Source organism: Pituophis catenifer, unplaced genomic scaffold, assembly GCF_029215685.1.
Source record: "Pituophis catenifer annectens isolate HBS135680 unplaced genomic scaffold, rPitCat1.0.hap2 SCAF_5, whole genome shotgun sequence".
Classification (NCBI taxonomy): Eukaryota; Metazoa; Chordata; class Lepidosauria; order Squamata; family Colubridae; genus Pituophis; species Pituophis catenifer.
In genome coordinates, this window is record NW_027256885.1 from 56,647,734 (window position 1) to 56,936,091 (window position 288,358).

At 42.1% G+C, this 288,358-nt stretch overlaps 1 protein-coding gene across 1 annotated transcript; it reads left to right on the top strand.

The window, feature by feature from the left end:
* Positions 1 to 14,976: 14,976 nt before the first annotated feature.
* LOC139317523 (serine/threonine-protein kinase tousled-like 2) lies at positions 14,977 to 193,821 on the top strand. Its single transcript, XM_070944597.1, has 8 exons — positions 14,977 to 15,041; positions 93,767 to 93,927; positions 94,561 to 94,650; positions 95,970 to 96,139; positions 137,025 to 137,163; positions 138,492 to 138,603; positions 192,948 to 193,055; positions 193,567 to 193,821. Exons 4-8 carry the CDS (start codon positions 96,037 to 96,039, stop codon positions 193,738 to 193,740), a joined length of 636 nt encoding a protein of 211 aa, XP_070800698.1. The 5' UTR covers positions 14,977 to 15,041; positions 93,767 to 93,927; positions 94,561 to 94,650; positions 95,970 to 96,036; the 3' UTR covers positions 193,741 to 193,821.
* Positions 193,822 to 288,358: the final 94,537 nt, after the last annotated feature.

Sequence of the window (288,358 nt, forward strand, 5' to 3'; positions counted from 1 at the left end):
CTTCATCATGTCCCAAAGATTTTGTGGCGATGTATCCTCTTTCTTATTCTCCTTGAAAAAAAAAGCCAACTCTCTCTCCATTTTTTGTACAAAGTCTTTCTCTTTTAATATTGTATTATTTAAAGTCCATCTAAGTCTTCTTTGTCGTCCTTTCCAAGTGAGTGTCACAGGATTGTGATCTGCCCATATGTTTGTTTCTATTTCTGTCTGTTCTATATTCAAAGTCAATTCCATTGTTGTCCAAATCATATCTAATCTAGACCACGATGAATGTCTATCTGAGTAAAAGGTATATTGTCTGTTTTTCCCATTTCTGTCTCTCCATACATCTTTTAGGTTTATTTCCTCAGTCATCTTAAAAAAGGATTCTGGTAATGTTTTCCTACTATGTCTTATTGCTTTATGTGTTTTATAGTCCAAATTTTCATCCACTATACCATTAAAATCTCCTATCATACAGATATTGTCGTATTCCAATTCAATTATTTTCATATGCAATTTTCTATAAAAGTCACTTTGATTGTTATTTGGAGCATATATAGCTACTAAGAGGACTTTCGTATTATTGTCTATTATCTCCACCATCAGAATTCTACTATTTTCATCTGCATATATTTGTTCAGCGGGTATTGCATTTCTAATATACAAAACTACTCCTCTTTTTTTACATTGTGGCAGTGATGTAAAAATTCTTCCGAGTTTTGGTTGTACCAATAATTGTTCATATTGTTTTTTGATATGCACTTCTTGTAGACAAATTATATCACATTTCAATTTCTCTAGTTTATGAAACACCTTTCTTCTCTTAACAGCTGAGGTAAGTCCATTTATGTTTATTGAGATCAATTTTCTTTCTTCCATATACATACTTTATATGTGGGTTTTGTTGTTCTAGTTGATCTTACTTCTCTCTGTTCCTTATATTCCACAACCCCTCCTACTGCACCTTCTGTTGCTTCGATCATTGCCGATTCCTCCTCTCGGAACTCTACTGGGGCTACTGTTGTTGGAAGTTCCATTTCCATTTCGGTTTCCTTTTCTTTAAGAAAATCAGCATAGAAAGCCTTCGCTTTATCTATTGTATCCAATCTATATCTTTGAAGTTGCCATGTTAGAACTAGCCCTTCTGGTACCAACCATCTATAATTCACACCTTTCTGGAGTAAGATTTTAGTCAAAAATTGATATTCTCTTCTCATCTCTCTCACTTTTCTTGGTATTTGCTTCAAGACCACAATTTCTTTCTCTTTGTACTTCAATGTTTTTTCTCTGGCAATCTGAAGTATTTGTGCTTTAATTGATTTCTTAGTAAATCTTATGTGCACCTCTCGTGGTAGCTTATTACGCATTGCATACCTAGTGTACACTCGATATATCTCGCCCACATCCTCCATCATCTTCTCCTTGGTAATTTCCAGTGCTTCAGCCAAGATTTCTATCATTATTTCTGGCAAGTTTTCTCCTTTCTCTTCTTGTACATTTTGAAATCTAAGATAAAATTCTGATCTGTCCATCTCCCATCCGATCAATCCACTCCTATCACATTCAACTTCTCCCAATCTATTATCTATATCTTTGATTTTCTCCTTTTGTTCCTCTTTTTTCTCAAGGTTTTGTAGTCTCTCTTCATATTTTGACATCACTTGCTGGATGCTTGCCACTTTTTCATCTGTCTTCAATAGTTGTTGTTCCATCTTCTGGACTGTTTGAAAAATCATCTGTAGTGTCATATCTTTATCTCTTTCTTTTTCTTTGTCCTTTTCCAACTGGAGCATTGCTTGGATTGATCGCTGTCCTCCAGACGGTGACGAGGTAGGCGTAGAGGCAGAGGATCCAACTGTCGCTACTTTTCTACTCATTCCGTCCAGTAATCACCAATATCCAAATATAAAAAAGCCAAAAAAGCAGAAGGAGTTGCAAAAAGAAAGAAAAAACTAAAAAAGGAAAAAAAGAAATGAACAATAAAAATAAGTCTTCGGGTTCTTCAAAACCCTAATCCACTTAGTATGCAAATAAAGAAGAGGTGCAAAGTAAAAAAATAAAAATATGAAAATATGTCTTCAGGTTCTTCAAAACCCTAATCCACTTAGTAAACCAAAAGAAAAAAGGAGAAAAAGAAAGAGAGGGAAAAAATAAAAATAAGAATAGACGTAAAAAGGAATCAATAAAATGAAAAAAAAAAGAAAAAAGAAAGAAGCCACCCAAAAGGTAAGATAAAAAATCCAAAAAATCAGTCTTCAGGCACTTGACTACCTTAATCCAATTCAGTTGCATAAAGTCAATGAATAGAGAAAAAGAAAAGTCCATTAAACATGTTTCAGCAAGGTAAACATACGAAGAGTTATCCCTTAGCCAATGCAAAGAAGGAATAATAAAAAATAAGAAAAGTTTCAGTTTCTTCTATAGTGCTTCTGGACTCCTACTTCAAATAAATCCGCAAAGAACACCTGTATAAACAATACAGATAGCTCCTGCTTCCTCAGATGTTCTCCCCACAATCTTATCAACAACACAGTTCAGAGTCCTTGCTTTATTGCAACAATGTAAATACTCAGCTTGCTACTTGAATAGGAATAGATAACAAAGTTTCTTTTCCAGTAGATGGCAGTATCACACTCTCCTAGCCCCTTGCTGTTTTTAATCCAAGTCTTCTTTGCCAATAAAATAGTAAAAAAACAAAAAAAAAAGAAAATTTTTGTGGTGGTCTTCAAAAAATAAAAAATAAAAAAAAATAAAGGGAAGCCAAATTAAGTCCCATAAAAAAAAAGTTATTTTAATAGGCACACCAATTTTCAAGTTAATTTTATCAGTCCTTCTTAGTCCAGTCCCGGTCCGTAGCAAAGCAATTTTAAACTTTTGCCAGCTTAAATGACTTAAACATAAAAAAACCCAATTCCAGTTAACTTCGCTGCTTAATTCCCTTTTAACTCAATTCTCTTGTTACTTCTAACTCAGGGTGTTCTTTTCATCGATTTAAAATAAAACTCTCTCACTGCATCGGCTCACTGTTCTTCCGATCTTCTTCTTCGGAGCTGTCCCAGCTTCAGCAGCCACAATGGCTGCCACCCCGTTGCTAGAAAAAGGGCTTCTCCTGGCTCAACCAGGGACTTTGCGATGTCCCTGGGATCATCAGGATGTGCCCTCCACTATCACAGTCAAAACAAGACTGTGAGGTCCAAAAAGGACCGTCCAGCAACAGGGCTTTTGGCGGTGATCCTGGAGCCCAGGAATCTCCCGTTCGTTCCGCAGCAACATCAAACTCCTCCCCTCCCCTAATATCAGTTATTAATTTTGATGGCTGTTTATTACCTTTGGAAACACAGACAGCATATCTTAAAAGGCTGAGTTCTTGCATTTCTGAACACAAGCTACTTTTTTATAACAATCTAATAAATTTATGGCAGTTCTTGATAAATTCATCTAAGAAAAAATATTTAGAGTGAGATCTTCTCCAAAGGAAAATGGAAAAAGAAGAAAAAGAACAAATGCCATCTCATTCACTTAGAACACCAGGAAAAAAAGCATAGCACCAGAAAAGCTTTTTGTTTTCTTGCAAGTTCAGAGAATGACGGTTAGGAAAGCATAACATGCTATTCCTTGCAACACTGCAGTAAATGAGAAAGAGTTGAGTGAGCGTTAGAGAAAGCATCTCTCCAAACTTTGGCAAGGGTATGAAAGAGTTGTAAATGAAAGAATAGAAATGTCAGAATAGCTCAGTGAAGTGAGAGGCAAATTTCAGTACCTCCTTCCAAAAAAATCCTGTTATCTAAACATTTCAAGCAGTTCTCAAGACAAATGGTTCATAATATTGCTGTGTATGGTAGACCTGGGCATTTTACGGCCCACAGGCCACATTTAGCCTGTGGGCGGTCCCAGTCCAGCCTGGGGAGGGAGGGTGGCATGGGGGGGCAGGGGGTGGTGGTGGTGGCATTCCACAACAGTCTCAGTTGCTCATGTGGACTCTTGGAAAAATTAATTGGTCACTTCTGGTCTATGGATAACAAGCAGCCCTGTCTTTCAATCATTTATAATCGTATTTCATGACCAAGTTAATATTTATATATGTATATAGTCAAGTTCAGTAGAAATGGAAGAAGAAATAAAAAAGAAGACAGAGAAAGAGAGAAGAAAAAGAACAAAAGTAAAGCGGAAGAGAATAAGAAAAAAGAAAAAGAAAAGAAAAAAGAAAAAGAAAAAAAAACAAAAGAGAAAAGGGAGAAAGAAAACACCTCCTAACAGTATTCATACCTCAAATGAGCATTAATCATTACATTTCCATTTTAATCAAACTGTATTATTTTTCTTGTCTTGCTACCCGCTATATTCCATTTCTTCTTTTTCCAATCTGTCCAAAACTACTCCTTTTCAATTTCAATGTTATCAGAGTTAAAAGTTCTATAAAGTTTAGTTCTTTTATAGTAACTATTCCATATATGGTATCATCATCTCTTCTTCTGTTGCCACGCCTTTTTCTTTTGTTGCTGCGCCTGTTAGTTCAGTTTTAATTGTTCCATTTTATTTCTATCCATCAATAAATTCTCCAATAGACAGGTTGGATATTTCCAGAATTAAACCTCTTTAATTTCTTCCAAAGTAATCCAGTTTAAATAGCAAGACACATAGTTTCTCCTTCAAACCGCAAGCAATCCACAATTTGCACTTTCATTTCGTCACAGCTAGTATCCATTTTGTCTATTACCACTTGTCTTTCCCTTTACTTTAAAAAGTTCCTGTTTGTCGCCTCTTCCCTCTTTCTCTCTTTACAAGTAAGCCATTCCCATTCCCAGATCTCACCGAATCTGATCAAACACTGGTAAGGTTGCATATTAAGACCTACCTAGTGGCGATAAAAGCGGCGAAGTCTAATTACTTTTCCGCTCTTATTGCGTCATCAGAGAATCGTCCGGCGGCCCTGTTCAGAGTGACCCGCTCCCTGCTTCAACCGGGAGTGCGGGAGGACCCCTTGGAGGGCAGGGCTGAGGATTTTGGACGATATCTGTATGACAAAATCGCTCAGATCCGGTGGGATTTGGACTGTGACTGGGTAGATCCGGGCAGGATGACAAGGAATAGTCTTGAGAATGTTATCTGGGAAGAGTTTGACTCTGTGACTCCGGATGACGTGGACAGGATTTTGGGGAGACTTAATGCGACCACATGTTTACTGGACCCGTGTCCTCCTGGTTAGTACTGGCTTCCCGGGAGGTCACACAAAGCTGGCTCCAGGGAATTATCAACACTTCGTTGAGTGAGGGTCACTTCCCCGCTGCCTTGAAAGAGGCGGTGGTGAGGCCTCTCCTCAAGAAGCCCTCCCTGGACCCGACAGTATTGGCTAACTACCGTCCTGTCTCCAACCTTCGCTTCGTGGCGAAGGTTGTTGAGAGTGTGGTCGCACGACAGTTTCCATAATTCCTGGAGGAAACGTCCTATCTAGATCCGTTCCAGTCGGGTTTCAGGCCTGGGCACAGCATTGGTCGCGTTGGTTGATGATCTCTGGAGGGCTCGGGACAGGGGTTGCTCCTCTGTTCTGGTCCTATTAGATCTCTCAGCGGCTTTTGATACCATCGACCATGGTATCATGCTGCACCGGATGGAAGAGTTGGGGATGGGGGGCACCGTGTTACGGTGGTTCTCCTCCTTTCTCTCCGACCGGTCGCAGTTTGTGTTGACAGGGGGGCAGAGGTCGACCTCGAGGCCTCTCATTTGTGGAGTGCCGCAAGGGTCGGTCCTCTCGCCCCTTCTGTTCAACATTTATGTGAAGCCGCTGGGCGAGATCATCCGTGGCTTTGGGGTGAGATACCACCAGTACGCTGATGACATCCAGCTGTACATCTCCACCCCAGGCCAACCCAGCGATGCCCTTGAAGTGATGGCCCAGTGTCTGGAGGCTGTACGGATCTGGATGGGGAGGAACAGGCTCAATCTCAACCCTTCCAAGACCGAGTGGCTGTGGTTCCCGGCATCCCGATATAGTCAGCTGACTCCATCGCTGACTATCGGGGGCGAGTCTTTGGCCCCCGTGGAGAGGGCGCGCAATCTGGGTGTCCTCCTGGATACGCAGCTGTCCTTGGAGGAACATCTGACGGCTGTTGCCAGGGGGACCTTTTGTCAGGTTTGCCTGATTCGCCAGTTGCGCCCCTTTCTTGATCGGGATTCCCTGTGCACAGTCACTCATGCCCTCGTCACCTCTCGCCTGGACTACTGCAACGCTCTCTACATGGGGCTCCCCTTGAGGAGCACCTGGAGGCTCCAACTGGTCCAGAATGCGGCCGCGCGGGTAATTACGGGAGCTGCATGGTGCTCCCGCATAACACCGCTCCTGCGCGAGCTGCACTGGCTCCCAGTGGTCTTCCGAGTGTGCTTCAAGGTGTTGGTTACCATCTTTAAAGCGCTCCATGGCATAGGACCTAGTTATCTTCGAGACCGCCTTCTGCCACCGACGACCTCCCATCGACCCATGCGCTCCCACAGAGAGGGCCTCCTCGGGGTGCCATCAGCCAAGCAATGCAGGCTGGTGACCCCCAGAGGGAGGGCCTTCTCTGTGGGGGCTCCCACCCTCTGGAATCAACTGCCCCCAGAGATAAGGAGAATCCAAGACCTCCGTGCCTTCCGCCGTGCCCTTAAAACTTTCCTTTTTCAACAAGCCGGGCTGGCCTAACAAATCCTTTTAAATGATTTTAAATTCGTTTGTCTTTTTAAATTTTGGGCCAAATTGAGATATTTCCTTTTAATCTGTTCTTAATTTATGTATTATGTATTATGTATTTATGTGTTTTTACTTGGCTGTACACTGCCCTGAGTCCCTAGGGAGAAGGGTGGTATATAAATTTGAAGTAAAATAAAAAATAAATAAATAAATTTGAAAAAGAAAGTTTCAAATTTTTATATCTTTCCAAGAAAATGATAATTCCAAAACAGACAGTAGTTGCAATAATCCATTAAAGGGTCTTTTCCTCCTGTTAATTGTTTGGCTGAGTCATCTTGCCCCAATAGTTTGTAGCTGCTAATTAAGGCTAGGGGCACACTTGTTAATAGCCATCATTTAAGCGCTGCTGCCGCCTGGGTTGGATCTCACTCACCCGGCTTCCGAGCTCTTCGCTCTTTTTCCTGCTTCTTCCTCCTGCACAATGCTTTCCCGGTTGGCCCCGGCTTCGAGGCAGCTGCCATGGCTGCTGCTCCCCCGCCACCGGCGCAGAGGGCTTCCTCCGGCCTCGAGGAACCTGCCCGTTCCTCTTGACCGTCCGAGGGGTCCCTCTCTTTCCCCCTGTCCCTCCAGGACAGGGTAGGTCCAGAGACCTGTCAGCGGCGGCTCGACAGACGGAGTTTTCGCGGGGCTCATTAGAGCCCCGCTATTTCCCCGTCTGGATCGCCACAGCGCCAACCGGAAGTCCCTTTAAATGTCTCTTTAAATATCTTAATGCTTAAATGAAAATTTGAATTTCAATAAGAAATATTTGCAGATTGAATAAATAGAGGAAAGTGATTTTTAAAGTGGAAAAAAATGTGATTTCTATAGTAAAATAAGAATAAATATGAAGAGAGAAGATTTTAAGGGAAATTTACAACCTAGGAGAAAATATGTGAGAAGATAGTTGTTGAAATACATGTTTATATAAAATTGGGGGGAGATACGGAGGAGAATAGGCTGTGAATTTGTCAAATAAAACAGCCAAAATAATAGATCTAGGAGCGGAGGAAAGCATGCTGGTAATACTAGCCAAACAAGAGATGGAGATTTGGAGGAGAATATGCTGGAAATCAGCCAAAATAGAACATGCTGGAAATCAGCCAAACAATAGTAGGAGTTATGAAGGAGGATACTGATGTTGAGATAAATTTGTCTAATATGAAATGTGTAAAATTAAAGGTAAACTGTTAAAGCTTAAGATTCAGAGATCTGTTGGAAGGGTCTAGATATTAAGAAATATAGATAGAACTTTCACGTATAAATTGAAACAAAATAGAGCTGTATTCAATTTGAAATTAAGATGTGTGGTGATAAAATTGTAAGGTAATCAATCAAATTAAGAAGTTAGAATATTTTTTTTTTTAAAAATTATGTTTTGATATTGTTGTTAAAAGGTTTAATGAAGGGAAGTTGGGAAAGAACCAGATATAATTGAATTTATAAATGGATATAAAAATGAATTAAGGCTTTCTTTTTTAGGAAATTAAATTGGTGGTAATATAATAGAATAGTTCTGATCAAGATATTAGAATTCATGTTAAAAAAGTTTTTTTTTAAGTTCTGATTTTTAATTTTAAAAGATGTAATGGGAAATTGTGAATGGAATTTTTTCTTTTTTTCTTTTTTTAAAAAATGTAAGCGATTGTACCTATCTGTGACTGGATCGAGACTTCGCTCTTTTTTTTTCCCAATTTTTTTTTTATTTTTCAAAACACAAAACGTAAAATACATCTTTTTAGAGCAGGTGCTTGTTCCATCATATAATAAGTACAATTATTAAGATTCCCACAATCAATTTTGTTCCCATTTTTATCCAATTACATCTTTTTTAAAAAAAAAGAAGAAAGAAAAAAAATCTTATTCTAAACATTTATCATTCAATTATTTCGCCCAACATTCTAGACTATAAACACCATTCTAAATATCATTTTAAACAATCAATATTTCATATACATTTCTCAATTTAAGATCCATTACGCCAAATCTATATTTCACCTCTTCTTGATCACAACTAATATCCAAATCTTATCAAAAATTTATTTCCCTTTTCTCTTAGAATTTTTACAAAATCAATCAACATTTCGCTCTGTAGTTTATTACTTCCAAAGTATTTTATTTTGATTTAGTTACTCCATAGTTATTCTGTTATACTATTAAAATTATTTTGGCTAATTCATAGTTTATATAACTCCAATCTGATTATTTAACTGGTTCACAGTTATATTATTATTCTCCTGTAAAGTTTCTTCCACTTCCTCCTAATTTTATTTTTTAGCTGGTTCACATCTTGATCTGCTGCTTTCCAGCAAGGCTTACCTCCACTCCTGACCTTAAATTATTTTGGCTGGTTCACAGTATGATTTTAACTACACACCAACCTTATCTCCTTTACTCCTCCTATATTTATTTTATAACTGGTTTGCAACTTAAATAGTTGCTTTCCAGCAGTGCTTTCCTCCGCTCCCACCTTTATTTTTAACTGGTTCACAACTAGTATATTTCAATTGTTCCCCAGATATAGTCTCCTCCACTCCTAACTTTATATTTTTTGGCTAGTTCACAGTTTAGCTTTAGCTGTTACCCAATATATGCTTTCCTCCACTCCTAATCTATATATTAATTGGTTCGCAGCTTTACTTTAACTGTCTTCTAGTGCATATTTTCCTCCGCTCCTACCCTTATTTTTAACTGGTTCACAATTATGTTTCAATTGATCCCCAGGTATAGTCTCCTCCACTCCTACCTTTTTATTTTTAACTGGTTCACAGTTCATATAAACTGTTACCCAGCGTATGCTTTCCTCCACTCCTAACTCTGTTTATTAGCTGGTCCACAGCGTTGCTTTCACTGTTTTCCAGCTCATGCTTACCTCCACTCCTAACTCTTATTTTAATTTTTAACTAATTCCAAGCTTTGTTTCAACTGTTTTCTAATATAATACCTTCCTCCACTCCTACCATATTTATTAACCTGGAGCAAAACTCTACTTTAGCTAATTTCCAAAATCATATTTCACATTACTCCTAGTTTCACATATTTAATTGATTAATAACATTTTGTTTTAATTATTATCTTGCTTGCATTTTCCTCCCTTCCAACTTCTCTTATTCAATCTGTTAGCTTCAAATTATTTCACAATATATTACCCATATTGTTTTTCCATTTATTCTCCTCCATATTTCTAATTTAAAATAAAAATATACTTTAACAAATATCTTCCAATGTCTTAAAAAACCTTTTCTTCTAAATTGTTGAATCTACGGAAAATTCAAAGTTTAAGAACAAGTTAAAGCCTCCAGAGATAGTATTTTTCTTAGATCATTTGTGCTCTTATTTCTTAATCAAATTATTTGTGTATTTATATATATATATATTAAAACAAGGTGGTGATAGTAATAACAAGGAAAATAATAACAATAGTAATTACAATAAAAAAATAAGGAAGTAATAGAGACATCAGTAAAAAGGGAAAGGGGAGTTTAAAAATAACAAAAAAAAGTAAACAATTATATTAGAGAGAAAAGAGAGAGAAAATAAAGAGGGAAAAAAAGCAGATGAGAAAAGAGTAAAACAAAGAGAAAAAAGAAAGATAAGAAATAAAAAGAAAGCATGGAGAAGAAAGAAAAGTATCTCCTAACATTAATCATTCACCCAATAACCATTACATCCATTTGAATCAAAATGTGATATTTTATCTTGTTACTTGATTTATTCCATTGTTGTTGTTTTTTCTCCAATCTGTCCAAATGTATTTCTTTTCCCTTTCAATGTCATCAAAGTTATAAGTTCTGCAAAGTTAATTCTGGAACTATTCCATATATGGTATCATCATGTCTTCCTTTTGTTGCCACGCCTTTCTCTTATAATCACTTTTATTTAGTTCAGTTTCCATTATTCCATTTAATTTCTTCTTTCAAATCTTCCATAAGTCCTCCAGTGAACAGATTATGTATCAGAAGCCAAGGTCTCTAAGTCTTTACTCAGTGTCAATTCAGTACAAGTAACAAGTGACATAGTTTCTCTTTTCAATTAACAAATAGTCTGGGATTCATATTTTCATTTCAGAGCTAGGAGCCATTTTATCCATCACCGTTTGTCTTTTGTCTTTACTTTTAAAACATAGTTGTTTCCTCTTCTCCTTCCTCTCTCCCAGATATAATCCAGTCTCACTCCACAAAATCAGTCTAGCCTCATGTATCCACAGGAAAAATAAAATAAAATAAAATAAAAATAGTTTAAAAAATTGTAACTAAGCCATTTCCACAGTCATAATAAGTGCTTTCTATCAAACAGGTCCTTTGTCTTTTAGCCCCTGTAGTTGTTAGCCGCTATTAAAACAGGGGCTCACTTGTTGCAATCCACATCTGAAGGCAGCTCCCGCCTGTGCAATTGTTAAACTCACCCGGCATACAAGCTCCCTGTTCTTCTCCGCTTCTCCTCCTCTCCTCCAGCACGATCTTTGTTCCTGGTTGCTGCAGTTTCAGTTGCTGTCGTTCCACTGCCGCCAGCGTGAAGGGAAAGCCTCCGGCCCGTTCCTCTCGGCCACCCAAGGGGTCCCTTCTTGTCCCTCTGTCCCTTCAAGACACGGAGCTCGCCATTTCCCCGTCTGTATCCCCGCAGCGCCAACCGGAAGTCCAGACTTCGCTCTTGAAAGATATGTTTTATGTTTATGTTGGAAAAAAAATAAAAAAATACTTTTCAAAAAAAAAAAAAAAACCAAGCAGCCCTGTCCTGGGGCCTCATAGCCAGTAATTCAAAGGCTGCTGTCAAGCCCAATATTTTAGATATTTTTTTTAAAAAAACTCATCTTTTCGTTGACTGTTTACATACTATGACATGTTCCCCTGATTGAGAAATACTGTGTAAAGGAAAGCTGTTCTGCAGAGTTCCTTGTCAGGCAAAATCATCAGTATAGCTAAAGCGATCTTCCACTTTGTGCAGGAAGAAGCAGAGATTCAAGCAGAACTAGAGCGATTAGAACGGGTTAGAAATCTGCATATCAGGGAATTGAGAAGGATACATAATGAAGATAATTCACAGTGAGTATTGGCCATAAGAGAGGTGCAAATTACAACCTTGTGAAAGATATCAACTTGATAAAATATGCTGAGAAATGTTTGCTTAGAATTAACTTTGCTTAGAATTAATATTATTTATTAAATTTATATAGCATCTGACTCCCAGCTACTCTCGTCAGTATATCCTTCCAAGCAACAAGGGTAAACAAAACACAGAGGCAAAATAAAGCAGGAAAAATGTGTGTTGTGGGCAAGACAATCAAAGAAAGTTTGACTGTGTTACAACACAGTTTTGTCTGAAATAGATTGCCAGTTCACCTGCATGCTCAAGCCTTTCTACATATTACAGGTAGAAAACTTACCTTTTTGGATGACTTGCTTAAGACCATGTTCTAACCACTATATGGATAAAATATCCTGTTCTCTCCCCATCAGGTTTAAAGACCATCCAACACTAAATGATAGGTATTTGTTATTACATCTCCTAGGCAGAGGAGGTTTTAGTGAAGTATATAAGGTAAGTTAGATCACCTTTCTGTTTTGCTCAATTAAACAGTGTAGAAGCTAAAGAGTTAGTTACTTAGACTTCTGCCTTTCTCTTCTATGGAGTCTGTCTCTCTAAGTAGAATTATTTGACTTAAGAAGTCAACAGGTTCATGTTAATTAAAGGTACCTCTGTATGCTCATCACAACTAAATGAATTTTCTTGTGTTTAATTGTAGCATTGTCATTTCATACTCAGATACCAAATTTGTCATGGTGTTAAAAGTTTTTTTTAGCGTGTCAATCTTCAGAAAATTTCAGGGAATTATCTACTAATTCTATATTCCCTACAGTTCATTCACAGTTTCCATAGATCACAAAATTTGCCAAAATAGCTCCCTATTATCCATACACGGTATGTGTATATATATGTCTTTTTTTCGGGGAATGTCTTACCCGCTTACCTTAGGACCACTGCAGCCAGGCCTCCCATGCCCCCAACACCTGTTGCTCCAGTGCCCGACTTCTTCTGCAGCCGCTTGTGGCCAGACGCCACGTGGCACATTGCACCAGTGCCGCCGCTTGCGGCAGGACGCCGTGTGGCTCATCACACCGGTGCCACTTCACAGTGCTTTACAGCCCTCTCTAAGCGGTTTACAGAGTCAACATATTGCCCCCAACAATCTGGGTCCTCATTTTACCCACCTCGGAAGGATGGAAGGCTGAGTCAGCCTTGAATCAGTCAGTCCTGGTAGTGGGTAGAGTTAGCCTGCAGTACTGCATTCTAACCACTGCGCTACCACGGCTCCGAGGAAATTTGTGAAATATTAAGTGTTTCATACTTTGATGTCCCATTTTTGGCCATTCTATATATTTTCTAGGCATTCTATAAAATGCCTACTTTCACACATTGATGGTAACATACATACAGTTTTTCAATTATTGAAATTATTGAATTATTTAGGAATTTACATCGTTGAACAATTATTCATGTAGTTACCAGAAGTAAAAATATAATGAATTCCTTTTAATAATCCCAATTTTGGAGTGCATTCTATTCTTTGTTTAATTATAATTCTTCATACACTTTTTTCCAGAAAGGTTCATATGAAAACATGTTCCTTTCTTTTGACAGCCCCTCCATTTTATTGAGTAATTGAAAGATAATTGAGCTATTCTTGTTGGAGTTAAATCCAACAATGTGCTTACTTTCATTGCAACTCTTCTACTGTATAGAAGCTGATAAAAAGCCATCTGACTTCCATAGTGTTTGCCATTTTGGATCTTCCATTTGTTTTCCCAAGTCTATATCCCAAATGTCATTTTGACCTGCAGGGAGGTCACCTAATTCCTAATCCAATAATAATAATAATTTCTTTTGAATTGTTCCTTTAGGTGGTGGTGGGGTAATTAATTATTAATTTCTCAGAATGTATTAAGCAGTGAAATGCTGGATCTCTTACATCCTTATTAAAAAATATTTTTGAATTATTCATGTGGATCAAGAAAAGAATCACAAATAGGTTATCCATTATCTCTTCCTTGTTACATATATTATAAAAATCCGTCACCTTACAAAGGTCAAAGTCTCTTCATAACTTTAATGTAATTGTCCTATGTTGATTATAAAATCTTGAATATATTATTAATTGGGGGGATGATATGCTCCTACATACATTCAGAGATATCTGAAACAGGTTGCTTGGTAATAGAACTTTGAAAATGGAACTCATTTCCACCATCCTCCCTACTTCTGAGACCTATAAAGAATCTATTGACTCATAATCTTTTAGTATTAAAGCAAGAAGTTTACTTTTTTCTTCTTCAAAACAATGCTGTCTCTGTAATTTCTACTGTAAGAATTTGAAATAAAAAATAATAACTTTGGAAGAGCCATCATTTTAGCTGTCTCAGTTCAAACCATTATATTTAAATATTCCTTTTCCGTTTTTAAAATTTTTTCTCCAAACGGGAATAGTTTTATCAAATAATTTATTAATTGTTGTAATATTTATGCCTAAACATTTAAAATACTCAAAATATTACATGCCTCTGTTTTTAGAAATGTAAAAGAACACTCATTTGTGAACGGTTTTAAGCTGAATATTTTTACAAATTTTTCCAGCTCCGTTCTAATGTATTTTGCTGGCTAAATAAAATTTGAGAAAAGGTAATTCCATATACTGTATACTCATGGGTAAGCCAAGAATTTTAGATGCCAAAATACACCCCAAAAATTGGATTTGGCTTATCTGCAGATGGACTTATATGGGAGTATATACATTATATCATCTGCAAATAAATTCAAGTCTTATTTCCTTTGAATTCCTTGTTACTCTGAAGTACTACTATTAAAGGTTTTTATAACAAAACGAGGAGTTAATAGACAGCCTTGCTTAATACCTCTTGAAACACTGGATAAATACCCAGTTTTAAACTTTTATATGAAAGTAGTTTTTGACTTTAGCATTTTAAGTATTTCTAGTCAACAAAAGTTAAACATTTAAGTGTTGCTCTGATTTCTTTCTATAAAAATATAAAATATGCAGTATATTTTATTAAAAATATGCTGGTCAGAGTCACTGTATCAGTAAGATGGGTGGCATAGAAATTTAATAAATAACACTATAGAAAATTTTAGCATAGTACATATTAAAGTACGCAAAAATACAATTCATAACTGATCTTTTTCATAATTTATTTAGAGATGGCAGTCTTTGTGGTGTTTTTGCCTACTTACTAGCTATCATTCTCTTTCAGGCATTTGACTTAACAGAACAGAGGTATGTAGCAGTAAAAATTCACCAGTTAAATAAAAACTGGAGGGATGAAAAGAAAGAAAATTACCACAAGTGAGTATTTCTGAGTATTTGATTGCAGGGTATGTACAGGTAGTCCTCGACTTGGAACAGTTCATTTAGTGTCTGTTCGAAGTTACAACATCACTGAAAAAGTGACTTATGACCCTTTTTCACACTTACAACCATTGCAGCATCCCCATGGTCACGTGATCAAAATTTGGATGCTTGGCAGCTAGTTCATATTTATGATGGTTGGAGTGTCCCGGGATCATGTGATCACCTTTTGCAACCTGACAAGCAAAGTCAATGGGGAAACTAGATTCACTTAACAACTGCAGTGATTCACTTAACAACTGTGGCAAGAAAGGTCATAGAATAGACTAGACTAGACTAGACTAGACTAGACTAGACTAGACTAGACTAGAATAGAATAGAATAGAATAGAATAGAATAGAATAGAATAGAATAGAATAGAATAGAATTTTTTATTGGCCAAGTGTGATTGGACACACAAGGAATTTGTCTTGGTGCATATGCTCTCAGTGTACATAAAAGAAAAGATACGTTCCTCAAGAATCAAATGGGGCAAAATTCACTTAACAATTGTCTCACTTAGCAATAGAAATGGTGGGATCAATTGCAGTCATAAGTCGAGGACTACCTGTATAGGATAATGGGTATATTTTGTATTAACTTGTGTCTTAAGTTTTTATTGAGAAGGAGGTTTATAACTTGTAAATGGGAAATATAGTTATAAAAAATGTAAATACAAATTTTGTTTCTAGATACTGTCAGGAGCAAGCCAGCAGAGCCACTTGTGAATAGCAAAAGTCAGAACTTTATTGTCAACCATCTATGTTACAAGAATCTCACCAGACTGTGTGCCTTCCCCTGGGAATGACCAGATAAGGCTTTGTGGACCCTGGGGGAGGTCAAGCTTATGCCACTTGCAGCTGCACAAGGACTCCAAACTAGGCCCTCACTTGACCACTCCTTCCAGCCTAGCTGGCAGTTTCCCAACAGATACTTTTATTTGAAAAACATGAAATGTCTCTTCCTTGTGAGCCAAACATTAATCACTGTCCATTTCTGCATTATAAATGGTTGAAAGGGAGCATCTGAAAAAAGGGGTGAAAGCACTATAAAGGTAGTCCTTGATATTACAACCCTTCATTTAGCAATTGTTCAAAGTTCCAGTGGCATTGAAAAAAAGTTACGACTGTTGTAGCATCCCTACAGTCACATAATCAAAATTTGGGCACATGGCAACCGGCATGTATTTACGACAGTTGCAGTGTCCCAGGATAATGTGAATCACCATTTTTGACCTTCCCAGCTGGCTTCCAACAAGCAAAGTCAATAGGGGAAGCCAGATTTGCTTAACAACTCTGTGATTCACTTACCAGCAAAAATGGTCATAAAGTTGGGCACAACTCACTTTAACAACTGCCTTGCTTAGCAATGGAAATTCTGGTCCCAATTGTGGTAGCAAGTCAAGAACTGCCTGTATTCAAGGGCAACTCAACAAGCAAATGGGATTAGTAAAAGAAATTGCTGAGCACATTGTAAGCCGCCCTGAGTCTCCGGAGAAGGGCGGCATATAAATCAAATTAAAAAAAAAAATTGTTTGGAGAAAGACACCAGGAAGAGAAGAGAGTGACCAAAGGTACTGTTATACTCTGAGAGACTGTGGGTTGAAAAGTTTATCTGGTGAATAGCTGCTGATTGCCTGTTGTGGGTGATTATGTACTATAATTGCTTCCTGCTGAGTAAGCAGAGATTGTAGGAGGAATGTAAGACAGCTATGTTCCACAGAGTAAGTTCACTGAGTTAACAGGAAGAGCTACCTGTAAAGTTTGATGGGGAGTCTCTAATCAAATTTCCTGTTAGCAAACAGCAGGAGAATTTGAGAAAAGAACAAGAAGAAATAAAATCTTTCTACTATTAGTGGCTTAATACACTGAAGTGAAGATGAATGGACAGGACTCTGCTATCATGACCTGCAGTGCTTACATTTGGCATGTTCACATTTGTGTCTGAAAACCATCCAATATTCAGCAAGGGCAGACTCCTAGCAGTATTTGAAAAAGATGTTAGAAGACCAGAGCAGTGATAATTAAGCTGATAAGAGGGAATTAAGTCTTACTAGATCAAAGAAAAGAAGCAATACAATAGATTCTGATAGAGGAAGCAGGTCTCAATGAGGAGAACAGCCAAATGAAGAAATAAGTGACAGCCAGAATCAGGAGATGCATAAGATTTTCTGCACATCTCAAATCAAGAAACAGCTTTAAAGGATTTAGAGATAAAACAGGCTCCAGGTTTTCAGGGAAAGAAAAAGAGATACTGTGGAGAAGGAGACAAGATGGTGGATCTCGAAAAGATAAGAGGTGTATAGCTTTGCCCACAAGAAGAAAAAGAGAAAAGTTTGTTGGGTCACTGTTAGGAGTAATTAAAACAAGTGAGCCCATCGGCTTTCAGAGTATGCTACCTGCCAGGACATTGATCAGGGATGTGATAGAACAACTACCAAAATTTACAAGTGTATTGATAATAAATTCCTTCCTACTAATCCAAGTGGGAATATGGTTGCAAAGAATGACTACAGTTGTATCACCATTGGCTTTGACAATCTAGAAAGAAAATTCAAGAACTTGGGACTCAAACTTCTTTTCCATTCTGAAAGAGGACTGGAAAGGGAAAGAATACTGCCAAGTGGATGCCTGGTTATGCAGATTGTGTTGACAGGAGAGATTTTGTTGCTGGGACCATCATCAGAGTTAACTGTATAATGGGCTACCAGTATGAGAGGAATTGAATTAATATATTTGGCTGAAAAAAAAATGAATTTGATCATCCTGATTGGCTGTCATTGTGGTTTCAATTGGAAGTTGATGTATAGAACAATGCCATTGGTTTTATTTGATCCTGCTGAGATAAATTCTTCTAAATTTTTGCAGATTAAGTATTTTACATCTTTATTTTTAATGTGAGTTTCCTGAAGACAAATTATATACTGTTTTAAATTTTTTAGGTAGTGAAATACTTTTTTCCTTTTTTGGGGTGAGTTGGCTCCATTTATGTTCCAGGTTAAACATCTGTATTCCATAGTTAATGAACTATTTTTGAAAAGTCCATGCCCATAGCCCTCAACTCCTCATCATTTTTTCTTATTTCTTGCTGGTCATATATTTGTTTCTCAATTTGTGCGGGCATTTTCTCCTCCCTTCCTTTCTGGGTCTCTGTTCTGACCTAGGCTTCCTGCGACAGTAAAAAGCATACAATTAGTCCCCAAAACCCTCTTTTTATTTCAACGGCTGTGAATTATGTTCATTCACAGCCTGTAATGAGTCACAAAAAGTTTGTAAAGAGTCCGTCAGAAGTCTGCCACAGTCCTTCGGGATAAGGCTGATAAGCACCCACCTTTATCTCCCTTGACACGCTGCCAAATACCTAATTGGCAATTAGCTTTGCAAGGCCACACGGAGCACAGAGTCAAAACGGAGCTTCAGAATTTAAACTGACCAGAACGAACAAAGTTGCTTCCTGAAAAGGCTCACGTGCCTTTGCTCCTCCTTTATGTCTTATGGGAGGAGCCAATCATCTCCAAGCCCTACTCCCGAGTCGTCCCTTTTGTCTTAACTGTTCTTGCCTTCTGGCAGCTCTGCTCATGCACGCACTGGGAACAGGCTCCCCCTGTTCCTCTTCCTCGCTGATGTCCGACTCTGGAGACTCCTGAGGCAGCACATAACTCCCAGATGGCCCTGGCCCCCTCTCTGCCTCCGACGCAGAGCCCTCGTCCGAGCCTTCCCCAGACTCCGGGACTGGCCTATGTTCCTCCTCAACCTCCTCACTGTCTGGCAGGCCGCCAGCGGACCACAACAGTCTCTTGTAATTCACTTTTGTATTTCCCTAGAAATTATCTGGCCTTTTCCAGTCTTCTTCTTAATTTCCTCTTTTACCACTTTGGGTGTTGCAGGAGATACAAAGTTCTGGTTCTTGCACTTCTGGTGGCCTCAACCATTGTTTATTTGATGCTGTTGTAGTGTGACTTCTTTTGGGTCTGCCTCATGTTCTTTGGCCTTCTCTTTTTGTATATGCCTTGTATGGTATAGAATCCCAAGACATTCTTTCCAGGTGAGCAGACCACTTAACTTGCTGTCTTTGTATGTAGTTTTAAGATTGGTTCTATTCCAGTTCTTTCTCTTATGATCTCATTTTTTATTTTATTTATTTGTTTTATTTGTTTTAATTTGTATACCGCCCTTCTCCTGCAGGACTCAGGGCAGTGAACAGCCAGAATAAAACAGAACACACAAAATTTAAAAACAGTTTAAAAATAATTAAATATTTTTGGCCGCAATTTAAAACACCCAATTAAAATCAATTAAAATTAACCAAAGCTATGGGATCAAGCCAGCCCGGCTAGATGAAATAAATAAGTTTTCAGGGCCCGACGAAAAGTCCGGAGGTCTGGAATTGTACGTATCTCTGGGGGGAGGTTGTTCCAGAGGGCAGGCGCTGCCACAGAGAAGGCTCTCCCTCTGGGGGTTGCCAGCCGACACTGTCTGGTGGACGGCACCCTGAGGAGGCCCTCTCTGTGCGAGCGTACTGGCCGGTGGGAGGCTATTGGTGGCAGAAGGCGGTCTCGTAAATACCCCGGCCCTAAGCCATGGAGCGCTTTAAAGGTGGTCACCAACACCTTGAAGCGCACCTGGAAGACCACCAGGAGCCAGTGCAGCTCGCACAGGAGAGGTGTCACATGGGAGCGCCCCGTCGCTCCCATAATCCCCTGCGCGGCCGCATTCTGGACCAGCTGGAGCCTCCGGGTGCACCCCAGGGGGAGCCCCATGTAGAGAGCATTGCAGTAGTCCAGGTGGGAGGTGACGAGTGCCTGAGTGACCGTGCGTAGGGAGTCCCAATCTAGAAAGGGACGCAACTGGCGTATCAGGCGAACCTGATAAAAAGCCCCCCTGGCCACGGCCGTCATATGCTCTTCTAAAGACAGCCGTGCATCCAGGAGGACGCCCAAGTTGCGAGCCCTCTCCATGGGGGCCAGTGATTCGCCCCCAATAACCAGCGATGGCACCAGCTGGCTATATCGGGACGCCGGAAGCCACAGCCACTCGGTCTTGGAAGGGTTGAGTTGGAGCCTGTTTCTACCCATCCAGGTCCGCATGGCCTCCAGGCACTGGGACATCACTTCAAGGGCATCGTTGGGGTGGCCCGGGGTGGAGATGTACAGCTGGGTGTCATCAGCGTACTGATGGAACTCCACCCCAAAGCCACGGATGATCTCACCCAACGGCTTTACATAAATGTTGAACAGAAGGGGTGAGAGGACCGACCCAAGGTGCCTCGTGGTCGACCGCTGCCCCCCTGTCAACACAGATTGCGACCGATCAGAGAGGTAGGAGGAGAACCACCGCAAAATGGTGCCCCCCACCCCCCACCCCTCCAATCGGCACAACATGATACCATGGTCGATGGTATCAAAAGCCGCTGAGAGATCTAATAGGACCAGGATAGAGGAGCAACCCCTATCCCGAGCCCTCCAGAGATCATCCACCAACGCGACCAATGCTGTTTCCGTGCTGTGCCCAGGCCGGAAGCCGGACTGGAGCGGATCTAGATAGACAGCTTCATCCAGGTACTGTGGCAGCTGCCGCGCCACCACACTCTCAACAACCTTCGCAATAAAGCGAAGGTTGGAGACTGGACGATAGTTAGCCAAAATAGCTGGATCCAGAGAGGGCTTCTTGAGGAGGGGCCTCACCACCGCCTCTTTCAAGGCAGCCGGCAGGACACCCTCCCTCAAGGAAGCGTTAATAATCTTCTGGAGCCAGCCTCGTGTAACCTCCCGGGAAGCCAGCACCAACCAGGAGGGACACAGGTCCAATAAACATGTGGTCGCATTCAGCTGTCCCAGAATCCTGTCCACGTCCTTGAGAGCCACAGGATCGAACTCCTCCCAGATAACGCTCTCAAGACCTGCCTCAATCATCCCGTCCGGACATACCCAGTCAGTGGCCAGCCCTTCCTGAATCTGAGTGATTTTATCATGCAGATACTGCACAAAATCCTCAGCTCGACCTTGCAAGGGGTCATCCCGCGCTCCCAGATGGAGGAGGGAGCGGGTCACCCTAAACAGGGCGGCTGGGCGATTATCTGATGATGCAATAAGAGTGGAAAAATAGCTAGATTTTGCCGCTTTTATCGCCACTAGGTAGGTCTTAATATGAGACCTCACCAGTGTTCGGTCAGATTCGGAACGGCTGGTCCTCCAACTGCTCTCCAGGCGTCTTTTCCGGCGCTTCATCTCCCTCAGCTCCTCGGAGAAGCAAGGAGCTAGTTGAGTTTGGTGCCGGGTCAGAGGCCGCAAAGGCACGACTCAGTCCAAGGCCCCGGCGGCCGCACGATCCCAGGCGGCCACCAGGTCTTCAGCCGAGTCATGAGCCAGAGTCTCAGGGATTGGCCCAAGCTCCATCTGGAACCTATCAGGATCCATCAGGCGCCTGGGGCGGAACCACCTAGTCGGTTCCGCCTCCCTGCGGCGGGGTGTAGCGGTTAGAAAGTCTAGTTGAAGGAGTGAGTGGTCAGACCATGACAAGGGTTCGATGACTATATCCCCTGATGGAATGCACGGAAGCCTGGTGGGCACATATCCATGAGGGGAACTCCCCCCTCCTGGCCCAACCAGGTCTCCGTAATGCCCACTAGGTCCGCTTCCCCCTCCTGAATGAGATCGTGAATGAGGGGGGCTTTATTAACAATGGACCTGGATTTCCCCCCAAACCCACCCTAATCCCCCCTGAACCCCTTAAAATTTTTGTTAAAAACCCACTTAAAAAACCCCTCAAACTCTTCTTTGCTGCATGCCATCTCTCGGGGCTCCAAAGCCCGTCATCAAGATAGGCCCTCGATAACGAGGAGGGCCAAACCTGCGAGAGGGGGGAATCTCGCAGAGCACGGAGTTCGTTCACCGAATACATCTGAACATCAAGGGGAGGTAATGACCCATGGCCAATAACCAGGGGGCAGTTTTGATGTTATCACAGTCAGAAGGAGTGAAATGCCGGACTTCAATAGAGCTCCATTGGAACACATGGGACCTCATTGCCCTCTCACGACAATGGCGGGAGTAAAATGCTGTTTCGATCTGGCAGGGGGTGACCCAGCCCCCCTCTCACGGCAGCTGGTCAGCCTCGATCATCCAAAAAGCCGGAATTGAGACAGCAGCTGTAGACCCACTCCACCAAGACTTCTATCCCCAGATATAAACCTCCATTCAATAGAGGGAAAAAATGGGATCAGGTCAGTCCTCATAGACTGAAACAGGCTCAGACTGCGGAGATCATAACAGCCATAACTCCAGGGAAGTCAAGATGACACCTAGACCAGGAGATAATTGTCCAGCAAGCACGAGCAGTACGGCATCGCCAATAGGCTTAGTCCCTCAAAGAGCCTTAGCAGGCTTCAGGAAAATGGGAGGTAAAAGGAGAGCGGAGGCAACAAAACGCCACAGGGGAAAACCCCTCAGTCATGGTCCAGCTCTCCCCAGCACCTCCCAGATCTTCCTTATGGCCATACTGCTCACCTCGCCCAGCCTCCATAAGTCCTCATGGAGGTCTCTGGGACGACCAAGGGGCCAAATAACGCCCCACGATCTCCCAGGAGGTCCAATGTAACAAGCGAGCAGCTGCTACCAACATCTCCAACGCTCCCACGCACCGACTCCGGCGACTCCTTCCTTGTCCCGGCAGCCGCCATTTCCACGCCGCCAGCATTGCCGCCGCCAGCCTCCTCATCCTCACCTCGCCCCCCCTTCCGCCCCTATAGCACATGTCCAGGGCGGGTTGGGTTGGCGAGGATCCCGACGAGGGTGCCGCACCGCTGCCACCGCTGCGGCGCCGACGCCGTCATCCTGGCCTTATCCCGTCTGGTCTCTCCAGCAGCTTTCCTCAAACGACTCATTTCCGTGGTGACTAACTTTCACTTATGCTTTATTGCAAGTGTCCATGTTTGGCACTGGTAATATAGGGTGGGGATCAATATGCTTTGTATGAGATGAAAAAATATTTTGCACAGTATTTAGTCTAAATCTTGTTTGTTGGAGTGTAAATTCTATGCCTTCTAACTTTTCCCAATGGAATGAGATGGTTTTTTTGTTTTGATATTTCAGTCAGGAAAGAGTAATCTTTTCTTTTACGTAGGTTTCAAATAGGAATTTCTTTCAAAATAATTAAATCTGCATTGTAGATTTTCAAATTGGATTTGAAGTGACATTGGAGGATTTGTTCTCTTGTTACTTTCCTTAAAAATCACTAACACATCTCTTGGAACCTTTCTTATTGTGTAATGAGAGTTAATTCTATATATTTTGTCAATCTCTTTTTGGAAATCTACTTGCCAATCAAGGAAATCAGCTAGGGCATGGGTCACCTTTTCCTGGATGCTTTCATCTGTGTCCTCTGGGATGGCTTAAGTATTTTTTTTACAATTTTTTATTTTATTTCCCAAGTTAAAATATAAAATAAAGAAAAAAGAAGAACAAACAAACTAACAACCACCAGACACTAATAATAACAATTTAAAAAAAAATGTACAAAAAGAAAAAATAACAAATGACAAATATGTCAAATAAATTCACACTGACATTAAACATAAAAAGTCCACCCTGGTTGAATGCTGAAAAATATATAAAAAATATCTGATGTGTTCTCCTCCCCTTACATAATGGGTCGACAAGTAATTGTAAACTTTCCCATCTATATTTAATAAAAATACTATGTTACATAAAAAGATGTAGCTGATGTGGAAATCAATTCAATTGACTCAACATCTGTTTGCCATATATATATATATATATATATATATATATATATATATATATATATATGCATATTCTTTCTAGCCAGGTTTTACCTACGTAAACTAAGTTGTTTTGCAGCTCTGGTTGTGTGAAATCTCATTCACAAGCTTCAGGGCTTTTTTTCTGTTGACAAACTGCAACTCTGTGTTGCTCTCTGGGAGACTCAGATAGCTATTTCTGCCTTATAAGGCTTCGTCGGTGAGCCACACCCACTTCTCGGATATTCCCCCTGTAAAGGTATAATGTGTCTTTTTCTTTTTCGTAGGCTTTTATGTGCATATTCTTTCTAGCCAGGTTTTACCTACGTAAACTAAGTTGTTTTGCAGCTCTGGTTGTGTGAAATCTCATTCACAAGCTTCAGGGCTTTTTTTCTGTTGACAAACTGCAACTCTGTGTTGCTCTCTGGGAGACTCAGATAGCTATTTCTGCCTTATAAGGCTTCGTCGGTGAGCCACACCCACTTCTCGGATATTCCCCCTGTAAAGGTATAATGTGTCTTTTTCTTTTTCGTAGGCTTTTATGTGCATATTCTTTCTAGCCAGGTTTTACCTACGTAAACTAAGTTGTTTTGCAGCTCTGGTTGTGTGAAATCTCATTCACAAGCTTCAGGGCTTTTTTTCTGTTGACAAACTGCAACTCTGTGTTGCTCTCTGGGAGACTCAGATAGCTATTTCTGCCTTATAAGGCTTCGTCGGTGAGCCACACCCACTTCTCGGATATTCCCCCTGTAAAGGTATAATGTGTCTTTTTCTTTTTCGTAGGCTTTTATGTGCATATTCTTTCTAGCCAGGTTTTACCTACGTAAACTAAGTTGTTTTGCAGCTCTGGTTGTGTGAAATCTCATTCACAAGCTTCAGGGCTTTTTTTCTGTTGACAAACTGCAACTCTGTGTTGCTCTCTGGGAGACTCAGATAGCTATTTCTGCCTTATAAGGCTTCGTCGCTGAGCCACACCCACTTCTCGGATATTCCCCCTGTAAAGGTATAATGTGTCTTTTTCTTTTTCGTAGGCACATAAAAGCCTACGAAAAAGAAAAAGACACATTATACCTTTACAGGGGGAATATCCGAGAAGTGGGTGTGGCTCAGCGACGAAGCCTTATAAGGCAGAAATAGCTATCTGAGTCTCCCAGAGAGCAACACAGAGTTGCAGTTTGTCAACAGAAAAAAAGCCCTGAAGCTTGTGAATGAGATTTCACACAACCAGAGCTGCAAAACAACTTAGTTTACGTAGGTAAAACCTGGCTAGAAAGAATATGCACATAAAAGCCTACGAAAAAGAAAAAGACACATTATACCTTTACAGGGGGAATATCCGAGAAGTGGGTGTGGCTCACCGACGAAGCCTTATAAGGCAGAAATAGCTATCTGAGTCTCCCAGAGAGCAACACAGAGTTGCAGTTTGTCAACAGAAAAAAAGCCCTGAAGCTTGTGAATGAGATTTCACACAACCAGAGCTGCAAAACAACTTAGTTTACGTAGGTAAAACCTGGCTAGAAAGAATATGCACATAAAAGCCTACGAAAAAGAAAAAGACACATTATACCTTTACAGGGGGAATATCCGAGAAGTGGGTGTGGCTCACCGACGAAGCCTTATAAGGCAGAAATAGCTATCTGAGTCTCCCAGAGAGCAACACAGAGTTGCAGTTTGTCAACAGAAAAAAAGCCCTGAAGCTTGTGAATGAGATTTCACACAACCAGAGCTGCAAAACAACTTAGTTTACGTAGGTAAAACCTGGCTAGAAAGAATATGCACATAAAAGCCTACGAAAAAGAAAAAGACACATTATACCTTTACAGGGGGAATATCCGAGAAGTGGGTGTGGCTCACCGACGAAGCCTTATAAGGCAGAAATAGCTATCTGAGTCTCCCAGAGAGCAACACAGAGTTGCAGTTTGTCAACAGAAAAAAAGCCCTGAAGCTTGTGAATGAGATTTCACACAACCAGAGCTGCAAAACAACTTAGTTTACGTAGGTAAAACCTGGCTAGAAAGAATATGCACATAAAAGCCTACGAAAAAGAAAAAGACATATATATATATATATATATATATATATATATATATATATATATATATATATATATATATATAAGGTAAAGGTTCCCCTTGCACATATGTGCTAGTTGTTCCCGACTCTAGGGGGCAGTGCTCATCTCCATTTCAAAGCCGAAGAGCTAGTGCTGTCCGAAGACGTCTCCGTGGTCATGTGGAGAGAGAGAGACAGAGAGAGAGAGATGTGTATGTATGTCAACAGAAGATAAAACTAATCTTCAGAGTCCTCTGTTAACCATCTGTTATTGTATTTTACATACAGAAAGTCCACAAATGGCTTTCAGTCTCTTATAAACTTATCTAATCCATTGTCTACTCAGCGGAGTTAATTTTTCCAGTTCAGTCAATTTTAAAGTCCACTCTTCAACAGTCGGTGTCCCCTTTTCCTTCCAATGCTTTAGCTAGGAGCCTGGTGGTGCAGTGGACTAAACTACTGTTAAAGTAGTATTTAGCTGCCAGCTGCCTGCAATTACTGAGTTCAATTCTCACCAGGCTCAAGGTTGACTCAGCCTTCCATCCTTCCAAGGTAGGTAAAATGAGGACCCGGTTTGTGGGGGCAATAAGCTGACTTTGTATAAAATAGAACACCGCTTAGGGGAGGCCAAAAGCCCTACTAAGCAGGTATATACAAAAGTATGAAGGCTATTGCTTAAAAGCATTGTAAACCGCCCTGAGTCTCCGGAGAAGGGTGGCATATAAATCAAACTAATAATAATAATAAACATACCTCACAGCAGTCACCATGTAGAGAAATAACATCCCAAACTGGTTTTTCTACTGATTTGTCCATAAAACCTAGAAAAAGGGCTTCAAATTTCATTAGTATTTGTATTTTAAAAATTCTGTATTGTTATTATTATATTTAGCCAATATGATTTAGGATACTTACAAGACCACCACATATGGTAAAATGTGGGATAGCTCTAAGACTTAAACAATACTCATTTTGATGGAATTCCAACAGTGACAAGCTATCTAGAGCTCTCAACCTCTGTGCCCATAATCGTTGATTTATTCTCCAAAATTTCTAATCTGTCCTTAGTTTTATTTCCATTTGATTCATCTCTTCAGTTATTTGTTTTGCAAAACTATCCATCCTCTCGAATTTTTTCAATCATTTTTCAAAGTTTGAGAATTTAGTATCCAATTTATCATCTAAGGATTGGATAAGTTTAGTTCCTAGTTCATCTAGCATTGATTTAATAAAACTAGGAGTGAAGAACATCTCCTCTTTCTCCTTTGCTAATGGATGGTCCATAGATGATCTTCTAGACTTAGCTCTGGTTTTGCAAGTTGCCATTTTAAATATAGTACAAGAGATATGCAAAAAAGTAAAAACATTTATTAAAAGGTGACACATGCCAAATTGAAGTTAAAATGTTTTTTCCCTTTCAGAACCGCCAATATTTTTATTTTATGGCAGAATTGGAAATTTTTTTTTGTTACATCTTCTAATAGGATAAATCTTGACATGTTTCAGATAATCAGGTTCAGGGATTTTATATTATTAACCCCCTAAACCAAATATTGGGTCCTATTTAATGAAAACTGCTGCCAGATGATTGGCCAAGTGAATTAACGGTGCATTAATTAAAAACAAAGAGAGCCTTAGCTTGATAATCTTGGCTTCCAGTGATATTGTTGTCTTGGTTTCAAATAATTTTATTGCATTTTACAAAGTATACACATAAAAAACAACATAAACTAACAATCAAAAGGAACGATAAAAAGTAAAAATCGAATAGGGATAGAAGTGTGAAAAAGTATAAAGAAAAGGAAAGAAAAACACAAATACTGTATATACAAAGAATGACTTCTGACTTCTTCCAAGGATACAGAACACTTACTTTTGACTCCTAGTTTAAGCCTATAATAAAATGTACATTTTCCCTCAAAAAGAAAAGGGGAAATTGAAAAAAACTTTACCCCTTTTTAAGTTTTAACAATCATCACATCCATATGTCAAACTTTGATTTTTGTTTGTCTCCTGCAAAAAGTACACAAAGGGCTTCCAATTATAGATGAATTTCTTCAGTGATTTTTCTCGCATGAGGGCCATTAACTTGGCCATCATTGCCAGTTCTGTCATCTTTATTAACCATTCCTCTATTGTGGGTATCATAGGAGCTTTCCAATGCTGTGTGTATAAAAATCATGCTGCTGTTATCATATATAACAATAAGACACCGTATGATTCTCCACTGTTTTATCCATAAATAAGTTTCCTGTCTAAATTGTACATTAATTTTCAATTTTTTAAATTAACATTGCTAATTACCATCTAATATTCTTTAGCCCTTTTACAAATCCACCAGAGGTGATAAAAGGTTCCTATTTGAGACGTACATTTCCAGCAACTATTTGGGGATCCTTTATACGTTTTAGCCAATTTATCTGGGGATAAATACCATCTATACATCATTTTATAGAAATTATCCTTGAGGTTAGAGTGTAAGGTAAATTTCAGTGCCTTTATCCACATATTTTCCCATTGATCGATTGGTATGTTAGGTTTTTAAAAATTGCCCAGTTTATCATACAATTTTTAACTAGTGTTCATTGTTTGTACACAGTTCCATTTCAAATGGAATCCCTTGGGAGTTGGGCGGCATAGAAATGCGACTAAATAAATAAATAAATAAATAAATAAATACAGTTTTATCATACAGTTTCTTAATCAGCTTTTAATCTATGTGAGTTGCAAATACAAAAACTATTGACAATTGAAGACTTATGATGCCTGGTGTTCTCTGAATTTTAATTTAATATCATCTGTGGAATAATCCAATAAATCTGCATACCTTAACCAATTTTGACTCACCCTCATTTGTTTCTATAATATGTTTCATGGGGGGAAAGCCATAAAAGTATTTTGGGGCATAATCTCATATTTCAAATTCTCAAAATAGCTCACCTAATGAAATGGTTTCTAAAATCAGCATTAACTTTATCATACCATAGGGATCCATGCCATCCAAATCTCAAGTCGTAGCCTTCTAGTTTTAGTAACCATTCATTCCTTAACATTACCCATTCTTTTAACAAAACAAGGCAAGAGGTTGCAAAATACAGTTTCAAATCTGGCAGGCCCAAACCTCCTCTCTAGCATCACACAAGATCTTTTTTATGTCCAATTTAATGAATACTGCTGCCAGATGAATGCTCAAATGAATTAACAATGCATCAATTAAGAACAAAGGACCTCTGTTTGACAGTAACATTTTTTAATTGATACATTTATTTTTAAGGACATACTATGACACATGAAGTTTCAGGTTGCATCAGCCAACATACATTTTCCAAATCTGCCTGTCTTTATATTTTAGTTACATCTAACTTTTACAGACTTTATAGATGAACTCTCTCCATTATTTCCATTTCTAGCATTATTTATTTTTTAAGGAATTTGGTTGCATAGCATGACCAAACTAAGAGCCTTAGTTTGATAATCTTGGCTTCCAGTGTTATTTCACTGGAGAACCAGTTTGGTGTAGTGGTTAAGGCACCAGGCTAGAAAGCAGGAGATTGCGAGTTTAAGTTCCACCTTAGCCATGAAAGCCAGCTGGGTGACTTTGGGCCAGTCACACACTCTCCAGCCCAACCCACCTCACAGGGTTGTTGTGCGGAAAATAGGAAGAAGGTGTGTTGGATATGTTCGCCACCTTGAGTTATTTGTAAAATAATAATGGTGGGATACAAACAAAATATTTCTGTCTTGGTGTCTAAAATCTTGTCTGTCAACTGTCCCATTCATTTAGCTAGCAAAGAAGGTCTCCTGGGCCATTGTTTAACCAAGAGTACACTTTACTGCAGCTTACAGAAGAAAAGCGAAGCCAGTTCTGATATTTTCGTGTGCAAAAAGCATAATTAACTTTCCCTTTCTCCCTTGGCCTGCCCATAGTTGTTATTCACTGTCCAATCACTTGTGTTCCTTTTTGTTTGGGGAACAGACCAGTGGTGGGTTCCTCCCGGTTTGGTTTGGTCCGGTTCGGCCGAGCCGGTAGCGGTGACGATATGACGTCACCGAACCGGTTCTCCCCCCCTCTGCCCTCCCACCCCCCCCACCCACCCACGTTATTCTTACCTTTTATTTGGTCCCACCTCCAATCTATTGCTGCCTCCTGAGTCCCAGCTGATGACTAGAGGGAAAAAAACTGTTTAAACTCTTGCTGCGGGGCTTCAAAGGGCTGTCCTACAGCTGATCAGTGTTTTTTTTTTTTTATTGAAAAAGTTTTAAAACAAACACATTTTCCCCACAACCCCCCCACCCAACCCCCCCTCCCCCTCCCCGACTTCCCAGAGCAGAACACAAGGTATTTCTATTGACCTTTAACAATAAGCTAAATTGCATAACCAATCATTAAACTAACACCCCTATAAAAAAAATTCTTAACCCCCCATATATAAAATCCCATTTCTTAAACATAATACTTCTAATATCACTTATATAACGCTTATACAAATAAAAGAAATCATTCATAAGCTATTTGATATTTTTTGGTCTGATACTTATTTTGTATATAATCAATCCATCTTCTCCAGTCCTGTATGTACCTTTCTTGTGTGTGATCCTTCAGATATGCTGAAATTTTAGCCATTTCAGCTAAATTAGTTACTTTCAATATCCAGTCATCAATAGTAGGCAAAAAGTCCTTCTTCCAGTATTGTGCTACCAACAATCTTGCTGCTGTTATCAAGTTCAAAATCAATTTAGTCTCTGCAACTGTACAGTCCGTAGTTATACCCAGTAAGAACAACTGTGGAGTAAATTTCAGTCTCTTTTTAAGAATATTCTGCATTACCCACCAAATCTTTATCCAAAATGCTTTGATTTTTCTACAAGTCCACCATATATGATAATAAGTTGCATCATCACAGTCACATCTCCAACATTTAGCTTGCACATTAGAATACATACATGATAATTTTTTAGGATCTAAATGCCATCTATAAAACATTTTATAAAAATTTTCTCTTAAATTTTGTGCTTGTGTAAATTTCACATTTCTAATCCAAATCTTTTCCCAAGTTTCCATCATTACTGGCTCTTGAAAATTTTGTGCCCATTTAATCATACAGTCTTTAACCAATTCCGTCTCAGAATCTATTTCCAATAAAGCATTATACAACCTTTTAATATGCATTTGTTTTTGATCTCTAATTTGTTTTACCAAATTCTCCTCATTTTGCACAAAGCCAGTTTTTTGATCTTCCTTCCATCTAGCTTGAAGTTGACCGTACTGAAACCATGTATAAATTATACCTTCTTCTCTCAATATATCTAAAGATTTCAAATACATTACCCCCCTTTCCATAATAAGAAGCTCTTTATAGGTAATCACCTCCTGTTTTTGTTCTATACTTATATTTTCTATTGCATGTCTAGGATTTGCCCATAAAGGTATCTTATAATTTAACTTATATTGATATTTTTTCCAAACCCTTAACAAAGCATTTCTTAATATATGAACCTTAAATACTTTATCCACTTTTTTATCATATAACAAATAGGCATGCCATCCATATAACAAATCATAACCTTCTAAATTCAAAATTCTCCCCTCAGTTAAATTAAACCAATCACTGATTTGTGATAAAACCGCTGCTTCATAATATAATCTTAAATTAGGCATTTTAAGACCCCCTCTTTGGACTTCCGGGTTGGCTCCGCAGCGCCATTGACGGTCTTTTTAGACTGCCGCCCCCGTGATTCCGTTGAGCCGTTCTGACAGCGCTAATCAGCTGTCAAACGGCTTGAAAATCTCCCCTTCGGGAAAAGAAGGGGAGGAGAGCAGGTGGGTGAGGGTAGAGCTCCCCGAAAACCCCTGGATTAATTCCAGGGGTTAGGAGGGTGAGAGCTCCCCGTTCAGCCCACTGAAGCTCCGGATCCGGGGGGACTCTGTTTTTTTTTTACAGAGCTAGGCGTTCCGTCCAATTTCTGCTGTCAAACAGAAGATTAAATGATTTCAAAAAAGCAGGTGGAACAGAAGCAGGAGGACAAGCTTTTTGCAAGTATAATACTTAACTCCGGGGATACAATGTTTCTAATTGGATTTTCTGAGCGGAGTAAAGATGGCGTTTCTTTGTTGCGATTTTAAAACTGAAAGTTAGAAAGGAAAGTCTTCGCTAATAGACTCGTGCTCAGAGACTGGCTTTAAGTTGCTGGAATAGATTTTGAAGAGCTGTTTGGGAAAAGATTATTTCGTTTGGTGATTTATAAAGAAATTGCTGAAAGCTGCTCAAAAGGATGGCTCTGACTTTATGATTTTATGGTTGTGGGAAGAAAGAAAATCTTTTTAAAATAAAATGGCTTCTAAGAAAGAAGATCCAGAAAGTGCTGGAAGCTATTTGGAGGTGTCAGAAATGGCTGATTTACAGAGCTATAAGGATTTTGATGCAGAATTTACAGAATTTATAAAAGAAGCCATGAATAATCATACTGCAGCTATAAGTAATCAAATAGCAATTCTTAAAGGGATAACAACAGAAATGACTGAGGAGACAAAAACAAATACGGAGCATGATGACAATTCAGGAGATATTCTGATTGCAGCAGAGAAGGTGGAAGAATCTTCTCAAGAATTTTCGAGCTTATTCTCTGCTCTTTTTAAAAAAATTGATAGAATCTTTCAAAATTATGACTTGGTTTGGAAAAAAGTAGTAAATGACCAGACTTTCGAAGTTTCAGAAGATGAAGGAGATTTCTCAGTGGCATTTATACATTTAATAGAAAAGAAACAACTGAACTTTTTTTCACAAACTCTTGACAAACTTTGGTCCTACAGACGAAGGAATGAACTGATTTATATAAGCAAGAAGAGGCGGTTTGGGGGCTCTAAATCAGAGGAAATTTTCTTAAAAAGGGAACAATCTTTGCAGTTACATCAACCTCAAATTAAAATGAAAAATCTCCTCAAAATAGAAGTAGGAGGGATGCAGAAAGACTGGAAAAAATATAAAAAGAAAGCAAGAATGGAAGATTAACTTTTTCTTTTGGCTTTGCAGTTGTTCTACTCATGGTTAAAAATGATTATGTTTTAGGTGTTATAACTACTGAGGGGGAAAAAGCATAAAGTTCATTAATGGCTGAATGTATTAATCCTTTTTGGTTTTCTAGTTTATGTATTAATGGTTAATTATGTTGATGATTATCTTTTAAAATTCTAAAAGTTGGAGGGAGGAATAATGAGATTTTAAAATATCTGAACTTTGAGAAAAGTAGGAGGGGGAAAAATGTTTTTGCAAATGAATTGAATACTTTATTGATATATTAAGAGAATTTTTAAGGTTTGAATGTTTAATATTTTCTTTTCTTTTGGCTTTGTAGTTGTTTTACTCATGGTTAAAAATGATTATGTTTTAGGTGTTATAACTACTGAGGGGGAAAAAGCATAAAGTTAAATATTGATTTTTAAATATGATGCATTAATGGTTGAATGTAAGATTAATCCTTTTTGGCTTTCTAGTTTATGTATTAATGGTTAATTATGTTGATGATTATCTTTTAAAATTCTAAAAGTTGGAGGGAGGAATAATGAGATTTTAAAATATCTGAACTTTGAGAAAAGTAGGAGGGGGAAAAATGTTTTTGCAAATGAATTGAATACTCTACTGATATATTAAGAGAATTTTTAAGGTTTGAATGTTTAATATTTGTTAATGGCTTTAAAACTCTTAGAGTTATTGGATTATACGCTACTTTGGTTTATAAAAAGGGAGGTTGATGAAATTGTAAAAGGGGAGTTAAGGGGTTTTGGGAGTTATTAAATCTTGCAGTTAGCTAGTTTATTTTAGCGAATGCTTGGTGAAATCTATGCCCTGTTTTCTGTTCTGGGAAGTCGGGGGTGGGGGGTGGTGAGGAGGGGTTGAAGATTGAGTTTATCAAGGATTGATTTTTTTTTTCTTTTTCTTGATGATAGTTTGAATGATTGTTTATATTGTATACTTGTTTGATCAGAAAATAAAAACTTTTTTTTATTAAAAAAAAAAAACTAAGACCCCCTCTTTCACGTGTATCTTGTATAATTTTCATTTTTATTCTGGGTTTTTTCCCAGCCCAAATAAAAGTATTAACACCTTTCTGCCATTCTCTCAGATTTTCATCTTTCTTAAGCACAGGTATCATTTGGAACAGAAATAAAAATCTAGGTAAAACATTCATTTTAATTGCTGCAATTCTTCCCAATAAAGACAACTGTAATTTTTTCCAATTTTCCATATCCTTCTGTACCTTCTGCCAAAGTACCTCATAATTGTTTTTGTATAATTTTGTATTTGAAGCTGCTATGTATACCCCTAGATATTTAACCTTTTTAACTATTTCAAAATCTGTTAATCTTGCTAGTTTATCTCTTTCAAGTATAGTCATATTTTTAACTATCATCTTTGTCTTATGTGAATTAACTTTAAATCCTGATACTTTCCCGTATTGATCAATTATATCCAATATATATGGAGCCGACTCTATAGGTTGGGATAAAGTAATAACCAAGTCATCTGCAAATGCTCTTAATCTATAATCTTGTTGTCTAATTACAATACCCTTCAATTTTTCTGAATCACGTATCTTGTTCAATAGTACCTCTAAAGTCAAAATAAATAATAGTGGGGACAGAGGACACCCCTGCCTTGTTCCTTTCTCAATTTTAAAAGCCTCTGTTAAACCTCCATTAACTATGATTTGTGCTGTTTGCTGCTGGTATATTGCTCTAATTGATTGTGTAAAATATTCCCCAAAGTGCATTTTCTCTATTATTTTGAACAAAAATTGCCAGTTCAAACGATCAAATGCCTTCTCTGCATCCAAAAATATAAACGCTGCAGGGACTTGATTATTTTTTTCCAAATATTCCAGTAAGTTTACAATTTGTCTAACATTATATCTCATTTGTCTCCCTTTTATAAACCCTGATTGATCATTGTGAATTATTTGTTGCATAACTGGCATTAATCTATTAGCTAATATTTTAGCAAAAATCTTATAATCAGTATTCAGAAGTGAAATTGGCCTGAAATTCTCAGGTTTAATGGAATTTTGGTCCTCCTTTGGAATTAGTGAAACAAAGGCTGTTTTCCAAGAAGGTGGTACTCCTCCTCCTACTTGTATTTTATTAAATAAAATTTTTAGTGGTTCTAACATTTCAGATTGTAAATGTTTATAATAAACAGCTGTTAGTCCATCTGTTCCCGGAGCCTTACCTATTTTTAATTGTTTAATTGCCCCAACAATTTCCTCGGAAGTTATTGGCTGATTCAATCTCTCTCTCTGTTCCAGCGTTAATTCAGGAATCTCCATCTTTAAATATCTATCAATATCAGCATCTTGAATTGCATCTTTAGCATATAACTTTGTATAAAACTCCAAAAAAGCCTTTTTTATTAAATTCTGTTGATAAATCTCTTTACCTCTAAATTCTATCTTGTCTATAACACGTGATTTCTGTTTTTTCCTCATCGTGTAAGCCAACCATCTCCCAGGTTTATTAGCATTACAAAATGTGTTATATCTGGCATATTGTATGCTGGTTGCTACTTGCCCAGCCATTAGCATATTAAATTGCTCTCTTAAAATATTAATCATATCTTTTGCCTTTTTATCTCCCGGGTTAATTATAAGCAATTGTTCTTTCTTTTTAATTTCCTCCTCTATCTCTTTCCGTCTATTTTGTTGTTTTAATCTATATTTATTATTCAAAAAAATTAATGTTCCTCTCATATATGCCTTACACGCATCCCATACCATCTCAATCGAAGTTCCTTTATTCATATTGTTAATAAAAAATTCTTTCATTTGTTTTTTAAGATCACACAAATTATCTTCATATCTAAATAAATTCTCATTTAACCTCCAAGACCTCCTTTCCCCTCTTTCCTGCTCTAGTTCCACCCAAACCGGGCTGTGATCAGTTAAAGTTCTTGGACATATCTTCGTACTCTTCACCCTAGAAAAAAGATCATTTGTAATTAATATAAAATCAATCCTAGAAAAAGATTGATGCCTATCTGAAAAAAAAGTAAAATCGCTCTCCAATACGTTCCTTTCTCTCCAAATGTCTCTGAGCTCCATATCCTCCAAGATATCAAAAAAAGATTTAGGCAACTTAGCACGCATGGAAATCTTGGAAAGACTTTTTTTATCTTTCTGGGTATTTAATACCCCATTCCAATCACCCATTAAAAGTAAAGATCTATAGTCCCATTGTAATATTTTGGTATGTAAAAGTTTGTAAAATTTATCTTGTTGTTGATTAGGTGCGTATACTCCAATTACAAGCAGCTTCCCATTCTGTGTTGTTAATTCAATTGCAATATATCTACCTTGAGTGTCAGCCTCAATTAAATTGGCCACTAAGCCTCTTTTAACGTATATAACTAGGCCATTTTTCTTTTCTGGTGCTGATGCCACAAAATGTGTACCTAATTTCGAATTTATCAAGTACTTTTGATCTGAGAATTTAATATGTGTTTCTTGCAAACAAATAACATCGTTCTGAAATTGCTTCAAATAGTGAAATATTTTCTTTCTTTTTTGTGGAGAATTTAAACCGTTAACATTCCAAGATAAAAATTTATTTGCCATCTCTAGGCGTTCCAAGCTTTGAGAGCATCAGCTGAACCTCCTCCGCCATTTTAGACTTCGGCCTAGCTCCTCCCACTGCTTGTGTTTTTTGGGCTTGTTGGGTTGGATCTTGAGGCTGTTGTGTCAGATGTTGTTTGTAAGTAGCTCTTGTCAATCGTTGATCTTTTGGCAGCTGTATCATCGTTAATGACTCAAGGGTTGGTGGTGGACCCCCACTCAATAGTGGATCTTCTTCCAGAATGGCTCCTCCAGCTAGTACTTGAGCATAGGTTTGTGGTTGCCCTCCATCTTTCTCTTGTTGTGTGATTTCCAATTGCTTTCTAGCACCCCCTGGTGAGGGTGGCCTTCCAGCCTTTAAAACATTGGCATAAAAATCTTTTGCCTTTCCAACTGTGTTTAAACAATGTCTTTGCCCAGCGTATGTCACTATTATCCCAAATGGGACATCCCATCTGTACTGGAGTTGCTGATTTCTTAGCTCATTCACCAAAAAACTAAACTGCTTTCTGTCTCTTAACATTTTAGGAGGAAGCTCTTTCAGGACCACCAACTCTTGTCCCTCCACTTTAGTCTTGTTTCTGTAAGACGCTTGCAAAATGTCATTTCTAAGTCTCCTTGTTGTAAAATAAATCACCACATCTCTTGGTAGCTGCTTTTGTTTTGCCAGCCAGGAATTGACCCTGTAAATTTTGTCCATTTGAATTGCCACATCTTCTGGCCTTTCTGAGATCAGCTCTGCTAAAGCATTGGAACAAACATCTTTTAAATTTTCACCACTCTTTTCTTTCAAACCTCTCAACCTCAGGGCAAATTCCATTGATCTGTATTGTAACATAACCATTTCGTCATCCACTTTCTCTGTCTGTATCATAACCTCTCCTAGTTTAGTTGCAAGCTCCAAGTTGGCATCATCAATTTCCCGTACTCTCTCCTCAATCTTTAACATGTGAGTAGCCAATCCTGAAACTGCATAAACAATGTCATCTCTTATTTCATCATGTTTTTCCTCCACCACACTTGTAAGTTTCTTTAGCTCCTCTGAAAATTCTTTCATCATTTCTGTCTGATTGTTCAGGGCACCCATTATAAATTCTTTAAGGTCTTGTGACTGTGTATCAGCCGGAAGTTGTTGTTTTTGAGTCACTACAGGGGAACCTCCTCCCCCTTTAGAAGTTGGTGGCTTTAGTTGTTTAGCAGCCATTTTTTTAAAAAAAGAGTTTTTTCCTTTTACAGCCACAAAATCTTATAAACAGTCTTACAAAGTATATTTCAAAGTTTTTCCAAAATAAACAATCCTCTCTTCAAGCTATGCTCAATCCCCAGCAATTTTCTCTTCAGGCAGAGGGCTCTTAACAAGCAGTTTCCCTTTAACTTTCACTTTCCCTTCCACCCATAACAAAGGCTTCCTCTCCAGCCTCCAGCTCAAGAGAGCTCCGTTTGCAACAATGTATTCACGGAGTTAAGTTCTGTTTCTCTTAAAAAGCTTGCACTCTTGCTTCCGCTCTGTCTGCCTTGTTAGAAATCATTAAAACTCACTGTTTGCCGGCAGAATTGGACGCAGACGTCTTGCTCTGAATAACAGAGGCACCAGCGATCCGGAGCGATGGGAGGGGTGAACTGAGGAGCTCTCACCCTCCGAGTCCCTGGAATTAATCCAGTGACTTTCGGGGAGCTCTACCCACCCCCTCCGACTCTCCTCTCCTTCTTTGCCCGAAGGAGAGTTTTTTCAAACCGCCGGACAGCTGTTTAGCGCTGTCAGGGCGGTTTTAACAGATCGGGTGGCTGGCGGTCTATGGAGACCGTCCTCGTCGTCTGCGGAGCCACCGGAAGTCCAGCTGATCAGTGTTAAAAGCAAACAAATGAGTCGGGTCGTAAGTGCGAGGACTGGTCGTAAGTGCGAGGACCTTCCAGAAATGACTCTGACCAGCTAGCCATGCCCACCTAGTCACATGACCTCCAAGCCACACCCACAAAATAAGCCACGCCCACAGAACCAGTAGTAAAAAAATTTAGAACCCACCCCTGGAACAGACTCTTCGTTCTGGCAGACATCCCCAGCAAACAAACTTGGGAGGCTGGCATTGTCCCAGGCTTTGAGCTAGCATTCTTGGTATTCCTTTAACCACCACCACCACCACCCATTACCTCCCTGCATCCCTCCTGTTGCTACATGTCTGGCTGTGAGTGGGAGTTGCTAAGCAAGCTGATTTGCAGCCATGACATTTGTTACTTTTACTCTCCAAGGTATCCTTAGTAGCTATTTCCAAACCTATAACTCAAAGGAGTCAAGATTTCTTTTAACTGCTTTTTGAATTGTCCAACTTTAACAGCCATAGATAGTAATAGGAAAAATTATAGTACTTACTATTCTGTACTTGGTATGAAGTCCTGGACTGATTTAACTTTTTATCTTGATATCACTATTTTCAACTGTTGTCATTAGTTTTCTTGAAGTTTAGGTTCAATTCAATTTTTTCTTCCTTCTGCCTTAACGTTTTGGTATCCTCTTCACTTGCTTTCAGTAGAGTGATATTAAGGTTTTCACTCCCCCCCCATGTTTTAATTGTTTTATTTATATAACACTCAATTTTCATCAAACTCTGTGTATTTTGGGTACAATTATATTTTGATAATCATTTATACATCTTCATTATATTTAGTCATCACCCTCATATTAATATAATAACATGATATAATAACCTTAATACTTAACATTTAACATCGTCTTTTTAACGACTCTCCTCTGTCCCATTTCCTCCCTTTATATCTCTTCTTTTCTAACTTCTGTTTTTATTATCTAACCATTGATAAAATGTATCCCGTATCAAAAAATATTCAGTTTCTTCTTTATCCTTAATAGCAAGTGTTAATCTATCAATTTCTGCACAATCTAATATTTTTTTAATTACATTTTCCTCAGATGGGGTCTCATCACTTTTTCATTGTTGCACAAATACAATTCTGGCTGCCGTTAATATATGCAAAATCAAATACGCAGTCTTTTTATCATATTTTTCTGGTAGAATACCCAGCAAAAATATCTCTGGTTTTAGATCTATATGTAGTTTTATCATTTTTTCTAGCCATGTGTGTATTTTTGTCCAATATTTTCTCGCTCTTGGGCATGTCTACCACATGTGATAATATGAACCAGATGTTTGATTACACTTCCAACATTTATCCGATCTATCTTTAAACATTTTTGCCAGTCTTGCCAGTGCAAAGTGCCATCTATAAAACATTTTATACAATTTTTCCTTATATGCAGTTGACATATAGTACTTCATCATAGACTTCCACCATCACTGGGCTTACCACCCCTTCTAATTGTTTGTAAAATTCTGCCGGTAGCCCATCAGGACCCGGGGTTTTATTGCTTTTTTCTCTCTTAATCGTTTCTGTCACTTCCATTGTAGTTATCCTTTCATTCAACATATCTCTAACTATATCTGGTACCTTGAGGAGGTCAGATTGTTCCAAATATTGTTGTATTCTATTTTCCTAGGTTTCTTCTTTGTCATACAGTTTCTTATAATATTCTTTTATGAAAGCTTTTTTCTCCTCATTCTGGTAATGAAGAATCCCTTCCTCATCGGTTAGTCGATGTATCAACTTTTTTTCTCTCTCTTTTTTCAATTTGTATGCCAGCCATCTTCCAGGCTTATTTGCATTTTCAAAAAAGTTTTGTTTTGCACTTTTAATTTTATATACCAGTTCGTCTTCTAATAAGTACATTTTGTGTTTTATTATATCTATTCCTTTTTTTGTGGTTCTCTCTGTAATTCTGATTCCTATCTTTTATGTTCTTCTAGCCTTGACATATTTTGTTTCTTCCTTTTGCTTCTTTCCCATATATGTTATTGCTAATCCCCGCGTATATGCTTTAACAGTATCCCATACAATTTGTAGAGAGGTCTCTTACTTTCTATTCTCTTTAAAGAAAAAGTCCAATTCTTTTTCCATTTTTTGTATAAATTCTTTTTCTTGCAATATTGCTTGGTTTAATGTCCATCTCCATTTTCTTTTTTGTCCTTTCCACACAATTATCATTGGGTTATGGTCTGCCCAAACATTGGGTTCTATTTCTACCTCTTGTACACATGCTTTCAATTCTGATGTCATCTACACCATATCTATTCTGGACCAAGATTTATGCATATTGGAATAAAACGAATATTGCTTCTCCTTAGGGTGTGTCTCTCTCCATATATCTTGCATTCCTAATTCCTCTGTCATTTTGAAGAAGGTTTTGGGAAGTGTTTTCCTCGTTTTTTAACCTATTTTACTACTCTTATAATTAAGTTCTATATCAACAATTGCATTAAAATCTCCTACCAAACAAATATTTTCATATTCCAATTCAATTATCTTCTTGTGTAGTTTCCTATAAAACACTTCTTGCTTGTTATTAGGTGCATACATCCCAATCAACAGTATTTGTTTTTGGTTTATTGTTATCTCCATCATCAGTATTCTCCCCTCTTCATCTGCAAAGATTTGTCTAGCCTTTATTGTTTCTTTAATATATAGCGCCACCCCTCTTTTCTTTTGCTGAGCTAATGAGGAATATAGTTTCCCAATCTTGGGGTACTCTAATGTCTTACTATCTTGCTTTTTAATATGCACTTCTTGCAAGCGAATTAAATTTAAGTTTAATTTCTCTAATTTATTAAAAATTCTTTTTCTTTTCATTGGTGAGTTTAGTCCATTTATATTGATTGATAGTAATTTTGTTTCTTCTTCCATTGTTTACTTATAAATAGGTTTTGTTGTCCTAGTTGATCTTATTTCTCTTCATTCTTTCTGTCTTGCTCCTTCTCTTTCCCTTCTCTCTTTTCCTCTGTTCCAATTCCTTCTTGTTGTGTGTTTCTTCTTTTGACACTTCCAATTTCTCTACTTGCTCCCTTTTCTTTTCTCCTTCCTGTTCTATAAAGTACTCGTAAAATCGTTGTACACTCTCCACTGTCAAGTCTATGTCTTTTTTCCTTCCAAGTCACCAATATTCCTTCAGGTATTAGCCATCTAAAATTTACCTCATGTTTGATCAATTGTCTCATCAAAAAATGGTATTGTCTCCTTATATCTCTTACTCTTCTGGGTATCTGTTTCAAAGCTACTATTTCTCTTCCTTTATATTTCACTGGTGCATCTCTTGCTCTTTGAAGTATTCCCACTCTCATTGCCCTCTTTGAGAATCTCACATGCACCTCCCTAGGGAGTTTATTTCTTCTTGTGTAGCTTGTGTATACTCTGAATATTTCTTCCATCCCATAGCGAGCTTCCTGTTTATGTCAGGGTTCCAAGGAACACCCCCAATGAAATAAAGCTCTGAGGCCTGAGGTTCCTCAAAGTTCCAATTTATTAGAGATTTCATGTTGGCACATCTGGGAAAACCCGAATCTGAAAGCTTCTAGGTTTTCCCCACCCAACTAGCAGTTCACAGCCCTGCCCCACACCCACAAGTTCATCACATTGTCCAATCAACTCTTCACACTCCACCGGATACAATCTTCAGGCAGTCTCTCATCAGACGCAGGCAAAAGTCCTTGAATACGGAATGTTGTTATGACTAACTTTCTACCACTCCAACAACAACCCCCTCCCAACTTCCCCAGCTAAAATATGTGGCAGTTAAGAAGCAAAAAAGAAAATATTCTTCCAAACCTGACAGGCTTCCCCCCCTCAGGAAAGGAACTCATCCTGAGACAAGACTGGAGTCAGGGGTTAACACAATTAGCATATTAACCACCTCCCCCCCCCAGGAGGACCCTTAGGCTTATCAGGGAATTTATCATGAAATTGCCTAACTAAGGTGTTTGCCTGAACACCCCAACTCTTCACCCACGTGGCTTCAGACAAGGGGTATCCCTTCCAATGAACCAAATATTGCAAACGTCTCCTCTGCAATCTAGAGTCCAAAATCTTCTTCACCTCATAATGAGTCTCACCCTGCACCACAATCGGTTTTGGGGGAGCAGCAGGTTCAGGTCTCAATTTAGATCCCACAGCAGGCTTTAACAGGCTGCAATGGAAAACAGGATGAATTTTTCCCAATATGCAGGGAAGATTTAACTGTACAGTCACTGGGTTAATCACTTTCACTATGGGGAAGGGACCTAAATTTAACCACCACGCATGCACAAGATGGCAGTTCCCCAAAGTGCCGGCTGAGAGTGGGATGAAAGACTTGTGACAGGAAACTGGGGGAAGGCCGTTTTTCCACTCATCGGCCTCCTGCTCGATATGCTGAGCCTTTGGCAGTTCAAATGAGCCATCTCCGACAGAAGACGGCTCTCGGATGACCCAGGGACGGCGATGAGAGGATTACATCAGCCGGGCGCTGCTGGGAGGGCGGCGTCGGCCCCTGCAATCGTGCTGAGGCCGTTGGAGCTTTACCGGCCGGATCGACGCTATTAGACGCTGCAGACACTCGGCGATCTTACATCTAATCGGGGGAGGCTACAGGCGCTATGGCTGCTGTAAGATCGTTAGCCCCCCTGATGAATCCGCTGAGGTTAAGGCAGCGGGTATTGTGGCGACCTTGTCGATGGCGGTGAGTGCCACACTGGAGATGAGAGGCCGGGAAGATCTGGGCTGTAATCGCCCAGCGAGGACAGGCTATGACTGCGGGGCGGGTGGACCTGAAGAAGTTCTGGGGGGTTGGGAGTTGGCCGGAGGGGAAGTGATAATTATCCATCTTGCTCTTCCCTGGGGTCTCTCCCTCCCCCATTTTTGTTGCCCCCCCCCGGACTGCTGCCTGCTTGGGTCGGCCTGCTTGTTTTACTCATCCTCAGTTGTCTGTTGGGACTCTTGTTATCTCCCCCTCTCTGAACTGCTATCTGACTCCTGGCTCCTCTCACACCATAAAGTGTTACATCTTATCTTCTTACCCCTATTACTACCTTCATTGGTCTCGTTGTATTGGACAGAGATGGAGTCACAGTCTGATGATCTATGAATCCTGGTGGACTGCTGCTGCATCATGTTCCTAGGAACTGCTCTATGACTCCGCTGGTGGTTGTTCCCCACCCAGTGATCTGTCCCCGTCCACACACACACACAAACACAGCCAGCCGAGGGTTAAGGAAGCACTTGGCACACACCCAGGTCTTTATCTCCAACTTGGCAGCGATATACACACCGTCTGCCAAGTGATTTTATTTCCACAGAAACAGAAAGATAATATACTCAGCGTACAAGAGTCCAGCAGAAAATAATATTCCTCTCCGCAGTTTCGGACGATGCTTTAGTGACTATCCAAGGTTTATTTTTGTTCGTCACAGGGATCACTGGCCACCACCCTCTATTATATAGTCTCTGGGGTGTGGTCCAGTGACTCAGTTCTAATCCCTAGCACGCCTCCTGAGCTGCTGCAATCGTTTATCACGCCTTCGGAGGCGTGCGTCCAGGAATGATGTCTCTCCTTCACTCTCATCCGAGACACCTGTTTCCCGGCTAATCTCCTCTCCCTCGGCCGGCACCTGAGACAGTGCCAGAGGGGAGGGGCCTGGAGAGGGAGGCCTGGCTGACTCCTCTTCCTCATGCTCGGAGCTTTCTTCCTCCGATGGGATAGGCTCAGAGGGCAGGGCCACAACACCCAGCCACCGTGAGAGGGTGGTTGCGGCTGGTTCCGCGGGACTCATACATTGCAGCCTTGGATTCTCCACCGCTGTGAGAGAGCAGTGGTTATGCCGGCCTGGGTTGATTCCTATTTTACTATCATTATCCCTTTTGTCTACCATCTCGGTTTCCCTGTTGCTATTTTCCATCCACTTCTCACATTTATTATGGCTTACACTTCGGCGACCCTCCTCGCTCTGCGAGATGCCCCCCTCTCACAGACATGGCCTCCGAATTTATCGAACGCCTACCTCAAGGACGAGTTTTGGAACCCCGAGTGGTGGCATGCTTCTAAGCGTGGTTTGAGGGTTTTTTTAATTAATGTTTTTAATCAAATTTTAAGGGGACCCGGGAGGCGGGTGGTAAGGGTTGAGCCGGGGGCGGCTCCTACGGTTCAGCAATTAGGCCCGTCGGATGGTTGTGGGGGGAGGGAGAGAGGAGGAGGGAACGAAGAGGCTCAGTGGAGAGAGGGTCTTCCAATCCCTGTGACAGTTGCGAGACGCAAAGGTCGGGAGAGGGGGGGCTAGGGGGGGCGCCGCCACTTTGTTCGGGTGGTGGCGCCCTCCTGCCCCCTCAGCTCATCCTGCTCCCCCGATGGCGACGGAGTACGGAGCCCTGGACTCCGACTGGTGTACTTAAATGCCAGGTCCGTGGTGAACAAGACACTCCTCGTTCGAGATCTTATAGACGAGGAGGATGCGGACCTGGCTTGTATCACTGAGACCTGGCTGGGACCGGAGGGCGGTGTCCCTCTCGTTGATTTGTGTCCCCCAGGTTTCCGGATACTACACCAGCCACGACTCCAGGGGAGGGGCGGAGGAGTGGCGGTAGTTATTAAAGGAAGTCTCAGCCCTAGGGAGGTCACTGTTCCTCAGGTTGGCGGGTGTGAATCCCTCCTTTTGAAATGGGACCCTGGAGTTCAGTCTGGGCTGTTGATCACGTACCTCTCCCCCAGCTGCGTGGCCTCACCCCTGCCCGCACTACTAGATGTCTTAGCCGAATTGACGGTGGAACTCCCCAACCTTCTGGTTGTGGGAGATTTCAACCTGCCATCGGCCAGTGAGTCATCTGAGTTGGTGCGGGAGTTCATGACCTCCATGACGGCCATGAACCTGACTCAGATTGTACAGGGCCCAACTCATATTGGAGGACACACATTCGACCTTATTTTTCTCTCTGGACAGTGGATAAATGATCGTGGGGAGGGGACTTTATCTATTGACCCTCTGTCATGGACCGATCATTCCCTCCTTAGACTCGACTTTCCCTCCGCCATCCCCCGTCGCAGGGGTGCGGAACCAGTAAGATGGTTCCGCCCCAGGCGCCTGATGGAACCCGAAAGTTTCCTGATGGAGCTTGGGTCATTTCCCACCTCCTTAGCCCACGATTCATCTGAGACCCTTGTCGCAGCCTGGGAACAGGCTGCGGTGGGGGCCCTGGATCGAATCGCGCCTTTGCGGCCTCTGATCCGACGCAGATCCCAGGCGGCTCCTTGGTTTACTGCGGAGCTCAGGGAAATGAAGCATCGGAAAAGATGCCTGGAGGGTGGTTGGAGATCCTCCTGATCCGAGTCCGACCGAACACAATTAAGAACCCATATTAGGTCTTATCTTGTGGCGATGGAAGTGGCGAAACGTAACTATTTCGCCACTCTCATTGCATCTGCAGAAAATCGCCCAGCAGCCCTGTTTAGAGTGACCCGCTCCCTCAATCAGGGAGCGAGGGAGGACCCCTTACAGGGCCGTGCTGAGGACTTTGCACAGTTTCTGCAAGATAAAATCACTCAGATTCGGACCGGGTTGGACTCCGACTGGACAGAGTCCGTTGAGGTGACAGGGCCTAGTCTCGGTGGAGACATCTGGGTTGAGTTTGAGCCTGTTTCATTGGATGACGTGGACAGGATTATGGGTAGGCTGGGGTCCTCCACATGCTTACTGGACCCTTGTCTCTCCTGGCTAGTTTTGGCAGCCAGGGAGGTGACTGGAGATTGGATCCAGGCTGTTGTCAACGCTTCACTAAAGGAAGGGGTCTTTCCCGCTGCACTCAAAGAGGCGGTGGTTCGACCCCTCCTCAAGAAGCCTAGCCTGGATCCTGACGTACTTAACAACTATCGTCCAGTCTCCAACCTTCGCTTTTTAGCGAAGGTTGTTGACTCCGTGGTGGCACAGCAATTCCCTCAATTCCTGGAGGAAACTGACTACCTAGATCCTTACCAATCTGGTTTCAGGCATGGCCACAGCATGGAAACGGCATTGGTCGCCCTAGTAAATGATCTCTGGCGGGCCAGGGATGGGGGTTGCTCCTCCATCCTGGTCCTTCTTGACCTCTCAGCAGCGTTCGATACCATCGACCATGGTATCCTGCTGCAGCGGCTCAGGGGGATAGGGTTAGGAGGCATTGTTCTACAGTGGTTCTCCTCCTATCTCTCGGGCCGTCTGCAGTCTGTTTGGGCAGGGGTTCAGGGATCCTCCCAGAGGCCTCTCACTTGTGGGGTGCCTCAGGGCTCGGTTCTCTCCCCTCTGCTCTTTAACATCTATATGAAACCGCTGGGTGAGATCATCCGTGGTTTTGGTGTGAGGTATCATCAATATGCTGATGATACCCAGCTTTACATTTCCACCCCTGACCACCCTAGGGATGCCCTTTCCGTGATGTCCCACTGCCTGGAAGCGGTGCGGGTTTGGATGGGGAGGAACAGGCTTAGACTCAACCCTTCCAAGACTGAGTGGCTGTGGATGCCGGCATCCCGGGATCTGGAAGTTCCATCCTTAATGATCGGAGGTGAAACCCTTGTTCCCTCCGATAGGGTCCGCAACTTGGGTGTCCTCCTGGATTCTCGGCTGTCCTTAGATGACCATCTGACGGCCGTAACCAGGGGGGCCTTCGCACAGGTCCATCTTGTGCGCCAGTTGCGCCCGTTCCTAGACCGGGATGCCCTCGCCACAGTCACTCACGCCCTTGTTACCTCTAGGTTGGACTACTGTAACACCCTCTACATGGGGCTGCCCTTGGGATGTGTCTGGAGGCTTCAGCTAGTCCAAAATGCAGCCGCGCGGGTAGTTACGGGGGCGTCTAGATACTCCCGTGTAAAACCTCTCCTGCGTGAGCTGCACTGGCTACCGGTGGCACTCCGGATACGTTTCAAGGTGCTGGTGCTCACCTATAAAGCCCTTCATGGCTTAGCCCGGGGTACTTGCAGGACCATCTCTAGCCGTTCTCCCATCGTCCTGTGCGCTCTCACAGAGTCAGCCTCCTCAGGGTGCCATCGGCCAAACAATGTTGGCTGACGACCCCCAGGGGGAGGGCGTTCTCTGTGGGAGCCCCGACCCTCTGGAATGGATTGCCCACTGAGCTCAGGACAGCCCCTGACCTTCTTTCCTTCTGCCGCGAGCTGAAGACGTGGCTCTTCCGCCAATTAAACTGATCCGTTTGGGGGTACACTGGTATAATTTTAAATCGTTTTTTAACTGGGTTATTGATTTTAATTTTGTATTGTATTGTGATTTGTATTGAAGTTGTCATTTTGTAAGCCGCCTTGAGTCCCTAGGGAGAAAGGCGGCATATAAATCTCAATAAATAAATAAATAAATATATATATATATATATATATATCGGTCCTAACTTCTTACTTTTCAACCTCAAACGTAAGTATTTGGTGGAAAGATACATGCAATCTCCCACCCAAAAAGGGGGTTGGAGAGATCGGTGTTTGTCTGCTTGCTTTTTGTATGCTTTGGCCGCTTCATTCAGGGCTTTTTGGTATTCTCCCAGCCTTTCTTTAACGACTCCATTCATTCAGAGTCATGGAAGAAGGCTGTTCTCTCGGCAGTTCTGGCATAGGGACAGATTCCATACCGCTCGTAATCTGAAAAGGCGTCAGTCCTGTACTACTATGCACCGCATTATTGTAAGCCACTTCTGCGAAAGGAAGCAAGTCAGCCCAATTATCTTGCTGGTAATCTACATAACATCTGATGTATTGTTTCACCATGGCATTAGCACATTCCGCGGCTCCATTTGTACTCGGATGGAAAGCCGAGCTAAGCCCCTGAGATGACCCAATGGACCTCAGGAACTCCCTCCAGAACTTAGCGGTGAACTAAACTCCTTGATCGGAGATCACCCGTCGCGGAACTCCATGCAGCCGGTAGATCTGTTTGACAAACATCTTGGCTAATCTCTTAGCCGAGGGAAGTCCAGAACAAGGAATAAAATGGGCCTGTTTGGAGAACAGGTCTATCACAGTCCATATTACAGTATTTCCGCCACTTTCCGGGAGCTCTACTATAAAGTCCATAGCTATTTCTTCCCACAGGTGGCTGGGCTCTGCTACCTGTTGAAGCAAACCGGGAGGCTTCCCCGGTCTTGTCTTATTGCTGGCACATGTGGCACAACTTTTTACATAGTCCTCCACATCAGCTTTCATCTTTGGCCACCAAAACTGCCGTTTAATCAGATGAAGGGTCTTTAGAAATCCAAAATGACCAGCCAATCGAGAATCATGGCTATGCTGGAGCACCAGGAGTCTCATGCTGTTGGGGACATAAATTTTCGAACCTTTCCAAGCTAGTCCATCACAAGTCGTCAAAGTGTCTCGATTGTCGGCTAGCCATGGATCAGTCAGCAGTTAGCGTCCCATCAATGAGGTCAGTCCGCCTGCTGGCCTGACTCCGGGTAGTGACTTGTGCCGCACTCTGCGTGTCTGGGATGATGGCATGGATGACATCTTCCCTCTGGCTGTCATATTGGGGTTTCCTTGAGAGGGCATCTGCAAGCAGGTTCTTCTCCCCTGGGATGTATTTCAGCTTGAAATCAAACCGCTTGAAGTACTGCGCCCAGCTGACCTGTTTGGGGGAGAGCTTTCGTGGGGTCTTCAAGGCTTCGAGGTTTTTATGGTCTGACCATACCTCAAAGGGGATCTTGGCTCCCTCTAGGAAGTGCTGCCATGATAGAAGAGCCCAACGAACAGCAAAGGCTTCCTTCTCCCATACTGCGCATCTCCGCTCGGTGTCCGTGGGTTTTTTGGACACATGCGCAAGGAAGCAGCCGTCCCTGGGGGTCTTCCTGGAGGAGCACTGCTGCCACTGCAATGTCGCTGGCGTCAGCCTGGACAATGAACTAACTATCTGGGTCTGGGTGCTGAAGGATGGGCTCCTCTGAAAACAGCCGTTTCAAGCTTTCAAACACTTTTTGACAGCTTAGCGTCCAGGCTAACAGCTGCATCGGCTGCGGCTTTGCCGGGGACGGGCCTGTTTTTAGCAGTTCGGTAAGCGGCAGAGCCTCTTCCATGGAGGCTAGGATGAATTGCCGGTAGAAGTTAGCAAACCCCAGGAAACTTTGCAGCTTTTTCTTGGTGTGAGGGGGCTGCCAGTCAAGTACGGCTCGCACTTTCCCGGGATCCATCTCTATGCCTTCGTTCGACACTCAGTAGCCCAGGTAGTCCAGAGAAGTTTTGTGAAACTCACATTTGGCAGCTTCGCATAAAGTTTTGCGGCTAACAGTTTCTTTAGTACTTGTCGGACTAGTTTCACATGTTCTTCTAATGCAGTGGTTCTCAACCTGTGGGTCACGATCCCTTTGGGGGTCGAACGACTCTTTCGCAGGGGTCGCCCAAGACCATCGGAAAACCGGTTCTGGGGCCCCACGCACCCCCCATGTTATTCTTACCTTTTATTTGGCCCCACCCCCAATCTATTGCTGCCTCCTGAGTCCCAGCTGATGGCTAGAGGGAAAAAAAACTGTTTAAACTCTTGCCGTGGGGCTTCAAAGGGCCACCCTACAGCTGATCAGTGTTAAAAGAAAACAAATGAGTAGACCGGTGTCTGCAAAAATAAATGGGTAGACCCAGTGGTGGGATTCTACTTCGGTAGAACCGGTTGTTAAGTACTTAAGTAGTTAAGCCAGTGGTTCCCAAAGTGGGCGGTACCATGCCTTGGGGCAGTAAGAGGCAGGGGGCGCTAGAGGCAAAAGGGGGCGACAGGGGGCGCTAAGTGGCAAGGAGGGTGGCCCCCACCCTTTGGCCTGTGCCTCGCAGCAGTTATCTCCTTGCAAGCAAACAGCAAGAAAAAACAACTCCTTTCAGCTTCAGTATAGGCTAATTAGCCCGTTGATTAGATCTGCCTCCCGACTCTCAGCTGATTTGCTCTCAGCTGTTTTGCGCAGGGCTCTGCAGCTTGCTGCAAAGAGCTAAATTGCTGGAGCAGATTTCTTTTTCTCCTTATGCAAAACAAGCTGAAAACGAAACTGGAAGTAAAGCAGGCTTTTTTGCGGCTAACAGTTTCTTTAGTACTTGTTGGACTAGTTTCACATGTTCTTCTAATGTCTCACTGAATATGAGAATATCGACCAGGTAGACTAGAACCCCCTTGTATAAATGTTCATGTAGCACTTCGTTAATCAATTGCATGAATACCGCAGAGGCTCCTTGGAGACCAAATGTCATGACTTTGAATTGGAAGCTACTTAATGGGCAGTTGAAAGCAGTCTTCCATTCATCCCCTTCCTTTATGCGCACCCTGTAGTAGGTTTCTCTCAAGTCAGGTTTAGTAAACACTTTGCCTTTTCTCAGAGACTCTTCCCAGCCTGCGTACAAACTTTTTGGACTATTGCCTTCTGGCAGAAGATGCAGAACAATTAAAGCTCGGACCACACATTTTCTGAATAGTTTTTATCCCAGGGCTATAATTGCACTCAACAATGAACTAAAGGGCCACCATCAGTGAGCTGTTGGACAGTATTACTTGGTCTGTTGTGTGGATGTTTGGGCGGTTTAATGGTGGAGAATTGCGGTGGGTGGGAGTGTGTTTGGGGATTGTTATATGTGTTGGACCTGGTCTTTGGGTGTTAAGTGAATTTCGTTGTATGGGTATACTGTGTATACATGTACAATGACAATAAAGTTATTTATTATTTATTTGAAAGGTAGTTCAGTAGGTCTTTCATGAGGGGAAGGAGGTAGGTGTTTTCCACGCAAACTGCATTTAGATTACGAAAATCCACGCAGAGCCTCATCCCCCCATCTTTCTTTTCCTTAAACAGCATTGGGGCGGCTACTCTGGATTTTGCAGGTTGGATGAACCCTCGGGCTAGGTTAGTATCGATGTACTTCCTCAGCTCAGCCATCTCTTTTGGGGTCATTGAGTACATCTTTGGTTTAGGGAGTTTGGACCCAGGCTCAATCTCAATTGCACAGTCAGTGTGGCGATGAGGGGGAAGGATGTTTCATTCCTCCTCACTGAATGATTCAGCCAGGTCCCTGTATTCCTTGGGGACTTAGGGAGTCCCAGGTAGGACTTCGATGGCCGTCGTGGCCGCCTCTCGTTGGTGGTGCCCCTGAGGGCTTGTCTCAGTGGGTTCGACTTCAGGAGGGATGGGTGGCAAGGGACCCACCCCTATTATGACTTTTCGGTAGCCGTCCTCCCATTTGATTGTAGGGGCCCATTTGTCTAGCCAGGCGAGTCCCAGGATGACTGACTCTGCCATTTTTGGGGCTACTATGAATCGAATGAGTTCTGTGTGGATCCCTAGTTCCAATCTGACAAGCTCAGTGACCCGTTTAGCAGGGGTACCACCTATTAAGGCCCCGTCTACTTGCTGAAAGCCTATGGGGCGGTTTAAGAGGTGTGTCTTTATGCCTAGCTGCTCAACAATGGGGAAGCTAATCAAGCAACGGGTGCAGCCAGTGTCTATTATTGCCGCTACCTCTCCATGCACCCGTTTCTGGCACTGTCAGCTTGACTTTGACCACAAAGGGTTGGATGGTCCCACTTACCATCGGGTCATTTTCGCCGCTGCTACTGCTGGCCGGCCCAGGTGCCAGGTCTTTGGTCATGGTCTCTTTGCTCTCCCCAGGGGGAGGGGAAGTCTCGACTGCCTGCAGGGCAATTCTGCTGGCATCCGGTGGCTTTCATGGGTCCCATCTGCCTCGGGCTGACGTGGTGGGGTGCGGTTGTGGAACCAGCGCAGGTGCCAGACACTCCGCAGCTCGATGACCCACTTGTCTGCGACAATAGCATTTGATTACCCCTGTAGATTGAGCAAGAGGGGTTTCAGTAGGGTTTGTCAGAGGATGTCTAGCCAAAGTTCTCTCTGGAGGCCTCTCAGCTGAGGGGTTGTGGCGTGGGTGAACTTCTCTATCAAGAGCTATTGACATGGTATACCAGTCTTGCAGTCGCTCTGGCACCCCCCGGATTCCACAGGCGGTTCTGACTTCTTGATCAATGGCTTCTTTAAAATAATGCAGAAGTATTCTGTCCGGCCAATGTCCAAGGTTCCCCGTGACCCATCTAAAGTCCCATACAAAGTCCTTTATGGGTCAATTTCCTTGACTCATCACCTTTACCTTGGCTTCACTCTCGTTGATTCGGTCTCGGTCTTCGAATCTGGCCCGGAGCAGCTCAACAAAACCTTCAGCATCATTTAATTCAGCAACCCCCTCATTATGCAGCTGGGCTATCCAGTCGGCAACATCTCCCTCATTCATCCCCACTGCGATTGCAGATACTAAGTTGCGATCTGTTTCGTATTGCTTTCCATACTGATCTATATGAGCCCATACTCAGCTGAGGAAATAAGCCAGTTAGGTAGGCTTACTGTCAAATGTCGCTCTAAACTGTGGTGGCAGGGCCCTTGCTGGCGGAATCGCCACGGCGACTGGAGGCGGGACAGGGACCTGTTGGGGTGCTGCACCAGGCGGCAGGGTGAATGTCGGCGGCTGAACTTGAACCTGCGGTGGCGGCGCTACTAGCTGCTGGATGTAGTGCTGGGATCGTTGGGGCAAATTGGGCCCATGGTGATCACGTAAGAGGGGGAGCAGAAGACGCTGGCATCCACTAGCACTGGACCCACCCCCGGCCGGGATAGAATCCCCAGCCTGGGGGGATAAATTCCGCAGGGCGTAGCATTAAGGCCGGTTGACGAGGGCTGGATACAGGACGACATCCAGGCAATCGTTCTTTCGGTCCCATCTTTGGAGTTGGATTAGGCTGGCAACTTTTCCCGCAATCCATCTCCATGGACCGAGCGCCTAAGCTTTGCATCACCTCTGCAGCTTCAAAGGCTCGTACCACGCCTTCAGAAGGAGAATACCGGGTCTCGATAAACCTTCTGGTATGTGCTCCCATGGCTCCCTCTGCAATCTCCTCTCTCCCTTCCATCTTCGCTGAGTCTTCGCACCACCCAAGCTTTAGGTTGGTGCTGGGGCTCAGCACCCCATTCAGCCCCCTTTCGGGGTGCTGCTTAGTTATTTAGGGAATTTGGGTTAATGTCAGGGTTCCAAGGAACACCCCCAACGAAATAAAACTCTGAGGCCTGAGGTTTCTCAAAGTTCCAATTTATTAGAGATGTCATGTTGGCACATCTGGGAAAACCTGAATCTGAAAGCTTCCAGGTTTTCCCCACCCAGCTAGCAGTTCACAGCCCTGCCCCACACCCACAAGTTCATCACATTGTCCAATCAACTCTTCACACTCCACCGGATACAATCTTCAGGCAGTCTCTCATCAGATGCAGGCAAAAGTCCTTGAATACGGAATGTTGTTATGATTAACTTTCTACCACTCCAACAACAACCCCCTCCCAACTTCCCCAGCTAAAATATGTGGCAGTTAAGAAGCAAAAAAGAAAATTGTCTTCCAAACCTGACAGTTTATCCATCTCCATAGCTTCTGCCAATAGTTCTGCCATTTTCTCTGCAAGGTCTTCTCCCTTTTCTTCTTCAATATTTTGGAATCTTAAAAAATATTCTGCCTTATCTATCTCCAGCATAATGATGGATCGTTCTAGGTCGTTGTCTACCTTGGATAATTTATTCTCCATTTGTTCTACTTTCTTATCTGTTTGCTCCACCTTTTCTTCCACTTTCTGGATCCGTTGTTCATTTTTAGTAATTATTTGCTGGATATTGTCTATTTTATCTTCCATTTTTTGTTCCATCTTTTGCATCCTATCTGCCATGTCCTCATGATTCTTTGCCATAGCTCCTTGTAATGATTCCTGCATTAGTTTTCACTTTAGCTAGGCTGGACACACTGTCCTCGGAAATCCTTTTTGGATGGTTTAAGGGTCTCTGCAGTTATGTCCATGATGGGGTGATGGCTCAGTAGAAACTCTGAGCCATATGCTACTTTGCTATTCCCTCTTTAAGGACTCTGGACAGGCCTTCATTTATCTGAACTTCATGAAAATTCCAGGAAGGGAGTGTGATTTCTATTTACTGTTAACTTCTTTCAGACAAGGACACAAAAATATAATCCCAAATTTTGTGCCACCATCTGTACAATACATAGCACCATTAATTAAGTTTGAATGCTTACTTATTCATTACTTTTTATAATATTATTTTACTCCATTATACAGTATATGTTCTGATTGATCTTTAGATCTTACACTCATTGTTTTTCTGTTATATATATAGAAGTATGTAACAGTTATTTTATTTTATATTTTACTGTATCTGGCCTTAAGGCTGTAATAATTTGATTTTAGATTGTTCATGTTCTTGCCATCATTTCCTGATTTCAATTCATCAAAGTTAAAATTCTTCAAACTATTTGTGTATGGATACATCTTCTGCACACCTTTTAAAATCTTGAACCAATCTTAGTCGCCATACATTCTAACACTCTGTTCTTCATTATTGAATGATTTTTTAAAAAAATTGAATCAAATATTCTAGAATGTCTGTGTATTTCAGGTACTTCCAGAATTTTTCATGTTCAGTGTATTCAAAGGCTTTGTTGTAGTTGACAAAACATAAATATACATCCTTTTGAAATTGACATGCTTGTTGCATGACCCATCAAACCATTTGCAATGTGGCCTTGAGTACATCTTCCTTTTCTGCACCAGCCTGTATGTAATGCAGCTATAATGGGGTTTGTATTTTCTTTATTAGGACAAAAAGATCTCTAGTGTGTTATTTTTGTTTTCTTTCTTCTGTTTCTTTGCAATGCTCTTTCCACTAATAGCAATAGCACTTAAGACTTATATGCCATTTCACAGTGCTTTACAGCCCTCTCTAAGCAGTTTTACAGAGTCAGCATATTGCCCCCAAAAATATGGATCCTCATTTTACTGACCTTGGAAGGATGGAAGGCTGAGTCAACCTTGAGCCGGTGAGAATCAAACTGCCGAACTGCTAGCAGCTGGCAGTCAGCAGAAGTAGCTTGCAGTACTGCATTCTAATCCCTGCGCCACCACGGCTCTTAATTTCTTTATCTTTCTTAACTTTATGTCAGAATTCCACATTTAGCCACCTTGCTTCATGTCTGTAAGTAATGGTTTTAGCTTTCCTTCAGCAATTTTGATGGTTGTTTATTTTATTTTATTCTTCTCATACTTCACTTGGTTGTTTTCCTATGAAGTTAACTAAGTTGAGCTGGTTCTTTACTTCAATTGCATATAGAGATGAAATTTTGTAAATACCATATTTCTTCTTTGGTTACATCTGTTTTTGGTGCACAAATTTGGAAAATAATGACATTCAGAGTTTTAGTTCAGATTCAGTACCATCATTCTGTCATTAAATTTTTGGAAGGTTTCAGCTGATTTGGTGATTTTCTAGATTGTTATCAGTGTTGCTCCATTCCTTCTGATGTTTTCATTTCTGGAATAGTACACTTTAGACTCATCTGATTGAAAGTAGCTGTTTCCAGTCCAGTTGATGTCACTGATGCCAAGAATGTCTATTTTTGTCATTGACATATTTTTAAAATTATATTAAGAGAGCATCGTTCTTTTTTTGTATATTACATGTATTGTACCGATTTTGGTCATTTTCTTCCACCACAGATGGTTCCTTTTTATGTAGATTTCATCACCATTCAAGCTTCCCAAGAGGGTTTCTCTTTATACATCACTGTTTCCTAGATTACTTGTAGCCATATCATTGCTCTTCCCCAGTAGCATGTGCAGAAGTTTTTAGAGATCATAATTGCATAGATGTATTATCACCGATACAGCTGGGTTGTTTTCCAAATCAACAGAATGAATATTCTGTGTTGATCTGACTCTAGCTTGGATACTGTGCCTACTTCCAGCTATCACTCCTTAAGATTGTTTTCAGAAAAACTAGAATATATTCAGAGAAGAGTATAGAACAGTGGTGGTGAACCTATGGCACGTGTGCCAGAGGTGGCACGCAGAGCCCTCTCTGTGGGCACACATGCCATCACCCCAGCTCTGTTTCGGGTCTGTGCCGTGCATGCGCGTGTGCCTCCTGCCAGCCAGCTGGTCTTCGGGTCTCTGCTGCGCATGCGTGGTGCGCATGCGCACTTTGGGCACTCGGTGCCTAAAAGGTTCGCCATCACTGGTATAGAATAATGATCTCACCTTGGAGATCATATTGATTGGTTCATTGGCTCCATTTCAAAAGTCAGTCAAGATGCAGTTATTAAAAAAGGCCTTTAGAAATTGAGTTTCTTTCTTTTTTGTATTTTGTTTGTATCCATGCTCTTTTATGTTTTTTTAAAAAAAAGTTTTTTATTTTTATTTCTTATACACATATTGTAAATGTACATTCTCTTATCCATGATTGATCATATATATACATATTTTTTATAACGAAAGCATAAAAATAAGACATTTTATTTAAATTTGGGGTTGCTCGTCTACCCTCTCTTTTCCCTCTTTTCACAACAAACCTTCTTCTCCTTCTTTCTTTTCCCTCTCTCCCTCCTCTCCTCCCCTACTTCCCCTTCCTCTCCCCCACTCCTCCCCTTTTCCCCCTTTCTCACCTTCTCTCCTGCTCTTGTCCCCTATCCTTTCTTCCTCTCCTTTTGTTCTGCCCCAGCTACGGACCACAAAGAACGCAGCACACACAAAGTCCGTACAAACCTTAGTTTACTAATTAAGGACTACTAATGAGCTTTCTTAGTAGTTGTTCAAACACAAGTATAGTTTAAATCAGTCTTTTCTGAACAAAGGCTGTTAATTTAACTTCATTAACAGCCGACAAGAGTCCAAGGAATAATAACTCAATTCTGAGGCACAGTCTTTAAGATAACTGTAAGCTTACTGTGGTTGGCAGAATGCCCAGAAGCAATTTGCAGGAAAAATGACGAGAGAAGCAAGAGCCGATCAGATGTTTCTGGAGTCAATACGTGAAGGAATATGAACGAAGTTGTTTTCTGCAAATTGCCTCAGTCATCGTCATTCCTTAAATAGGCTAGGGGAGTGGCCAATTAGCCCCAAGCCTTACTCTCGAGGAGACCTCCTCCTGAGGAGCCATTCGTGCCTTTTGGCAGCTCTGCGCGCCCGTGCATTGAGAAGAGACTCCTCCTCTTCTTCCTCTTCACTTATGGGAGCTTCTGGAGGTTCTTTAAAAAAAAAAGTTTTATTGATTTTTTTCTTTTCTCCTCTCCCACCTTCACCCACATCTTTCTTTCTTTTTTGAACAGAGTGTTGGTTTTTTCTTATCTTATACAATTAGTCAAATTCAAATACATTTTACTCAATTACAATTTTTGTCAATATTGTCTTCCCCCCTTTCCTTTTTTTGAATATACCTCAGTATTTCTATACTTGCATACATAAACACCTTCTTCATTTATCCCTAAATTCTAACTTTACTATTTGTACATATTTGTCCTCTTTTATACTTAAACAATTCATTCTTTTTCTTAATATATTTATATTTGTTTGTTCAGAGCTGCCTTTCTTCCACTTTTTTTTTATTATACAGCAATCTTTCTTCTCAAACCTAACCTCTCCCTCTTCTCCTTCCAACTTTCTTTCCCCACCTTCTTCTTCTCTTCTCTACTTCCCCTTCCCTTCTCCTTCTCCTCCTCTCTTCCCCCCTGTCTTACCTTCTCTCCTACTCTGCTTTCCCTTCCCTTCCTTCCTCCCTACTCTTCCGTCCCTCTCTCTCCTTCCTCCTCCCTTCCAATTCCTTCATCTCTCTCTATTGCTGTATTCATTTTCAATTTAATGTTTTCCATTGTGGAGTTCAGGCAACCCCGATCCCTTATCTTTTTAATTATTAACAATATATTTCATCTTGTTCTCTTTTTTCCTTCAAATCTTTACTTAAACATTTTTCTAATCTTTTATCTTTTTTACTTTTACCAATAGACACTGCTCAAAAAAATAAAGGGAACACAAGCAGAAGACATCCGAGATCTGAATGAATGAAATAGCCTTATTAAATACTTTGTTCATTACATACAGTAGTTTTGTGTTCCCTTTAGTTGTTTGAGCAGTGTATAAACTACTGTATGTAAAGAACAAAGTATTTAATAAGGCTATTTCATTCATTCAGATCTCGGATGTCTTCTGCTTGTGTTCCCTTTATTTTTTTGAGCAGTATATTTTTTCTGCTTTACTTCTTGCAAGTATAACATTTAAATCATTTTTATCATTTCAATTTCATTCAGTTTTATATTCAATTTCAATCATTAAATAAATTTCTCAAAACATCTTAACGATATATTTCCACTTGTTCAAATATATATTTATAAAGAGCATCTTAATCCTTTCTCATTTTACCCAATCCAATTAGTTCTTAAAATATTCTTAATTTATCTTCTTTTCTCTTTAATTATGTTTCAAATATATAGTTTGAGATATTCCAAATATTACATTTCCTCCAACTGGTTTATTCATATTGTTAAAACTTATCTTTCTATAAACCTCCAATATTATTGAGCATGTGACATTTATTACAGTTTTCCCTTTGTTTCTACTTTTCTTTTCCTTTTTCGGATCTTTTCTTTATTAATATTTTGTATCTTAAAATCATGAAATCTTTGCCCTTTATTTCCCATTATTTTCCATCCCTTTTCCCTCTTTCTTATATTTCCACTGTAAATCTCAGTGTAATCATTTAAGGTTTTTATATTTTTCCTGTTCCACCTTCTTTTCCTTCTTTGTTTCTTTTCTTTTTGTCCATACTTAATATTACAATTGTTTAATTTTCCATAGCCAGTCTCTTTGTCTTTGTCTTCTTCATTATCCATCTCTCTTTCTTGTTTCTCTTTTTTTTTAAGAAAAAAGTTTTTTATTTTATGAACAAACAAATATACAATATATAATCAATCATTCATTGTATCGTCTAAGTACATCTTTTCATTTCATTTAATGTAACATTTCCCTCACATTTACTTATCTGTTAATACATTTATCTGTCTCTCCGTTTTATATCCTAACCCAACCTTCAACCCCCCCTCCCCACCCCCACCCCCGACTTCCCAGAGCAAAAACAGGGTATAACATTTAACAAACATATGCTAAAATATTCTAACTCACTGCAAGATTCAAAACTCCCTCACACACTTTAACTCCCTTTTTACAAATTATTCATCAACCTCCCCTTTATAAATTCTGAAAATCAATTAAATTAAATTCTAAGTATAAAAGCCTTTTTCTTAGCATGTAATCCAATAACTTTTAAAGTTTTAGAAACATTAACAAACACTGATAAATTTCATTCAGACCCTCAAACACCATTCTATTTCAACATTTAAAATACTAAAATCTCATATTAAACGTTCTAAAAATCTCTTAATACATCAATAAAATATTCTTACTTCGTTTCTCAGAATATAAATTCACAACCTTCAGGAAGCTATCCATTAAATTTTAATTAACCATTTTACTCTTCTTCCTTTCTTCCTCCTGCTTTTATTCTCAAGATTCAAACATTTTAAAATCTTAATACATCAATAAAACATTCTTCATTCCTTTCTTTCTATATTTTTTCCAGTCCTTCTTCTTCCACTCTGCTTTTATTTTGGAGAGTTTTTGAATTTTAATTTGAGGTTGATGTATCTTTAAAATCTTTAAAACTCGTTCCCTTCTTAGATTTATTTCCTCTAGTTTGAAACCCCCATATTGACTCTTCTTGCTTGTATGGTTGATCAATCCATTCCTTTGTCTGTAGAACCAAAAATTATCACGATAAGATTTATCAGTTTGCAGTAGTCTACTTGTTGCTTTTCAATTAGTTGTATGGAAACCTCTGCCAAGTCCGTTGTTTCGCCTATGTCAACCTCCATCTTAAGATTCTTTGTCTTGACGACTTCTTTGTCATCCAAAATCACATTAGGCTGGATAATTTCTGCCTCTTTCCCGACCAGCAAATCCCTGTTGTGCTGCAAATTATATTTTTGAAAGGTTCTATCAATTGATTCCAAAAGAGCAGAAGTAAAGAAGTTTAAAAGTTCTTGAAAGCCCTTTACAGTCACAGCTTGTAAGTTTGCTGACTCACCCAGCAGTAATCTTCCAGCCCTCGTCTCCATGCCCTCAGGCGCCATTTCTTCTCCTTTTAAACGGAGTTTCAAAATACTTGCATTTTTTTGTTCTCCTGAGTTTGCTCTGCCAGCATCCATGGTCAAAATTTTTGTAATCCTTAAAATTGCTTTGCTGGTGTGGTCACGAACGCCTTGGTCTGCATAAAGCAGACTCGTCCCGGATCCGGAGCAACTGAAGGGCTTTCAGGGAGCTCTCACCCTGCAAACCCCAGGCTTAAAAAGAAAAACCTGGAGGTCTAGGGGAGCTCTACCCAGACCCCTCTGCTCTTCTCTCCCCATTCTTCCCCTGCTCGGGGGTCGGGGGAGAGTTTTGAGCTGCTAGACAGCAGATTTTCGCTGTTCTAGCGGCTAACAGAGTCACGGGGCTGAAGCTCTCGAAGGAGCGTCCATCGGTGTTCACGGAGCACAGGAAGTCCCCTCTCTTTCTTGTTTCTCATTAGTCATTTCCTTTTCACCTTCAGTGCATTCTAGCTCTGTCTTTACCTCCTCAGATTTCGATTTTCCATGCAAATTTATAATCATTTCTTTTATTTCCAAACACATCGTCTTTATCAGTTCATTAAGTTCCTGTTCCATTTATTCTTTCCAGGTTGAATTATTTCAGTTTTAAGTCGCATTAAGGTTCCTCTTTTATAATCATCAAAGTCTATCCTCTTGTAGGCAAAACATATCCTCCTTAATTCTTGCCATTTATCTTTTTAAAAGTTCAAGGTTTCTTCAAAGGTTTTCTCAAAGTAAACAATTCCATGTCCTGCTCTTCCTTCTCCTGCAGATGTCTCTCTATAATCCACAGTTCCACTCCACTAATTCACAAATCGCCATTTTATTTGTAATCCACATCCGTGTTTACTGAGTCATAAAAGAGAAAAAAGCCAGTTTTCACATCTTCTTTCACCGTTATATACCACCAATCAGTTTATAATCCAATCCAAATTGAATCCAAGTTTCAGATTTACATTTCCGTTTGTCAATCATTTTTAATTCTTTGTTCGGGTTCTTCTATGGCGCACTTGTCATTCTCACTTTCTCTTTCCATCCGCCATCTCCCCCCACCACTATTTAGCCGCAATTTCCACACCAGGGTAATTTTAGTAATAGTAGTTAAAAATATTTAGAATTTTCTTTTTATTGTCTGTGGGTTAGCCGATCACTCACCCAACACAAGCACTCTGCCCAAATCTTCCCTCCTGCACATCGCTTGCTCCAGAGGCTCCAGCATCATAGCGATTCACTCTGATCGCCGCCCCCGGTCACCAGCTCGGAGAGAGTTTCTCGGGCTATCCAAGGGACTTGCCTGTCCCTCTTTAGACAATGAGCTGCCCCTCTTTCTTCACTGTCCCTACAGGACAGCTTCGGTCCGAAGACCCCCCGGTGACGGTTCATTTGGCTGGATTTTGCCATGCTCGTCAGAGCCCGGCATTTTCCCAGCTAGTAACGCCGCGCCGCTTCCGGATTCTCCGCCACTTCTGGATTCTCGGAGCTTCTGGAGGTTCTGGCTGAATCCCTGCCTCTGGCACCAAATCTTCTGGCGAATCAGCACACCAGCCTCCTCGCTGTCGGAATCAGGTACCAGCTGCACAGGCCGCTTGCAGGCCACAACACCTTCCCCTTTCTTCCATTCCTCTCTCTCCCTCTCCTCCTCTATCCCTTTACTCCTCTCTCCTTTCTTTCTCCTTTGTTGTGCAATATTTACCTTATTTAGTATCCGAGCAACTCCAATTTTCTAATAATATATACTTTCTTTCCAATTTCTTTCCCATTTTACCCAATCTATCATTTCATAATTGTACATTTATATTTATAATCTTCTTTCTTTTCCCCCCATCCCCCTTTTCCATTTACTCTGGTGTCATCTGAGTTTCTATTTTTTTTTTTGTCTTATCCCTCATTTAATTTTCTATTATCTATATCATTTATCTATCAACTTTTATTCATATTTCTTTTCTATCCATACATAGAATCTTTCCCATGTCTTGAAATACACCGATTCCTCTTTCTTTTTTTTTATTGAAAAAGTTTTCAATTACAAATTTTCCCCCTTTTCCCCCCTCCTCCCTAACCCCCCCTCACCACCCCAACCCCCCTCCCCCCTGTGACTTCTTCAAAATAAAAACCTAATACATAACAGATTATATAATATTTTACCATCCCCTTACTCCCTCATCCAAATACTGACCCTTACTTCTAGTAATATTATTAATATTATTACTTCCCCCTCTTACCATACACTTCAAAATAACATTCCATTATAACACTATGTAATAACTTCTAATTTAACACAGTAACATTATTATAACTCCCAATTTATCGATAATCTGCCCTTTTTTCTCCTCCCCCATACTTATGTCTATATATTAATATAACATTTCAAAACAACCATCCGCTTTAAAACTATATAATAAATCCTACTTTAACATTTAATCTTTTGTGTATATTAATATGACATTTCAAAGCAACCTGCCCCATGAATTCTAGTTTTACATTTATTCTACTCTATCCATTTCCTCCACTCCCATAAATGTATCTCTTAAGCATCCCTTTTCTTAATCTATACAATCAATACACTAGCCTGTCTCCACCCACTTTACACAACAATTCTTAATATCTTTGTTCTTCTGCCCATCCTACTAAAAAAAATATTCCCTTATATAAACAAAATCAATGACTTTAAACTTATAATCCATATAATATCTTCTTTGATATCTTTCCACTGGACTGCTGACTCCATCATCTGGATTAGGGTAACATAACATCCCAGTTGCAACAGAATATTCAAAATCCTCAGTTATCATCTGCCCCCATCAATAATGAATATCTTCATATATATAAAAAAAAGAAAACAACCACCCGAGTGACTTTATAATTGTAATCCATATAATATCTGTAATAGTGGCTTTCTTCAGGATTATTATTTCCCGTTCTCATAATGGGGTAACAACCAGATCTTCTGCATGCCCCAGCATAACTCTCTTGCCTTATGGCTCAGCATAGATATAATACGTTGATCAACAAAAAGAAAACCAAAAATAGATAATTTCAATCCAACAATTCAAGGCCCTTTTCACATCCCAAAATTACGGCATTGCAGAGGTCTGTCACTCTCCTCAGGATGATATTAACCACATAACTGGCTTCACTATTGCTTAATTTAGAAATTTTTATTTTTGTGAGCCCTATTTCTTTTTTTCCTTTCTTTTTGTGGGTTTGATCTCCATCCTGATTTCCTTTCTGCAAGTTGTGTATCAACTGATCGGTTTTCATTCTGGTTTATAACTTGATCTTGTTGGCTTTGTTTTTGTGACTCATATTTCTTTTCTGTAAGTTGTATATCAATTAGTTGATTTCCATGGTTATCTGTAACTTGGCGAGTCATCACGTTAGAATCCGATACCACTTCTCTCTTATTTATAAATAATCCAGCTGAGGTATCTGGAGAATCCAAAGGCAATTCATCTGCAAAGACCTCTGTAACTCGATATTTTTCCTTTATTTCTAACTCCTTCTGCTTGTCTTGTGTTGTGCATAAAGATGTTAAGTTCATTTTTAAATTTTTTTGATAAAATTCTTCCGCTTTTTCAACAGTATTTAATTGATATCTTTCTCCTTGATATCTCAATATTATGCCAACTGGAACATTCCATCTGAATAAGATATTTCTTTTTTTAAGCTCAGCCACCAAGAAACCAAATTTCTTTCTTTCCAATAATATCTTAGGCGGGAGCTCTTTATAAATCCAAATCTTTCTTCCAAAGAGTTGCAAAGTAGACTTAAAAGATTTCTGCACAATATTATTTCTTATATCTTTGTCTGTAAAATAAATCACCACATCTCTAGGCAATTGCCTTTGCTTTGCAATCCAGGAGTTTATTCTATAAACTCTATCGATCCTACAAAATACCTCCTCAGGTTGAACCTTTAAAATCCCAGCCAGAACTTCAGAAGATATTTTCCTTAAATCCTCTCTGTTATTTTCCTGTAATCCTCTCAGTCTGATCGCATATTCAGTAAAATTATATTGCATCATTAAAACTTCCTTTTCAATACGTTGCTGTATATTTTCTACATTGCAGTCAGCTTCCATTTCAGGTTTTTCTTCTAAGCTATTGTCTTGAATATTTATCAAATCATTTTCAATTTTTTCTATTTTATTTTCCAAATTGTCCTCAATTTCCTCCACTTTAGACTCTAATAGATTAGTATTTGTATCCAGCCTGATCATAAATTCTGAAAAACCATTAGCCATTTTTATAATCTTTCGATGCAAAATATCAAACTTTGATTGCACCAATTCTTTAGTTTCCTGCTTAAATTTCTCAAAGTTCTGATTCATAATCTCATCCCTTCTTACAATCTCCTCCAGAAGAAATTCAATTATATTAAAATCAGTTTTCTGAGACTGTAAGTTAAGAACTTGTTCATATAGTTTGTGGATGGGGGAATCCCCCCCCCGCTTGTTTGTCCAGCTTTGTAAGCCTAAAAGCCATATTTCCACACAGGCAAACTTTTTTAGAAAAGAAAAAAAAAAAAACCAAGCCTCTTTCCAAACAAGATCAGTATCAAATCAAATCTCCAAGAAGGAGAAAACACAAAAGTGGAGCTTTTTCTTCAAATGTAGCCAGGAGCATTTATTCCGCTACTTTGTGGCTTAATAAGAAACGGAAGGACTTTCCCTTTTCAGCTTCCCTGCTCCAGTTTCGGCAGTCGCCATTTTAAAAGATCTTTTTTACTTTATTGAATATCCTTTGCAAAATAAGTAATAATACTTGCAATTTAGGGTCACAAGTCCAGATCCAGATCTCATCATCTTTGGTTAATCTGTTAGTTATCTTGAAAAGCTTGTTTTCGTAGCCTTGCTCTGCAAAAAAGCAGAGGTCTCCCAACGCCCGGAGCAAACGGCGAGTGATATAGGGAGCCTCATCCGCTCGCCCCCAAGAGTAAAAAAAAAGACTCTGGGGGCTACGGAGAGCTCTACCTATACTCACCTGCTCTCTCTTACATTTCCTCCTGGAAATGGAGTTTTTCGAGCCGCCTTTCCGCTGTACAGGCGGCTCTTTACAGGCGAAGGGGCTGGCGGTCCCAAGGGACCGTCTGGTGGCTACGAAAAGCAAACCGGAAGCCGATTCCTCTTTATCTTTTATTCTTAGCGTTAATCTGTTCATTTCCGCACAGTCTAAAATCTTTTTTATTACTTTACTTTCTGACGGGATTTTCTCTGTCTTCCATTTTTGTGCAAATACAATTCTTGCTGCTGTTATTATGTGTATAATTAAGTACACTTCTTTGCTATTCTTCTTCTTCTTCTGGCAAAATACCCAATAGAAAAATCTCTGGCTTTAATTCTATAGGTTTATGTAACATTTCCTCTAACCATGTCTGTATTCTAGACCAATAGTTTTTTGCTTCCGTACATGACCACCACATATGATAATATGATCCCGGCAAATGCAAACATTTCCAGCATTTAGCTGATTTATCTTTAAACATTTTTGCTAGTCTTTCTGGTGGCATATGCCATCTATAAAACATTTTATATAAATTTTCTTTATATGCAGTTGCCATAGTCAATTTCTAATTCCTTTCCCATAGTTGTTGCCATTTCTCTAATTCTATTGCATAACCAAAATTTTTCGCCCATGTTATCATTGTCTCTTTTACTTCTTCATCTAATCTAATCTGCAGTAGATAATTATACAACCTTTTAATCATTTTTTCATCCTTTCCAGTCATTATCTGATCCAACTCTGTTTTCCCCAAATTAAAACCATATTGTTTCAAATCTTTATCATATCTTGATTGTATCTGCAGCCATGTATACCAATCAATCTCAATCCCTTGTTTTTCTAAATCTTGTTTCTTTTTTAGTTCTCCCTTCTCTGTTAAAATGTCCTTATAGCTAACAATATTGTCCATATTTATCATATTTGGATGTGTCAATGCTTCTATTATTGAAAGCCACATTGGTATTTCCATATGTTTCTCTTTCACTGTCTCCCATACTGTTAATAAGCCGTTTCTTACACAGTGTCTCTGGAAGTATCCATGTATCCTATTTTTCCCGTACCATAAGAAAGCATGCCAACCTAGTTGCAAATCATGTCCTTCCAAAGTCAATAGTCTTGTCTTTCTCAGTAGAATCCATTCTTTAACCCAAGTTAACATCGCTGCTTGGTGATAAAGTTCCCAATTTGGTAGACCAAAACATCCTCTAGTCCTAGCTTCTTGAAGCAGTTTAATATTAATTCTTGCTTTCTTTCCTTGCCATATATATTTCCACATCATTTTATTCAAATTTCAAAATATTTTTTCTCCAGCTTTATCGGAATTGTTTGAAAAAAGAACAAAATTCTTGGTAGTACATTCATTTTGATTAGCGCTATTCTTCCCATTAACGATAGTTGTAGATTTTTCCATTTTTCCAAGTCTATTTCAACTGGTACAGAATGAGGCCACGTGGGGGATTATGGGAGCGATGGGGCGCTCCCATGTGACACCCCTCCTGCGCGAGCTGCAGTGGCTCCCAGTGGTCTTCCGGGTGCGCTTCAAGGTGTTGGTGACCACCTTTAAAGCGCTCCATGGCTTAGGGCCTGGGTACTTACGGGACCGCCTTCTGCCACCGATAGCCTCCCACCGGCCAGTACGCTCCCACAGAGAGGGACTCCTCAGGGTGCCGTCGGCCAGACAATGTCGGCTGGCGACCCCCAGGGGGAGGGCCTTCTCTGTGGCAGCACCTGTCCTCTGGAACGACCTGCCCCCGGAGGTAAGTAGGATCCCAGATCTCCGTGCTTTTCGCCATGCCCTTAAAACTTTTTTATTTCATCAAGCCGGGCTGGCTTAACCCCCCCCCTTAGATATTTTTAATTGTTAATTGATTTTAGTTGGGGTGTTTTAAATTTATTGGGCCAAAATTTGTTTAATTCTTTTTTTAAAAAAAATTAAATTTTTGTATGTGATGTTTTTATTCTTGGCTGTTCACCGCCCTGAGTCCAGTGGGAGAAGGGCGATATAAAAATCTAATAAAATAAATAAAAATAAATAAATAAATTTGGTTTCTCAGTTTATAGTAGTTATCTTCCTTCACTGTGATACATCTAGAGGTTAATTGGATGCCCAAATATTTCACTTTCTTCACTATTTGAATATCTAATTTCTCTGTTAATTGCTTTTTTGTTTTTCTCTCATATTTTAAACTATAATTTTTGTTTTATCTTTATTTTCAATCCAGCTACTTCTCCATACTCCTCTATTTGCTTCATTAGCTTTGGACCCGTTTCTATTGGTTCCTCCATAATAAATACTAAATCATCTGCAAATGCTTGTACCTTGTATTCTTCTATATAAGGATCTTGCCTTATTTTTCTGTTTAAAATTTCTAGCGTCAAGATAAATAACAATGTAGATTGAATTTAATTGAATTTAATTAATTCAATTTATATGCCACCCCTCTCCGAAGACTCAGGAGATAACAGACATCCTTGTCTAGTTCCTTTTCTGATATCTACTTTCTCTGTCGTTTCACCATTTATTATTACCTTTGCCGATTGGTCTTTATATATAGTCTTAACCATATTAATGAATCTATCACCAAAGTCCATCTTTTGTAATTGTATAGTCATAAATTGCCAATTCACATTATCAAATGCTTTTTGCGCATCTAAAAATAACAATGCCATTTGTTTCTCTGAATGTACCTCATAATATTCCAATGTATCCGATATAATTCATATATTGTCCCTAATTTGCTTTTTAGGCAAAAAACCATTTTGGTCTGAATGTATGAGTTCATTTAGTAACCTTTTCAATCTTTCCGACATAATTGATGCAAATATTTTGTAATCTGCATTTAATAGTGAAATTGGTCTATAATTCTTTATTTGTTGGGGGGGCGTGGCTAGCGTCGCGGCGGTACAGTGTGTTGTGGTCCGCCAGCAGCCTGCGGAGCTGGCAGCGGAATCGGACAGCGATGAGGCTGAGGAAGAACATGGGCCAGTCCTGGAGGCTGGGGAAGGCCCAGATGAGGGCTCTGCGTCGGAGGCAGAGATGGGGCCAGGGCCATCGGGGAGTGATGTGCAGACTTCGGAGCCTCCAGAGGCTGACAGTAGAGAGGCAGAGGAACAGGAGGAGCCTGCTCCTAGTGCACGTATGTTGTGGCCCCGCCCTCTGAGCCTGTCCCATCGGAGGAAGAAAGCTCCGAGCATGAGGAAGAGGAGTCAGCCAGGCCTCCCTCTCCAGGCCCCTCCCCTCTGGCACTGTCTCAGGTGCTGGCCGAGGGAGAGGAGATTAGCAGGGAGACAGGTGGCTCGGATGAGAGCGAAGGAGAAACATCATTCCTGGATGCACGCCTCCGAAGGCGTGATAAACGATTGCAGCAGCTCAGGAGGCGTGCTAGGGATTAGAACTGAGTCACTGGACCACACCCCAGAGACTATATAATAGAGGGTGGTGGCCAGTGATCCTTGTGACGAACAAAAGTAAACCTTGGATAGTCACTAAAGCCTCGTCCGGAACTGCTGAGAGAAATATTATTCTGATTGGACTTTTTGTACGCTAAGTATCTTATCTTTCTGTTTTGTGGAAATAAACGCACTTGGCAGACGGTGTGTAAATCGCTGCCAAGTTGGAGATAAAGACCTGGGTGTGTGCCAAAGTGTTTCCTTAACCCTCGGCTGGCTGTGTTTGTGTGTGTGTGTGGACGGGGACAGATCAACGTATGAGAAGAGCTGCCAGAAGGCGGGAGCAGCTATAGCAGAGAGGACGACTCAGGAGTAGGGCCAAGAGATGATTGGCCCCTCCCATAAGGCTTAAAAGACCAGCAACGGCTCTTGGCCTCTTTGCTGGAAAACAATGTTGAGAGAATTGCTTCTTGTTTTGCTGTATTTATTTCTTTTCAGCGTCTTCTGCTTCTGAACTTTTGCCAAGAAAAGCCTTTGGCAGTTTGCCTAATTATACCAAGGTCGGTGATAAACAGGAATGGTCCTTTGAAGAATTTGCTTTAATTTAGTTTGGACTACACTGAGAATGAGTTAATTCTCAGCTGTTCTAATAAAGTCTGTTTGTTTTCAAACTGTTTACGTTTAATACTAACTACTTGTGCCTGGGTCACAACACAGTGTGGATTCCGGAGCTCCGGGAGAACACCGATATCCCAGCCGATTTTGGGGATCCCCAGGGATCATAGCTGTCCTGTAGGGACAGCGAAGAACGGAGGCACAGGCTGGCATGGATAGGGAAAGCGCAAGTTCCCTGAAGTGCCGGCATTAGTTTCCGACCCAGCAACAAAGGAAGGCAGCCATCGGAGCTGTCAAAAGCTGGGGCGGCCACAAACAAGAAGAGGAAGAAGAGTGAGGTGATCAGCTGGGTGAGAGAGTGAGGTCTTGGAAACAAGATTCCTTTAAAAAAAAATTTCTCCTGAACTTTTAAAAGGTTCCAAATTAAAAAGAACTGGAAAAGAGGAGAGGGGAGGGAGCAGAATAAAGCTCCCTCCCCACTTCTGGAATAGCGGCGAAGAAGCGGAAGCCATTAATAAGGACTAATTAGTAATAGCAGAAAAAGTAATTTAACAAATTTAACAAATTGGAAGCAGATTGGGAAAAGAGGCTTCTCTGGCTAATGAACTGTATTTGTTTTTGAAGTTTGAAGTTTTTGCAGCTGGGAGTTTAATGCTGAAAGAAGAAAAGTAAATTAATATAAGACTATTTTAAGTGAACTTTAGTGCCATCTAGTGGTGACAGAAGAAATTAAAGAGAATAAATGAGCAGATCAGAGTGGAATGACCTTGGACAGTGTTTTGGAAACTGGCAAGAAGATTTTGATAAGAAGTAGTCTTATGATTTTGTAACAGAAGGGGAAAGATATAGAAGGAAAAAAAGAACGAAAGCTGTTTCTCTTTTTTTTCCCTTCACTTGATGGATTTATAAATTTTGGAAGATTTTGGAATAATGATACTTTGGAATATTATTTTTTCTTTTCTGTTTTTCCTTTTGTCCCTTTTTCTCTCTCTTTTTTTTTTTTTTTTTTTGTAGAAGCATCTTCTTTCTGGATTTAAATTTTTTTTTTGATTGGCATGGCTTTTGTTTTTTCTATTTTTTAACTCTTTGGGAGACTAAATATTTTTTCTACTCTTTTATTGCAGGTTGGATATTTTGAGCAAATAATTGGGCTTTGAATTTTCATTTTTGTTTTGAGTTGGTTCTTTTTTATTCTCGTTTTTCTTTTTCTTTTTTTATTCTTGCCTTTTTGGGGCATCTCGGTTGCTTTTGATTTTCTATTCTCTTTGGTGTTGTTTTTTTGGATACAGTTTTTCTACTTTTTTTTCTTATATGGAGTATGGATTAAACCTATGTGGATTACGGTAGCAAGAACCTGAAGAGTCTGTTTGGGCAGTTTGCATTTGAAGAAATCGAATATTTGGATTATAAATTGGGCAGTAAGATTTGAAAGACAAGATGAAGAAAGGAACACAACATTTATCTTAATCTTTATATATTGATTAGCCCTTGGGCCATATCAAAGTGCAGAGCTCCAGAAACAATTATTACAAAAGTTTGGTAGAAACAATTTAAAATGAAATTGGAATAGGAATAAAACACAATTTAAAATGTGTTCATTTTAAATTTCATTTAAAATGAAATCAGAGTAAAATACGATCTAGAATGAAATAAGAATAGAATACAATAATTTGAGATACAAATTAAATATGATTAAAATTATATTACAATGTCACCCCTGCATCTACCCAATCAGTCTTAAAACTACTATTAGAATTACATTATTAAATCAAATGCTCTTTCCTGCAATCTACCACATTCTGCTACACCAACCTTGTCCTTATTTCCATCAATTTTACAGCAAATTTGGCAATCCATTTCACCAGCTGCAAGTTAGAACCTAACAAACAATGTTGCAAGAAGCGCTCTTTAGATTTAGGGGTGCTGGCATAAAAGTTTCTGCCCAGCTGCTGTTCCCTCAAATCTAAGTACAGGGGGCAGTCAAAAATTACATGGGGCATTGTTTCAACTTCCCCCTTCCCACATAAACAGACTCTTTCACTTGCAGGGATACCCTTATACCTACCCCAAATCATGTTTTTTTGAATTTGGTCTAATCTCAATTTGGTAAAAAATCTCCTTATGACGGGAAACAAAGGCACAGTTAAATATTTTTCTATTTTAAAAATTTGTTTATTGGCCGATAACCAGGGGCAAACTTTTAATGCTGTCACCTGTGCAATATCCGATTGTGCACTTATGTCCTTAAATTTCTGTGCAATCCAATTTCGGATCTGCCTATGATCGTACTGCTGCCAATTTAAAGGAATACCAGAGCTAGATACCTGCTTCAGAACTCTTGATAACCAATTATTTTTATTACTTAAGATAATCTGATCCATTAGTGCTAGCTTTGGTAACCTCCCTTCCTCCATCTCGATTATTCTTAACCAATAATAAACGGTCTTCAGCATGGCCCTAGTGCCAATCGCATGGACTCCCGTTTCTACACTTACTACACAAGCTGGGATTCCAGGGGACACTGCCAAAATTCTCCTCAAGAATTTATTTTGAGGAGTTTCCAGCCCAGGCAACTTAACTGACCCCCATATTTCTGCCCCATAGGTAAGTACTGGTTCAATTTTCGCCTGAAAGACCTTTAGCACTGGGGTTAATGAAGATGGAGTTTTCTCTAAAATAAGTTTGTTTAGTTGGGCCAGCCGAGCCAAGGCCTTCCGAGCTCCGGCTTTTACCTGCTTATTCCATTTGCCATTTGTCTGAAATACTAGCCCTAAATAGGTAAATGACTGAACTTGTTCTATTCTTCTGCCATTTATAACCCATCTCTTCGTCTTTTGTTGCCTGCTAAATATCATTACCTTTGATTTCTCTATGTTAATTGTCAAGCGATTTTTTATACAATATGCTGCCAACCTCCCAAGTGACCTTCGTAGCCCCACCTGTGAGGCCGACAGCAAAATTATATCATCGGCATATAACAAGCAATTTACCTGTCTTGTTCCTATACTAGGCCCATGGAGTGATATGTCTTCCAAACATTTTGGAAGGTCATTTAAATATAAATTGAAAAGTGTTGGGGCTAAGATGCAACCTTGTCTAACACCCTTCTTTATTGGGATTGCATTTGTTACCGATCCTGTCCTGTTCACTCGAACTCTTACCTGGGTTTCCATGTATAATAATCTAATTAGATATAACAATTTCTTTTCTATTCCCATGGCCTCTAATTTATCCCATAAAATTTGTCTATCAATTAAGTTGAAGGCTACCTTCAGGTCTATGAATGCCACATACAGTGTTTTTTTCCAAAACTTAAACTTTGTTATTAGATGGTCCAACACAAAACAATTATCCATAGTAGATCTTCCGCTCCTGAAGACTGTCTGTTCTTCAGCTAAAATGTTATTTCTCATTAACCAATCTTCTAATTTATGAAGCAAATACTTAGCATAAATTTTTGCTGATATATCAATTAGACTAATTAAACGGAAATTATCTGGGTTATCTCTAGAGCCTTTTTTATATAATGGAATAATTATTTATGAACGCCAACTGGCAGGAATTTGCCCTGTTCTATTGATAAAAGTAAAGAGACCCGCCAGGACAGGTGCCCACCAGGCTATGTTATCTTTAAATAACAATGCCAGGAGCGCATCCTGTCCTGGAGCTTTGTCTTCAGGGAGGAAATTAAATGCCTCACCTCCTGATTGATACTTCTTCCCACTGGGGTAAGGCTTCATATCCCTGTATCAAGCTCAGAGAGGATATCACCTCATCAGAGCTTTCCGCTGTCGAGCCTAGCAACCTGCTCGACATCGCTAACGCGTGCTGAAAGCATCGAGGGACATATACATACTTGGTGGTGGTGGCACTGGGTGAAGGCGGCCGTATGCGGGGTGTGGGGTGGTGGTATCGGGTGCGACGGGATTAGGGCCATTCCGGAGGACACAGCGGCAGCACCTTCCAGAACACGCTGAGATAGTCTAGTTCTGTGCGATGGAATTCGCACTTGGACACCTTAACATACAGGCGGGCTTTTAACAACCGTTCCAGTACCTGACGGACTAAACTAATATGTTCCTCCATAGACTCAGTGTATATTAAGATATCGTCTAGATACACTAGAACCCCTTGGTATAGATAATCGTGTAATACCTCATTAATCAATTGCATAAAGACTGCGGGAGCGCCCTGCAATCCAAACGGCATAACACAAAACTTATAACTGCCCAACGGGCAGTTAAAGGTGGTTTTCCACTCGTCTCCTTGTTTTACACGTACCCTATAGTAGGCCTCCCGTAAGTCCAATTTTGTAAAATACTTTCCGGTCGCTAATGCAGCTAACAGGTCCTTCATTAAGGGTAATGGGTATAATGGCCCTCCCAAAGCAATCCCCGACCACCGGCCACACAACATGCTGCAACCCAATCGCTTGGATCTTTGGCGGGCGTGGCTACAGGGACAGCATCTGGGTCGCTTCGCCCCCCTCCAGGGCAGGGGCCAAGTCAGGTCTCAGGACAGATAGCTTATCCTCCAGTACCGGCTGGACAGCCTGGGGTATGGGGATCCCAACCAGTCTGGGGACCACCCCCCTTGCAGACCACGTTTGATGGCAACCCAGACCGTGTAGCCCTGTTCTTGAGCCAGGTACTCAGTTATATTGATTTATATGGGCGCTTATATCCAACTCAGTGGTCCATGGTAGTGGCCATTACAACGACTTTAACAGGTGAAGCTGCGGATTGGGTAGCGGACTTGCATAACGACCATGCTCGAGAGCTCACTGATGTTGGCTTATTCCTGGAAGGCCTCAGGGTACGATTTGAAGATGACACACGAACACAAGTAGCTGAGGGGGAGCTTGTGGCCTTGAAACAACGGGGCCGTTCGGCAAAGGAATACGTAAAAGAGTTTCGTCGGCTAGCGGGGAGAGTTAGGGGTTGGCCCGAACGCATGCTTGTTCATCAATTCCATCTTGGACTGGATCGTGACCTAAGACAAGCCTGTGTATATCGGGGCATGCCACCCCGTTTGTCTGAGTGGTGTAAAGCAGCTATCGACCTGGACGTGGGACTAAGAGAGTTCCGGGTTAGGGGAGGTGTGAGTACGATCCCCATCCGACGCCAACCAGATCGGCTGGGTCCTGTCAGAGCAGCGGGGCGAGGGGAGCCTTATCCTCGAGTAGCTGATTCCACACGGCGGCTGTTACGCTGTTTCCGGTGTAATCAACCTGGCCATAGGGCTCTGGAATGCCCGCTACCACCGGCTCAACCACCTGGACCGAACGCCCTGACAGCTAGTGGAAAGTCTCGTGGGCGACCAACCCCGGAAAAGACCAGAGGTCTATCGCAACCAGGACAGAGCCCCAATGGAACCACAACAAAGGAACCGGGTCCTGCTGTACATCCTGGGATAGTTCCTGTGGTGCTAGCTGATAGTGATGAGGAAGAGGACACCAATGACCCAATGGTAAGTGAACCCATCCGTCCCTTCCTCATACCCATAACCCTGACACCATTACAGGGGCCAACACGAGTACAGCATGAAGCCCTTATTGATTCTGGGTGTACAAGGTGTTTGATAAGGCGGACTGTAGCCACCCGTTTGGGTATACGGTTACGGTCGTTAAAAACCCCAATAACATTCGAACAGATGGATGGATCTACCTTAGGGGGAGCCCCAGCAACCCAAGTGACAGAATTAGTAAAAATGAAGCTAGGAGCTCACTGGGAAAACATACGGTTTGTGGTGGTGGACACAATGATCGAACCCGTGATTTTGGGATTGGCTTGGTTGGATAAATGGAAGCCCACAATCTGGTGGGAGGGGGGTTTCAGGAAACTCCGTCTGTCGATAGGACCAGATCCAGGTAGCTCACAGAAGGTTCCGAAAGAGCAAGGAGCTTCATTGGGGCTGGATAGCGATATATGTCCCGTTGGAGTACCAGCAGTATATGCAGATCTAGCGGCAGTGTTTGATGAAGGGGAATGTGATACGTTGCCGCCACACCGTCCCACTGACTGCGCTATTGAACTAATACCTGGGGTAAAGCTGCCAAAACCACGCATGTATGCCATGACCCCACGTGAGGTGGAAGAATTACGTAGATACATTGACAAAAACCTAGCCCGTGGGTTTATACAACCTAGTCGGTCACGTATGGCCGCTCCGGTGTTGTTCCGTGAGAAAAAGGATGGAGGGCTTCGTTTATGTGTGGACTATCGAGGTTTGAACGCAGTAAGCGTAGAACCATTATACCCATTACCCTTAATGAAGGACCTGTTAGCTGCATTAGCGACCGGAAAGTATTTTACAAAATTGGACTTACGGGAGGCCTACTATAGGGTACGTGTAAAACAAGGAGACGAGTGGAAAACCACCTTTAACTGCCCGTTGGGCAGTTATAAGTTTTGTGTTATGCCGTTTGGATTGCAGGGCGCTCCCGCAGTCTTTATGCAATTGATTAATGAGGTATTACACGATTATCTATACCAAGGGGTTCTAGTGTATCTAGACGATATCTTAATATACACTGAGTCTATGGAGGAACATATTAGTTTAGTCCGTCAGGTACTGGAACGGTTGTTAAAAGCCCGCCTGTATGTTAAGGTGTCCAAGTGCGAATTCCATCGCACAGAACTAGACTATCTCGGATATAGGATATCCAAGGACGGTATAGCGATGGATCCAACAAAAGTAAATACTGTGTTGGAATGGCTGGCCCCTACAACAAGGAAACAGTTACAAAGCTTCCTTGGGTTCGCTAACTTCTATCGTCAGTTCATCCCAACATTCGCACATATTGCTCTGCCGTTAACAAACCTGCTACGCACAAAAGGGGAGGGGCCTCCGCGACCTGGACAGCGCTTGGATTGGACGATGGAGTGCCAGACAGCTTTTGAAACCCTGAAACGTTGTTTTGCTGAGGCACCCGTACTACAACATCCTGATCAATCGAAACCATTCATAGTACAAGTGGATGCAAGTGACGTTGCGGTAGGGGCCGTGTTGTTACAAACCGATGTCCAAGGTCAGTTACACCCGTGTGCGTACACCTCCAAAAAATTCAGTCCCACAGAAAGGGGTTGGGCTATCTGGGAAAAGGAGGCGTTTGCTGTTCGTTGGGCTCTTCTCACCTGGAGGCATCTTTTGGAAGGAGCACAGGAACCATTTGAGGTGTGGACGGATCACCGCAACCTTATAGCATTACAAACTCCCAGACGACTGTCTCCTAAACAAGTCCGGTGGGCACATTATTTTCAGCATTTCCGATTCACGCTAAAACACATGCCCGGTGGCAAGAACTTCTTGGCCGACGCTCTCTCTCGGATGCCTCAATTCCAGAGCAAACGGGATGAAATAGTACAAGCTATGGTGCCCAATGGTGGTAGGACTGCAGCAGCCGTAACCACAGAGACTACAATAGACTGGAAAGAGCAGGTGCAAAGGGAGTTAAACACTGATAGCTGGTTTAAGGAAAACAAACACCTGCTCACGCATAGGGACGGGTTTTCTTGGAAAGGGGACAAAATGTATGTACCGGAAGGGGTCCGGGGCCTGGTGTTACACCGATGCCATGATAATAAATCGGCTGGGCATTACGGTTTCCTTAAAACCCTGCATTTAACACGGCGTCAGTTTTGGTGGCCACATATGAGGAAAGATATAGAAACATACACACAAAACTGTTCCATATGCGCCAAGGCCAAATTCCGCCCTGGAAAACCTTTGGGAGTACTACAGACTGTAGCCACACCTACCCAACCGTGGGAGGAGATAGGGATGGACTTTATAGTCGATTTGCCAGACAGCAATGGGAACACAGTTATTTGGACTGTTATCGATTTATTTTCTAAACAAGCTCATTTCATTCCGTGCCGAGGATTACCCTCCGCTCGTAAGCTATCTAAGCTATTTATACAACACATTTATAGGTTACACGGGGTACCCCGTCGTATTATTTCTGATAGAGGGGTGCAATTTACAGCCCGATTTTGGAGAAACTTCCTTTCGGCTATTGGATCAACGCAAGGCCTCAGTTCGGCATTTCACCCTAGTACCAACGGGGCTGCAGAGAGAGCAAATGCAATGATAGAGCGATACCTTCGTTGCTATGTTTCATATCAACAGACCGATTGGTCTTCACTGCTACCGTTTGCGGAGGTCGCCTATAACAATGCGGTTCATAGCAGTACGGGTCTCACTCCTTTTCGGGTGGCAATGGGACGAGACTTCGTAGCGATACCCGAGTTAGATCAACCACCGACAACGTCGCCAATGCCCCATGAGTGGGCCGATAAGATAAATACGGTATGGCCCCAGGTCAGAGAGGCATTAGATAAAGCAGCCCTCGCATATAAAAGCCAGGCGAATAAGAAACGAGCACCGTTTCAACCATTCAAGGTAGGGGACATGGTATTTCTCTCTACCAAATACATCAAATTAAGGCTTCCTAGTAGGAAACTGGGACCAAAATATCTGGGCCCGTTTCCGGTGATACGAGTAGTAAATCCTGTGACTGTAGTACTAAAGTTACCTCCGTTATTGGGGAAGATCCACCCCGTATTTCATAGTAGTCTTCTCAAACCCGCCAAACATATCCAAGTATTCGACCGTCCTGGTCCGGTCACGGAGGGCCATTACGAGATTGATGAAGTCCTAGATTCTAGATGGACAAGGGGGGTCCTCTCTTACCTTGTTAAATGGAAGGGTTATCCAGTAGAAGAGGCTTCTTGGATACCGCATAGTAATGTAAAAGCAAACCGATTGATTCGACGGTTTCATAGAACGTATCCTCACAAACCACGGTTATCTACTAATACGTGTAACTTATCTCTTACAGAAGGACACGTGGTGAAAGGGGAGCCGCCTGTCGAGCCTAGCAACCTGCTCGACATCGCTAACGCGTGCTGAAAGCATCGAGGGACATATACATACTTGGTGGTGGTGGCACTGGGTGAAGGCGGCCGTATGCGGGGTGTGGGGTGGTGGTATCGGGTGCGACGGGATTAGGGCCATTCCGGAGGACACAGCGGCAGCACCTTCCAGAACACGCTGAAGACCAATTACGCCCCTAGAAGAGGGGCGTGGTACTAAACAAGGGCGCGATCTACGCCCCTAAACGAGGGGCGTGGTAACAAACAAGGGCGCGGTCCTAATGAGTTAATGGAAAGATGGACTATATAAACGCCCCATTCTTGGTGTAATGTAGCGCCGATTTCAATCGTGTTTACGAATCACAGCGTGTAGCCGGATGCGGATGCGAATAAACCAGCGTGCCAAAAGAGCTGAATAAGGCTGTAGCTGTGTTTTGATTGCGTCTCGCACGGCATTCCTGAGAGGTGGTGTGGCCAGATGCTTCTCCCAACTTTCTGCAGTAATGTTTGGGTCACTTATTGGTTTTCGATCTCTAATAATTTTTGAGACCTCCAACCAGAAAAGTGTGGGTGAGACCAACTTTGCTGCCTGTTCTAGGCCTGCCCATAAGTTGTCAATATAGGAGGCCTTTTTCCTCTTCAATAGCTGCTTATATTTCTGCCTTATGGTGATATACTCCTTCTGTAATTCCATGTTTGGGCTGATTAATTATCTCCTAAGTGATTTCCTAAGATGTTTTTTCCTTTCCTTGCAGTCATTATCAAACCACGTTGATTAACTAGAATCAAACTGGCCCATTGGCTTCGTAGTCATGAAAAAATGCTTCAATTTGTGGCATATTTCTGCAAAATATACTATAAGCTCTTGTTCACCCGTACTATTTGAGCATATATGCGCTAAAGCTTCCATACATGGTGAATTCATAAATTCTGTCACTGCTTTACTATCAACCCTCTTCCATGTTAGTCTTCTCTCATGAGCTATTTCTAAGTTGAAGCCTATTTGTTGAATTGTTTGATTCCTTTTCTTTAAATCGGAAGGGATTGCCAGGGACGTCTCAATCGGAAGATGATCACTTTCTGGCCTTGGTAACGTCAAGACCGAAGTTGCCCCTGATACTAAGCTGTGAGAAACACAAAAGTAATCAATAGAGCTACATGCCTTAGGGCCAAAAAAAGTTATGGGGTACCTTTTAGCTTCCGAGTACTGGCCTACAATTTGAAGGTTACAGTTGTATACCATTGTTAGAAATTTTCCCCCATCTTTATTCTTTTTCCTATCTTGTGAGTCCCATGATTGTTGGTTACGTAAATATCCATCTGGAATTGTACCATTTTCAATGAAAGGCTCCAACGAGGGACCCACACGAGCGTTAAAATCCCCTGCCAAAATTAAAGGTGTTTTTATAATTTTTTAATGTATATCTAATATTTTTACCTCTAGTGCCTCCCACAAATCGCCCATTGCTGGATTAACATACACATTTACAAATACCAATGACTTCCCTTCATATGCCAAATGGATTGCTTGAAAAAATAAAGGGCCGGGGTACGAGCATATCTCATTTCCCTTCCATCCTAATTCAGCTTTTACCAAGATGCACAACCCTCCTGAGGCTCTTCCTTTTATAGCTACCCTCTTTGCTGGCAGCTGCCAAATATTAAACCCGGGGAGCTCAATGGGGGCCTCATCAATACTAACCCAAGTCTCCTGTAAGGCAATTACTTGGTACCTGTTTAAAAATTTAATACAGTCGTCTGTGCACCAGCTTCTTCTCCATCCTGCCACATTCCAAGAGAGGAAGTGTATTTCTGAAGAAAATGATTGCTCGCTATTTCCTAGTCAGGCTTCTTGAATAATCTCTCCCACCCGTCCTCCCTCACTTACACTCACACACCCATTTAATCGCCTGAGCTCCATACAAGTCTGTTTAGGCGTCGTTACTCTGCCAGTTGCTTTTGGGCTTGCAGATCCATAGGCTCTATTAATCTCTGCCTCCATGGTAAATGATTTTACATAAGGCACCGCGCTTATGTCATTTCTTAGAATCATCTTTGCCACTAAGGGGGACTGGGGGATTCCTTCCTGGGTGCCTTCCATCTCCAGTGTTCATCCCACAGCACTATCAGGTCTACTGTCTCTGGCACTTTGTGCTGTATAGACGTGGGCGTCAAGCTTCCTGGGCTTATAAACTGTTGACTTTCCGGAACTGCCTCATGCCTTGATGGGGGCAGAACAATCGACGCCAAAGGAGCAGCAGAGGAAATGGTCTGCTTCAGCAGCCTCCTCATCTCTTTAAGTTTATTAAGTACTTCTTGCTGCTCAGTTAGTGAAAGTGAGGAAAAAGTTTCCAAGCAGGCAGAATCGAATGTCTCATCTTGCATTAAGCCAATTGAAGGAAGTTTCACATTAACTGGATCCAAAACCTTAACCGACATTTCCTCTGTAATGCTAAATCTCTTCCCCGTTTCAGTTAACTTGCTTTCCCCATTTAGTTCACTTTCCCAGTCAGCCATCCCATGCACTGCAACACTCTCCCTGGGGGCTCTCCGGATCAGCGGGCTGATTTCGCCACTAGAAAAGACTCGAGTTGGTAAAATTTGATAAAAAGCCAAGAATCCTCTCATTCGCATGAGCAGGCAAGAAAGAGCTGTTGTTTGAACTTAAAAAGAATTCTGGAATAATTATCACATTGTGGAAGATATTCATATGCTGCCAAATCTATTGCCCCCTTGTCACTCCGAGTAAGCTGTGACAAAGAGGTCATTATCCATCTTTTTGAAGTCCATCTACCCGCATTTATCTCAGAATTATATATGTTCAATACAATCTGCTCCTTCAACAATCGCCTGTTTCCCCCCCCCCTCTCCTTTGCCGCGGGATTTCAGGCCCAACCAGCTCACCATCTTTTTTCCCCCCCACGATTACGATTACAGTCAATTTGCTGTCTGCTTACTCCTTCCCTCGGTTGCACCATTGATGGTATCTGGCCAGGTTGTTCTGTCTGGCAACCAGTTGAAATTACCTACGGCTTTTCCATCTGTACCGCAGCAATAAAATTGATCACAGAGTCCAACTTTAAATGCACCTCTGCAAACTGGTCAAAAATGGCCAAAACTGTCTGAGAAGTGAGCAAACGGTGCTGGCTGATAAAATCCTTTATACTATCACTTAGCTGGTTTTCAAGCCCTAAAGCTAATTCACTGTGGTTGTAAAACTCCGACTCTAGGCCCTTATCCCGGCATGGAGCTGGCTCACTTAAAGTTGCTGAGTCATTTGTCATCCGATTACACAGAGGGGTTAGTGAGTCTCTTGACTGGCTTCTTAACTGACTCTCTTCAGCCTGTGCCTGCAGATCCCATTCCAGGGAAGAATCCCCAAACAATGCCAACGCTTCGCAGCTATCCGGCAGGGGAAGGAGGGAGGATGCACGACTTACTATTGATGGTATAGGTTGAGAAAATCTGTCAATTTTCTGTTGTTTTTGTGGATTGGTTCCACCTTCCTTACTATTTGGTGAGCACTGAGCCGCCTTTTCTTCCCCTTGGGAGAGGCCATCTTCAACTTAAATCACTTAAATCCAGCTATTCCACCAGTATATTCAGGACCGTGTCCACAAGGCTCAGGAGCTGGTCCAGTTAGAATCCCAACTCATCGACACCCCAGATGACATAGTTGGTGTTGACATTCTTGGGCCAGGAGAACTCGCCGAAGATCACTTCGTCGCCTTTCACCACGATCTCCTTCTTCTGCGTGTTGTACTGGCGTAGCACGCTCAGGACATCGGCCATCGCCTCAACCTGTTTCGCTTGCTCAACATTTATCATCACCATCAATATCTGCAACACCTGGCACTACTGGGCCAAAAACAATAGAAACAACATCACAACAAGAGAAAATAAATGCAGAATTAAAAAAAAACTTGCTACAGACTATATATTAAGATCTAAAGACAAGATTGGACAAGGTAGATGGGAGAATGGAAAAAAATGGAAGGAAACATGGAAAAAATGGAAGGAGACTTGAAAGACGTTAAAGAGATGATAGGGAAAAATGAACAACGATTGCAGCAAATGGAAGAAAAAACAGAAGCAACAGAGAAAAAAGTTGAAGAGATGGACTATAGACTTACAATTACTGATAAAATCAGGAAAAACCAATTATAACCCTGGAAATGGATAAAGCAGACTATTATCTAAGATTTCAAAATATTGAAGAAAAGGGAGAAAATTTGGCAGAGAAAATTGCGGAGATACTAGCAGACGTAATGGAAGAAAGTAAGGAAGGGATATTAAACGGGATCGACGAAATATATAGAGTGCACACAAGATATGCGATGAGAAACAATCTGCCTAGAGAAATTCATGTTAGATTTACTAAGAAAACACTGAGAACAGAGATACTGCAATTGATGAGAAACACGATGATAAAGCACAAAGGAAGAGAAGTAGTGGCACTGAAACAAATTCCAAGAAGAGTGAGAGATCTGAGAAAAGAATATCAATTTCTCATGAAATGTATGATAAAGAGAGGAATAAATTTTAGATGGTTGATTCCAGAAGGAATATTAGTGAACTGGCAAGAACAAAGATATAGATTAGATTCAATAGAGAAAGCGGAATTATTTTATAAACAACACATAGATGTTCAAGAGGAAGAAAGATTGAGAGATGAAAGTGGGGATGGACGACAGGAGGAGAAGAAAGAACAGCCAAAAGAGACAATGAGAGAACAAGAAGAGAGAGCGTTGAGAGAAGGAGCAAGAGCAAAAGAAGTTAAAGAACAAAGGGAGATAAGAACGACTAGATCGACAAAACAAGTAAATAAATAAGGAATGGAAGAAGAAATTAAAATAATATCTTTGAATATAAATGGACTTAATTCGGCAATAAAAAGAAGAGAAACATTTAATAAATTAGAGAAGCTAAAATTAGAAATTATATGCCTACAAGAAGTTCATATTAGAAAGCAACATGAAAAGCTTTTGGAGTGACTAAAATTGGGGACATTGTATACAACATTGGCCTGTCAAAGTAAAAGAGGAGTAGTATTTTACATTAAACGGACAATTCAATCCAAACAAATATTTGAGGATGAGGAAGGAAGAGTATTAATGGTAGAAATTGTAATGAACTACATAAAAAATATTACTTGTGGGTATATACGCTCCGAATGAAAATCAAGAAGAATTTTATGCAAAATTACACAGGAAAATACTAGAATATGAATATGAAGAAATTTGCATAATAGGAGACTTTAATTCGATTGTTGACAATGAGCTAGACTATAAATCTACAAAAGTGAATAAAAAACCAAGAAAGACACTTCCGAAAACATTTCACACAATGATACCGTGTCTTATTTTCTTTTGACACCCCCCCCCAAATAAGGGCTTGGCCTTATTATTGGGGGGGGGCTTATTATTTTGGGGATGCAGGAGGCGGTAAGCATGGGACTGGATAAAGAGACGGTGGGGAAGGGAAGCAGCCAGGCTGCTGTTGCCATTGGGGTGGGACGGGACGTGTTGGGCCACGAGACGCGCGTCTTACCTTTCCAGCACCATCACATTCCTTGCCTTTCTGTCCAGGGAGACATGTTGTAAAAAAAAACTTTCTTGCAAGTTGAGCCAAACTCCTTGAACTCGCGAGAAAGTTTTTTCTACAACATGTCTCCCTGGACAGAAAAGCAAGGAACGTGATGGTGCTGGAAAGGTAAGACACGCGTCTCGCAGCCCACTGTGTCCCACCCCAATGGCAACAACAGCCTGGCTGCTTCCCTTCCCTACTGTCTCTTTACTGAGAGTGTTATGACCCCGACTCCCGAGCCTGTCCTAACAGAGGAAGAGGACTTAGAAGGTGATGGGGAGGAACTGACAAGGCCTCCCTCTCCAGGACCCTCCTCTCTGGCAATGCCTCAGGTTCCATCCGAAGGCCAAGAGGAACAGCCTGGGATATGCCAGGAGGAAAGCATATCGGAACAACAACAGATAGGGAGCGAGGATGATGAATCCTGGCTTGATCCCAGGCAGCATCGGAGGGAGAAGCGTGCGCAGCAACGAAAGAGGTGTGGGAGGGCCAGAGATTGAGCTGAGTCACTGAGCCACACCCCACAAGGAATAAAAGTGGGTGTGATTGCTCTTCAGGCTTTGTGACGGTCAACGTTAAAAACCTGAGAGTCACATCGCGTTACCTGAAATCTAGCTTGTGCATATTTGGATTGGACCTTGACCAATTCTTGCTTCGTGGATTACTTTTTGCTACTGAACCGGACTGAGGAGAAACTCTCTCTTGCTGACTGTCAGTGAAAACTGACTTGGCAGGCATTTCGCAGTTTATTGCCAAAACTCTTATCTGCAAGGGTTTCTAGTTTGATTGCTTAATAAAATCTTGGCAGGCGTGCCTGGTTGTGTGTTTGCCTGTGTGGGGAAGGGGGACAGAACAGAGAGGGATGGAAGGTGGGGTGGGGAAGAAGCGAGATGCTTCTCGTCCGCCCCACCTGCCACCCCCAAATTGCACCCTAAAGGGGCGGGTGGCTAAGCAAGGGGCAGGAGCCCTGTCATGCCCGGCGGGGGGAGTGGGGCGCGTAGTTGGTGGGGGGGCTTATTTTGTGGGGGTGGCTTATATTATCACATGTCCTGAAAAGCCCGATTGGCCTTATTTTCAGGACATGTCTTATTTTTTGGGAAACACGGTAGATGAACTAAGCTTGCAGGATGCTTGGAGAAAAAGAAATCTTAAGGAGAAACAATATACATTTTATTCAAACAGGCATATGTCATGGTCAAGAATAGACATGATGTGGATGTCAACAGATATAATATCTAAGATAGATAAGATTGATATAGAAGCAAATATATGGGCAGACCACAATCCAATAATGATGATATGGAAAGTACAAAGAAAAAGAATGAGATGGACATTAAATCAAAGTTTATTAAATGAGAAAGACTTTATACAATATATGGAAAAAGAATTGACTTTTTACTTTAAAGAAAATAGAAAAGAAGATACATCATTGCAAAATGTATGGGATACTAGCAAAGGATATATAAGGGGTTTGGCAATGACCTATGCAGGAAAAAGGAACAAACAGAATAGACAAGCTCAAAAGTAATTGGAGGAGGAATATAAGTTGGAGAAAGAACTACAAAAAAATCCACAAGACAAAAAAATCAAAAATCTAATGGACTTGAAAAAACATGAATTTAATAGAAAATGAAGATCTGGCAAGGAAAATAAAATCATCAAAGCAAAACTTTTTTAAAAATGCAAATAAACCAGGAAGATGGCTAGCATATAAGATGAAGAAGGAAAAAGAAGGGAAATTGATAAGCCAATTATTAGATCAAGAGCGAAAGATACACTAGGAGGAGGAAAAGAAAAAAATAGTTGAGGAATATTATAAGAAACTATATCAACAAGAGTAGATACCAGAAGGAAAAATAGAACAATATTTGAAAAAAGTAAAGACGCCCAAAATACCAGAACAATTTTAAAATGCATTAGAAGAAAGAATATCAATGATGGATTTGATGGAGGGAATTAAAAAGCAGAAGAATGGAAAAACCCCGGGACCAGATGGGTTACCAGCAGAATTATATAAAAAGTTGCAGGATGTACTAAGCAATACACTGCTACAAGTATTTAATGATTTACTAATAGAAGCCAAGGTTCTGAACTCATGGATGGAGGCGTATATAACCCTTATACCAAAAGAATAAACAGATTTACAACAAATAAAGAATTATAGACCAATTTCATTATTAAATGCAGATTATAAAATATTTGCATCAATTATGGCGGAAAGGTTGAAGAAGTTGTTAAATTTATTATTTATTTATTTGATTTATTTGATTTGTATACCGCCCTACTCCCGAAGGACTCAGGGCGGTGAACAGCCAAGCAATAAGATACATAAATACAAAAATTTAAAAAACCAGTTAAAATCGAATTAAATCATTTTTTGGCCCAGACAAATTAAAACACCCCAATAATTTAAGAACAGATTTAAAATTTATATATTAAAAGAGGGAGGAGATTAGGCCAAGCCTGCTTGATGGAATAAAAGAGTCTTCACAGCGCGGCGGAAGGTGCGCAGATCCGGGATCCTCCGTATCTCTGGGGGGAGCTCATTCCAGACGGTAGGTGCCCCCACAGAGAAGGCTCTCCCCCTAGGGGTCGCCAGCCGACATTGTTTGGCTGACGGCACCCGGAGGAGTCCCTCTCTATGAGAGCGTACTGGCCGGTGGGAGGCTATTGGTGGTAGTAGGCGGTCCCGTAAATAACCAGGTCCTAAGCCATGTATAAATGAATTTATACATTTAGATCAAATTGGTTTTCTGCCTAAAAGACAAATTAGAGACAATATAAGAATTATATTGGATACATTGGAATATTACGAGGCACATCCAGAGAAACTGTTATTCTTAGACACGCAGAAAGCATTTGATAATGTGAATTGGCAATTCATGATTTTACAACTACAAAAGATGGATTTTGGGGATAGATTTATCAATATGATTAAGAGTATATATAAAGACCAATCAGCAAAAGTAATAATAAAAGGTGAAATGACAGAGAAAATAGATACAAGAAAAGCTTCTTTTTTAAAAAAAAAGTTTTTTATTTTTATTTCTCATAAACAAGTTTACATGTACAGTCATTTCCATCATTTTTCATTCATCTTTTCTTTTAACTTTCATTTTTCATTTTTACTTTTTCGGGACTGCTCTTTTACCCTTTACCTGTACTCCAACCTTTCTTCTTCTCCTCCCCTTCTCTTCCTTCCTCTTTCTCCTCCTTCCTTCATTCTTCCTCTCCTTCTCTTTCCTACTTCCCTTTCTCTTCCCCCACTCCTCTCTTCTTCCCTCCTTCTAACCTTCTCCTCTGCTCCTCTTTCCCCTCCCTTTTCTTCCTCTCCTTTTCCCTTTCTTCTTTCTCCTCTCCTCTCTTCTCCCTTCCTCTCTCTCTGCTCCTTCCCCTCTTTCCTGTTGTTTCCCTTTTCAGTTCAATCTAAAGTGGTATTCGAGCAGCCCCAATTTTCTAATTATCTTTATTCTCATTTCAATTTCTTATTCAATTATTATTTATTTTTATTTCATAATTTGTGTACATTTTTATAATATCTCACTTTTTTCCCTTTTACCCCCCCCCCCCTTCCCTTTCTCCTTTTACTTGACATCATCTGGGTATCTACACTGCTCAAAAAAATAAAGGGAACACAAGCAGAAGACATCCGAGATCTGAATGAATGAAATAGCCTTATTAAATACTTTGTTCGTTACATACAGTAGTTTTGTGTTCCCTTTAGTTTTATTTATTTTTATTTATTTATTTATTTTTAAATTTGTATACCGCCCTTCTTCCTGAGGACTCAGGGCGGTGAACAGCCAAGTAAAAACATAAACTACAAACATTAAAATACAGTTGTTAAAATAAAATAGTTGTTTGAGCAGTGTATAAACTACTGTATGTAAAGAACAAAGTATTTAATAAGGCTATTTCATTCATTCAGATCTCGGATGTCTTCTGCTTGTGTTCCCTTTATTTTTTTGAGCAGTATATTTTTCTAATTGTTTTCTCCCATCTATTCTCTATCTATTTTATCTCTATATCCTTATTCATATTTCCTTTCTAACCAATCATAAAATTTATCCCATGTCTTGAAATATATCGACTCCTCTTTATCTTTTATTCTCAATGTTAATCTATTCATTTCTGCACATTCTAAAATTTTCTTTATAATTTCTCCTTCCAACGGGATTTTATCTGCTTTCCAGTTTTGTGCAAATACAATTATAGCCGCTGTTATTATATGAATACTCAAATATGTATCTTCTTTACTATAATTCTCTGGTAAAATTCCCAATAAGAATATCTCTGGTTTTAACTCTATATGTTGCTACAACATTCCCTCTAACCATGTTTGTATTTTCACCCAATATTGTTTTGCTTCTTTACACAACCACCACATATGATAGTATGATCCCAGCAACTGGTGACATTTCCAACACTTAGCTAATTTATCTTTAAACATCTTAGCTAATCTTTCTGTTGGTATATGCCATCTATAAAACATCTTATACAAGTTTTCTTTATAGGCTGTTGCCATTGTTAATTTATAGTTTCTTTCCCAAAGCTGTTGCCATTTCTCCAATTCTATGGTGTATCCAAAATTCTTTGCCCATGCTATCATTGTTTCTTTTACTTCTTCATCCTCTAGTCTAATACGCAACATTTGCTTCTATATCAATCTTGTCTATCTTAGATATTAAATCTGTGGACATCCACATCATATCTATTCTTTTTTTTTTTTATTGCAAAAGTTTTACAATTACATTTTCACCCCTTTCCCCCCCCACCACCCTCCCCAAACTTCCCAACCTCCCTAACCCTCCCTAACCCTCCCCTCCCCCCAGACTTCCCTATATTATACTCATATCTGGTAAAAAAAATAAAAAAACCCTTAATATAAAACTTGTGTAAAAACTTGAACCCCTCCCTCCCCTTTATAATTTTTCTTTTTACCCTCATTACATTAAAATATTTCTAATACATTATTTTCAAATAAAAGCTATTTGATACTTTCTAGTTTGATATTTGTTCTGAACATATTCTATCCACTTTTTCCATTCCCATTCATAAGTCTCTTGTGAACAATCTTTTAAGTATGCTGAAATCTTCGCCATCTCTGCAAAACTGGCCATCTTCAAAGTCCATTCCTCAATAGTGGGCAAGGCTTCATTTTTCCAATATTTACCTATCAACAATCTTGCTGCTGTTATCATATACAATATCAGTTTTGTTTCACCCAATGTAAAACCCTTAACTATGCCCAATAAAAAGAATTGTGGAGAGAATTGAATTTTTTTCTTCAAAACATTCTGCATGACCCACCAAATTTTTATCCAAAAAGCCTTAACTTTCCTACAGGTCCACCAAACATGATAATACGTAGCATCCAAACATTCACATCTCCAGCATTTTGGCTGAACATTAGGGTACATACATGACAACTTTTTGGGATCTAAATGCCATCTATAAAACATTTTTTTCACATCATATCTATTCTTGACCATGACATATGTCTATTTGAATAAAATGTGTAATGCTTTTCCTTTAGGTTTCTTTTTCTCCAAGCATCCTGCAGACTTAGTTCATCTACCATTGTATAAAATGCTTTCGGAAGTGCCTTCCTTGGTTTTTTATTTACTTTTGTAGATTTATAGTCTAACTCATTATCAACAATTGCATTAAAGTCTCCTGTTATGCAGATATACTCATATTCATATTCTAGTATTTTCCTATGTAGTTTCACATAAAATTCTTCTTGATTTTCATTCGGAGCGTATATACCCACAAGTAATATTTTTTTGTAGTTCATTACAATTTTTACCATTAATACTCTTCCTTCCTCATCCTCAAATATTTGTTTGGATTGGATTGGATTGTCTGTTTGATGTAAAATACTCTTTTGCTTTGCGAAGCCAATGTTGTATACAATGTCCCCAATTTTAGTCGCTCCAAAAGCTTTTTATGTTGCTTTCTAATATGTACTTCTTGTAAGCATATAATTTCTAATTTTAGCTTCTCTAATTTGTTGAATATTTTTCTTCTTTTTATTGCTGAATTTAGTTCATTTATATTCAAAGATATTATTTTAATTTCTTCTTCCATTTCTTATTTATTTACTTGTTTTGTCGATCTAGTTGTTCTTATCTCCCTTTGTTCTTTAAATTCTTTCGCCCTTGCTCCTTCTCTTAACGCTCTCTCATCTTGTTCTCTCGTTGTCTCTCTTGGCTGTTCTTTCTTCTCCTCCTGTTGTCCATCCCCTTTTTCATCTCTCAATCTTTCTTCCTCTTGAACATCTATGTGTTGTTTATAAAATAACTCTGCTCTCTCTATTGAATCTAGTCTGTATCTTTGTTCTTGCCAGTTCACCAATATTCCTTCTGGAATCAACCATCTAAAATTTATTCCTCTCTTTATCATACATTTCGTGAGAAATTGATATTCTTTTCTCAGATCTCTCACTCTTCTTGGAATTTGTTTCAGTGCCACTACTTCTCTTCCTTTGTGCTTTATTATCGTGTTTCTCATCAATTGCAGTATCTCTGTTCTCAGTGTTTTCTTAGTAAATCTAACATGAATTTCTCTAGGCAGATTGTTTCTCATCGCATATCTTGTGTGCACTCTATATATTTCGTCGATCCCATTTAATATCCTTTCCTTACGTTTTTCCATTGCTTCTGCTAGTATCTCTTCAATTTTCTTTGCTAAATTTTCTCCCTTCTTCAATATTTTGGAATCTTAAATAATAATCAGCTTTATCCATTTCCAGGGTTATAATTGTTTTTTCCTGATTTTTATCAGTAATTGTAAGTCTATAGTCCATCTCTTCAACTTTTTTCTCTGTTGCTTCTGTTTTTTCTTCTATTTGCTGCAATCATTCATTTTTCCCCTATCATCTCTTCAGTTTCTTTCAATTCTCCTTCCATTTTTTCCATTCTCCCATCTACCTTGTCTAATCTTGTCTTAAGATCTTCATATATAGTCTGTAGCATATTTTTTTAATTCTGTGTTAATTTTCTCTTGCTGTGATGCAGTTTCTGTTGTCTTTTGCCCTGTGGTGCCCGACACTGTTGATATTGATGGTGATGATAAATGTGTTGTTTTCTTCATCTTGTCTCTTCAAATCACATCACCCAATTTATAATCCAGATAATCCAATTGTTAGGTTCCAGCTGTTCTTTTATTTCAATTCCAAATTCAAATTCCAGATCTGCTCCCAAATCAATCAGATTCTTCAGGTTCTTGATACCCTAATCCACATAGGTTTAATCCATATAAAAAGAAAAGGTAGAAAGGCTATGAAAAACCATCCAAAAAGTCAAAAACGAAAAAATAAAAAATAAAAAAAAAGAAAAGAAAAAAGAGGTAAAGAACAAGAGTAGGAAAAAAAAAGCAAATCGGAGAAGAAAAAATAATATTCCAAATATTCCAAATAACACTATTGCAAAGTCTTCAAAAATTTATAAATCCAGCAGGCAAGAGGGGAAAAAAAGAAAAAGAAAACAGACAGCCCAGCTTTTCCCTCTTCTATTACAAAATCACAAGACCACTTCTCATCAAAAACGTCTTGCCAGTTTCCAAAACATTTTCCAAGGTCATCCCACTCTCATCTTCTCCTTTATTCAATACATCTATTTAGTTTTTTCTGTCACCACTAGATGGCACTGCCGTCCACTTAAAATAGTCTTAAAAATATTAAAAATATCCATTTACTTTTCCTTCTTTCTGTTTTGGACTCCCAGTCACAAAACTCAAATTTTTAAAGTACAGTTCATTCACCTCTTTGTCCAATCTGCTTTCAATTCATTTAATTTAGTTTTTCAGCTTTCATTAATCAGTCTTTATTAATGGCTTCCGCTCCTTCGCTGCTATTCCGGAAGTGGGGAGGTAGCCTTATTCTGCTCCTTCCCCTCTCCTCTTTGCCAATTCTCTCAAGTAAAAAGCTTTAAAAGTTCAGGAGTTAAATATATAAAGGAATCTTGTTTCCAAGACCACAGTTTCTCACCCAGATGATCACCTCATTCTTTTTTCCTTCTCGCATGTGGTCGCCCTGGCTTTTGACAGCTCCTAATGGCTGTCTTCCCTCGCCGCTGGGTCGGAGGCTAATGCTTCCACTTCAGGGAACTTGTGACTTCCCTGTTCGTACCAGCCTGTGCCTCCGTTCTTCACTGTCCCTACAGGACAGCTATGATCCCTGGGGATCCCCAGGCTTATTGTGGGGGCAATAAGCTGACTTTGTATAAGTATACCAAAGGATGAAGGCTATTGCTTAACGCATTGTAAGCCGCCCTGAGTCTCCGGAGAAGGGCGGCATATAAATCAAATAAAAAAAAAAAAAAAAGCGGCTGGGATATCAGCATTTTCCCAGAGCCCCGGAATTTGCTGTATTGCCGCAGAGCTGGCCACACACCCCTCTATGTTTTTATGTTTCTAAACCATCAGGAGTCTTTTAATTCCAGTGTGTAAACATGGTAAATAATAAATAATCAGAGTTCAAGAAACTTAAGACCTATAAAGACATATTGATGGAAGTAGAAATGTTTAGCCTTGAGAAGGGAAGCATGAAGAGAGGTATGATACCCCTTTACAGATACTGAAATTATGTCATAGGAAAAACTAAAGACTTGTCTGTCTCCAGTGGGCAAAATGTAATACTTGATTTAAATATTTAATTTACTCAGGGTGTGTGTATTTGTATGCTATGCCTTCAAGTGAGTCTTCATTCCTGATAACTACATAGACCAGTTAAATGTTTAGACAAAAGAGTACTCCAACAGTAAACCCAGTTATCCTGGTTGTGTTCCAGTAGAGGCTTAGACATGTTCAATTTGTATTCCTGCACTGAACAAAAAATTGGACTTGAGTGACCTAAATGGTCATAAACCCTAACCCTAAACAAAACTCTGATTCTGTTAAATTGACATTACAAAATGAGAAATAATGTAAGGTTCATGTTAACCCTATAAAGTCTTAAAGGCAGACTGTATTCCACATACCTTAACTGCCTCTTCCTTTGTCATGATTTTGAGAATATTTTCTTAATGGTTTCACTTATGTGCCATGTTCAGGTTAAAAGTCAGGTATACTAAGTGATAATATATAGTAATACATTGGGCTTTGAAGTAGCATGTTGTGTGAACTCCAATGTGGTTTATGACCTAACATATCTGAAACATTCAGCTGTGATATAGTCAACCTTCTGTTTGGAGGTAAGCCTGAAAATTTCCTGGAAGAGGGTTTGGTGAACTGGTGTAATAAAAACAGCCTCGTTTTACATGTAGAAAAACAAAAGAGATCATTGTTGATTTCAGAAAAGGCAGGCACAGCCATACACCTCTGTGTATTAATGATTCAACTGTGGAGGTGGTTAGTAGCATTAAGTGCAGCTAACGAGCAGGTTAGCTTGGTCGCTCAACAGTGAGACACTGGTGAAGCGGGCACAGCAGCTCCTGCATTTTCTGTGTCGTATTAGAAGAGTATATCTTCCTTCCTCTGACCTTACCACTTTCTATAGAGGGATGATCAAAAGCATCCTGTTGTATTGCATTACTGTCTGGTTTGAAAGCATTACTGCTTCGGACAGGAAGGCAGTGCAGAGAGTGGTGAGGATGGCAGAAAAGATTATTGGAAGTTCACTTCCTTCTATCCAGGACATGGCATATAAGCACTGCTTGATCAGGGTCCGCAGTATTGTCAGGGACATTATACATCCTCACCATGACCAGTTTTCCTTGTTACCTTCTGGGAGGAGGCTTCGTGGTATCTGAAGCAGTACATCTAGATTCAGTCACAGCTTTGTTCCATATAGTATCAACCTTGTGAACTCTTTTCTACTATGTATTCAAAATGGACGGACACACGTGTGTGTGTGTGTGTGTGTGTGTGTGTGTGTATTCTTTTGACAGCGGGGAACAAAATTTCATTTTTAATGTGTGCCATTGTGTTCACAGTAAAAAAGACAAAGGTTTACCTTATGTTGGAAGAAATATCTATCTGGTTCAGTTCCAATCCGGGAGAAAAACACTGGAAACATGGATGCTGATTGGAAAGATGGTTTAATGATGAAGCAGAACCACATGGGTTCTGGGTAGCTGACCACATGGAGTTGAGAGTGAGGGGCTTTTATACCTTTTCTTGGGCTTTGCACTTGAACTTCCTGTGCAAGAACATGTATTCTATTGGCTGTTGTATGGGTCATAGCTGGCTCTGTAGGTTGTCTGAGCTAAGTTTGGTTGAAGCCTGGAGGGTGATGCAATGTCCCCAGGAGATTGTGCAATGTGGTGAGCTCTGCTGCTAGATGGTAGAGGGTTAATCCTATTATGTCCTGAGGGCACATGTCTTGACTTAATCCCATCATCCTGGATCTGGAGGTCTTTTGTTTTGTAGATAGACTGGCCCAATCTTTCTCAGTGGGCACAAAATATCTGCTGGGGGCTATTAAGAAAGACTTGGGGGCTGCTTTCTGTCTCCAAGAGCATGTTTCTCTATTTCTCCTTTAGGGAAATATAATATTCTGCCTTTTTAATATTTCCTAAAATATTTCATTCTTTTGGGAGGGGATGGCTTCCCATCCTGACCTGACCTGACCTGTCAAATACTTTTGAGGGAAGTTTTTGGTTATCAAATTTATCCTTTCTTGAGTTTAGTAGCTAACAAGCCATTGCCTATATTTTTTCACCTCCTGAAGTTCAGGAGGATAGGTGAAAAGCCAGGCATAATAAATAATTCTGTCTTTTTCTTTTAGGCATGCATGTAGAGAGTACAGAATCCATAAAGAGCTGGATCATCCTCGCATAGTTAAATTGTATGACTATTTCTCACTGGACACTGACTCGTAAGTACTGCTGTCTTTGTAATTTGTAATGTGAATAGTCATTTGAAAGTTTGTGATCAGAAATTTGGGGTGCCTTAAAATAGAAGAGACCAGTGTGTTTTGAAATATGGATTCTAACATCTAAAATAATGGCTTGCCAAAAATTTAACTTGCCTGTCCAGTCCAGTCATTAAGAGAAGGCCTTTTGCAAGTCCCCACTCCTTGCAAGGTGCATGGGCTAAAAGATAATTCAGCATGTAATCTGAGTGGTGGGCCCATTTTGTGAAATACTTTTCTCTGGAAGAACATACAGCCCAAATGCTACTGGCATTTTGTAAACAAAGTAGTGTTGTTCCAGTTTGGGTTCAGACCTTAGATTAGCTTTATTAGCATGATGCTAATGATGACCCATGATGCTTATTCCTGGTTTTTAATTATCTTTAAATGTTTACACTGAGCTTTTAATTATTAAATTAAACCTCCTAGAGTCCCTCAGAACTAAGATGGGGATAAAGCACATACATATTTTTTTTCTACACAGCATTCATGGTGACTTACAATTTTAAAAAGTAGATAAAATATGAGTAAAACATTTAAAATCACTATAAACTAATTAATATCAAAACAGCCATACTAAAACAGTCTTGTCTCCTTTCTAAAAAAACAAAAACAAACAAGTAGAAGCCAAGCACAACTGAGGGCAAGTATTCCATAATTTGGGAGCAATGTATGTGAGGGCCTTCTTCCACAAACCTCATGAACAGATTGTGGAAAGGCAATATAATTAGTATTCTGGGAAAATATGTCATGGAGGAGAAAATAGGATTTATGAAAGGAATACAAGTATTATCACCTCACACATAAGAGAAGATAAGCTGCAGTAATATTTTATTTTGTGGGTGCCAGCAGTTGATTTTACAGAATTGAAATTTATGCTAAATGTACTAAGTAAATTTGGATTTAGCCCATTTTTCCAATAATTTAACTCAGTTTAATATTTATCTGTTTAATTCAAGGTGAAAATATGACACTATGAAACAAGTGACACATGAGAGTGAAAGGAAAAATGTGCTTTATGCCAAAGAGAATGTGTTTGTATGACATTTCACAGTATTGATGAAATTAAAGATAACTTGAAAACATTTCACATTATAAAATAAATCCCAAAAAATCAAATATAATGCTCCATAACATGGGACACTTACCACAAAGCAGCATTCCTATTTATTTCTGTTAAGTGTTTAGGCCACTTTTCAGCTTAAAAAATACATGGTCATACATTCAAAATGTAAGTTGATTTTGATACATTCATAAAAACATGTTTGATTGACTTCCTCCAGGTTTTGTACAGTATTGGAATACTGTGAGGGAAACGATCTAGACTTCTATCTGAAACAGCACAAATTAATGTCAGAGAAAGAAGCCCGGTCTATAATCATGCAGATTGTGAATGCATTAAAATATTTAAATGAAATCAAGCCACCTATTATTCATTATGATCTCAAACCAGGTAAGTTCATGGTGAAGTCTGTACCACAGCATCACTTCAAGTTTCCTTAGTTGTAACTGGAACATTGTCAAACATTGTCATTTGGTTGTTACTTTGAAAAGTATTACATATGCTGGTGCAGCTGTAGTGCTAATATCTTCAATGTTGGATAGGTGTTATTGTGAAAAGGAGATCAGTGGTTATCTTTAATTTTTATCTTTTATTCAGATTATAACTTGAAGTGCTTTAGTAAACTGCAGTTGATGCCTGGTTCTACATTGGCTCATGTTTGTGCCATGTTCTTTTATAAGTGAAATGAGGTAGACCGGGATGGGAAGCAGGCTGATGAATGGAAATTGTGATGATGATGATGATGATGATCATCATCATCATCTTTTGGCCCTGTTTAGCTGCTTTTATATCAAAATAAAAATAAATTAAAATAAAATAATATTTGTGCAGCTTTCTGAGATTTAGTGTGTTTCTGTAGTGTTTCACTCTAACTACACAAACACACAAAATCTCACAAAGCTGTATGTGGAATTTTGTGTGTGTAAAATGTGAAAGTTGATTTTTTGGGCTTTTTGTGGCTATGTGAGGTTCCTGCTTGTTGCGGGGCCATTTTGAGTCTAGCACAGCTGCTTTTACATTGTGGGTGAGCCAGTTGTGTTGTGTTGTGTTTTGTAGGTTAAAAAAGGGCAAAGAAGTGACATTGACTTGGCCACGCCCACCCAGTCACCTTACCACCAAGCCCCGCCCACTAATTAAGCCCCGCCCACAGAACCGGTAGCAAAAAATTTTAGATTTCACCCCGTCTTCCAGTGCCCCTTTTTCTTCTTCAACCATCTGATGTACTTGCAACATTCCATGCCCAACTATTTTCCTTGTAAATAGTCTGTCAACATTGCTGCAGTGATGAAGGGCATGATTCATTGCCATTATTTTTCTGGCCTTTCTATCCAGAGTTTTTAGTTGTGCTTGAGTCCAGTCCACTATTCCACCTGTCTAATAATGGGAATTGCCCAGGTGTTCATTGCCTTGATGGTATTTCCTCCACTGAGTTTGGACTTTAAGAACTTCTTCACTCTCTTGATGTATTCACTTCTCTAACCTTCTTCTTGAGTTCAATGTGCTTGATGTTGTCATCTTGAAGAATGCCCAGGTATTTGTAGTGATCGTCTTTATCCAGACTCTTGATGTTATTTCCATAGGGCAGTGGCCCTCAACCTTTTGGGCACCAGGGACCAGTTCTGTGGAGAGAGGTTTTTCCACAGACCGGAGGGGACATGGTTTCGCGTGCTGCCTGCATCCTGTGGATGGGGCGTCACTTGTTTGTGTGGCCCAGTTTCTGGCATGCTGCAGACCGGTGCCAGTCCATGGACTGGGTGGGGGTTGGGGACCCCTGCCATAGGGCATCTTGATTCCTTCAGGTGTAGATCTCCCTCCAGTATGACTGGTGGTGGAGGGGGGTGCTGGGATTGTATTGTGTTTGGGGGATCTTCTTTGGAGAGTAACGTTCAGTGAAATACTGGATACACCTTCATTGATGGGGGTAATTGGAGGTGAAAGGCTACAGGGTTGATTTGTCAGAGAACTTTGAATGGTCCCACAAGTTTAGTGTCTAGCTTCCTGGAAGGTCTTGAAGTGGCTAAGAACTTGGTAGAGAGACAGTCTCCTACTGCTATGGGTGGTCATTCCCACCGATGGGCATCTGCTGCCTTCTTGTAAGCCTGTTGTGCTTGCTCGAGCTGCTGTTTCAAAAGATCGTGAGTAGGAAAAACGGGAAGTTGGCGTTGTGGCGAGACGCGCGGGGTTTTTGGACGCTTCAGAACCCCCGCCGAAAACTCTGCCGCTGGACGGTCCGAACCAGACCACACAGTCTCGATTTGACTGTGGTAGTGGAGGGCACATCCTGAGGATCCCAGGGACATCGGTAAGTCCCTGGTTGAGTCAGGAAAGCCCTCTTTCCAGCGGCGGAGCTGCAGCCATTAGGCTGCGGAGGCTGTGACAACTTCAGGAAGGAAGATCGGAACGACAGTGATCAGAGCAGTGAGAAACTTTCACTTTTCTTTAAATATTACTAAGAACACCCTTATCGATGTATGAGATTATGATGGAAAGTAAATGAAGAGGAGCGGCGAACCTATTTTGGACTAATTCTGTTTTTCCCAAGTATACATTTTAAAAGACTTGAAATTGCTTAATTGTTTTACTTCTTTTTTGGAAAACCGGACTGGACTGAAAGTAGGAAAAACAGTATTGGGACGTTTTTGAAACTTTTGGAATTTGTTGATATTGGATTGTTTGATTTGCTGAGTTGGTACATCTGGACTGGTACCTTTTCTTTTATTTTTGGACTTCTGGACTATTTAAAAGAAAGATTTTCTTTTCTCTCTCTTTTTTTCCCCTTTAAAAGAATAGGAGAGCTAGGGGAGTGTGCAATGCTGCCACCCACTGGAAGAGAAACTTTGTTGCTATGTTTATTTAAGTAGCAGAACAAAAGAAACATTGTAGCCAAAACAAATATAGAGAACCTGTTTGGAATGAGAAGACTGAAGAGCTACTGTTTACACAGGTGCTCTTCTATCTAAATTGATAAAGCCTGGGAACATACTGGAAAGCTTTGGATTTTTTTTTCCTTTGGGTAACTATTTTAATTTCAGTGAGATGTGTGGCCTGGAAAGGAAAAACTACTCCCTGTAGGCTCTTTGGACATAAAGGATTTGAAGGACTATTTAATTTCTTTGTTGCTCTCTTTTTTTCTTTTGTATCTTTTTTTTTCTTTTTTTAATACTCTCATTTTTGTTGTTTTTTTTCCTGCTTCTTTTTCTATTTTGGAATTGGGACTTCTATATAAATATTGGATTAAGGCATTCAAGAGCCTGAAGAATTATTGTTATTTTTTAATTTTTAATTTTTATTTTGGCTTTGTATTTGGAGGAGGATTTTAAATTTTTGTCTCTTCCTATTTTTCTTTTTTTGTGTGTGTTTTTTCCCTTTGGATTAGGGTTTTGGAAGAACCTGAAGAATTTGAGAAATTATTTTCTTTTTCTTTCCTTCTTTTTTCTTTTTTCCCCTTTTTCTCCCCTTTTTTTCTACTTTTTCCTTTCCCCCCACCCTATTGCTTAGTTGGACCTCTTGAACTTCTTTTGGCCTGAAAGTGAACCTGGCTAACTACAAAATGAGCAAAAAAGTAGCGACGGTGGGAGCTTCAGCGACTACACCATCCTCATCACCATCTGGAGGCCAACGCTCCATCCAGACAACATTGCAGGAAGAGAAAGAGAAAGAAGCGACACAAATGATCTTACAAACACTTCAAAGAATGGAAAAACAACAACAAAGAATGGAACAGCAACAACAAAGGATGGAGCAACAGTTACTTAAAACAGACGAAAAGGTGGTCAGCATACAACAAACAGTGATGAAATATGAAGAGAGATTGGTTAAACTGGAAGAAAAAGATGGGCAAAAAGAAGAAAAAATGAAGGAAATCGAGAATAGACTTGGAGAGGTCGAACAAGGAACATCTGGCTTAATTGGATGGGAAATGGACAAAGCAGAATTCTACCTAAGATTCCAGAATGTCGTGGAAGAAAAAGGGGAGGATCTAGCTGAGATTATGAATACGATTCTAGCCGAGGCTTTAGAAGTAACTAAAGAGAAGATGATGGAAGGAATTGATGAAATTTATCGAGTTTATACTGGATATGCGATGCGTAATAAGCTTCCAAGAGAAGTACACATAAGATTTACTAAGAAATCAATTAAGACACAGATTCTTCAGGCTGCTCGTGACAATGCTTTGGAATACAAAGGGAAAGAAGTCACAGTTTTGAGACAAATTCCAAGGAAAGTGAGAGAGATAAGAAGAAAATACCAATTCTTGACCAAAGTTTTGTTGCAAAAAGGGATTAACTACAGATGGCTGCTTCCAGAAGGAGTAGGCTTAACATGGCAATTCCAAAGATATAGGCTCAATACAATTGATAAGGCAAGAGCCTTCTATGAGGAAGTTCTTAAGACAGATGTAGATATGGAAGTTGAAGCTCAAGCAACATCAGCCCCAATAAAACTCGCTGAAGAGGAATTGATAACGCTGGAAGTAACAGAAGGAGCGGTGGGCGGAGTTATGGAATACAAGGAGCAACGTGAAGCCAGATCGACTAGAGCAACAAAACCTAATTATAAAGTATGAATATGGAAGAAAGGAAATTAATTTCAATAAATATAAATGGACTTAATTCAGCCAATAAAAGAAGAACAGTTTTCCACAAATTAGAAAAACTAAAATTTGATATAATTTGCTTACAGGAAGTGCATATTAAAAAACAATATGAACAATTATTGATTCAACCAAAACTTGGCAAAACTTTTGTATCATTGGCGCAAAGTAAAAAAAGAGGAGTTGCTCTGCAGGTCCAGATGGACTGCCAGCTGAATATTATAGGACGTTACAAGAATCGTTATCGATCCCAATGCTGGAGGTTATGAATGAAGTAATGATAAAAAAAGAAATACCCAAAACATGGACTGAGGCATATATCACTTTGATTCATAAAGAAGAAACAGACTCACAACAAATCAAAAACTATAGGCCTATATCCCTGTTAAATGCAGACTATAAAATCTTTGCAATGATATTGGCAGAAAGACTTAAGAGATATTTGAATAACTTTATACATTCTGACCAAAATGGATTCCTGTGTTGTGACTCCGACCCCCGACCCCGTTTTATCGGAGGGAGAAGACTCCGAAAGTGAAGGAGAGGAGTTGGCAAGGCCTCCCTCTCCAGGACCCTCCTCTCTGGCAATGCCTCAGGTGTCTCCTGAAGGAGAAGAGATAGGCCAGGAGCCAGGCATCTCCGAGCAGCAGCAGTTAGACAGTGACGGAGATAAGTCTTGGCTGGATCCCCGCCAGCGTCGGAAAGACAAGCGCACGGAGCAGAGAAGGAGGCGTGCCAGAGATTAAGCTGAGTCACTGGACCACACCCCACAGGGGATAAAAGGGGGTGTGGTGGCCATTCAGACTTTGTGACGGACAAAACTGAACAGCTAGCAAGTCATACTGTGTCTCTGGAACTTCGTTATCTGCCTTCCTTGGATTTATTATGGACTGGACTTGACAATTCTTTGGCTTTGTGAATTTATTTTGGTTTATCTGACGGAGGAGGAACACCTCCCTCTGTGAGTAAAGTTTTCGGCAAGCAGCTACTGGGTTGCTGCCAATTCTGTTATCAAAGGAAATTATTGTCTGCAAGTTTATTTTAACTCCTGGCTGACTGTTTGTGTGCGTGTGTGAGACGGGGACAGAACATCCTGCCAAAAAGACCAATTCGAGACAATTCTCTCAAGGAAAATAATTACAATAAGGTTAAGCGACAGATAGGACAAGATTTGGAAAAATGGGGAAATTTGCAACTATCTTTAATTGGGAGAATTGCAACTATTAAGATGAATATTTTGCCTAGAATTTTATATTTATTCCAAACGATTCCGATAAAGTTGGACAAGGAATTTTTTATAGATTTGAATAAAATAATATTGAAATATATTTGGCAGGGGAAAAAGGCAAGAATAAAAATGAAGTTGTTACAAGATGCTAAAATGAGGGGTGGTTTTGGTTTACCTAACTTTGAACTTTATTATCAAGCAGCTAGCTTAATGTGGACTAAAGAATGGATATCATTAAAAAATACTAGATTGTTAAATTTGGAGGGACATGATTTGTTGTTGGGATGGCATGCTTTTCTGTGGTATAAAGGAACTAAAATACAGGGGTATTTTAAAAGACATAAAATACGCGAAGCCTTATGGTTGAATTGGGAGAAGACAAAAAAAATCACTACTTGAAGATACCAGTCTGGGTATCTACAATTGAAGCATTTTCGTATCCAGTGGCGTTTAAAGGGAAGCAAATTATAAGATATAAGGAATTATTGGATGAAAAGGGTGAACTTAAATCAAAGCAAGATATAGAAGATCAAGGGTATAAGATGGATTGGTTTTCATACACGCAAATACTCTCTAGATATTGAGAAGATCTTAAACAAGAAGGTTTCTACAATGTATTGACTAATTTTGATGGATTTTGATGATCATGTAATTAAAAAGCTATATGGTTATTTACTAGAGGTTAAATTGGAAGAAGAACAAGTTAAAGAATCAATGATAGCATGGGGGAAGAATTTTGGCTATGGTATTGATTTGGAGAAATGGCAAAAATTGTGGTCACATAATTATAAAATGACAATGTCTACAGCATATAAGGAGAATTTGTATAAGATGTTTTACAGGTGGCATCTATCCCCGTCAAGAATAGCTAGAATGTTCCAGAATAAATCGGAGAAATGTTGGAAATGTCATCAGACCCCAGGATCCTATTACCACATGTGGTGGATATGCGCAGAAGCAAGGAGATATTGGACTAAGATACACACGTGGTTGGAAAAAATGATAAAGAGACATATTGACTTTAAACCAGAGATATTTTTATTAGGGATTATACCGGAGACATATAATAAAGAACTGCAATATTTAATTGTGAATCTCTTGACAGCAGCTAGAATTGTATTTGCTAAAAACTGGAAAGGAGAAAAGTTACCTAATGATGAAGAAATTATTAAGAAAATGATGGAATGTGCTGAAATGAGTAAATTGACATTTGAAATAAGAGAGCAGGAAGATAGACAATACTATTTGATATGGGATTTATTTTACCAATGGATAGAGAATAAGAATTGGAAATAATTATGATATAAATGGATGTTGAAATTTTTGGAAATAAGCTAGCATGTTTAGTGATAAATTGAAGAGAGGAGGAGCACAAAAATGCCACCAACTGATACACTGTCTATAATTGTATGGAATGATAATGTTTTTATGTTTTGTTTTGTTTGTGTTTTTGAAAAATAAAAAAAATATATATAAAAAAAAAAGATTGTGAGTAGCAAATTTCTCCTGTAAGAAGTCAACCACCCCTGGGACTGTTGAGTCCACTGCAGGGTGGTCTGGCAACACTTTAGGGTGTATGCCATACATGTTTTGAAATGGCGTCATTGAAGTTGATGAGTTTAGCAAATTGTTGTAAGAAAATTCTGTGAGTGGCAATAATGATGACCAGTTGTCTTTGCTATAGGTGCAGTAACACCTCATGTACTGTTGGAGGAGCTGGTTCGTCTTCTCAGCTTCTCCATTCAAGGCAGGATGATGGGCTGAGGAGAGGTTGACCTTGACATTTAGGAGCTGGAAAAGTGCTTTCCAAAACCTATATTGGAACTGTACACCTCTGTCTGAAATGAGTGCTGAGACCATGCCATAGTAGTGAAAGATGTGGTCTAGAAAAAGTTGGGCTATGTCTTTGGCATTGGGCAATCCCTTGCAGAGTATGAGCCATCTTGGTGAAAAGATCTACCACTACCAAAATGGTAGTGAAGCCTTGGACAGGGGGTAAATCAGTAGTGAAATCCACGTAGAATGTATTCCATTGGGGGGGGGGGAGAGGGGGTTGGCAGTGGCTGCAAAAGGCCTGCATGCTTCTGATGGAGGGGTTTGGCCCTCCTGCATGTGTGGCAAGAGGCCATGTATTCCTTGATGTCTGCTGCCATCTGAGTCCATCAAAAATCTCTTAAGGTTCTGTGCAGAATTTTGAACACACACACATGCCCTGCTGTTTGATTGTCATGGCAAAGCTGCAGTACCTCTTCCCTGCATGGGGGGGAAATATTATTCTGCCTCTGTGTTTCAGGTCTCCTCCCTCCATTGCAAAAGGGGTTACAGTACCTGCTGGGGTTTCCATGAGGTCATGTGTCATGGCTCGTGAGAAGTGATCTAGTTGTTGCTGAGTCTATCCTGGTGACTCAGTCCTGGTGTAGTTGGGCAGCTCCCAATCTCTCAGTGGTTGGTGATGATTGTTGAAGCTTGGAAATCTGAAGGTTGTAGAATTATTGTTGGTGCTGGAGTCTGTTGAACAAGAGAATATTCTGGATTGCAAGAGAGTGCACCTGGCATTAAGTTCTTGAAGTCTGGCATGTAATTAATGTAAAAATTAAAATGTGAGGATAATTGGCTCCATCTGATTTGTCTGGGTGAAAGCAGTTTGGTTTGTTGCAGTGTGTGTAGATTCTTGAGGTCAGTATTAACCTCTATAGCTGTGATGGCGAACCTATGGCACACGTGCCAGAGGTAGCACACAGCGCCCTCTCTGTGGGCACGCGAGCTGTCACCCCAGTTCAGCTTCACCGTGCATGCGCGTGCACCTCCCACCGGCAAGCTGGTGTTCGGGTCACTGCTGTGCATGCAAGGGGGGTGGGGCGCATGCGGGGGCTGTGCACGCATGCATGTGGGGCAGGGGGGCTGCAAGCACATGCACAGGGGCAGGGAACATGCGGGGGCGTGTGCATGCACGGGGCGCGGGACACATGCGGGTGGCATGGGATTTCATGCATGGGGCGGGGCACATGTGAGGGCATGCGTGCATGCGGGGCACATGTGCGGGTGCCACGAGCGCATTACATTTTGGGGGTTCGGGCGTGCACACTTTGGGCACTTGGTCTGGAAAAGGTTGGCCATCACTGCTCTATAGGAAAGTGGGCATCTTTTAGGAAGTGTCTCCAGTGTTGGAATGCTGATTTAACAGCAAGGAGTTCCTTATTAAATTAGTCATAATTTTGTTTGGGGACAGTCAGGGCTCTGGAAAAGAAGGCACATGGCAGAAGGCCGTTTCCCCCCTCTCCCTCCTGTAAAACAACAGCTCTGATGGCTACATTTGAAGCGTCTGTTTGAACAGTAAATCTGTTTGAAGTGTCCAGGTGCTGAAGTAAGGGCTGGCAAGCAACAAGCTGCTTTATCTCTTCGAATGCTGATTGGTGTGTAGAAGTCCAAGCAAATTTAACTCCTTCTTAGTCAGTTGGATCAGTGGCTTGACTTTATGAGCAAAACCTGGTATAAATTTCCTGTAGAAGTTAGCAAAGCCCAAGAAGCATTGGACTTCTTTGGCTGTGTGAGGAACTTGGCAGTCTAGGACAGCTTGGACCTTCTGATTTATTATTTATTTATTTATTTTATGCAATTTATATGCCGCCCTATCTCCGAGGACTCAGGGCGGCTCACAACGGTAAAATGCATAATTCCTGCCAATATAAAATTAAAATCCCAATTTAAAACAATTTTAAAATTCATTAACCCCCCCCCCCCATCAGTCCAGGCTGCGGAACAACCAGGTCTTCAAATCGTGGCGGAACGGGCGAAGGTCAGGGGCCATCCGGAGCTCCAAAGGAAGCTGTTTCCAGAGGGTGGGTGCGCCCACAGAGAAAGCTCTCCCCCTGGGGGTCGTCAGCCGACACTGTCTGGCCGACGGCACCCTGAGGAGGCCCTGTCTGTGGGAACGCACCGGGCGATTGGGGATTGTCGCTGGCTGCAGGGGGTCCAACAAATATCCCAGGCCTAGGCCATGAAGGGCTTTGTGGGTAATAAGCAGCACCTTGAACCTCACCCGAAGGGGAACCAGTAACTAATGCAAGTTGCGCAGGAGGGGTGTAACATGGGAGTGTCGGGACGCTCCCATCACAACCCGCACGGCCACATTCTGCACCAGCTGAAGCCTTCGAGTGGTTTTCAAGGGCAGCCCTATGTAGAGAGCATTGCAGTAGTCAAGACGGGAGGTGACCAGCACATGAGTAACAGTGCATAGGGCATCTTGGTCCAAGTAAGGGCGCAACTGGCGTACAAGGCGAACCTGGGCAAATGCCCCCCTGGCCACGGTCGTTACATGATCTTCCAGAGACAACTGTGAATCCAGGAGAACACCCAAGTTGCGAGCCCTATCCACAGGGGGTAACACCTCACCCCCAATGGTCAACGATGGAAGATCTCGATCGGACCAAGATGCCGGTACCCACAGCCACTCAGTCTTGGCGGGGTTGAGTTGGAGCCTGTTCCTCCCCATCCAGGTCCGTACCACTTCCAGGCAATGGGACATCACGTCGAGGGCATCACTGGGCTGGTTTGGGGAGGATATAAAAAGCTGGGTATCATCAGCGTACTGAGGATACCGCACCCCAAAACCACGGATGATCTTCCCAAGCGGCTTCATATAGATGTTGAACAGGAGAGGCGAGAGGACCGACCCCTGGGGCACCCCACAAGTGAGGGGCCTCATAGCCTACCTCTGTCCCCCTGCCAACACCACTTGCATACGGCCCGCGAGATAGGAGGAGAACCACCGTAAAACAGTGCCTCCCACTCCCAACCCCTTGAGCCGTCGCAGCAAGATACCATGGTCGATGGTATCAAAAGCCGCCAACAGATCCAAGAGGACCAGAACAGAGGAGTATCCCCTGTCCCGAGCCCTCCAAAGATCATCCACCAGCGCGACCAATGCCGTCTCCATGCTGTATCCCGGCCTGAAACCCAATTGGTACGGATCGAGGTAGTCTGTATCCTCCAGGGCCAACGGGAGCTGCCGTGCCACCACGCTCTCAACAACCTTCGCAACAAAGCAAAGGTTGGAGACCGGACAAAAGTTATTCAATATGGTTGGATCCAAGGCAGGTTTCTTGAGGAGGGGTCTCACCACCGCCTCTTTCAGGGCGGCAGGGAAGATCCACTCATCCAAGGATGCCATTATTACTGCCTGGATCCAATCCCGTGTCACCTCATCGGCCGCATAAGCTAGCCAGGAGGGACACGGGTCCAGTACACACATGGTGGCACTTAACCTTCCCATGATCCTGTCCACTTCCTCAGGGGTGACAGGATCGAACTCTTCCCAGATCCCAAGACCAGCTGCCTCCTCACCGTCAGACCCTGCCCAGTCAGAGTCCAAACCGTCCCGAATCCGAGTGATCTTATCCAGCAGATGCTGACTAAACTCCTCGGTGCGTCCCTGCAAAGGATCATCCCCCGCCCTCCGATTTAGGAGGGAGCGGGACACCCTGAACAGGGCGGCCGGGCGATTATCTGCGGACGCGATGAGGGCGGAGAAGTATGCCCGCTTCGCCGCCTCCATCGCCACCAGATAGGATCGTGTGAACAATCTCAACTGGGAACGGTCGGATTCGGAACGGCTGGCTCTCCAACCGCTCTCTAGGCCTCTCCTACAGCGCTTCATCTCCCGGAGCTCCTCAACCGGCGCGTGGGAGAGGGAGAGAGGTATTGTCCCAAGCTCCGTCTGGAACCTCTCCGGGTCCATCAGGTGCCTGGGGTGGAACCAGATGGTCGGTCCCGCATCCCAGCGGGGGGGGGGGGGGTTGGCATTCTGGAAGCCTAGCCGCAGGAGATGATGATCGGTCCATGACAGGGGATGGATAACTGGTACTCCCCCACCGAAGTCATCATGCCACTGTTCCGAGATAAAAACAAGATCGGGGATGTGCCCCCCCTCATGAGTCGGGCCCTGAATTATCTGGGTCAGGTCCATGGCTGCCATGGAAGCCATGAACTCCCAGGCCGCTCCCGACGCTCCACCCAGGGACGGCAGATTGAAGTCCGCCAGAACAATAAGTTTAGGGAACTCAACCACCAAACCCGAGAGAGCATCGAGCAGCCCGGGCAGGGCCGTTGATACGCAGCTGGGAGATAGGTACGTAATCAGCAGGCCCAACTGCCCTTGCGGACCCCATCTCATAAGGAGGGACTCACACCTGTCTCTCTGAGGAAAAGTGACCTCCCGTGGGCCAAGGGACTCCCTAATAACAACCGCCACCCCCCCCCACCTCTACCCTGGCCCCTTGGCTGGTGTAGCACCCGAAAACCTGGTAGGCAAAGTTCAATCAGAGGGACCCCTCCCTCCGGGCCCAACCAGGTTTCTGTAATGCAGGCCAGGTCTGTGTTCTCCTCCTCAATTAACTCGTGGATGAGGGGAGCTTTGTTAACCACAGACCTGGCATTAAAATAAACCAGCCTAAGCCCAGGGACCCTCTCTCTCAAACCCCCAGGGAGTCGGACAGAACCAAAAGGGTCGGAGCGTGCCTCCGCTCGAAGATAGCAGGGGCGCGCTCCCAAACACTGATATGGCCCTTTGTTCATCCACCTGCCACCATTCCCAATTGCAACCGGAATCAAGGTCCCCACCCTCTCCCTTGGGGTGCCATCGGGCCCCGTACCCGCTCCAGCCCCACCACTCTCCTCCCCTGGCCTGGACTGACATTGGCCCGGAGGAGCCCCCCCAACTACCAACCGGAAATCGCAACCCTCCCCCCTCCCCAGTCCCCTTAAAAAATTACATAAAAAATTATATAAAGCCCCTTTAGTAAAACCCTTAAAGTTCTTATGGTTCTTATGCTACCTCTCGGGATCCCAGGACCCGTCCTTAAGGCAGTTCTTAGCGAGGCCGGTCGGCCACACCCAAGAATGGGGGGCATTCCTGAGGGCATACAGTTCAGTGCTTGCATAAGTTCGAGACGCCTTCATCAGCCATGGAAACGGATATGGCAATGGCGAATGGGGAACAGTCAATGTAGATGTAAGGCCAAAACGCAACCCAGCTATCCAGAACAGCCACTCCCGGTGCTCTCTCACAGCATTCAGGGCGTACAATGTTCACAAGGTTCACAACCCTTGCCTCCCTCTCACCAAGACAAGGTCCATGTAACGCGCTGGGTGGACCCCAGGGCCAGCACCCCTAGTCCTCGGTGGTCTCTCACAGCAGCGTGGGCAGGGCCAGCTAAACAAGGCCCCTGTTCTGTCCCCGTCTCACACACGCACACAAACAGTCAGCCAGGAGTTAAATAAAACTTGCAGACAATAAATTCCTTCGATAACAGGATTGGCAGCAACCCAGTAGCTGCTTGCCAAGAACTTTACTCACAGAGGGAGGTGTTCCTCCTCCGTCAGATAAACCAAAACAAAGTCAAAGAATTGTCAAGTCCAGTCCATATTAAATCCAAGGCAGGCAGATAACGTAGTTTCAGAGATACAATGCAACTCGCTAGTTGTTTAGTTTTGTCCGTCACAGAGCCTGAATGGCCACCACACCCCCTTTTATCCCCTGTGGGGTGTGGTCCAGTGACTCAGCTTAATCTCTGGCACGCCTCCTTTTCTGCTGCGTGCGCTTGTCTCTCCGATGCTGGCGTGGATCCAGCCAAGACTTATCTCCGTCACTGTCCGACTGCGACTGCTCAGAGATACCTGGCTCCTGGCCAATCTCTTCTCCTTCGGGAGACACCTGAGGCATTGCCAGAGAGGAGGGTCCTGGAGAGGGAGGCCTTGCCAACTCCTCTCCTTCACTTTCGGAGCCTTCTCCCTCCGATAAGACGGGCTCGGGGGTCAGAGTCACAACAGCCCCAGAGCCGCCCTCTCACGGCGGCAGACGTTGACATCTCAGGGTAATGGCCATTTCGGGCTGCCGGGGGAGTCCAGGGCCATCGATGAAAACACCAAATCCATGCAGCCACAGCAACAGAAGTCTGGGAGAAGGGCGGCAGAGGTCCCAGCATCAAGCATAGTCCCCTGGCGCCATAGTCTCTCCGACCCCGCCATGGACTGCAGGTGGGCAAATAGGCAGGAAGTTAGATAGCAGGCCTCCAACAGCATCAGCCAGGGCAGCGTATCGGGGGGTGGGGGGGAATCGGCAACCATGAGCCAAATGGCTCGAAAAAAACACCCACCCCCCCTCGAGGCGGACCCAGCCGCACCAGCGGCCCCCACCGCAGTCCACATCCTCAGGGTAGCAGCAACAGCGAGACCAGCTGGCTTCTTGATGTTCCTGGCTGTCAGCATTCCCACTGACGCCCACCAACACAGCGGCATAGCAGCACAGCAGGGGTAAGGCTCCGAGGCTCCAAAGACAAACCTCTTTCCTCGTTCCTCCAGGTGTTCCGCGGCAGAGATGCCGCCCCCGCTAACCGCCGACTGCCGAATCCCCGGTATCTCTCCGTGCTCCTAACCCCCAACGTGGAGCCTCTGGGGTCTGTTGGGGTCTGCAGCATCTACAAACACTCACCTTGCAGCCCGTATCGGGGGGGGGGGGTGAAAAAAACACCCCTGAAACCCCATATTTTTCACCGAGCCTCTCCATCGCGAGCGGAGGCTCAGCAAGCAGCGGCCATTTTTTTAGAACCGGATATTAGCTTAGAGGAGGGGTCTCCGGGAAGCGCCGGTCAGCTCTTCTGTACCGCCATTTAACTATGGCTTTACCACTTCATAAAAATTATTTTCAAATATTATATTTATAGCATTCATTTCCTGTTCCATATTTCATTTCCCTGCTTTCTTATCTAGCCATTGATAAAATAACCTTCTTCCTGACTCTTATCTTCTGTCTCCTCTCCACTCTCCCTCTCTTCATCTATTGCTATATCGTAAAATTCCTGAGCCTTCTCTGGTGTATCCAACCTATTTTTTTTGTCTTGGCAGGTCACTAGTAAGCCGCCTGGGATAAGCCACTGGAAGATTATTTTATATTTGATAAATTGGGAGGAGAGGAAGTGGTAGCTCCGCCTTTCCTCCCTTACCCTCCTGGGTATTTGTTTGAGAGTCAGAATCTCTTTCCCTTTGTATGTCATTGTTGTATCTCGCGTTCTCCCATCTTTAATTGTTTTTTTAGTAAATCATATGTGTACCTCACGTTCTCAGGAATGCCGTGCGAGACGCAATCAAAACACAGCTACAGCCTTATTCAGCTCATTTGGCACGCTGGCTTATTCGCATCCGCATCCGGCTACACACTGTGATTCGTAAACACGATTGAAATCGGCACTACGTTACACCAAGAATGGGGCGTTTATATAGCCCATCTTTCCATTAACTCATTAGGACCACGCCCTTGTTTGTTACCATGCCCCTCTTTTAGGGGCGTGGACCGCGCCCTTGTTTATTACCACGCCCCTCTTGTAGGGGCGTAATTGGTCTTCAGCGTGTTATGGAAGGTGCTGCCGCTGTGTCCTCCGGAACGGCCCTAATCCCGTCGCACCCGATACCACCACCCCACACCCCGCATACGGCCGCCTTCACCCAGTGCCACCACCACCAAGTATGTATATGTCCCTCGATGCTTTCAGCACGCGTTAGCGATGTCGAGCAGGTTGCTAGGCTCGACAGGCGGCTCCCCTTTCACCACGTGTCCTTCTGTAAGAGATAAGTTACACGTATTAGTAGATAACCGTGGTTTGTGAGGATACATTCTATGAAACTGTCGAATCAGTCGGTTTGCTTTTACATTACTATGCGGTATCCAAGAAGCCTCTTCTACTGGATAACCCTTCCATTTAACAAGGTAAGAGAGGACCCCCCTTGTCCATCTAGAATCTAGGACTTCATCAATCTCGTAATGGCCCTCCGTGACCGGACCAGGACGATCGAATACTTGGATATGTTTGGCGGGTTTGAGAAGACTACTATGAAATACGGGGTGGATCTTCCCCAATAACGGAGGTAACTTTAGTACTACAGTCACAGGATTTATTATTCGTATCACCGGAAACGGGCCCAGATATTTCGGTCCCAGTTTCCTACTAGGAAGCCTTAATTTGATGTATTTGGTAGAGAGAAATACCATGTCCCCTACCTTGAATGGTTGAAACGGTGCTCGTTTCTTATTCGCCTGGCTTTTATATGCGAGAGTTGCTTTATCTAATGCCTCTCTGACCTGGGGCCATACCGTATTCATCTTATCGGCCCACTCATGGGGCATTGGCGACGTCGGTGGTTGATCTAACTCGGGTATCGCTACGAAGTCTCGTCCCATTGCCACCCGAAAAGGAGTGAGACCCGTACTGCTATGAACTGCATTGTTATAGGCGACCTCCGCAAACGGTAGCAGTGAAGACCAATCGGTCTGTTGATATGAAACATAGCAACGAAGGTATCGCTCTATCATTGCATTTGCTCTCTCTGCAGCCCCATTGGTACTAGGGTGGAATGCCGAACTGAGGCCTTGCGTTGATCCAATAGCCGAGAGGAAGTTTCTCCAAAATCGGGCTGTAAATTGCACCCCTCTATCAGAAATAATACGACGGGGTACCCCGTGTAACCTATAAATGTGTTGTATAAATATCTTAGATAGCTTACGAGCTGAGGGTAATCCTTGGCACGGAATGAAATGAGCTTGTTTAGAAAATAAATCGATAATAGTCCAAATAACCGTGTTCCCATTGCTGTCTGGCAAATCGACTATAAAGTCCATCCCTATCTCCTCCCACGGTTGGGTAGGTGTGGCTACAGTCTGTAGTACTCCCAAAGGTTTTCCAGGGCGAGATTTAGCCTTGGCGCATATGGAACAGTCTTGTGTGTATGTTTCTATATCTTTCCTCATATGTGGCCACCAAAACTGACGCCGTGTTAAATGCAGGGTTTTAAGGAAACCGTAATGCCCAGCCGATTTATTATCATGGCATCGGTGTAATACCAGGCCCCGGACCCCTTCCGGTACATACATTTAGTCCCCTTTCCACGAAAACCCGTCCCTATGCGTGAGCAGGTGTTTGTTTTCCTTAAACCAGATATCAGTGTTTAACTCCCTTTGCACCTGCTCTTTCCAGTCTATTGTAGTCTCTGTGGTTACGGCTGCTGCAATCCTACCACCGTTGGGCACCATAGCTTGTACTATCTCATCCCGTTTGCTCTGGAATTGAGGCATCCGAGAGAGAGCATCAGCCAAGAAGTTCTTGCCACCGGGCATGTGTTTTAGCGTGAACCGGAAACACTGAAAATAATGTGCCCACCGGACTTGTTTACGAGACAGTCGTCTGGGAGTTTGTAATGCTATAAGGTTGCGGTGATCCGTCCACACCTCAAATGGTACCTTCCAAAAGATGCCTCCAGGTGAGAAGAGCCCAACGAACAGCAAACGCCTCCTTTTCCCAGATGGCCCAACCCCTTTCCGTGAGACTGAATTTTTTGGAGGTGTACGCACACGGGTGTAACTGACCTTGGACATCGGTTTGTAACAACACGGCCCCTACTGCAACGTCACTTGCATCCACTTGTACTATGAATGGTTTCGATTGATCAGGATGTTGTAGTACGGGTGCCTCAGCAAAACAATGTTTCAGGGTTTCAAAAGCTGTCTGGCACTCCATCGTCCAATCCAAGCGCTGTCCAGGTCGCGGAGGCCCCTCCCCTTTTGTGCGTAGCAGGTTTGTTAACGGCAGAGCAATATGTGCGAATGTTGGGATGAACTGACGATAGAAGTTAGCGAACCCAAGGAAGCTTTGTAACTGTTTCCTTGTTGTAGGGGCCAGCCATTCCAACACAGTATTTACTTTTGTTGGATCCATCACTATACCGTCCTTGGATATCCTATATCCGAGATAGTCTAGTTCTGTGCGATGGAATTCGCACTTGGACACCTTAACATACAGGCGGGCTTTTAACAACCGTTCCAATACCTGACGGACTAAACTAATATGTTCCTCCATAGACTCGGTGTATATTAAGATATTGTCTAGATACACTAGAACCCCTTGGTATAGATAATTGTGTAATACCTCATTAATCAATTGCATAAAGACTGCGGGAGCGCCCTGCAATCCAAACGGCATAACACAAAACTTATAACTGCCCAATGGGCAGTTAAAGGTGGTTTTCCACTCGTCTCCTTGTTTTACACGTACCCTATAGTAGGCCTCCTGTAAGTCCAATTTTGTGAAATACTTCCCGGTCGCTAATGCAGCTAACAGGTTCTTCATTAAGGGTAACGGGTATAATGGTTCTATGCTTACTGCGTTCAAATCTCGATAGTCCGCACATAAACGAAGCCCTCCATCCGTTTTCTCACAGAACAACACCGGAGCGGCCATACGTGACTGACTAGGTTGTATAAACCCACGGGCTAGGTTTTTGTCAATGTATTTACGTAATTCTTCCACCTCACGTGGGGTCATGGCATACATGCGTGGTTTTGGCAGCTTTACCCCAGGTATTAGTTCAATAGTGCAGTCAGTGGGACGGTGTGGTGGTAACGTATCACATTCCCCTTCATCAAACACTGCCGCTAGATCTGCATATACTGCTGGTACTCCAACGGGACATATATCGCTATCCAGCCCCAACGAAACTCCTTGCTCTTTCGGAACCTTCTGTGAGCTACCCGGATCTGGTCCTATCGACAGACGGAGTTTCCTGAAACCCCCCTCCCACCAGCACGCGTTAGCGATGTCGAGCAGGTTGCTAGGCTCGACACACGTGGCAATTTATTTTGCCATGCATAATTAGCATGCACCCTATACAATTCATCAATACCATTTGGCAGCTCACTCTTATTCATCTTCAGGTTATCCGCCAACAACTCTACCATAAGATTCAGGAGGTCTTCTTCCTTATTTTCTGGTATATTCTGAAACCTTAAGTAAAATGCGGCCTTGTCCATTTCGAGAAACATTATTGCCTCTTCGAGTTCTCGATTTGTTGCCATCAATTTATTTTCTGTCTCCTCCAGTTTTTTTTCTGTCTGTTCTGTTCTTTCTTCCACTATCTTTATCCTCTGTTCCACTGTTTCTCAACCTTCCTAATGCTGCGACCCTTTAATACAGTTCCTCATGTTGTGGTGACCCCCAACCAGGGGTGGGTTCTAAAATTTTTTACTTTGTGTTTTAAAATCTTGAACCTCCTCTTTTGCCCTAAATTTCCCATTGTTTGCAGATTTGCACCTACCTTTTTTGGTAAGGAAAAAGAAAAAGAAATCTCTCTCTGCCTCATTTTGTCACGTTGCAGCAAAGACCCTGCTTTACTTTCAGTTTCGCTTTTTCAGCATAGCGAGGGGAAAAAAAATCTGCTCCAGCAATTTACCTCTTTGCAGCTAGCTAGCAAGAGAGCCCTCCGCAAAACAGCTGAGAGCAAATCAGCTGAGAGTCGGGAGGCCTATCTAATCAACTTGTGCTAATTAACCTATGCTGAAGCTGAAAGGGGCTGTTTTTCCTATTTTTGCAGGCACCGGTCTACTCATTTGTTTTCTTTTAACACTGATCAGCTGTAGGGTGGCCCTTTGAAGCCCGCGGCAAGAATTTAAACAGTTTTTTTCCCTCTAGCCATCAGCTGGGACTCAGGAGGCAGCAATAGATTGGGAGTGGGCGGGGTAAGCGAACGGCGACCCACGATCCAACAGAGGCAGAGGGTGAGGGTGAGTGAAGGTGTGGGGGGGGGCGAGAGAGGGCTTTGGCGATCCCTGTGAAATGGCTGTTTGACCCCCAAAGGGGTCGCGACCCCCAGGTTGAGAACCGCTGCTCTAAGTTCTGCAAGTCGAGACTCAGCTATTATAGCAGCTAGGTACAGGTCTTGTAGTCCGGGGGGAATACCTTGTTGTGTCATTTGTGTGATTATGGCCTTGTTGAGCCTGCTCTTGAATTGTGCTCTTACGGCTGGCTCATTCCAATTGAGATATGCAAGGAGCTTGAAGTCTTCAACATATGTTCTCACGGAGTTGTTGCCCTGGCAGAGTTGGTAGATGCATTGTTTGCAGTTTCCATCCAGATAGGGTCTCCAAAGGGCTCTCTAAGTCTGGTGAGGAAGTTTGAGAAATTATCCAGGATGGAGTCATTGCTTTTGATAAGTGGATGTGCCATCTGGCAGCAGAGTCGATTAAAAGACTCAGTAAGAAGGAGACTCTTGATCTGTCTGTCAGAAACTCCGTTGAGCCCAAAATTGACATGTGTAGCCATTTTATTTAGCTCTCTATTTTACTCATTTATTCTTTTACTTTCTCTTTACTATGTAAGGGGTTTTTTTCGGGCTTGCCACATTCTTACGGTGGGGGGAAGGAGCAAATAGATAGTGAGGATTGTTTTGGCTAGGTGACCTTCTTTCCCGTGGGAACAGAGGCTGCTCCTGGTGAGAAAATGCCCCGACGCCTTTCAAGACGGATGGAACCACAGGAAAACTTGCATTTTTCCTGAATAGAGCATGGTCCTACATCAATTGGCATGGAGATGAATTCCACAACGATGCACAGCTCGTCCAAGTCCTGGGGGACAATCTGGAGGAGGAGACAACCGAATGGTTCACCCAGCTCCACAATGAAGGCGCACCCTGTCAGAATATTCATGAACTGGATTGGAGACATGGTAACAAGGTCAGCCAATGAATAGGCATAGCAACTAAATCAGCCAATGGGAGCTGATTGGTGATTGAAACAGTTTTGGAGCCTGGCCATGGTTTAGCTCTGTGCTCTGCAAAAAGGAAACTGAAACTAGTCTGTCTGCTGAACTGAAACTAAGAACTTGCTTGCAATCTCTCCTGTTCTGACCTAGGCTTCCTGAGTCAGTAAAACACACGAGTAGTCCCAAAAACCTCTTTTATTGCAACAGCTGTGAATTCTGTTTATTCACAGATGAGTCCCAAATAGTTGTAAAGAGTCCTTCGGGATAAGGCTGATAATCACCCACCTTTATCTCCCTTGAGACGCTGCCAAAGACCTAATTGGCAAAGCCACACGGAGTCCAGAATCAAACAGAGCTTCAGACTTTAAACTGAACAGAATTAACAATGTTGCTTCCTGCAAAGGCCCACGTGCCTTTGCTCCTCTTTTAAGTCTTATGGGAGTGGCCAATCATCTCCAAGCCCTACTCCCGAGTCGTCCCTTTTGTTTTAACTGTTCTTGCCTTCTGGCAGCTCTGCGCATGTGCGCACTGGGAACAGGCTCCCCCTGTTCCTCTGCCTCACTGAGATCCAACTCTGGAGGCTCCGGAGGCAGAACGTACCTCCCAGATGGCCCTTTCTCTGCCTCCGACGCAGAGCCCTCGTCTGAGCCTTTCCCAGACTCCAGGACTGGCCCATGTTCCTCCCCAACCTCCTCACTGTCTGATTCTGCTGCCAGCTCCGCAGGCCGCCGGCAGACCACAACATCTTCTCTCTACCACTTTGGAAGAATCTGCTGTTGGTATTGTACATTTATCTTCATGTGTTATATGTATATAAAGAAGTTAACGAATCCTGCTGCATCAGTCTGCCTGTGTGTGCTTTCTGGATTTGATTATTTCTGCAACAAACTCTGATAGGTTATGGGCCCAGAGCACACAGAAAGACTGAACTGTAATTAAGTTGAGAGACTGCCTGTGTTTAAAAGGAGAAACAAGGCAGAGAAAGCTTGCAGGATGGCTGCTGTTGAAGTTAAGGAGAGCTCTCTGCCTCATTTGGGACAGAAGAACTATATAATTTGGGCTGCAAAGATGGAATGTTTCCTGAAGGCTAAGGAGCTCTGGGATATTGTTGTTAAGCCACACAAGGCACCCTTAGCAGCTCCAGAGCAGAGGCAGCATAATAAAGCAATGGCTTATATCATCTTAAGCTTAGGAAATGAACAATTTATCAATGTAGCTAATTTACAGACTGTAAAGGAAGTCTGGCTGAAGTTGAGAAGTGCGCAAGTGAGTGTCTCAGCATGCAATATTGTGCAATTGTCCACAAAGTTATACAGAGCCCGTTTGCAACCAAGAGAATCTGTGGAACAGCATTTTGTACAAATGCAAACTTTATTTGTGGAGTTAGAACAGCATGGAATGAAGTTTCCTGAATCTCAGAAGGTGCTGCTGGTGTTAAACAGTCTGGATGAAACATGGGACATTGTTTCTGCAGCATTTGAATGCAAACCAGAGCAGGAATTGCGTTTGAAGGCTTTAAAGGCTAGTTTGATTGCTGAGGAGAACAAGCACCATTTTAGAAGAAGCCACGAGGAGAAAATCCTGAGGTGGGGGCCCAAGGAGCAGAGAGAGAAGAGCAAGGGAAAATTCTACAGACTGGATGTCTGCAAAGAAAAATGTAGCAGCAGAAGATATCAGATTACAGCCCAGCAACAGAGGCGGTGCTTCATTTGTGGTGAAAAACCACATTTAAAGAAGGACTGTTTGCAAAGAAAAAATTGTTTGCAAGGAAAAAATTGTTTGCAAGATAGGAACTGTTTGCAAGGAAAAGCAGCTGATGGACAAGTTTCTGTGGCAAAAGTCATCTATTGCAATAGCAGAGACAAATGGTTGATTGACAGTGGGGCAAGTCAAAGAATTGTTAATAATTCTAAATTGTTTTACAGGATGAATCCAGCTGCTGTATATGCAGTAGCCTTTGCAAATGGCCAGAAGGCTAAAGTCATTGGAAAAGGCAGTGTGCAAATTCCTTATCTGGAAACGAGGTTTAATGATATATTATGTGTGCCTGAAATGGAGCATAATTTGCTGAGTGTCTCTAGTTTAGACAAGCAAGGATTTGAGACCACATTTGCAAATGGAAGGTGTTTCATAAAGAGAAATGGGAATGTATGTGCACAGGGCATAAAAGAGGATAATCTTTATGTGTTGCAGGGACAAAAGGTTCAATGTGCCGAAACATTTGGAAATGAGACACCACATGATTCATGTGTTCATCTCTTGCACAGAAAGCTTGGCCATGCCAGCTTCAGAGTTTTGCAAAGGATGGACCAGTTTGCAGAAGGTTTAAATTTAAAGGGATGTAAGGCATACTTGGACTGCCGTATGTAAGTCATCAAAGTCCAAGGCATTCCCAGTAAGGAAGAGTAGCACAAGGCAGACAACAAAAGCTCTAGAGCTGGTACAAGCAGATTTGGTTGGGCCAATGCAAGCCAGTTTGGGAGGAGCAAAGTATGCGCTGGTCATTGTAGATGACTACAGCAGGTTTGGGTTCTGCTGTACTAAAGAGTAAAATAGAGGTGCTACAGTAATTTAAGCAATGGGTAAGCTTCGTGGAAAGGAGATATAAACAACAGGTAACTTCTGACAGAGGTTCAGAATTCATGTCAGCAAGTTTTCAACAATGGTTGGGACAGTTAGGAATAAAACACAGACACACTAATCCATACACAGCAGCTGAGAATGGCGTGGTTGTGAGGTGGAATGGAGTCTTACAAACGATGAAGGGCTCACTGCTGGAGGATTCTGGTCTGAGCAGGTCATATTGGGGTGAAGCCATATTGACTGCTAATTATTTAGTTAATAGGCTGTAGAGTTCATCCATTAATGATACTCCATATGCAGTGCTATATGGGAGAAAACCATCTCTGGCACATTTAAGAGTTTTTGGAAGTAATTCATGGGTGCATATTCCAAAAGCAATTAGAAGAAAAGAGCAACCAAAGGCTAAAAAGCTCAGGTTTATGGGCTATGAGCCTGGCTCAAAAGACTATCGATTTAGTGATGGGAACAAAAGTAGTCATTTCCAGGTCTGCTAGCTTTGCAGAGCAAAATTGGAATAGAATTGATGCAAATTTATGGAATGATCCATTTAGTGATGGTGATCCACTTAGTGACAGTAACCCACTTAGTGACGGTGTCAGCGTTCAGGGAGGAGAAGCTGAAAAAGATATGAAGCAAGAGAGGGTTGAAGCACAGGAGCAGTCAATGCCACGCAGGTCAGAGCGATGGAACAAGGGGATTCCACCTGACAGGTATTCTGCTAGTAAAGTTAAGGTGTGTAACGTATGGTATGAGCCAAGGAACTATAAGGAAGTGTTGGCATTACCTAAAATTGAATAAGTAAAGTGGAAAGAAGCCACGGACAAAGAAATGAAATCCATGAGTGAACATAAAGTGTTCACATCTATGACTTTGCCACAGGGTAGCAAAGCCATAGGATGCAAGTGGGTATACAAGAAGAAAGTACTGCCCAATAATGAGATACAATATAAAGCAAGGTTAGTGGCACAAGGTTTTTCACAGATGAAAAGTGTGCACTATGATGAGGTATTCACGCCTACAGTAAAGAGTGAAAGCATAAGGCTGGCACTAGCGTTGGCAGCGGCACATGGCCATAAAATTTGGCATTTTGACATTTTACATGGTTCAAACACCAGGGTATGAAAGTAAAAAGCCTAACACAGTGTATAAATTGAACAAGGTCATTTATGGGCTGATGCAGTCAGCCAGGAATTGGAATATCTGCCTAGATAAGGCATTGAAGGGTCTTGGGTTCAAGAGTGGACAATGTAAGGCAAGTAATAGATTTATTGGAATATCTTGAGAAGAATAAACAGATTCCTGCAGTGCTGGTCTTCTTGGATGCAGAGAAGGCCTTTGATAGAGTGGATTGGAATTTTCTATTAAAGACTTTAAAAAAGATGGACTTTGGGGACCAATTTATACAGGCAATCTCAGCAATTTATCAAGAGCAAAAGGCACAGATTATTATTAATGGAAGTTTGACGACAGAGTTTAAAATTGAAAAAGGAACAAGACAGGGATGTCCGTTGTCCCCACTTTTATTTATTTTAACATTGGAAGTCTTGTTAAACACAATACGGGATTCTAAAATTTTGAAAGGCATAATGATAAGGCAAGAGGATTATAGAATAAAGGCATTTGCAGATGATCTGGTGGTTACCCTATCACAACCAATGGAATCAATAATCTTGATGAATGACATTATACAAGACTATGGTAGAGTTTCAGGTTTTAGATTGAATTCAAAAAAGACTAAAATGATAGTTAAAAATATGACACAAGATCGTAAATATGAGCTTGAAAGGAGGGCAGGTTTTGAAATTGTACCTAAGGTAAAATATCTTGGAGTTCAGGTTGCAGAATCAAATTTGAAATTGTTTCAAAATAATTATGAGGTGTTGTGGCGAGAGGTCCAGAAAGATATGGAGACTTGGAAAAAGCTGCAACTGTCTTTACTTGGAAGAATAGCAGCAGTTAAGATGAACATTTTGCCAAGACTTCTGTTTTTGTTTCAAATGATTCCGGTGCTTAAAAGTGATAAACAATTGAAAGTTTGGCAGTCTGGTGTGAATAAGTTTGTCTGGAACGAGAAGAAGCCGAGAGTGAAATTGAAAATTATGCAAGATGTTCCAGAAAGAGGAGGCCTTAAACTCCCAAACCTACAGTTATACTATGATGCTGCAGCTTTAACTTTAACAAGTGATTGGTTTGGAAGTAAAAAGACTGGAATACTGAACGCAGAAAGTTTTGATCTCGAATTTGGATGGCATGCTTATTTATTTTATGACGATAAAGTTGATAAAGTATTTAAAAGTCATATACTTAGAGATTCCTTGATGAGAGTTTGGAAGAAGCACCGACTCAAATGGGATTACAAAATACCGCTATGGCTGGATCTTGGTCATACTTTGTGGAATACAAATATAATGTCACTCGGGGGGTTTTTATACAAAGAGGTTCTTTTTACAGATGCGGGCAGATGGCAGCTGAAGACATTACAGACACTGTTGGATGAAGGGCTTAATCTAACTTGGTTACAATATAATCAATTACAACTGAGATGGAAAGAGGACCAAAAAACTGGTATTATGTTGCATGAGGAAGAATTGGTTAGACATATAAGAGAGAAAGGCCCAATGCATGTTAAAAGGCTTTATAATGTTTTGCTAGAAAGGGATTCAGAAACTGAATTAGTTAAAGATTGTATGATTAAGTGGGCACAAAATTTTGAAGAACCAGTGATGCTGGAAACATGGGAAAATATTTGGGTTCAGAATGTTAAATTTACACAGTCCCAGAACTTGAGGGAAAATTTCTATAAAATGTTTTATAGATGGCATTTAGATCCCAAAAAGTTGTCATGTATGTACCCTAATGTTCAGCCAAAATGTTGGAGATGCGAATGTTTGGATGCTACGTATTATCATGTTTGGTGGACCTGTAGGAAAGTTAAGGCTTTTTGGATAAAAATTTGGTGGGTCATGCAGAATGTTTTGAAGAAAAAAATTCAATTTTCTCCACAATTGTTCTTATTGGGTATAGTTAAGGGTTTTACACGGGGTGAAATAAAACTAATATTGTATATGATAACAGCAGCAAGATTGTTGATAGGTAAATATTGGAAGAATGAAGCTTTGCCTACTATCGAGGAATGGACTTTGAAGATGGCTAGTTTTGCAGAGATGGCGAAGATTTCAGCGTATTTAAAAGATTGTTCACAAGAGACTTATGAATGGGAATGGAAAAGGTGGATAGAATATGTTCAGAACAAATACCAAACTAGAAAGTATCAAATAGTTTTTATTTGAAAATAATGTATTAGAAATATTTTAATGTAAAGAGATAAAGAGGAAAAATTATACAGGGGGGAGGGACGGGTTCAGGCTTATATATTAGTGTCATTAGTTATGAGTATGTAATAGGGAAGTCTGGGGGGGGAGGGTTAGGGAGGGTTAGGGAGGATGGGAAGTTTGGGGTGGGAGGTGGGGGGTGAAAAAGGGGATGAAAATGTAATTGTAAAACTTTTGCAATAAAAAAAAAAAAAAAGAGTTGCAAGGCTGATGGTTGCATATACACTGGAAAGTTACAAGGTGGAGATTGTCAACTATTAGTATTTGTGGATGATCTTTGTTTCATTGCAAAGGATGTATCACAGTAAAAAGGATTCTCAGGTATTTAAGGGAACTGTAAATTTGGGTCTTCAGATACAGGTCATGGGACGAATATTAAGTTAATTGGATTTATGTCTATTCCATTCACGAAGGTAGGAGTGTCAGAATATTCATGAACTGGAATGGAGACATGGTAACAAGGTCAGCCAATGAATAGGCATAGCAACTAAGTCAGCCAATGGGAGCTGATTGGTGATTGAAACAGTTTTGGAGCCTGGGCGTGGCTTAGCTCTGTGCTCTGCAAAAAGGAAACTGAAACTAGTCTGTCTGCTGAACTGAAACTAAGAACTTACTTGCAATCTCTACCACGTTGGAAGAATCTGCTGTTGGTATTGTACATTTATCTTCATGTGTTATATGTATATAAAGAAGTTAACGAATCCTGCTGCATCAGTCTGCCTGTGTGTGCTTTCTGGATTTGATTATTTCTGCAACAAACTCTGACACACCAGAACTAAACAATGTGGACGACTTCCTGAGAGAGCTCCGGGCCCAATTTGAGGATTCTTCTCAAGCGCAAGAAGCATAAGCAGAGATCAAAAGTATCAGGCAAAAGGGGAGACCTGCCAAGGAACTATTGCTTGAATTCAGATGTCTGGCCACTAGCCTGAGACACTGGTAGGAGAGAATTCTAGTGCACTATTTCAAAGAAATCCTGGATGAGGAGCTGCTAAAAATCTGCCTTTGCTGTGGGTTGCCCGATGACAGAATCCTTGAATTGTATCGAGTGGCCACTTCAATGGACAACGCGCTCAGACAGCACCGCAGAAGCAACACCGAAAGACAACTCAGAAGACCACCCACATGCCGCTCCGCTCCGCACCACACCAGAGTGAGGGACACCAAACCGCAGCTGCCCCGATCTCCGTAAAGTGCTTCCGTTGCGGCCATCAAGGGCACCGTGCCTCAAGAGTGCTTGGCACCGGCCCCAGTACCTCAAGTGAGAGCACTCCTTCCCCCAAAAGGGAAAAAGACACCGAGAAAACCGCCGGAGAGAAGGAAGTTTGCATGCCAAGCCATCGAGGTCCCTAACCCCCAACAAACCACAGGGGAGGGAACTCTGGCAGCAGGATTACCCATCATACAGGATGCAGACGGCGAAGAAGATGACCCGATGGTGAGGCCATCCAACCTTTTAAAATAAAAGGAACTTTGACTGTGACCCGCACAGGTGTAGAAGGGTCCATAGACATCATTATAGACACTGGCAGCTCACAATGCCTCATTAGCCCTGATTCCGTGTGCAGCCTAGGGATAGAAACACAAGCGCTAACTACCCCCATCCGATTTCAACAAGTAGATGGATCCATGATAGGGGGAAGTCCGGCCACGCACGTAACTGAAAAAATAAAACTGACTATGGAGAAGCACTGGGAACTAATCAGGTTTATAGTAGTGCCAAAAATGACTCAATCAGTAATCCTGGGTCTCACCTGGCTAGACAAAATGGTGCCCAACGATAAGGAGAATTAAATTAGCGCTCAGCCCCGAGCCGCCTCCTGAACAAAACAACCAAATTGACAGCTCAGAACCCCGGGATACCCAGGAGGACCCAACAGCGGCATTTGCCAATCAGCCCCCAGGGATCCCACAAATCCCAACCTACTATCGAGACCTAGCTGAGGTTTTCAGTGAGGAGTACAGCGTACTAAACCACCCCCCCCATCGTAAAACTGTGTCATCGAATTCATAGATGGGGTGAAACTACCAAACCCCAAAATGTACTCCATGACACCTAACGAAATGAAAGAGCTGAGAGACTACATCAACTCCAATCTGGCCAGAGGGTTTATACAACCTGCAAAGTCCAGAGTAGCAGCCCCCGTGCTATTTAAAGAGAAAAAAGATGGGGGGATGAGATTATGCATAGACTTTAAAGGAATTAACACAGTGTGTATTCACAACACCTACCCCCTACCGCTCATGAAAGACCATGTTAGGACACTTAGCAAATTAGATCTCCAAGAGGCGCACTACCAAATCCGCATCAAAGAGGGAGATGAATGGAAAACTGCTTTCAACTGCCCCCTAGGCAGCTTTCAATTTAGAGTCATTCCATTTGGATCACAAGGGGCCCCAGGGGTTTTCATGCAGCTGATAAACGAGGTCCTGCATGAGCATCTATATAAAGGGGGTCCTGGTTTATTTGGATGACATACTTATTTACAATGAAACCCTAGAAGAACACATCAAATTAGTGCCTAAAGTATTAAGAAAATTACTGGACGCAAAGCTATATGTAAAGTTGTCCAAATGTGAATTCCATAAGGACACATTAGATTATCTTGCCTACCGCATTTCAAACCAGGGTATAGAGATGGATCCAGCAAAAGTGAAAGCAGTACTGGACTGGCAGCCCCCACGAATGCGCAAACAGCTGCAAAGCTTCCTGGGGTTCACAAACTTTTACCGGCAATTTTTCCCCTCATCTGCTGAAATCGCACTACCAATAACGGAATTACTAAAAACGGGGGGGGAGGGACGGGACCAACCGAGCCAAAACCTGGACAACCCCTAAAGTGGACTTTAGAATGTCAAAAAGCCTTTGAATTGTTGAAAAGACATTTCGCACAGGAACCCATCCTAAAACACCCAGACCCAGGACTCCCTTTCGTAGTGCAAGACGATGCTAGTGACGTAGCAGTGGCAGCTGTGCTCTTCCAGAAAAACGACAAGGGAGACTTGCAACCCTGCGCGTATACATCCATAAAACTTACAGAGATGGAAAGGAGGTGGGTGGTATGGGAGAAGGAGGCTTATGCACTCCATTGGGCTCTACTGACTTGGAGAAAGTTTTTAGAGGGTAGCAATAACCCTTTTGAGGTGTGGACAGACCACAAGAATTTAGAAGCCTTAAAGACTCCCAAGAGACTATTCCAAAACAAATCAGATGGGTGCAATACTTCAAAAGATTCAATTTCCAATTGAAGTACATCCTGGGGGGGGGGGAACCTACTAGCAGATGCGCTGTCAAGGAAACCCCAATTTAACAGCAAATGAGAAGAAATTATTCACCCAATAATTCCACCTTCCCCCCAGGAGGCAGCTCAGGCAATCACTCAGGCACAAACCCACGGATCACAGATCAAAGACAAATCAGAAATGACCAAAAAATTACAAAACAAACTGAACACAGACACTTGGTATCAGGAAAATAAAACCCTGCAAACTGCCAGAGATGGCGTAGCATGGAAAGGGTCCAAGTTATATGTCCCCAAAACCCTTTGCCTCCATGTACTTCAGAAAAGCCATGATTCAAAACAGGGAGGACATTTTGGTTATTTAAAAACCCTACACATGGCCAAGAGGCAGTTTTGGTGGCCAAAGATGAAGCGCGACGTGGACGACTATGTAAAAAGTTGTGCCACTTGTGCTACCATGAAGACCAGACCAGGAAAGCCTCCAGGACTATTGCAACCTGTGGCAGACCCATCATGACCCTGGGAGGAAATAGGAATGGACTTTATAGTGGACCTGCCGGAGAGTGGGGGAAATACAGACATTTGGACCGTAGTGGATTTATTCTACAAACAAGCTCATTTTGTCGTGTGTCCAGGATTACCAGCAGCTAGGAAATTATCCAAACTGTTTGTTAAACATATATATCAATTACATGGAGTACCACACAAAATAATTTCAGATAGAGGAGTTCAGTTCACGGCAAAGTTCTGGAGGGAGTTTATAAAAGCTGTTGGGTCATCTCAAGGGCTAAGATCAGCTTTCCATCCAAGCACTAATGGATCGTCTGAACATTCAAATGCAATGATTTGTCAATATTTAAGATGTTATGTAAATTGCCAACAGTCCAACTGAGCTGAGTTATTGCCTTTTGCTGAGGTTGCTTATAATAATGCAGTGCACAGCAGCACGTGGTTAACCCTTTTCCAGATTAGTACTGGAATGGAATTTGTCCCCATGCCAGAGTTGCCGAGGGACCCCCCTCCGTCCATGTCAGTAAAAGAGTTGTGGGAGAATAGGCTTTGAGTGCAGCAGCAGAAATGCACAAGAAGCAAGCTGACAAACATTGTTCGCAGCAACCTCATTTCAAAGTAGGAGATAAAATTTATCTGTCAACAAAATACTTGAAATTACAGTTGCCTTCTAGAAAAATGAGTCCAAAGTTCTTGGGACCTTTTCAGATAATCAAAGTAATAAATCCAGTAACTGTGCAAGTTAAACTCCCTCGCTTATTGGGGAAAAGTGCATCCGGTTTTCCACAGTGGCTTGTTAAAACCGTTTGTTATTTCCTCCTTACGGCCAGCAGACTGTGTGGCTCCAAAGCCTTTAATCATTGCTGGGCATGAACATTATGAAGTTAAAAGAATATTGGATTCTAGAATTTACAGAGGGCAGTTACAATATTTAATTCATTGGAAGGGGTATCCCATTTCGGAAACCACCTGGGTAAAAAGCTGGTAAGTAAATGCTGATAGACTGGTTCAGTAGTTCCATGAAAAGTATCCACACAAAACAAAAGGGGATCTTGTGGGTGGCAGGGGAGGTTAATTTTATATATGTGTGTGTTGTTTTATTTAACCTAATTGTAATCTTTAGGTATTTTGTGTCGTTACAGGAGTTTCTTTTCAATTGAGGGGGGGCAGCCTGTCGAGCCCAAAATTGACATATGTGTAGCCATTTTATTTAGCTCTCTATTTTACTCATTTATTCTTTTACTTTTTCTTTACTATGTAAGGGGTTTTTTTCGGGCTCGCCACATTCTTACGGTGGGGGGGAAGGAGCGAATAGATAGTGAGGATTGTTTTGGCTAGGTGACCTTCTTTCCTGTGGGAACAGAGGCTGCTCCTGGTGAGAAAGGAAGGTGGAGTTTGAAGACACCAGGCAATGTGGATTTTGCTTTTATTGGGGAATGTGACTTTTGTGGGATGTTTCTAAATTTCAATATTATGTGGTGTAATTCTGGTTTATGACAGATCCAGAATTACAAGAGTCTTTGCCAATTTGATGCCTACCTAAGTAAAAGAAAATTGTTTTGGAAGATGGACTTTGCCTATTTCTCTTTTGTATGGATTTCATCACTTGGAAACCTGACACTCCCCTGGTTGGCAGAGGTGGGATTCTACCAGTTTGGACCGGTTCAGGCGAACTGGTAGATCCAACGATCAGGTTGGCCCACCTGCCCGTCCCTGCGCTTTATCTTCTCAGCTGATTGGATTGCCGCGCCTCAGCTGTGTTACTCCCAAGTGGTAACACAGAAGGTTAGTATTTGTGAAATTGTGCGTGCAGATGTGTGCAATCACTGAACCGGTTGTTAAACCGGTAGCATCCCAACACTGCTGGTCGGGTGCCGATGAATACTTCGTACTGGGCTAGGAATGTTCTCATCTTATCAGACTATCTGGTGAATCTCTGTGGTAGGCAGCTGGGAGTCTTGGAGATATGCACAGCAGGAACTGACAGTTGTGCCTGGGTGGGTGGGGCAGGTGGTTATGGTTGTTGCAGAAGCCCTTGTTAAGTCAGTATCTATACTTGCTGAATCAGTTGGTGAACACTGGCTGCTAAATTCATCACTTCCTCTTCTACTCCATCTTGACGCCTGCTGAGAGAGAGTACGTCTGGCTCCTCTACTGTTGCTGTAACTCTGGGATGTGAAGCCATGGCTTAGGTATTCCGGGGTCCGTGAAAATGTTTGGTGTAGAAGGAGTAGTTCAAATTAATGTCAAGTGCAAGAAATCAGGAAATCCAGGCAGTTCAAATTAATATGAAGACTTATTGCAAGCTTAAGCTCTCTACAAGAATCTGAAGTACCAATGGTCAAAGCAAATTGGTGGTAGAAAAGTCAGTGGAATTCAGGGTGGGCTGGATTTAGATCTTTTGTGGACATGAAGAGACTTGAGACTGATGACACATTTGACCCCTCCCTCAGGCTCAGCCTGGTCATCTTCTACAATTTTATTATTTCCAGCACTCCTTGATCTTCCTTGTTTCTAGAAAATATTTCTGGAGCAGGTATTCTTTGGTCTTCTTGTTCTTCATCTTCTTTTCTTTCATCTGTTCTAGCTTGCATCTGATCTTAGCTTGCTGATCTTATTTTATAGCCTGATCTTCCATTTTGGTAGTGCACTGTTTGGCTTTTTTTCTTTGTTGATTTTGTATCCCAGATAGTCAGTTAATACCTGCAGCCGTGCTGTACATTAGTTGGTTTGTTTCTTTGAGTGAGCTGATGCTTATATTTGATATTACAGTATTTTCATCTTTTAATACTTGTATTAGCTGTTTCTTTGGAAGAAGCTTCAGTGCAGGCATCCTTATTCTGTTGTTTTTGTGCTGTTCTAGATGCTCAGTTATTCTTTGTTTTGGTTCTTTTTTTGGTAGAGGGCTGTGTTCTTTCTCATAAAACGACAGAGGAGAAGGTACCTGGTTTGGAAATGAAAATGATTCAATATCTATGCTGTGAAGTCACAGCTGACAGACAGTCCTTTAGCTGTTGTTGGCTTTCATACATACCAAATTCTTCCCAAGAACTATGATGGCGAACCTTTTGGGCTTGGTGTGTCAAAAATTCAGAAAATGCCTAACTTGACTCTGCTGGGGTGTTGTCAACCCCCTCCCCCAAACAAAAGAGAATGAATTTTCTATTTCTTCTCTCCCCCCCCCCCCCCCCAAATCTAGGCTACCCTGAGCAGCAGCACCAAGGCTGGGCCTGAAGTGAAAGCTTGGGTGCCAACTTCAGCCCTAGAGCACCACCGCTGCCACTCAAGGCCACCTTGCACCATTCCTCAAGGGTCCAATTCCCTGTGGCCCAGCACTCCCCAGGATCTGTCATGCATCACTTACCTTTGGGCGATGTTCTCTTTCTGTTGACAGGCCACTGTAGCCTACCTGAGGTTGCTCCAGGTTGCTCAGTGCCTTCATTCTTGAAGCGGCTTTGGAGAGTGTTCTTCTGTGGCCTCCGAAATTCATGCAAAAGCATGTCCTGTTTTCACACAATTTTCAGAGCATGGCTCTTTTGAGCAACTTTCAGAGGCAACATAAGAGCACACCACATTCTCACCCAACCTCTGCAGCCTCCAAAAATGGCACGAGAATAAGTTGTGCTTTCAAGAATAATTATTGTCAGGAGTTGATGAATGTTGACATGTCACCCAAAATGTGGTATGTCACCTTTGATACAGGTGTCATGGGTTTGCCATCACTGAACTAGGATGTTGTAATGTATCTGCATAGTATATGTGCAGATCCAAGGTGTGTGGCCTTTTGCAATTGACAGATGGAAATTTTGTTAATCTAGATTTTCTAAGCTCCATCCAAAATTTTTTGGTATGGCATCCAGTGTGCCAATAACCACTGGTATCACCATGGCTGGTTTATGCCATAATTTTTAAATTTCAATTTTCAGATCTTGATCCTTTGTGATCTTCTCCAATTCTTTGTCTTCTATCCTACTATCCCCTGGTATTGCCATATCAATTATCCACACTTTCTTCTTTTCAACCACAGTTATATGTTACAAGCCAAGACTTTATCAGCAGGGTGGATTTGATTTAAATCAACTTGATTTAAATCATAATTTTTAAAGAGCAACTGTCATCTTTGTCTCGCAGCAGCTCCTCCTCTGACCCGCTGTTGACTCACCGACAGTCCTAATATTGCAGAATATACAGCCTGATGCTACATAACTAAGCTCCATTTCATGCTGAATAAACTAAATTATTAATGTATCTTAAATAGAAAATCTATCTTTACTCCAAAAGCATTTGATTAAATTTGATTAAAAAATCCGATTTAAATTTAAAAAGTCCGATTTAAATTTAAAAAATGATTTTTTAAATTTTTTTAAAAGAATCATCGATTTTTATCCACCCTGTTTATCAGTCTGTATTCGGAAATCCCACAATATTTTAACCTCATTTTTCAGTGTTCTCACCAATTTTCTGTTACTAACACATGATAATTTTTACAGATGTTCTAGTGAATCATTTTGGCAAATGTGTTATGTCATTTATTTAGTTTTTGTGATCTTGTACGAGCTGAGTGTATAGATCTACTGTTTCCTCTGCCTCTTTGCACTATCTGCACTTTGAATCATTTGAAAATGTTTCAGTTCTGGGCTTGATTATATTAGTTTGAATAGCTTGCTCTTGGGCAGCCAAAATCAAACCTTCAGGGTTTTTTTAATGTTTCAATTGTAAGCCATTGCCAGGTTTTATCCTTAACCACTTTTCCCTCAATCCTTTGTAGAAATTGACCATGTAATGCTTTTCCTTGCCAGCATTCTACTTGTGTTTTTATTACATTATTTTTTTCTTTCATTCACATTCAGTAACCTCCAATTTTTAACTTGCATCAATGCTTGTTCTTGGCTGTCTTTTACATAATCAGCCAATCTAAACTATCAATATCACTACAGGGATGTGATGTGTAGTGAATAGCCATCAGTTTTCTTGTTTTGCAGTCCAAACTGTCCAGTTTAACTTGTGTCCAGTTAATAATTCCAGCAGTGTATCATATCACCATACCATATCTGGTATGGCCCAGATATTGATGGCTTTGTGTTTCACCATTCAATTTTGTCTTTAGCACTTCTCTCATTGTTTGTTGAAAAAGTTTTTCAAATACAGATTTTCCCCCTTTCCCCCCCCTCCTCCCTAACCCCCCTCCCCCTCCCCTCCCCCTGTGGCTTCTCCAGAATAAAACCCAAATTAATAACAGATTATATAATACTTTACCATCCTTTTTACTCCACCCCCCATATGCTGACCCTTTCTTTCTAACAATATTATTATATCCCCCTTATACTATACATTTCAAAGCAGCATTCAACTATAAAATTATATAATAAATCCTAATTTGGCAATTTCAACTCATAATCTATCCATTTCCTCCTCCCCCATACATATATCTCTTAATTCAAATCTTTTACGTATATTAATATAACATAACATCCCTTTTCCTAAACTAAACAATCAGTAAGCTAGCCTATCTCCACCCACTTTCCTGCAGGTCTACCATACATAATATTTTCAATATCTTTGTTCTTCTGCCCACACCACTAAAAAATATTTCCATATATAGATAAAATCCTCAAATGACTTTAAGCTTGTAATCCATATGGTATCTTCTGTAATGTCTTTCAGCTGGATTGTTAATTCCATCACCCATGTTAGAGTAACATCAAATTCTAGTTCCAACAGTATGTTCAGTATCTTCAATTACCATCTGCCCCCATCAATAATAAATGTTTTCGTATATAAGAAACCACCCGAGTGACTTAATATTTATATTCCATATAGTGTCTTCTGTAATGTCTTTCATCTAGATTATTAATTCCAACCACCGTATTAGGGTAACAACCAGATCTTCTGCATGCCCCAGTCCCATAGTTCTCTTTGCCTTATAGCTCAGCATAAACATAATCCATTTGTCAAAGAGTCCAAAATAGAAAGTTCCAATCCACTCAGTTAAAGGCCATCTTCCACATCCCAGAAACACAGCACTGCAGAGATCTGTCACTCTCCTCAAGATAGTATAAACCAATACTTTGCCTCAGCTATATTTTCATGTTTTTAATCGTCTCTTAAGTAACTGGCATTACACTGTTGTTTAGTCTAAAAATTTTTATTTTTGTAGGACCTGCTTCTTCTTTTCTTAACATTTTGTGGCTTAGATCTCCATCCTGGTTGCCTTTCTAGGAGTTGTATATCAACTGATTGATTTCCATGCTGGTCTGTAACTTGATAAGTCATCACATTAGAATCCAAAGCCGCCTCTCTTGTATTTATAGGTAATCCAACTACAACCTCTGAAGGAGAATCCATAAGCGGCTCGTCCACAAAAGCCTCTGTAACTTGTTGTTTTTCCATTACCTCCGCCTCCATCTGCTTAGCCTGGGTTTCAATCTCTTGTTGATTTTGCTTTTCTTTATTCCCCTCGTGTGTTATACATGGAGATGTTGAGTCCATTTTAAGAACCTTATAATAAAATTCTTCCGCTTTTTCAACAGTATTTAGTTGGTATCTTTCTCCTTGATATCTCAATATTATTCCAACTGGAGCATCCCACCTAAATGGGATGTTTTGTTTCTTTAGCTCAGTCACCAAAAAACCAAAATCCTTTCTATCTTTTAGCATCTTGGGCGGTAGCTCTTTAAATATCCAAATTTTCCTTCCATACATTTCAAGAGTGGAGTTAAAAGACTTTTGCACAATATCATTTCTTATTCCTTTATCGGTAAAGTAAATCACCACATCTCTAGGCAACTGCCTTTGCTTTGCCACCCAAGAATTTGCTCTATAGGCCTTATCAATCTTACAGGATACCTCTTCAGGACTAACCTTTAAAATCTCAGCCAGAACTTCAGCAGACATCTTTCTCAAATCTTCTCTTTTATCTTCCTGTATTCCCCTAATTCTGACCGCAAATTCCATAAATCTGAATTGCATCATTATGACTTCATTTTCAATCCTTTGTTTTATATTATCTGCATTGTAAGTCTTGTAGTCAGCTTCCTTTATTTTTAGCTCTACTTCTGAGCTATTTTCTTGAATCATTGTTAAATCATTTTCAATTCTTTGTATTTTATTATCCAAATTATGAATCTTGTAATCAACTTCCTTCATATTAGACTCTATTTCTGAATTAAACTTTTCATCCATCTTTATCATTGCGTCTAAGAAACTTATCATATGTTGCTTGAATTTATCATACTTTTGTTGAACCAACTCTTTAATTTCCTATCTAAATTTTTCAAGGTTCTGGTTCACAATCTCATCATGTCTTGCCATCTCCTCCAATACAAATTGCGTTAGATCATTAAAGCCATTCCTCTGCATCTGCAAACTCAAAACTTGTTCATGTGGTTTATGAATGGGGGAGCCCCCCCCCCCCACAGCTTGGTTGTCTGGCTTTGTGAGTTTTAACGCCATCCTGCCACACAAGCAGATTTTTTTTTCTTTTTTCCCCTTTAAAGAAGAAGACTTCTCTCCAAACAATATCAATATCAAGCCTCTAAGAAGGAAGAAGCATGAAATAAGAATTTTTCTCTTCACTTCTAGCCAGCACTGTTATCTCAGTTACTTTGTAACATATTAAACTAGTCAAACGGAAGTACTTTCGCTTTCAGCTCTTCTGAAGCCTCAGCCAGTCGCCATTTTAAACTTTCTTTTTTCCCCCCTTCCACTCTTCTTTGCTTTTAAAGTCAGTCTTAGGGTTGTTAGAAGTACTTGCAATTTAGGGTCCGGTCCAGATTTCATCCTTCTTATTCAGAAAGTCTGTTAGTTTTCGTTGGTTGGTCTGGTCCCATCGCCTGGCTCTGCAAAGCGCAGAGTTCGCCCGAAGCCCGGAGCAGCGGCGAGAATAGGGAGCCTCATACTGCTTCCTCCCCAGAGGTAAAAAAGAACTCTGGGGACTTCACAGAGGGCTCTACCTGCCCTCGCCGGCTCTGTCTCACGTTTCCTTACGGAAACGGAGTTTTTCGAGCCACCTTTCAGGTGTAAAGGCGGCTCTTTACGGGCGACGGGGCTGGCGGTCTCAAAGGACCGACTGGCAGCGACGGAAGCCAGACCGGAAGCCAGCACTTCTCTCATTGTTTGGATGTAGCCGCCCTGAGTCTTCGGAGAGGGGCGGCATACAAGTTGAATTAATAAATAATAAATAAATAATAAATTCTTTACTAATCACATTTTTAACTTGTCCATGTTTGGAAAAGAGCCATGGTGGCACAGTGATTACAATGCAGTACTGCAGGCTAACTCACTGCTCACTCCAGGAGTTCGATTCTGAATGGCTCAAGGTTGACTCAGATTGTTGGGGCCAATATGCTGACTCTGTAAAACGATGAAGCGGCATATAAATCTAAGTGCTATTGCTATTGCTATGTGCTATGAGCTGTGGTGGCACAGTGGTTAGATTGCAGTATTGCAGACTACTTCTGCTGACTGCTGATTGCCAGCAGTTTGGCAATTCGAATCTCACCAGGCTCAAGGTTGACTCAGCCTTCCATCCTTCTGAGGTCATTAAAATAAGGACCCAGGTTGTTGGGGGCAATATGCTGACTCTGTAAACCGCTTAGAGAGGGCTGTAAGATTAAGATTAAGATAATTTTATTTCTATACCGCCCCTCTCCCGAAGGACTCAGGGCGGTGCACAGCCAAGTAAAAACACAATACAAACATCATAATTAAATTTAAAAATTATTAAAATTCTTACATTTGCGGCCAAAATTCGTTAAAAACCCAAAAATTTAAAAACTCCAAATTTAAAACTCCATTACAAAGATAGCCCTGCCTGTCGGAAGAGCAGGGTCTTGAGGGCACATCGAAAAAATCGGAGGTCAGAGATTGTGCGTATTTCCGGGGGCAGTTCATTCCAAAGGGCAGGGGCTCCCACAGAGAAGGCTCTCCCCCTGGGTGTCGCCAGCCGACATAATTTGGCCGACGGCACCCTGAGGAGTCCCTCTCTGTGGGAGCGAACTGGTCGGTGGGAGGCTATCGGTGGCAGAAGGCGGACTCGTAGGTACCCAGGTCCTGTAAAGCACTGTGAAGCAGTATATAAGTCTTAAGTGCTATTGCTATTGATGTTATCCAACTGTAAAATGCTCAGATACTTCTAGGCTTCATCCTGGTGGCTCTTGATGGTTTGGCCATTTTAATTCCATTACTATTCATGACTTCATCTCAATTTATTGCTACTGCAGCACATTTCTCTAGGCCAAGTTACATTGCTGTATTTGTGCTAAACATTCTTACCATATTTGTCAATGACTGACAATAATTTCTGATTTTCCATAAAGCTTCAGATCATCCATATAAAGCAAATGTGAGATTTTATTAGCATTTTTTGCTGTTAAGCAGGGTGGATTTGACTTAAATCAACTCGATTTAAACCATAATTTTTAAAGAACACCTGTCATCTCTGTCCTGCAGCGACTCCTCCTCTGACCCGCTGTTGACTCACCAACAGTCCCATTCACTTCAATGGGACAGCTGGTGATGCGGCAGTGACACAACAAGGTGAGGGATGTGGCTGGCAGCAGGTGAGTGGATGCCCGCTAACAGGCGCTGCCATGATGGATCTGAAATGACAGGTGCTCTTTAAATGTAAGGACTCATTCTTGCAGGTTGTTAGAATCTTTAATATTATTATTTGCAAACAAAATGAAGGTTTTCCTATTTGGCTTGCAGAGCTTGGATTCGTTGGACCACCCCAACGATGCCCTTGATGTGATGTCTCGCTGCCTGGAGGCCGTGCGGGTCTGGATGGGGAGAAATAGGCTCAGACTCAACCCTTCCAAGTCTGAGTGGCTGTGGCTTCCGGTGTCCCGATATAGTCAGCTGGTGCCATCGCTGACTATTGGGGGTGAATCTCTGCCCCCCACAGAGAGGGCTCGCAATCTGGGTGTCCTCCTGGACGCACGGCTGTCTTTAGAAGAGCATATGACGGCCGTGGCCAGGGGGGCTTTTTATCAGGTTCGCCTGATTCGCCAGTTGCAGCCCTTTCTGGACCGGGACGCCTTGCGCACGGTCACTCACGCCCTTGTCACCTCCCGGCTGGACTATTGTAATGCTCTCTACATGGGGCTCCCCTTGAAGAGCACTCGGAGGCTCCGACTGGTCCAGAATGCGGCCACGCGGGTGGTTATGGGCGCAACTCGTGCCCACGTGACACCCCTCCTGCGCGAGCTGCACTGGCTCCCAGTGGTCTTCCGGATGCGATTCAAGGTGTTGGTCACCACCTTTAAAGCGCTCCATGGCATAGGGCCCCAGTACCTTCGAGACCAACTTCTGCCACCAATAGCCTCCCACCAGCCAGTCCGCTCCCACAGAGAGGGTCTCCTCAGGGTGCCATCGGCCAAGTTATGTCGGCTGGCGACACCCAGGGGGAGGGCCTTCTCTGTGGGAGCCCCTGCCCTGTGGAATGAATTACCACCGGAAATGCGTAAGATCTCCGACCTCCCTGTATTTCGCTGTGCCCTCAAGACCCTGTTGTTCCGTCAGGCCGGGCTATCGATGTAATGATTTTAAATTGGGTGTTTTAAATTTTGGGGTTTTAAATTTGAGCCAAAATTATTTAATAATTTTAATTATTTTTAATTGATTTCTGTCTTTGTGCTTTTAATAGGCTGTACACCGCCCTGAGTCCTTTGGGAGAAGGGCGGTATAGAAATAAAAATATTTATTTATTTATTTATTTATTTATTTTTATTGAATGAGTTTACCAAAAATGTAAATATTGCAGAATATACAGCCTCATGCTATATAACTAAGCTCCATTTCATGCTGAATAAGCTAAATTATTAATGTAACTTAAATAGAAAACCATCTTTAGATAGATTTTTACTCCAAAAGCATTTTATTAAAATAAATTTGATAAAAATAAAAAATCCGATTTTTTTAATTTTTTTTTAAATCATCTATTTTCATCCACCCTGCTGTCAAGTATTATTTACCACCTCCCTTCACCTATTGTTTTGTGCTGTGACACTACATCTGAGGAGAGTTTCTCTTGGACCTGAGGAAACATAACTACATTAAACTTTGTAAAAGAAGCCAGTGCATATTTTTTATCTTTTAGGGTAATATAGCAGGGTATCACATTAGTTGAAAAGAATTGTTTTGCTAATCTATCCGCCCTCCTACTTAATAGGCCTGTTCAACTTCAAAGGTTTTTTTTTCCTCCCCAGGAAACATCCTCTTGGTAAACGGTACTGCATGTGGTGAAATTAAAATCACTGACTTTGGCCTTTCAAAAATCATGGATGATGACAGTTACAATTCAGTTGATGGCATGGAGCTGACATCACAAGGGGCTGGTACATACTGGTGGGTATATAATTTGCTTTTTGTCTTGCACATTCCATAATATTCTAAGGGTACCTGTCATTAAAACTTGAGGAAAAACAGAGAAAGGCATACATTTTGCCAAAAAGAGATTTTTGTAAAGTGGGAGTAATAGTGAAGACAGTAAATTCAACAAAGTATATTGTGATAATTCTTTTCAGAGGAAATTGGGTGTCTCTTAGGGATGTGTAAATCAATTCAGGAACAGTACATTCTAGAGAACCTCAGAACATTCTATTCCTAAATAAGTGAGTTTTGTACTTCCTTTCTTTTCCCTACTCATTTACTGGTCTGACCTATTGAAAATATTTCAAAAGATGAGATGCACATAAATATCCAAGGGACCTTCCTTGTAAAATCTATAGCAGAGTCCTTCTTAATGATTCCTGGTTTCAAAGACTCATTTGGATATGTGAGAAGGCAACGAGGCATCTCTTGCCTCGTTACCAAACCATGGATATCCCAGACAACAGAAAAATTATCCTGAGAATATTTTAAGTTTAAAAAAACATATATTGCAAAAGACATACTTATTTCTGTGTATTTTTACTATGGGAATTAATTTTAAAAAATAAAAAAAAATGAATATTTTTCCTCTAGGATGGCTAGTAGGTAGGAGAATCAGTATAACCTATTACCCCACCTAATTTTGTAGACCTGGAACAAAAAATTGAGGGAGTGAGAACTTATTTCAAGATCCCAGTATTTCCTTTTGTGGAACACTTCAAAAAGAACTTGGATAACCCGCCAGAAAATGCAGATCCATTAATGTAAAACAGGTGCTAAGGACACTCTTTAGGAGTCCATAATTGTGTCAGAAGAGGTTGAAGATACAAAGGTGTGGAATAAAATACACAATGTTTATACACCATGTAATACAGGGAAATTTGGCAGTAACATTAATTTTATATGATCATTCCAATAACTGGGCAAACTGATTTCCTATGCTTGAAAATTTTCATTGTTTCAGAGTAGTTTTGCTCAAAGCTGTAACAAAATGCTACTTTATTTAATTTTAAATCAAAGAAGCAAGTTAAAAGCAACTAGGTAGCTTGCTACTATTTTTGCAACAACAAAAAAACTTAATGGTAATTTATAGTGTTTGTTTCAAACAAGTAGAGAGTGTTTGGGACGGTCTATGCCATATAGAACCAGAACATGGCCTGATAAGCAAAAAAACAAAACAAAACCCAAAAACAGTATGAAATTCAGTAATAGTCCTTAGTTGTAATATGTTCTGTGACATAAATGGTTGATGGTGTAAAAAATCAGCATTTTAAAAAATGTAGCTATTGCTTTCTCTTCCTCAGGTATCTGCCCCCTGAATGTTTTGTGGTTGGGAAAGAGCCTCCAAAGATTTCAAATAAAGTTGATGTTTGGTCAGTAGGAGTAATCTTCTACCAGTGTATTTATGGCAGAAAGGTAAGAATTAATCTACTGTGGAAGGGCAACTAAGCTGCTGCAAGAAATATTCAGTCATCTTGAGCCCAAGTCTTCTATGCATATAGTTATAGTTTATTTCTTTATTTTCTTTATTAAATTTATATGCTGCCCATCTCATGGTTCGAAGTGAATCTGGGCGGCTTACAATGTAATAAAACAGAGATATAAAAACAATTACAGGTAGTCCTTGACTTACAACAGTTCATTTAGTGACCATTCAAAGTTACAATGGCACTGAATAAAGTGACTTATGACTATTTTTCCCAGTTACAACCTTTGCAGCATCCCCATGGTCATGTGATCAAAATTCAGATGCTTGGCAACTGGTTCATATTAATGACAGTTACTGTGTCCTGGGGTCATGTAATCACCTTTTGTGATTGTCTGACAAGCAAAGTCAGGGGAAGCCAGATTCACTTAACAACCGGGTTACTAACTTTTTTTTTCATGTTTTATTTATTTTATTTATATAACATATAAAAATTCAATTTCCATCGAACTGTGTGATCTGGGTACAGTTGTTTTAAGCAGTCATAATCCACATATTTGTTATAGTATTCTTCACAATATTGATAATATAATATAATATAATAGCAGTAATACTTAACGTTATCTTCTTTAACAACTCTCAACTTCAACATTTCCTCTTTTTATGTCTCCTCTTTTCTAACTTCTGTTTCTATTGTCTAGCCATTGATAAAATATGTCCCATATCAAAAAATATTCAGTTGTTTCTTTATTCTTAATAGTAAGCATTAATCTATTCACTTCTGCACATTGTAGTATTTTCTTAATTACATTCTCATCTGACGGAATCTCATCCTTTTTCCATTGCTGTGCAAATACAATTCTGGCTGCGGTTAGTATATGTAAAACCAGATATATAATCCTTTTATCATATTTTTCCGGTAGGATGCCCAACAAAAATATCTCTGGTTTCAAGTCTATATGCTGCTTTATCATTTTTTCCAACCAAGTATGTACTTCCGTCCAATATTTTTTAGCTTTTGGGCATGTCCACCACATATGGTAATATGAACCAGATGATTGATTACACTTCCAGCATTTAGCGGATCTATCTTTATACATTTTTGCCAGTCTTGCCGGTGCAAAATGCCATCTATAAAACATTTTATACAAATTTTCTTTATATGCAGTTGACATAGTCAATTTAATATTTCTATCCCATAGTTTCTGCCATTTATCTAATTCTATTGCATATCCAAAGTTTTTAGCCCAAGCAATCATTGTCTCCTTTACCTGCTCACTTTCAAGTTTAATACTTAATAAATACCAATATAATTTCTTTATAAGTTTTTCATCTATTCCAGTTAATATCTGGTCTAGTTTTGTTAATTCTTCGTTAAAACCATACGTTTTAGCATCTTTCTCATAGCGAGATTGTATCTGCATGTGAGGCCACCATGCAATGCCCATCCCTTGACTACTAAGTTCCTGCTTGGTTTTTAATTCCCCTTTTTCATTCAAAATATCTTTGTATCTTACAATTTCCCCATGTTAATAACATTTGGATGTACCAATGCTTCCATAGTGGAAAGCCAAACTGGTATTTTCAAATAGTGTTGTTCTTTTATTTTAAACCAAACTAATAACAATGTATTCCTAACGTAGTATCTTTGAAAATAACTATGTATCTTATTCTTCCCATACCATAAGAAAGCATGCCAACCTAGTTGGAGGTCATGACCTTCTAAGTAGTGGTGGGTTTCAAAAATTTTTACTACTGGTTCTGTGGGTGTGTCTTGGTGGGCACGGCATGGCTTGGTGGGCGTGGCTTGGTGGGCATGGCAGGGGAAGGATACTGTAAAATCTCCATTCCCTCCCCACTCCAGGGGATGGTTACTGCAAAATCCCCATTTCCTCCTGATCAGCTGGGACTCGGGAGGCAGAGAATAGATATGGGTGGGGCCAGTCAGAGGTGGCATTTACCGGTTCTCCAAACTACTCAAAATTCCTGCTACCAGTTCTCCAGAACTGGTCAGAACCTGCTGAAACCCACCTCTGCTTCTAAGGTTAATAATCTTGTATATCTTGGGCTGATCCATTCTTTCACCCATGTGAGTGCCGAGGCCTGATAGTACAATTCCCAGTCTGGTAGCCCAAACCCCCCTCTTTTTTTGGCTTCCTGCAACATTTTCAAGCCTATTCTTGCTTTTTTCCTTAACCAAATGTATCTTGATATCATTTTATTTAATTCTTCAAAATATTTTTTCTCCAGTTTTATTAGTATTGTTTGGAATAGATATACAGGTGAAACTCGAAAAATTAGAATATCGTGCAAAAGTTCATTTATTTCAATAATGCAACTTAAAAGGTGAAACTAATATATGAGATAGACTCATTACATGCAAAGAGAGATAGTTCAAGCCTTGATTTGTCATACTTTTGATGATTATGGCTTATAGCTCACGAAAACCCCAAATTCACAATCTCAGAAAATTAGAATATTGTGAAAAGGTTCAACATTCTAGGCTCAAAGTGTCCCACTCTAATCAGATAATTAAGCCATAACACCTGCAAAGGGTTCCTGAGCCTTTAAATGGTCTCTCAGTCTGGTTCAGTAGGAATCACAATCATGGGAAAGACTGCTGACCTGACAGTTGTGCAGAAAACCATCATTGACACCCTCCATAAGGAGGGAAAGCCTCAAAAGGTAATTGCAAAAGAAGTTGGATGTTCCCAAAGTGCTGTATCAAAGCACATTAATAGAAAGTTATGTGGAAGGGAAAAGTGTGGAAGAAAAAGGTGCACAAGCAGCAGGGATGACCGCAGCCTGGAGAGGATTGTCAGGAAAAGGCCATTCAAAAGTGTTGGGGACTTTCACAAGGAGTGGACTGAGGCTGGAGTCAGTGCATCAAGAGCCACCACACACAGACGGATCCTGGACATGGGCTTCAAATGTCATATTCTTCGTCAAGCCGCTCCTGAACAACAAACAACATCAGAAGCGTCTTACCTGGGCTAAAGAAAAAAAGAACTGGTCTGTTGCTCAGTGGTCCAAAGTCCTCTTTTCTGATGAGAGCAACTTTTGCATCTCATTTGGAAACCAAGAACCCAGAGTCTGGAGGAAGAATGGAGAGGCACACACTGCAAGATGCTTGAAGTCCAGTGTGAAGTTTCCACAGTCTGTGTTGATTTGGGGAGCCATGTCATCTGCTGGTGTTGGTCCACTGTGCTTCATTAAGTCCAGGGTCAATGCAGCCGTCTACCAGGAGATTTTGGAGCACTTCATGCTTCCTTCCGGAGACGAGCTTAATGGGGATGCTGACTTCATTTTCCGGCAGGACTTGGCACCTGCCCACACTGCCAAAAGTACCAAAACCTGGTTCAATGACCATGGGATTACTGTGCTTGATTGGCCAGCAAACTCGCCTGACCTGAACCCCGTAGAGAATCTATGGGGCATTGCCAAGAGAAAGATGAGAGACATGAGACCGAACAATGCAGAAGAGCAGAAGGCTGCTATTGAAGCATCCTGGTCTTCCATAACACCTCAGCAGTGCCACAGGCTGATAGCATCCATGCCACGCCGCATTGAGGCAGTAATTGATGCAAAAGGGGCCCAAACCAAGTACTGAGTACATATGCATGCTTATACTTTTCAGAGGTCCGATATTGTTCTATGTACAATCCTTGTTTTATTGATTTCATGTAATATTCTAATTTTCTGAGATTGTGAATTTGGGGTTTTCATGAGCTGTAAGCCATAATCATCAAAATTATGACAAATCAAGGCTTGAACTATCCCACTTTGCATGTAATGAGTCTATCTCATTTATTTATTTATTTATTTATTTATTGGTTCGATTTATATGCCGCCCTTCTCCGGAGACTCAGGGCGGCTTACAATGCGTTAAGCAATAGCCTTCATACTTTTGTATATACCTGCTTAGTAGGGCTTAGTTTCACCTTTTAAGTTGCATTACTGAAATAAATGAACTTTTGCACGATATTCTAATTTTTTGAGTTTCACCTGTAATAGTCTTGGTAAGATATTCATTTTTATAGTAGATATTCTTCCTGTTAATGACAGTTGCAGATTTTTCCATTTCTCCAGGTCTAGTTTAATTTGCTTCATCAGTTCCATATAATTATCCTTGTTAATTGTTGCACATTTTGCTGTTAGTTGTATTCCTAAGTACTTCACTTTTTTATCTATATTAATTCTTTCCATCAACACTTTTTTGTGAGTATCTGTAAGGGTTACTAACTTAACAACCTCAGTGATTCACTCAACAACTGTGGCAAGAAATGTCATAAAATGGAGCAAAACTCACTTAACAAATGTCTCATTTAACAACAGAAATTTTGGACTCAATTGTGGTAGTAAATCAAGGACTACCTGTATAAATATAAAAACAATAAAATTACAAAAGATTAAGTACAGACTAAAAGGCCATGGGTTTGGAGCAGAGGAACGGTGGTGCCTTCACTGTCATTGCACCAACCATCTCCAGCCTTCAACTTCTTCATCAGGGCCCCATGCCAACTGGCATAGCCAGGTTTTAAGGCTCTTTCTGAAGGCCAAGATGGTGGGGGCGAATCTCACCTCTGGCAGCAAGATGTTCCAAAGGGCAGGGACCTTGGGAGAAAAGGCTCATCTCCAAGACCCCACCAGCTGAAATTCCTTGGCTAATGGGGTCAGCAGTAGGCCCCTTCTGCCAGAACGACTGGGGCGGGCCAATTCCATAGGGACAAGACCAGTGGTGGGATTCAGCCGGTTCGCACCAGTTCACTAGAATCTGTATCTAACTGTTCAGCTTGGCAAACCAGCTGAAGCCTCACCCCTCCCCTCCCAGCCCCTCCTCCCCTCGCTGGGCTTCTCGACTCATACTTTGGATGAGAGTAAGGGACTATTGACAGCCTGCTGTCACCGTTGCGAGTTTGGCCAGCAAAGGAAGAGACCACGCTGAGGGTCTTGTCTTGACTTGGCACACAGTGAATACAAAAACAAAAAATGTTTCTAGCCAGCATTACTGGCTTCCACCGGCCAGCTGGCTATGAGGGCAGGCACACCCCGCCCATGCCTGCTGCCGGCCTGCTCCAGCAAGCACTCTTTGCCGGCTCTCTGCAGTCTCCAGCAAGCCTGGATTCATGGCCTCTGATTCGGCTGCAGCTGTCTCTCTCTTCCGGCCTGCTCCAGCAAACACTCTTTGCTGGCCTGCTCCAGCAAACATTTCTTGCTGGCTCTCTGCAGTCTCCAGCAAGCCTGGACTCATGGCCTCTCATGTCTCTCCCTTCCTGACCCTCCACCAGCGTGAGTTCATTACAGCACCCAGTACCTGACACCCAACTGTGTGTCCCCTCCCCCTTCGGCGGTTTGTGGCAACTCCGACTCTCGGACGTTGACACCTGCTTCCCCTTCCCTCCTTATGCTGCTGCAAAGAGAGTTGCTGCCTTCTCGTACTTTCCCGTCTGGCCAGACTGAGGCCATTTCGGCATCTTGACGCTCCTCTAACCGCCCACCCCATCCCCCTCCAAGCAAGTGATGTCCACACAGACAAAACCCCAAGGCAGCTCTAAGGCGCCCGAGGGGAGGAAGCATGTGGAGAGAGCATCTTGGCAACTGGACTCAGGGGAGCTCAGGGCCTGGTCGCGAGAAGTCCCATGCTTCTGGGAAGATGGGAAAGAAGCTCTCCGGTTCTCTGGCCTCCCACTCTCGCAGCAGCAGCAGCCGGCGAGGAAGCTTGTGGAGATAGTACCTTGGCAACTGGACTGTTTCCCTCCAACCCCCTTTCCTGTTTTGTCTGCTGGATCGATACAGGTGGACGTCAACCCTAGCTTTGCTGTCCATTGAAGCTAGGAATCTCAAATAAGGCCGAGAATAAACGTTTGTGTTGTAGCCAGCCTGGGCGCTAGATTGGCCCCCTGTTCTCATCTGCCAAGGAGCCCAGCCGAGGCCTTGCTCGCCGCCCGCTGAGGTGCCTGGACTCCTGGTGACAGAGGGAGGGGCTGGAGCTACGAAACAGGCAGCCAAGCTAAGTGCCTGAAGGACCCCATCCCATCACCAGGAGTTCAGAACTGTCCATGCTGTCACATTCTGGACCAGTTGTAGCTTCTAAATACCCTTCAAGGGTAGCCCCATGTAGAGCGTGTTGTAATAATCAAAATGAGAAATGACCAGGGCATGAATGATCGAGTAGAGAGCCTCCCTATCCATAAAAGGGCATAACTGGCACACAACTTGAAGCTGAGCAAAGGCCCTCCTAGCTACAACTGCCACCTGCTCTTCAAGCAGGATCCATGACTAAGATGGGGGTTGGCAACCTGTGGCTCCTGAGCTGCATGGGGCTCTTTGGGCCGTCTGATGCGGCTCCCTGTCACCCTGTCGCAGCAGAGGGATGAAAGAGCCATCGCCCTGTCGCAGCAGTGGCATGGCCGGAGCCTTAGTGCAGGAGCAAAGCGCCCCTGCACTTACCTTTGCGCGGCAACAGCATTCCGCCTTCGTCACGGTACATTTTATTTATTTATTTATTTATTTATTTATTTTATTTAATAAAATTTATATGCCGCCCTATCTCTGAGGACTCAGGGCGGCTCACAACAATAAAACAACCAGTTAAAAATATAAAATACATAATATATAATTTATATTAAAACCCCCCAAATCTAAAAACCCTCTCAGTCCAGGCTGTTGCTGCCAGCAAAATGGGCTGGGACAGAATGGCGGGGGTGGATCTTGCAAGGTGGGGGCCATCCCTCAAGCCTGGCCTTCCTCCTCCCTTGTCAGTGGGGCCAAGATAAAGAAGGGGGTGGTGTGGGGAAGTGCTCCCCTCCCCTGCCGAGTGCTGAGCACAACAGCCCAGCGGGAGGGGGAGATGGCCCAGCAGAAGCGTCCCCATTGGCGAGTTGGATGGCAGAGAGGCGTGGCCCGGCTCTCGCAGCGGGACGCTGTTCGGCACCTCCAGACGCAAGCTGCTGCCTTTGAAACACACTGCTTTCTGTTGCCTGTGCCTTCCCCGATCTCAGCTCTTTCACCCCAGTGAGAGCTATGTTTCTGCTCGCTTTCTTTTCCTGTGCCTTCCCTGGGCAGTGATGGCTGGGGCCATGGGGAGGGCAGCAGAGGCGTCAGGGCTGCTCCCCTTCCCTTCAGCAAGCTGGGCCTGGAAGAGCGTGAAGAGTTGCAGGTGAGCGCCGGAGGGTCAGAAGACACACTCCGAGGTCGCCCCAACACGTGTTTCCAGCGAACGATCCTCTGTCCCAAAGTAGGATTGAGTGGGGGGAAGGGAGCGGGGGGAAGGGTAGGAGGGAAGGAGAAGCCCAACTGGCTTTCCTTTGGCGTGGGGCGAGGGGAAGACCCAGTACCCCCTTGTGAAGGAGGGGTTCTGAGTTCGAATGGACCGTGTCCCGATACGCACACAAACGCACAAAAGCATGCAAGTTGAGAGAGGAGTCTTAAAAAGGTAACTAGTTTCATAATAAAAAACACATAAAAACAAACCTACAAGAAGGCATCAACAGCCTAAAAGATTCTCCTTTTAGCAAAGTCCATTTGCTCTAGTTCTCAGCATTCCAGGAACCATCTGTCCGAAGCTGGGTAAAGCACAACACACACACGGAATTGGCTAATACAAGCCAGGGTTTAATCTCTGTTAACACGACGGTTTTACAGAAAACGCTGGCGCCGTGACTTCAGCTCAAAGACGGAGTTAGCTGGCTGCTCAGTTGCTGCGTTTTTATAGGCATTGTAAATGAGTTACAGCTGTAGCATCTTTGAATATACCGCCAGCTCCCGCCCCTCCCATTTGAAGGCTGAGAATGCGGTGGATGATGTCATCAGCTGTTGTCGGCGCTTCCCCCCCCCCCTTGGTTTCCTCTTTCCTATACCGTCCATCACCTATCACCAGCAATGTGTTTCCTATACGCGCACCCCCCTCCACCGTGCTCCGTTGCTGAATCTGGATGTATTCTTGAACACCCCTTCCCTGCATGGGTAAGGTTCTTGCCATCAGGTTCATCACGTTCGTGACGTGTGTGTCGAGGAGATTTGCTACTCGACACTAGTCTTCTTCCCAAACGTGGGAGGTTCTCTGTGTTGTTTGTCAGTCTTCTCCTGCAAGTCTTCTCAGGAGCAAGGCAGTGACTCAGCTCTTCATAATGACTTCAGCTCTGGAGGCTCTCGGCTGTTCTCAGCTGTCTCAGTTCACAGCTGTTCTCTCAGTTCAGAGTTCCATTCTCTGGCATTGTGGAAGCTCTGCATGCTGTGAGCATATTGGCTGCAATCCTGCTGCTACTTATATACTGATCAACTGACCGTTGGAAAGCACAGGAAACTCAGAGCCAGGAAGCTGTGCTCTGATTGGTTCATTCAAACCATTCAAACTAATCAATCAATTAGTTGCAGCAAAATGCTAAGAGGTTTTTCCTCTGACAATCCCCTTCTCTGCAATAATTGATTACAGAAATACATGTACATACAAGTCATGAGTATATACATTACAGTAGTAAGAAATACAATCTTACATAGTCATAGATATCTTATCCAAGAGATATTGGTGTTGATCCCTAGGCAATGGTTTGTGAGCAAGTCTTTTTTCTTTTTTTTCTTTTTTATTCAATTTGTATACCACCCTTCTAGTGGACTCAGGGCGGTGCACAGCCAGAACTAAAACACATACCAATACAAAATTTAAAATTATTAAAAGAATTACATAACTTTGGCCCAAATTTAAAACAATTCAAATTAAAACCCATTGACAATTTAAAAAGCTAAAAAACTAAAAAAGACTAAAGAAGGGGGGGGGTTCACGCCAGCCCTGCTTGATGGAAAAGAAAAGTTTTCAGGGCACGGCGAAAGACCCGGAGATCCGATATCCTTCGTATCTCCGGGGGCAAATCGTTCCAGAGGGCAGGAGCTGCCACAGAGAAGGCCCTCCCCCGGGGGTCGCCAGCCGACATTGCCTGGCTGACAGCACCCTGAGGAGTCCCTCTCTGTGGGAGCGTACTGGTCAGTGGGAGGCTATCGGCGGCAGAAGGTGGTCCCGCAAATACCCAGGTCCTATGCCATGGAGCGCTTTAAAGGTGGTGACCAACACCTTGAAGCGCACCCGGAAGACCACTGGAAGCCAATGCAGCTCACGCAGGAGAGGTGTCACATGGGAGTGCCCCCTCGTTCCCAGAATCCCCCGCGCGGCCGCATTCTGCACTAGCTGGAGCCTCCGGGTGCTCCTCAAGGGGAGCCCCATGTAGAGAGCATTGCAGTAGTCCAGGCGGGAAGTGACGAGTGCCTGAGTGACTGTGCGTAAGGAGTCCCGATCCAGAAAGGGACGCAACTGGCGAATCAGGCGAACCTGATAAAAAGCCCCCCTGGCCACGGCCATCATATGCTCTTCTAAAGACAGCCGTACATCCAGGAGGATGCCCAAGTTGCGAGCCCTGTCCGTGGGAGCCAATAACTCACCCCCAATAGCCAGCGATGGCACCAGCTGGCTATATCGGGACGCCGGAAGCCACAGCCACTCAGTCTTGGAAGGGTTGAGTCGAAGCCTGTTACTACCCATCCAGATCCACACGGCCTCCAGGCACCGGGACATCACTTCAAGGGCATCGTTGGGATGGCCTGGGGTGGAGATGTACAGCTGAGTATCATCATCGTACTGATGGAACTCCACCCCAAAGCTACGGATGATCTCACCCAGCAGATTCACATAAATGTTGAACATGGCTCACAACTCGGCTGAAGACCTGGTGGCTGCTTGGGATAGTGCGGCCGCCGGGGCTTTGGACCGTGTCGTGCCTTTGCGGCCTCTGACCCGGCACCGAACTCACTTAGCTCCTTGGTTCTCCGAGGAGCTGAGGGAGATGAAGCGCCGGAAAAGACACCTAAAGAGTGGTTGGAGGGCCAGCCGATCCGAATCCGACTTGACACTGGTAAGGTCTCATATTAAGACCTACCTAGTGGCAATAAAAGCGGCGAAATCTAGCTATTTTACCGCTCTTATCGCGTCGTCAGATAATCGCCCAGCCACCCTGTTTAGGGTGACCCACTCACTCCTCCATCTGGGAGCGCGGGATGACCCCTTGTAGGACCGAGCTGAGGACTTTGTACAGTATCTGCATGATAAAATAACTTGGATTCGGGAAGACTTGGCCGCTGACTGGGTTAGTTCAGACGAGATGACTGAGGCAGGCCATGAGAATGTTATCTGGGAGGAGTTCGATCCTGTGGCTCCCGAGGACGTGGACAGAAACTTGGGACGGCTGAACGCGACCACATGTTTATTGGACCCATGTCCCTCCTGGTTGGTGCTGGCTTCCCAGGAGGTTACACGAGGCTGGCTCCAGGGGATTATTAACGCTTCTTTGAGCGAGGGTGTCCTGCCGGCCGCCTTGAAAGAGGCGGTGGTGAGGCCCCTCCTCAAGAAGCCTGCTCTGGATCTGGCTGTTTTGGCTAACTACTGTCCGGTCTCCAACCTTCCCTTCTTGGCGAAGGTTGTTGAGAGTGTGGTGGCGCGACAGCTTCCTGGGTACCTGGATGAAGCTGTCTATCTGGATCCGCTCCAGTCCGGCTTCAGGCCTGGGCACAGCATGGAAACGGCATTGGTCGCGTTGGTGGATGATCTCTGGAGGGCCCGGGGTAGGGGTTATTCCTCTATCCTGGTCCTGTTAGATCTCTCAGCGGCTTTTGATACCATCGACCATGGTATCCTGTTGCGCCGGCTGGAGGGACTGGGAGTGGGGGGCACCGTTTTGCGGTGGTTCTCCTCCTACCTCTCCGACCAGTCGCAATCTGTGTTGACAGGGGGGCAGTGGTCGACTCCAAGGCGCCTTATTTGCGGGGTGCCACAAGGGTCGGTCCTCTCGCCCCTCCTGTTCAACATTTATGTGAAGCCGCTGGGTGAGATCATCCGTGGTTTTGGGGTGGAGTTCCATCAGTACGCTGATGATACTCAGCTGTACATTTCCACCCCAGACCATCCCAACGATGCCTTGGAAGTGATGTCCCAGTGCCTGGAGGTCATGCGGGTCTGGATGGGGAGTAACAGGCTTCGACTCAACCCTTCCAATACCGAGTGGCTGTGGCTGCCGGCGTCCCGGTATAGCCAGCTGGCACCATCGCTGGTTATTTGGGGCGAATCACTGGCCCCCACGGAAAGGGCCCACAACTTGGGCGTTGTTCTGAATTGAGAACGGCGGATAAGAGACCAAGATAAGCAACACGGTTTATTCACAGCAACAAGCACAAGGGTTAAAATGTAACCTAACATCGGTCGTGCGCAGCCGCTATTTATATTGCAGCTGGGCTCGCACGGCCAATAAAACACTTTAAAACATTCACACCTCCCGCGGGCCGAGCTATCAGCTCAGCCGATCAGAAAGCCTCCCGTTGCTGGGCGGCCGCTCATCAGATCGTAACACTCCTCCCCCTTTAGATAGTACAATAATCGTCCAGATAACCCAGGCGCCTACATTTACGCCCGGACCGGCGCAAATAGCCGTCCAAGCGATCAGGGGGTGACGCCGTCTCCGGTACTTCCTGAGATGTCATAGACGGAGGTAGCTGGTCTGAAGACATTGGAATATTTGATGATCGTGCAAGAACATCTACGGGTACATCTGGCAATGAAGGAGCTGTAATTACAACAGGTGAACGTGAAGACCCCAACGACGGAGCCTCTAGAGTACTATCGCCCACCGGATCAGCCGTCGGAAGTGCACCAAACATATCCGGCTCCTCGTTACCCGGGGTCCGAGCCGTAATGCGACTCCTTAGCTGGTCTATATGGCGCCGCCAGGTCCGGCCATCCTCAAGTTCGACCCTGTAAGAACGGAGTCCCGTGACTAAAATAATACGTCCAGGAAGCCACAAAGGATCACCCCCATAATTCCTGGCATAAACGCCATCACCAACCCCGAACACCCGGGGCCGGCTAGAGGAATCCACGGGTGCCTCAGGTTTATAGTCCGGATGTAGCCTATCTAACACAGTCCTTAGTCTCCGGCCCATAAGAAGTTCGGCCGGGCTACAATTGGATACCGGGCACGGGGTCGAGTGCTGCGCCAAAAGGTACCGCTCCACCTTCTCTTGCCAATCACCGGGGCCGAAACGGGCCAAAGCGTCCTTGGCCGAGCGGACGGCCCTCTCCGCCTGGCCGTTACTGGACGGATGATAAGGTGCCACTAAGGCGTGACGAATACCCAACCCCATCAAAAACATCTGAAACACTGCCGAAACAAATTGGGGTCCATTGTCCGAGACAATTACATCGGGAAGTCCATGTGTGGCAAATATGTTACGGAGAGCCTTGCTCACGGCGTCCGACGTGGTTGATGCCATACGAACAACCTCCACCCATTTAGAATACGCATCAACCACGATTAGAAAAGTCTGGCCCTGAACCGGCCCTGCTAGATCTATATGCAGCCTGGACCACGGATTCCTGGGTATCTCCCATTCCCTAGGTGTGGCAGCCGGGGGCCCTGGCCGGGATGACTGACAAACTTGACACCTTGCTACCCAATCTATGATGGCCTGATCAAGTTTAGGCCACCAAACATAACTACAGCCTAAGGCCTTCATTCTCTCGATATCGGGATGGCTATCGTGCAGCCGTTTCAGAATAGTTGGCCGCAATACAGGGGGAACCACCACTCGGCAGCCCCACAAAAGGCACCCCCGGGAAATAGAACGCTCGTGTTGGCGGATGGAATATGGCTTAACCTCCGTGGGTAACAGCCCACGCGGCCATCCCCTACGCACCCAATCCATGACCTGTACAAGGGTAGGGTCCTTAGCGGAGTGTTTAGCTACATCCGCAGCCGTCACAAGGGAAGGAACATCATCTATCAAAAGAACCAGCTGGTCCGGAACGGGATCCTCTACGGCCAAAGGAAGGGGGCAGCGGCTAAGGCCGTCCGCATTTCCCAAGGTGCTCCCGGGGCGATAAATTAACTGATAGTTATAGGCGGCCAAGAAAACAGACCACCGCGCCAAACGCGGGGAGATAATCTGGGGAGTAGGCTTATCTCCGGCCAGCAAGCCCAAAAGTGGCTTGTGGTCCATAACTAATTGAAAGGAACGGCCGTAAATATTTACGGCGGCCACGAGTGCCAACGCTTCTTTATCCAGTTGACTATAATTCCTCTCTGTCATCGACAGAGTTCTTGAATAATAGGCAACTGGAGCTTCGGACCCATTGGGTAAAACATGATTCAGCACAGCGCCGATGCCATATGGGGAGGCATCGCAAATCATGGTGAGGGGTATATGGTCACTAAACTGAACCAACACGGCATCAGAAGTAAGTAAATCTTTAACAGCCCTGAAAGCAGTAGCTTGGGCTTTCCCCCACTTCCAGGGGGCCGTTCTGTCCAATAGCCGATGGAGTGGTTCCACCACAGACGCCTTATGCGGCAAAAATATGCTATAGAAATTAAGCAGGCCCAGAAAAGCCTGAAGCTCAGCCCTACATGATGGCGTTGGAGCATTCTTTATGGCATCGACCTTAGAAGGTGTAGGATGAATGCCAAACTTATCAACAAGGAACCCTAAAAATTCGACCTGGGGAACGCCAAACTTACACTTAGATTTTTTAAGTTTCAGGCCCTTTTGTTGAAATCTGCGTAGCACCTGGTGAACACGTTTGATGAGGTCGTGTTTGGTGGTAGCCGAGATCAAAACATCATCGAAATAAGGAACGACGCCAGGGATTCCCTGGAGCAACCGCTCCATAAGGCTCTGAAAAATGCCGGGAGCTACGCAGACCCCAAATTGTAATCGGCGGCACTTAAAAGCGCCCCGATGCGTGACAATTGTTTGGGCAGCGGCCGTGGCATCATCAACAGGAAGCTGTTGATACGCCTGGGACATATCCAATTTAGCAAAAATAGACCCTTGACCCAAAGAATGTAAGAGGTGTTGAACTACCGGAACCGGATACGGGTGGGCCTGCAAGGCCCGATTAAGGGTACACTTAAAGTCACCACAAATACGGATGGAACCATCCGCCTTAGTGGGGATAACAATAGGGGTCTCCCATCGAGAATGATCCGTAGGCTCAAGTACACCCTGAGCCAGCAACTTATCTATCTCAACATCCACCTTAGGGCGAAGGGCAAAAGGGACCCCTCGGGGCTTAAGGCGTATAGGTGGCACCTGGGGGTCTAAATTAAGAGATATGGGGGTACCCTTATATTTACCCAAGGTGCCGTCGAAAACCTCAGTGAACTCTGTCGTCAAGGTTTCGAAATCATCACTAGACGTGGTATGGATGCCGGCAATGGAAAGCCCCAACGCCCCGAACCAGTCTAAACCCAAAAGGTTAGGGAGCCTGCCCTTGACTACCAAAAGTGGGAGGGGACCTGCAAACTCCCCCCACTCCACCATAAACTGGCTGCAACCCAAAATGGGAATGCCATTTCCCTGGTAGTCGTGAAGACGAGTAGAACAGGGTTGCAAACGGTCACAAGCGAAGGACGGCACCAGCTCTTTAAGGGTCTGCCAGGCGATGATGGACTTAGATGAACCAGTATCCACTTCCATCCTGCACGGTTTTCCTTCGATACGAACAGTCAGAAAGATCTTCTTGTGACCCGAGACAGCATGGCTGCCAGACGAGAGAAGATCACAGCGGGAAATAGCGAAACAAGAGTCCTGAGGACCGTTGAACCCTTCCCGGCCTAATTTAATGGAAGATGGTACGCCCGTGACGTCCGCGGAGGATCTCGAACGGCAAACCTTTGCCAGGTGACCTTTCTTTCCACAGTGGCGGCAAACGGCATTTCGAAAACGGCAAAAAGCACAAGGATGTGAATCCCCACAACCCAAACAAAACGCTGGAGCCCGTCCTTTGGAGGGTGGGCGTCGATTGAAGACCGACGCCTTGAGGCGGTCCACCTCCTCTTCGCTATCAGCAACGGTATCAGAACGTTCGTAAGACTCCCCTAGCTGTATGGCTACACAACGAGAGGCCGGTGGAACATGCGGGAAGTTTCGAATTTCCGCCGCAGACCGGTCAGACATCTCAAACGCAGCCGCTTCCTCAACAGCAGTCTCCAAATTGATGACAGATTTGGCCAAAAGGCGGCGCTGCAACCGCAAATCGCGCACGCCGCAAACTAGTTGCTCGAGGAGGGAGTCATCAAGGTTTTCAAACTCACAATTTATCGCCTCAGTCCGAAGGGCGGCGAGATAGTCATTAATGGACTCCCCTTCCTTTTGCACCCGTTGTCGAAACATGAAACGGCGAAAAATGCAGGAAGGTGCGGGTGCATAATGGCCCTTCAATTTAGCCAGCAAAGTAGGCCAAGAAACGGTGGACAGCTGTTGGGGCGCTACAAGCGCCCGCACCGTTGCAAAAATCTGCGGCCCACACGCCTTGAGAAAATGGGCTCGCTTCCGGTCATTGGAAAAGTCAGTATAGTCATTTGCCTGCAAAAAACACTCGAAACGCTCAATATAAGCGTCCCAAGTTTCTGCGCTGGGCACAAAAGGCGTAAAGATAGCCAAATTACTCATTAGAAAGAGTTGCAGGCCCACAAGAAACGAGAGAGAAGAGAAAAAAAATGTTTGCCTCACGTAGTTACCTTCCGAAATGCCAACAACAAAAAAATTCTTCTCTCATGGCCGTACTCAGTGGGAGTCATCCCACCGTCGTCGCCAGTGTTCTGAATTGAGAACGGCGGATAAGAGACCAAGATAAGCAACACGGTTTATTCACAGCAACAAGCACAAGGGTTAAAATGTAACCTAACATCGGTCGTGCGCAGCCGCTATTTATATTGCAGCTGGGCTCGCACGGCCAATAAAACACTTTAAAACATTCACACCTCCCGCCGGCCGAGCTATCAGCTCAGCCGATCAGGAAGCCTCCCGTTGCTGGGCGGCCGCTCATCAGATCATAACAGGCGTCCTCCTGGACGCACGGCTGTCTTTAGAAGAGCATATGACGGCCGTGGGCAGGGGGGCCTTCTATCAGGTTCACCTGATACGCCAGTTGCGCCCCTTTCTAGATCGGGACTCCTTACGCACGGTCACTCAAGCACTCGTCACTTCTCGTCTGGACTATTGTAACGCTCTCTACATGGGACTCCCCTTGGGGTGCACCCGGAGGCTCCAACTGGTGCAGAATGCGGCCACGCGGGGGATTATGGGAGCGACGGGGCGCTCCCATGTGACTCCTCTCCTGCGCGAGCTGCATTGGCTTCCGGTGGACTTCTGGGTGCGCTTCAAGGTGTTGGTGATCACCTTTAAAGCGCTCCATGGCTTAGGGCCGGGGTACTTACGGGACCGCCTTCTGCCACCAATTGCCTCCCACCGGCCAGTTCGCTCCCACAGAGAGGGCTTCCTCAGGGTGCCGTCAGCCAGACAATGTCGGCTGGCGACCCCCAGGGGGAAAGCCTTCTCTGTGATGGCGCCTACCCTCTGGAACAATCTACCCCCAGAGATACGAGTGATCCCAGACCTCCGGACTTTTCGTCGGGCCCTTAAAACCTATTTCTTTCAGTTAGCCGGGCTGGCCTGATTTTATATTGGTTTTTAAAATTGATACTGATTTTAAATGTTTTAAATTATGGGCCTAACTTTATTTAATTATTTTAAAACTATTTTAACTTTTGTGTACAAATGTTTTATTCTTGGCTGTTCACCGCCCTGAGTCCAAAAGGAGAAGGGCGGTATAGAAATTTAAATAATTAATTAATAAATAAATAAATAAATAAATAAATAAACAAACAGAAGGGGCGAGAGGAGTGACCCCTGAGGCACCCCACAAACAAGGCGCCTCGGGGTCAACCTCTGCCCCCCTGCCAACACCGACTGCGACCGGTCGGAGAGATAGGAGGAGAACCACCGCAAAACGGTGCCCCCCACTCCCAACCCCTCCAACTGGCGCAGCAGGATACCATGGTCGATGGTATCAAAAGCCGCTGAGAGATCTAACAGGACCAGGATAGAGGAGCAACCCCTATCCCGAGCCCTCCAGAGATCATTCACCAACGCGACCAATGCCGTTTCCGTGCTGTGCCCAGGCCTGAAGCCAGACTGGAGCGGATCCAGATAGACAGCTTCATCCAGGTACCCAGGAAGCTGTCGCGCCACCACACTCTCAACAACCTTCGCCAAGAAGGGAAGGTTGGAGACCGGACGGTAGTTAGCCAAAACAGCCAGATCCAAAGCAGGCTTCTTGAGGAGGGGCCTCACCACCGCCTCTTTCAAGGTGGATGGCAAGACACCCTCGCTCAAGGAAGCGTTGATAATCCCCTGGAGCCAGCCTCGCGTAACCTCCCTGGAGGCCAGCACCAACCAGGAGGGACACAGGTCCAATAAACATGTGGTCGCGTTCAGCCGCCCCAGTATCCTGTCCACGTCCTCAGGAGCAACAGGGTTGAACTCCTCCCAAATGGCAGTCTCAAGACCGGCACCCATCATCCCGTCTGTACCTACCCAGTCAGAGACCAAGCCTTCCCGAATCTGAGTGATTTTATCGTGCAGATACTGGACAAAATCCTCAGCACGACCCTGCAAGGGATCCTCCCGTGCTGCCAGATTGAGGAGGGAGTGGGTCACCCTAAACAGGGCGGCCGGGCGATTATCTGCCGATGCGAGAAGAGCGGAAAAATAGTTACATTTTGCCGCTTTTATCGCCACTAGGTAGGTCTTAATATGAGATCTTACCAGTGTTCGGTCGGATTCGGAGCAGTGCTGTGGAGTCGGATTCGAGGAGTTGGAGTCAGAGGAAATTTTGGGTACCTGGAGTCGGAGTCGGAGTCGGAAGTACAAAAAACTGAGGAGTCGGAGTCGGAACATTTATCTCCCGACTCCACAGCCCTGATTCGGAGCGACTAGATCTCCAACTGCTCTCTAGGCATCTTTTCTGGCGCCTCATCTCCCTCAGCTCCTCGGAGAACCAAGGAGTCAGGTAGACTCGGCGACAGGTCAGAGGTCGCACAGGCACGACTCGGTCCAAAGCATCAGCAGCCGCCCTATCCCAGGCGGCCACCAGCTCCTCAGCCGAGCCATGAGTCAGAGCCTCAGGAAGTGGCCCAAGCTCCATCTGGAACGTATCAGGATCCATCAGGCACCTGGGGCGGAACCATCTGGTCTGTTCCGGCCTCCCTGAGGCGGGCTGTGGCGGTTAGAAAGTCAAGCCTAAGAAGGGAATGATCCGACCATGACAAGGGCTCAATCACTAACTCCCCTATCTTGAGATCATTCATCCACTGTCCAGAGACAAAAACCAAGTCCAGAGTGTGTCCTCCCGTGTGAGTGGGTCCATGAATTAATTGGGTCAGGTCCATGGCCGTCATGGAAGCCATGAACTTCCGGGCCGCCTCAGACGCTTCGCCGACAGACGGCAGGTTAAAGTCCCCCATGACCATAAGCCTGGGGGTCTCCACCACCACCTTGGCAATCACGTTGAGGAGCTCGAGCAGGGCCACCGACACGTGGCAGGGAGCCAGGTACGTAACCAGCAAGCCCATCTGCCTCCCTTGTCCCACTTCACAAGGAGGGACTCACATCCGGCTATCTGAGGTACAGTGGCCTCCCTTGGGCGAGACCTTCCTTTACCAAAACCGCCACCCCCCCCACCCCTCCCCTGGGACCTCGGCTGATGGAATGCATAGAAACCTGGAGGGCACATCTCAACGAGGGGGACTCCCGCTCCTGGCCCAACCAGGTCTCCGTAATACCTACCAGGTCCGCACCCCCCTCCTGAACCAGATCACAAATGGGGGGGCTTTATTTACCACGGACCTGGCATTGCACAACATCAACCGGAGGCCCAGGGTCTGAGGATCTGAACAACCCGGGATGCGAGACGAGCATTGAGGGCCGGAGCACGCAATCGCCCGCAGACAGTGAGTGCGCCCCCCCCTAACACGATATGGCCCCCTGCTCCCGCCGTATCTGCCCCTCCCACCCACAATGCCGATGGAAACGCCCTCCCCAATATAGGAACTAGCCCCCCCAGCCCCCCATGACACCTGTGGGTTACCCCCCAAACCCACCCCGGTCATTACATTCTCCCTCCCACCCCTTAAAAAATGAATTAAAAATGCATACAAAGAACTCTTAAAATCCCCAACGCCTTCGTGCCACCTCTCGGGATCCCAGGACCCGTCTTTGAGGTATTTCTTGGCCAGGCCAGTGGGCCACTTCCAGGAATGGGGGGTACTCCTTAAAGCCCATAAGTCCGATCTTGAATATAATCGTGGAGCCATAGACAACCATAGAAGAGAGTGCGAAGAATGGCAAACAGGAGATGTTAATAGTGGGCTAGGAACTGGCTAAGATTCTCCCAAACATCGGGAACTTCCTCGCCCAGGCGTCCCCTCACAACACCTGGGTGAGGCATAGCTGGTAACCACCGTCGTCCTCTCACCACGACGGCATCCCGAAGTCCACTGGGAGTTCTGTCCGGTGGTATTCTCGGCCATTTCAGAGCTCCCACCCCTGCATGGCCGGTTCGGTGTCATAGAACCACAACTGCCCTCTCACGGCAGTGGGAATCCCCACCCAAGACAAGCCAGTTCCATGGGGGAGAAAAAAACAGCGCCTTCCCAGCCGTCCAAGTCCCAGCTCACTGATCGCTAGTCCTGGGCGGGGTCCCCAGATGGAACTAAGGGGCCTAGGGTTCAACAGCCCTGGGGGGGGTAGAGAAGTCATATAGGGTTAATATCCCAAAGACCCCTCATGCCCGGGGAGTGCCCAGAAAAAACAATAGGCACAGCCGATGTCGCTCCAGCTTGTAGTCCCGGCAGCAACCAGCAGAGAGCAGAGGCGGTCCCTTTGATGTCCCATGGGTACAGCAGGTCTCGTCATCGCCATCGGACTAGTGGAGTAAGACCCGAGCCAGCGAGCCACCTCCAACTCCCTTCGGCTCCGCCACTCCGGCTCTCGCCCCCTTCGTCCAGCCAGCCCGGGACCCCCGCAGACTTCCCAGGTGACCCTCTCCGACACTCCTGGAGAGGGTCCATGCCAACCTCGCTCCTCGGCCTCTCAACGACCCAGCCCGCCAACTCCGCCGCTCCAGCCTCTCCAGGGCCTCGCAGCGCCATTGCCGACTGCCGAATTCCATCGCCAAGAGGCCGGATGCCGTTTGCAACCCGCCGAGCCCCGCCGCAGCCATCGGTCTCGCCCTCGCTCAGGCAGCAACAGCGAGCAGTTTCAAGGACTCACGACGACCCCTCCAGTTCACTGGTAAATCATCTCACCGTCCATGTCGGGGGGGGGTAATAAACAACACCCCCTAAACAGTCCTGTTTAGCCAAAAATCGCTCACCCTCGGCAGAGGCTCAACACGCAGCAGCCATTTTGAAGGCATTCAAAACGTCCCTCATTGCAAGGTGCAAGGTGTGATGTGGCTACAAAACCCCCCAATTTGTCTGCTATTTCTTCCTTTCTCTCGCAAAAAACTGTCCTAACAAAACCTATCCTGGTCAATTGTGTCAGAGTGGCAATCAGCCCCGTTACCTGCCTGGGGTAATTGCCTGAGTTAGAGTTGGATCGTGGCATTTTCCTTGTGCATACTTTTGCAAGAAAGTAAACCTGAAGATATATATTTTCTAAGAAAAACTCATTTATTTGTTATAAAGAAAATAAAACATCTCACTAATCTAATTAGTTACATCTTGGCAACGTTCCTGCCGGACCTCTCTTGGCAGGAGAACAAAGAAAGTTTTAGAAGAAAGAGAAGGAATGTAGACATGCGCAGTTAGCTTACTGATAAGAAACTTGGCAAGCTACGGTAAGTCTGAAAATCCAAAAATAATAGCTCATCTGGTAAATACAAAAACGCAGTGACAACCCCTTCTTTTGCCAGTTGAGCGAATATCAGGTACATCATCAAATAAGGCACATTTTCTTACGCAGATACTCGTGTTGAGCTGCTGGAAGCAGTTTGTTGAGCATGTCTACAATCTGATCGTGTAGATACATACTGCAATTTAACAAAACCTTTTTTCACTAATTGTTTTATGTTTTGATAACGGATGTCAATGTGTCTGGACCTAGAACCTGTGAAATGTGATTCAGAAATATAAACCACCGATTCATTGTCTTCCATCACGGTGATCGGTCGAATCGGGTGTGTCCAGATATATGTGACCAAAGCATCAAACCAAGTTAGAGAATTACATGCATCTGAAACACAAGCATATTCAGCTTCGGTAGATGAACAAGAAACAAAATTCTGTTTACGCACTTGCCAGTAAACAGGACATCCATTTCAGAACATCATATAACCTGAAGTACTTTTACGTGATTTCTTATCACTCGCCCAATCAGAATCTGCATAACAACATAATTCTGCATAATCAGTATGTGTTGGTTCTAACAATAATTTCATATGTTTAGTGTGTTTTAGGTATTTCAATAATTTCTTAACACATGACCAATGAAACTGTTCTGCCTTACCTACGTGTCGAGACAAGAGATTAACACTAAGTGCAATGTCGGGTCTGGTCCAACTACTAATGTACAACAGTGACCCAATAACTGAACGATAAAGTGTTTGATCCTCGAACTCAGGACTTGCTTCATGCGTCAAGTTGTGAAAATCTGTTTGCATGGGTGTCTTTGTTGTGTTAGCATCCTTCATGTTGCAATGATGCAAAACTTGTTCAATTTTATCCTCTTGTGAAAGACTAAACCCCTTCTGTGTTTTTTCAATCTGAACACCTAAATAAGTGCTAATGTGACCTAAAGATTTCAATGTGAAGTATCTCTGCAAAGCTTTGGCAAAAATTTCACTCATTTGCTTATTTGGACCAATATAAACAATATCATCAACATAAACAAGAACTATCTCATATGCATTGTTAGATCTTTTTGTGAACATGCACTCATCAGTTTCGGACTTAATAAAGCCCATTGAATTTAATTTGTCAGTAAGACATAAGTACCACATTAAACCAGACTGTTTCAGACCATAAAGACTTCTGTTTAGAAACCAGGTATCCCCTTCTTGCTGTCGGAACCCTGGAGGGCCTCTCACGTAGATCTCTTCATCTAGGTCTGCATGTAGATAAGCCGTGTCAACTGCCGAACTGGAAAACTTCTAAACCAAGAATAGTTGCAGTTGCTAAAGCAATTTTTACACTTTCAGTTCGGACTGTCAGTGAGTAGGTATTTGTGTAGTCCTCAGGATAACGTTGAGCGAAACCCTGAGCTACAAGTCTGGCCTTGTACAGTGACTCACCATTTGGCTTCTTTTTGATTCTGTATACCCATTGAGTGCCAATGACCTTTTTGTTTGCTGGAGGTTTTTCAGGTGTAAACACTTTAAGTTTCTTTAGACTGTCCATTTCAACCTGCATTGCCTCATACCATTTGTCTTGCTCTGAATCAGGAAGATGCTTGATTTGTATAAACGTATCAGGTGGAAGTGTAACATTGCAAATCAAAGGCAAGGGTGCTTTTGTCAGTTGCCAAGAATATCGTTCTGGAGGGATCCCCTTTGTGACCCTCTTGGAACGTCTCGAAACAACGGTCCATTCTTCTTCTGCTTCGTCCTCGTCCTCACATTCGTCGCTAGCGTCAGCATCCACGGCTTGCGAAGACGGAACATCAAGTTGAGAAGAACCAGTGGAATCTTGATCATCAATCTGCACGGCATCAGCAGTATCATCTCTAGGAAAATAAACTCCAGGATCATTGGAATGAATCCTGGACCAGTCAACATCTTCCTCAAAATTAGCAGATTGGGAAATCACAATTACATGTTTAGAGTCAATAAATTTGCTCCATTTTGAGTTATCATCAATGCCCATAAATCTCAGTCTCTTTGCTGCTGGACCTCCTTTTCTTCTTTGAGCTAAGGGAATGTTCACCATAGCATATGAACCAAAAATATGGATGTTTTTGAGATCTGGCTTGTAGCCATACAACATGAAGAAAGGAGTCTGATTTATTACATATCCGATGTCAGCGTTCCAAATTAGGCTTTCTTCCAGCGCTGACATAATAAGTTGAAGCAGAAAGAGCGGAAGCTTGATTTATTGCTGAGATGAACTTTTACCTAGTTTTGTATGTACAGATACTGTTTCCTGGGAGACGAGGATGGGGGCTGCATTCCTGTGAAAAGAACGTGCCGGGGTGTAGAGATGGATCTGTATGATGGCCAATGGGATATTGGGGTTGGAGAGCGGAAGAGGAGGGGGTTGGAAGGAGGGGCCAGTTTGGCTGCAATTTGAATCAGAAATGTCGGATTCTGCTATTCTTAAAAATAAAATGATTCATTAGACAGCTTGCGCTTGAGAATGAAGTTTATTCAAGATAGCACCGAAACCTGACAGACAGCCAAACTCTCCTCCAAATCCAGGCTGGCTGAGTTTAAATCATCCCGTTCCCTCCCAGACATCTGGTCGGACGGACTATGGCTGAAGCCAAGCTATTGGAGGAAAGCCTGCTTCAAGAAACAGGAGGAGCAGAAGCGGTCGTGATTCCAGCCAACTTGGAAAATACAAAGGTTCAACTTTCTTCACCTTCCCTCCCCGCAGAACTTCAAGCAAAGAAACGTGAAGCAGATAAGTACCCGGGGACTGTGCCAAAAGCCTTAGAGGCGAAATCCCCTTTTGCAAAGGCAAAAGATAAAGAAAAACCCCTAAGTGAATTGGGAAGGGCGAGCTGGGGATGGGAATGGCAGCGAAGCCCAGACAAGGCAGCACCTCCCCACCCCAGGATGAGAGACGAGGCAGAGGACTATCAACACCAGGGCTGGCCCTCCAGAGCTCAGCACAGAGAGGAGAGGGCAGAGAGGGAGGAGCCACCCCAGTTCAGAGGGAAGTTCGATGGTGACCCAGACAACCTCGCCCAATTCCTCGATTCAGCTGAGATATACATAGAGCGGTTCGGACACCTCTACCCTTTCCCCAGAGCCCTAGTGAATGCTATCTCGGAAGGGCTGGAGGGAGAAGCAAAGAGGTGGTCAGCATCACTCTACAAATACAGGGCTCCCCAGCTACAAAATGCGGATGGGTTCTTGCAACTATTGAGAGCCCGTTATGAGAAGGAGGAGGAGGACCCCTATGTGGAAGACGAGCTCAGAAACCTAATGCAGAGGGGGAAGCCTATCAGAGAGCATATCCGTGAATTCAGGAGAGTCATTGGGACACTGCCTTCCCTACCAGAGCGATTGCTGGTGTATTTTTTTAGAACAAGCCTAGATAAAAGAATTTCCCAAGTGACTGCCTATTGTGACATCCCAAACCGACTCGCTGAATGGTTCCGGGTAGCGATAAAAGTCGACAGAGGGCTGCGGGCGAGTGACACGTCAAAACCACCAGAGGGAAAGGAGAGAGGCCGACCAGACCAGGGGCCACTCAACAGACGAGAAACCCCAACATCACAGCCCTCCTACAGACCAACTGCCCCACGGAGCCCACTGAAATGCTACAGATGTGGGGGAAGCGGCCACATAGCAGCAAGATGTGGAACGCCTAGACCGGGACCAGCTCCACCGCCCAAAGCACGACCAGAACGAGGGCCCAAGCGCGTCACCCACTTACCGCAGGAAGCTCCTCAAATCCCTGAGTTTTTCGCTCATCTGACCGAAACCAGAGGAATCCCAGATGAGGGAGATCAGTTCCCTGAACCCTATGACACGGAAGACGAAGGCGAGGATGACCCGATGGTGAGTGGACCCGTCCATCCTTTTCTTTTCCCCATACGCCTAACAGCCCCCAAAACAGGGGCCCAAGAGACTTTCCAAGCCCTAATAGACTCGGGTAGCACACGGTGCCTAATCAACCTACTCACAGTTCTAAAATTGGGAATCCGAGCTAAACAGCTCAAACAACCAATTCGCTTCGAGCAAGTTGATGGGTCCCTAGTGGGAGGAACGTACGCCACGCACTTGACTGAACCCGTGAGACTAGAACTCGCAGATCACTGGGAGACAATCCGCTTCATAATAGCCCCCAAGATGACAGAACCAGTCATATTGGGACTCTCATGGCTCGACAAATGGGGCCCAATCATTTGGTGGCAAGAGGGAACCCGCAGGCTGAGAATAGCAAAGGGGCCCCAACCCCTGCCGCCCCGACCAGAAGAATTCCCTCCCATGCTGAAACCCCAAAGCAGCCCTCCACTACAGAAGAAAACACCACCAACACAAGGGTCCCTCCCAGAAGGTGCAGCAAAGCAATTGGCAGCCGCACCCACCACCGCTTGTAACGCAAACCAGATCCCAAGGGAGTACCAAGACCTTGCAGGGGTATTCAGCGAGGCCGAGTGTGACATTCTGCCCCCCCACCGCGAGACTGATTTTGCCATCGAGATTATCCCAGGAGCGAAACTACCCAAACCTAAAATGTATGCCATGACGCCCCGAGAAATGCAGGAAATGCGGGACTACATAGACAAAAACTTACAAAGGGGATTTATTGAGCCAGTGAAACCAAGGGTAGCGGCGCCGGTCATGTTTAAAGAGAAAAAGGACGGCTCCATGAGACTGGTGGTCGACTTTCGAAATATCAACGCTGTTTGCGTACACAACTTGTACCCCCTTCCCCTCATGAAAGACATGTTAGCCCACCTAGCTAAAGGGAAGGTTTTCACCAAACTAGACCTTCGAGAAGCTTATTACCGAGTACGCATAAGGGCAGGAGATGAATGGAAAACAGCATTCAACTGCCCCCTGGGTAGTTTTCAGTTTAAAGTAATGCCTTTTGGATTGCAAGGAGCCCTGGCAGTGTTCATGCAGTTAATAAACAAAGTCTTACATGAACACCTTTACAAAGGGGTCCTCGTCTACCTGGACGATATTCTTATCTACACGGAGACCATAGACGAACATATACCCCTCGTCCGCCAAGTACTGAAAAAACTGCTACAGGCAAACCTATATGTCAAACTGCCAAAATGCGATTTCCACCAATCACGGCTAGACTACCTGGGCTACCGAGTATCAAATGAGGGGATAGAGATGGACCCAGCCAAGGTCCAATCAGTTCTACAATGGCAGCCCCCTCGCACCCGCAGACAACTGCAAAGTTTTCTAGGCTTTGCAAATTTCTACAGACAATTCATCCCCTCGTTCGCGAAGATTGCCAAACCTTTGACAGATCTCCTAAAGACAGGAAGCCCAGCGATGAAACCTCGCCCGGGACAACCCCTACAGTGGGACCTGACCTGCCAACAGGCATTTGAGACGCTAAAAGGACTGTTCGCGAAAGAACCTGTCTTAAAACACCCGGATCCAGAACAGCCTTTTGTCATCCAAGCGGATGCAAGTGATGTGGCAGTAGGAGCCGTGTTACTCCAAAAGAACAACCAAGGTGATCTACAACCCTGCGCCTACACCTCCCGCAAACTCACCGATACGGAGAGGCGATGGGCGGCGTGGGAGAAGGAAGCGTTTGCAGTAAGGTGGGCCTTGTTGACCTGGCGGCACCTTCTAGAGGGAGGCCAGAAACCATTAGAAGTCTGGACTGATCATAAAAACCTAGAGGCCCTAAAAACCCCACGAAAACTGTCGCCCAGGCAAGTGCGGTGGGCACAATACTTCAATCGTTTCAATTTCGAGCTTAAGCACATCCCAGGTGGGAGAAATTTCCTGGCTGATGCCCTCTCCCGGATGCCCCAATACAACAGTGAGCGGGAGCAGGTAGTGAATGCCATCATCCCCTCCACCCAAGCTGCGGCCCAAGTGGTAACCAGACGGCAACGACGTGACCAGCAAGGCCAACTTGCAAGTGACTTAACTGCGAAATTAAAAAATGAAATGCTGACAGACCCCTGGTATCGGGACAATCAACATCTCTTGACAAAAAGAGATGAACTAGCATGGAGGGGGACAAAGCTCTATGTCCCACAGAGTTTACGCATCCTGATTCTCAAGAGGAGCCATGATGTTAAACCAGCAGGACACTTCGGGTTCCTAAAGACTCTGCACCTAGTACGAAGGCAGTTCTGGTGGCCACATATGAGAAAGGACGTAGACAGTTATGTAAAAAGCTGCACCATTTGTGCCACGATGAAGACAAGGCCAGGGTGCCCGCCTGGATTGTTGCAACCAGTAGCTGAGCCAACAAGACCATGGGAGGAGATTGCAATGGACTTTATAGTAGACCTACCGAGGAGCAGTGGAAATACAGTGATCTGGACTGTAATAGACTTATTCTCCAAACAGGCACACTTCATTCCTTGTAGTGGACTGCCTTCAGCCCGTCAGTTATCCAAACTGTTCCTGAAACACATTTACCGCCTACATGGAGTCCCCAGGAGAATCATTTCCGACAGAGGGGTCCAGTTCACAGCAAAGTTCTGGAGGGAGTTTCTACGGTCCATAGGTTCATCCCAAGGGCTCAGCTCAGCATTTCACCCGAGCACCAATGGGGGGGCAGAAAGACTGAACGCTATGATAGAACAGTATTTAAGATGCTACGTCGACTACCAGCAGTCCAATTGGGCAGACCTCCTATCTTTTGCGGAGGTTGCATATAATAATGCTGTCCACAGCAGCACGGGGCTAACCCCGTTCAAAATAGTGAGTGGCATGGATTTTGTTCCCATGCCAGAATACCCGAGGGAGCCCCCTTCCTCAGTCAGTTTGACCGACTGGATGGCAATGTTGAGACAAACTTGGGAAAATGTTAAGAGGGCGCTGGCAAAGGCGGCTCAATCTTATAAGGACCAAGCAGACAAGCACAGAACTCCCCAAAGACCATTTCAGCTGGGAGAGAAAGTTTACCTCTCCACCAAGTACTTGAGACTTAGACTCCCGAGCAGGAAATTGGGCCCAAAATTTATAGGACCATTTCCTATAATAAAAATAATCAACCCCGTTACAGTGCAATTGCAGTTGCCACGGCTTTTGGGGAAAATTCACCCCGTTTTTCACAGTAGCCTTCTAAAACCTGTAGTGGGGTCTACTTTAAGGCCAACGCCACGTGAACCCCCTGGGCCCCTGGTTGTTGGGGGCCAAACGCACTACGAAGTGCAGCGGATTCTTGATTCAAGATGGCACAGGGGGCGCCTTCAGTACTTAATTAAATGGAAGGGTTACCCATTGTCAGAGGCTTCCTGGGTGAAGAGCGCAAACATCCAAGCTGATCGCCTTATAGCAAAATTCCATGCAGACCACCTGGGAAAGCCGGGAGGGGGGGGTGCACAGCCAGGGAGGGGCTGATGAGACTAATCTTGTTGTGTTTTCCCTATGGGATAGGTGATGTCGCAGAAGTGAAGGGAGAGGGGCCGGATGTCAGCGTTCCAAATTAGGCTTTCTTCCAGCGCTGACATAATAAGTTGAAGCAGAAAGAGCGGAAGCTTGATTTATTGCTGAGATGAACTTTTACCTAGTTTTGTATGTACAGATACTGTTTCCTGGGAGACGAGGATGGGGGCTGCATTCCTGTGAAAAGAACGTGCCGGGGTGTAGAGATGGATCTGTATGATGGCCAATGGGATATTGGGGTTGGAGAGCGGAAGAGGAGGGGGTTGGAAGGAGGGGCCAGTTTGGCTGCAATTTGAATCAGAAATGTCGGATTCTGCTATTCTTAAAAATAAAATGATTCATTAGACAGCTTGCGCTTGAGAATGAAGTTTATTCAAGATAGCACCGAAACCTGACATCCATATCTAGAATAATTATCAACAATTGTTAGAAAATATTTTCTACCACCAAGTGTTGGCGGAAAAGGACCAACTATGTCAGTGTGTACCAAATCAAAAATGCATGTTGACAGGCGTGTAGCGCGTTTGGGAATGGCTGCTGCTTTGGATTTGGCTTTCTTGCAGACAGTACAATCCAAAAACACCTTACACCCCTTTAGATCCAAACCTTTTGCGAACTCCGGCATCTTCCTAAGAACACGGAAACTGGCATGCCCCAATCTTCTATGCCATTTATGGATACACCTGGAATGCAAAGGTTTACCAGTTAGTGAATTCTCAACATTAACATTTTTATGAGGAACCTCAGGCTTGCTCCGAGCAACCTGTTTCCTAATTTTCTTTTTGTTGGCTTTAGGAGCCTTTGGAGTAGCAACAGGATCTCTCTCTGGAGCATCTCTCTCTGGGCCTGTGCTCTCCTCTTTTGGTATACTTGCCTGTGTTTGCGATTTAGGCTTTGGCTTTAAGTAATAAACATCACCAATTAACATGGTTTCAGCAACAATATCTCCATCTTTAACTATGTAACTTGCTTTTTCAAGGTGGTGAACCTAGAACTTTAATGCTCTAGACAAGTGACTCAGACTAAGCAAATTACTAGTTGCTGTTGGTATATAATAAACATCAGGAATGAATGCATTGAGCTCTTCAACATAAACAGTTCCTTTTCCTTTGACCTGACAAGGATAATTTGAAAAAGAATAAAGTTCACGTAGTTCAGGTTCAGGCTCGTGCATCTCTGTGAAAAGTTCCTTTCTGTAAGTAACATGCAACGCTGCACCACTGTCCAAAGTCCACAGGAGTCGTCTGTCGTACTCTGGTTGAGGTTGTGGATCATTGGTTAAAGCCAATGTGGCGAGTGGAGTTTGTGGATCACGCCGGGGACCACGACGACCTTGTCTTCCATCTCTGCCTCTGCCTCTGGAGTCTGTTCCTCTGTGCTGGTACGTGACGGGAGCTGGAACTCGTTGGGGACAATCCCGGGTGGAATGTCCCACACGATTACAGATGAAGCATCTTGGCATCCTTGGAGCATAGGTCCTTCCTCGGAAGGGGCGCCTAGCTGGAGCTCTTGATGCGGGTGGTCCTCTCAAATGTGGAGTGGCTAACATGAGTGCTTCTTCTTCAATTAAAAGTGGATCCATTGTCCACTGTGCGTTGAGCAATAAGCACTAGATTAATCTTTGTAATGGCATCTTTCCATTCATAATTCAATGAGTTAATAATAATGCTGATCATTTGAATATCATCAATATTATAGCCTCTTCCTCTCAATTCTCTTCTGATTCCTTTCAGTTTGGTTAAATGTCCTCCAATTTGTTCACCAGGTTTCAATCTCAAACCATGGAACTCAGACATGAGTAAACATGAAGATTCAATTGAAACAGGCCTGTAGCAATTTTCCAATTGGACCCAAATTTGTTGGGCTGTTGCATCAGGCGAAAAGGTGACCTGCAGTTCAGTATCCATGGACATCAATAATGTTGTGCAAGCTTTAGTCTCTAAGTCTCTTATTGCAGGAGTCCATGGCTGAGCAGGAGGATTAAAGATCATACAGTGAGTACCTTCTCTGCGAAGTAACAATCCAATCTCACTGACCCAGGCCTTATAATTCTGTCCTGACATCTTTAATTTTGACTCACCAGCTAGTGGAGCAACAGAAAATGCCTGGTGAGGAACATGCATTTGATATGCTGGCTGTGCCGGTAAAAATACCTGTGGAAGTAAAGGCACTTGTTGCGCTGGAGGTGGATCAGGAGCTGGTCCTGGTTGTACAGCTGGAGGAACGTGTGCATGCATTTGTGGCTGAGGCTGTTGCATTTGAGCTGCAATATTAACATGGCCTGCTGGAAACGCAGTCATTTGCCTTTGTTGCATTAAGCGTTGTTGTGTTCCATCTAAAACAGCGGTTCTCAACCTGGGGGTCGCAACCCCTTTGGGGGTCGAACGGCCATTTCACAGTGGTCGCCAAAGCCCTCTCTCACCCCCCCCCCACGCCTTCACTCACCCTCACCCTCTGCCTCTGTTGGATCGTGGGTCGCCGTTCGCTTACCCCGCCCATTCCCAATCTGTTGCTGCCTCCTGAGTCCCAGCTGATGGCTAGAGGGAAAAAAACTGTTTAAATTCTTGCTGCGGGCTTCAAAGGGCCTCCCTACAGCTGATCAGTGTTAAAAGAAAACAAATGAGTAGACCGGTGCCTGCAAAAATAGAAAAAACAGCCCCTTTCAGCTTCAGCATAGGTTAATTAGCACAAGTTGATTAGATCGGCCTCCCGACTCTCAGCTGATTTGCTCTCAGCTGTTTTGCGGAGGGCTCTCTTGCTAGCTAGCTGCAAAGAGGTAAATTGCTGGAGCAGATTTTTTTTTCCCTCGCTATGCTGAAAAAGCGAAACTGAAAGTAAAGCAGGGTCTTTGCTGCAACGTGACAAAATGAGGCAGAGAGAGATTTCTTTTTCTTTTTCTTTTTCCTCACCAAAAAAGGTAGGTGCAAAACTGCAAACAATGGGAAATTTAGGGCAAAAGAGGAGGTTCAAGATTTAAAACACAAAAGAAAAAAAGCTCTATTTAACTAGGGAAGTGTAATAATTGAGATACTATTAATTGTATATTGTGTTGAAAGCAGAAATGGTTAAGTTGTGGTTTGGAGGAATATATGGGGGAAATTATTTGGTTTATTATTATTGGTAAATATAATTAATTGATTTGTAAGAAATTGGATTGCATGGAAATAATTGGAATATTCATGTTCATATTGATTGATATACAAAAAAGATAGTTATATAACTAATTGATTTATATTAAAATGTTGAATTTGTATTAAACAACTGTATTACATAATTACATAATTAACCAATGTGAGGATGGATATAAAAATAGATGACAATGTGAAGGGGTATAATATAGAATAGAAGGGAAAAATTGAATTTGATTAAGATTAGAGATGAGGATGAAGGGTAATATTATTTTTTTAAAAAAATAGATGAGGAATAAATATGGCAAAAAGGAAATATAGAAATTGTAAATTTAATTGAAATGACTAAACACTGTTTAAATTTGTGAACCGGGCAAATACTCTGTTCAAAGAAAATACATTGTATGTTTGTATGCGTGTTTCTAATTATTGCTATTTATTCATATTTGTTCTCTTTTATTCTTTTTTTTTTTTATAAATTTTTTATTGTAAACAAACATACACATATAGACATAAACGTTAAAACAAACTAGACATAAACTAACTATACAATGAAATCAAGTCATATAACTTGAACTTTGAAAGTAGAGTTACTTCGGTAATTATATATCAATATATCTATATATATTATCTTTCATCTTGTATCAATGTTTATATAACGATATTTCCTTTTATTTCCTTATTTTTGTATCATTGGGTGGTATTCTCTTATTTCGTGTCTTTTTTATCTAACCATTTGTACCATTCTTGCCAAATTAAGTAAAAGTCTGTATCTTCTTTTCCTTGTATTTCTTTGGTCAATTTATCCATTTCTGCACATTCCATAATTTTTTGTATTATTTTTTCTTCTGGTGGCGTGTTTTCCAATTTCCACATTTGTGCGAAGACGATTCTAGCTGCGGTTAGGATGTGTATTATCAAGTATTGTGTCTCTTTTTTATAGTCCTTTGTCAGTATACCTAGTAGGTAGGTTTCCGGTCTGAGGGGTACTTTTTGGGCGGTAATTTCTTCCAGCTGACTTTGAATTGTTTTCCAAAATTTTTTGACTTTGGGGCATGACCACCACATGTGGTAGTAGGTCCCCTTCTGTATTTTACACTTCCAACAGTTCTGATTAGTATTGGGAAACATCCTTGCCAACCGTGCAGGGGGGAGATGCCACCTATAAAACATCTTGTATGTATTTTCTTTGTAGGGCACGGACATTGTCAGCTTAGTATTTACTTTCCATATTTTTTCCCAATTCTCTAGGTTAATATTATATCCAAAATTTTTAGCCCAAATAATCATATTTTCCTTCACCACTTCTTCTTCCAATTTGTATTTTAATAGATAATTATATATTTTAGTTATTAATTTGTCATCTGATTGCATTATAATTTTATCTAATTCATTTCTTTCTTTTTGGATTCCAAATTTTTCCATATCACTTTTATATCTTGATTTTATCTGTAAATACGGCCACCAATCAATATCTGTGCCCTGTTGTCTCAGTTCCTCTCTTGTTTTCATATCTCCCTCTGTGTTCAACAATTCGTCATAGGTTTTCATCCTGTCTGTGTCCATTGTGTTCGGGTAGATTTGGGCCTCCATGGTTGATAGCCATCTTGGGATTTTGTCGTAGTGTTTTCTCCTTATTTCAGTCCAAATTTTTGCCAGTGCTCCTCTGATATAATGTCTCCTGAAGTGTTCATGTTGTCTGGGCTTTTCCTCCCATAGAAATGCGTGCCAGCCTTTTGACAAGTCAAATCCTTCTAATGCTAGTGTTCGTTTATCTTTGAGTGTCATCCAATCCTTAATCCAAGTTAAAGCTGTTGCAGTGTAATAGGTTTGCCAATCTGGTAGTCCCAGGCCACCCCTTTCTTTAGTGTCCTGTAGGTGTTTCAGTTTAATCCTGGCTCTTTTTCCTTGCCATAAATACTTTAATATCATTTTGTCAAGGTCTTTGAAGTATGATTTTCCTGGGTTTATCGGTATTGTTCTAAATAGATATAGTATTTTTGGTAGAATTGTCATTTTAATTGAAGCGATTTTGCCTAGTAGTGATAATTTCAATTTACTCCATACCTCTAAGTCCTTCTGGATTTGTTTGGCCAATTTGATGTAATTGTCCTCTTTGAGGGATGATACCTTATTGGTGAGCCAGATTCCTAAATATTTTATTTTTGTTGTTGTTTGTATTCCTAATGTCTCTTCCAATTCTTTCTCCTGGGTTTTTGTCAAATTTTTGGTTAGTAGTTTTGTTTTTTGTCTATTAATTCTCAATCCTGCCACTTCGCCATATTGATCTATCTTCCTTAGTAAATTCAGTCCTGATTGTTTTGGTCGTTCTAGGATGAATACTACATCGTCCGCGAATGCTTGTAATTTATACTCCTGGTTTTTTGTTCTTAATCCTTTTATTTCATTGTCGTTCCTAATTTCATTCAACAGTGGTTCCAATGCTAATATATATAATATAGGAGAGAGAGGACATCCTTGTCTCACTCCCTTAGATATTTTGAATTGGTCTGTCGTCTCTCCGTTTATCCATATTTTTGCTATTTGGTCTGAGTATATTGTTTTAATCATATTTAAAAATTTGTCGCCGGTTCCCATTTTTTCTAATTGCAATATTAAGAATCCCCAATTAAGATTGTCGAATGCCTTTTGTGCGTCAAGGAAGAGTAGAGCCATCTTTTCATTTGATTTTTGCTCATAATATTCCAGTATATTAATTATTGTTCTTGTGTTCTTGTTAATTTGCCTGTTTGGAATGAATCCATTTTGATCAGGATGGATGTAATTCACGATAATTTTCTTCATTCTCTGGGCCATGATTGATGTAAATAGTTTATAATCTACGTTTAGAAGTGATATAGGTCTGTAGTTTTTGGTTTGGGTGAGATCTGAGTCTTCTTTGGGTATCAGAGTGATGATTGTTTCAATCCATGATTTAGGAATTTTGGCTTCTAAGATTGCTTCATTTAGGACTTGTAATAAAATGTCATCTATTGGCTGGTATTCGATTTTGTAAAATTCCGCTGGGATGCCGTCTGGACCTGGTGTTTTATTGTTATTCAGCTTCTTCTTTGCTTCCATTAATTCTGACATCGATATTGGTTTGTTCAAGAGTTCTCTTTGAGTTTCCTTTATTTCTTGAATGTTGGATTTATTTATATATTCTTTCACTTTTTCCAATTGAATTTCTTCCTGTGCATATAGTTCCTGATAAAAATTTCTTACGATTCGCTTTTTTTCTTCGTCCGTGTGTTGTAATTGCCCTTGTTCATCTTGTAGTTGGTGTATTATTTTTTTTTCCTTTTCTTTCTTTAGTTTATAAGCCAACCAACGTCCTGTTTTATTTGCGAATTCGAATTGGTTTTGTTTTGCCATTTTGATTTTCCTAGCTATTTCTGTTGTTGTTATTAGATTTATTTCATGTTTGATGAGATTTATTCTCCCCTTGATCTCTTTCTTATCGGGTCTATTCTGTAATTCTGCTTCCTGTTTTCTGAGCTCAATCAATAAATTGTTTCTTCTTTGCTGTTTCTCTCTGTTTTTCTTCGCCTTAAATGAGATTGTTAATCCTCTTATATATGCTTTTGTAGTGTCCCATAGGACTTGCAATGATGTTTGTTCCCTGTTGTTTATTTGGAAGAATATCTCCATCTCTTTCTTTATCATCTCTATATATTCTTTATCTTTAATGATCTCTCTATCCATCATCCATCGTCCCCTTTTTGGCTGGCCTTTCCAGACTATTGTTATGGGACTGTGGTCCGCCCATACATTCGGTGTGATTTCAATTTCTTTTATATTTTCTCTTAATTCTGCAGTCATCCAGGCCATGTCTAGTCTGGACCAGGACTGATGGGGATTTGAGTAATAAGTGTACTGTTTTTTAGTTTTATTCAGTTCTCTCCAGGCATCTTTCAATTGTAACTCTTGAATCATGTCCTTAAAAGAATCAGGTAGTGTCTTTTTCCTAGATTTATTTTTTTTGTTACTTTGGTAGTCATAGTCCATGTCAACGATTGCATTGTAGTCCCCTATTATACATAGATGTTCGTAGTCTAATTCTTTAATTTTATCATGTATCTTTTTAAAGTATTCTTTTTGGCTCCCGTTCGGGGCATATATTGATATCAATAACATATTTCGGGTCTCCATCTTAATATCTATCATTAGTATCCTGCCATCTTCATCTGTGTAAATTTGTTTTGCCTGGATATGGCTTTTAATGTATACTGCGATACCTCTTTTTTTTTGATCTGATAGTGAGGTGAATAGTGTTCCAAGTTTTCTGTTTTCTAGTAACTGTTGATGTTGTTTTTTGATATGTACTTCTTGTAGGTTGATAATATCTATGTCTAATTTTTGAAGTTTTCTGAAAGTGTGTGTTCTTTTGGTTGGTAGATTAAGGCCGTTTATATTAATTGAGATTAATTTCAACTCTCGTCCCATTTCCTTTAGTTTTTCTTTATTAGTTTAAGTTTACTTGTGTTTCTTGTTACCATATGTGTTTTCCCCCTAGCCCCTTCTCTCTCCATCTTCTCTCTTTCCCTAGACTCCTTCTCTTCCTTTCCTTTTTTTGTTTCCCCCGTGGGGTGTTCCTGGTTTACATTATCTGAGTCACGTCTAGTTTCCTGTTCCTCTTCTATTATAAAGTGAGTGTCAAAGAATTCTTGTGCCTTCTCTATCGTATCGATTTTATATTTTTTGTCGTCCCAAGATATTAAGATTCCCTCCGGCACCAGCCAGCGGAACATTATTTTGTGTTGAATCAGTAGGGTTGTCAAAAAATTATAGTTTTTTCTGTATTCTCTTATTCTTCTTGGAACTTGTTTTAGGGTTATTATTTCTTTCCCTTGGTAGCAGGGTTTTCCCTCTCTCATGGACGTGTAAATCTCTTCTTTTACAGTTTTACGTGCGAATCTAACATGTATTTCTTTAGGTAGTTTGTTCCTACGAGCATAGTTCGTATGAACTCTATATATTTCATCAATTTCCCTACTAATATCGCTTTTTTCCTTTTGGGTAGCCTCTACTAATATATCTGTCATCAGGTCTCTTAGATCTTCTCCTTTTGTTTCTACAATATTTTGAAATCTTAAAAAGAATGATGCTTTTTCTGATTCTAAATGGGTAATTAACTCTTCGAGTTCTCTATTTGACTCCATTTGATTTTGTTCGATATTGTCCATTTTTTTCTCCGTTAGGATCATTTTGGCTTCCATGTTTTGGATTCGTTCTTCATTTTTGACTATGTTTTGTTGTATTCTCTCGATCTTATCGTCCATTTTTTTAATATTATCATTTATTTGTCCTACTTCTGATTTCAATTCCTCATGGTTCTTTTTTGTTTCTTCGTGATTATTCGCAATTGTTTCTTGGGTTTTGTTCATCCCCTCCTGAATCATAGCTAGTATAGACTGTATATTCTGTATGCTGTGTGCACTGGCAGCTTTTTCTTTGTCTGTAGTTAACATCGTGTCTATGGTTTTTTGTTGTGCAGGTGAAGATTGTGTAGGTATTGGGTTTGTTGTTAATTTTTTCCCTGATTTGGTTATTGTTAGTGAAGATGTTGCCATCGTTGTCTTTTGTATTATTTTTCCCCAAATTTTCATATACTAATTGATTGGGGGTGGATGAAATATCGTTATATAAGGATCGGGTTAATTAATTTGAAGGAGTTAGGGGGAAAAAACAATATTTTAACAATTCATTCTTCTATTCTTATCCCTAAACAGTATAATGCAATTAATGCTTAAATACCGAATAGTCACAATACTTAAATTCACTTTAAAATTAAACAATCTCTATATAACCTTTATATGATAGATCAATGGGATTTAAAGTTTTCTATAAATCATCTAAAGTATTCTGTTGAGTTATATCACCGTTACCAATACATGCTACCTATATTAATTATCACAATTATTATTCCTTAATGATATCTATAACAATCTCTATGCAATGTCTATATTAATATCTAACTTTCTAGTCAATATGCAATATAATACCACTTAATCAATATATTATTTTGCAATCTATATAGTTGTTTCAATATGGTAGGAAACAGTAAGACAATAAAAGAGAAAAAAAAATAATAATGTTAAATCAATTCCTTAATGTATATTATAATAATTCCAAATTTGATGTTAATGTTCTTTAAGCAAAGTTAAGTAAGTTTTGAAATAGATGAAATTTAGTAATTTAGTATTTAAAGTTCTCAACTATATCACTCTCAGACCAATTGGGGTTGCTTCCTTCTCCTTTCCTTCTTCCTTCGTTCTTCAGTTTGCCTTCTTTTCACCTATCTGTCCCAGTTCTGTTTCAATATCCTCTATTAAATCCGTAAGTAAATCAATTGTTCCAATATTTCTGTGTAGCAAGTTGTATCTCCTTTGCCAACAGCGTCAATGTATCTAATGTCTCACTACGAGTCTCGTGTCTGTAGTTGAATTTATTATTGTCGCTGGATACAAAGTGAAAGTTTTCTTCTCCAAATCCTCAGTCCGCCATTCGCTACTGTTCAGTTGGTTTCCTTCCGCTCACAACGAACTTAAAAAAGTCTCAGTTCTTTAGGTTCACTTTCTACAATCTTTCTCTTAAATAATCCTTTTTTTCCTCTGTTAAGTCAAATTGTGTTATTTTAAGGTTATAATCCACCGCTTACTTATAATCCTCTTTATCTGTCACTCGTTCCTTTCGCCTGTCAAATCTGCGTTGTCACTGTGTGTATTGAGCTTTGCTCCGATCACTGTCTCTCGCCGCTTGCTTGACGATCTTGCCGCCGCTTTTTGGAGTCCTATTCTCGCCAATGTATTTAGGTCCTTATGATTATACCTTTATATTTCGATCTGCTTAATCTTTACCGATGTTTCTCTTGAATCTTCGCTTCCACACTTATCGGTTGACAGCGCTCCGGCCAGCCAAAATGGCTGGTTTTTTTCCTGGCTGGAATTAGGAGGGTTTCCTCTGAACCTTCAGGGTGATTGCTGTCGCACCGAGGTCCTAGAGAATCTTCCTTTTTCTGTCGACCTCTCCGTGGTCGATAGTGCCAAAAACGGCTTCCAATCAAGAAAATTGGAACTTCGGGGACGGAGCCTCGTTCCCCTCGTTCCTTACACGCTGACGTCACCGCCGGAAGTCTCCTTGTTCTCTTTTATTCTTTAAAGTTTAACAATTCATTCTTTATCTTAATATCTTTATATTTGTTTGGGGTTGGTTTTCTTCCCTTTCATCTTTTTTATTGTACAGCAATCTTTCTCTTCAAACCTACCACCTGTCTCTTTTTTTTCCTTCTTACTTTCTCTTCCCCCCCTCTTCTTCTCCTCCCTACTTCCCCTTCCTTTCTCCTTCTCCTCCTCTCTTCCTCCCTCTCTTACCCTCACTCCTACTCTAATTTCCCTTCCCTTCCTTCATCCCTCTCTATTGCTGTATCCTTTTATGCATATGGACTACTCAGAGGAGTGAAAAAGTTATTTTTGACTGGTCCTCGCACTTTTGACCAGTCCTCGAACTTACGACTGTCCTCACATTTTACGTTTTTGCCCTATCTTGTCACCATGGTGAAGAGAAGCAGTTGTGAAATGAGTGACATGGTTGTGAAGAATGCTACAATGGGCATAAATGATGACCAGTCATAAGTGCGAAGACCGGTCAAAAGTGCGAGGACCTGTCAGAAATCACTTTTTTCAGCCCTCTGAGTAGTCCCTCTACACATAGCCATGGCCACCCGGTCACATGACCAGCTAGCCACGCCCACCCAGTCACATGATCTCCAAGCCACGCCCACAAAATAAGCCACGCTCACAGAACTGGTAGTAAAAAATTGTAGAACCCACCCCTGGTTGGGGGTCACCACAACATGAGGAACTGTATTAAAGGGTCACGGCATTAGGAAGGTTGAGAACCACTGATCTAAAAGGACACCAGCACCACCAGGGGGTGCTGAAGATTGAGCCTGTGGAGACACTTGTGGCATTGCAGACTGAATTTCTGAATGAGTTAAGGACATCTCTGATAAAGTCTGCTGCAACAATTGTAATCGCTCTCTCAAATTGCTATGCATCTCAGCTTTCTCTAGTAAATTACTTTCGCCAGCAGATGGTGCTGCACCTGTAGTTTCGGGCAGCTCAGATAATTTTTCTGTATACGTGGCATGATATGTAATTTGAGGAGACACCAGATCACGAGGCAAACGTGACGTGTGCACAGCTCTCTGTTCTGATTGGCCTGACACAAAGTCCACCAGGGGGTGTGTCTTTGGCTCCGGAGGAGAAGACAAAATGGCATTTTCAGAGATTTTAAAAGCACGAGACTCTTATCTTGCTCAAGCATAGATAAAGCCAATTTTGCCTGGGATAGCTCATGTTCAAAAAATTTTATTAGATCACTATAGCTTTTTACAGCTAGCTCACGAAGGGAGAGATCGGAGCTGCGAGGAGAATAATGAATTATTTCTTTCTCTGCGTGGGAGTGAAAATGCTTCTCCGTTTGTGAAAACTTTGGCCTTGCACCAAGCATTTCAAAATTAAAAGGTTCTGAGAGGGCTGTTTGAGAGCATGCATATTCAGAAAGAGACGTCACTGACCTCAGTCGTAGCACGTTTTCTTCAAAAGCAGCTTTCACAACAGCTTTTCTGTTATTTTCCTCCTGAAGCCTTTGTAAAATTATTTTCGCTTCTTCATTAGAGAGAGCAGAGGTATCTATATCTTCAGCAAAATGCATTCTGTATTTGTTTTACTTCTTTTTCGGCATATTTGCAAAAATAATTAGCTTACCTCAGTAGCTAAAAACTAATTGCCTATGCGTTTATCATCAAAAGTAACAAGCAAGGAAAAAGCCATAAATCAACCGTCCTTCTGCTACCAGGTGTCAGAGTGGCAATCAGCCCCGTTACCTGCCTGGGGTAATTGCCTGAGTTAGAGTTGGATCGTGGCATTTTCCTTGCACATACTTTTGCAAGAAAATAAACTCGAAGATATATTTTTCTAAGAAAAACTCATGTATTTGTTATAAAGAAAATAAAACATCTCACTAATCTAATTAGTTACATCTTGGCAACGTTCCTGCCAGACCTCTCTTGGCAGGAGAACAGAAAGTTTTAGAAGAAAGAGAAGGAATGTAGACATGCGCAGTTAGGTTACTGATAAGAAACTTGGCAAGCTACGGTAAATCTGAAAATCCAAAAATAATAGCTCATCTGGTAAATACAAAAACGCAGTGACAAATTGCCTGACATGTTTATACTTGATGTCAATGTGACGTGACCTCTGTCCCACTGCATCAGCCTTCGAGATATTGGTAGCAGCCATGTTGTCCTCATAAATGTCAATAGGATACACTGGTTCTTCCCACAAGTTTATTAGGAGATCATCAAACCATACCAGATCATTTGATGCTTTCGATAAACACACATATTCTGCCTCGGCAGTGGAAGTTGCAATTAACTTCTGTTTACCTGAGTACCAATGGATGGGAATTTTTATTTATTTTTATTTTATTTTATTAAATTTGTATACCACCCTTCTCCTACTGGACTCAGGGTGGTGCACAGCCAAAATAAAAACATCCCAATACAAAATTTAAAATTTGTTAAAAGAATTACACAACTTTGGCCTAAATTCAAAATCCCAACTAAAACCCATAGACAATTAAAAATCTAACTTCTAAAAAAAAAAGGGGGGGGGGTTACGCCAGCCCTGCTTGGTGAAAAAGAAAGGTTTTTAGGGCACAGCGAAAAGCCCGGAGATCTGGTATCATACTTATCTCCGGGGGCAGGTCATTCCAGAGGGCAGGTGCTGCCACAGAGAAGGCCCTCCCCCTGGGGGTCGCCAGCCGACACTGCCTGGTTGACGGCACCCTGAGGAGTCCCTCTCTGTGGGAGTGTACTGGCCAGCGGGAGGCTATCGGCGGCAGAAGGCGGTCCTGCAAATACCCAGGTCCAATACCATGGAGCGCTTTAAAGGTGGTAACCAGTACCTTGAAGCGCACCCGGAAGACCACCGGAAGCCAATGCAGCTCACGCAGGAGAGGCATCACATGGGAGCGCCCCCTCGCTCCCATAATCCCCCACGCGGCCGCATTCTGCACCAGTTGGAGCCTCCGGGTGTTCCTCAAGGGGAGCCCCATGTAGAGAGCATTGCAGTAGTCCAGGCGGGAAGTGACGAGTGCCTGAGTGACTGTGCATAAGGAGTCCCGATCCAGAAAGGGACGCAACTGGCAAATCAGGCGAACCTAAAGAACCCCCCCCCTGGCCACGGCCATCACATGCTCTTCTAAAGACAGCCGTGCATCCAGGAGGATGCCCAAGTTGCGAGCCCTCTCCGTGGGGGCCAATGACTCGCCCCCAATAGCCAGCGATGGCACCAGCTGGCTATATCGGGACGCCGGAAGCCACAGCCACAGCCACTCGGTCTTGGAAGGGTTGAGTCGAAGCCTGTTACTCCCCATCCAGATCCGCACGGCCTCCAGGCACCGGGACATCACTTCAAGGGCATTGTTGGGATGGCCTATAACATAACCTGAGGTACTCTTTCTGGACTTAATGTCCCCTGCCCAATCGGCATCTGCATAACAGCATAAACTTGGTTTATCTAATATATCTGGCTCCAATAGAAGTTAATTTTATTTTATTTTTATTTTATTTCCAATTTATATACCGCCCTTCTCCCTGTGGACTCAGGGCGGTGTACAGCCAGAATTAAGAATATGAAATACAAATATTAAAAAACAGTTAAAATATATATAAATTTGGCCCAAAAATTAAAAATCACAAACCAATTAAAACATTTTAAAATTTCTTCTTAAGCCAGCCCGGCTTGCTGGAAAAAGTGGGTTTTAAGGGCACGGCAGAAGGCACTGAGGTCTTGGATTCTCCTTATCTCTGGGGGCAACTGATTCCAGAGGGTAGGTGCCCCCACAGAGAAGGCCCTCCCCCTGGGGGTCACCAGCCTACATTGTTTGGCTGATGGCACCCCGAGAAGGCCCTCTCTGTGGGAGCGCACGGGTCGATGGGAGGTCGTCGGTAGCAGCAGGCGGTCTCGAAGATAGCTAGGCCCGATGCCATGGAGCGCTTTAAAGGTGATAACCAACACCTTGAAGCGCACCTGGAAGACCACCGGGAGCCAGTGCAGCTCGCGCAGGAGCGGTGTTACATGGGAGCGCCATGCTGCTCCCGTCACTACCCGTGCTGCTGCGTTCTGGACCAGTTGGAGCCTCTGGGTGCTCTTCAAGGGGAGCTCCATGTAGAGAGCGTTGCAGTAGTCAAGGTGAGAGGTGACGAGGGCGTGAGTGACTGTGCACAGGGAATCCCGATCAAGAAAGGGCCGCAACTGGCGAATCAGGCGAACCTGACAAAAGGTCCCCCTGGTTACAGCCGTCAGATGTTCCTCCAAGGACAGCTGCATATCCAGGAGGACTCCCAGATTGCGAGCCCTTTCTGTGGGGGCCAAAGACTCGCCCCCAATAGTCAGTGATGGAGTCAACTGACTATATCGGGATGCCGGGAGCCACAGCCACTCAGTCTTGGAAGGGTTGAGCTTGAGCCTGTTCCTCCCCATCCAGATCCGCACAGCCTCCAGGCACTGGGACATCACTTCAAGGGCATCGTTGGGGTGGCCTGGGGTGGAGATGTACAGCTGGGTGTCATCAGCGTACTGATGGTATCTCACCCCGAAGCCACGGATGATCTCGCCCAGCGGCTTCACATAAATGTTGAACAGAAGGGGCGAGAGGACCGATCCCTGCGGCACTCCACAAATGAGAGGCCTTGAGGTCGACCTCTGCCCCCCTGCCAACACAAACTGTGACCGGTTGGAGAGAAAGGAGGAGAACCACCGCAACACGGTGCCTCCCACCCCCAACTCTTCCAGCCGGTGCAGTATGATACCATGGTCGATGGTATCAAAAGCCGCTGAGAGATCTAACAGGACCAGAACAGAGGAGCAACCCCTGTCCCGAGCCCTCCAGAGATCATCAACCAACGCGACCAATGCTGTTTCCGTGCTGTGCCCAGACCTGAAACCCGACTGGAATGGATCTAGATAAGATGTTTCCTCCAGGAATTGTGGAAACTGTCGCGCGACCACACTCTCAAAAACCTTTGCCAGGAAGCGAAGGTTGGAGACAGGACGGTAGTTGGCCAATATTGCCGGATCCAGGGACGGCTTCTTGAGGAGAGGCCTCACCACCGCCTCTTTCAAGGCAGTGGGGAAGTGGCCCTCACTCAACGAAGCGTTGATAACACCCTGGAGCCAGCCTTGTGTAACCTCCCAGGAAGCCAGTACCAACCAGGAGGGACACGGGTCCAGTAAACATGTGGCCGCACTAAGTCTCCCCAAAATCCTGTCCACATCATCGGGAGTCACAGCATCAAACTCCTCCCAGGTAACATTCTCAAGACTATTCCTCGTCACCCTGCCCTGATCTACCCAGTCAGAGTCCAAATCCCCCCGGATCTGAGCGATTTTGTCATACAGGTATTGTCCGAAATCCTCCGCCCTGCCTTCCAAGGGATCCTCCCGCACTCCCGGATGGAGCAGGGAGCGGGTCACTCTAAACAGGGCGGCCGGACGATTCCCTGATGACGCAATAGAGGCGGAAAAGTAATTAAACTTTGCCGTCTTTATCGCCACTAGGTAGGCCTTAATATGCGACCTTACCAGTGTTCGATCAGATTCAGCGAGACTGGCCCTCCAACCGCTCTCCAGGCGTCTTTTCCGGCGCTTCATTTCCCTCAGCTCCTCAGTAAACCAAGGAGCCGCCCGGGATCGGCACCGGGTCAGAGGCCGCAAAGGCACGACTCGGTCCAAGGCCCCACCAGCCGCCCGATCCCAGGCGGCTACCAGGTCCTCGGCCGAGTCATGTGCTAGATCCTCAGGAAATGGCCAAAGCTCCATCTGGAACCTATCAGGATCCATCAGGCGCCTGGGGCGGACCCATCTAATTGGCTCCGCCTCCCTGCGGTGGGGTGTCGTGGTTCGAAGGTCCAGATGAAGGAGTGAGTGATCTGACCATGACAAGGGTTTCATGTCTATATCCCCTATAACAAGACCACTCAACCACTGGCCAGAGACAAAAATCAAGTCCAGTGTGTGTCCCCCCCATGAGTGGGGCCATGAACTAACTGGGTCAGGTCCATGGCCGTCATGGAAGCCATGAACTCCCGAGCCACCTCCGACGTTTCACCAATGGACGGCAAGTTGAAATCACCCATGACCATAAGCCTGGGTGTATCAACTGCCACCGTGGCTATCACATCGAGTAGCTCAGGCAGGGCCGTTGCCATGCGGCAGGGAGCCAGGTACGTTAGCAACAAGCCCATCTGAACCCCATGACCCCATCTCACAAAGAGGGACTCACATCCGGCAATCTGTGGCACAGTGGTCTCCCTCGGACCTAGACCTTCTTTAATAATAACCGCTACCCCCCCCCGCCCTCCCCTGGGCCCTCGGCTGATGGAATGCTCTGAAGCCTGGTGGGCACATCTCAACTAGAGGGACCCCTCCCTCCGGTCCCAACCAGGTCTCTGTAATACCCGCCAGGTCCACTCCCCCCTCTTGAATAAGATCATAAATGAGGGGGGCCTTATTTACCATGGACCTGACGTTGCACAGCATCAGCCGGATGCCCAGGTCCTGAGTAACTGTGCCACCTAGTATCCGAGAGGAGCCTTGGGGACCGGGGCGCGCAATTGCTCTCAAGTAGCGAGTGCACACCCCCGACACATGATATGGTCCCCTGCTCCCGCCATATCTGCCCCTCCCATCCACCGTGCTGATGGTAATGTTTAACAGTGTTCTTTAAATACCTTAAAACTCTTTTGATTCCACTCCAGTGGTATTGAGTGGGATTCTCAGAATGCCTGGACAGAACGTTTACGGTCAGACTGATATCTGGCCTAGTCCAGCTTGCAATATACAGCAATGATCCTATCACTGATTTATAAAGTGTTTTTTGCTCAAAAGGTTCACTTTCAGCATACATATTCTTAAGGAAATCTGTCTGCATGGGTGTGTCACAAGGTTTGGCCTCTGTCATATTGCACCTTTCTACCAATTCTATAATCTTATCCTGTTGGGAGAGTTCATATCCCTTGTCTGTTTTTACGAATTGGACTCCTAGAAATTTATCGATCCGACCCAGAGGCTTTAGGGCAAAATTCTTGCTTAACTCCTTGGAGAACAACTTACATCTATCCTCAGACTTGCAGACATACAAAATATCATCCACGTAAACCAGGACTGTTTCTTTAATACCCTGGTGATTTTTAATGAACACACATTTGTCGGCTGATGAGATTGTAAAACCCATCTGTTTTAAACTATTGGTAAGGCATTCGTACCACCTTCTGTCAGATTGTTTAAGACCATAGAGGCTTTTGTTTAAAAGCCAAATATCATTTCCCTGATGATCTACACCTTGAGGAGACTTAACATATATTTTCTTATCTAGCTTGGCGTGTAAGTATGCTGTTTGTACGTCAAATTGATACACACTCTCCCCTTGTATGGCAGCTATAGTGAGTACGGTCTTCACGCTTTCAGGCCGCACTGTAGGTGAGAAGGTGTCAACATAATCGTCAGGGAATCTTTGTGAGAAACCCTGTGCAATCAGCCTCGCCTTGTAAATAAACTTCCCATCTTCAATGGGCTTTTTCTTAAAGACCCATCTTGTGCCAATTACCTTTTTGTTCGCTGGTAACTCCACTGGGGTGAATACCTCTAGTTTTTTCAAACTCTGCAATTCGGTATCCATCACAGCACGCCAATTCTGTTGTTCTTTATCAGATAACATTAAAACATCTTCACACCTTTGGGGTATGACCGAAACCTGGTCAACGGAAGTGGCAAAACCTTCATACCTTTTTGGCTTCTTCCCCCTGGTGGATCAAACTGGCCTTTTAACTAATTCTTCATCCACTCTAGTACTATCTGATAGGTTGTCCTCCTCACCATCACCATTCTTTATCTTTAAAGTGGAATGCCCTTCTTTCCATGCTGTCTCCGTCTTCCACTTTAAAATTCCCTTCAAAGGTTTGGGGGGTGTACTATCCTCCTCATCTCCAAAACCAGAGGTGTCGCTATCAGTAGATAGGCCTTCAGACACTTTTTCTGCATTTTTATTTTTACTACGAGGGGGATCTTGAGTCAGGATCTCATTTGCATGGATCCTACTCCAATTAGTGCCTTCATAAAAGGTGGCTGACCTAGATATTACAATTCTGCCATTTGAGTCCACAAACCTAAAGGCCTTAGAACCTGTCTCATAACCCATAAACCTCAGTTTGGTTGAGACTTTATCCCCCTTCTTTCTAAGCTCTTTTGGGATGTGGACATCAGCCATTACTCCAAATACGTGAAGATGCGCCAATTTCGGCTTATGGCCATACACTATCTCATATGGGGTCTTTTGTACCACACTGGACCATACCCGGTTGAGCGTATAATTTGCATACGAAACAGCTTCCGCCCAATATGAAAAACTTAAATCAGCATCCTCAAGTGCACATCTTACCATTGTCTGCAGCACACCATTCCGTCTTTTTGAAATTCCGTTCTGGAACGCGGAGTAAAGTGTGGTTCGCAAATGTATTATGCCTTTCCGTTTTAACCAGTCAGAGAACTGTGCTGAATTAAATTCAGTTCCTCTGTCGGTCAAAATCTTTTGAATATTGACCTTATGCTGGTTCTCCACTAGGCGGCAGAATTCCTTAAACTTAGACAATGTCTGATCCTTAGATTTAATAGGGTAAACAAATCCAAACCTACTATGGTCATCCACAATGGTCAGAAAGTAACAATTCCCACTAAAAGAAGCTTTCAGGGGACCCACCAGATCCATATGTACCAACTGAAATATGTGTTCAGAATATCTCAGGGATTTCTTGGGTGCAGGACTCGTTTTTGACTTCGCGATCCTGCAAATAGAACAGTCCAGAAAAATGTTACAATCTTTAACCCTAGTTCCATTTGAACATTCAGATACCTTTTGTACTACTGGGAAGCTTACATGACCCAATCTGCGATGCATGAGATGAGCACATTCATCATGTAATGGCTTGCCAATGGAGACTGTGTTGACGTTCTCAGGCTCACTCCTTCCCTGTTTTAAGTTAAAACTTACAGACTTCTTACTGTTTAAAACATTTTTACAATTACCTTTAAAATTCTCCTTCTCTTGTGTACCTTCAAAATCATCATCTGACTCAAATTGAGATTCATCATCATCACTGTCAAAAGTGGTAACCTGGTTAGTGACATCAAATCCCTCAGCTTTTGAGATGGGAGAATAATAGGGCAAACCGCTGATTTTCAACACTTCCCCAACCACATGCTTATTATTGGTAACCACAGCAGTTCCCTCTGTGAACAATATCTCTATCTTAGAGTTCTCACATATCTTCACAGTGCTGAGTAAATTATGATCAATGTCAGGTACATATAAAACATCATCAACTTCCCCAAGCCCAGGAATAAAAACCTTACCAATGCCAGGAACTCTTACCCTTTTACCGTTTGCAACCTTAACCATAGATTTATTTCCCCTTAATTCAGTAAACAGCCTTTGATTATTCACAATATCTTTGCTGGCCCCACTATCCAACAACCACAGTTTAGCACGTTGTTTCCTTGAGAGATCTGATTCAGATGTCTCAATCACAGTAACAAAGTTGTCAGCAAAATCAAATTCGTCCTTATCACCTTTCTTCGACCATCTACCCCTTCTCTGACTAGAAGTATTACTTTGTGGCTTCCATTGTGGGGTGGGTGAACTTTTCCTATACCGACCACCAGAGGGCGCCCTTTGGCATGCTCTAGCATTACGCGGGCAATCCCTTTTGTAATGACCCTTAGACCCACAATTAAAACATTATCCAACAATATAAACCTTTTCGGGGCTTTTTGACCTTCTCATTTGCCTATCCTTCCCATGGAAAGTTGCCCTATCTTTCCTCAAATTTTCTTCAGCAATTAATTTACCAGACAGAACTTCCAGGGACATGTTTTCAGGACTAATGTTATCTAGTCGGGACACAAAATTATCCCAACTTGGATCAAAGGAGTTAATTATGATACTAATCAAACTCTGTTCATCTACATGCTGTCCCCTTAAAGTTAACTCCTCCCTCATTCTATTAAGTTCACAAAGGTGTTCGTTCATATCAATACCTGGTTTCAATTTCGCAGAGTGAAATTCCCTGGAAATTCTGCTTGTTGCATTTGAATTCTTGCAACAAAACAATTTAAACAATTTTTGCCAAACCTCACATATAGTTAAACCATGTGGAATACTGGGATACAAAGCAGGGTCAATGGCTGATAGCAAAACACAAAACGCTTTGTGATGCAAAAGATCAGTTTCCATAGTCCAGGGTTTTGAGGGAGGCTCCAACAATAGCGATAACACATTTTCCCTCATTAAAATTACCTGTACATTTTTAGACCATTCCTCTAAATTCTTTCCACTAATGTGTAAGGTTTTAAAACCAGATGGCAAAATATTTGCATTTATAGGCGTAAAATTGGGAAATTGCTGCCCCCCATGATGCTGCAAATTTTTAAACTGACAATAGGGCATAGGGATCACAGCAGTCGGCTTAAAAACTGCCGATTGGTCATTCAATAACAACCCTCCTTCGATAGGGGGGGTCAGATTTTCAGGCTGCATGGGCTCAGAGTTCATCCGTGCCTGTGATGCAGGATGCAAAGACCTCCTCGGCTGTCCCTCTGTAGAAAACCTTGAGCGTGCTCCTGGAACCTCAACCTCGGTTGGTATAGTCCCAGAGATAGCTCCAAAAACGGGCCGCCATGGGAAAGCCCGTTCCATTTACAACAGATGAGGGGCGGGTTGGAGGCATCAAGGATGTACTAATACTGGCTGCTGCTGCACGTTGAGCCAGGAACAACTGAAAATCACTTCCAAACAATGCAGTTAATGTTTCAATTGCACTAGCAACCTCAGTTTCGGGAGGTGAGTTTCTTACATTCAAAGTTGTAGCCACCATAACCGTATTGGTCGCCTGTGTAGTAGCTCACCCAGGCAGCATCGGTGGCATTTCAGATGCAACCAGAACTAACGATGCTGCAGTCGAAGGGGGAATAAAACTTCTAGCTTGCTGATTTAAAACAATTTGGGCAGTAGGTGGCGCCATAACATTTGGCAGGGAATTTAAAACAGGCAGTCCTTTGTTTCCTGCCTTGGGTCTACAGCCGGCAAGGGGGGCTACGGGAGAAGTTTGAAAATCCCTTACCAGCCTGGCAATCCTGTCCTGTGCCATTACCGGCGCAGTTGCTGCATGCGTTAAAATGCTGAGGGCAGCAACTGGATTCTCACATGTCGTGGGGAGACCAAGGGTTCGAAGTATTATTGACCTCATCTCATCGTCTCCCATGGGTCTCACATTCGATGCCTTAGGGGACGCCCGTCCACCTTCTGCTCCTGCAAGCGGGGGAAATTCTCCTTCTGCAGCGTGCATCTCGAGAGCTGGGGCATCTGCTTTAAAACTCACAACCTCTTCACTCTCCTGCCTAACCGTTGCTTGAAGTCCTCCAGTTGAGGCAATCCTGGCTTGTTCTTCCATCAAACGGCCTTGGAGTTGCTTACTCTTGGTAAAGGCCTGGGTCTCGACTTTATCCTGTCGCATTGGTTTGATGGTAGGCATGCTAGTGCATTGTGCTATGAATCAGGTCCATTAAACCATCCTCTGCTACCAATTGTGAAGGAGGGGTTCTGAGTTCGAATGGACCGTGTCCCGATACGCACACAAACGCACAAAAGCATGCAAGTTGAGAGAGGAGTCTTAAAAAGGTAACTAGTTTAATAATAAAAAAACACATAAAAACAAACCTACAAGAAGGCATCAACAGCCTAAAAGATTCTCCTCTTAGCAAAGTCCATTTGCTCTAGTCTTCTTCCCAAACATGGGAGGTTCTCTGTGTTGTTTGTCAGTCTTCTCCTGCAAGTCTTCTCAGGAGCAAGGCAGTGACTCAGCTCTTCATAATAACTTCAGCTCTGGAGGCTCTCGGCTGTTCTCAGCTGTCTCAGTTCACAGCTGTTCTCTCAGTTCAGAGTTCCATTCTCTGGCATTGTGGAAGCTCTGCATGCTGTGAGCATATTGGCTGCAATCCTGCTGCTACTTATATACCGATCAACTGACCTTTGGAAAGCACAGGAAACTCAGAGCCAGGTAGCTGTGCTCTGATTGGTTCATTCAAACCATTCAAACTAATCAGTCAATTAGTTGCAGCAAAATGCTAAGAGGTTTTTCCTCTTGACACCCCTCCATGGCCTGCCCGCTGCTCTTGCAGTGCCTTGCACAGCACAGCAAAAGCGCATTTCACAATGGGGGAGACTGGATACCCTCCTCCTCCTGGAGCCTATTACAACACAATGTGACCCTGCCCCACTCACCCCTGGCAACTCTCTTGAGGTGGAGAGCAGGTCGTGCATCCAGCACCAACAAAGCCGGAAGTAGCCGCCCACCATTTTTCACCAGTCAGGCAGCGAGAGAGAGACAGAGAGGGAGACAGATTCAGCTTGATTCAGCTCTGTCTGCTCTCCTCTCTCTGCCTTGCCCAATTTTGCAAGGATTCAGCAGATGCTGCCTTGGTGATGGGGGGGGGAGTTTCGTCCCATACTTTGCCTGCCAAGCGTCTTCGCGGGCACCCAGGGACTATATTTTCCGGCCACTTTGGACTGGGTTGCAGTCTGCGTATGCGTATACGTGCCTGTGTGAGTGTGCTGCTGCTTGGGATGATACTTCTCTGAAGTGTGTGCAGTGATCTAAGGCGGCATCCTCGTGGGGCTGTGATGTAACAACCTGACAGTCACTCCTTTTACAATGCAAGGTTTATTTTTGTATCTTTCCAGAGACAGAGAGAATGTGGTCGAATTTCCTTACAGTTATTCCCTGGGTGTGTGGGTTGGGAAGTGGAGGTGGGGAGAGGGAGGGAGGGAGGGAGAGAAAGAAAGAGAGAGAGAGAGAAAGAGAGATGAGGGAGAGAGGGGGATGAGAGGGAGTGGGAGATAGAGAGAAAGAGAGAGATGAGAGAAAGAGAGATGAGAGGGAGGGAGATGGAGACAGAAAAAGAGAACGAGATGAGAGAGAGAGAAATGAGAGGGAGGTAGAAAGAAAAAGAGACAGATGAGAGAAAAAAGATGAGAAGGAGGGAGGGAGGGAGAGGGAGATAGAGAAAGAGGGAGAAAGAGAGATGAGAGAGGGGGAGGGAGGGAGGAAGAGAGAGAGATGGGAGAGAGACAGAGAGAGGGAGATACCTATTTCCCATAGAAAACACAGGGAGCCACAAAAACTGGGTAGGCGTGGCTGGGGGGTGTCATGTGACTGGGTGGGAGTGAGTGACATTGAGTTGGCCACACCCACCCAGGTTTTGTGACTCCCAGTGTTTTGTTTTCTGTGGGAAACAGGCCCAAGTGGCTCTTTGAGTGTTTAAGGTTGCAGACCCCTGCTCTAGGAATACCCTCAAGTAGCACACAAGGTTTGTCTGGGGTAGTGCACCCCCATTCAGAACTAAACATGATAAACCTCTGGATCCCAAGGCTCCACATACCCACAGCCACTCCGTTTTACCACAGTTCAGCTGAACCCTGTTGTCCCCCATCCAGGTCCCCACAATGTCCAGGCACCACGAAAGGGCAGCCACAACATCACTTGGATCACTAAGGATGGTGATGTAAAGCTGAGTATCATCAGCGTATTGATGGTATCTCATCCCATGGTGTTAGATGATCTCACCCAGTGGTTTCATGTAGATGTTAAAAAGGGAGCAGAGAGTACCAAGCCCTGTGGTGCCCCATAAAGGAGCAGCAATGGACTGAACCTCTCACCCCCTATCAACACTGATTGAAACCAGCCGCAAAGAAAGGAACTGAACCAGTGCAACACTGCACCGCCCAGTCCCAAATCCCTCAGGTGGTCCAAAGGATACCATGGTTGATGGTATTGAAAGCCACCAAGAGGTCAAGAAAGGTGAGGATGGATGCATTACCTCCATCCCTCTCTGACCAATGCTATTTTTGTCCCATAATCGGCATGAAACCTGGCTGAAAAGGGGTCTAGATAATCCGTTTCATCCAGGACCCTCTGGAGCTGTAATGCAACCACTTTTTTTCCGCCACCTTCCCTAAAAAGGGAAGGTGAGAGACTGGATGAAAATGGTTCAGCAGGGTGGGATCTAATGATGGCTTCTTAAGGAGGCAGGCCACACCCTCCTTAAAGGGTGCCACCAACACCCCCTCCTGCAGTGATGTATTAATCACTGCATGCACCCACTCAGAAGTCACTGTCCTGAAAGCTTTCACTAACTAGGAGGAACAGGGGTCTAATAAGCAAGTGGTTGCTCTGACAGCCTTGAGGATGCTGTCCACTTCCTCAGGTTTAACAGGATAAAACTGCTCCCAGATAATAGGGTAAGTCCATTTGCCAGGCATCTCTAATGGAATTGCACCATGCTTGGACTCCAACCTAGAGCAAATCTGAGCAATTTTATCTGTCAGGTTCCTAAAATTAGGAGAAGTGTGGTAACACCTTTTACAACTAACAAATTTTATTAAAAGGCATAAGCTTTCATGAGCTATGGGTTCCTAAAAATCCTTTGACGTTAACTTCCAGTTGACATTTTAAGCACATATCCTATCCAGTTGAGTTTGTGCAAGTAGATTCTGTTAAAAGTGCCAGTGTTTATATAGCAAATCTTCTGAATTTATCAAATTTGTATATTGCCAAGGACTCCCAGCAGGTAACAATAATACATAATAATATTGCGACTTCAGTGTTTAAAATTGACATCATCATCATCGTTTTAGCCATTGTCTATCCACTGCAGGATGAAGGCCTCTTCTGCATCTTTCCAACCAATATGGTCCTGAGCTTTCTTTTGGCAATTGGGCCCGCAATACTTGCTGATGTTGTCAATCCATCTTGTTTTAGGTCTCTTTTGTGTATGCTTTTTATCAAGTGGAATCCATTCTATGACTGTCTTGGTCCAACTGCCATCACTACTTCTTGCTACATGTGACCAGCCCATTTCCATTTCAATTATTTTACTCTTGATGATATTGTATACTTTCGTTTGTTCTTTAATCCATGTGCAGGTCTTTCTATCTTGTCTTGTAATGCCAGGCATGCATCTTTCCATGGCTCTTTGCGCCACTCGTAGCTTTTGTATCGATTGTGAGGTTAGTGTCCATGTTTCACTGGCATATGTTAGAACAGGTAGCACACACTGATCGAAAACTTTTCTCTTCAGGCATAGAGGGAGGTTGTTCTTGAAAATTACATTTAGCTTGCCAAATTCCTGCCAACCACATTTAACACGCTGTTCAATTTCCTTTATTGTATCACCTTCCATTGAGATCTGTTGGCCAAGGTATATGGCCATATCTTAAAATTGACATATCTACATTATATATTAAACATGGTTAACCAACAATATGGATGTCTTGAAGACTTCAGTCATTAATTTTATTCATGAACCTGAAATGTAATATTCATTAAAATCTTGGTTTGCTGTCCAACTCATATAGGAATGTCAGATGAAATTTGGGAAAGGAAAGGTGATATACAGTATACAGGAAAATGAGAGGATTTCTGAAGAGTATACTTGGAATTCAATTAATGATCACAGCTAGCAGTTGTTTCACACATCAATGCAATTCACTCTCTATGAACAAATCCAGATAAAGCATTCCCCACAAATATCTGCCAGCCTTTGCTTAGACACATCCAGTGAAGAAGAGCCACGATTTCTCTAGTTAATTGGTTCCACTATTGAACTGCTCTTACCATTACCGGTAGGTAATGTTCCTACCATTCAGCTACCGGTATCTTACAACAACAAGACCATTATTCCATGGCTGAGACAATAGTGAATAGCCTTCTGTATGATCCCTTTTCAGTAGAGTAGTATGCTCTCATATCCCTTCTTGTTCATCTTTTCTCAGAGCTAAATACCTAGCTCCCTCAGATTCTTCTCTTAGGAGTTTCTAGTTCTGTAATCATCATTGCAGCCCTTCCTTGCAATTGATGGGTTTTTCTCTTCCTTTGCAGCCCTTTGGTCACAACCAATCTCAGCAAGATATTCTGCAGGAAAACACCATCCTTAAAGCTACAGAAGTGCAGTTTCCTCCTAAGCCAGTGGTAACACCAGAAGCAAAGGTAAAAAGGGTTATATTTGGTACACGGGAATAGGATCAGTCTGTGCTTAGGGGCTTGTTTAATTCTACTACTGGAAGAGCATTGAATGTTTGAGCCTATTCACCACTTGAATTGCTTATCACCTACTTCTAAATCAGAGGGGAAAATGTTTTTGTACTCCATAATCCTGTTCTCTACCTATCTCTCTTCACTGGAGATGAATTCTTTAAAACAGATAATAGAGTAATGAAATAAAAGTAGGGAGGAGTAATAGCTGCCTTTCAGTTGGATTTTTAAGAGGAATTCCTATATCAAAAATGAAAACTTGACATGGACAAATCTACTTGAGGCAAATTTCATACAGCCTAGGAAGGTTTTTCTCCCAAGTTTAATTTGCTGCAATACTCTGTTAACATTTAAAAACTTGATTTGTTTCTGCTAGTATGGATAGTTTCTTGCCTTTAAAAAAAGGCGAGAGTACTATTTTTGATTTCTGGTGCCCATTTTCTCCTTGTCTTTCATTATCTTTTAGGCATTTATTAGGCGCTGCCTGGCATATAGAAAGGAAGATCGGATAGATGTCCAACAATTGGCATGTGACCCCTACTTGCTTCCTCACATCCGCAAGTCTGTATCAACCAGCAGCCCAGCTGGAGCTGCTGTTGCCTCAACTTCTGGATCTTCTAATAATAGCTCTTCCAACTGAGCAGGGACAATAGGCCAAAAATATATACATAACTGGAACTGCAAAAGGAAACCCAGAGAGTTAGACACTTTTTGAGATGCTGCCTTGGGATTGGCAAGGAGTCCACAAAATGGCTTTAAGAAACCAGGATCAGGTTCTTTGTTTTTCTCTTGCATTCTTGTCCCATCTGAAGAGCAAGGCACCATTGATTCTTGGCAAGTATTTATGGCAACTTAAGCTAAGTGGCCAGGGAGTGACTGGTTGGTCTCATGCTAAGTGACTGCAAAGGCACTAACTGCTCTGGGCAATGAAGGGGAAAAGATGGTTCCATATACCTTGAACTTACAAACACTACAGACTCAGAGTGTGGTTCCATGATGCAGGGTGCACACGCTTACTGTGGAGAATTGTGGACTTGATGGCAGGGTAAAGAGGCTGGACATAGTCCGCTGTCAATATTTAAAAGTATGATTTTTTAAGACAACATCTCATTGGAAGGAAGGGGAAGGAATCACATAGGTCAATGCTGTGAGGTTCCACTGGAGGTTGGCATAGGATTCTTGTGCTCTCTACAAGAGAGTGCAGTGTCCTACCTATTGACAGCACCAGCATTAGCATGTTATTCCAAATACATTCAACTTTAGTAACAATTTTTATTGTTTTCTGAATACAAGGCAAATTAAATAGCAAGTCGGTGTAGCAGCCATTTTTCCTTAGAGTGACTTCATAATCTATGAGATTACAACTGTGAGCATAGATTTCTCTCCCCACTCAGCATCCCAGGAAAGCTACTATTTCATCAGGAACTTGATGGTTGTTGGCTCCCCCCTTTTGAATAAATGTTGAGTTTCTCTTTTTTTTAAATTACTCATGTAGTTCTTTGATGCTTTCATTGATGTTTCCATTAGAAAATTGTGTTCTCTTTAGCATGCACACATGCAAAAATCCTTTAGCCATAGTTCCCCTCCCCTATCCTTCCTAATTTTTCATATTTGCTTTCTGCACTGTTTTCGATGCATTTGCTGCCTTTACATCTTGAAGGAACTATCTAAAAGAGGCAGACTTTTCTAATCTTCTATCTTGTGTTTAATTTTCTTCTATCAGTTAAGAAGTGTTTTTAAATACTTTTTTTAACTTTTTCATCTTCTAAGAAAAATCTTAAAAACCAAAGAAGAATCCAGTTGCTTGAAACTTGTGGCAAGATGCTACTCCTGCAAATAGCTGAAAAGATGTTTGCTGGAAATTATTTAAGCAGTATTAAGTATGAGTCTGACCCTGGCACAGACTTCAGTTCTTCATTTACAGCTGATGATTCTTAGTCCTTTCTTAGCTTCCTATGTATGGGTAATAGCGCAAATAGAAGCAGTCAGGTAAGATGAAGGGGGTCAAATATTTTGTAAGTCAAGAGAATTGGGAAGAGAAAGCAAAGTTGGAAATAAAGACGTTGTATGTAAACTAGTATGAGGTCTTCTTTGGCTATATTTGTGTGTCAGGTGATTAAGACCTAGTTGTTAGGTGCATCTGAGCTCCCCACCCTTCCTTCTGAAGCACCACAGTACATGCACCATTTGGTCAGAAGTTGATCCTCATACTTAAAGAGAATTAAATGAGCCTACACAAAGAATGAGGAAATGCAATATGTCACCATCACAACTGAAGATATTATAAGAAGGCTTACGGTGTCTTCTTTCAAAAGATTTCCCCCAAACAGATGCTCTCACTATCTTCAACATGGGAGGTTCTCATCAGTATGAAATAATCTATGGTCAAAGCTTTGGAGGGACTGTGTCTTCCTTTTTTCTTTCACTCTCAATCACAGTTCTTGTTTCTTTTTCTAGAGAAACAGCTGATACCTAAGCAGCATTTACTGGAGACAGAAGTAGGTGGTCTGCAGGATTACCTAGATTTCTGGTGGACTACAACCTTTGCACCCATTTCTCTTAATAAAGTTGTTAATTACTTCTGAAAACATACAAAAAAGTGAAATGATTTTTTTCTTCTCCCTTCCTCCCAGCCTTCAATTTGCTTTCTTGTCTTAAAAGAAACCAACTCACACTTCTGTTTCTTTCAGGGTTCATCTGTGCCAGGGTTACTCATAGTTCTTTCAGCAAAATGCAGCTTACATTAAATGACAAAATACATAGGCAGAATCACTGCTGCCATGACAAGATATGACTCCTTTCAGCTTGTTTGGACAGTAATGGTTGACCCCTTATCTCATCCATTTTGGGTTAGTTTCTTTTATTTTTCCATGGCTGAATCCAAGACATGAAAGATTGTCCGCATCAGTGCTCAGGTCTACTATTGTAGCCTTTTGTTTCCCTATTTAAGTCTTTACTTTGGATAGATAAAAATCTGCATTTCATACTTTATCATTTAATTGTTTCTTGATCATTAGTAGAAAATCCTATCCCAAATGAGACTTACAGTACTTAATTTTGCTTTTAAAGAGAATCTTTTTTTTTTAATCACAACTTGACTTCCCCTCACCCTCTGCTCACCCATACCCTGTCAGATATTTTGATCTTCATTAGTTGTACCTGAACAGAAACATCTAACCTTTTCATAGAGTTCATCACTAAAGCAGGCTAAATCACTCTGGATGAGAAATAAAGACTGTGACTTTTTCTTTTTTTAAGCTATTGCTGAACTGGGTTTTATTTCAGGTATCCAAAGCTTTTTATTGCCACACTGTTTATTTTATTGAAAGGGAAAAGGTATATGAATTTGTAACTTGAAACTAGGCCAGACTGTTTTGGCTTTGCGCAACAGACAAAAACATAGATATTAAACAAGTTTTAAAAAACGAAATATCTTCACTTGCCTGGTTTTATCTTTAAGGTTTGCTATTAATGTGAGGCATGAAAATCACTTGAGCGGCTTATATACTGTAGTGTATATAAGGCACTCACTGGTCCTGATGAAACAATATAAGCAAATATTTATTGGATTCCATAAAAAAATACTATTTGAAAAAGATGTAGTTGCCCTTCACTAATAGAAATAGGAAGACCTGATAGATTAGTAAGTCAGTTGTAAAAATGAATAAAGCAATGTGGGCAGAAATGAAGTGCCATCCTCCTTTAAATACAGGTAATCCTCTAGGTACAACAGGCAATTTAATGAATGTTCGAAATTACAACAGCCGCCCCCCACCCCAAAAAATATACAGTACATATGACCCTATTTCAAAGTCATGATGGCTGCAGCAGCCCTGTGGTCATTCACTCTTATGATCCACCACAGGGGCCCTGCAGAGCCCTCCTGTCTCTCTCCCCCATCCCACCCTGCCAAAAACCTTCTGTGCTTGAGTCACCTCCTCACACGCCCATTACACCTCAAACTTACCTTTGAAGCTATCCAGACTTCATATTGTGGAAGGAGGGCAGGTCATGTGTCCCTGGGCTGCCCAGCGGTGATCTAAATGCGGCTGCCATTTTGTCCCACCCATTTATTTGAGGGGGGACAAAATGGCGGCCACCAGACAAACTGCTTTTCTGCCTTAGAGAGGTCTTCACAGTGTTACAGAAGCTTCTCAGTGGTACTGTAGACATTATTAAGGCAGCAGAACAAAGTAGTTTGTCCCTGGACTGTGCAGTGGCAACCCAAATGTGGCCACCATTCTGTGGCCAGGTCAAAATGGTGGCCACTTTCAAAACCATGCCATACGGCTGTGCAAAGAAACAAGTCATTCCAGCGTTCTGGAAGGCATCAGAGCTCTTCAAAAGGTAAGTGAGGAGAAGGGTGTTTGGCCTGGTGGAATGGGAATCAGGCCTAAGTTCTGGGAGGACATGGTGGAAGAGGGAAAAGGCCTGCTGGGACCCAAAGCATGGGAAGTGGAACATGGGATGTCTTCACGGTGGGGGAGGCCTTGGGAGGGTCAGGGCAGCTGGGCCTGGGCCTGTACTAGGCCTCAAATGGCCTACCTCACCCAGGAGGCACCCCACAATGCACTTATGACCCGCATGCTTGTTTTATGTTTTATTCAGGAGAGCAGGGATGGGGTAATTTAGGTGACACATTTCACCTAACGACTGCCGCAATAGCAACCATAGAGGGCAGGCTCCATTGCGGTCATATCTTGAGGACTACCTGTAAATACATACATGTAAATGGCTCCTCGCATGCCAGGAGTTTTGATAGACTCAGTCTCCAACCCTTTGGAATCAACTCCCCCTGGGGCTCCGGCTGGCTCCTGACCTCCGCACCTTCCGCCGTGAATTAAAAACATGGCTGTTTGTGGCGCCTAGCCTGGACTGAGGGGGTTTTCGATTATTTTAACGGGTTTTAATATTTGTTTATGTATGTATTTTATGTTTTAATTGGTTTGTTTTAATTGTTGTGAGCCGCTCTGAGTCCTATGGAGATAGGGCGGCATATAAGTTATATTAAATAAATAAATAAATAAATAAATGAATGAATAAATAAATAAATAAATAAATAAATAAATACTGGGAAAATGTCCATTCTTTGCTTTAAAAGTTTGTAGTATCAGAAATCCCTATTGAAAATCCAGAGCCTACTCTGGATAGATGATATTTGGATAGGTGGAGGAGATGACAAGGTTGAGCCCTACAGGGGTCAAGTGTGTCATCAGTCTTGAGTCCTTTCATGCCCACAAGAGATTTAAATCCAGCCCTCCTTGAATTCCATTGACTCTTATCTACTGCCAATTTGCCTTATCTGTTAGTAGTTTAGATTCTTGTAGAGAGTGTTAGCATGCAATCAACCTGTATTCATTTGAACAGCCTTGGATCCTGATTTCCTGCACATGACTTTAATTTGAACTACAACACCAAAAGTTTTGATGGTCTCCAAAATACCTGATCAATGGCATCCAATCCCAGAGTTGCAGCAACAACAGACAAGCCGGATGTACGCACTATCAACAGGCCCCAAAATGACTTAGAAGTTAAGATGAGAAATGTAGTGCCTAATGTGCATCACTTCAGCAAGTACAAGTCTTGACTCAACAAATGCCTTCCCATCAACGTCCACAGTCTGCCGCACCTGCCCAGGGCCAACTGCAGGTGGCTGCTGCGCTGATTCCCAAGTTTCCCAGCTGCTTACCGCCAAGATTCACCAGGGTGTCTGACAAGATGAGAACATTCCTAGCCCAGTGTAAAGTATTTATCGACACCTGACCAGGGGAGTTTCCAAGGGTCAGGTCATGAGTCTCCTTCATCCTCAGCCTGTTAGTTGACTCCACTGCCAGATGGGCACTTCCACTCATTCAACGCGACCCCGTCCTAGATAACTTTGAAAACTTCCTTGCCAGGTTTAGACAGCATTTTGGAGACCCCATTCAGATGGAGATTGCCGATCACCACCTCCACCAGTTTCACCAAGGCAACACCATGGTGAGAACTTACATTGAAGAATTCAAACTCCTTGCTGTTGATTTAGATTGGAACGAGCCAGCCCTGATTTCACAGTTCAGAAGCAGGCTTAACAGGAGCATCACCAAAGAACTAATCAGACAAGGAATTCCCTGTACACTAGAGGATATCTACCTAGCCTCCATAACAGCTGAATCTTGCCTCGTGGAAATCCGGCCACTCTACAGCAGTCCCTGCCAGCTGCCTCCTCCCATCACCACCCCGAGCCTCCCAACCACTCCAGACTTGGAGGGTAAAGAACCAATGCAAATTGGGGTAGCCAGACAAGCCCCTGCCTCAGGAGAAGTGCAACGATGCAGGGAATTAGCACTCTTTCTACTGCACAGAACCTGGAAACATGGTCAAGGACTGCCCTACTAATGTTCTGACCTAGACTTCCTTTATCTTCTTTGACACGCTGCCAAAGACCTAATTGGCAATTATCTTGGCAAGGCCACACAGAAACACAGAGTCAAAAACGGAGCTGCAAAGTATAAACAGACACCATCCACAACGTTGCTTCCTGCAAAGGCCCACGTGCCTTTGCTCTTCCTTTATGTCTTATGGGAGGGGCCAATCAACTCCAAGCCTTACTCCCAAGTCGTCCCTTTTGTTTTAACTGTTCTTGCCTTCTGGCAGCTCTGCGCATGTGTGCACTAGGAACAGGCTCCCCCTGTTCCTCTGCCTCTCTGATGTCCAACTCTGCAGGCACCGGAGTCTGCACATAACTCCCAGATGGCCCTGGCCCCATCTCTGCCTCTGACGCAGAGCCCTCGTCCGAGCCTTCCCCAGACTCCAGGACTGGCCCATGTTCCTCCCCAGCCTCCTCACTGTCTGACTCTGCTGCTGACCACATTAGTGGCTGACCACATTGATCTCCCGGGTGGAGATTTTGGTGCCCTCGGGGTTAAGGGGGCCCCTCATGGCCTTTTTGGACTCAGGGTGCACTCAGTGCCTAATTAGCCTTCAGACAGTGGAGAAACTAGGATTGAGGCTGTACTTGGTTGTAACATCATGACCCCACTATTAGGTGGAAGAATCAGTCTATTGCCTTCAATAGCCCTCATTGTCTTTCTCACTGCAATCGGCCATCTGAAAACCCCCACCAGCCACCCCTGAATTGCTAACAGAGAGATTCCTTTAGAGAAGAACACTCTGTTTCTGGTCACAGGACAACTCGCCGCAGCCGACTCACTGCACAGGACAACTCACCACGTGGGACAACTCGCCAAATGCCAGAGGTAAGGGAGAAACTCCTCTGGCCCTTGCGTAGCAATGGGGGAAGAGACATGTGTGTGTCTGTGTGTGTCTATGTTGTTGTCCCTTGTTTCTCGCCCAGATGTATACAGAAACAGCATTCTTCACTAAGGGGAGGGGGGTCTGTTTGCCCTTTCCTCCCTTTCCTTTCCTCCCTTTATCTGCTGGATCTTTTCCCCAATTTTAAACTTGCCCAGCTCCTCTGAAAAGTTTATCTCTGGCCCTTTCTCATTAGCAAGTGGGGAAGAGGCAATATGTGTGTGTGTGTTGTCCTTCATTTCTTGCCCAGATGTATACAGAAACTGTTCTTTTCTAAGGGGAGGTGGGTCTCTCTGCCCTTTCCTCCCTTTATCCGCTGGATCTCTTCCCCAATTTTAAACTTGTCCAGCTCCTCTCATGTTTGTTTGTTAATGATGTGAGTAAATCCTCACCTTTCCTCCTCTGCTCTCTTGTCTTCTGACCCCCCTTCCCCCATCCCCTGCCTTGAGTCCCAGCGAAGGCAGAGCTACAGCAGTGGCAGCTAAAAGCTGTCATTTTCACTGCCAAATGTGAGGGGTGAAAGAGACTTCATCAGAACAGCTTGCCTTCAGAAGTTGTAGGTGCTTCATCACTGGAGGTTTTTAAGAAAAGACTGGACAGCTACCTATCTGAAATAGTATATAGGGTCTCCTGCTTGAGCAGGGGATTGGACTAGAAGACCTCCAAGGTCTCTTTCAGCTCTATTCTGATTGATTGACTTGTCCAATTGCACTTCTGTAAACTGAGGTGAAAGCGAGAAGGCAGGATGCACCCTGAGCTGCTTTGCCAGGGCTGGGCTTGAAGTGTAAGGAATTTGAATACCCTGGCCCAAACTCAACTAACTAGCTAGCTAACTAACGTCAAAACCAAGAAGAGCTCTTAGCACTTTACAAGCAGGCTCCAGAATGCAGATAAGAACAGATGCAGGGGACTTCCGGTTGGTGATCCACGGCGACAAGGTGGTGAGTGAGAGACTACTGCTCCTCATCACTGTTAATCACCGTGTTTTGGGGACCCCTGGCAGGGTGCGGAGCCCGGAGAGCTTCGCGGACGATAGAGCAAGTCGGGGGAGCGAAAAGTGAAGCGCAAACACTTTTCACAAGACCAGGCGGCTCTGTCATTCCAGCACGCGTGAGTCTGCCAGTTAATGGCGGGCACGAAGCGGTGGTAACCAGCAACAGGACGGGAGATCGGAGCATGGTGATCGGTTGCTGCAGTGTCAGTTTGGATTGCCACTTCTATCCCAAGTGACGAGAAGGCTATCGGAGGAAGGAGCTGGTGGAGTCGGGCGTAAAGGACTCAGAAGGGAGCGTGCGGCGACAGGAATTGGAAGAGCGGAGTGATAGCGAGAGAACCCGACGAGCCGGCAGAGAGGAGAAAGCGTTTATTGGGAGCTTCAGCGCAAGAAGAGGCTTGGTGGCCAGGGAAGTACAAATATTACAGCATAAGAGATAAGATTTAAGAAAACTTTTAACGGATTGCTTGATGGATCGATTTGAGAGTGAGAAGCTTGAACGAGACGGGAGAGACACTGAGAACAGGAAGTGCAGCCAGTATAAGGATAAGACAGAAGACAACGGGAGAGGCTGGACTTGGACAATCTAGCACCGGGAAACCATAGAGTACAGTGACAGTGTTAATTACCTGATTTGGAAGGAGACGTGGACACGGATTATTAAGGAGCTTGGAAGTAATTTTTTTTGGATACTGCTAAGGAATTGGAACATTTAACGACAGATACACTCTTTGTTCTTGACAACAATTGGAAACCTTCTCAATCAGTATTTAGAGACCTGATATTAATTGGTAACTAATCAAATTAATCAACGTATGAGATATTTTTATACTTTTATTTATAAACTTAGTGTATTTGTTAGGTTCAGCTTGTAGCTTACTCCTAACTTGTTGGTCAGGCAATATATCTGTTTCTTTAAGAAACAACTGAGCCACGTAATCAGGGTTTGCTGAACCCTGTAATTAGGCTACAGTGCATAAATAAGCAGCGCAGAGAAGCGTTCTTTGTTCTTTGTTATTATCTTGTATATAAAGTATTTTTCTCACACGAGCTGCACGTTTATCTCCTTCCCTGTGTGTTTCTGCTCTGCTCGTTGCACAAGCAACAAATACTTTTTACACACACCCTAACAGTATTAATAGTAAGTTACTCATATTTATTGCTTTTATTAGATAGTATAGTATTGATATATCTAAGCAGGCACTGATCTTTCTATACCCATTATACTTAATTGTTCTTCATGTGATTATCTTGCTAATTAATTAATTATTTATTAAGCTTAATATATTCTAGGAATTTTAATCGTCGGTAATTATCCATATAAGTTTGATAACACTAATGCAATTGTTTTTCTAAATAATTCATTAACGTGTGGATAACATTAGACAAGAGTTAAGAGATATATTGTTTTACGGTGTTATTTGTTAAGTGAAATAATCATATTAAGAAGTCATTGGGATTAATTAAAGAAGGTCAAGGATAGGAATCTAAGGAAGAGTCTTTAAATAAATAGACCTCTCATACTTAACAAAGCAAGTAACTTAACTAGGATTCCAAGAAGTAACTAATAGTGGAAAACAGTGGCAAGTGCCGCTGAATGATTATTTGGAGAAATATTGAGAAAATAATAAAAGAACAAAAGTCAATCTTGAAAGAAATGGCAAGTATGACTTCAACAATCCTGAAAACTGGTAAAAAAAGTACCATCCAATCCTACCTTAGCAATGTCGTCCCCAGCTACTCAGAAGTCATTAGAAGGCTTGCAGAAAATAGATAAACCTCCAACAACCCCAACATTACAAACTGTACAGTCCTCTCTGTCACTAATTCAAGAAACTATGTTAGTGATGCAAGAGAAACTGCTAAATAACCACTCTGAATTAAAGTTGGATATCCATGTGCTAGACTCAAAAATGAATGAGAACCAAGCTTCAATCGCTAATAATGAGAGAAGAATTCAAAAAGCAGAACAAAGGATTGAACAAAACGAAAAGAAACTGGATATGGTAGATCAAACTTTTTCGACGCAGAATAAGGAAATCGAAGACTCATTGATACAACTCAAAATGGACAAGGCCGCATTCTACCTCCGTTTTCAAAACATTTTTGAAGATAAAGAAGAAGACCTGGGTGGCAAGATGGCTGAGTTGATTGCGGATGCTCTCCAGCAAGACAAACAGGAAATAATTAGAGAGCTTCACGAGGTCTATAGAGTGCAAACAAATTATGCGAGAAGGAACAGGCTCCCTAGGGAGGTCCATGTAAGGTTTGCTAGAAAAAAAGTGAGGGACATCTTATACAACATAGCACGAGAGGAACAAATCACATTCAGAGGGAAAGAGGTGATTATTCTAAAACAAGTACCAAGAAGAGTGAGGGAAGGGAGGAAGAATTATAGATTTCTGACGAGCCAATTGAATAGAAGAAATATATTATTTAGATGGCTCCTGCCAGAGGGGATGTTAATCTCATGGCAGGGAAGAAAAATTAAAATTGACAGCTTAAGTGCAGCACAGGATTTCCTAGACCAGCTAAGGGGAGGGGAAGAGGAGCAAAATAGCAAGGAGGAAATCGAAACGGCAAACACAGAAGAAGAAACTTCCCAAGAACAAAGTACAAAGGAAGATATAGAAGAGGAGAAGAAAAGAGAAGAAGAAGAAGAAAAAGGAAAAAAAACTAGACCGGTAAGAGCAGTAACTTTAAAAACAAATAAGAACTAGGAATTAGACACAAACATTAGGAATGAATGGTATAAAAATCCTATCTCTAAATGTCAACGGCTTAAATGATCATAAAAAGAGGAAGTTAATACTGTCAAAATTGGTAAAACAAAATCTGGATATAATATACATACAGGAGGTCCACATAAAAAAAGAAGAGGCCAACTATCTAGAATATACTAAATTCGGCAAAGTATTTGTGTCCTTAGCAGAGAAAAAAAAAGGGGGGGTTGCTATGTATGTCAGAAGAGGAATAGAGGCAGAATTAAAATATAAAGATGCTAAAGGGAGAATCCTAATGATAGAGGTAACGAGTGGTAACTCTAAAATGATGTTGGTGGGGATATATGCTCCGAATAAAAAACAGGGACAATTCTACCGAAAATTACATGAACAGTTAGGAAAATGGACGCATAATGAAATATGTATGTTAGGCGACTTTAACGGTATTGTAGACCCAGACAGAGATTATAAAAGTGGAAAAATTAAAAAAAATAAAAGGACACCTTTGCCAAAAAGTTTTTTTTTTGATTTGGTGGATGAATTAAACCTAATTGACATGTGGCGAACATTGCACCCTTCTGATAGACAATATACTTTTTACTCGAACCCGCAGAATTCCTGGTCTAGAATAGATATGGTATGGGCCACCAGGAAATTAGGATTGGAAATTAAGAAGGTCGATATGAGCACAAATGCCTGGGCAGATCACAAGCTCCTCGAAATAAATTGGCATTATATGAATAAGAGAAAACAACAGAGATGGAGATTAAAGACGAATCTACTGAATGAAAAAGAGTTTATATTTAAACTGAATGAAGAAGTAAAGCGCTTTTTTACAGAAAATGGAAATCAAGGTACGGCTAGAGAAATTGTTTGGGATACTATGAAGGCTTATGTTAGAGGAGTAGCTATATCGTATATGGCGTTTAAAAATAAAGAAAAAAGGAAGGCTAAGGAGGCCCTCACCAAAAGGTTAGAAGAAGCGGAAAATAAACTACAGCAAAACCCGGGGGACAAGGTGGCTAAACAAAAGTGGATGATGGCGAGACATAGGCTGAATATTTTGGATCAGGAGGAGATAGCGCAAAAAATAAAAAGAACAAAGCATTATTACTTCGAGAACGCTAATAAGTCCGGAAGGTGGCTTGCATATAAATTAAAAAAAGAAAATGAAAAAAGTCAAATCCTTGCATTAGAAGATTCTAAGGGTAACCTCCTGACGAAGGAAGAGGATAAATTAGAAAGAACAAGAGAATTCTATGAAGCTCTATACAAAGATGAAGAGATTGAGCCAGATAAGGTGGAACAATATCTGATGGAAGCTAGTCTACCTCACATAACAGAAGAAGAGAGGGAAATGTTGAATAACAAAATTACAATAGAGGAACTCAAAATTGCTCTTACCAAAATTAAAAAGAATAAAACCCCAGGTCCAGATGGACTCCCAGGGGAAATTTATATAAAATTTGAAGAAGCATTGCAATTAGAATTATTAGAAATCTTTAATGAGGTTCTGGTTGGTACAAGAATCCCGGACACATGGAGGGAAGCGTATCTCACACTCATATTGAAAGAAGGTGCCGATCCGAAACAAATTGCAAATTATAGACCCATCTCCTTACTAAATTCAGATTATAAATTGTTTATGAGTATAATAGCGGAGAGAGTGAAAAATTTTTTAAACCTTTGGATCCACAAAGACCAGAATGGATTCCTTCCAGGGAGACAAATCAGGGACAATCTGAGAACAGTAATAAACGTTATAGAGTATTATGAGCAACATCCTGAAAAGCAGTTGGCGCTAGTGTTTGTGCACGCCCAAAAGGCGTTCGATAACCTGAATTGGAGCTTTATGGTCAATCAAATTAATTTAATGGGATTTAGGGCAAATTTTAGGAAAATGATTGAGAATATTTACCACAAACAGGGCGAGTATACTAATAAATGGGGACAAGACTCGAACATTCCAGATTCGAAAGGGAGTAAGGCAGGGATGCCCCCTATCCCCTCTACTTTTCATCTTGGCGTTAGAAGTGCTACTTAGGAAGATTAGATCTAATAAAGAAATCAAAGGACTAAAGATTAGGAAAGAAACTTTCAAAACGCAAGCCTTTGCAGATGATGTGGCTCTAATAACAGAAGACCCATTAGAAACTGGCCCAAAATTACTACAGGAAATACAGAAGTATGGAGAAGTTGCCGGCTTTAAACTTAATAAAACAAAAACCAAAATAATAGTGAAAAACGTAACAGAAGCATATAAGAAAGAGTTGGAAGAATCTTTAGGTCTCCAGGTAGTGAAGAAAACAAAATACTTAGGAATATGGATAACTTCGAGGTATTCATCATTAAAAGAAGATAATTATACCCCATTATTACAAAAAATACACCAGGATTTAGATAGATGGAAAAAGCTAAAATTGTCTTTTACGGGCAAAATAGCAGCAATCAAGATGAATATTCTCCCCAAAATTATATTTTTATACCAATGTATACCGGTGAGTCTAGATAAAAAATTCTTCTTAGATTTGAATAAAAGTGTTAGGAACTTTCTATGGGAGGGAAAGAAGGCGAGGATCTCATATAAGATATTGCAAGGGAAAAGAAATATGGGCGGCTTTGGACTCCCTGATTGGGAAGCATACCAAAAGGCAGCTAAATTAGTTTGGATTAAGGAGTGGGTCACATTGCAAAATAAGAGAATCCTGACCTTAGAAGGTCACGATTTACAAGAAGGATGGCACGCCCATTTGTGGGGCCCAAGAAATAAGAAAAAATCCTATTTCCACAAACATAAAGTAAGGGAGACTCTTATACAAACGTGGGAGGAAATTAGGCAGCGGTTCTATGTTAAAGTACCAAATTGGCTTTCTATTATGGAGGCCCTGACCTCTCCAAATAGAAGAGATATTTTAAAATTTGGCACATACAAGGATATATTAGATGAAAACGGGAATCTTAAATCCCTGGACACATTGAGAGACCAAGGCCTTAACCTAGACTGGTGGAATTATTTACAGATAAATTCAAGGTACCAGAAGGATAGGGATCAATATGGCATAGAAGCAAAGTATAGAAATTTAGACAAAATTATGTTGGGGGTGGAAAAGAAAATGTTAGCAAAAATATACAACCTTCTATTAGACGAGGACAGGGCAGAGGATATAGCCAGAAACCAGTTAAATATCTGGGAAAAAAACATCGGATATAGTTTAAATTTTAACGATTGGGAAGAGGCCTGGAACAGAAATTATAAAATGACTAAAGCAGCAACATACAGGGAAAATCATTATAAGATGCTCCACAGGTGGCACCTAGTGCCAGCCAGATTAGTGAAAATGTTCCCTAATGCTTCAGCAACTTGTTGGAAGTGTGGTAAGGATGTCGGCACCTTCTATCATATGTGGTGGACCTGCCCAAAGACAAAAAGGTTTTGGTCTAGAATTCGAAATTGGTTACGGGAAATAATTGAAGAGGAATTAGACTTATCCCCTGAAATATTTCTCTTGGGAATAATCAGGGATGGGTTTACCAAAGATAAAATTCAACTCATAATTCATATAACAACAGTGGCCAGATTAGTTTATGCGAAATTTTGGAAAGATAAAACAATACCACCAGAGGAAATATTAATAAACAAAATTTTAGAGTGTGCAGAAATGTCAAAATTAACGAATGAGCTAAATAACGATGAGAAATCAAAACACCATGTAGTATGGGAAAAGTGGTACAAATGGTTAAACAACAGGATAAAATCATTATTTTAGGGTATGCTTATTTCTTGCAATTTAAGTTTGAAGTATACCTGATGTATATTTTGTAAATATGTACAAACACTGCACTTCTGATTTGAGTAGAGATTTGATGTTTTTTTTTTGTAACTATAAAACTAATAAAGTATATTAAAAAAAAAAAAAAAGAACAGATGCAGGGCTCCAAAATATTTTCCCCTTCCCATCCTAAGTATAAATTAGCCTTTGCAATCCATCCTTCTTTTCTTCCACCCAGAAACTGAAGGAGGCTCTTTCAACTTTTCAAACATAGAGCTCCCCCAGGGAGCATGGGCCAGTCCTGGGGGCTGGGGAAAGCTTGGATGAGGGCTCTGCGTCGGAGGCAGAGAGGGAGATAGCAGCGAGGCAGAGGAACAGCTGGAGCCCGTTCCCAGTGTGCGCATGCGCAGAGCTGCCAGAAGACAAGAACAATTCAGAAAGCAGGGTCGACTTGGGAGTAAAGCCACACCTTGGAGATAATTGGCCCCTCCCATAGGAAACAAAAGAGGAGTGAACGGTGAGGGGGCTTTTGCAGGAAACAATTTGTTCAGTAGTTTCAAGAGTGAAAAGTTCTGTTCGTGACTCTAAGAGACTCTGCCAAGTTTTGCCTTACTCTGCGTTTGGAAACAAGTTACGTGGCAGCTTGCCAAGCGAGATAAGGTGTGTTGAGAAATATTCCTTTGAAAAACTGTTTGAAAAATATTTTTTTTATTTTTTTCCAAACATAAACATAAAATATATATTTTAAGAAGTCTTGATCCGGTCATAGATAGGTACAATCGCTTACATTCCTTTAACAAGCTCTATTCCCAATTTCCCCGTTACATCTTTTAAAATTACAAATCAAAACAAAAGTTTTTAACACAAATTCTAAGATCTTATTCTAAACCAGTCTATTGTATCACCAAAATCTTAATTTCCAAATAAACTCTACTCATTTTTTATATCCAATTATCAATCAAAATTCTATCTAGCTTAATTCCCTCCCTTACATCTTTTAACATTTATTTATTTATTTATTTATTTATCATATTTGTATACCACCCTACTCCCGAAGGATTCAGGGCGGTAAACAGCCAAAATAAAATACAGAGACAGACAAAAGTTAAAAAAACTATTAAAAACAGATTAAATAATTTAGGCTCAAAAAACAAATTTAAAACATCCAATTTATCTAAAAAACATTTAAAACCCAATTTAAAAGCCAATTTAAAAGGGAGAGTTAGGCCAGACCAGCCTGTTGGAATAAAAACGTTTTTAGGGCGCGGCGGAAGATGCGTAAGTCTTGGATCCTCCGTATCTCCGGGGGGAGCTCGTTCCAGATGGCAGGTGCCCCCACAGAGAAGGCTCTCCCCCTGGGGGCCGCCAGTCGACATTGTTTGGCCGACGGCACCCCGAGGAGCCCCTCTCTATGGGAGCGAACTGGTCGGTGAGAGGCTACTGGTGGCAGAAGGCGGTCTCGTAAGTACCCTGGTCCTGAGCCATGGAGCGCTCTAAAGGTGGTAACCAAAACCTTGAAGCGCACCCGGAAGACCACCGGGAGCCAGTGCAGCTCGCGCAGGAGGGGGGGTCACATGGGAGCGTCACATCGCTCCCGTCACCACCCGCGCGGCCGCATTCTGGACCAATTGGAGCCTCCGGGTGCTCCTCAAGGGGAGCCCCATGTAGAGAGCATTGCAATAATCCAGGCATGAGGTGACAAGGGCGTGAGTGACCGTGCGTAACGAGTCCCGATCCAGAAAGGGACGCAACTGGCGAATCAGGCGAACCTGATAAAAAGTCCTCCTGGCCACGGCTGCCATATGCTCTTCTAAAGACAGCCGCGAGTCCAGGAGGACGCCCAAGTTGCGAACCCCATCTGTGGGGGCCAACGACTCGCCCCCAATAGTCAGAGATGGTGCCAACTGACTATATCAGGACGTTGGAAACCACAGCCACTCGGTCTTGGATGGGTTGAGCCTGAGTCTGTTCCTCCCCATCCAGATCCGTACGGCCTCCAGGCACCGGGAGATCACCTCGAGGGCATCATTTTAAAATCAAAAACACAAATTTTAAAAAATATTCTAACATCTTGATCTAAGTGTTTACCTTACTATTTTATCACCACAAATCTTAATTCCCAAATATGTACAACTCTGTTTTTATTTCAATTTATAAATCAAAATTGTATCTATATTCCTTAATCTCTAGACCCATTTCATCAAATCTTTAAGTCTTAAACTTTAACAATTACACTTAATTTTTTTAAAAAATTTGTCGTCTAATACACATTTCAATTTACACAGATTCATCTCATACTCATTTCGCTTCATTTTAGTTGTCTTCCAACATATTCTTTTTCACCCTGTATTATTTTAGGTATTTTCCAACATATTCCCCTCTATATCTCCAACTATTTGTTTGGCTGACTTCCAGCATATTTTATTTTAGCTGATTTCCAGCATAATCTCCTCCGTATCTCCACCTATTTTGGCTGATTTCCAGCATATTTTGTTTTGGCTGATTTCCAGCATATTCTCCTCCATACCTCCAACTATTGTTTGGCTGGTTTCCAGCATATTTTGTTTTGGCTGATTTCCAGCATATTCTCCTCCATACCTCCAACTATTATTTGGCTGATTTCCAGCATATTTTGTTTTGGCTGATTTCCAGCATATTCTCCACCTCTCCAACTCTTGTTTGGCTGATATCCAGCATATTTTATTTTAACTGTTTTCTTTTCAATATATTTAATCTGTTATTTAACTATTTCCTAACATACTCTTCCAGGGTGACTTCCAACATATTTCTTAATATTAATCATTTCCAGCATACATTCAATCACAATTGTATATCTTGTTTTATAATCCAATAATACATTAATCATTCAAATTAATCATATTTACCATTCTCAACTTTGTTTACAATTTAAAATTAAAACATATTATATCAGGCATATTCTCTTCTTATTCTCTCATAATCTAATAAATTTCCTTAGGTTTATTTCATATCAGTATATACTCTTGTATTTTTATAAAGATCTCATTTTTAACCACCTTTCCATCAATTTTCTATTTTAATTACCTTCTTTTATTCTCCATCTTTATTATTCTATAAGCACCTCCTGTTTATATTTAAAAGTCATTTAAACATTTAAACATTACATTTTAATTTTATCTATTTTATTTCTTCATTTCCCTATCTGTTCATAAGCATTCCACTTCAAAATCCGTGTTTCCATGTTTGAAACTCTATAAGTCACTTTAATTCTTTTGTAACATCTGCTCCATATAAAATCCATCAGCTTCCCTTCTTTTGTTCCTGCGCCACATCTTTTATTCCTGCGCCAGTTAGTTTCGATTTTAATAGTTCCATTATATTTCTTATTTCTTTATCAAATCACCCATAGACAGAATAGGAATCTCCAAAATCCAAAAGTCCATAGTTATTTTCAAAATAATCCAAACCAAGTAGCAAGTCAGAATATTTCTTTTTCAAGCAGAAGGCGAGTCTCTACAATCCACACTTTCGCTTAGTCACAGCAATCTCCATTTTGTATCCATTATATAACCATCCGTTTGTCTCTCTTCTTTTAACTTTTAAAGGTGTTAAATCCATAGTTATTGCTTTTTGCTTTTTTGCTTTTGCCAAGGATCAAATCAATTCCAATTTAAAGAAAAACCCAATTTTCTAGTATATTAATAATCAATTCTACCAAGTCAGCCTGTACCAAGGCAAATTTCTTAATGGGTCTTTGTCTCCTCTTATTACTTTGTCAAATCTTCATGCCCCACAAATCTACAGCCGCTATTTAAAGCTGGGGGTCTTATTGATAAAAGTCCATACTCAAGTGTTGCTTCCCGCCAGGGTTGGTGTCACTCACCCGTCTTCAAAGTACCTCGTTCTTTCTTCTTTCCTCCTGCACAATTCTTTTCCCGGTTTGTCGCAGCTTCGTGGCAGCCGCCATGGCTGCCGACCCCCACCGCCGACTCAGAGGGTTCCCTCTGGCCTCCGAGCAACTTGCCTGTTCCTCTCAGCCGTCCGAGGCATCCCTCTTCTTCCCCTGTCCCTGCAAGATGGATTTGGTCTGAAGACCCATCGGCGGCGGTTCGTCAGTCGGGGTTTTCGTGGGGCTCATCAGAGCCCGCTATTTCCCCGACTGCATCGCTGCGATGCCAAACCGGAAGTTCCCTTTGGAAAACTGTTTGGACAAACCTTGCTGACTGAATGAAAGTAATTCACAGTCGTGTAAATAAAAGAAGTTTTGCCGGGACCAATTCCTGCTTCCTGCTTTTTAAGGGAGCCTAGGTCAGAACACCCTTTTTAAATTTTTCGGTTGGTGGTTTCTTCAGAAAATGATCTGGATGAGTTACCCTAGACCAGTGGTTCCCAAAGTGGGCGGTACCACCCCCTGGGGGGCGGTGGGATGCCTTAGGGGGGCGGTAAGAGACTAGGGGGGCGGCAGGGGGGCGCTAGAGGCAAAAGGGGGCGGCAGGGGGCGCTAAGTGGCAAGGAGGGTGGCCCCCACCCTTTGGCCTGTGCCTTGCAGCAGTTACCTCCTTGCAAGCAAACAGCAAGAAAAAACAACTGCTTTCAGCTTCAGCATAGGCTAATTAGCCCGTTGATTAGATTGGCCTCCCAACTCTCAGCTGATTTGCTCTCAGCTGTTTTGCGCAGGGCTCTGCTGCTTGCTGCAAAGAGCTAAATTGCTGGAGCAGATTTTTTTTTCTCCTTGTGCTAATCAAGCTGAAAACGAAACTGAAAGTAAAGCAGGCTGTTTGCTGTTTGCTGCAACGTTGGAAAATTAGGCAGAGGCAGATTTCTTTTTCTTTTTTTCACCAAAAAAGGTAGGTGCAAACAATGGGAAATTTAGGGCAAAAGAGGAGAGTTCAAGATTTTAAAACACAAAAGAAAGAAAAGAAAGAAAAAGGCAAAAAGAAAAATGGGAAGAAAGAAAAAGAAATTAAAGAGAAAGATGTTATACATATTTAGAATTGAAATATGAATAGTATTAAGAAATAAATGGGAAATCATGATTGTAAAAATGAAATGAATAATAATTGGAATATTTGTCTTTGTATTTTTGAAATCTAGAGAATGATAAGTTTTTACTTTTTTATTTTTTTTTAGAAATATGAATAAGTATAAACTGTAACAATTGAAATACCTTTAATGGTATATGGTGGTGAAAGTAAAAAGGATTAAGTTGTAGCTTGGATAACAGCTAGAACATTTTTAAATTTAATTAGGGAAATTGTAACGATTGAAATATTTTTAATTATATTGTGATGAAAGTAGAAATGATTAAGTTGTGATTTGGAGGATTATATGGGCAAAACTATGGGTTATTGGGAGAGTTTAAGATGTGAAAATGAGTAACATAAGGGGAAAGCTCTATTTAACTAGGGAATTGTAATAATTGAGATACTATTAATTGTATATTGTGTTGAAAGCAGAAATTGTTAAGTTGTGGTTTGGAGGAATATATGGAGGAAATTATTTGGTTTATTATTATTGGTAAATATAATTAATTGATTTGTAAGAAATTGGATTGCATGGAAATAATTGGAATATTCATGTTCATATTGATTAATATACAAAAAAAGATAGGTCCACCCCGGACCACCCTGGGGATGCCCTTTCTGTGATGTCCCGCTGCCTGGAAGCGGTTCGGGCCTGGATGGGAAGAAACAGACTCAGACTCAACCCATCCAAGACTGAGTGGCTGTGGATACCAGCATCCTTGGATCTAGTGGCCCCGTCACTCGTGATGGGAGGGGAGGTTCTTACTCCCTCAGAAAGGGTCCGCAATCTGGGGGTCCTCCTGGACTCACAGCTATCCTTAGAAGATCATCTGATGGCCGTGACCAGGGGGGCCTTCGCACAGGTACGTCTTGTGCGCCAGTTGCGCCCTTTCCTAGACCGGGATGCCCGTGCCACGGTCACTCATGCCCTTGTCACGTCTCGGCTAGACTACTGCAATGGCCTCTACATGGGGCTGCCCTTGAGATGCACCTGGAGACTACAGTTAGTACAGAATGCGGCTGCGCGGGTTGTTATGGGGGCTTCTCGATACTCCTGTGTGACACCTCTCCTGCGCGAGCTGCACTGGCTGCCTGTGGCTCTTCGGGTTCGTTTCAAGGTGCTGGTGCTAATCTACAAAGCCCTACATGGCTTAGGCCCGGGGTATCTGCAGGATCATCTCCTGCCTTCCTCCCACCGTCCGGTGCGCTCGCACAGAGCAGGCCTCCTCAGGGTGCCATCAGCCAGACAGTGTCGGCTGGCGGCCCCCAGGGGGAGGGCATTCTCTGTTGGAGCGCCGACCCTCCGGAATGAGCTGCCCACTGGCCTTAGGACAGCCCCGGACCTCCTCTCCTTCCGCCGCGAATTAAAGACGTGGCTTTTTCGCTATATGGGCTGAATCCGTAGGGGGATTCTAAATATTTCATAATTTTAATTTGATTTTAATTAATTTTAAATTGATTTTAACTGTTTATGTAATTCTCTGTCATTTTGTAAGCCACCCAGAGTCCTACGGGAGAAGGGCGGCATATAAATTACATACATACATACATACATACATACATACATACATACATAATATAACAAATTGATTTATATTAAAATGTTGAATTTGTATTAAACAACTGTAATATTACATAATTAACCAATGTGAGGATGGATATAAAAATAGATGACAATGGGAAGGGGTATAATATAGAATAGAAGGGAAAAATTGAATTTGATTAAGATTAGAGATGAGGATGAAGGGTAATATTGGTTTTTTAAAAAAATAGATGAGGAATAAATATGGCAAAAAGGAAATATAGAAATTGTAAATTTAATTGAAATGACTAAACACTGTTTAAATTTGTGAACCGGGCAAATACTCTGTTCAAAGAAAATACATTGTATGTTTGTATGCGTGTTTCTAATTATTGCTATTTATTCATATTTGTTCTCTTTTATTCTTTAAAGTTTAACAATTCATTCTTTATCTTAATATCTTTATATTTGTTTGGGGTTGCCTTTCTTCCCTTTCATCTTTTTTATTGTACAGCAATCTTTCTCCTCAAACCTACCACCTCTCTCTTTTCTTTCCTTCTTACTTTCTCTTCCCCCCCTCTTCTTCTCCTCCCTACTTCCTCTTCCTTTCTCCTCCTCCTTCTGATTTGAACTATCAAATCTTTGATTTGAACTTGGGGTTGGTTCTGGACCAAATCTTACTTGTGGGACAGAAACCAGCTCTCAGCCCTCCTTGTGACTTCTTGAAAAGCATCCCCCCCACACGGTCCACTGCCTGAGGAGGCAGGGGAGGGCTGCAGGTTGATCCCAAGGGGGTCTGGGAATGGTGTGAATTCATCCCACAGCCCTCTCCATCCCCTCCTCTGTGAAATTGCTTTCTCCCACTCGCTGGTGGTCAGCAAATTCAAAAGGAACCCCCAGCTGAGAATCACTGCTCTAGATTGGTTGATTCAGGGGATTTCTTTAGCGTTAACTAATAGTGTTAGCTATTTTTGTTACAGGGATAGATTTGTATTGGAGCAGCCTGCAGGCCTCCCAAAGGCTCTGCGTACCCTGTTTTTGCGAAAAACGGGCCCGTTTTTCACAAAAATGGGACATGCGGGGCAAGGCTTCAGGAGGCCAAAACTGGCTGTATTCCATGTATTTTACTGTTACTATCTTTCTTAGTGGGTCGTGCAAACCGCTATTCCGAACAATGTTATTTATAGGGGGTGGGGGTGGGGGCAGTGGTGGGTTGCCTCGGTTCTCACCGGTTCTATAGAACCGGTAGTAAAACCGGCAGGAGGCCCCGCCCACCAACCCCGACATCACCAAAACACTTCTGCGCAGGTGCAGAAGAGCGCGTGCATGCGCAAGCGGCCCCGCTGCAAACCGGTAGTAAAGGTAAGTAGAACCCACCCCTGGGTGGGGGGCACTGAGGATGAGTTTGTAGTACCAAGGGGACGGTGGACTGAAAAAGTTTGGGAACCACTGCCCTAGACCCTTTCTAGAATGGGATGGTGGTAGGAGCTGCTTTTTGTTCAAGGGACAGAATGGGCAGGAAGGAGAAGGAGATCAGAATCTGGTTTGATCCCTACATTTTTGGATTAATTGTCACACTTCTAGAAAACATCAGAGAAATAATATTGGGCAACATGAGATTTAGACATCAGAAATAAAACTGTTCCCATTTTGGGAAAGCAGCCTCTGATTGCTTGAATGCCTTGAATCTAAATCACTTCATAATAGGAGTGACTGCTGAGAAAACATGATAGGTTTACATGAAAACAGGCAGGGTAGAAATACTGCCAATGGTTTTAAATTGACTTTATTTATGGATTAGATTTCTATCCACCTTTCATTCAGAGGCTCAAGGCAGCCTACATAACAGCCCCTTCTCCCTCCAACAGCAACCCTGTGAGATCAGTTGGGCTGGGAGAGAGACTGATCGCCCAGATTACCCAGGTAGCTTCGGTGGCTGATGGTGGCCTTGAATCTGGGTCCCTCTAGGGCTAGCCCACACCTTCAGGGAGGTTCTGGCTGCTTCCTGGTTAGGCTCCAAGGAGAAGCAAACCAGACAGAGGGGGTTTTGAAAGCTGGGGTGGCCAGCCTATTAAGCAAGACAGGAGTTCATAGTGGGGAATGAAAGGATTTACATTCCTTGCAGACAGCTGCAAATAACCAGCTGTCTGCAAGGAATATAAATCCTTCCATTTCCCACTATCCTGTCAGAGGTGAAGAAGCTTCTTGGATGAGAAGCAAAACGTCTTCAAAGAAAAAACAAGAAAGTCCAGTTGCCTCCTGAAAAAGCACCTTTGGGGCAAACAAGGATTGCATTGGCTTGTTTGGCTGCTGCCGCACATTGTGGCTCATGTTTAAGTGACTGAGCTTGTCTTCTGGGGTGTTGGCTATTCCTGTCAGTTTAGTGTCATCTGCAAATTTGATGAATTCCCCTTCTATTCCCTCATCTAAATCATTTATGAAGATATTGAAGAGTACTGGGCCTAAGACGGAACCTTGTGGTACCCCACTGCTTACTTCCCTCCATGTAGATATAGTACCATTAAGGACTACTCACTGAGTATGGTTTGTCAGCCAGTTACGAATCCATCTGATGGTGATGCTTTCTATCCCACATTTTTCTAGTTTACCAAGAAGTAGGTTGTGGTCTACTTTGTTGAATGCCTTGCTGAAGTTTAAGTATACTATGTCCACAGCATTTCACTGGTCTACTAATTTAGTCACTTTTTCAAAGAATGAAATAAGATTGGTTTGGCATGATCTGTTTTTAACAAACTCGTGCTGGCTTCTAGTTATAATTTTATTTATTTCTAGATGTCCGCAGATCTGTTTTTTGATTACCATATTTTTCGGACTATAAGACGCACCGGAGTATAAGACGCACCAAGATTTCGAAGATGTAAACAAGAAAAAAAAAGTTTTTGCCCTACCTGGCCCCCAGGAGCACTCTGCAGGCCTCCCAAACCCTCTACGCATTCTGTTTTTGCGAAAAACAGGCCCATTTTTCGCAAAAAACGGGATGCACAGAGGGTTTGGAAGGCCTGCAGAGTGCTCCTGGGGGCTGGGGAGGGCAAAAACACGATGCGTGGAGGGTTTGGGAGGCCAAAAACGGGCCCGTTTTATGCAAAAAACAGGGCTCGTAGAGGGTTTGGGAGGCCTGCAGAGTGCTCCTGGGGGATGGGGAGGGCAAAAATGCCCCCACTTTTGCGAAAAGTGGCCTCTCAAACACCCCACACATTGCGTTTTTGCCCTCCCCAGCCCCCAGGAGCACTCTGCAGGCCTCCCAAACTCTCTGTGTGCCCCATTTTTGCAAAAAACGGGCCTGTTTTTGGCAAAAACAGGACGCGTGGGGTGGGGTTTCGGGAGGCAAAAAATGGCTGTATTCGGTGTATAAGACACACCAACATTTCCACCCACTTTTAGGGGAAGAAAAAGTCTGTCTTATACTCTGAAAAGTATGGTATTTTTTCCAGTATCTTCCCAGGTATTGATGTTAGGCTGATTGGTCTGTAGTTTCCTGGTTCTGGTTCCCCCCCCCTTTTTTTTTTTTAAGATGGGAACCACATCAGCTCTTTTCCAATCCTCTGGTAGTTCCTCAGTGCTCTTGGATTTTTGAAAGATATGGTACAATGGTTCTGAGATAACATCTGCCAGCTCCTTCAGGACTCTGACATGTAATTGGTCAGGTCCCAGTAATTTATATTTATCAAGATCAGACAGGTGTTCTCTTACCATTTTCTTGCTTATTTTAATTTTAGTTTCTAGTCTCTTTTACAGTTATGTTTTTGTGTGAAGACTGTTGCAAAGAATGAGTTAAGCAGCTCTGCTTTCTCTCTACTGCCTGTTACTTCCTTGTCATCTTCTCCCTTTAGTGGACTGCCTGTTTCCTTGACTTTTTTCTTTTTATTTATATGCTGAAAGAAACTTTATTATCTTTGACTTTTGTTTCAAGTCTTTGTTCATTCTGCCTTTGTGATGTCATCTTTGCAGATTCACGCTATCTGCTGATATTCTGCCTTAGTTATGTGTCCCTCTTTCCATTTTTTGTACTTATGCTTTTCTCTTTCAGTTTATCAGATTTCAGTTTGTGCAACCATGCTGGTTTCTTCTTGGATTTCGTGTTTTTCTTTTTCAGTGGTATTGTGCAGGGGTGAAATGCTCCCAGTTCGGACCGGCTCGGGCGAGTAGGAAGCGGAGATTGAGGCTAGTTCGCCAAACCGGGAGCAATGGCTGGCTGGCCACGCCCCCGAACCAGTCCACAGCCCGCAGTCCTGCCATACTGCCTTCCTGGCATCCCGGTGGCCAGCTTGCGAAGGCAGGCAAGCAGAAGCCCACGTGGAAGGCAGGCAAGCATGGCAGGGCTGCAGGGAAGGAGCTAGCAGCTTACTCACCCCCCCCCCCCACTCAAACAGCGGCTTCTCTGCTCAGCCCCGACAAACTATGCATCCATAGCAATGGGGTTGTTTTGTTCGCCACGGTGGTGCTTCGGGAGGGCAGGTGAACATATTCATTATAGTTGTCAGCTGCAGACGTCCGCCTGCCCTCCCGAAGTACCACCTCGGTGAACAAAACAACCCCATTGTGCTGCGCCTCCTTCTGCAGCCAAATGCGCCCAGCCGTACATGCCCTTTCCTTAAATGGGCTGTGCATGGGGCACTTGGAGAGAGAGAGAGCAAGAGAGCTCTCCAACCTCTATTTGTGTGTGTGTTGTTTGTGTGTGTGTGTGAGGGAGGAAGGGAGGGAGGGAGCGATCTGAAGCCGAGGCACCCAAACTTCTGGCAGCGGCACGGGCGGTTTCTGAGCAGCCCTGAGTCAGCCAGCTCCACCTGACCTACTCCCTGAGTCTCGCTGTTCTCCTCGCCCCCCCCCCCCCCCAAGCAGCAGCAGGCTCTGCGGCACAACAGGACCTCTCATTTTTCCCACAGCACGGCGTACGCTTGCTACCTCTGCTTGTCTGCTTGCAACCGATGATCTTCTCTGCTTCTCTCAGGATGCTGGTGCGAGCACCATGGATGCATAGCTTGTTGGGGCTGAGCAGGGAAGCCGCTGCTTGAGTGGGGTGGGGGTGGGGGCGAGGAGAATGGCAAGACTCAGGGAGTAGGTCAGGTGGAGCTGGCTGCTCAGAAGCTGCCCCTGCCGCTGCCAGAAGTTTGGGTGCCTCAGCTTCAGATCGCTCCCTCCCTCCCTCTCTCTCTCTCTCACACACACACACACACACACAGGTTGGAGAGCTGTCTTGCTCTCTCTCTCTCTCCAAGCGCCCCATGCACAGCCCATTTGAGGAAAGGGCAAGCAAGGCTGGGCACGTTTGGCTGCAGGAGGAGGCCCAGGTGGAAGGCGGCTTTTTCAGCAGCATCCCGCTCCCCTCTTTGGATCGCCCTGCAAGGGGGAGGCTCTGCCTTTGCAAAAACGGGGTGGGCGGTTTGTACGGAGGATTGGGGGGGGGATGCGCGGCCCTCCAGGATGAAGAGCAGGGCAAGAGAAGGCTCCGAGGTTCGCCTGGGCAGTCAAGCCAGAGGGAAACTCAAAGCGTTGGGGGCTTCAGAAAGGCAGAATGTGCTAATGTGCAGCTCCTGGCTTCTGTGACATTCTGTGAAAGACAGAATGTGCTGCTCTTCTGTGTCAGAATGTGGAGCTCCTGGCTCTAATGGTGAGTGACGTGAATGATGTCAAACTGGCCATGCCCACCCAGTCACATGACCACCAAGCCACGTCACACCAAGCCACGCCCACAGAACCGGTAGCAAAAAAAATTAGATTTCACCCCTGGTATTGTGTTAGACTGGGCTTTTATGATCATATTTTCAGAGTTTCCCACACTTCTTGAGTTGTTTTCCTCTTTAGGATATTCATCCATGGAATTTTTCTTAGGCTCTCTGAGTTTGTTAAAATCAGCTCTTTTAAAGTTTAAGACACTAGTTGGATAATATTCTATTGCTTCTGTTTGCATTATATTGAATTCCAATATGACATGATCACTCTTGCACAGGGTTCCAACTACTTCAACTCCCTCTATCACTTCTTCTCTATTAGTAAGAATTAGGTCCAGTATAGCTTTTCCTCTAGTTCCCTCCTCTACCTTTTGGATGACAAAGTCATCAGCTAAATTGGTCAGGAATCTGTTCAATCTCCCACTTGCTGCAGAGTTTGTCTCTCAGTTGTTATCAGGGTAGTTAAAGTCTCCCATTACTACTGTGGCATGTTTCCTACATACATTTGTTAATTGATTAGCAGAGTTCATCAATTTCTTCTGCTTGGTTGGGTGGCCTGTAGTATACCTCTATAGCAATGCCATTCTTTTTTCCTTTTATATTGACCCATATGGATTCTAGGAGTTTTTGATCCTTGGTTTTGTGCATTTCTATAGAGATGTAGTGATCTTTTATATATAATGCAACTCTACCTCCTCTTTTGTTAGGTCTGATTCTTTTGAATAGTTTGTATCCTTCCATCAGTACATTCCAGTCATGAGTTTCATCCCACCAAGTTTCAGTAATGGCAACTATATCGTATTTGCCTTCATGTACTAATAATTCAAGTTCACCCTGTTTGTTTCCTAAACTTTGAGCATTAGTGAATAGGCATTTGAGTCCTTTACAGATCTTGGATATGTTTATATCTCGTACTTTGTAACTGGGATTTCCATCTTTTCCATCACTCTCTACTTCATTATGTTTTTCTTTTTTTATTTCTTCTTTCTCTTTACTCCCTACCTCTTTATATGATTGCTAATCTAGTAGTTTTTGCTTGGAATTAGGTTCTAAAGGTCATGAAGTTTTGCTCCCCTCCCACCTCAATTTTAGTTTAAAGCCCTTTTGATAAGATAAGCCAGTCGTTTTCTGACTATATTCTTTCCTGTTCTTGTGAGTTGCAGTCCATCCCTTGCCAGTAGCCCTTCATGTAGGTAATACCGACCATGGTCTAGGAAGCCGAAGTTCTGTTGATGACACCAGCTTTTAAACCAGTGGTTTGTTTCTAAAATCCTTTGCTCCCTCATTGGATGTTGGCCTTTTGTTGGAAGTATAGATGAAAACACCACTTGTGCTCCTAATTCTTTAACTTTCTTCCCTAGCTGTTCATAATCTCTTGTTATTGTTTTCAAGGGCGGCCCTTTGAAGCCTGCAGCAAGAATTTAAACAGTTTTTTTCCCTCTAGCCATCAGCTGGAACTCAGGAGGCAGCAATAGATTGGGAGTGGGTGGGGTAAGCGAATGGCGACCCGCGATCGAACAGAGGCAGAGGGTGAGGGTGAGTGAAGGCGTGGGGCGGGCGAGAGAGGGCTTTGGTGACCCCTGTGAAATGGCCGTTCGACCCCCAAAGGGGTCGCGACCCCCAGGTTGAGAACCGCTGCCCTATACACATAGCCATGGCCACCCGGTCACATGACCAGCTAGCCACGCCCACCCAGTCACATGACCTCCAAGCCACGCCCACCCAGTCACATGACCTCCAAGCCACGCCCACAAAATAAGCCACGCCCACAGAACCGGTAGTAAAAAAATTTAGAACCCACCCCTGGTTGGGGGTCACCACAACGTGAGGAACTGTATTAAAGGGTTGCGGCATTAGGAAGGTTGAGAACCACTGGTGTAGAGTAAAGATTAGACTTTAAACTTGCTTTCAATTTTTTTTTTCTCTTGGCCTTGTGGATTGTAACTTTTTACTTTTCTGGGCTGATTAGTTTTGTTTTGAGAACTATAAAAAAAGCCTTTAGGTTTGCCTTTTTATTTTTTCTCTCTCTTTGGTTAGAGACCTTTTATTGAACTTAATGGAATTGGTCTTTTAAGTGTTGTCTTCCTTTGGATTAAGACTTGAAGAGTCAGAAGAAATTTTCTTAACCTTTTCATCTTTGTCTTTTTTGCCAAACTGATTTTCCCTTGGACTTTTATTTTTTATTTTTTATTTTTATTTTAAATTTTTTATTTTTTACTTTTTTTTCTTCTGAGACAGTTGGATTATAATATTTCTTTTTCTCCCCCCTTCTATCTTGTTATTTTTTACTTTTTTTACATTTTTGAAGGGTGAGGATGGTTTGAGACTTTTTTTTAATTTTTTTTTATTTTTTTTTAATTTGATTTATATGCCGCCCTTCTCCGAAGACTCAGGGCGGCTTACAATGTGCTCAGCAATAGCCTTCATCCTTTTGTATATTTATACAAAGTCAGCTTATTGCCCCCACAAACTGGGTCCTCATTTCACCTACCTTAGAAAGGGTGGAAGGCTGAGTCAACCTTGAGCCTTGGCGAGATTCGAACCCTGCAGTAATTGCAGGCAGCTGGTCTTAATAAGCTTAATAACAGGGTGCCTTAAACCCCTGTACCACCAAGGCTCTTGTATTGCTTATTTTTGCTAATTCAATCATTGGTTGAATTAGATATTTGAACTATAACAAACCACAAGTGGATTATAAATTATTTGGAAAAGTGGAAATGAAGAAATTTACAGCTCATTTGCATCCAGCATCAAGTCCCTCAGCGGCAGAAATGCAGAAAACTTCAGAGATGATGGAACTATGAAATTTTATGCAATCACTTCATGATGATATAAAACAGGAATTAAAAGAAATGAAAGAAATGATGGGGAAGAACGAGGAGAGAATCCAGAAAGTAGAAGAAAAAGCAGAAATGACAGAGAAAAAAGTTGAGGAATTAGAAGAAAAATTGGTTCTAACAGACAAATCACAAGAAAGAACAATTATCCTGTTGGAAATGGAACGTTCTGAATTCTATTTAAGATTCCAAAACATAGAAGAAGAAAACGGAGAAAATTTACCAGAGGTAATTGCAGAGATTTTGGCCGAAGCCTTGGAACAATCCAAGGAAAAGATTTTAAATGAGATTGACGAAACGTTCAGAGTATATACTAGATATGCAATAAGGAATAAATTACCAAGAGAAGTGCATGTAAGATTCACAAAGAGGGCAATGAAAACAGAGATACTACAAGCAGCAAGGATCACAGCACTGAAACACAAGGGTAAAGAACTTGTGGTTTTACGACAAATACCTAGAAGAGTTAGAGATTTGAGGAGAGAATACCAATTTCTAATGAATTTTTTTAATATCTAAAGGAGTGAGTTTTAGATGGTTAATACCTGAAGGAATTATGGTGACATGGCAAGAACAAAGACAGAGACTTGATTCAATTGAGAAAGCAAAATTATTCTATCAAGAATTCTATGGACCATTGGAAGAAAATTTGGGAGCTGTAGGCGTTATAAAAGAGAAAGATGAAGAAAAGGATAAAGAGAAAAAAGCTAAAGAGGAAAGGGCCCTAAGAGAAAGGGCGAGATCTAATGACCCATTGGAACAAAGAGAGATTAGGACGATGAAATTAAAAACTAGTAACAAGTAAACATGGAAGAAGAAATAAAAGCAATATCCTTAAATGTAAATGGATTGAATGTGGCGATAAAAAGAAATAGAATATTGACTAAATTAAATAGTTTGAAGATGGACATTATATGTTAACAAGAAGTTCACATTAGAAAACAACATTTAAAATTATTACAATACCCAAAACTATGGGTTCTATTTACATCACTGATACAACAAAGTAAAAGAGGTGTGGTTTTGTATATTAAAGAAAAATTAGAACCTAAATCAATTTTTGAAGACGAGGAAGGCAGGATTTTGATGGTGGAAATAAAAATGAACTCTAAACAAATACTTTTGATAGCATTATATGCACCAAATGAAAAACAGGAAGAATTCTATTGGCGATTACACAGGAAAATTATAGAACTGGACTATGAAAATGTATGTATAATGGGTGATTTCAATGCTGTAACAGATGCAGACTTGGATTACAAAACTGTGAGGATAAATAAAAAATCTAGGAGAACACTGCCAAAATCCTTCTTTACAATGATGGAAGAATTAAGTATTCAAGATATTTGGAGACAAAAACACTTGAAAGAGAGTCAATATACTTTTGCAAGAAGTAAATATTGGCTCAAATATCTGGGCAGATCATAGCCCAATGACCAGAGGTGGGCTGCTACCAGTTCGGGCTGGTTCAGGAGAACCGTTAGTGGAAATTTGACGTGGTTCCCAGAACCATTAGTGACCTTTGGCTGGCCACGCCCCTGAACCGGTACCCGCTCGCCCGATGCTCGCCCGCCCCACCCAGCCACTACTTGCAAAATCTAGCCCCGTACTTCTGCTCACCGCTGCTGGCAAAGGTAAGGCCGAAGGGCATGGGGGGTGGTGGAGGGAGAGCTGGTGGAGGGGTGATACCAGCAGCGGGTGGTGGACCGATGCGTGCGGGGAGGGAGGGGAGCATGCGGGAGATCACGGCACTGGAGCTCTTCCCGTGCGTTTCCCCCAGCTGGCCTGGCCTGCGAGGGAAGCACACGGGAGATCCTAGCTGCAGTTTACTCGTGAGCACCATTGGCCGGGAGAGGCAGGGAGAAAGGCCAATGGTGCTCACGAGTAAACTGAGGCTCCTAAGGGGGGTCGAGCCTCCCCGCCCACAACATCTTCACCTGAGAGCATCGCTGGCAACCACTTCCTGCACCTCCCGTCCCATGCTCTTCCCGCTGATGCTCGGCCTCCTCAATGCAAGGAGGCAGGAGGTGGCGGTTTCTTTCTCTCCTTGCGATTTGCTGCCTGCCTCTAATCTGCAGTTTACTCATGAGCAAGTTTACTCATGAGCATGGTGCATCTAATCTGCAGTTTACTCGTGAGCAAGTTTACTCATGAGCATGGTGCTCACAAGTAAACTGCAGATTACAGGAAGCCGGCATATCGTTGGCTTATTTGCTCTGCTGCTCGCCTGGCAGAGTGCAGACTGGCAGTTCCAGGTCATCTCTCAGCCCTTGTGTGCAGGGAAAAACCTTGCAAAGTAAAGAAAAACTTTTCCTGAGTGTGAGAAGTTAGTTGCCTCTCACTCCCTGCATGGAACGGCTGAGAGATGACCCGGAACTGCCACTCTCTGGTAAAATGCGCATCTCTCAGTAGGACACAATTTGGGGTGGCAGGTAGGGCAGGGGATGGGGGGGAGCTCAGCAAGCTTTGCAGCTGTGTGGCTACAAAGGTTGCTGTGCCAGCTCCCTTCTCCCTGCCGGCCAGCGCCTCCCGAAGCCGCCGGCATTGCAGCCGCTGCGCTGGGACTGATAGGGGCAGCAGCAACCCTCTCCTGTCTTTCTCAAGCTGGATGGGAAAAAAAGAAAGGGGACTTCACAAACAAAAGAGAATTCTCTCTTTTGGCACCAGAGCCAAAGCTAAAAGAAACTGGTGGGGAGAAAAAGAGGGAGGGTAGGAACAGGGGAAGGGCAATTTTTTCATTGTTTTAACTCTGTAGCAACATCTTTCCCAGCTACTGCTTTCTCTGCTCAGCAGCAGAGTTTTTTTTTTTTTAAGGTTAGTCCCCTTCTTCCCGGGAGAGAGAAGAGCGGGGGCAGGGAGAGAAAAAGAAGGTGGCGCGGGATGGTGGGTGGTGGGAGCAGGGTCGTCTTAGTCCTGGCCGGTTGCTGCTTCCTTGGGTCCCAGAAAGCGGCTGAAAAATGCCCTCCTCCAGGCACCATTTTCTGTCCTTGCCTCCTTCCCGTTTTTATTTGGCTTTCCCTCCCACCCTGAAAGGAGTTTCAAGCAAATGGAAGCGAGGTGGGGGGGGGGGAGAAGGATCCGGGAGTGGGAAGGGATTGGGAAGAATGAGAACGAGGAGGGCTTCCCAGCTCAGGGAAGGCTCAGAGTCCGGAATCCAGAGTACGCTTTTCCCCTTTTCTCTTGCTGCGCTTTTATTTCCAAAGCGCCCCCCCCCCCTCCAGTCCACTCTCTTTCCCTAAAAACGGAGCTCTTGGTCCAAAGCGGGCAGTGTGTAACGAAAGCAAGATTTAAAGGAAACAAAATTGAGCTAGTTTGTAAGGAAAACAAGTACTGTCAAGGTTCAGTGCAAGCCATACTAGTATTCCAAACTAATGAGTCTTAATGTCTGGTTAAAATGGGTAGTACTTCCATTTAAAGAAGAAAAGCATAGCTCAGACTATTGCTATGATTTTTTTGCTCCTATATTCTGTTGTTTAGGTATAAATTTTGTTAATGTAGAAATTTTACTTACAGCCTATTAAACAACGAGCTAGCTGTCTGCCTGCAATCATGTGTATCTATTAGGAGTAAATCCCACTGAAAGAGAGTAGCCTTACTGCCAAGTAAACATGCATAGGCTTTACGTAGTTGAGAGATAGGGTATCGATTAGTATCAGGTGTATTATAGAGAGAAATGAGAACTTCTGTAACAACAGATACTTTGTGCCCAGACCAGGGGTGTTTGTGTGAGAGAGAGAGAGAGAGAAAGAAAGAAAGAGAGAGAGAGAGAGAGAGAGAGAGAGAGAAGAGAAGAGAAGAGAAGAGAAGAGAAGAGAAGAGAAGAGAAGAGAAGAGAAGAGAAGAGAAGAGAAGAGAAGAGAAGAGAAAGAGGAAGGAAGGGAGAGAGAGAGAAAAAACCCTCTGTGCTATTATTTTTAATTGTTCCATTATTTATCATGTGTTAATATTTTACACTGTCCCTACACCTAGAGAGATTTTACTGCCTTTCTTTTGCCCAGGGCTGCCACATATTTTTTCAGGGATTTACGTGCATTCAATGTCTATAGTCCAGAGCATAAATATGTGTGTGTTTATTTTGTACATCAGGTTGTACAAGTCCATCTTAATATGCTATTCCTGGTATGTGATGTTTTGTATACATACAGAGAAAGAAGCACTCTTGTGATCTTTGACTTTTAGGCTTGCTGTCAAACATCAGCCATAATACTAATGACTGTTTTGAACAATATGCACGAATGGCTATTTTATATGTGAAATTATGACTGAAATATTTCTGCACCTATATTGGTTCTCACTGTCAGGAAGTTTCTCCTTAGTTTTAGGTTGCTTCTCTCTTTGTTCAGTTTCTATCTATCCAGCTTCTTGTTTTGCCTTCTGGTACTTTGGAAAATACATTGCCCCCCCCTTCTTTCTGGCAGCCCCTTAAAAGCCTATTGCCTATCACACTCTTGGGCAAAGCATGTGAGCCATTTCCTCCTTTCAGTGGTCCATGAAAGTACAGCTATAGTATGTAGATAATAAAGTTGAAAAAAAGTGAACAGCATTTTTACAGAACTATAGATACGTTGAGGCTGGGTGTGACAAGGAATGGCTAGGAAGGGAGGGGCCAGGTGAGGCACCCCTTGACGTGAGTGACATTGAGTTGGCCACGCCCACCCAGTCACATGACCATCAAGCCACGCCCACTATCACATGACCATCATGCCACACCCACAAAATAAGTCATGCCCACAGAACCGGTAGTAAAAAAATTTAGAACCCACCCCTGCCAATGACAATAATATGGAAAGGGCAAAAGAAAAAGACAAGATGGACTTTGAACGCAACAATATTAAATGAAAAAGAATTCCAGAAATTTGTGGAAAAAGAATTGGAAATTTTCTTCAAAATAAATAAAAAGGAGGACACATCACTTCAAAATGTATGGGATACAATGAAAGCATATATCAGAGGTCTGGCAATAACATACTTGGGAAAAAAAGAACAAAAAGAAATGGCAGAAACAAGTAAGATTGGAAGAAGAGTATAAAAGCCTGGAAAAAGAGTTCCAGAAAGATGTTCAAAATAAAAAAAATTAAGAAATTGATGGAATTGAAGAAGCATGAAATAACTTTAAATGAACAAGAATCATTAGCAAACCAATTGAGAGCACCGAAGCAGAATTTCTTTGAAAAAGCAAATAAACCAGGAAGATGGCTAGCATATAAATTAAGAAAAGAGAAGGAGAAAAAAGCTATAAAATATTTACAAGATGGAGAAGGGAAATTACAATATAGAACTGAAGAAAAAAAGAAAGTAATTCAAGAATAGTGTGAAAAACTTTATTCTCAAGAGAAGATCTCCGAGGAGGAGATACAAAGTTACCTGAAAAAATCAGATTTAATTAAAATATCAGAACAATATAAAGGAATGCTAGAAGAAAGAATAACAATGATGGAACTAACAGAAGCAATAAAAAGACAAAAAAGTGGAAAAGCACCAGGACCAGATGGTTTACCAGCTGAGTTGTATAAAACACTACAAGAAGTGATTAGTAATGCAATGTTGGACTTATTTAATGACTTATTACTGAAGGCCAAAATGCCAGATTCATGGAAAGAGGCATATGTGACACTCATACCTAAAAAGGATACAGATCTACAATTGATTAAATACTATAGACCGATCTCGCTATTAGATGTAGACTATAAGATTTTTGCTTCAATAATGGCAAATAGGTTGAAAAAACCTCTGAGAGAAGAAAGAATTATTCCTGTAAAGAATATAGCCTGAGTGACTCCATATTTATCCTTTATATAACCTGAGGTAATCCTCTCTGACATTAAGCTGAGTAAGATATGGGAAACGTGTATGACGCCTGTTTTGAGGAAACAGATGTTTTGGTACATTCTAAGTTGGGTCAGGCTGACCCAAGCTCCATTGAAAAGGAGGAAGAGACTAATTGTCCAATTAAGAAGAACAATAATGAACAATTAAGAACACATTAAGGAGGGTATTTTTGGAGGGGAACTCCAAGGTGGAACACATGAGAAAGCCAAAACGTTATGTAACGACTGAAAAACAATGACAGGTGGGGGCGTTTTAATTGTTTTGCTGATTGCCTGAAAATGTATTTAAACCATGTATTTGGAGTGGTAAGACTTCTCTCTCTTTCATGGGAGAACCCTTTTGCAAAAGTTTATGGGATACATATATCCTTACAATAAATCTGCTTTTTACTTGTTCATGGTCTCTGTTTTGCTTTTATGAGGTTTGCTGTTTTTTTAAATCTCACAATGGGGCGCCCGTTCGGAACTTGAAGACATCCTTCTGGAGGGGAATTTCACCTGAGGAGCCGGGGGTACCAACGCTGATTTTAGTTTTCCCGGAAGGGTAATTCTTTTCCAGGGGGACTGCTCTTCTTTAACCTGATGTGATGGAGACCTGAACAACAAAGCGGGGAAGTCCGAGCCGTGAGGGACCAGGAATACAGTGCACTGACCCAGAGTGAGTATAAGTACGGGGTACTTATAGGGTGTCTCGCTGGGGTGGTCTGATTCCTTGAATGTCTGGTGCTGTGTGTATGTTGAGATGCATTAGACGTGATTAGTACTCACATTGAATGTGCTAACCTGAGCTTTCCTCTGTGGTTTCATTTCGGGGAGACTGGAGTGGCCAGAGGCTAAGCGTGTTGAGTGGATTTTTTAAGGGAAAAGGAGTTCAAGGAGGGAAGTATCGGCTTTAGCTATAAATAGATAAGTAACTATGGGGCCCCGACATGGAATATTTGTTAAGGATCCTGAGAAATTTACTGAAGGAAACATAAGGAAACTCCTTCTATGTCCCTCCTATCCCCGTTACTATGTTGATGGAGGGAAGTTTGGTTGAGTTCATACACTGCGCAGGATAATAATGTAATTAATTATTGTTTGAAGAGATAGAACATCCCCAGGGCAGAGACAGGTAGTCCGGTGCTTAAGGGGATGGAATAATAGGGGTAACTTTGAGTAGGACTGAGAAGCTCACTAACACAATTAGGGTAAAGAAGAAAAGGTTTATTGTTCTTGCCACCTGAGGTCTAAATTGGAATAATTTGTCTTTGATTAATGTGATGTGATTTCTGTTAACCGTTCTTGGACGCATATTTATACTTGAAGTGATAGTGATATGTGTGTGCCAGCAAATTAAGTAAACTTCTTGGCTTGAGCTTGGAGCTGTGGGAAACAGGTGGTGGTTAGGGCCCGAAATCACTTTTTTGATTAGAAACCACATCCTAAGGTTTCCCACTGCTTGAAGAATAAGCTACAAGATGTCAAGGATGGAAACAAAATGGGAATCTGAAGGGATGAAACCTCCCCAGGTTTTATTCCAGATCTGCAAATGTTGTTTAATGGTATGTGTTAAGGATATTCTTGGCTCATAACCGATGTTGTGGGTTATTGAGCAGAGTACCCTTTGAGTAAACGCATGAAAAGCGACTGGGAGTGGTTGTGAACAATCACAGTTAACATACAAACACACTGAGTTGTTGTAGTCTTTTACTTTTTAGAAAAAAGTAAAGCAAAGTCCAAAAACAATCCAAGTCATACACAGATAAGACGAGAGTTAAAAGATCAATCCAGGGATATTTCAAGTACAAAGTCTTCTTACCAGTTGTAGTCATACACAATAAAACAGTTCTTCTTGAGTTTCCAAACAGGAACAAGTTCAATATAAAACATTCAATAAATAGTAGAAAGCAACATGTAGCTATGATCAAACAGTGATCATGCAGAGAGATCAGGTAGAGAGTTACAGCAAATAAGTAGGTAAAATGGTGTAGTATCCACACAAGCCATGATCCTGACTTCCCTTAAGTACATTGGCTACAGAGCTTAGCCAATCAGGATACAGGATGATGCAATACAGTCTTAAAGCAATATAATACCTTTCTGACTGCAAACATACATTGTTGGTTTATATATTGCCTGACCAACTAGTTAGACAAATAACCATTTCCTAACAGTATGTATGTGTGAAGGCGTCTGTGTGTAATAAAAAGGTTGTTTAGGCAATAGAGCTTATTGGCTTGTAAAATAATAATAATAATAATAATAATAATAATAATAATAATAATAATAATAATATAATAATAATATTGCATTGACATTGCAATACCTGGTGATGAACGAATTGAAGATAAGCAGCAAGAAAAAATCACAAAGTACCGGGACTTACAAATTGAAGTTGAGCGACTGTGGAAAAAGAAATCGTGTGTTGTCCCGATTGTAATTGGAGCCCTCGGAGCAATACCCAAAGGGCTACCCCGCTATTTAGAAATTCTAAATTTGCCGGACTTGAACATTTTGACTCTACAAAAAACCACCTTACTCGGAACAGCTTACATCCTCCGACGATACCTTAACAGTTCCTAGGTCCTTGGTTAGGACTCGCGCTGCTGAGCTATTAACCAGCCTCAAAGGCTGTGAATCTCACTAAAGATTAACCAATAAATAATAATAATAATAATAATAATAATAATAATAATAATAATAATAATAATAAAGCTCCCTGAAATAATTATACTGACCAGTTGGCAGGGAGAAAGCATGTGTGTATGTTAGTGTACACAAAAAGTCTGATTGCAGTACAAATGTGAGTGTGTGTGGGAAGCCCGCACACAGGAGTGATAAGGTGATCCTGACACTTGTGAATGCCTGTGCACTGAACCACCCCAGAGAGATCTCCTTTTGTATAAAGAAACAGTAAGTGGCAAGGGTTTGTTGTTGTTGTTGTTGTTGTTGTTGTTGTTGTTGTTGTTGTGAAGGTAATAGCAAGGGTTTGTAAAGTAGAATGATGGGATTAATCCTTGCTCGCAATGCCTACGTGACATTGTGGAATGAGAGGACTGATGGGATTAATGGTATACGTGACATCTCACCCGTGCTGAGCTACTCCGGCAGGACCAAGGAAGTGGGTATGTCATACCCATATATGGTAATCATGTGTACATCCAGAAATGAATATACTGACTGAAAAGAATATATAAACTTGTATGTAACAACCCTTCGGGGTTCAGACTTTGCTGAGCTATCGCTGCTGAACCTTGCGCAATAAACCTTTCCTTTCGATAAAGAGCTGGTGTGATCTCTTTTCTGTAACATTATCTGGCGAGCCAGCCAGGAGTCACCAGGCGATTTTTCGCTCCGGATGACCAGGACCCCACAGCGGTGGAGGGATCCCTTGCCCAGGTACCTCAAGGCGCCACGAAGTCATTTACTTCAGAGGGACGGGGCGGAGAGCCATCCACCGACGAGGGTACATCCAGTCAGTCCAAGGACCCTTTGTGAGCAAAGGAAAGGAAGTCTGAACGAATCCTGATCAGGACGTGAGAGGAAGACCTGCCGGCAGGCAAGTATACAATAGTGTTGGTTGCCTACTCCGCTTGAGAGTAGAAGAGGGTGCCTGGTCACCGCCCTGGACTCGGGATGTCGATCCTAAAGAAGTCCGTGTAAGGTTTTGGTGTGGGTGGTTAAACCAGTGCAGTTCCTGAAGGTGACCGTTGAGTTCCGGCACCCCAGGTCACTGGTAGTGTGTTAGGAATGGGTGGAAAGAGTAGTGTCCCAAGGACACCGCTCCAATGTATATTAAATAATTTCCAGCTGGCTTTTAGCGGAGATTATGGGGATCCGAAAGCGGATAAGTTTACTTTGCAGAAGTTATGCAAAGATGAGTGGCACACCTTCGGCGTATGTGCCCCGATATCCGCCCTTGCCTTTGCAGGCACAAGGGGGAGCTGTGGTAGTTCACTCCGGAGGTCAATCAGTAAGACTGAAGGAGAAGAAACAAATAAAGAAGGAGAAAAAGCAGTTTTCCTCCTCTGAGTCAGAATCAAAGGAGGACTCCCCAGTGGCCCAACAAACCTGTAGTAAGGGCAATCTACCCAATCTAGTTGCCCCATTAAGATAAGTGGGCCAGAAATTTATAGATGCTCAAGGTCAGCCCCATATAGCCTCTATATTTCAATACACTGCTTTCACTACTACGGATCTATTAAATTGGAAACAACATTATGGCCCATTTAATCAAAAACCTAGAGAAGTTGTGGATCTGATTTAAACTATAATGCAGACCCATATGCTCACATGGAATGACATACACCAACTCCTGGGAACCCTTCTCATATCTGAGGACTGAGAAAAATGGAAGGCGATCAGGGATAAAATCTTGAAGGAAAGATTCCCTAATGAGAATGATCAAGCCCATCAAGCCGAAAAAAGACATAGGGCTACTGAAGTCAATCCACATTGGGATCCTAATGATGCAACTCATAGGACTCGCCTGATGGACTTCCGTGCCCTCACCATAGAAGTGCTGATCAGGGCAGGAAAACCTCCTGTCAATTTTTCAAAACCTGCCACAGTGTTGCAAAAGCCTGATGAAAGCCTGAAAAGTTTCTTAGAGCAGCTAATTGAGGCGTACGAGCAGTATGCCTAAATTGGCATAAGACAACCACAAAATTTGGCTATGTTGAATGAAAAAATTCATTGCCCAAAGTGCTAAAGATATTAGGCGGAAACTACAAAAATAGGAAGGAGCATAGGGAATGAATACCAGTCAGTTAGTGAAAATAGCAAGGAAAGGGTTTGTAAATAGTGACAAGGTAGAGAAGAAGGAGAAAGAGGGACGAATGCAAAGGAAGGCAGAATTACTTGCTGCCGCATTAGGAGGAGTGCCTCTTGGACCCAACCAGTGTGCCCTGTGTAAAGAAGAGGGACACCGGCAGCGGGAATGCCCATGGCGATTGGGATCCCGGGGTAGAGGAGGAGGCAGGGCATTGCCTCCTCCCGCCATGAGAGGAAACGAAATGAGAGGAAGAGACAGAGGAGGTTATGGGATATGAGGAACAAGGAGGCACCCCCCTCCCAGAGAGGGGGGAGCTGATTGGATTAGCAGAGATGGACTGGACTGAATGACAGGGACCAGGCTTAGAGGACCCACCCCCAGAGCCCCTGGTTTAAAGGTGGGAAAGATTAATAAACCGATGCCCCCCCCTTCGGAGTCTCAAGTAAAAAATTCAAGGAGTGTCAGGAAAAGTGCTTGGAAGGCCTATACTACAACCTATTTTATGTCAATTAGGTAATACGACTCTCAGCCATCAATTTTATATATGTCAGAATGTCCAATCCCGCTTTTAGGGAGAGACTTACTTACTAAATTCTCCAAGGAGCTGAGGGAGATGAAGTGCCGGAAAAGACGCCTGGAGAGCAGTTGGAGGACCAGCCGTTCTGAATCCGACCGAACACTGGTGAGGTCTCATATTAAGACCTACTTAGTGGTGATAAAAGCGGCAAAATCTAGCTATTTTGCCGCTCTTATTGCATCATCAGATAATCGCCCAGCCGCCCTGTTTAGGGTGACCCGCTCCCTCCTCCATCTGGGAGCGCGGGATGATCCCTTGCAGGGTCAAGCTGAGGATTTTGTGCAGTATCTGTATGATAAAATCGCTCAGATTCGGGAAGGCCTGGCCTTTGACTGGGTAAGTCCAGACGGGATGATTGAGGCAGGTCTTGAGAGTGTTATCTGGGAGGAGTTTGATCCTGTGGCTCCCAAGGACGTGGACAGGATTCTGGGACGGCTGAACGCGACCACATGTTTATTGGACCCGTGTCCCTCCTGGTTGGTGCTGGCTTCCCGGGAGGTTACACGAGGCTGGCTCCAGAGGATTATTAACGCTTCTTTGAGTGAGGGTGTGCTGCCGGCCGCCTTGAAAGAAGCGGTGGTGAGGCCCCTCCTCAAGAAGCCCTCCCTGGATCCAGCTGTTTTGGCTATCTATCGTCCAGTCTCCAACCTTCGTTTTATTGCGAAGGTTGTTGAGAGTGTGGTGGCGCGACAGCTTCCCCAGTACCTGGATGAAGCTGTCTATTTAGATCTGCTCCAGTCCGGTTTCAGGCCTGGGTACAGCACGGAAACGGCATTGGTCGCGTTGGTGGATGATCTCTGGAGGGCTCGGGATAGGGGTTGCTCCTCTATCCTGGTCCTGTTAGATCTCTCAGCGGCTTTTGATACCATCGACCGTGCGGGCCTGGATGGGGAGAAACAGGCTCCGACTCAACCCTTCCAAGACCGAGTGGCTGTGGCTTCCGGCGTCCCGATATAGCCAGGGGGTGCCATCGCGAATCATTGGCCCCCACGGAGAGGGCTCGCAACTTGGGCGTCCTCCTGGATGCACGGCTGTCTTTAGAAGAGCATATGACGGCCGTGGGCAGGGGGGCTTTTTATCAGGTTCGCCTGATACGCCAGTTGCGTCCCTTTCTGGATCGGGATTCCCTACGCACGGTCACTCAGGCACTCGTCACTTCCTGCCTGGACTACTGCAATGCTCTCTACATGGGGCTCCCCTTGGGGTGCACCCGGAGGCTCCAACTGGTCCAGAATGCGGCCGCGCGGGGGATTATGGGAGCGACGGGGCACTCCCATGTGACACCTCTCCTGCACGAGCTTCACTGGCTCCCGGTGGTCTTCCGGGTGCGCTTCAAGGTTTTGGTGACCACCTTTAAAGCGCTCCATGGCTTAGGGCCAGGGTATCTACGAGACCGCCTTCTGCCGCCAATAGCCTCCCACCAGCCAGTACGCTCGCACAGAGAGGGCCTCCTCAGGGTGCCATCGGCCAGACAATGTCGGCTGGCGACCCCCAGGGGGAGAGTCTTCTCTGTGGCGGCACCTGCCCTCTGGAACGACCTACCCCCAGAGATACGCACAATACCAGACCTCCGGACTTTTCGTCGGGCCCTGAAAACTCATTTATTTCATCTAGCCGGGCTGGCTTGATCCCATCCTTTCGATTTTAATTTGAAATTGATTTTAACTGGGTTGTTTTAAATTGTGGGCCGAAATTATTTAATATCTTTTAAACTGTTTTTAAATTTTATATGCTATGTTTTATCTCGGCTGTTCGCCACCCTGAGTCCTGTTGGAGAAGGGCGGTATAAAAATCTAAATAAATAAATAAATTAAGGGCGACGGTCACATTTACACCCGAAGGTAGTAAATTAATCTTGAACCATCACCCAGATCACACCTAGCATCTAATGGTTATTAGAGAGACTCCGTAAAATGGGAAATGGCAAGAATTTGATGTCCCTGGGGTATAGGAGGAAGACAATCCTCCGGGATATACAAGATTCCAGCCTCCTGTGGTGGTAGACGTAAAGCCAGGCGTCTACCCTGTACGAGTTAAACAGAGATACTATACCCCAGCAGCCACTGAATCCATTCAGAAACTTATCATTAAGTATTTAAAGACTACGCCCCATACAGTCATCATGGAAGACCCCCCACAATTTTACAAAGAGATGTGATGGCCTGGCCAGACTTGTCCCATGAGGGGGGAATAGGGAATAGGAAATTAATTAATTAATTAAGCAATTGCAGGGATTGAATATGTGCATAGAGGCTATAAGGACATATGTAGGAGAATAAACACCACCTATATTAAGTAGAAAATGCCATCCCTTTAAAACAGGGGATAGAGTGTGGTTAAAGCACTGGAAAAATGAACCTTTTAAACTATAATGGAAAGGGCCATATACCGTAGTGATGTGTTCTCCCCTTGCAGTAAAAACCGTGGAATCCAAATCGTGGATCCATTGGACCAGACTGAAAGGCATTGCTAATAGCGACTTGGTCCAGTGGGAGGTGCAACCCACCGAGAAACCATTGGTCCTAAAGCTTAAACGTAAATGAATTGGAACCATATAAACTTTTCAATTGAAGTAATGACATCGGTAGTGGTTTTACTTGTCTGCATCCTGAAATCTCTATTTTAAATTTTGTATTTCCATGTTTTATTTTTATGGCTGTTCACCGCCCTGAGTCCTTCGGGAGTAGGGCGGTATATAAATTTAATAAATAAATAAATAAATAAATAAAAGGACGCTCTGTTGAACCTTACCGGCAATAGGTTCCCTGCACACAGTGTTGAAGAGCTTTGCTGGGTCACACCGGAAGCTGACCCTCTACGCACAGCAGAAGAATGGAACTGGGACTAGTACTCCTAATCATGGTATTAGGGTATTGTGCACTAGGGGAAAGTACTGTAGTGTGTATTGGCGAAGCATTATTTTTAGCGAGCTGATAGGAAGGACAGAGTGTGAGACCGACAACATAATTCGGCTTGACCCAGCATACTGGGAGGATAAGTGGCCCCAACCATGTGATGATCCAACAACTTTTGATATAAATGTCTCAATAATGTGCCTAGAGAAAGGGCCAGGAAATTCGGAAGTTTGTAGGAATCTGGGTAGGCTGTTCCGAATTGGTATATGTGGACATGCCTTAATAGACACTGGCCTGCCCCTGTTAAGTCTGGATTGCGGTTTCCCACCTTTCTTTGTTGTAGGGCACGCAATCAGCCCATGGCAATGAAGGAAAGGATGGGCAGGGTTATGCTCAGTCCGGAAACACCAATCCCTACTGGCCATTGCTATACATCAGAATACTCGCAGGACCCGTAGGCGTCGGGAAGCTGTAAAACCTGACATCTCTGATAATAGTCAACAATGTGTTACATAGGCGAAGCAAGGTTTGGCCACTGTGACTACGTTAATCTATCACACCCAAGCCCCGAAAGATTGTAAGCCCACGGGAAGGACATGTCAGAAAAATGGAACCATGTATACGTTGTGTATTCTAGGAAGTAAGGAGATCTGTTACAAACCTGAAACTCCGAAAAAGTTGAATGTCACCTTGTATACAGGGTTTGGACAACTTTATGGTGAGAAAATAGAGGGACGGTATGCATATGTGAATCATACCACTGTCCTTAGACAGGGAAGTGAGAAAATAATATTGGAATTTGATGCGTGTATGGCTATAGATAAACCAGGCCGACCAGGTAAAGTGGGTTGTGGATCTGACTCTTGGAAAGATGCATACAAACACGACCATAAATATCTGTGTAGCACCAATACCACCTGGATTACGGCCAGACATGAGGAGTGGCTACCCTGCGCAGGTTCAGTGAAATGTGCAGGATGGGAATGTGTGTGTGACTATACAGGAGGTGGATACCAGGGGTGTGCGGGACTGGGCGAATTCACAAGAGTCAAAAACAGTAACCGGGTTAGGTTAGAAGTACTCAGAACCCATTCACCTTTAAAAGCCTATGGGTTTGGAATTGATGGAACAGGCCAGGACCCTTTGACTTACCTAGCCATAATAATGGAGAAGATTCATGAAGGGCAAATTAGAACTTTGGGCTGGTCTGTATATGATAATTGAAGGAAATTGGATAATGATCCACTCTCTATAAGTACAAAGGTTAACAATATGTTTGTAGAAATGGCGGAAGAAGTAGCTAAAACACTGACAGTAAGGAACTGTTTTGTGTGCGGTGGTACGAATATTTATTATTTATTTATTAATTTAATTATGGGCGAACAATGGCCGTGGGAAGCCTTGGAAGCAAGCCCTGAAATTTTCAATAATATGTCTCAGGCAGGGAATATTTCAGCCAGAACTCGCCTTTCTGGTATCGTATGGACATTATCAACTAACCTAGTGGGGCAAAATTGTTTTGTGAGGAATCAAACTGAGCCCATGGGAGACCTCATCTGTCTAGGATACTGGGATCAGGAGTATAAAAGCTGGATCTCTCCTGGTAATAAGACAGAGCCCAGTAAATTTAATATTACCTTACTTTACTATCTTAATAGTACCTTGGAGGAATGGGTTGCCCCAGACAACATGTACCGTCGCGCGCTCAAAACGTTTTTATTTCATCAAGCGGGCCTGGCCTAAATCTTCTCCTTTTTTAAATTTAAATTTTAAACACAAATTTTAATCTGTTTAATTATGGGGTATTTTAAAATTCAGCCTAAATTATTTAATTTGTTTTAATCTATTTTAAATTTTGTATCTCTGTGTTTTATCCTCTGGCTGTTCACCGCCCTGAGTCCTTCGGGAGAAGGGCGGTATAGAAATTTAATAAAATAAAATAAATAAATAAATACTGGATATGTGGCAACTTGGCATATGAAAAACTACCTTGGAACTGGTCAGGGTCTTGTGTATTAGGATGGATTAAGCCATCCTTCTTCCTTTTGCCTATTCAGTCGAGACAAGTGTTGGGTGTTCCTGTGTATGACATAGTGGGGTTACAGAGACGCAGAAGGGATGTGAATACAGCTTTCTCTAATTTTCCATGTAAAGAGTTGGCAGAATATGAAAAAAACAACACTTGGAACTCTGAGCGAATAGTATGCACATATGGACAGGCCACTTGGGCAGAGGATGGCTCATATGGATACAGAACCCCTATTTATATGCTGAACAGGATTATCAGGTTACAGGCAGTCCTAGACCTGGCCGGTTAAAGGATAGACAAGGCCTTGAACATATTGTCTGAAACCACAGATAAGCTAAGGACAGCTGTATATCAAAATAGGTTGGCTCTGGCTTCCGGTTTGGCATCCGTCGCTGTCAGACGGTCTCTTGGGACCGCCAGCCCCGTCGCCCGTAAAGAGCCGCCTTTACAGCTGAAAGGCGGCTCAAAAAACTCCATTTCCATAAGGAAATGTGAGATAGAGCAGGCGAGGGCAGGTAGAGCCCTCTGCGAAGTCCCCAGAGTTTTTGTTTTACTCTTGGGGACGAAGCAGGATGAGGCTCCCTATTTTCTTCGCCGCTGCTCCGGGTGAACTCTGCTTTTTGCAGAGCTAGGTGACGGGACCAAGCCTTTCAATGAAAATTAACAGATTGTTTAATCAAAGAGGATGAGATCTGGACTTGGGACCCTAAATCGCAAGTATTTTTAATGATTTTATAAGCGATCTTAAAAGTGAAGGAAAAAAAAAGTTTAAGTTTAAAATGGCGACCGCTGAGGCTTGAGAAGAAGAAAGCTGAAAGTGAAAGTCCTTCCGTCTGAATAGTTTAACAAGCTACAAAGTAGCAGAATAAATAGCGCTGGCTAGAATTGAGAAGAAAAATTTATATTTTATGTTTCTTTCTTCTTGGAGATTTGATATTGACTTTGTTTGGAGAGAAGTCCTTTTTCTTTAAAAAGAGTTTGTCTGTGTGGCAGGATGGCGTCAAAACTAACAAAGCCAGACAAACAAGCAGCGGGGGGGGGGGGGTTTCCCCCATTTACAAACTATGTGAACAAGCTTCGAACTTGCAGACCCAGAAGAATGGTTTTAACCTAAAAGAATTTGTTTTGGAGGAGATGGCAAGACATGACGAGATTGTGAACCAGAATCTTGAAAAATTTAGGCAGGAAATTAAAGAATTAATACAACTAAAGTATGATAATTTGCAACGAAAGATTGTAACAGTGACCAATGCTTTTTCAGAAATAGTTATAAAGATGGATAAAGATATCAAGTTATTAGAGTCTAAAATGGAGGAAGTTGATGATAAGATTTATAATTTGGACAATAAAATACAAAGAATTGGAAATGATTTGATAAATATTCAAGATAATCGCTCAGAAGTAAAGTCTAAAAAGGAAGCTGATCACGAGACTTACAATGCAGATAATATAAAACAAGGGATTGAAAAAGAAGTCACAATGATGCAATACAGGCTCACGGAATTTGCGGTTAGAATGAGAGGGTTACAGGAAAATAATAGAGATGATTTAAGAAAAATATCTGCTGAAGTTCTGGCTGGGATTTTAAAGGTTCATTCTGAAGAGGTATCTTGTAAGATTGACAAGGCCTATAGAGTAAATTCTTGGATTGCAAAGCAAAGGCAACTGCCTAGAGATGTGGTGATTTACTTTACAGATAAAGGAATAAGAAATGATATTGTGCAAAAATCCTTTAATTCTACTCTAGAACTGAATGGAAGAAAGATCTGGATATATAAAGAGTTGCCGCCCAAGATGTTAAAAGACAGAAAGAAATTTGGATTTTTGGTGACTGAGCTAAAGAAATAAAACATCTCATTCAGGTGGGATGCTCCAGTTGGTATAATATTGAGATATCAAGGAGAAAGATATCAACTAAATACTGTTGAAAAAGCGGAAGAATTTTACTATAAGGTTCTCAAAATGGGTTCAACATCTCCATGTATAATACATGAGTGGAATAAAGAAAAGCAAAATCAACAAGAGATAGAAATTCAGGATAAGCAGATGGAGGCGGAGGTAATGGAAAAACAACAAGTTACAGAGGTCTTTGTAGATGAGCTGCTTCTGGATTATTCTTCAGATGTCTCAGTTGGACTATTTATAAATACAAGAGAGGCGGCTTTGGATTCTAATGTGATGACTTATCAAGTTACAGACCAGCATGGAAATCAATCAGTTGATATACAACTCATAGAAAGGAAACCAGAATGGAGATTTAAGCCACAAAAGCAAAATCAACAAGATCAAGTTATAGATCAGCATGGAAACCAAACAGTTGATATACAACTTATAGAAAGGAAACCAGGATGGAGATCTAAGCCACAAAAAGTCAAGAAAAGAAGAAGCAGGTCCTACAAAAATAAAAACTTTTAGACTAAACAACAGTGTAATGCCAGTTATCTAAGAGATGATTGAATACATGAAAATATAGCTGAGGCAAAGTATTGGTTTATATTATCTTGAGGAGAGTGACAGATCTCTGCAGTGCTGTACTTTTGGGATGTGGAAAATGGCCTTAAACTGAGTGGATTGGAACTTTCTATTTTGGATTCTTTGATAAATGTATTACGTTTATGCTGAGCTACAAGGCAAGAGAGCTATGGGATTGGGGCACGCAGAAGATCTGGTTGTTACCCTATTACGGTGGTTGGAATTAATAATTTAGATGAAAGACATTACAATAGACACTATATGGAATACAAATATAAAGTCACTCGGGTAGTTTTTTTATATATGAAGATATCTACTATTGATGGGGGCAGATGGTAATTGAAGATACCGAACATACTGTTGGAATTAGGATGTGATGTTACCCTAACATGGGTGATGGAATTAACAATCCAGCTGAAAGACATTACAGAAGATATCATATGGATTACAAGCTTAAAGTCATTTGAGGATTTTATTTATATAAGGGAATACTTCTTAGTGGTGTGGGCAGAAGAATAAAGATATTAAAAATATTATGTTTGGTAGTCCTGTAGGAAGTGGGTGGAGACAGGTTAGCTTATTGATTGTTTAGTTTAAGAAAAGGGATATTATGTTTAGATATGAATACATGTAAAAGATTTGAGTTAAGAGATATTTGTATGGGGGTGGAAGAAATGGGCAGACTATGAGTTGAATAAATGTCAAATTAGGATTTATTATATAGTTTTATAGCTGAAGGTTGCTTTGAAATGTTATATTAATATATGTAAAAGATTTGAATTAAGAGATATATGTATGGGGGAGGAGGAAAAGGGTAGATTATGAGTAGAAATTGCTAAACTGGGGGATATAATAATATTATTATGTTAAATTAGGAGTTATTATATAATGTTACAGTTGAATGTTATTTTGAAATGTATAGCATAAGGGGGATATAATAATATTATTAGAAAGAAAGGGTCAGCGTATGGGGGGGTGGAGCAAAGGGATGGTAAAGTATTATATAATCTGTTATGAATTTGGGTTTTATTTTGGAGAAGCCACAGGGGGAGGGGAGGGGGAGGGGGGGTTAGGGAGGAGGGGGGGGAAAAGGGGGAAAAATTTGTATTTGAAAAACTTTTTCAATAAAAAAAAAGGTTGGCTCTGGATTACATCTTGGCTAAGGAAGGAGGGGTGTGTGGAAAATTTAACCTCTCTAATTGTTGCTTACAAATTGATGAAACAGGGAAAGTTATTAAGCAATTAACCACTGAAATGAGACAGCTCACCCACAATGCTGGCCAGGAATGGAATAGATTCAATTTCAAAGACATCTTTAGTGGCTGGTTCCCTAAACTTCCAGGATTACAAGCGGTCGTGGCATTAATAGGTTTAATTGCGGCCGGATGTATCATCAGTTGGAGCCTCCGGGTGCTCCTCAAGGGGAGCCCCATGTAGAGAGCGTTGCAGTAGTCAAGGCGAGAGGTGACGAGGGCATGAGTGACTGTGCACAGGGAATCCCGATCAAGAAAGGGCCGCAACTGGCGGATCAGGCGAACCTGACAAAAGATCCCCCTGGTTACAGCCGTCAGATGTTCCTCCAAGGACAGCTGCGTATCCAGGAGGACTCCCAGATTGCGAGCCCTCTCAGTGGGGCCAACGACTCGCCCCCAATAGTCAGTGATGGAGTCAACTGACTATATCGGGATGCCGGGAGCCACAGCCACTCAGTCTTGGAAGGGTTGAGCCTGAGCCTGTTCCTCCCCATCCAGATCCACACAGCCTCCAGGCACTAGGACATCACTTCAAGGGCATCGTTGGGGTGGCCTGGGGTGGAGATGTACAGCTGAGTGTCATCAGCGTACTGGTGGTATCTCACCCCAAAGCCACGGATGATCTCGCCCAGCGGCTTCACATAAATGTTGAACAGGAGGGGCGAGAGGACCGACCCCTGAGGCACTCCACATATAAGAGGCCTTGAGGTCGACCTCTGCCCCCCTGCCAACACGAACTGCGACCGGTCGGAGAGAAAGGAGGAGAACCACTGTAATACGGTGCCCCCCATCCCCAACTCTTCCAACCGGTGCAGCATGATACCATGGTCAATGGTATCAAAAGCCGCTGAGAGGTCTAACAGGACCAGAACAGAGGAGCAACCCCTGTCCCGAGCCCTCCAGAGATCATCAACCAACACAACCAATGCCGTTTCCGTGCTGTATCCAGGCCTGAAACCCGACTGGAACGGATCTAGATAGGATGTTTCCTCCAAGAATTGTGGAAACTGTCACGCGACCACACTCTCAACAACCTTCGCCAGGAAGCGAAGGTTGGAGACAGGACGATAGTTGGCCAATATTGCCGGATCCAGGGACGGCTTTGTTGCAATATTTTCAGGATCAGACTCAATAAATTTAGCAAGAGTTAAAGGTTTAAATATATCTCCTTTTATTTACATTAGGCATTCTATATTCACTGAATATTCACAGATAGAAGCAAGGAAGTGGGTGCATACAGCTCCTTATATATACAATGGGAGGAGCTAGATATGGGAGTGGTGAATTATGAATACATTAAGAAGTGAAGAATAAGTTAACCCCTGATACCCCGTTCATATACTATTTACACATTAGAGAATAAGGCATTTACATCTGACAAATCCCCCTCTAAATGCCGATTCGTTATGCAACACCAATTACATTCAGATTCAGGACAGTACAAAACATACAACTTAGAAGTTAAGTATTTATGCTGCTTAGAAGGTAAAGGTTTTGTCAATATGTCAGCTAATTGTTCTGAAGTTTCACAATGCACTGCTTTAATAAATCCATCCTGAGATAATTGTCTCACATGTTTAAATTTTATATCTATGTGTCTGGACCTTTGTCCAATGGCGTCAGATCTAGATATTTCAATAGCTGCCTTATTGTCTTCATGCATAACAAAAGGCAAAGCGGGTTTTTTCCAAACATCTGAAATCAAATCATTAAACCATACAAGGTTATTTGCAGCTTTAGATAAACAAACATATTCTGCTTCTGTCGTTGAAGTGGCCACTAATTCTTGTTTACCAGTGTACCAGTAAACTGGACAGTCATTTAAGAGGAATATATAACCAGATGTACTTTTTCTACATGAGGTGTCTCCAGCCCAGTCCGCATCTGCGTAACATGTAAGCTTTGGTTCTTTATTATCGTTAGGTTCCAACATTAAACAAAAGTCTAGTGTATTTTTCAGATATCTTAATATTCTTTTAACAGCTTCCCAGTGGTACATTGTTGGCTTGCTGACATGTCTGGATAATAAATTGAGGGGTAAAGCGATATCTGGTCTTGTCCAATTAGATATATAAAGAAGTGAACCTATGACTGATCTATAAAATGTGTTATCTTTGAATTCAGGGGATGATTCATCAGCATTTCTTAGAAAATCAGTCTGCATAGGAGTATCACAAGGTTTGGCATCACTTAGATTGCATTTGTTTAAGAGCTCTATGATCTTATCTCTCTGAGTAAGTTTGAATCCTCTTTTAGTCTTATTAATTTGAACACCAAGATATTTGTTTACTTTGCCTAAAGATTTCAATGAGAAATGTTCACTTAGCTTAGTCACAAAAGTTTCTCTTCTCTCTTTATGTTTTCCTATGTATAAAATGTCATCCACATAGATCAATACAAATTCTATGTAATCATCACCCTTTTTGACAAAGAAACAGTTATCAGCAGTGGTGGCATTGAAGTCCATGGTTTTAAGTACTTTTACTAAACAATCATACCATCGTTTACCAGATTGTTTTAACCCGTATAAACTCTTGTTTAACAACCAAGTCTCATTCTTGTTTGTGTATTGACTGTGAGGTGCTCTTACATATATTTCCTTATCTAGTTTTGCGTGTAGATACGCAGTCTGTATGTCATATTGGAATACATCGAGATTGAGTGCTGATGCTACCACTAGAGCTGTTTTGACACTCTCAGTTCTTACTGTGGGGGAATACGTGTCAGTATAGTCCTCCGGATATTTCTGTGCATAACCTTGTGCAACTAGTCTAGCTTTGTATAGGGTATTGCCTCCCGCTAAGTTCTTAATTTTATATATCCACCTGGTACCAATAATTGTTTTATCTTTTGGTGCAACTGCAGGTGTAAATACATTTAATTCTTGTAAGCTTTCCATCTCTTTTTTCATTGCTAATTCCCATTTTTCTTTTTCTTTACGAGGGAGCTTTAACACTTCCTCATATGTATTAGGTGTCGTTGACTCACCATCCATATGCATTATATAATCCTTGTATTTATTAGGCATCTGATTTCTGGTGTTTCTAATTGTTTTTTCAGGTTTACTATTGTTATCATGCAAATATCTTGCTTCCTTTTTTGTTAGTGTGTCTGTCTTTATTTTGTGTTGGCTATTTATCCATGTTTTGGTTTTGGTTTTATATTTGTTGATATTTTGCTTTTCTATAGTCCCTTTCTCTTGAGATTTTGTATCTTTGTTGTTACTTGGAAATATTTCATTAAGATGTATTTTAGACCAGTTGGCCTGTTCATGGAACACAGCTGTTCTGGAGACTATAAATTTGTTATTATTATCAATGAATCTGTACCCTTTAGTGCCTGTCTCATATCCCATAAATCTGAGTCTTCTGGACACGTTTTCTCCCTTTCTTCTTAATTGCTTAGGTATGTGTACGTCTGCAGTGACTCCAAATATATGCATGTGTGCCAATTTTGGTTTCCTATTATACATCACTTCATATGGTGTCTTATTTACAATGCTGGACCAGGTTCTATTCTGTGTGTAATTGGAATAATGTAGGGCTTCTGACCAGAATTGTTTGCTTAAGCCAGCATCTTCCAATGTGCATCTAATCATGGTTTGTAATGTTGAGTTCTTTCTCTCTGCAATCCCGTTCTGGAACGCAGAAAATGGACTAGATGTGTAATGTAACATTCCTTTGTCCTTTAACCATTGGGAGAATTCTTTAGACATGAATTCACATCCCCTATCTGTCATGATTTGTTTTATTTTGATATTGTGTTGTGTTTCTATGCGTTTATAAAATTCTTTAAATTTTTGAAAGGTTTCATCTTTGTGTTTTAATGTATAAACAAATCCATAGCGGCTATAATCGTCTACTATGGTCAAGAAGTAACGTTTTCTATAAGTGATTGAAGGAGTTAGTGGACCAACTAAGTCCATGTGTACTAAATCAAAAATTTTGTTGGTTGATCTAGTAGATTTTCTTGGCCTGGGGCTAGTTTTTAGTTTTGTAGATTTACATACTGAGCATTCCAAATAGTTTTCACAATTTTTTATTTTAACACCTTCTGCGTGTTCAGTCATTTTTTGTACTACAGGAAAACTGGCATGTCCTAACTTCCTATGTAAGATGTGAGCACACTCATCATGAATTGGCTTACCTATTTTTGGTTTTTTTTCATTGTGTGCATCTTTGTGATCATGAGATATTTTACATTCATCATTGTCACTGTTGCTAATGTTTCCATCATCTACTTCAATACAATCTTCCATATTTGAATCAATGTTATGCAACCATTTTTCCTTTGTTATTAGATAAGGTAGGCCTCCTTTAATCATCACAGTGCCTATATCTATTTTATTTTTCTCCAAAGTCGCTTTTCCTTTAGAAAAAACAATGTTAATATCAGAATCTCTACTTAGTTTTATGGCACTTAGTATGTTATGAGGTATTTCAGGTATTAGCAATACCCCCTCTATTTTTCCTAGACCAGGCAAGGTTACATTCCCTCTACCTAATACTTGAACCTTTTCTTGGTTAGCTACCTTTATTACAAATTTATCTTCTACAAATGAAGACAATATATTTTTGTTATTAGTGGTGTGATTAGTTGCTCCAGAATCAATAAGCCAATTATTGTTCTCATTCTGCTGTATGTTAGTGTTGTCTTGTTTATTTAATCCATTCAGTGAACCAGATTTTCTATCCTTTGAATTATCTCTGCCCCCTCTATTCTCTTTGTAATTTGGTGGGCTTCTATATCTATGTCTATCCATGGAAGACTGTCTATAATTGTATTTGTTTCTATATTCAGACCTATGTCTTTCTTTTGAAGTTTTGGGGCAATCTCTTCTATTGTGTTCCCTGGATCCACAGTTATGACATTTAAATGTTTCATTATATTTTTCTTGGAAAGCTACTTTCCTATATGGTTTGTGTTCTATGTGATTGTTAGAACGATTCCTTCTTGAATTGTCTTCTGCTATTAATTTATTGGATAGACTTTCTATGGATAAGTATCCTAGATTGATTGTGTCTAAATGTGACATATAATTGTCCCATGATGGATCAAGTGAGTTGATAATAACACTTTTCATTGTTTGGTCTGAAATCACCTCCCCCCTTAAATGCAGTTCAGCTCTTATTTTGTTTAAAGATATTAAGTGCTCACTTATGGAAACCCCTGGTTTTATCCTAGATGAAAAGAAATCTTTAGACATCCTTGTGGTGGTAGCTACACTGTCACTGTGAAACAAATTGAACATGCATTGAATAATTTCTGAAACAGTCAGATTTTGCTTAATGCTGTGATACATTGCAGGAGATACACTAGATATTAATAAGAAAAATGCTCTATGGTGTAAACAGTCTATTTTTAGAGTCCAAGGTCTTTTTGGGGGACTAGTGATAAAAAACAGTAAGTTTTCCTTCATAAAGACAACCTGGAGCTGCTGATACCATTCTTGTAAATTAATGCCATCTATCCTTAGCTTTGGGAAGTCACTGGGTAAATTTCCGACATTATTAGGTCCATTACTTACAACCTGAGGTAGTCCGTGGTCTCGTAAATGCAGAAAGTTACAAAACGGCGTGGGGATGCTCGCAACGAGCCTGCATGGTCTTCTCGTCAATTCATGTCTTCCCGGACCGTCTGCGTAGTCTTGCGCATGCGCGTTGTTCATTTCTTCCCTGGAGTCGTCGTGAGAGGTTCTCCTCGTTGCGGCTCGCTCGTTCTGCTCCTCCTCAGACGAATCGGTCTCTGGCTCGATCTTGGGAGTCCTGACGATGGCGGCTGCTCTTCCTCTTCTTTTGAGTGCGTTGGTGCTTGCTTCGGTCTGTGGCGTGGGGCGGTATCGGCAGGGCTCTCTGGGTTCGGGCGTCGGCGCTCTCGTAGTCAGGATGGGAGCGGGCAGGTCTTGAGGCATTGGCTTGCTCGTTCGCTTCTTCGTTAGCTTTTTAGTAATTCTTAGTTTTGGCCCAAATGCAGCAAAAAGCGTTTTCATTGCTGATTTTATTTGATTGTTTGTTGAATCACCTTCACTTTCTGATTCTGATTCTTCTGAGGTGTTTGAATCTTCTTTTTCGTTTTCGTTGTCTGATAATGTTTTTCGCGCCAGAAATTTTGAATTGAGTTTTCTGATTGGCTCTGCTTCGCTCACCCTGGAGGTCTGTTGAAACCAAGATGGCTGCCATTCAAAATTTCACGCGGGATCACCGTTTTTCTTCTTCACAATAATTTTTTCTGCAGTCATATCACTCACTATTTTTGGGTCTTTTGATTTTTCATTAGTGATGTGCTTCTCTCTCGCTGCTCCGCTGTTCTTCAGCATATCTTGGAGGTTCGCGATGAGGCTTTCATCATTCTTCTGGCTCTTCAATAGTTTTAATATCTCTGACCTGAGTTCGTTATTCTCTATTTCGATTTCCTCCTGATCATCATTTTCATCTATTATTTCTTCGTCTTCAGTGGTGTATTCTTCGGATTCTCTCGAAATCGCGTTTGTGGATTCGTTGATTATTTCTTGTTCTGTTTCCATTTCTTTGCTGTATGCCCTGGTGTTGGGCCTATCTTTCTTAGACATTTTTAAGTATTTATTGAGTCAATTAACCATCCTCTGCTACCAGCTTGTTGCAATATTTTCAGGATCAGACTCAATAAATTTAGCAAGAGTTAAAGGTTTAAATATATCTCCTTTTATTTACATTAGGCATTCTATATTCACTGAATATTCACAGATAGAAGCAAGGAAGTGGGTGCATACAGCTCCTTATATATACAATGGGAGGAGCTAGATATGGGAGTGGTGAATTATGAATACATTAAGAAGTGAAGAATAAGTTAACCCCTGATACCCCGTTCATATACTATTTACACATTAGAGAATAAGGCATTTACATCTGACAGGCTTCTTGAGGAGAGGCCTCACCACCGCTTCTTTCAAGGCGGCGGGGAAGTGACCCTCACTCAACGAAGCGTTGATAACACCCTGGAGCCAGCCTCGTGTAACCTCCTGGGAGGCCAGTACCAACCAGGAGGGACACGGGTCCAGTAAACATGTGGCCGCACTAAGTCTCCCCAAAATCCTGTCCACATCATCGGGAGTCACAGCATCAAACTCCTCCCAGGTAACATTCTCAAGACTATTCCTCGTCACCCTGCCCTGATCTACCCAGTCAGAGTCCAAATCCCCCCGGATCTGAGCGATTTTGTCATACAGGTATTGTCCGAAATCCTCCGCCCTGCCTTCCAAGGGATCCTCTCGCGCTCCCGGATCGAGCAGGGAGCGGGTTACCCTGAACAGGGCGGCCAGACGATTCCCTGATGACGCAATAGAGGCGGAAAAGTAGTTAAACTTTGCCGTCTTTATCGCCACTAGGTAGGTCTTAATATGCGACCTTATCAGTGTTCGGTCAGATTCAGCGAGACTGGCCCTCCAACCGCTCTCTAGACGTCTTTTCCGGTGTTTCATCTCCCTCAGCTCCTCGGTGAACCAAGGAGCCGCGAGGGATCGACACCGGGTCAGAGGCCGCAAAGGCACGACTCGATCCAAGGCCCCACCAGCCACCCGATCCCAGGCAGCTACCAGGTCCTCGGCCGAGTCGTGTGCCAGATCTTCAGGAATTGGCCCAAGCTCCGTCTGGAACCTATCAGGATCCATCAGGCGCCTGGGGCGGATCCATCTAATTGGGTCCGCCTCCCTGCGGCGGGGTGTAGCGGTTCGAAGGTCCAGACGAAGGAGTGAGTGATCTGACCATGACAAGGGTTTCATGTCTATATCCCCTATAATAAGACCACTCAACCACTGGCCAGAGACAAAAATCAGGTCCAGCGTGTGTCCCCCCCTGTGAGTGGGGCCATGAACTAACTGGGTCAGGTCCATGACCATCATGGAAGCCATGAACTCCCGAGCCATCTCCGACGTTTTACCAACGGACGGCAGATTGAAATCACCCATGACCATAAGCCTGGGTGTATCAACTGCCACCGTGGCTATCACGTCGAGTAGCTCGGGCAGGGCTGTTGCCACGCAGCAGGGAGCCAGGTACGTAAGCAGCAAGCCCATCTGAACCCCATGACCCCATCTCACAAAGAGGGACTCACATCCGGCAATCTGTGGCACAGTGGTCTCCCTCGGGCCCAGACCTTCGTTAATAATAACCGCCACCCCCCACCCCTCCCCTGGGCCCTCGGCTGATGGAATGCTCTGAAGCCTGGTGGGCACATCTCAACCAGAGAGACCCCTCCCTCCGGGCCCAGCCAGGTCTCCGTAATACCCGCCAGGTCCGCTCCCCCCTCTTGAATAAGATCGTAAATGAGGGGGGCCTTATTTACCACGGACCTGGCGTTGCACAGCATCAGCCGGAGGCCCAGGTCCTGAGTATCTGAGCCGCCTAGTATCCGAGGGGAGCCTTGAGGACCGGGGCGCGCAATCGCTCTCAAGTAGCGAGTGCGCACCCCCGGCACAAGATAAGGTCCTCTGCTCCCGCCATATCTGCCCCTCCCATCCACCGTGCTGATGATATCCCCAATCCCTCATCCTGCGCCCTCCAAACCATTACCCTGTGCCGGGCTGGGCCCTGACCTAGGTGGATTACCCCCCCCCCCATCCCCTTTGGTCACCCTCCCAGTTCCCCTTAAAAGATTATTAAAAACCCTAATTAAAAAACCCCTCAATCCCCGCTTTAACACATGCCACCATAGTTTGTCTTTATTGGCAAAAAGGGAAGCAGTCACCCAGGTCATGGCTATGTGGGAATATCAGATAATTATTGACACTGACAATTATGAAACTCCTCTTGAGAAGTCAGAAGAGTTCCAGAGGGGGGAATAAAGTAGAATGATGGGATTAAGTCCTTGCTCGCAATGCCTACGTGACATTGTGGAACGAGAGGACTGATGGGATTAATGGTATACGTGACATCTCACCTGTGCTGAGCTACCCCGGCAGGACCAAGGAAGTGGGTATGTCATACCCATATATGGTAATCATGTGTACATCCGGAAATGAATATACTGACTGAAAAGAATATATAAACTTGTATGTAACAACCCTTCGGGGTTCAGACTTTGCTGAGCTATCGCTGCTGAACCTTGCGCAATAAACCTTTCCTTTCGATAAAGAGCTGGTGTGATCTCTTTTCTGTAACATTTGAAGGTAATAGCAAGTGTTTGAATGAGAAAGAGAGATGAGAGAGATCCCATGGAGAAGTGGGAGAATTAGAAAGAGGTATTTGCGATGTTGAATGGAGAAAGGAGAAGTATTTTTCCTCCCTGTATTTCCCCTTTCTTTTTGTCTTGGAAGAGAGAAGTAGGAAAGGGGGAGGGGGGAAGGTGCGGTTTGTTTTCCCTTTTACACATTCTTTTTCCTTTGCCGAGTCTGTCTGAGAGAGAGAGAGGCGGGGCGAATGGGTGACTTGATCCTGCAGCATTGCTTTTGACTGCATATGGCAGCTACGCAGATATATTTCCTGTCCTGCTCTGAATTGCGATTTTGATTTTATTCTTTTTGTGAAATGTTTGAGGTTTCTAGGGTAGCCTGGATATTGAATAGCCTGGTGAATAGTTAACTATGTTATTTTAGCTTAGTGTTGCCCAGATAAGGGGATGGATTTTGAGGATTTTAACCCAGAGGTGGGAAGGAAAGACTAGTAGGCATATTTCTCTAAAATGCTAAATCCTACCCTAATGGATGTTCCCTTGAGGGAAGAATTACTTACTAGTAGAAGGTAGAGATGGACCTTTGGTCTGGCTAGCTAGGAAGTTACCTGTAAGTTAGTCTGTACAGACTTGTGAATTAAATCAAGCTTTGCATTTCTCTGAAGCTTGTGGCAATAGTTTAGCTGACTTGTGATAGAGATGTGATTCCCGTCAAGTGGGGAGAGTTAAGTATTTATTGATGATACCTGTATGAGAAATCGCTGGAAGAAAAGCCATGGGAAGTTGTTTGGAAGGAAGGTGATGAAGATAGGTTTGAGGAGTTGAAGAAAGCAATGATACAGGCTCCAGTGTTGAGCTTGCCTGATTTAAGGAAACTCTTCCACTTGTTTGTAGCAGTGGAAGATGGCATAGCCAAAGGAGTGTTGGCTCACATATGGGCTGGGAAGAAGAGACCTGTAATATTTTTGTCAAAATTTATGGATCCTGTGGTGCAAGGTTGACCCTTGTGCATACAGGCTGAAGCTGCCACTGCACTTTTGGTGGAGGAGAGTAGGAAATTAATGTTATCTCAAAGAGAATTTGGTTCTCTCGACTGATAGGAATTTAAATCCAGCTGGATTCCTGTCGGGAGAGAGAAAGGAATGGGACAATGTGGAACATAATTGTGTGTTTATTTATTGATGGGTCTTCCCGGGTGGAGAATGGAAAAGAGGATGAATGAATATGCAGTAGTGAATGGAGACACTGCTGAAGTATTGGAAGCTGGACGGTTGTCTTCTGATTGGTTGACACAAATATGTGAAGTCTTTGCTTTATTTGCTTATGGGCTTTTAACGATCTTTGGTAAAAAAATATGGTTGGAAAGAGAAAATAAAGAACAAATAGCTATAATACATGTAGGAGTACATTGAAAGAGAAACTCAAGACAGGTTATGGAGAATAGATTGGCAGATGAAACTGCGAAGGAAGCTACACGAATGGGGGAGGAAAAGTGGTTTCATTCCTATTCTGGAATGTGATGAAAAACCTGACTTCACAGATGATGAAGAGACACAGATGAGAGATGAGAGTGCAGAAAAGAGAAATGGAAAATGGATTGATTACGAATAGTAGTAAATACACCTATTATGAGGAATATAATAGAGAGGGGATACAAGCATTACTACAATTTATAAAAGGAAATATATTTGTAGAGGCATGTAAACTATAGCCATACAAGTGGGGAGATACTATTTACATTGTGTACGAATACATAAATACATTGTGTAAGAATAAAAAAGAAGATTATGTGTAAACATGTAGAGATTTGACCATTTGGCCTTTTCAACGAATCCAAGTAGATTACATTGAGATGCCAGCGGTGGGAACACTGAACTATTTGCTGGTAATAGTGGATCATCTTACTGGATGGCTTGAAGCCTTTCCTTGTGCAAAGGCAAATGCTCAGATGACTGTTAAAATCATATTGGAGCAAATAATACTCAGATATGGATTGGTTGAAATTATTGATAGTGATAGAGGTACACATTTCACTGTCCAGGTGATAAGGGTAATGGAGCAATTGGGGATTGATTGGCAATAAAAATATTGTCAATAGAAACATTCAGTGAAGAGGTTAATGTTGGAGCTCCAGGTTCTTTGGACGAAATGTTTGCCTTTATCTCTTTTCCATCTAAAGAAAAGATGTTTTACCATATGATATGATGTTTGGTTTATCCTATACTGGGAGTATGGGACTGCCTAGAATAAAGCTTAAAGATGTCTTTCTTAGAAAAAATATACAGGGACTGTCCCAGTGTTTTTCTCATTTAAGGTCTAAAGGACTACGGACACAAACTCCACCTCTTGATTCCCAAGTATATGATTACCAAAGTGGTGACTGGGTCCTGATAAAATCAATAAAGGAAAAGAAATTACAGCCAGTGTGGGAAGGACCATTCCAGGTGTTGTTGACCACTGAATCGGCTGTGAGGACCAAGGAAAAAGGCTGGATTCATTATTCATTATTCCAGAGTTAAAGGACCAGTGGATTCGCCTTATGGATGGACTGTAGAAACAGATGCAACAAACCTGCTTAAATTAACCTTCAGAAGACAGATATCCGACGATTGATGGAACTTTACAATGACGGATGAAACTTTGGGCGGTTGATTTAAATATTTGGTTGGGAGTAATAAATATTTTTATTGTGTTATTGATTGTATTAAGAAAGGAGACAATTGAATGGTGTAAATCAATGCTGTGGTATCCGGTGGATGTAAGTTCCCTACGATCGGCTGAAAGACTTGAAGTCTAATGGTAAGCTTTTGAGCTTTTACACATCTAAAACATACTCTAAACAGGGGGCCTAGTTCACTAGGAAGATGGAGTTTGCGGTCGTGATAGTCATTACCTTATGGGAAATTATGCAACATGTGCAGGTAGGAATGGGAACTTTGGCTGTATTGCCTAGTTATCCTATAACATGGCAGCAGCTGTGTTTCCATACCAAACTTGAGCACCAATATTCCCTGATGCAGACACCACTAACCCTGATAGAAACTACAGATGAAGCTGGGATTTGTATTAAATCATCTTTTGATGATGGTGTACCTTTGGGGAAATACCCCAGGTGCAACCGTACATATGAAATAGTTTCCCAGTATAAGGATCTTTCAAATAGAATGGAATTCTTATACAATCAATGCACTGATCGATATGGTAATTATACTCCTTATAAAAAGTTTAGGATTATAGAGGAAGGGCTACATTTACCATATATTGAGTTGAAAGCTCCCTCCAAACTTACGTTTTTATGTGGAAATATACCATTGGCTAAATTACCTTTTATATGGAAGGGTAGATGTACTATTGGATATCTTAAATCTCCAACAAGGTATACTAGACAAGTGGGAGAATCTAGTCCAAATAAGAAGGAGGGGAATATCTTCTTGGATCTGATGAAAATAGCTCTCCACAGTTCGTCCTTTTGTATAAAAGGGGAGACTACAATCTCCGATATAATGTCAACATGTTTTGTTGGGGTGCCAGTCCCTGGTAAATTCTTATTTGAGGAGGCACAAATTACCATAGAACCTATTAATTATAATTTATCACAAGTGATTTGGGAGTCCGAAAAAGCCTAATAAATGGACTAACCAGACGAAATTGGTAATTGAAGTGAAAACTATATTACTGGCTTATGATTATAGACAGCCTAAAACAAAAAAACAGGAGAAAGTAATATATGTTCCTGTGCCTACTGAACGCGCATTCCACTGTTCTGAAGTGGAAGAGATAGATGCTACGGGCCAGGTCTTATATTTGCCTAGAGGATGGTTTCTCTTCTGTGAATTATATGCCTATGCATACATACCTGCATATGCAATAGGTGGCCCTTGTACAATTGGACGTCTGACTACCATTATGGCAGTTGCACATTTTAAGACATAAATCAGAAAACAGAATTTTACTATGAAATGATGAATACTAGTCTCTATCACAGTAACCGAGTGACCCATAAGGTTGCTACAAAGGTAGTTACACATGATGGCACGTTGGAGACAGTAGATGAGTCACATGTGCATGGACATGAACATGTGGAAGCACCCAGCCCTGAGAAGGAACCACATCTAATTATTTATGCACCTGTAAAGCCTATAAAATGGCATATAACACCAATAGAATCATATGATCATATGGAGGACAGAAAATATAGGGGAATATATAGGGGTAAGAGAGCTACATTACATGAAGCATTTGATGCAGGATGTAATGACGAGGTAGTAATATTAAATAAAGTATAAGCGGGACTTTTGGGAATGTTTCCCTGGTTGGCTACTCAATATAACCAGCTGCAACTTGGACATCTTGCCTGTGCTTTAGCAAAAAGTATAAATGAAACATCATCTGCTATTGCTGCACTGGCTGATGAGATGGGAGAAATCAGAAAATCTCTATTACAAAATCATATGGCTATAGACTATATGTTGTTAAGGATGGGACATGGATGTGAGGAATTCCAAGGTATGTGTTGCTTCAATATATCCGATAAATCACAATTTATCGAGTCTAAACTGCAAAAATTGCATAATATCACTACACATTTAACACATATAACAGAAAACACTGCTTTTAGAATCTGGAATGTGTTAACCTCTTGGTTGCCTAGCTTTGCTTGGTTAAAGGATCTATTCGTTGGTATCATTATCATTATAATTATATGCCTTATCTCCTGTATCTGTATCAAATGTGTACCTGTATGTTGTAACTGTTGGAAGTATTGTTATCAAGTAACTAAACCAAAGAAAACAAATGAAGAATCAAGAGCGAGATTAGGGAGACAGGAAGTATCCATAATGTTACAAAACATACATGTTTTTGTTTTTTTTTTATTGCAAAAGTTTTACAATTACATTTTCACCCCTTTCCCCCCCCCTCAACCCACCCAAATCTCCCAACCTCATCCTCCCTAACCCTCCCTAACCCTCCCCTCCCCCCGGACTTCCATACAATATACTCATATCAAGAGAAAAAAACCCCTTTGTATAAAACTTGAACCCCTCCCTCCCCCTTATAATTTTTCATCTTCATTACATTAAAATATTTCTATCTTAATATAATATAACATTTTCAAATAAAAACTATTTGATATTTCCTGGTTTGATATTTGTTCTGAACATAATCTATCCACTTTTTCCATTCCCATTCATAAGTCTCTTGCAAACAATCTTTCAAATATGCCGAAATCTTCGCCATCTCTGCAAAACTGGCCATCTTCAGAGTCCATTCCTCGATCGTGGGCAAAGCTTCATTTTTCCAGTATTTACCTATCAATAATCTCGCAGCTGTTATCATGTACAATATCAACTTTGTTTCACCCGAAGTAAAACCCTTAACTATACCCAATAAAAACAGTTGTGGAGAAAATTGAACTTTTTTCTTCAAAACATTCTGCATAACCCACCAAATTTTTATCCAAAAAGCCTTAACTTTCTTACAGGTCCACCAAACATGATAATATGTAGCATCTAAACAATCACATCTCCAACATTTTGGCTGAACATTAGGGTACATACACGACAATTTTTTGGGGTCTAGATGCCATCTATAAAACATTTTATAAAAATTTTCCCTTAAATTCTGCGACTGTAAATTTAACGTTCTGAACCCAAATTTTTTCCCATGTTTCCAACATCACTGGTTCTTCAAAATTTTGTGCCCACTTAATCATACAATCTTTAACCAATTCAGTTTCTGAATCCCTTTCTAACAAAACATTATAAAGCCTTTTAATATGCATTGGACCTTTTTCTTTTATATGTCTAACCAGTTCTTCCTCATGCAACATAATACCAGTTTTTTGGTCCTCTTTCCATCTCAATTGTAGTTGATTATATTGTAACCAAGTTAAGTTAATCCCTTCGTCCAACAGTGACTCTAATGTCTTCAAGTGCCATCTGCCCGCATCTGTAAAAAGAACCTCTTTATATAAACCCCCCCCCGAGTGACATTATATTTGTATTCCACATAATATGACCAAGATCCAACCATAGCGGTATTTTGTAATCCCATTTAAATCGGTGCTTCTTCCAAACCCTCATCAAAGAGTCTCTAAGTATATGGCTTTTAAATACTTTATCCACTTTGTTCTCATAAAATAAGTAGGCATGCCATCCGAATTCAAGATCAAAACTTTCTATATTCAGTATTCCAGTCTTTTTCCTTCCAAACCAGTCACTTGCTTGAGTCAAAGCTGCTGCTTCATAATATAATTGTAGGTTTGGAAGTTTAAGACCTCCCCTTTCTGGAACATCTTGCATAATTTTCAGTTTCACTCTCGGTTTTTTCTCGTTCCAGACAAATCTATTCACTCCACTTTGCCACACTTTCAATTGTTTATCACTTTTAAGCACCGGAATCATTTGAAACAAGAAAAGAAATCTTGGCAAAATGTTCATCTTAACTGCTGCTATTCTTCCAAGTAAAGACAGCTGCAGTTTTTTCCAAATCTCCATATCTTTCTGAGCTTCTCGCCATAGCACCTCATAATTATTTTGAAACAATTTCATAGTTGATTCTGCAACCTGAACACCTAGATATTTTACCTTTGGTACAATCTCAAAACCTGCCCTCCTTTCAAGCTCGTATTTGCGATCTTGTGTCATATTTTTAACTATCATCTTAGTTTTTTTCTGGTTCAATCTAAAACCTGAAACTTTACCATAGTCTTGTATAATGTCTTTCATCTGGATTATTGATTCCATTGGCTGTGTTAGGGTAACAACCAGATCATCTGCAAATGCCTTTATTCTGTAGTCCTCTTGCCTTATCATTATACCTTTCAAGATATTAGAGTCCCGAATTGTGTTTAGCAAGACTTCTAATGTTAAAATAAATAACAATGGGGATAACGGACATCCCTGTCTTGTTCCTTTTTCAATTTTAAATGCTGTTGTCAAGCTTCCATTGATGATAATCTGTGCCTTTTGCTCTTGGTAAATTGCTGAAACCGCCTGTATAAATTGATCCCCAAAGTCCATCTTTTTTAAAGTCTTTAATAGAAAGTTCCAATCCACTCTATCAAAGGCCTTTTCCGCATCCAAAAAGACCAGCACTGCAGGTACCTGTTGTTGTGGCCCCGCCCTCTGAGCCTGTCCCATCGGAGGAAGAAAGCTCCGAGCATGAGGAAGAGGAGTCAGCCAGGCCTCCCTCTCCAGGCCCCTCCCCTCTGGCATTGTCTCAAGTGCCGGCCGAGGGAGAGGAGACAGCTGATTCGAGTCAAAGTGATAATGACACATCATTCCTGGACGCACGCCTCCGAAGGCGTGATAAACGTTTGCAGCAGCTTGGGAGGCGTGCTAGGGATTAGAACTGAGTCACTGGACCACACCCCAGAGACCACACCCCAGAGACTATATAATAGAGAGTGGTGGTCAAGGATCTTTTGTGACGAACAAAGCAAAACCTTGGAGTCACTAAAGCCTCGTCCGGAACTGCTGGGAGGAATATTATTTCTGTTTGGACTTTCTTGAACGTTCGTATCTTATCTGTCTATTTGTGAAAATAAAGTAACTTGGCAGACGGTGTGTCTATCGCTGCCAAGTTGGAGATAAGAACTGGGTGCATTCCAAAGTGTTTCCTTAACCCTCGACTGGCTGTGTGTGTGTGTGTGGGGACGGGGACAGATCACCTGTTTATTCCTCTCAAGATATTCCAATAAGTCTATTACTTGCCTTACATTATCCTTCATGTATCTACCCTCGATAAATCCCGCTTGATCATCATGAATCACCTTTTGAATTACTGGCATCAACCTGTTGGCTAGTACTTTTGCATAAATTTTATAGTCAGTATTCAGAAGAGATATTGGTCGATAATTCTCCGGTTTTTTAGGACCTACTTGCTCTTTTGGTATCAAGGAAATATAAGCTGTTGTCCATGATGGGGGTATTTTACCCCCTTGTTGAATATTACAAAATAAATCTCTGAGTTGTTGCACCATTTCTGCTTGCAAAGTTTTATAATACACTGCAGTCAAACCATCCGTTCCAGGAGCTTTAGCTGTTTTTAATTGTTCAATTGCTACCATTATCTCCTCCTCTGTTATAGGATAATTCATTCTTTCCTTTTGTTGATTAGTAATTTTTGTAACTCTTTTATTATCTAAGTATTTTTCTATAAGTCCATTCTGCATATCATCTTTAGCATATAGTTTAGTATAGTAATCCACAAAAGCTTCTTTAATTAATTTTTGTTGAAAGATTTATTTCCCTCCAATATCAATACTATCAATAGTCCGTATACTCTGCTTCTTCCTTAATGTATAGGCCAACCATCTGCCCGGTTTATTGGCATTACAAAATGTATTATGCCTTGCATATTGTAGATTTGTTGCAACTTGTTCCGCCATAAGCATTTGAAATTGATCTTTCAGAAGTTTAATAACACCACGTGTTCTTTCATCTGTTGGGTTTTTAATAAGTAGCTGCTCTTTATTCTTTATTTCTGCTTCCAATTCAGATCTTTTCTTTTGTCGATTCAATCTATGTTTAGAGTTCATATAAATGAGTACCCCTCTCATATAGGCTTTACTCGCATCCCACACAATTTCAACTGGGGTACCCTTATTCAAGTTCATTTCAAAAAATTCTTTCAACTGCTTCTTAAGTTCTGTTATATTTTTTTCATATCTAAACAAGTTTTCATTTAATCTCCATGATCGTCTCTCAATTTTACCCATCTCAATTTCTATCCATACTGGGCTATGGTCGGTCAAAGTTCTTGGAAAAATCTTTGTTCTTTTTGTCTTAACAAGTAGATCATCTGACAACAAAATAAAGTCAATCCTAGAGAAGGATCTGTGTCTATCGGGAAAAAAAGTATAGTCCAATTCTTTTGGGTTGTGTATTCTCCAAATATCTTTTAATTCCAAATCTTCTTTCATATCAAAAAAAGTCTGTGGTAGTCTAATCCTAGATTTCGCCAAACTCTTTTTATCTAATTTAGAATCAATTACACCATTCCAATCTCCCATAATTAAGGTAGATCTATAGTCCCATTGCAATATTTTAGTGTGTAACATTTTGTAGAAATGATCCTGTTGTTGGTTGGGAGCATAAATTCCAATCACAAGAATTTGGCCATTTACTGTGAGCAATTCAATTACTATAAACCTACCATCTTTATCTGCTTCTATAATTTTAGCTGTCAGTCTTTTGTTTACATAAATAACCACACCATTCTTTTTTTGCGAAGTTGAAGCTATAAAATGTGTTCCTAATTTAGAATTTATCAAATATTTTTGATCTTGAGTTCTAATATGAGTTTCTTGTAGACAAATTATATCATTATTAAATTGTCTCAAATATGCAAATAACTTCTTCCTTTTCTGTAATGAATTCAACCCATTCACATTCCAAGATAAGCACTTAATTGTCATCTTTATCTTTAATAGCCGAAGACCCTCCAAAATCTTTGGTTTTGCTCCCCCCATGGCTTCAGACTCTTGTGTAGTACTCATAGCTCCCTTTTTGTATTGTCTTTCCTGTTGTTGCTTTTCTTTAAGTTGCTTAGATTTTGCACGAGTTATACGCTGGTCTTTGACTTCAACCATCCGAACCGGGTCCAAAATTGGAGAAGATTCTATCAGGTGCTCCTCCAAAAAACCTCCTACAGCACCCTGCACCTCTGGCTCCACCTGCTTAGACTGTTCTTGCAACTCTTGCTGGAGTTGCTTCTTATCACTCTCCTTAATCTCCAACACTGTAGACGTACGTGGAGATGGTGTTCTTTCTTTAAGAATATTAGAATAAAAATACTCCGCCTTCTCCACAGTATTCAAGCGATGTCTCTCTCCATTATATTTCAAAATTATACCAATTGGGGCATCCCACCGGAATGGTATCTCTTGTTTTTTCAGTTCATTTACTAGAAAGCCAAAATCTTTTCTAGCTTTCAACATTTTGGGTGGCAATTCTTTATAAACTCCAATTTGAGCCCCCCCCCCACTTGCACAGAGGAGAGAAAAGATTTTTGCAGGATATCATTTCTTATTGCTCTGTCTGTAAAATATATCACCACATCTCTAGGCAGTTGTCTTTGTCTGGCCACCCAGGAGTTCACTCTGTAAATTTTGTCTATTTTATAAAAAACCACATCAGGATTAATTTTTAATATCACTGCCAAAGCCTCAGCACAAGTCTGTCTCAAATCCTGTCTGTCATCCTCTCTGATTCCTCGAAGCCTTATAGCGAATTCCATGGCCCTGAATTGCATCATTATAATTTCATTTTCAACTCTCTGCATTTTATCATCAACATCAGAAATTTTATAATCATTGTCCTTAATCTTAACATTGACTTCTGATTTGAATTCTTCCACTTTAGAATCCACTTTAATAATAAATTCTGCAAGGCCAGACGCCACATCCGTTATTTTTTTAGTCACCTTGCCATAATCCTGTTTCACCATATCTTTAATTTCATTAATTTCCTGCATAATTTCCTGTTGAGATTTTTGAAGTTTATCATCTATTTCCTGTTGAGATTTTTGAAATTTATCATCCAAAGCCTGAGAGATAAATTCTTTTAAATTTTCAAAGTCAAAATCTTTTTTCTGAGTCTGTTGGGCGGAAGGAGGCTGTAATTCATGTTTGTGTGTGGGGGATCCCCCCCCCGCTGCCTTTCCTTCCTGCTTCTTTGAGGCCATCCTGCCATGTAAGTTAGTTTTTCTGAAAAGGGAAGTCCTATTTTCTTTTCCACCTCCACAAAGACTTCTAAAAAAGTCCCCCAGGTTTAATCAAATAGAAACTAGACTGGAGCAGACTCAGATTTTAAAGAAAGAGTTTTTTTTTTTTGAAAGAGTTTTTTCCTCTTCTCCTATTCCTCTGTATTACAGGCAGAGTAACTTTGTAGCAGATCAAAGTAGCTTCACAGAATCACTTTCACTAGCTCGTTAACTCTGCTGCTGGGCGCCATTTTTTTTTCAAATCAGTTTCACTCGATCGTACTTTTTCTTAAGTTAAAAAGTCACCAAAGCATTAATACTTGCGATTTCCAAGTTAGGGGGTTCAGGTTGATATTTCCGCTGTTTATTGAGGTTGGTTTCATTCAATTAAAACGTTTGTAGCAGCCGGCTTGTTCTGCAGGAAGCAGAATCGTCCCACGCCGTCCGGAGTCTGGCAAGTTGAAAGGGAGCCGCGCCTGTTTCCTCCCCAGCAGCGATTCTCTGGGGGCTCACAGGGGCTCAACCAGTACCTTGCCTTCTCTCCTCCTACAATCCTTCGGATTTTGGAGTTTTCAAGCCGCTTCTCGATGTCGAAGCGGCTCTACAGATGGCGGGGCTGGCGGTCCTTAAGAAGAGACCGTCTTCGCCGGCGGCCAGCAAACCGGAAGTCCCATACATACATGTTGATATACAGGAATAAAACTGATAAAAAGGGAAAGGGAGGATTGAGAGAAGAAAGAATTATTCCTGTAAAGAATATAGCCTGAGTGACTCCATATTTATCCTTTATATAACCTGAGGTAATCCTCTCTGACATTAAGCTGAGTAAGATATGGGAAACGTGTATGACATGGGAGAACCCTTTTGCAAAAGTTTATGGGATACATATATCCTTACAATAAATCTGCTTTTTACTTGTTCATGGTCTCTGTTTTGCTTTTATGAGGTTTGCTGTTTTTTTAAATCTCACAACCGCTAAATGAATATATTCATACTGATCAAAATGGATTCTTACCAAAAAGACAAATTAGAGACAATACGAGGATGATTTTGAACACTTTGGAATATTATGAGACTCATCCAGAAAAACAAATGGCGTTGATGTTTTTAGATGCACAGAAAGCTTTTGATAACGTGAACTGGCAGTTTATGACAAAACAATTACAGAGAATGGACTTTGGGGAGAGATTCATAAATACTATAAAAACAATATATGACAGACAATTTGCCAAGATAATGATGAATGGAGAAATGATAGAAAAGATTAATATAATGAAAGGTACCAGACAAGGATGTCCTCTATCACTATTGCTGTTTATCCTGACCCTAGAAGTTTTAAATAGAAATATTAGATGAAATGATGAGATAAAAGGGATGAAAATCAAAAAAGAGGAGTACAAATTACAAGTGTTTGCAGATGATTTGGTATTCATTATACAGGAACCGCAAACAACAGGCCCTAAATTGCTAGAACAGAGAGAAGGATATGGAAAAGTTTCTGGTTTGAAAATAAATAAAGATAAAACAAAATTTTTGGTGAAAAATACAACAGAAAAAACAGAGAGATAAAAGAAAATTTAGATATACAAGTGGTGAAAAAAGTTAAATATCTGGGAGTATATTTAACCTCAAGATGTGCAACAATAAAAGAAGAAAACTATTACAAATTAAAACAACAAATTAAAAAAGACTTAGAAAAATGGAAGAATCTTCAACTATCACTTATGGGACAGATTGCATTGATAAAGATGAACGTATTACCAAGATTGCTATTTCTATTTCAAACTGTGCCAATAAAAATTGAAAAGACTTACTTTCAATATCTTAACAAGATAATGAGGAAATTTATATGGTAAGGGAAAAAAGCAAGAATAAGTATAAAAATGCTGCAAAATATGAGATTATGAGGGAGATTTGGTTTGGTTATCATTGGTTTGAAAAGAGATATAAATGATTAATTTTATAATTATGTATAAAAACTCAATGACTAGAATATTGTTTTAGCAATGAATTGTTAGAATGGTTCGGATGAAGATCAAAATAGAAGAAATTTATGGAAGAAGAAGAAGAATTTTGGAAGATAGCACCAAGATGTCACAGGGAAGGGAGGATTGATGTACTAAATGTTTGTTTGTCTTAAAAAATAAATAAAAAATAAAAAAATAAAACTCAAAAGGGGGTTAAACAGGGGTGCATTTTGCCCCCCCTGCTTTTCAACTTTTACATAAACGACATGGTAAAATGGCTAAAGAAACCAAATCACACACCCGCCCCCCAAAAAATACGTGACCGAAGCATTGCCCTCCTGCTCTATGCAGATGACGCTGTGATCCTCTCCAGGACACCAGTAGGCCTTAAAAGAGCCTTGCGAGCCCTTCTCCAGTATTGTAATTACAATAAACTGGACATAAATTATGAGAAAACAAAGATCATGACCTTTGCAAAAAGGCCAAAACTTTATTCATGGTATCTAAATGGCCACAAAATAGAGTAGGTAACCACCTTCAAATACCTGGGGGTGGTCATTCAGGCCAATGGTTCAAGAAAAGCACATGGAGAATACACAGCTGCCTTGGGTAAAAGATCAGCGAGCACCATTCTTAAATTTTTCCGCACAAAGGGAGGATATTATATCCCAGCTGCAATTAAGCTTTTTCTGGCCAAGTTGCTAGCACAGCTTCTTGCTCGGACCGTCAGCTTCATGTTTTACATCATTAGAAATAGTTCAATCCAAATTCATTAGATCAATTCTCCAGATGCCGCGTTGTGTCTCAAATGCATTTCTGCGCCTGGACACAGGATTGACAAAAGTCGAAGCAAGAATCTGTATAGCGTCCTTAAATCTCTGGCTAAAGCTTAACTTCTTTCTGCAAGGTTTTGCTCCATTAATCCAAGACAAATTCTCTTCATCATGGATCAAGGCTCTCGAGTCCAACCTTGCCAAACTAGGCTTCTCCCCAGCTTTAATACTCAAGATTATGATCTAGTAAGACAAACCTTGCAACAAAGGGTGGAGGACATTGAGAGGCAGGCAGACTTGGGGAAAGCTCCGCTGTTTCTGGCTCCAGATGCCATTAGATGTGTTGTTGCTCCTGCCAGCTATCTTAGTCAGTTGGACTCAGCAAACCACCAGAAAGCATTTGCACTCGCACAGTGCCATGCGCTTCCATCAGCCGTTCTGTATGGCAAGTATAAAAGGATACCTACCATTCATGGAAAGACTCTGTCCCTGCAGCTCAGGAGAGGTGGAGACTGTGGGTCACATGCTCCTTAGATGTTCCTTTTATACGGAGATTAGGAAAAAACATATTCTGCCAATAACTGCTAAGTATCCTGGCCGTTCCGACACTACCTATCTTCAGTGGCTGCTTAAGGATGAACAGTCCATAACTACAGCGCAGGTGGCTAGATTCTGCACAGCAGCACTGTGGATTCGTCGCAAACACATGTCTTCTCCACCATAGCGATGTTATATAACAATTGTGGTAAACCCTTTGCACTGCTTAGTCATTTCCCTTTTAGCGTTGAACCTACAACGGGCCACACAGTTTAGGGATTGCAACTATCGTATAGTCAGACCATGTATAATTGACACTGGATTTTATTATAGACTAGCTGGATACCTGTGTTTCGCTACGAAACTATGTGATCGGGCTTGATAAATCGACCCAGCTTGAAAATTAATGAGTAGTTACGATCGGCCTCTCCTCTCCCCTTCTCTCCCTTAGCCTTGCCCCACAGAAGCCTCCCCTATCCTATCCCCTGGTTGCTGCTGTGAAAGTAAAACTGAAAGTGAAACGCCTCTCCTCTGCTTGTGTTTTGCATTTGGAACAGATTTCTTTTCAGGTGGGGAGGGGGAGTAGAACTCCTTAGCATCAGAGCGTGTTAATCATAATATAGGAAATACTAATGCTCTGATGGTCATTTCGAAAAATCCTTTTTTAGTGAGCACCTAGAAGCCAAGAGATATGTGGCAAATTTCAGGTTTGTAGGCTTTACGTTTCTGGAGATTTTGTGATTACAGCGTGAGTGGTTTTTGTGTTTTTCATTATAGATTTTAGTTGTTATTTATTATTTTATACTAGAATTTGTAAGTATATATATACTGAGTGCTTTTATTTGTTCTGGTCTGTGGTCTAAGACTGTAATAATAAATTGTTCTTGTTGTTGTCATTGGGAGCCACCCTCCTCCATGTCTCAAACCGACTGGATGGAGTCCTTGAAAAAAGCCTGGGAAAATACAAAATGAGCCCTTCAGGAAGTGGCAAAAACCCATAAGGTGCAAGCCGATAAGCATCGAGCCCCCCCAAAAGCCTTTCCAAGTAGGGAGCAAAGTGTACCTCTCGACAAAATACTTGAGACTAAAACTCCCCTGCAAGAAATTGGGACCAAAGTTCATAGTGTCACTGCGTTTTTGTATTTGTCAGCTGGGCTCCCATTCTGAGACTTACGGTAGCTGAAAACTCTTATCTCAGAAGCTACTGCGCATGTCCACATTCTTTCACATTCTTTCACTTTCTTCTAACTTTCTTTGTTCGCCTGCCAAGAGGCAAGGCAGGAATGCTGCCAAGATGTAATTAATAGCTAGTAAGATGTTTTTTACTTCTTTATAATAAAATGTGTTTATTAGAATATATCTCGGGTTTATTTTCTTAAAGTATACTTCAAGGAAAAGCCACGATCCATTCTCTAATCAAGGTGCAATTACCCAAAAGCAGAATGGGATTAATTGCCACCCTGACACGTGGCAGCAGAGGTCAGTTTGAAATTATGGCTTTTTCCTTGCTTGTTACTTTGATGATTAGACCTCTAGGCTAGTTTAGACAGATGGGTTATTGGCAACTTAGCTATTGAAATTTGATATTGTAAAATTTTAATGTCATCTATCATATATTTTTAGATTGCTATTTTTGTAACTGTTTTATCTTTTTCCCTTTTTCTTTTCTGTTTTGTTTGAAAAGGCCTTCGGGCTATTCAATAAACTATACTATACTTGTTGTAAAGCAAACAAACCTGGCTTCTCATAAACAAAGATAACACTTTCAATACAAAACAAAGTTTGCTTACAGTTCTAGTTCCATAACACCGTCACAGTATCTCTAGCAGTAATATAACAAGCAGGAGTGAGAAGGAGTGAATGAACTTCCTGCCTTCCTTTTAGTTCTGTTTTAACCACTTAATCAATTAGTCATCTTGTAGCAGTTAAAGTAACAGTACATATTATCTACCCAACCGTAGGATAAGGATCCAACATTCTCCCCTTTGGGTAGACTAATATATTTACAATCTTAAACCATACTGTTCACATGTATCTATATGTTTCCTACTTCCCTGTGCTTTTGTGAAATGATCGGCTACATTGTCCACTGATGCACAATATACAAATTCTATCATCTTGTTCATTATACATTCTCTTACATTGAGATACCGAAGATCTGTATGTTTTGTTCTAGTCTTTACAGCTATATTTGTTGCCATTTTTATCGCTGCCTGATTATCTTCGTATACTATTATAGGATCTTGTATATCTATTCCTAAATCTAGCATCAGCTGCTTAATACTGATCAAATCCGTACATAACAAAGATAAACAAGAAAACTCTGCTTCCATTGTAGACATACTTAAATGCTTCTGTCTTATTGAACGCCACCATATCAAAGATTTTCCCAGAAATACAGCGATTCCTGAGGTTGATTTTCTTGTATTAACATCTGTTGCGAAACTAGCATCTGCATAAGCGGTTACATGCAATTCTTCTGATGGTTGTAGATACAATGCATGATGCATGGTATATTTTAGATATCTAAGAATACGTTTTGCTCCTTGCCAGTGTCTTTCTGTAGGTTCCGTGTTGAATCTAGCTAATTGGTTCACACTATAAGAAATATCGGGTCTAGACCAATTGCTTATGTATGATAAACTGCCAATCAACGATTGGTATATCCCTTTATCAAACAACGGACTTTGCACATCAGTGTTGCAATAATCTTGAACCATAGGTGTCTTTGATGGTTTACACAATTCCATTCTGAATTGTTTTAATAGATTATTAATTTTATCAGTTTGGGATAATTTAAATCCTCCCCTAGTTTTTTCGATCCTTACACCTAGGTATTGTTGTATCTCCCCTAGATTTTTAATCCTGACATGAGCTTTTAATTCATCAACAATCCTGTTGGCCTCTTGCTCATTCTTTGTAATCAGAGCTATATCGTCCGTAAAAAGAAGTAATAATGATACTATACCATCCCTTTCCATTTGAAATAAACATGGATCTGCTAATCCTGCTTTAAATCCAATATTCTTCAATGTTTTTACAATGCACTGGTTCCATTCATAACCTGACTGTTTTAACCCATACAGACTTTTCTTTAATAACCAACAGTCAGCCTTCCCATTTTCCTCAAATCCTGAGGGTTTCTTTAAATAAATTTCATGCTGTAATGGTGCATGCAGATATGCGGTCTCTACATCTAAATGAGTAACTATATATTTATTTCTAGCTGCCCATACCAACGCTGCTCTTAATGTAATGGCTTTTAAGCTTGGAGCGGATACTTCATCGTAATCATTAGGAGACTGATTAAATCCTTGAGCTACTAGCCTAGCTTTATATATTGGTATCCCATCTATCCCAGTCTTTAATTTATATATCCACTTACTACCGAGTATAGTTTTTCCTTTTGGAATTGTTACAGACTCATACACTTGCAAATTCTGCAAAGATTGTAGTTCTTTAGCCATTGCACATCTCCACACATTCTGGTCTTCAGGTGGAAACGTGGTCAACTCATTAAATGTAGTAGGGACTTTATTTACTTGATAGACTGTGGTTGCCTGATACCTATCAGGTGGTCTTGTTACTCTACTCGACCTTCTTGGGAGTTCAGGACTTACAGATTGCCTCTCCACCTTAACCTCTTCCTGTACTATATCTTTCTCTTCCTCTTCACTCTGGCTATCTGGCATTTCATTGGTGGCTTCAGTCTGAGTTTCAATGATGACCTCATTTTCAGTACCTAATTTATTCCACCCTACATGCTCCATAAACCTGGCATTTGCACTGTTAACTAAAGTTGCTGTTCCTTTTACCCAAAATCTGTAGGACCTGTGGTTTGAATTATAACCAACAAATATTAATTGTTGTGCCCTACTCTGGCCCTTATGCCTTAACTGCGCTGGAGTATGTACCCATGCAGGTGACCCAAATGTGTGTATGTAGCTCAAATCTGGCTTCCTTCCATGCCATACGGTATATGGAATTTTGTTAGTGGTTGTATTTATGGTGCTGTTTAAGAGTGTATTTGCACACATAATGGCTTCTCCCCATAAATTAGCCGGTAAACCTGCATCAGTTAACATTGATCTCATCATTGCTTGTAGAGTTTGTCCTCTTCTTTCAACATACGAGTTATGCTGTGGCCGATATGGAGCTGAACATTTGTGCTTTATGCCAGCATTAGCTAACATTGATTTAAACCTTGTGTTGACAAACTCAGTACCATTGTCAGTTACAATGGTAACTATTTTTTTATTTGTTTTTCTCTCCACAAACTTAATCCATTGAACAAAGTACCGAAAAGTATCTACCTTAGATTTCAATAGGTAGCAAAAACCATACCTGGAATAATGGTCAATTATACTGAGAACATAGCAAGCACCCCCTAAACTAGCCTTCATTGGCCCTATTAAATCAGCAAATATCACTTCCAGTGGTCTCTTTGTTTTAAACCCATCAAACCTATTAGCAGGGATTGTTCTACTTTTCTGCTGATTACAAATATTGCAATTTAAATACTGGTTACATGGTTTCAGCTTCAACCCATCAACTAATTTTACAGTTTTCTGTAACATCTTAAAACTGATATGCCCCATTCGTCTGTGAAGCAAGTGAACACATTCATCATGTGGTTTGACATTTGAGTATACAACATTTGTAACATGGTTACCAGATAATACATATAAACCATCTTTCAGTTTTCCAATAATCTTGGTTTCACCTTTTTCAATTAAACAATCATTGGTTCTAAATGTTACTGTATATCCTAGCTTAACCAATACTCTAACCGACATCAAATTAAAGTTTAGATTTGGAACATATAACATATGCATTTTTTCTTTTACATATGGACATATTGCCATTCCCTCACCACATGCCTTTAGCTTCCACCCATTTGCTAAAGAAACCTTATTATTACTAGGCAACATTTTCACAAAATAGTTTTGTGTTCTGACAATGCATAGCGACGCCCCGCTATCAATAACCCACGAATCGTGGTTAACTGGTTTCTTATCAGACATAGCTACATTACATTGTTTTTTATCATTAACCATGGTTTTTTGTTTCAGCCTTCTGCAAAACTTGGCTATATGACCCTTCTTGCCACAATTAAAACAATGTTTTACAGCATATACATGGTTATTTGCCTTTACATTTACATTAATCAACTCAGGTTCTTCCCTTAGTTGTTTTCTTTCTTCTCTCCTTCTGGCCTCTTCTAGTAGTCGTGAGGTTACATTGGCCAAAGTTAGTTCCTGCTGTGTGAGAACTTCAAATGATGTTACTACGTCGTCGTAGCTCTCATCTAGCGATGATAACAGTATATAAACTTGTTGTTGCTCGGAAAAAACCACCTCCTTCTTATGTAGCTCTCGAAAAATGCTTTTTATGCAATTCAGGTGTCACCACCCTTAAGGAGTCTTGTGCGAAACAACTTTTGTGTAATCTCAATTTGCGCCCCTACAGTGTCACGAACATAAAGACGTTTCAAATTTCCCCAGCATTTTGCAGCAGACTGTTCACCCTCAATATGAACAAGCTGGGTATCGTCTAGAGACAAACCAATAATACACAATGCATTCTCATTCTTCCTCTGGAACTCAGCTATCTTCCTGGCATCCTCGGCATCGTCAGCATTCCAGGAGGTCACATCTGGTGGATTCTGCACTACATCCCATAGCCCTTCTTTGCGCAACAGGAGACTGCATTTGGTGGACCAGGATTTGTAGTTGGTGCCATCCAGCCGGGTAACCAGCGATAAGTTGGGAGCTTGACCTTGTGCCATTCTCACCAGGATATTAAATACGTATCAGAACGTCTGGAGCAATAATGAGACCGGAAGTTGACGCCCCAGCGAAACGGGACGCGCGATTTTGGAGCTCCAGAATCGCCACCGATAGCCCCGCTGCCAGACGGTCCAGTTTGGACCTCACAGTCTAGGTTTGACTGTGGTAGTGGAGGGCACCTCCTGTAGATCTCAGGGACACTGCAAAATCCCTGATTGATCCAGGAAAGCCCTTTTTCCGGCAGCGGGGACGCAGCCACTGCGGCTGCCAAGGCTGGGGCAGCTTCGGAGGAAGAAAGAGGAACAACAGCTATCCGATCTGGTGAGAGAGCTTTATTTTGACTGACAAGTTTACCTTAAGGGATGAGTGAGTGGATGATTATTAAAAGGAAGCTAAGCGGCGAATTTATTTTGAAATAGACTATTTGAAACCCGAATGCTGATTGGAACTTTTTAAACTAATTGTTCTTTCTAAGACCGAGGCTGGACTGAATGAGAAGAGGAGGGAAGGCATTGATCTCTGGGACTGTGTTTTGTTTAAAAAAAGGAAAAGAAAGAATTTTGTCTGAATTGTGATTGATCCACTGTGAAGCCTTTTTTTTCCCTTTCTTTTGATTCTTTTTTTTATATATATAACTTTTCCTCTCAATTTTAACTTTCTATAAAGAGGATTTGGACTTTTAAAGTAGGAAAGCTAAGAGAGTGGAAGTGCTGCCATCTACTGGGGAAAAGAAAAGAAGAGAAGAAACTCAGCTGCTACCCAGGCAGAAAGATTAAAGATATATTGTAGCCAAAACAATAACAAAGTGGCTCTGAGCTCCAGCTTGTTTAGCATAAGTGAAGAGAGCATCTGAGACAGTATCTATCTGCAATGTTGATTCAGGTGTTCTTGGTGACTTTGAAGTAGGAGCCTTGGAAAAGTGTGAAGGGGAATCTTTCCTCTCTATTATCATCATTCTTTGGGGCAGCTACTATTATTTTCTCTTCTTGAGGCTTGTATGAGAGAGAACTCTCTGTACGCTTTCCGGAAAAATATAAGGAAAGATCTTTTTTTATTTTAAGACCTTTTAAGGATTGAATCGAATCGGATTTAGGCATTCAAGAGCCTGAAGCTTTTTTTTTTCTCTCTTTTTCCTTTTTTTTTTCTTTTTTTATTTCCTATGGTTCTTTTACTCCCCTCCATATTGCTTCTTATTGTGGATTTTTGATTTTGGACCTCTATATTTTTGTAATTCATCATTCTTTTTCTATTTCCTTGATATTTTGCTTACACAAGAATTTTTTTTCCCTCTTCTTTTTTTTTTTCTCCTTTCCTCTTCCCTTTTTAAGGGAATCTTAGTTGGATTAGGGTTTGGAAGAACCTGAAGAATCCGGGGGGGGGGGTTCTTTTTTCCTTTTCCACATTTATTTTTTTCTTTTCCTCTTTTTTTTGCCTTTTTGCCTCTCCTTTTTCTTTTTCCCTTTTTGGCCTCCTTTTTGCTTTTTGTCTTTTAATTTTTTATCTCCTCTTTTGGTCTTTACACTAGTGGATTATAATAAAATGAGTAAAAAAACAGTAACAGTGGGAGCAGCAACCACATCTTTTGCATCTCCATCTGGAGGACAACGCCCGGTCCAGACCATGACACAACAAGAGAAAGAGAAAGAGAAAGAAGCGTCACTACAAGCAATTTTGAGTGTAGTTCAGAGGATGGAACAGCAATTACTTAAGACAGATGAGAATGTTCAACGGATGAAACAACAATTAATAAAGACAGATGAAAAAGTGGTTAGCATACAACAGGCAATGTCAAAATTTGAAGGAAGACTACAAGAGCTTGAGAAGAAGGACGACCAAAAGGGGGGAAAAATGAAAGATTTTGACAATAGACTAAGAGAGGTGGAAAGCGAAAGAAGTGCAGTAGTGGAATTGGAAATGGATAGAGCAGAATTCTATCTTAGATTTCAAAATGTGGAGAAAGAGAAAGGAGAAAATCTTGCGAATGTCATGATTTCTATGCTTGCTGATGCTCTGGAGATACCTAGAGAGGAGATGGCATACGGTGTGGACGAGATCTATCGAGTTTACACTAGATATGCTATGCGCAATAAATTACCAAGAGAAGTTCATATAAGATTTACTAAGAAATCGATCAAAGCACAAATTCTTCAAGTGGCGAGAGAAAAAACATTGAAATTCAAGGAGAAGAAAGTAGTAGTCTTGAAACAAATACCAAGGAAAGTGAGAGATGCGAGAAAAGAGTATAAATTTTTGACTAAGATACTAATTCAAAAGGGTGTTAATTTTAGATGGCTGATACCAGAAGGATTGATTTTAACATGGCAACTGAAAAGATACAGGCTAGATACAATTGATAAAGCGAGAGCTTTTTATGAAGATTTTTTAAAGGAAAAGGAAGTGGCAATGGAAACAGAAACACAAGCTACACTGATGTTGACAAAACCTACAGAAGAGGAAATGTTAATGATTGAATCAACGGAAGGCGCTGTTGGCGGGATTGTGGAATCCAAAGAACAACGGGAAGTAAGATCAACTAGAGCAATAAATCCTACATATAAAATATGAATATGGATGCAACGAAATTAATTTCAATAAATATAAATGGACTCAATTCGGCTGTGAAAAGAAGAAAGGTCTTTCATAAATTAGAGAAGCTAAATTTCGATATAATTTGTTTGCAAGAAGTTCACATTAAAAAGCAACACGAAAAATTATTGGCACAAATCAAACTTGGGAAAAAATTTTCATCATTATCGCAACACAAAAAGAGAGGCATTGTTCTATATATTAAAAATTCAATAAAAGCAGAACAAATATATGCAGATTCAGAGGGTAGAGTTTTGATAGTGGAGATAATTGATAATAACATGAAGATACTTCTAGTTGCAATATACGCGCCAAATAACAACCAGAGTGACTTCTTTCGAAATTTACATATGAAAATAATCGAAATGGACTATGATAATATATGCATGATGGGAGACTTTAATGGAATAGCAGATGAAAAATTGGACTATAAAACAACAAAAACAGGAAAGCATAATAGAAAGACACTGCCAAACTTTTTCTTTAAAATGACAGAGGAAATAAATTTGAAAGATATATGGAGAATTAGAAATGGGAAGAATAGACAATACACTTTTTATTCAAACAGGCACTTATCTTGCTCCAGGTTAGATATGATATGGACAACAATGGACTTAATTCCAAAAATTGAACAGGTGGAAATAGACACTAACTTATGGGCTGACCATAACCCAGTGATAGTAATTTGGAAAGGTCAAAAAAGGAAGGCCAGATGGACTTTGAATAATACAATTTTAAAAGAAAAAGAATTTGTACAGAAAATGCAAAGAGAGTTGGAGTTTTTCTTTAAGGAGAATAAAAAAGAAGATACATCGATACAAAACCATTGGGATACAATGAAGGCCTATGCTAGAGGTATAATAATAGATTACATAAAGAAAAGGAATGTGAAAAAAAGACAAACTTTTACAATATTAAAGAATGAACATAAGAGATTTGAAAAGGAACTCCAGAAAGATCCACATAAGAAAGATGTTAAAATGAAAATGGATATGTTAAAACATAAAATGGACTTACTGGAGAAGGAAGAACTAGCCCAAAAAATAAGAAGTGCTAAACAGAACTATTTTGAAAACGCAAATAAACTGGGAAGGTGGCTAGCATATAAATTGAAAAAAGAAAGGGAATAAAAAAAAATAATGCAACTGATTGATGACCAAGGACAAAGTAAATTTGGAAATAAAGAGATGGGAAAAATAATACAAGAATACTATAGGCAACTTTATAAAAGAGAGCAGGTTGAAGAGGGGAAAGTTAAAAAATATCTACAGAACGCAAAACTACCTGTGATCCCTAAGAACATTGAAGAAATGCTAAACGGGCATATTAACAATGATGGAACTAACAGAAGCAATTAAGAAACAAAAAAATGGAAAGACACCAGGACCAGATGGATTGCCTGTTGAATATTATAAGACATTACAAGAATCCTTATGCCTCCCACTTTTGGACGTTATGAATGAAGTAATGACAAATAAAACAATACCCCAATCATGGACTGAGGCTTATATTACACTGATTCATAAAGAAGACACAGACTCACAGCAAGTCAAAAACTATAGGCCTATATCCCTGCTGAATTCGGATTATAAAATCTTTGCCTCAATACTGGCAGAAAGACTTAAGAGATACTAGAATAACTTTATTCATTCAGATCAAAATGGATTTCTTCCAAAAAGACAAATTAGAGATAATATAAGAATAATTTTGAATACTCTAGAATATTATGAAGCGCACCCTGAAAAACAAATGGCTTTGGTATTTTTAGATGCACAAAAAGCATTTGATAATGTGAACTGGCGATTTATGATGTTACAAATGGAAGAGATGGGCTTTGGAAGGAAATTTATTCAGGCAATTGAAGCTATATATACGAAACAGACAGCAAAGGTAATGATTAATGGAGAATTGACCGATGCTATTGAAATAGAAAAAGGTACTCGACAAGGATGTCCCTTATCCCCATTGTTATTTATATTGACGTTGGAAATGTTGAATAGAAAGGTTAGAGAAGAAAAAGAGATAAAGGGAATGAAAATTAGAAAGGAAGAATACAAATTACAAGCCTTTGCTGATGACCTGGTTTTTATTACTGAAGAACCACTAATATCAATAAATAAATTGATAGAAAAAATAGGCGAATTTGGGGAGGTTGCTGGTTTGAAAATTAATAAAGAGAAGACTGTCAGGGTGTTGATTAATCCCATGTTTGGCTCTGGGAAAAATCACCCTGGTTTAGAGGATGGATCGAGGCTTATTCCTTGTTGCAATATTCTGAAAAAGAAACGCGAAGAAAAGTTTCTAATAAAACTCATTTATTTGTTATAAAGAAAATAAAACACCTCACTAACTAAGAAAAGTAATTGCTACATTTTTGAAATAATTCTTGCCGGCTATTTCTCAGCCGGACCTTGCTGGCAAGAGAACAAAGGAAAGAGTGTGAAGCAAGTGTGGGTGGATGGAAATGCGTAGTAGCTTTTGATAACAATTCTTGGCAAGGTACGGAAAGTCTGATAGTCCAGAAATAATGAGCTCAGCTGGTAAATAAAATAACGCAGTGACATTCCCCTTCTTTGCCAGTTGAGCGAACATCAGGTACATCATCAAATAAGGCACATCTTCTTACGCAGATACTCGTGTTGAGCTGCTGGGAGTGGTTTGTTGAGCATATCAGCAATTTGATCATGTGTAGATACATATTGCATTTTGACAAAACCTTTTTTCACTAAATGTTTTATATTTTGATAACGAATGTCAATGTGTCTGGACCTAGAACCTGTGAAATGAGATTCAGAAATATAAACCACCGATTCATTGTCTTCCATCACGGTGATCGGTCGGATCGGGTGTGTCCAGATATCTGTGACTAAAGCATCAAACCAAGTTAGAGAATTACATGCATCTGAAACACAAGCATATTCAGCTTCAGTAGATGAACAAGAAACAAAATTCTGTTTACGTACTTGCCAATAAACAGGACATCCATTTAAGAACATCATATAACCTGAAGTACTTTTACGTGATTTCTTATCACTTGCCCAATCAGAATCTGCATAACAACTTAATTCTGCATAATCAGTATGTGTTGGTTCTAACAATAACTTCATGTGTTTAGTGTATTTTAGGTATCTCAATAATTTCTTAATGCATGTCCAATGAAACTGTTTTGCCTTACCTACGTGTCGAGATAAAAGATTAACACTAAGTGCAATGTCGGGTCTGGTCCAACTACTAATGTACAATAGTGACCCAATGACTGAACGATAAAGTGTTTGATCCTCGAACTCAGGACTTGGTTCATGTGTCAAGTTATGAAAATCTGTTTGCATGGGTGTCTTTGTTGTGTTAGCATCTTTCATGTTGCAATGATGCAAAACTTGTTCAATTTTATCTTCTTGTGAAAGAATAAACCCCTTCTGTGTCTTTTCAATCTGAACACCTAAATAAGTGCTAATATGACCTAATGATTTCAATGTGAAGTATCTCTGCAAAGCTTTGGCAAAAATTTCACTCATTTGCTTATTTGGACCAATATAAACAATATCATCAACATAAACAAGAACTATCTCATATGCATTGTTAGATCTTTTTGTGAACACGCACTCATCAGTTTTGGACTTAATAAAGCCCATTGAATTTAGTTTGTCAGTAAGACATAAGTACCACATTAAACCAGATTGTTTCAGACCATAGAGACTTTTGTTTAGGAACCAGGTATCCCCTTCTTGCTGTCGGAATCCTGGAGGACTTCTCACGTAGATCTCTTCGTCTAGGTCTGCATGTAGATAAGCCGTGTCAACATCAAACTGGAAAACTTCTAAACCAAGGATAGTTGCAGTTGCTAAAGCAATTTTTACACTCTCAGTTCTGACTGTCGGTGAGTAAGTATTTGTGTAGTCCGCAGGATAACGTTGAGCGAAACCCTGAGCTACGAGTCTGGCCTTGTACAATGACTCACCATTTGGCTTCTTTTTGATTCTGTAGACCCATCGAGTGCCAATGACCTTTTTGTTTGCTGGAGGTTTTGCAGGTGTAAACACCTTAAGTTTCTTTAGTCTGTCCATTTCAACCTGCATTGCCTCATACCATTTGTCTTGCTCTGAATCAGGGAGCTGCTTGATTTGTGTGAAATTATCAGGTGGAAGTGTAACATTGCAAATCAAAGGCAAGGGTGCTTTTGTCAGTTGCCAAGAATATTGTTGTGGAGGGATTCCTTTTGTGGCCCTCTTGGAATGTCTCGGAACAACTGTCCAGTCTTCTTCTGCTTCGTCCTCGTCCTCACTTTCGTCGCTAGCGTCAGCATCCGCGGCTTGCAAAGATGGAACATCGGGTTGAGAAGAATCAGTGGAATCTTGATCATCAATCTGCGTAGCATCAGCAGTATCATCTCTGGGAAAATAAACTCCAGGATCATTGGAATGAATCCTGGACCAGTCAATATCTTCTTCAAAATTTGCAGATTGGGAAATCACAATTGCATGTTTAGAGTCAATAAATCTGCTCCATTTTGAGTTATCATCAATACCCATAAATCTCAGTCTCTTTGCTGCTGGACTTCCTTTTCTTCTTTGAGCTAAGGGAATGTTCACCATGGCATATGAACCAAAAATATGGATGTTTTTAAGATCGGGCTTGTAGCCATACAACATGAAGAAAGGAGTCTGATTTGTTACACTGCTCCAAGTACGGTTGACAATGTAATTTGCATACTTGATAGCTTCACCCCAGTATATCTTACCAAGGTTGGCGTCTTCTAGGAGACAACGCATCATGGTTTGCAGGACCCCTTGTCTTCGTTCTACGACTCCATTGTGAGCCGGTGTGTAAGGGGCTGAAGTCTGATGAATAATTCCATTCTTACGCATCCAGTCCTGGAAACACTGAGACATGAATTCGGCACCACGATCACTCTGGATTCTGGCGATGCGAACTTGGTGTTGGGTAGAAACAAGGGTTGCAAAGTCTTTAAAGATCTGAAAGGTCTCTGATTTTTCTTTCATAGGATACACATATCCATATCTAGAGTAATTATCAACAATTGTTAGAAAATGATGGCAGGAAATGGACCAACTATGTCAGTGTGAACCAAATCAAAAATGCATGTTGACAGGCGTGTAGCGCGTTTGGGAATGGCTGCTGCTTTGGATTTGGCCTTTTTGCAGACAGCACAATCCAAAAACACCTTACACCCCTTTAGATCCAAACCTTTTGCGAACTCCGGCATCTTCCTAAGAACACAGAAACTGGCATGCCCCAATCTTCTATGCCATTTATGGATACACCTGGAATGCAAAGGTTTACCAGTTAGTGAATTCTCAACATTAACATTTTTATGAGGAACCTCAGGCTTGCTCTGAGCAACCTGTTTACCAATTCTATTTTTGTTGGCTTTAGGAGCCTTAGGGGTAGCAACAGGATCTCTCTCTGGAGCATCTCTCTCTGGGCCTGTGCTCTCCCTTTTTGGAGTTTGCATACTTGCCTGTGTTTGTGTTTTAGGCTTCGGCTTTAAGTAATAACATGGTTCCAGCAACAATATCTCCATCTTTAACTATGTAACTTGCATTTTCAAGGAGGTGAACCTGTAACTTTAATGCTCTAGACAAGTGACTCTGACTAAGCAAATTACTGGTTGCTGTTGGTATATAATAAACATCAGGAATGAATGCATTGAGCTCTTCAACATAAACAGTTCCTTTTCCTTTGACCTGACAAGGATGATTGGAAAAAGAATAAAGTTCACGTAGTTCTGGTTCAGGCTCGTGCATTTCTGTGAAAAGTTCCTTTCTGTAGGTAACATGCAATGCTGCACCACTGTCCAAAGTCCACAGGAGTCGTCTGTCGTACTCTGGTTGAGGTTGTGGATCATTGGTTAAAGCCAATGTGGCGAGTGGAGTTTGTGGATCACGCTGGGGACCACGACGACCTTGTCTACCGCCTCTGCCTCTGCCTCTGGAATCTGTTCCTCTGGGCTGGTATGTGACGGGAGCTGGAACTCGTTGGGGACAATCCCGGGTGGCATGTCCCACACGATCGCAGGTGTAGCATCTTGGCGTCCTTGGAGCATATGTCCTTCCTCAGAAGGGGCGCCTAGCTGGAGCTTTTGATGCGGGTGGTCCTCTCAAATGTGGTGTGGCCAACATGAATGCCTCTTCTTCAATTAAAAGTCTACAGACATTGTCCACTGTGCGTTGAGCAATTGGGACTTGGTTAATTTTTGTAACAGCATCTTTCCATTCATAATTCAAAGAGTTAATAATGATGCTGATCATTTGAATATCTTCAATGTTATGGCCTCTTTCTCTCAATTCTGTTCTCAGTCCTTTCAGTTTGGTCAAATGCCCTCCAATTTGTTCACCGGGTTTCAATCTCGAACCGTGGAGTTCAGACATGAGTAAACATGAAGATTCAATTGAGATAGGCCTGTAGCAATTTTCCAATTCAGCCCAAATTTGTCGGGCCGTTGTATTTGGTGGAAAAGTGACCTGCAGTTCAGTATCCATGGACATCAATAATGTTGTGCGAGCCCTTATCTCTAAATCTCTTATTGCAAAATCCCATGGTTGTGCAGGAGGGTTAAATACCATACAGTGAGTGCCTTCTCTAAGAAGCAATAGTGTAATCTCACTGACCCAGGCTTTGTAATTATGTCCTGACATTTTTAGTTTTGACTCACCAGTTAGTGGAGAGACAGAAAATGCCTGGTAAGGAGCCTGCACTTGGTACGCTGGCTGTGCTGGCAGAAATGCCTGTGGTATTTGCTGTGCCTGTTGTGGACCTAAAAATGGTCTTGGTTGTGCCATTGGAGGTGGGCCAGGAGGTGGCCCTATTTGCACTTGTGGCTGGGGTACATATGAAGGCATTTGTAGCTGCTGTGGCTGATGCACTGGAATCTGCTGTATTCCAGTTGCCATTTGTGCTTGATCTGCAATATTGGCATGACCTGCTGGAGATGCAATCATTTGCCTTTGCTTCATTAAGTTTAATTGTGTTCCATCTAAAAGGACACCAACACCACCAGGGGGTGTTTGAGTTCGGGCCTGTGGAAACACTTGTGGCATTTCAGCTTCCTGTAGTAAATTACTTTCGCCAGCAGATGGTGCTGCACCTTTAGCTTCGGGCAGCCCAGTTACAAGGAATGATTGCGTGGCAGGTTTATATGTAACTTGATCAGGGAGACTTTCATGTGATGTATGCAGTGCTCTTTGCCTTAATTGGCCTGACACAAAATCCACCGGGGGGAGTGTCTTTGGCTCCGGAGAAGAAGGCAATATGGCGCTTTTTGAAAATCTTAAGTTATCTCCCTTATCTTGCTCAAGCATAGATATAACCATTTTTGCCTGGGATAGCTGCTGTTCATAGAGTTTTATACAGTCACGATAGGCTTTCATAGCCAGCTCATCCAGGGTGAGCTTAGAGCTTCGAGGAGAATAATGAATTATTTCTCTCTCTGCGTGGGAGTAATTTTGCTTGGCAGTTTGCTTTGGCCTTGCACCGAGCGTTACAAATTCAGAAGGTTCTGGGAAGACTTTTTCAGAGCTTTGAAAATCAGAAGAAAATGTTACTGACTTCAGTTGTAATTCATTATCTTCAAAAACAGCTTCTGTCTTATCTCCCTCCATTTCTGTTCCCATGGCTTCTTCTTGTTCCAGGCGTGTGGCTGTAGTAAGGGGCTGGAAATCTGAAAACCTCCATTCTGCCACTTCTTTGTTGGAAAGATCAATCAAATCATTTACGAAGAGTGGTCTTGGTTTCATTTTGCCTTTTTTCTTCTTCTGTTTCGGCATCTTAGCAAAAATAATTAGCGTACCTCAGTAGCAAAAAACTAATTGCCTATGCGCTTTTATCAGAAATAACAAACAAGGAAAAAAGCCATAAATCAACCGTCCGAGTGAAAATTAATAAAGAGAAGACTGTCAGGGCGTTGATTAATCCCATGTTTGGCTCTGGGAAAAATCACCCTGGTTTAGAGGATGGATCGAGGCTTATTCCTTGTTGCAATATTCTGAAAAAGAAACACGAAGAAAAGTTTCTAATAAAACTCATTTATTTGTTATAAAGAAAATAAAACACCTCACTAACTAAGAAAAGTAATTGCTACATTTTTGAAATAATTCTTGCCGGCTATTTCTCAGCCGGACCTTGCTGGCAAGAGAACAAAGGAAAGAGTGTGAAGCAAGTGTGGGTGGATGGACATGCGTAGTAGCTTTTGATAACAATTCTTGGCAAGGTACGGAAAGTCTGATAGTCCAGAAATAATGAGCTCAGCTGGTAAATAAAATAACGCAGTGACAAAGACGAAGATAATGACTAAAATATGTTAAAAAAAACAAAAAGAAGAACTGATGGAGATCTCTGAGATGCAGGTCACAAATAAGGTAAAATACTTGGGGATTCAATTAACAGCAAGATGTAGTTCTCTTAAAGAAAATAATTATAATAAGTTTAAGCAACAGATAGGACAGGATTTGGGGAAATGGGGAAACTTGCAGTTATCTTTGATTGGTAGAATTGCAACTATTAAGATGAATATTTTACCTAGAATTTTGTATCTTTTTCAGACAATTCCTGTAAAGCTGGGTAAGGAATTTTTTACAGATTTAAATAAAATGGTTTTGAAATATGTTTGGCAGGGAAAGAAGGCAAGGATAAAACTTAAACTGTTACAAGATGCTAAGATGAGGGGTGGTTTTGGATTACCAGATTTTGAATTATACTATCAAGCGGTTTGTTTAATGTGGATTAAAGAATGGGTGATATTGAAAAATACTAGATTATTAAATTTGGAGGGACATGATTTGCTGATGGGATGGCATGCTTTCTTATGGTATAAAGGAACTAAAATTCAGGGGTATTTTAGAAGGCACCAGATACGTGAAGCTTTGTTTTTGACATGGGAGAAGATCAAAAAGTACCATTATCTGAAGATTCCAGTCTGGGTATCCACAATTGAAGCTTTTTCTTATCCAGTGGTATTTGAAGGGGAACAAATTGTTAGATATAATGAATTATTGGATGAAAAGGGTGAACTTAAATTGAAACAAAATTTAGAAGATCAGGGAATCAAGATAGATTGGTTTTTATACATGCAAATACTTTCCAGATATCGAGAAGATTTTAAACAAGAAGGTATTTATAGTGTTTTGACTGGTTTAGACAAGATATTAATGGGTTCAGATGACCATATAATTAAAAAGCTATATGGATATTTACTTGAAGCAAAACTGGAAGAAGAACAAGTTAAAGAATCAATGATAGCATGAGGAAAAAACTTTGGTTATAGTATTGATTTAGAGAAATGGCAAAAATTGTGGTCACATAATTATAAAATGACAATGTCAACAGCATATAAAGAGAATTTGTATAAGATGTTTTACAGGTGGCATCTACCCCCGACGAGAATAGCCAGGATGTTTAAGAATAAATCGGAGAAATGTTGGAAGTGTCATCAAACTCCAGGATCGTATTACCATATGTGGTGGACATGCGTGGAAGCAAGGAGATTTTGGACTAAAATACATACGTGGTTAGAAAAAAATGACAAAGAGACATATTGACTTTAAACCAGAAATATTTTTATTAGGAATCTTACCAGAGACATTTAATAAAGAACTACAATACTTAATTGTGAACATTTTAACAGCGGCCAGAATTGTATTTGCCAAAAACTGGAAAGGAGAGAAGATAATTACCGATGAAGAAATTATTATGAAAATGTTGGACTGTGCTGAAATGAGTAGATTGACATTTGAAATAAGAGAACAGGAAGATAAACAATACTATTTGATATGGGAGATATTTTATCAATGGTTTGATAAAAAAGTATGGAGATGAGATAGCATATATGAAATGTTTAAATATTTATCTTCAGTTTAAGTAAAGAATAATTGTTATATGAGGAGATTTGGAGAATTGTAAGCACGAAATGATTTTAACCGATTGAGATGCTGTCTATGATCGTTTGTAAGGATGATATTTTTATGTTATTGTTGTTGTGTTTTTTTTTGTTTTTTTTTTATTTTATTTTTAATCTAAAATAAAACTTTTTTTCAAAAAAAATAAAATAATGTGTGCTACAACTCTCTTATTGCTGTAACTGGTACACACACTCTGGCACTGGGCCCATAACCAGTGATGAGGGTAAACTGCCCTCTGCAGAGTAGAGCAACGGACCAGACAGCGTTGCAACACAGATACTCTCAGACTCTGAACGTTGTTAGAAAAATAAATAGTCTTTACTTGTTGTAAAGCAAACAAACCTGGCTTCTCATAAACAAAGATAACACTTTCAATACAAAACAAAGTTTGCTTACAGTTCTAGTTCCGTAACACCGTCACAGTATCTCTAGCAGTAATATAACGAGCAGGAGTGAGAAGGAGTGAATGAACTTCCTGCCTTCCTTTTATTTCTGTTTTAACCACTTAATCAATTAGTCATCTTGTAGCAGTTAAAGAAACAGTACATATTATCTACCCAACCGTAGGATAAGGATCCAACAGGCTTTATTAAGTCCGAAACTGATGAGTGCGTGTTCACAAAAAGATCTAACAATACATATGAGATAGTTCTTGTTTATGTTGATGACATTGTTTATATTGGTCCAAATAAGCAAATGAGTGAAATTTTTGCCAAAGCTTTGCAGAGATACTTCACATTGAAATCATTAGGTCATATTAGCACTTATTTAGGTCTTCAGATTAAAAAAACACAGAAGGGGTTTAGTCTTTCACAAGAAGATAAAATTGAACAAATTTTGCATCATTGCAACATGAAGGATGCTAACACAACAAAGACACCCATGCAAACAGATTTTCACAACTTGACACATGAACCAAGTCCTGAGTTCGAGGATCAAACGCTTTATCGTTCAGTTATTGGGTCACTGTTGTATATTAGTAGTTGGACCAGACCCGACATTGCACTTAGTGTTAATCTCTTATCTCGACACGTAGGTAAGGCAAAACAGTTTCATTGGACTTGCGTTAAGAAATTGTTGAAATACCTAAAACACACTAAACATATGAAGTTATTGTTAGAACCAACATATACTGATTATGCAGAATTATGTTGTTATGCAGATTCTGATTGGGCGAGTGGTAAGAAATCACGTAAAAGTACTTCAGGTTATATGATGTTCTTAAATGGATGTCCTGTTTACTGGCAAGTGCATAAACAGAATTTTGTTTCTTGTTCATCTACTGAAGCTGAATATGCTTGTGTTTCAGATGCATGTAATTCTCTAACTTGGTTTGATGCTTTGGTCACAGATATCTGGACACACCCGATCCGACCGATCACCGTGATGGAAGACAATGAATCGGTGGTTTATATTTCTGAATCACATTTCACAGGTTCTAGGTCCAGACACATTGACATCCGTTATCAAAACATAAAACAATTAGTGAAACAAGGTTTTGTAAAATTGCAGTATGTATCTACACATGATCAGATTGCTGATATGCTCAACAAACCGCTTCCAGCAGCTCAACACGAGTATCTGCGTAAGAAGATGTGCCTTATTTGATGATGTACCTGATGTCCGCTCAACTGACAAAGAAGGGGATTGTCACTGCGTTTTTGTATTTGTCAGCTGGGCTCCCATTCTGAGACTTACGGTAGCTGAAAACTCTTATCTCAGAAGCTACTGCGCATGTCCACATTCTTTCACTTTCTTCTAACTTTCTTTGTTCGCCTGCCAAGGGGCAAGGCAGGAATGCTCCCAAGATGTAATTAATAGCTAGTAAGATGTTTTTTACTTCTTTATTATAAAATGTGTTTATTAGAATATATCTTGGGTTTATTTTCTTAAAGTATACTTCAAGGAAAAGCCACAATCCATTCTCTAATCAAGGTGCAATTATCCAAAAGCAGAATGGGATTAATTGCCACCCTGACACATAGGACCTTTCCCAATATTGAAAGTGATTAATCCGGTTACAGTACAACTAAAACTCCCCCACCTAATAGGGAAAGTGCACCTGGTCTTTCAAAGCAGTCTGCTAAACCCGGCGGTAGACTCCCAGCTGAGACCAGTAGGGGGAAGAGGCGGTTAACTTGAACACTAATGGACCCCATTTGGTTTCTTTTCTCTTCTAGGAGCTCTTCGTCAATTAAGGGGGTATGATTGTCAACCCTGAAGTGAACCTGGCTGAGGCAATCTTGGAGGCTTCGGGGTTGCCACAAAGCAGAAGAAAGGGAAGGGAGGGGGAAAATAGTTAGATGGGGTTTTGTAGCCAAAACAAGAACATTTTCCTGTGGGAACCAAGGACATTCGGACAGGTGGCTGGCCAGGGGAGGAGTGAAGTAACCAAGCAACCAGCCAGCACCTTGATTGGACAGCGTGACCACTGACGTGGGGGAAAGGGGAATTTTTTTAAAATAAATTTTTATTTAGTTAAAAAGAAAAACAAACAAGTACAAATATGACAATACACAACATACACAACAAATAAACGTAAATCAAGTCTTACGACTTGTATTTTGGATAGTCACATTGGTAAACTATATTTCTCTATGTATATTTCTACACCTTTAGTTATATAACGATATTTTGAATTTTCTTTTTAATTTATTGTTTTCTTAGTTGGTACTCAATTCCTGTCTAATTAGTTCATTTCCTTTAGTGTGATCCTATTTTTGGTTTATTTTCCTTTTCTCCAGCCAATCGTACCATTTTTGCCATACCGGGTAATAATCTGTTTCCTCTTTTTCTTGCATTTCTTTCGTGAGTTTATCCATCTCTGCGCACTCCATCAATTTTGATATTATTCTATCTTCCGATGGTGTATTTTCTGATTTCCAGCTTTGTGCAGAAATGTTTCTTGCTGCTGTTAAGATGTGGATAATTAAATATTTTATTTCCTGGGAGACCGGAAGTTGGCGTCGTGGCGAGACGCACTGGGTTTTTGGTAGCTCCTGAAACCCCGCCAAAAACTCCGCTGCTGGACGGTCCGAATCAGACCCCACAGTCTCGTTTTGACTGTGGTAGTGGAGGGCACATCCTGAGGACCCCAGGGACATCGCTAAGTCCCTGGTTGAGCCAGGAAAGCCCTCTTTCCAGTGGCAGAGCAGCAGCCTTTATGCTGCGGAGGCTGTGACAACTTCAAGGAGGAAGATCGGAATGACAGGGATCAGAGCGGTGAGAACTTTTACTTTTTAAAATATCATTAAGAGCACCCTTATTAATGTATGAGACTGGGATGGAGAGTAAATGAAGAAGAGCGGTGAACCTATTTGGATTTTTTTTTCCCCCCAAGTATACATTTTAAAAGACTTGAAACTGCTTAATTGTTTTACTTCTTTTGTGGAAAGCCGGACTGGACTGAAAGTAAGAAAAACTCAGATACTCAGATACTTTTCTGACTCAGAAAAGTCAGATACTCAGGATCTGGGCCTTCGGCTGATGCTGTGCAACGCCAGGTCCGTGGTAAATAAGGCCCCCCTCATCCACGATCTTACACAGGAGGGGGAAGCGGACCTGGCGGGTATTACGGAGACCTGGTTGGGACCGGAGGGAGGGGTCCCCCTGGTTGAGATGTGCCCACCAGGGTTCAGAGCATTCCATCAGCCGAGGGCCCAGGGGAGGGGCGGGGGGGGTGGCGGTAATTATTAGCGAAGGACTTGGTCCGAGGGAGACCACTGTGCCACAGATTGCCGGATGTGAATCCCTCTTCATGGGGTTCAGATGGGCTTGTTGCTTGTGTACCTGGCTCCCTGCCACGTGGCAATGGCCCTGCCCGAGCTCCTCGGCGTGATAGCCATGGTGGCAGTTGATACACCCAGGCTTATGGTCATGGGTGATTTCAAATTGCCGTCCATTGGTGAAACATCCGAGACGGCTCGGGAGTTCATGGCTTCCATGATGGCCATGGACCTGACCCAGCTAGTTCATGGCCCCACCCACAGGGGGGGTCACACTCTGGACTTGATTTTTGTCTCTGGCCAGTGGTTGAGTGGTCTTGTTATAGGGGATATAGACATGGAACCCTTGTCATGGTCAGATCACTCGCTCCTTCGCCTGGACCTTCGAACCGCTACACCCCGCCGCAGGGAGGCGTAGCCAATAAGATGGGTCCGCCTCAGGCGCCTGATGGATCCTGATAGGTTCCAGATGGAGCTTGGGCCACTTCCTGAGGATCTGGCACATGACTCGGCT

Excerpts from the sequence above, each read along its gene's own strand:
- LOC139317523 (XM_070944597.1), top strand. The coding sequence starts at position 96,037 with ATGTCAGAGAAAGAAGCCCGGTCTATAATCATGCAGATTGTGAATGCA. Across the intron at positions 137,164-138,491 it reads CAAGGGGCTGGTACATACTG|GTATCTGCCCCCTGAATGTT; the intron begins GTGGGTATATAA and ends TCTCTTCCTCAG. Across the intron at positions 193,056-193,566 it reads TGGTAACACCAGAAGCAAAG|GCATTTATTAGGCGCTGCCT; the intron begins GTAAAAAGGGTT and ends ATTATCTTTTAG.